Genomic DNA, 243,793 nt, shown 5'->3' on the forward strand with positions numbered 1-243,793 from the left:
CCAGCAAGCATAGGCAAGCCAAGCTTTCCCCAAGGCTTTTTGTTTTTCAGTGGATAGCTCCAACCAATCTTTTCTTAGCCGTGTTTAATCCATTTCCTGTCACCCACCTTTTTAATTATACCAACATTTTTATCTTAATCTTTTCCTCATGCTTTTGTTTATGTACTGGAATTCAGCTTTTCTCTTTTTCTATACTTGCATTTAATTAAAGCTTCCTTTGTTGCTACATTTATTTTTCTTTTTAACTTGTGTATTTTCATGGCACATACTCCCTTGGGCAAGTCTCACTGCAAGATTTACTCCACCGTATTTCCTTCCTAGCACTTCCCAGCTTTTTACCATGGATTGTGTGTCCCCTTCCCATCTATCTGCTTCCTTTTTGAAATATAAGAATCTCACTGGAAGCGCAGTGACTGAATAATAATATGTGCATCCAGGGGGGACACCACAGAAATCCTAGGCTCATTGCCTTTCTGTAATAATAGATAAACATGCACTTCCCATCAGGGAAACCCATGTAGAAATATAAGGCAGTTGCTAATTACAACCAAATATACAGCCCTAATGCTGACAGAAGTGTCTAGCAGAAAAGAATATAGATGGGAATGAAAAGAGTTATGACTTCCACTCCATCCTTTTCACTGGTGCTGCCCATCCCACTGCTCAACAGCCCCTCCTATTAGCCTCCATTTCTCATCCCCTGTATGAAGCACTGGCATCATCCACGTTCCCTGGACAACACCCACCCAGATTTGCTCCTGTTCCTGGGACTCCCATACCACTCACCTCAGGCAACATACCTGTCCCCTAAGCTGGCAAGGAAAACCCAGATGAAGGCAGCCCAGGAAGAGGCAGGGCAGGAATGGTCAGGATCCACACCACAGAACTGCCAGCCTGAAGAGTGAAACTTGGAGTTAGACTGTACCTGAACATACAGCTGAAAGTTCTTGTTATTCCTCGTTCCCACAGCTGGGATACTGCTCAAGGAGCTCCTGCAGCTGTTCCCCATCATCTGAATATGCTTTCTAGGAACATCCCCCTCCCCAGGTTCCTGTCCCTCATTTACGTGTGTGAATCCTCCAGCTACTACTGAATGCCAATGACCCTATAAAGCATGTCTCAGTAATCTCACTTATCTCGCTATTTGTGCTGTTGCCAGCATGTAAGAGTCCCACAGAGACCAGGCAGCTGGCAGAGCACCTTTAAGCTTCAGGCCAAAGAGTGATTCTCTGCACCCTGGGTACAGGCACAGCTGAGTGGGATCCCTCCCAGCTGCTCTCCAGGAGGGTGGTAATGTCTGTTGCCTGTCCTTGCCTCTGCCATTTAATGCAGTCTCCCTCATTAGCTGGCAAAGTGAATCTCAGCTAAAAATCAGCTTCCCATGAGCAGTCAATGGAGGACAGCGGCATTTCTTCCAGGCAATAAAAATAATTCAGAAATATGTATTTCCAAAGCTTTCCCTCTTAGAAGAAGTAAACTAAGCTATTTTGAGAGTTTCAGTCAAAACAGACGTTCCCCGTCCATAATTGAATGCGGGATTTGGGTTTACTGAGCTGCCCAAAGTGCTTTGTTCCTTGTCGGCTGAGCACCAGCCGGCAGTAGCATTTAGCCCTGTTTGAGCAGTCACCTGGGAAAGCTGCTGACCCCATCTACCCTGTCAGCCTGGGTCTGTGGTCACGCAAGGTTTTGTGTAATGGACCACATGCAATACAAGTGAAATATTTACCATAACCATATTTACAAGGGGTATGGCTCCCAGGAGAGACTGAAAGCCTGAATACCATATCAGAAGTCGTGCAGTTTGTTGGGTTTTATTTCCATTGCATTCAAAAAGTTTGAAGCCACACAAAAAAAGCAGTTTTTTGGGGGTCAGTGGCCAAAAGAAATATTTGAACATTTCTGATGAGAATCAAGAAAAAAAGTAACTGAGCAGAAGGGATGCTTACCAGCAGAAAGCCTCTCTGCTTGCAGCAGGCTCTGCCAGGCTCTGAGCAGCCTCTCCCTGCTGCCATCTTCTTTGCTCCATCCTGGTCCAAGGTACTGCTGCACCGACAGCTGTGTGCTGTTGGCTCAGTGAGGCAGCAGGGGGTAGTTATAAATGTGTAATGAATGCTTTTATGGTTCCCTGGCAGGCTGGGTGTGTGTCATTTGCGAGCTGGTGCAGTGATGTTATGTCCAGGGCAAAATGCCAGTAGCCTAATGGGGAGACAAAAGTGTTACGGAGGGGTGGGATTGGGGTGACCCAGGTGGCAGAGGGCAGGCAGGAGCAAGGCCAGTGGCACGGTGGCAAGAGGGCATCCAGCAGCCCAAGCTGCAAAAGCAGGTGGCCAAAAGTTTCTACTTCATCTAGAACTTAGGCCCTATAGAAAAAGTGAAAATGTAACTTTTCTGCTAGAGCTTTTGCTTGTAATGGATGTGCAGCTCTGGAGGCACGTCGGGTGCAGGTCGTGGGAGGCATCCTGACATCCATGCTACAACAAACGTGGCTGTTGACTTCATGAATCACCATCTTTAAGAGGCAGTATGTTCTCCTGTGTTTAGATGGAGGGGAAATGCAGCCTACGACTCTTGGTCTGTAGTTGGTTGCCTCTTCCCCAAAAGCATTTTAATACATATTTTACTCAAACTGTTGGATGGTTCAATGGTCTCCTCTGGTTATGTTCAGGTACTTCTACTCCTCGACTTTCCCCTCAGGTCTCAGTATGTCTCTGTCTAGCCAGCCACACTGGCCGCAGACTATTGAAATTAACAGTTTTGGGTTTTCTCTGCTTGCCCTGTTTAAGGTTTGGCTCCAGCACTCATTCTGCATGGAAATTCCCATGAACCGGTCTTGTGAGCCACAGCAGAGCATGATACTGTTAGTGGTACCTCGGCTAGCCTGACGCATCTGCAGCACACTACGAGCTAATGTTCAGGCACTGAATTTTCTCCTAGAGATAGGTCACATTGGCTACTGAAAACACTTCCAGAATTTGGGGCTTAGAGAGTCTTTCAGGACACACTGGGGTGGTTGCTGAGCTTTGTTCAATGTCTCTATGTAGCCCTTCAATATGTCACAGTATAAAAATCTGAAATGCAAGTTCCCATTCTCCTCAACAACCAAAGACTCTGTGTGATGGGTGGGGGGAATGACACAGTAAATTAATCTGGCAGAACCTGAAGCCTTTACAATGATCTTTGCACAGTTCAAACCCTGTAACAAAAAGCAGCAGCATCTGCAGGAGACAATGCAGGTCTGGAAATTAAGAAGTCATGTTATCTGACCTCTGATTTGTTTGTGACTTGGGGTTGAGTAACTACATTTGTCTAACATGGGGGATAACAAATCTAACCTGTTCCTATGGGACAGTGGGAGTATCTCTTTAATGATTTCCTTGTGCATCAAATGTATCACACTATCTGTGAACAGTAAGCGCTCTAATTTATTCCAGGTATGGCTGAACACGAATACAAATGAAATCTCCGGGAAGTTCAGATGCCTAACGTCTAAAAATCTTGCTTTGTTTTACGGAGCTGGAATTCAGGAATCATAAGGCAGGATGGATCTGTCCTTAAGCTGCTAGGATTTTAAGTGTGGCCATAACAACAATCCTTGCATTTTCTCTTAAGTATTCTTAATAGTATTCAAGGGCAATCTAGGCCTCACACAAGAGCAACAAAAATGTGTGTGCTAATTCTTGACTCTGTGTTTTGCTAAAGATGAGTAAGATTTATTGCCCATGGAGTGTTTTACTGTGGCAACAGATTAACCATTTTTTAAGGAATAAATATTTAAATTGATGAAAACAGAGCCTTGCCAGCCATGACTATAATACGTCCTCCCCACAGTAAATCCTGTTCTGGCTTGTGTGGGCAGAAGTTTGTTCAGAGGCATTTTCCCGAACTCTGGCAGGTTGGAAAAGAGATATTTAGCCTATAGCAGAGAGTAAAACCTGTACAAAAACTCAGTGGCCAGTCTTGCCTTTGTTCTGTTTTACCCCATCAGTGGAGAGACAGTGCACGAGCTCAGGATGTCATCGCAGCTCTGTGGCACAGCCCCTTGGGACACCTTTGTACGAACCCCATGGCAAAGGTGTGCAGAAAATGATAGCTGGAAGCCAGGTCTGGCGGTGCCTGACACAGAGGCTCTGAGCCTGGGCTGAAGGCTGTCAGACCTCATTTCCCTCCTCCGTGGCAGTAATTTCAAGTAGTACAGTCTTGCCAGTTATATTTTTTTAACAACTTATGTTTTACATCCATAGCCATTTTGCAATTTTACTTCTACATGTAGCTCAGAGACTGACAGCAACGACTGCATATACAGGTAAAACTCTTCCTGCTCTTTCTTTTTAGATTTCTTTAACCAGTGCACATGATTATTTAGAACAAATATCTGCATGAGAAAAGGTGAAAATGAATCATAAAGAGAATAGTGTAAAGGATATTTGACTTGCAAATCAGTAGACAGGCTTTGTGAAACACTTAAGGTGCACTTGCTTTGAGCTATGAATCCTGTTGTTCCCACCTATCGTCACCCCGATATTATTTGCACGTACCTCCCTATATAGTTGGTAACCTCTCTACAGTTGGTAAGCCAAAAACCATCAGGGGTCATTATCATGAGCCTTTGCTTTGGATAGGTTACAGATGCATAGGCGTTTGCAAAGAGCATTTCTCTAATGCTGTGTTCCTACATTTTATTGATTCACATGAGGAATAGAAACTTTAAGCAGAATGTCATTTTTGCTGCAGTGAAATTTAAGAGCTTGATGCGCTACCATCTGTTTAAGGGAAAATAAGTACCAGGCTGATGTCAGGGTTTAACGCTATAATAATACTTTAAATTGTACAGCAATACTGACGGCAGATTCATTCTTTGAGTAGATTGATCTCTTTTGGAGGTGCTGTATGACAGCAAGAACTGACAGAATTATTTGGTATCTCAAGCAGGAAAGACAGGAAATTTGGTACATTAGAAAAAAATGAAACCAGAGGATGCTTGACAACATAGAAGAAGAGTCAAGGGCAAAATGAGCAATTGGCTTTGTCTGCTGAAGGCAAGCTAGCAAGTAAGGACAGTAACCAGTACAATGTGAAATTAAACTGCGAGGAGCTGTTGATACAACTGTACCATGGCTTCAGCTCTGAAACTGCAGCTGCCTTCCCAAGACCATCCTCATTCTCCTTGTGCTTTTGAGTAAATCTCTCTTACGCGTTTTCTGAGATGGGGAGCCTTCTGTGGCAAGTCATCTTTCCATTTTGCTGTGCAGTAGCCAGCACCATGCTCATAACCACTAACGTTTCTACAAATGATAAATTTAATAACAACAGTACTGATTGCTTTTATTTTCTCACTGGTGTCCTCTCTTTGACCATGACAGCCAAAAAAATGTTTAAAATAAAAGCCCGAATGTTTTAGCTCCCTGAGCTTTTGCAATATAAATCTTTCCTGCTCCCACTTCAATCAAGGACAATATTCTCCTTCAGTGGTAGGAGATCTAAGCAATAAAAATAATATCAGCAAGGGTCTATTTAGAGAAAAGGCATATCCGGGAAGTCTAGAAAGTTATCTGCAGCGGTTAGTTATTGGCCGAGTTAACTGCTGCTCATATTTTGCCTACAGAAGTCAGTGAAAAGATATTTCTGGTATGGGAAGGGAAGAGTGGATACCATCCTGCCCGTGTCAGGGAGCAGAACCTACAGTCCGCGAGTCTCCCGGAAGCCCTTCAGGATGGGAGCAGCTATCCTGCCCACCTGCAGGGTTTCATGACCAGTCTGTTAGACCTGGTGCTAAATCACCTCTGCACATCCTCAGCACACTCCAGTAGTAGAAGTGCTAAGAAGCACACAGGAATTCAGGGTAGCTAAGAAAGTTTTTTTTCCCAAAATGTCATTTATTCTCCATGATTCTGCAGATGCTTCTTCAAGAAAGTGAGAGAGATTGAGGACAGCTTGAATAGTTTCCCTTCCTCTGGTTTTTTTTCTTTCCTGCGGTTTTCCCTTAATTTTTTTGTGGGAAAGCAGCATATGGGGATGGGTCCCCAGTATAGTCCACCAGGTTAAAAGACACAAAGTAAGATACAAGTCAGCCAGGGTTATTATTGTTAGTATCTGTGCTACACTTTGGCACTGAATAGTGCAACGTCCTACTTCACTTGTTGAGAGTTAATGATGCTTAAAAACAATGTTACCCTCCTATCATTTGTTATCATCAAAGATGGACATCCCCGTTTATATTCATGAAAATGAATATATATTCATTTTATATTTCTATTAATGAAAAATTATTAACCTATAATGGGAGTTCTCGCTTCCTCTTTAAATGAAGATTTAATGAAAAAACTTTCAACAGTTCTGGTCTGAATCTACCCGGAAATAAAAGCGTCACAGAAAAAAACCTATTCATATATGAAATAGTAGCAAAAAAAAAAAAAAGAAAAATACCTTGCAATACCAACAGCTTTTATTAGCAGTTTTCTTCTGGTTTGAGTGGAGGTGCTAAAATTATGTGCTATGTTGAAAACATGGCTTAACTACCTGACTGCAATCTGCTAATATGAGCAGGCTTCTCCATGCCCCAGGCTGAAATAACGAGGTAAGAGTTTTGCAATTACTTTATTATCCATTAGGGGAAAATACAACTGGTAAATGTTAACATTTTATAAATTGTTCTTTAAAAGCCAATGGTTCAGCAGAAATCCGAAGGTGGAAGTGATCATGACCTAAGAGGTGTTTGTGACTTGAGTTTAATTATTGCATGGTTACAGGGACGAACTAGTCTGGGTTATGGAAGCTGATGGCTGCTTGGCTGCCATGACTTAGACTGTGAAGCTTTCAATCCTGTAAGAAGCAAGCAAGATAAATAGTAGAACCACAACCTTGGCCTTCAGGAGAGAAGATGATGGCTTGTTCAGGGATCTGTTTGGCAGGATCTCACAGGAGACTGCCCTGGAGAGCAAAGGGACCAAGGAGAGTTGGTTGACTTTCAAGAACATCCTCATCAGAGCACAGGAACAGTCCATTCTGACATGTAGTTATTCAAGCAACTGTGGCAGGTGCTCAGCATGCATGAACGGGGCTTACCTGCCTGAGTTCAGACAGTAAGCAACCACACAGATGGTGGAGAGTACTTGCCACCCAGGAACAATATAGAAACATTACTTGAGTGAGCATGGAAGGATATAGTAAAGCCAAAGCTCAGCAGAGTTAAAGCTCATATGGGATTCGAAGGGCGACAAGAGGGGCTTCTATAAGCACATTACAGTGAAAGAAAAATGTGGTCCTGCTGCTCAAGGGGGCAGGTGACTTAGTGGCACAGGACATCAAAAAGGCTGAGGCACTTGATGCCTTTTTTTTTTTTTAACTGGTGAGGTCTGCTTTCATGCTCTGAAGCACTGAAGAGGAAGACAGAATAGGGGAGCACTTCAGTTAAGTGGTCATAGCTAGATCCATGGATCCAAGCACGGTGTTTCTGAGGGAGCTGGAGAAGCAGGCTGATGAGAACCTTTAAGCTCAACAAAGGCAAAGTAGGTCCTGCATCTAGGGCCAAATACCCCATGCAACAGTAAGGGCTAAGCCCCAACAGGAGAGAAACCATCACTGCAGGAAAGGCCCTGGGTTACCAGGGGACAAGAAGCAGAACATAAGTCAGCCATGGGTTCTTATAGCAAAGCATGCAAAAGGCGTGGGCTGCATTAGCAAGAGTGTATTCAGCAGGTTGATGGGAGCAGTTGTTCCCCTCTATCTGGCATGTGTGAGACTGCACCCGGGCATGAGAGTGCATCTGGAGCCCACGTTCAGTTTTGGGCTCCCCAGTGCAAGAAAGACACAGACATACTGGAGGAAGTCCAGCTCTTGACTTGCAGCCAAGGCTGCCATCAGTGTTCACAACCCAAACTAGTTCTTATCCCTGCCAGTCAGACTCAGGAGACTCAGTTCAACACACAACTGAGTGAAACGTAACAGTCCATGATATACACATCAGGTAAGATGATCTAATGGCCTTATATTTTGTGAATATGAAAGAAAAAGAAGATCTGACAGAGAACAGCACACAATCTTTCTTACCCAGAATGAGAGAATTGGAATAGAAAATTATTTATCCTTAACATTATCCTATCTCCTTGTTTAATTGATTTATATAAATCTCCCCCTGCAGAGAGACAGCTCCTGAGAAAGAGGGGTGAGGCATTTTGTCATGTGCCTACACTGTGGCTGGAGAGCACTTGGTGGATCAGCGCTTCTGTTTTTGGCAGGTCTGTATGTAGCACATAAATTTTTGAAGCTTAGTCATGTCATCAACCTGCCCCTTAAGTGCAACAATGCGACAACTTAATGCCTCAATAAAATGCTGTGGAAAAAAGAGAGATACTGATAATTTTCCAGGTCATTACTTGGAAGCCTCCATGGTCCTTTAGAGTTTATTTGCATTGGTGTGGCAGCAAGCAAAACGGAGTGTTAGTGAGCTGGAGGAGAGAGCTGTAGTGCCAGAAGCTCTGACTTCAGTGGGGTACAGTTCCCTGTCTATTTGTTGTATTAACGATAATGAAAGAATGGCTTGTGCTTAGGGACACTGCCTAGTTCATTTACATGCCTTAAAGATTTAAATGAAGATCTGTATCCAAGGATCTGATTAAAACATTGAGAAAACTGTACTAAAATATACTTTATTAAATATCAAAATATTTTCCCTCTGTCATCAGTAAACATATTAATAGGATTTACAGATACATTTTTATAAATTAATGTACATATGTTCACATTTCTTAGCTCTATTTTTTCTACATTTCCATCATGCTATAACATGTTCAAGTTTTTACAACATAAAATTAGACAAAGCTCCCAAAATTTTGTTAAAAAAGTTAAACACACAGTTGTAGCAACTGTTTTTCCATGTCTATGGATATTCAGCATCTTTTTCTGATTGAAAAGTGGGGAATTTATGTGAGCGTCAGGTATACCACTCCTCTGAACGATTTCACCAACATCTTTCCACTTCGATCTTCTGCCGAAAATTTGCTATCGCTTAAAGCAAGTAAGGATGCGGTACCCAGTTTAGGCACAGGCACATGACAAACCCTTTTCCAGCCCTGCCACTACTTCTACCATCCTTTTCATTTGCACCCCTCAACTATAAGCCTGGCAGCACAGGAACCCACCTTGTTGCTTCAGGTGGACACTGCAAAGATAAAGGTCCAGGCGATTTGTTTCACACAGACTAAATGCTTTGCCTCAGACTCTCCTGATCTGATTGTGACAGCCGTACAGGAAACTGCTGCCTGCTACTTATTTCGTCTTCACATGATATTATAGCTTGACACACTAAACCTGAATTCAAGGCTCCAGGTGCTAGAAGTCTAGCAGACAGATGATGCATCTCACCGCTCCAGCCTAAAAACCTGAATTAATTCAATTTTTTTTCTGCCATAAAATTTTGGTGGGTTAATTTTGAGTTGGTAGGTCTGTTGCATTCTGCCTGCGCTGTAATTCTGCCACCTCTCTCCTGCTGGTATCTGTAATTTTACCCTACCACTTAGGCCGCCCACTGAAGCTGCTCTTCTCAACTTCTTGGAAGTTTCTGTGGGCAGTGGATTCTGCTTTCTCTTTGGATGCCAATACTGTCGTAGTGATACCACTGCTGCTGGAAAAAAATGCCTGGCCTGCCATGAGGTAACAGCCAGAGCCAGACCCAGAGTTTATGAAAGCCCTGTATTCACTTGTCTGTCTGCAATACCTGTGCTAGAGCCTGGCTTAAGCCAGGTTACAATCTGGATTTGCTGGATCTCTCCAAAACACCTAACGTGCAGGATTCCTTAACTGGGAACTTCTGTGGTAGTGCAGTGCACTCCAACACTGCAGCGCAGGAAGCTCAGCGTGGGTACTACTGTGAAGAGAGCCTACAAGAAAAACCACCAATGGCCTAGGAACACTGCCAGACTCCCAGGACTCTGCAAGAGCAGACTGCAGGCCTCAGGGTGCTTCTGAAAGCTCCAGCCTGCACTCCACTGCCTCTCTCCTGCCCTCTCCCCTTCTTGACCGATGCCTTCTTCCACCCAAGGAGGAAGACATGCTTAGCATGAACCTGTACGAATGCCACCCTATCCAGAATTTTAGCATTTGAGTGATGGCTCTTTGCACAAATTGAGTCTCACAGAAGGAGCAAAAAGGTCTCTATCGTCATTAAGGTCCACTGGAACACATCAAGTGTGCATTACCTGCAGGCAGCATATAATCAAAGGATGGGTATCATAAAGGTCCCTATCTTCTCTATAAACTCCTTAGGGGAACAAAAACTGTTCCATCCGCAACCTTTCTGGGTGAGCAGCCCAGTGACAGGAGGCTAGAAAAAAATTAAAGAATAAAAGCCAGGTCCAGTGCAATTGTCTTTTGAGGAAGAGCTAGAAGCAAGAGGCAGGACAGAGACCTGCTCAAAAATCCCAATGCAAAACAGGGCTAGCATGAACAAGGCTCATGCAAGGCAACTGAAAGTCAAGACATGCAGTGTAAAATACCAGGCAATACACTGAAACCCGATCCTGCAATAAAGATACTCCATAATCTAGAAGAAGCAGTAACGAATCTGCAGTGACTCCTCGCAATGGCTCAAATCTCATACATCAGATGATCTGGCTGTACACAAATCCAGCACTACTAGTGACACCTCCTCATTATTCTCAAGCTTAGCAAACACTTCTTCACACTGTCAAAAGGTCACACGCAACAGAAATATTGTACATCTTACAAGCCTTCCTCTACACTCGAAATTAGGTTAATGATGGTAACTGCACCACCACCTACTGTTCTAACAAACGTATCTTACCTGTTTGCTTTCTACCACCCACTTTTGCCTTTCATAAACTTTGCAAAAGGTCTGAATTAGGAATACACAGAACTAGAGTTCATACTAACAATAACAAACAGGACCATATTCAATGAGATAGAATAGACATCCATCTGATTTCATTTTTACATATATACCAGCAATACATTTCACCTGTACAGCATGCTGGCAATAGAAACAAATGCCTCTAAATGGCTAAAACAAATGCCTCTAAATCCTTAGTGGCTCTCACTAAAATGTAAAAAAACAAGCAAGAAACATCAGGAAGCTAAAGAAATTAATCTGGTTGCTGGTCTTGTGGTTTTTATTTTCTGAGGAGGTGCCCCAGTGTTACATGAAATACAGAATTATCTCAGTGATACAGAGTATCTCAGTGATTTATGAACAGCTCAGGACTTGAGAGAAAAAGGCAAGTCTTTCTCAAATGCTCCTTTGACTTCCAAAGGAGGCTGTTAGTCTAAACAGGAGCAAGATTCTTATTTGAGAACATGCATCTATAATTTAAACACTAGGGGTTTTTTTACTTCTTGGTTGGTGATGGTTTTGTTTTTTAAGAATACACACTTGAGGAGCAAATCTGATCTGGAGTGATTATTAAAATTCAAATAAGAAAATACAAACCTAAGTAACAGCTTGAGCTTAGACAGCAGGCAAGCAAGAGATTTTAAGATCTCTAAAGATATGTAGCCTTGCCACTGGTTGCAAAATAGCGAGGCAAATAGCCACAAAAACCCAGAAGAAATTTTAATAATTTACTACAGCAACTAGCTCATTAGTAATGATGAAAACCTGTGTGGGAAGGATTTACTTGATCATGTAAAAACAACCACAGAAGCCTTTAAATTAACTTCCAAGAAAGTAATTTTCAGTGTCTAAGGTTGCCTCATAGGTGTACCACTGTCCTGCCCTTGCGGTTTTTATGTAGGATTTTGTGTGAACTGCAAAACACGCCTCTACAACTGCTGTTTCCTGTAGGAAGTAGGAAATCTATGGAATGTATATGAAGACCTGAAATAGGATTAACAGCTAGCGTCTTACTTAGTCTTGGGTCATTTTACATCATATGGATTCCAGTTTAATTCTTTTGTACCATGCCTGATATTTTTTGGCCCCATAAAATTCTGTTTTTGCTTGATGCAGTTTTAATTTAAAAGCTATTTTTTATATTTCGTAACGTAACATAATCTAAGAATAATGTTATGTTCTCTGTAGCTTGTCTCTTCATGTATTAAAATTATATCCCCCTACCATACTATTTAGCCTTTTGTCTTCTTTCACCACAAGAGAGCCAATATCTCCTTGCCCATCACCTCCACTCCCCCTTCACAAAGCATTTCCTCCAGACTTAACTGCCCAGCAGTGTGGCCTAGTAACTTAAAAATAACCATTCTGCTACTTATTGGGTGAAAAAAATGCCAGAGTCCAGCCTTATGTATGCTGAATATACACTTTCACCAAAAACGAACAAAGTACCACAGGATTTAGCAAAACTAAGTTAAATGTGGAATAACAAAAATCAGTGTATTTTCTAAAGCAATGCAAAGGGACAGGTGATCTATTTAAGCTCCAAAGGCAACATAAACCGAAAAGAAAGGACGCAACATCTCTTACGGATTCAGTGAAAATCAGCTGTTATTGAGATCATGACTAGCCATTGTCAGAACTTTGTGGATCACCCTTTCTCACAGAAGGCAACAGGCTGCTCAATAATTCCTTGAATATGTGACTTTGCCAGGTGGACTCCAGGGATAAGGTGCTTCATCCCCATGGACAGCCTGCAGCTTCTTTTGCTTCTTCTCAAGCTGTTCTCTCCTCTCCTTCTTTTCCTGAGAAAAAAAAAAAAAGTGTCCAAAAATAACCAACCAACCAACCAACCAACCCCCAAACAAACAAAAAACCACCACCACCAACAGAGAAGTTGCAATTATTTTTACACATTTCTTGTCTAAAATGAAAAGCTAACATGCAATGGAGATTTGCCTTTCGGAGCATAGTGCACCCCTGTTAGGGATTCAGTCACACACACTGCACAACGCACACAAGAGGCTGCACATTTGATATCATTTACGATTAAGGTGCCTGTCTCCAGGATGGACTAGTTTTGTGCACTATCTAAACAAAAAGCGCAACAGAAGGCCTAGTGGATTAGGTACTGTATTTGTCCTGTATACAATTAGCCTCATCTTAATTACTTCTTTAAGAGGATACCTAAATCACAATGCTAACTAGGTTGTTCTCATTACATGAGAACATTGATGCATCTTTGTAACTTTCTGTACTTACTAAATCACACTTGCCACGTAGTAGAACAAACTGGGGATTAAAGAATTTAATTGTAAACAAATATCTAACTTATATTATGATACTCTGCAAGATTCTGAGGATACTTTCTATTGTTTCAAAGAGCAATGGGCAGTTGGCTGGTGAAGGATAAGCAAGATATTTGCAATATTCTTTTTGTGCCTTATTAACTAGTGATTTTCAAGAGACCTGTCAATCAAAAATAATTTGCAATTATTTATTTTTTAATTTTTATATTATTATGTTCTATATAAATAGTATTTTTCTTTGCAAAGATGACTGCCATTTCATCATTGTGAGGACCAGCATCTAAGGGTGCATCTGCATTAGCCATGTCGTACACTGCAGAGTTCTTCATAGGTGCAAAATTTCCTTGCATCGTACCTGCAGGTTTGTGGTCCCTGCTTGGGCACACCACTTACTGACTTAAAGCAGGTTCTGTCTTGGTGGAACCAAGGCTGACATTATAGACCTGAGCATCACTTACGGTGCCCCACCTGACAGGCGGATAAAAGGTCCTTGAGCAGCTGGCTTTCTGGCACGTGAGCAGTGCCTTCATTCCTACAGCTGGCATAGACATCATTGGTCGCAAAGGTGCAATGTGGATATGCAGGCTTAAAACCATCATCAGCTGGGCCAAATCCAATCTTGGTCCTTTCCTCTTTTGCAGCCTATCAGCCAGTATTTTGAAGCACCACAAAAATGTCATATTTTCACTTGTATGACCTGCACTGCTGTGGAAGTACTACCCCTTGAAGATAGCTGTAAGATAACTGGCACTCTCAGATAACCAATGATCTTATCCCTCTGAGGGACACTGTATATCCTCAAATTCCCAAGATCCTAGCAGTGTCTTCCTGTTATTCATAGGTGAGAAGAGAAATAGTGAGGTAACTGTGGCTAAGGGAGTAGACTTGTAAATGGGGATAGAAGTGTTGTTGTAAAAAAGGGAGCTTGAGTGGAAGTCTTCTCTTGTTTTACACATATGCAGCAGTCAAACTGTACTAATGCTTGCTATACATGGGATATGTAAAAATTTTTTTAAAAAAGCATAACATGCACTGAAACATCAGCCCTATCAATATGATTTTAGTCTGTGCCCTTTAGGTCTTTGTTAACATAAACCTGATGATCCAATCCAGTTCGCGATGTCTGGTCTTGCTAAATGAACACACAATTACTTCATGTTGTTACTAGTAAAGCTGATTAAAAGCAAGGCAAGGGTGGCATGGAGAAGTAATGCCCTTTACTAAAACAAGCGATACAAAAGTTCATCACAGTTAGTATAATCAAAAATATTATCTCTCCATACAAACTGTATCTTTCCGGATTATATGGAGTAACTGAGACAAACTGGGCTTGTAGCACTGTAAGATTCTGACTCAAGAGTTCTCTGTCATCCTATAGTTTTGCCTTTCTCTTTCGACAGAGATCTTCCTACAATGAACACAACTAGTGGCCCTGGGTCTTTAGAACAAGTTCAAGATATTGTTTTCAGGAATTCTTGAAGGGAACTGGTTAGTACCCTAAGGGGAAAAGAGTCTGCATTATCAGTGATATTTTTCAAAAAAGACAAGATACGTGCAGGCAGCACAGACGAACTTGGGAAAAAGTGCTCTATAATGGAACATGTATGATTCATGTTCCTGTCCTGGAGTATTTGCACATATCCAGCCAATTTATTTTTACAAAAATTTAATCATATTCTACAAACCTTAGAATCTGAATCTCTATTTGTCATTCAAAGGCACATCAGGACAGGTAATTGAAAACTCATTAAAAATAGGACTTATTATTGGCAATTACTTGAGAAATGACGTGTTACAATGAAAAGTGCATATTTTATGTTTATAAAGCGCTCTTTACTGTATACACGTTGCACAACAGATTCATTTACGAAAAGCCCAAACCAAAAATAAATCATACACCCACCCCGGGGTGGAATGAAAGTTGCTTTGGATTTTTTAATCATGTCTCAGTTTTGAATGTTTGGGTTTGAAGATCCAATTTTCATGAATGAATCTCAGTGCCAAGGAAAGAGTCTTGAGTTAACTTAACTGGTTTTTAAAAGATTAAATTTGACTTACTGGGTTCTTTCCTGCCTTCAACACACACAAAGTCTTTATGTTCTAGTCCTAACCACAGTTCACATTCTCACAAGACAATACTGATATAAATCTTCCCTAAAATAATAAACTAGATGTTATTTGCACTAATAGGAGAAGAGTAACAGAAACAGTGAAAGATAAAAACAATAACTGTAGCTTGTTATACACTAGATCAACTCAATTGTAGGGCTTGATTTCTCTGCGAAAGTTCCCTAGTCAATAGCCTAGTAAGATGAACACATTTTTCATTTACAAAGTTCTGGGAAGATCACATTCTTTAGCAGTATGACTGCCACATAATAATTCAATTTTAGAGAGTACAAAAGCCTTACAACATTTAAGAGGAATAACAGCCTTATTTCTAACATATTGCAATGCCAGGAGATTAAAATTCCAATATAGAATGTGTTTTCAGATAGATCTTATTAAACCACACGAAATTAATAACCCATACCAGCTGTTTCTAACCCAGAAAAGGAACAAATCCACGAGACTCATCAAATACATCTTTTCCTGATGTTTTTAAAGAGCTTTAGAATGCCAGAAATAGGTGTTGAGCATGTTCAGCCTGAAGGTAAAATGTCAAGCTTCTTCTAGAGCATTTAACCTTACTATGTTGATCTTAAGAATTATTTGAAAGCAGCCTTGCTTCTCATCAACTCATACTAGGTTAATGTTTGTCACATAAAATGGAGAACATAACACATCTAGGATACTCGCTTTTCTCTACAGAAAACAGGTATCAAGATTTCTATCTCAAAAATAATGGAAACTAAACTAATCAGTCATTATAAACTTTCTACAATTCTCCACGTTCTACTCCTTCAGAACAGGTGCATGTTAATGACAAGTGTCAGACACTGGTAGCACGTATTAAATAAAAACTGATCATTTATCAAGCAAAACATCTAGATTGGCTTCAAGACTGTGGTTGGTCTTCACCTGTGAAGGTGAGTAGCAAGAGGCAAATACTATGAAAGAAACAAAAAGATCAGAAGCTTAAATTTCCTCAGAAATACTAAAGAATCTCAGACCAAGACTATCCTTTTTATATTAGTATTTTACAAGTGTTAATAGCTTTTTGCAAGGCATTTATTTTCATGCTTAAGAAGTAATCTTCTCTATGCACTTATGTTATCAAACATTCACACAATGACCTCCAAAAGTATAAGTAACAGAAATTCCACTAACATAAAAGCAGAATGTTTATGTTCTAGAACTACAAGAAGATTTTTATGTCTGTTTTACCCATGCATTATGGTCAACACCTGTTTCAGCTGAGGATAAATTTACACATTTATTTCTGTTAAATGTTAATGAAAGCATATTAGAATACTTCTCACTATATTACTCCTATTTTACTTCCCTTCAAACAAAAATCCTCTTATTTGAAATAATACACTTAAAAGACTTCCACAATTCTGCCCTCTCAGATTTGATGCCTGTTGATCTACCTGCAGGCAGATATCCTCTTAGCTCCCTTCATCAACAACTTTACAGGCGTTTCTCTCCTGCAGTTCACTGAAGTTGTGTATTTTCTCTATTACTCCACAAAGCGAGATAATACTCTGGCCAAACATGATGACAGAGCCATTGCCCAATGTGCTTTCTCAAATAAAGGTGTATTAGCTGCAAAAACCAGCAAAATTTCAGAAAGTAAAGATGTGAAGGCTGGGCATGAGACACATCAGTCAACACTTACACATAGACACTGAAAACAAGATAATTTTAGATGTACCTCTGCCAACTAACTCAGTACCTATCACATCTTCCAACACCTGCTTATTTTTTGAACTGCTCCTCTCATGTAGGCACATATACATCCATTTAGATCTGGTCATTCCTACAACTACTAAAGTTTTTATTAATAATCCCACTGAAGTGAAGTGATGACCTCAGGAATTTATACACAATTTGAACAGGGGAGCCTGTGCTAGGCAGCATATTTAATTCCCCCCAAAAGGGAATAATTTTTTTACTTTTGTACAGAGTCCAAGACAGCAAAGAAGTAAAATGTACAATGAGAGGTAACATTCATGCTTTGGTACAACTATGCTAATTGAGGATAGTCTCAGTAAGCAGAGCATACCAGGACAGAGTGTTAGCCACTGCTCAGAGCATAGTACTTCCTTCCTTGGGAACCAGAAACATTGACTAAGCAAGAAATAATCTGAGATAGGACATTAATCATTTGTCAAACTGGGCTGGAAATCATTTGTCAAAGGGGACCAGAGAAAACACTTCTTACCAATGATTACAGAAATCAGAGGTATTCCAACAGGGTACCAGGTCAAATAAGATCCTTCTAGTATATGGAAATAACCTCAAACCTCATTACCAGTGCTTTTTTCAATTTTAAGGTATACACATCTCTACTTCAAATGCCTCCTTGAATGTATATACACTCACTGCCGCATCTGGTAACGCTGCTTGGCTTCAGAGATGGTTGTTCCTGACATGCAACGTCAAAAAACGAAGACTAACTATGACATTCCAACCTCAATGACGTGTAGGTAGGGCGAATATATTTTCCGTGTATGCTGAATAACAAGCCTACAGTACTTTATCATCATTTTGCTCAAGAATTTTGGGCGACTAGCTATGTAATGCTGCCATCATCTGGCCTCTCTCATAACAACGTGAAAAAAAATGAGTATTGCAATACAAAAGTGTTCACACTCATCACTACGTTAATCTTTTTGGTGTTGACAAAGTGCAAAACCAAAAAAAGTACCAGCCATCTTTCATATTCCTCCATAGCCTTTTTATTTTTTTCTTCTTTCTTTGCCTGTTGTATTTCTTGCTTTCTTCTTTCCAGGATTCTTTCTACTTTCTTCTGTTTCATATATTCTTCCTTTTTTTCATTCCTATATAGTGAGAGGGAAGAATAGGAGATCATCACGGAACAGACTAAATGCTGAATCTGTGACTGATTAACTAAATTGAGTCATAATAGGTATTTTATGCGTTTAATAAAAGATCACAAATATATATTCAAAGGTATCACCAAGGTACAAATGAACCTACTATGCTATCTATTATGGCATCACCTTTTCTGTACTACTTTCTCACTTACTTGGTATCATATTAAAAATGAAATGCAAAACTTCTGTGGGTAAAGGTACGTTGCACATGGTCTGTGAAAACTCTTGGCTTGTAAAACTAACAAAGAATTTCTCATCAGACACATCTCATTTGTTTCTGAATACATCTACATCCATACATTGTATTCCACAAAACTTGATAGATTTACCTTCCTTCCTAAGGCCTAGTAATGAAGCATGAGACTAATCATGTACGACATTATACTACTCAATGAGTCCTACTTCCCAGTTGCAGTATGCTCTGCCTGGGGCTCAGTCAGCAGCCTTTTGGGGAGGAAAGCATTTAAGTTACTAAACTGAAGGAAGCTGTGCAGCTTGTTCACGTTGTTACACTTGTTCTCCATTGGGAGTGAAGAGCCTGAACCCAAGCCTGCCATTGTCTTCCAACTAAAAGCATATCAAGTCACAGAAGACCTATTGCATTTATAAGCAAAGGTTTGGGAAACTATGATATTCCAAAACCCGGTGGAGTAGTACCATTTTTCAACTGCTGACATGCTGTCTCTCTTCTTCTCTGCAACCATTTCCTCTTCTTTCTTCTTCCTGATTCTTTCAGACTGTTTTTCCCTTCTGCTTTGCTCTCTTAAATATTCTGCTTTTCTTTCTTTCCATTTTTCGAATGCCTAAAGAAAACCACAGATTAGACATCTTACCCCTCACCTTTTTGTCAATACTCTACTTGCTTATTCTGTATTATTATTTTTTGTAATTTCTACACATTCCAGTTTTGGAATATTTGTGTGTAGCATTGCTTAGAAGTGGATATCACTATACCTAAAGAGAATAAATTATTTTTCCCAGTAAATCATAGCTCATTGCCAATGTATTTATATAGAGTTTATTTTACATTCAGTTAATAGAATTCAAATATGGAAAAATGCCTGTTTGTATGCAAAAGTAAACATTACATACTTCCAACAGAACACAATCTAATATGAGCTTTCTTCAACAATTAATCATTTTTAGATTTAAAAATCAGTTCATTGGTTGGTTTAATCAAAATTATTCTCAACAATCTCCTGAACCATACCCGATACACATTTATGTACGTATTTCACATCACCTTCTGCGCTGCTTCTGTTTTCTCCTCATTCTGTTCTGCTGCTTTCTTTTTATTAAGTTCCTCAAGCTTCTTTTTTTCACTTAACTTTTTTGCTTCTAGTCCTTTCTTTTTCTTCCAGGCTTCAAACGATGCAATTGCTTCCTCTCTTTTAGCAGCTTCTTTCTTGATTGAAAATAGCAGTCCACATTTAAATACACTTAAATATAAAAGTATAATTGAAATAGTACGCTTTAACCTCATCATCAAATGTAGGATTAGATGGAGCAATAAAGAAATGGAAGTTGATTTGCAGACAACATTCCAAGTAATACTCAAAATTTGAATTATATCAAGAAGTTTTTTTCTACGCTCATTTTAATGTAACTTAATCAAATGAGAAAAACGACTCCTGCAAAGTATGTGTAGAAGAATACGAAATACATGTCAATCGCTCAGAAGCAAAACATAATAAGTACTGAAAAGCCAAATCTAAGAATGTGTATGGTACTATTCAAAATACAGTCCTCTGTAGATTAGCATCTCATTAGATAGGGAGGAAACTAATTTTCTAACAAATGACAAATTAAAACTTAATGCCTGAAGGGTTGAGCATCCCAAGGTCATTGTAAACAAACCTGGAAATTAATCTAAGAAGTACACTTAGGCAGAAAGCACAGGTAAGTGTACTTCAAAGAATTAGAGCTCATCAACTTCTTTTTAAACAAGAATGTAAACAAACCTTTTGAGTATTTTTCCTTAGATTTTCAGCTTTTTTCTTCTCAGTTCTCTTTAATTCCAATAGAAAGACCCTTTTCTTTTCCAACCAATTCTGTAACAAGCATTGGAAGACTTTTATACTTCTCAATTCTTTTTAAGGTATAACTAAAAAAGTTCTGTCAAAACAATCAAATATTATTAGAGCAGCACCAATATAATGACGATCAAAATTACTCTTAATTCTTCCATGTGCTACTTAAATAACTACCTCATGTGGAAGACTAAGGTTCTAAAATCACAGCTGCAAAATATGAAAAAGCTTAAGGATCTTGAAAAAAAACTAAAAAAATGTAAGCATTAAAAGCAAAATAAAAAGAAGACAGGAATAAAGATTCTCAGCACTTGGTATAAAGGAATATTATTTACATTTGTTGTGTCTCTTGCAAATACCTATAATTGAAGAGAATAAAATCCAACTGGGAAGAGTGAGGCTTTGGGCATCGATGAAGTGTTTACAAGCTACCTGCAGAATCAGGCTTAAATTTTCAAGGTTTAGTTATATATTTGGTATGCTCTTAGAGATACACATGTTGTAAATGAAGCCTACTGTACCTTAAAAAATTTTGGAGACAATATAAATAAAGATTTGAGGTTCTAAACTTTGTACTAGAACCATAACAAGTATTAAAAACACATCCCAATATGAACTGCATCTGTTAACAGAATTTTTCTCACACAGATTAGTAACAAAAATCTGTTGACACCCACAAACTAATCCTTATTAAATTCTACACAAAATCCACATAGATTATCCTCCCGGAGAGAATACTAGCCTTGTTTTCACTCTTCCTGAATACCAACTGAACAGAACATACCAGGAAATAAACCCCATTAAACTACACACTTGATTATGTTAAGGAAGAAGCAGAAATAAAAGAAAATATTATATGTGTCTGAAAATAGTCTGACACAATAAATTATGAATCATGGTATGTCCCTCTCAGCTAGCTTTTTAGTTCGTAAGTTGATGAAAAGACATAGCCAAGAGAATAGAAGAATTATTACACCTGTCTGCAAATGTAAGGAATATACTCAGAAATATTGATTTCAAGAAAATATGGGGTGTTAAGACCTACCTGAAAAACAGCTGCTCGTAAACTATCTGCTTTATCAAATTCTGTACTGTTCTTCTGCATGCGTTTATCCTCCAACACCTTTAATGATCCCAGATATTGAGATGAAACAGGTGTAGCTGATGGAACAGCTTTTGCCTTTTTCTTTAAGTGTGCAGAAGACAGAGACCTATAAAAACACCAAGACACAAACATGTTAATGATCTTTCCATTTATTGTAGCTGATACCAAGCAGTTTATTTCAGTGTATACCAAAAGTTACTCTGATTCTGTTTGTACATGCACTTGGCTGGGGATAGGGGAAAAAGGAAAGGAGGAAGAAGCCCGTCTTCTTCTGAGGATTTTACTATTGCCAAAACAAGCCACTACTCAACATAGTCAACCCCAGAAAGTTTACGAATTCCTTATACTTTCTTCTACAAAACAGCTTAAAACCTGTAAAGACATCATGGACTGGATTCATTAGTGGATCCAGTAGCACACACTCATTATAGACACTGGCAAAAGAGTTGGAGCCTAGTCTGATATAACCCTGAGCAAGGGTTATAATAACATGCCACATCTACTAAACTGTTTTCTGCAGACAGAGGTTGTCAGCAGTGAATAAAATGCTGACAGAAAATGAGAGTGAAGCAGCACTGTCAAGGCATTTACATTCATCTTACACTCTGCAGACTGTGATACATAGCAGCCTTCTCTTACCTGTCAGATAAAGAAGCTTTAGGGTTTTGTAGAACTCTCTCCTTTGTTTCACTTAGTTTCTAAGAAACAGAGGAAAAGTAAGATTATAGAGTCCCTCAAGCAACAGAACTAGGTCAGGATGAAAGAGATTTTTACAAACTAACAAGGATGTTGGGAGTTGGACTCGATGATCTTTATGGGTCCCTTCCAACTTGAGGTGTTCTGTGATTCTATGATGTTAGAAAAATAGACAAGAAAGCCACTCTAATTAAGAAAGGGTACAGTACAGGGTATGAAAGTTAAAAAAATCCAACAAACTTTCAGAATGCCTGTATCTTTCTGGAATGGCACCTAGAAATGTATTATGTAAAAATATAGTCTATAGTTTAGAAATACAAAGGAATAAAAAGAACCTAGCTGGGCAGTGGGCTTCCCTATCATCATATCAACACTCTTTAAACTGTTTTTAATATTTAGCTTTTACAGTTACATATATCTACATATTTTATTTCTTATGATAAAGCATGAAGTGTTTTGCATCTTATCCGTTATTCAAGTCACATCATGGATTTCATTCTCTGCCAACATACATTGCTCATTCCAATTCAGCTAGCCTCACAATAGAGATTTGACATTTTCACTTGGATAAGGGTATTTCATTAAGACTGGAAAATGCACGTTTCAATACCCTTATCTGACTTAAATGATTTGTGTAAAAGGTATTCCCTACATCTTCCATAAAACTATACAGAATTTGTAAGAGCCTCAGCTCTAAGAAGTCAGAGGTAAATTGTCAGCTTTACAGGGTCCTACACATTTAAGGTACCAACAGTAACTTTATAAAACTTTTCACCATGGTTCTAGGACATTGTTCTAAACAATGGTAAAAATGCATATTAATAATACCAATGAGTCCTTTGGAGTGTCCTCTGCCTCCCCGTGCTCAGATTGATCATTCACTGATACGTTCAGTATTGTATCAGTTACTACTTGTCCTTCCACTATTTTCACCATTTCATCTGAATTGTCATCTGTTGTCTTCCCTAATTTCTTTGTTTTCTCATATACTGTGGTCACCATTACTTCCATCACAGAAGGGGATTTTCTACTATTGTCCTCTGGTTTCAAGTCACTGGTACTGATCTTCTGATCTTGATCTAATGGGAAAAAAGTGTTTGAGAGGACACATTAACAAGAATTTCATAATTTCTCAGTATTGTTATTTCTGTAGTAAAAACATCTGTTTATGAAACATATTACTAAATTTTATATAGGTATTCTCTGTGTACTTCCTTCTAAGAACTATATGAACTAATAAGAAGAGTACTGACTTGTAGTGTGTTTAAATGTAAGACTGGAGTATTAACTGAAGTCTTAAAAAATGTTATAAAATGTGTAAGCATGACAAAAGCAAAACTTCCCATCTGCCTCACCACCCAGACATGGTTCTAGTGCAGAAACCAAAAGCAAGGGCCATTGCAATCACAGCAAGAGCTCTTCTGACATCCAGCAAACTACTGATGGAGTCTGTATGACAATTTGGGTAACAAAAACTACTTTCATGGTGTGGTATATTTCAGGGATGTGGGACACACAAGGAAATAACAGAAACATTCTGTGGTGGGGATTTAAACAAAACATCGTCTCAATTTAAACACATGCCTAAGTGGTGAAATTGTAATTTATGAAACATTTTATTAATAATACTAAAAAAAACATTTTTATCAGATCTGAACTGCCATTAATGCAGATACCTAAAATGTGTTGTACTTCCAGCAGACATCTGGTAAATTGAAGTTCCTCACTAGAACAACAGCTACTGATTGTGATGCTTCCGCCAGCTGCTCGTAGAATGTTTCGTCTACCTCTTCATCCCGGTCAGGTGGTCTATAACAGACTCCCAGCAGGATATCTGCCTTGTTGGCCTTCCCGCTCATCCTCACCCATAAGCACTCCACCTTATCATCACAACTGCTAAGCTCTATACAATCAAAACACTCCCTAACATAGCCACCCCACCGCCTCTCCTTCCTCGCCTATCCTTTCTGAAGAGCTTATAGCCATCCATTGCTGCACTTCAGTCATAAGAGTCATAAGAGTCGTCCCACCATGTCTCTATGATGGCAACTAAGTCATAGCTATCTTGCTGCAAAATGGCTCTAGCTCCTCCTGTTTGTTGCCCATGCTGCGTTCATTGGTGTAGATGCACTTGAGCTGGGCTATCGATTTCACCCCCAACACTGGCATGCCACCTGCCCCCAGCAGGCCTGGTGCCATGTAAACCTCCCCATGATAAAAAAAACCCAAAATTCCGCTGATGGCACCAGCCTCTGAGCCGTATTATAGTTTAAGTTATGCCTAGTTAAAGACATTTTCGTCTGGAACACTATTTTGTCCAACTAGATTCACCTAACTATTTTCAGTTAAATGAGCTATTTAAATAATGGCACAGCTTGCTTAATACTGTGAGGCCATACAGAGACATCTATAGAAGGAGTTACAGCCACTTTTTCAGAAAGTTTACTGAAAGTTTTAAAGCTTCTGATATAATCTCTACATAGACAGTTTATTATCTCTGCGTATATATTGAAACTACGCTCAAGAAATTATCTGCAATTAGAGACACAGAGCTTTCATAAATATATAAGAGAGCACATATCTAATACAGCACTGTTGTAAGAAAAACTTTTTGCTATTCTGCTTGTCCTTTTATCTACTAGAGAAGATACAGACGGAAGACTGCTTCTTTCCACACAATGCAAAACAGAACAACCTTGGGTAGGAGGAGACATCGTGAGATGCAGTCGAAGAGGAGGGCTTTCAGTATATTTCTAGCTTCTTCGGTAATGTCTCTGTTCCCTCCCTAAGGCAGTCACTGGGCAGCAGAACCGCCACACAACAGTTTCTTACAGATTGCTATACTCTGGCTCCTCCCCTTCCTCTTATTTAGTAGTCCTATCTTCTCCATGTTTTCTTCCCCCTGCCCTGCCACCAACAAGATTAAGCCATACAGTGGCTTTCTACCTGCCTTTTTCTTTACATATGCCAATCCACATAGAAATGCATATCTAATTCTGCGCATTGCCATGGAAGCATTTCTTATTAAGTCCTAGTTCATATAAATCTATCACAGGAAATGCAATAATCATCATGCCCATCCAGCACACTCAGCTCCATAAAGTCTAATTATATAATTAGTGTGAAATTTAGAGAGTTAAGAGGTCACAACAATATTCCTACAAGTGCGCGGACAGTTTTTTGATGCATTAAATCACAAGAAAAATCAAAGGAGCAGAAAAAGCTGATTAATCTCTGGATAGTCACCTCCTCCATTGGACAGGGATCAACTAACTTATCTAGTACAATAAAGTTTACAATGGTTGATTACTAAAGACAATATGGTAGTATCACTGTACTACTTGAATTCACATGAAGAAAAGAAGTACTTCAACTTTTTTCTGCTAGTCTAAAACTACACAGGCATACTGGCCAGGAAAAAGGGATGTGCAGTGCCCAGCTGCACATCTAGCACTTTGGTGCCATCATGTGGAATTAAAAAAAGGAGCTGATATCGTTAATCATGCTCTACTAGTTTCAAAGTTGTAATATTCCATTACAGGTAATGAACAGCCATAAATTTATCTCAACATCAAACAGGACAAATTCTTCTCATATTAGGAAGTAGATAAAAAATATGAAGTATTTTGACATTTTAAATTTGTAAAAGCATATATAGTATATTAGCAGAATTCCAGGTTCTGCTTTGCATGTTAAAAATGAATTAGCTATTCTTATAATGAAACAATAAAGTCCTTTTTTTACGTGTTTGACTATACACCCAAAGTGGCTCAGTATCTTCAAAGTAAAAGATCATTTGAAGTTTTAACTTTGTGATTATGAGAAGACTACCATTCATAAATGTTTTGGTTACAGCTCATTTTCTGATATTCTATTCCACTACAGCATCGCAATACCTCAGCATCACAACTTCAACACTGCATTTGTGAACACTGTGGTCCAGCTTCACCGGTCATAAAGAAGGGATGCCTGATTAAGGACCTTTCCATTAAAGGGAGCATGGGTGCTGTGGACACTGTGAATATGGCTTTCTGTGCTATGAACATGCAGAGGAGGCAACTCTGGGGCGCTCCCACACCTTCCGCGGACATGCACTGACGGAGAGTTGGACTTTAAGTACCCAAACAGCAGGTTTTCATCTCCTGAAAGGAAAAGGCAAATAGGAACCCCGCCTCCTACTTGGCCCACACTGGTTCAGTTTACCCTCTGGCAGCTGGAAGTTATCAAAACATGTATTTTTAGAATAATATTGAATAGATTCCCTGCAAGCCAAAGCAGCTGATATTTAACACAGAAAATAACCCAAATTACAACACTCTGAAACACTGTAATACGGCTAAGCAAGTAGCAGTAACAACATTCAAATGCTTTCTTTTCACCTGATGCTGAAGCATTTCTTGTTTTGTGCACCCGTGGCTTCGGTATTGGTTTGTTTTCCTTCTGATTTCTTTTTTTCTGTAGTTCACAAACAGGCAAGTCATTACAGTGGTCACTTTCACTATTATCACATGATACTTCTTCAGCTGCTGACCACTCTTCATTATTTTTTCTGTCATCGCCTTCATTTTGACTTTCCAAGCATTCTTCTTCACCACCTTTTCTGTCATCCTGTACATTTTCACTTTCTACAAGCATTATTTGCTGAAGCTTCTTTTCACGAAAGGATAAAGTCAAGTCATCAGCAGCTTCGTTTTCCACATCTGCTGCTTTTTGTGAAGCATCATCATCCAAGAGAGGACTCTCAACAGCAACTGATTTCTTAGTGCTTTCAGCACCTGAATTACTTTCATTAAGTTCTTTGCCAATATCTGAAAATAGCACATTATCAACTTCTGTTTGAGACAAGTGGAAAAAAAAGGGACACAGAAAATACATCTTCCATAATTTAAAAGTATTTTTCATACAACGCTCTCCTGACTTAAGTCTCTGAGCATTTCTCTTTCTGCACCTGCACCTCTGATCTCTGTAAAGCCACAAAACTAGACCCTATTCTATTTCCTTGCCTGTCATCTGTTTCCATAGACCCAATCTGAAGAAAATACTTGAAGTATTCACTGGGTAATTCTTGTCTGTCCTGCAATTTAAAAGCCTTCTAAAAAGCTACGTCTCCAATGCCATAAAAAGTGGAAGCGCTTCAACAACAAAGCTAGGCATGTTTGGTTACCAGAATCTACCCTCCCTTTCTATTCTCTTCACTCCTGTCCCATCTGAAATCTACTAGAAGATACTCAAAGGAGACATTTGCTCCAATGCTAAGGTTTGCATGTTTAACAAAAATATGTTTATCTTCCTGTAGCCTGTTATTTCTAACTGACTCTATTTCAGAGTTCAAATGCTCAAGGGAGATGACAAAAGAACATCATGATAGTTGAGCAACTGTTAATGCAGGAGGAGCTTTTTTCTAGATCTTGTCAGCAAAGTGAAATCAAAACATCCCTCAAACTTTTAAAAGATGTTTAAAATGTGAATGAAAAACAGGACACAGAGGAAGTCCTTTTAAAAATTCATTAAGATATTTAGGACTCATACTTCCCTTAACATGCAGCACCACATCAGGAGGAAGAAGAGCCATTCAGCCAATCTCGTTAGACTAAATATAAACATTACCAAATATCAAATACATCCTGGCCCAAGAAAAACAGGCAGATCAAACCTGTTCCTGGTTTGTGTACACTGCCAGGCAAGCATGCTCTGCAGTGTGTTCTGCAGCCCTTATTCACTGATTGTCCAGACTGAGAAAACAGTATGTCAACAACATGGCTTTCTCTCTGCCCGTGTCCACTTTCATTCATAGTACTGAGCACTACTGTCTCATCCAGGTGTAAAGTAAAAAATACGGCTAAGAGTAAAACTGAGCATCACAACTGCAGGAAACAGAGCAGACTGTATCTGGTCGAGCAGGTTGGCACCACCATTAATTTCACTGGGAATTCTGCTCCTAATTTGAGGAGAAGGTCTAATCGATTTAGAAGATGTCAAAATAAAAGAACTTGGACATTAAATCATACTGACTCACAAAGATTCTCTGTGATCTAGAAATGAGTTAAGAAAGGAAAGAACATGAGGAAAAATATTTAAATCTGTCTTACTATTTAACACGCCATCTTCGTCACTCTCAAAGTCATCTGAGTACTCAGCTGTTTGCTCTCTTGCTGCATGAGCAGAAATCACTTCTTGTAGCTCCTCCTGAAATAGTTTCACAAATAATTTTTACACAGAAGGGAAGATTCACTTCTTCATGTTCAGCACTAATTCCCCCCTCTGCACATACATAAGTAAAACTGAGCAACAGAGATTAACCAGTTTAACTGAAAATTATTTTGAAGGTGTCGTGGTTTAACCCCAGCCAGCCAGCAACCAAGCCCCACACAGCTGCTCGCTCACTTCGCCCCAGTGGGATGGGGGAAAGAATCAGAAGGGTAAAAGTGAGAAAACCCATGGGTTCAGATAAAGACAGTTTAACAGGTAAAGCAAAAGCCACGCACACATGCACAGCAAAACAGGGAACTCATTCACTGCGTCCATGGGCAGGCAGGTGTTCGGCCATCTCCAGGAAAGCAGGGCTCCATAACGTGGATTGGTTACTTGGGAAGACAAAGGCCAGCACTTTGAACATCGCCCCCTTCCTTCTTCTTCCCCCAGATTTATATGCTGAGCATGACATCATATGGTGTGGAATATCCCTTCGGTCAGTTGGGGTCAGCTGTCTCAGTCGTGTCCCCTCCCAACTCTTTGTGCACCCCCAGCCCCTCGCTGGCGGGGTGGGGTGGGGAGCAGAAAAGGCCTTGACCCTGTGTAAGCCCTGCTCAGCAGTAATGAAACCCTCCCTGTGTTATCAACACTGTTTCCAGCACAAATCCAAAACATGGCCCCATACTAGCTACTGTGAAGAAAGTTAACTCTATCCCAGCCAAAACCAGCGTATTGTAACAATTAACACATCACTGTGTTATCAACACTATTCTCATCTTAAATCCAAAACACAGCAGTATACCTGCCGCTAGGAATAAAATTAACTCTATCGCAGCCAAAAGCAGCACATTCTTCACCCTTTATTCCATATCATATACCCTCATGGTCAGTTTTCTCACTTTTCACCCTTCTGATTCCCTCCCCTACCCCACCGGGGGGAGTAGCGAGGGCTACTCCCTCGCTAGTAGTGTGGGGCTGAGTTGCGGTTGAGGTTAAACCACGACAAAAAGGTAAGTAAAATACAGTGGTTTCATTCTGTCACTATTCCCCCAATTTTTGTGTTAGAAAAAAAGCAAATGTATTAATTTATATTTCTTCTTCATAAGAAACATATCTTGCAGATCCCTCTTACATTTTTGGCAATAATGACACTGTATCTTCACGTGACCCTTTCCCCCCCCGTTATGTTTTGATCGGCAAGAGTACCCCGAGCAGGCCCCTACAGCCACGCGCGACAGCGGGGGCGAGCAGGGATCACCCCCTCACCGACTGCTGCAGTACAGGAACCTGGAGCAGGTGGCACGTTCAAAACAAGGGAAGAGCTCCACATAAGCCCCCGCCGATATTTAGGACACCCTGCAGGACGCCACGGACACGCCATGTTTACACGGATTCTGAAAGCAACCGGCCGTACTTATAGGTTAAAAACACATTACGAATCGCAGCAGGATGTCCCCATTGGAAGACCCTGAGCCACAAACCACTGCAGGCTTGAGAGCGGGCTGTTCGCCTCTTAGAGCGACTGTTCCCCCGGCTGTGCACAGGGGGCCGCTCCCGGTCTCCCCACAGAGGGAAACCCGCTTCCCAGTTTTCATTTTGAGAGCAAATCGGGGTTTTTTTGCGTCTGTTGTCTTTAGCAGCAAATTACTGTACTCGCGGTCGCACACACCCGTGTGCAGAGGCCAGCCACGCCGCTTCCCGGCCCCGCGGCAGCGCTCCCTGCCCGCGGCCTGCCGCTGCCGCCGCTCACCTGCACCGCGCTGCGCCGCCCGGCCGCCCGCCGACAGCCCCCTGCCCCCGACATGGCGGCGGCCTCCCGCTCCCGCCTGGCAGCGCCGCCGGCCGGCCCGAGGAGCGCCCCGGCCCCGCCGCCCCTCGCCTGGCAACGCCGCCGCCGCCGCCGCGCAGGAGGGAGCGGCGGAAGGGCGAGCGATGGCGGCGGTGGCGATGCGGGGCCGGCCGACGGAGCGGCTCCGCCTTCAGGCCGCGGCTGCGGGCCGGCGGGCGCCGGCGGGCGTTGCGCTCTGACCGTCAGTTTTCCGTAAGGCCACGCACAGGCGTCGGGTGCGGCAGTGGGCAGGCGGGTCTGCGCGTCAAAATCGGGGCCTTCTGTCCACGCTGAGCAACCTCCTCACCTGGGCCAAAGTCAGCCTGCGCCCGGGCTCTGCAGAAGCCGGCTGAAGTCAACGGGATTTATTATTTATGCCCGTATCCTAGGTCTAACCCGCGTAGCGGTTACCACAAGAGGTATGTACACGCATGCCACTCAGGACGTGCCGTTGGAGTAGGAGGCAGGGGTGACACAGGTTCATCAACCCCACTCTTATGGTCAGGTAATTGTCCAAAACTTCCCACTTAGGATTTAAGTGCTGATGTGGAGAACGCTTTCCATAAGGAGCAAACTCATTTCAGTGCTCTGTAGAAAAATAAATCTCGCAGCACCTGTGCATTAATCTGAATGAAATTTTAGAGATGAAGGAATGGCAGTGGCATAAAAGTAAATCACCTGGTGCTTACATCTCCTAATACTCTTTATTTCCCCAAAGGGCAGTTGTGCAACACGCCTGACAAGCACCAACCCCCAGCTGACCAGGCACCTTGCCAAGCCGTCCCTGCTGAGCTGGCTGGCCTAGAGATCATCTGCCCACTGTACGAGCAGTGATGGAGGCGACCAAACCCCAGGATGCTCTTGGGAACATTGATCTTGTGCATCGGAAAAAACCTGTTGACTTCAGGGCCACATACAGGCAACTGTCTTCTTCCTCCAGTTTAAATGCTTGTGATCGCTCCTTTTCTAAAATAGGATTAGTTCTTCCGTTGTCTTAGTGATAATAAAGAACTTCTGACATACTCTCTGTACTGGCGATATATTTGCATATATTAATATTCCCCAAAATGCATTACTTTTTAACATGTTGAGCAGAAGAAAATCTTTCTGACAGAAACAGGGAGAGAATAGGACAGAGCCCAAAGCCTTAGGACTTGTTTGCCTCTTGTTTATTTATGTAGAGTTATATTTTAAAAGCAGTGCGGTTACACAAAGGCCACAACACACCTGGGGGAAAGAGGCCCTGCGTTCTAACAAGTAACCTTGGGTTTAAACTAACAATTAATTATGATTGATTATTGATATTTATGTATCATCTGTGAGCAGCCTCTTGCTTCGCTTGCATATGTTTCTTTATGACCAAATAATGCTTAATCTGCTGATTATTCATGCCATTTGTTGAGAGTTATGCTTGATGCACAATATTTTTTTTCTATTGTATTCACATATAAAAGCATTGAATTTGAATCTGTGCTGTTCCATCTCTCTGTGGGAATGTGAAATTGGACATACTTGTTTAGAATTTAAAAAGTAATAAAGACAAAACATATGTATTCTTTCTCTGTCATAGCATTTGCAGTTCCTGTTGAAGGCTAAATTATGTCCGTGTTACAAACATTTGAGATGCCCATTTTATTAAATTCCAGAAGGTGGCAGCAAAATATTTTAAAATTTAAAATATTATTTTTTAAATGTCCACTTTATTCTAGCTTCTTTTACATTACTGCTGATGAGTACGGGATTTTCCGAAAGATGTTGTATTCATTTCGATCAATTTTCCAACCTTACATTCACTATATAGAAGGACAAAGATTTGGTTTCAATTATTCTGTTATCTACATGAGTCAAACAATGGGGCCTACTATTACCTGTATTATTAAATATTCAATGCACCGAGTTGGTAAGGTGTGGGGAAAAAATCAATACTGTCAGCACTGAAGAACTCAAAATGTGTGAAGATGTTTTTGTCAAAACACATGAACATCAGGTTTGCATATTCTAGTCTTACCTCAGGCAGAAGTCCCATCGGGGCCCACTGAGGTGAATGGGATTTATTCCTAAATATGAGTGTAGGGCTCTGAGTATAAAGTTTTTTAAGAGTCTGGCTTAACAAAAAAAGAATATGGAGGCTTATTGAGAACAAAAACCAGAAGATTTTATGGCATGAAAATAAGCATTAATACCTGCTTTTTAATTAATAGCTGCAGAATATATCACAAGTGTGAACTGGACAAGGAAACGTACGTTTCACTATGAAGTTGCTCTTTGTCTCTCAAGTATACATGGAGCATTGAGAAAAATACTCTAGATAATCCCAGCAATTATACTAATTTGGCTAAAATAAATTTAGATGTAACATTTAATTCTGCTGCGCAAACACACGTTAATCTCTGCCGTGCCCAGAAGCTTTTAAAAAAGCTTTTTAAAACAAGCATCATGACGCAATGTAATTCCAACCTGCAAGAAGGATGTTACATTCAGAAAGCAGTTGGGTATGATGAGTTTTTCGCATGGCTAGCTCATATGCATATAGACAGCTTCCAGAAGTGGTTTATTTTATACATGTGGCTAGAGTTTGTAAGATTGGATTCAGGATTTCCTCTGAACAATTGACACACAGATTGAAACTTCTACCATCGTATACTGTAAGTCATCTTAAAATACATAAACCCCCTTACTGGTGAGAAATGGTGTTCTGCTTGCTTCGGTATTCCTTCTCAAAGTCGAAAGCTGTATTTGAAAGGAGACTTAATGGCATGGCAAAATACCCAAGCTGATGCATATTCCTGTAGAAAGTGATTTTTGGTGTTGGTTGCAAGGGTCTCAGCTCATAAATGACTGTTCCTGTCCTTGGCACTGATGGGAATTAGACGTCTAGCCAAGAGAGCATCTGGCTCTTGGATTTTGCATACAGATTGGTTAGGCAGAGTAACATAGTCAACGGTCCAAGCAGCTTCTTCAGTTTTAAACAATGAGGTCTTCTACCTATGGATCACTCTCCCAGACATTTTTAAACACAAACATTAAAAATTAATCTTCTGACATTTTCCTCCCAGTTCATATGAAATAATCTCTTACGATGTGCCATATTTTGCAGGGCTATGCCTGTCCTGCTGAAATGTAATGTTCTTATTTTCCTTGTCAGGAAATAAAACCAGAAATATAATCGACCTTATGCCTTTAGGGTTAGATGTGCCAGGGAAGTCGCACGCCTCCACTGCAAGTCATCGAGTACAGACACGTCTGAGCTGGGTTTGAGCTTTGCTATCTCAGATGGCGAGACCAGCATCACTGTGTTGGGAAAGCAGTCAGCACAGTCTAAGCACAGAAAAAACTGGGTGGGTTCCTTGGTGAGTTTGTAGCCCGCGATGTGTGCTGTCCCACCTCAGCCACTCAGGGGCCCAAAGGTGCCTGAACCAGCTTAAAATCGCTCTGGAGTAACTGCAAAAACAGCCACTCACCACTGTAGAGAACTGCAGTGGTACTTCAGCCTTTTGTTCTCCTCACCTATATTATTTTGAGTAAATGTCATTCGTTCTCAGAGAACAATCTGTTCAAACCACGACATTGCCAGTCTCACTGGGAAGGATTTGACAACTCACCTTAATTAACGTAATTCATGTTGGCAGTCCTCTACCGGTACCCGTGGATTATTCCACAGCTGCTCCTGCAAGAGGTGAAGGACTTGCATTGGTCCTTCTAAAAATATCTTTTTGTACCTCTCAGTCATTTCTTCAAAGGTAGATTTAGGTATATTTCTTGACTGATTTTTTTCCCTAAACAAAAAACAATGGCTAAACTAATGCTCAGTTTGAGCAGCTAAGGGGATAAGAGTAAGGAAATACCAAAACCGAGGATGCTAATGTATCTTTCCCCCCTTTCCTTTTGCATTTGTACTGTGATACAGTCTTTAATTAAGTGACTGGATTTAAATATTTATTAACTTTATGTACATGGCAAGCCCTTTCTCCACGTTAAAAATACGCATTTCTTCTTTTTATTTTTCTTAAAAGAAACTGTCATTATTCAGCAGCTTGGTCCCCACTACATAAAGGGGTTATATTCCAGCAGATTACAAAATAAATAGCTATGGTTTTAATCACATCTGGACAACAAGAAAGGAGTGCTGCCAGATTGAAACATCAGCTTAAAATGTAGCTTGACCTTTTCTTCATCATTCATTCCTGTAGAAAGTCTAATGATAGGAAAACAAAATATTTCTCATTTTATTGGAACTATATTCAGTGTTTTCCTTCCCTGTTTCCAGAAGAGAGCAGCTAAGTTTGTGATAATGCATTGAATGTAGTAAAATCCATAAAACATGGTGTCATGGAAATCCGGTAGAAATCCATGTTGTCATCGAGTTCACCCTCTCACTTTTACATCTTGATGGTGATGCGTAAGCAGTTAAAGAAGATGCTGTCAGGATAGGGCGGTATGCAAGCTTCACTGAGTAGATTCTTGCTCTCAGGCATATTACCAGGGAACTTGAATTTGATAGATTTAATATATACAGGAGTAAACATAGATGTTGAAGGAACAGACTACAAAACTGGGGCAAAAGAAGGGGCTGATCAAGATGAATAAGTTTATCACAATTTATGTAGCAGTTCATGAAGGATACATGTATTCTTGACTGGTTAATTTATTCCTGACTTAGAAGCAGCAGATGGAGGTGAATATCCAAAACAGAAAAAGAATAAGAAAAGGAAAAAAAAAAAAGCTGCTTTCTTTTTTAAAGTTATTTTAAGCTTTATTTTCTAAGCTGTCTTTTTTTGTTAATAGTACTCAATGTGAGTTTAAGTAAAAGCACTGGAACACACAGGAATGAGACACAGCTGCCTCGGTGTTGTGCTTGGTCATAGTAACAGACAATGAACTTTTCAAACAGACAAAGCTTGTATGTGTTGGTGTTAGCAGATTTGACTTCCTGTAAGGGGAGTCAGAAAATGCAAACCTTTTCACATCAAGTGGAGTTCTTGTGTGCAGATGACTCAAGCTACTGGTATCTTTTGTATATAGATAAATTCTTCTTTTAAAGTCTTGCAGATGTGAGCTCTGGTAGAATAAACACCTTTGATAGAAACCTTGCAGACCTGCAATTTAATTAAACATCTCTCTCTGTCGAAACATTGCTATGTCTAATATAGTATTAATGCTGTCAGGAAAAGCCAACAGCTGTTTAGTGCCGAGGAGTAACTCAGGCCTTTAATGTTATGGCATATTTCACAGCGAGAGGAAGGACGCTTGTCAGATTATCACCTGCGTGTTTGAGGAGTGTCAGGACACCAGCTGCTTCCACCTGCAGGATCAGCAGAGAGGCAGACACAGGACCTTAGGTTAAAGACTTGGACAATGTGCTGCAGCCTTCCAGCCCCAAGGGACAAGAAGTCTGAGATCATTAAAATTAATCAGAGAAAATGGATGCAGTAAAAGGCGAAATTAAATTGCTTTGTGGTCAGAAAGATTGACTGGCTAATTCTCACTGACAATAATAATGTCTGCTCCTGCTCTTTATGTCTATATTCCTCCCTTGTCTCCTTTTAATTTTCAGTGCTATTCTAGTTACAGTAGGGCAAGAAGATTTAAAGGAAAATAGAGCTGCCAGCTCTGATTTTGCTACTGTTACCCTAATGAAGATAGAGCTTTATGGTGCAAGTAGCTTCAGCAAGTAAAGATGTATGATTACTTTACTTGAGTAAGTGTAGCAAAACTAAGGCCCACTGGGAGCACGCTGACTGTATTGCTTAATCTTTTTGAATTTATAATTGACCATATAAGATAATATTTTTTACATCTTTTGAAAGTATTGGTTTGTCTATCGGTATACCTATAAGAACCTACAATACCTGATGACTTCCTAGTCTTCAAGGGAGTTATCAGTTTTCCCTGCTACACTGCTGAGACAGGGAGTTATTATTCCCATTTCCCGTATGTAGAGATAAGACTCAGGAGCTGTGCTAGTGACCCAAAGGCATGCAAAAATTCTATAATGTTGTAACTTTGGAGGATTTCTAACATCTTTGTTTTTCACTAACTTATGCCCTTGGCCAGTGAAGAAATTCAGACATCCTGAGAGCTTGTACTTACCAGAGGCAGTGCTGCACAAGAAGCAGGAGGATCTGAAGAACACCCATGGTATTTCAGTGTTCCACAGAAGGTTTAAGCACTTGCTGACAGCCACCCTTTGCTGTAGCTTTTTTTAGTAAAAGAGCTGTTGAATGGCATTTTTTCTGCATGCACCACAGACAAGGTATGTATTTATGATAATAGGAGAGAAAGCTACAACATCAGACCTGCTCCCGAAGAAATATACAGATGACTGTAGCATCTGGTTGGGCATTTCCTATTTTGTATTTAGCATATAAATGGATAGATCACTGAATATGTTGCAGATTGGAGCCCTGGTTTCCTTAGCTTCAGATGCACTGTGCTCAACTGCACCTTTAAGAGAGAGCCATTTTAAGGGAAGACACTTGCATACCCTTTTCCCTTTTGTAGGCCAGCCAACATGTGTCCACTGGTCATGCCAGGGGACTCAGGCTGAGCTCTACAATGGTAACACCAGAGAGACCCACAAAATACAAGCTCCAGATTTTATGTAGTTCCTATGGAGACCATGCTACTTCATGTTTATTTTTCTTGTGGATTAAGGATTATATGAACTTTCCCTATTATTGATATTGTTGTGTGCTTTTATGTCATCTCTACAAGGACTGTGGAAAGAACATTTCATTCAGACTCGTTAAGGGAAAGCGTGGATTAATGCCAAAACTTGGAATCAAATAATCCAAGTTAGTAATCTGGAACATTAAATCAAACTCCGTTTTTGAAAAGAAGCTTAACAGTTCATCTTTTCTTGTTCTCCATGTTTCCTTCCTTCCGTCTTATGACTTAGTTTATAGCCCCTGTAACTGGTTTGAAATTTTGCAGCTGCTAAGATTACTGTGCTTCGGCTTAACAGCAAATGTCATCAGCCCAAGTCTGGGCTTCAAGTGATCTTTCTTTTCATTTACTATTTCTTTTTCAAATTGATTAGATGTCGGTTCAGGGGATTATCAAAAGCTGCGCTAAGACTGGTTCTCTGTGCCAGGGCTTTTCAGCCTGTTTTGTCAGAGGAAAATCCTGAATGCAAGGTAATGGGCATGCCAGAAACACATGGAGAGTGGGAGAGGGTCTGAGTGCCAAACCTCTCTCAAGAGGGGCTCTTGTGGAGCACAGGAGGGAATATGGGAGAGAGAAGCAGCATCTTAGTGCAGAAGGGAGCTGGGCCGGAGATGGTGGGGAGGAGACAGCACAGGGGTGGAAGGGGATAACTGAGCTCTTTGTGTCAGTATTTTTGACTGTGTACTCTTCAGGAAAGGGATGATGCCTCCTCTAAGTACATTTTCATGCATGCGTAGATTGAGATTAGCTGATGTAAACTGCATTTTGAGTTACATGGGTCCACCCAGGCTGTTTGGGGAAGTGGGAAGAAGAGCTATTTAGCTTCAGTACTGTGGGATCTTGCTGACAGCTGTGGCGTTCCATTTCTGAAGAAAATTCAGTCAGCAGTAATGCTGGTATCTCTTGCCAGCGATACCTTATGCCATAAAGAAATGTTCGAAATGTCTGAGGTGCATGCAAACCTTTCTAGGTACAAACCCAACACACTGAAGCATTACAAAGAAAGAATAAGATTTGAAAATGGTATTTTAAAACTGTGTCTGGAAGACCATTTGTAACATGAACCATCATCACCAATTTTAATTTTTTTTTTTAGTTTCAATACTTTTACCTATAAGGGGACAATGGCTGATGCTGAAGCTACTCTTTCCTGAGGTTAAAACTTATTATTTAAAACAAATGGTTTAAAAACTACTTGCAGCTGGGCAGTAAGCCCATATATACATACACATGTATTTATACTACACTATCTATCTAACCACCTGACTGCCGACCATTCTACTTAATCATTGGGCTCTCTCTGTTGAAAACAGATTCTGGAATACTTCATAGGGGAACCAGCATGATCCTTTTAATCTGTTGCCTATGAATTATCCATAGTATAGCAAATGCGCTTCCCACCAATGGTATTTTCTGAAGCTTTATAGTTCTATAACATTGGCAACCTTTAAATGCAAAATTAACAGGCAGCATCAACAAAGCAGAATGTATTTACCCAGCTGCTGAGAATCTTTTCCTGATAGTAGAGTAGTGGGCAATGAAAGCCATTTCATGACAAAATACAGCTGGGAACTGCATTTTGTCTTGTATCAGAACTTTTTTTTTCCTGTAGAAGTATAATGGAAAGCAGATCAAGATGAGGTAGTGATCACATGCTGATTTTTTAATGCAATGTTTCAAAGTTGAAATGTTTCATAAAAATCCTTTTTGCTAATGATGTAAGACCCATTTGTGTTGCAGTAAATTGTAAAATGCATTGTGCAGTGTTTTTCTTAGACATGATTGTTGCCTCTTTTTCTCTTCTTCTGTTTGTTTTTTTTTTTCCAAACACAGTTATTTACCTCATAGTTAAAAAAAACCATGCCAACTGTATTTCCAAATCATCTAGGGCAGGCACCGCTAATAAGAAGCACAGTTCACTTCACATTGCCTTTTAAGCAGTGACAGCACTGACAGATGCTGATGGCTTACTACACACAAGTACCTATTACAGATCTAGTGGGATTTTTCTCTGGTACTATCTACTTCCTTTTTGTTTCTCATTTTCTCTCCAAAATCATTAAGGGATCCTTGGAAATCAGTGGGGATCTGCCAAAACCAATCTATTTCCTTCTAACATCTTGTTCTAATTTGTGTGGCCAGCTGCTGAAAGAAGGCCCTTACAAAAGTCCTGGTTTTTTCCCTCTTTCATACAATCCAGTCAGCATCTAGCTCGTTGAAAAAGAGAGGAAAATCTCCAGCAATACAACATCCATTATACATGCTTAAGCAAACTGGATTCAGTGCAATAAAAGGCAGTGGCTTTCATATACGCTAATCCATGCGTTAGAGATATTTAAAGTGTTTGTTTGTGGCCTAATGCTGCACTACTGGTTTTAGCAGCAGGACTATAAGGATCTGTGAAGGGGCAGAGCTTGGGCAATGCTGAGGGTTTTTCTAATTTGTTACTGCTGTATTATCACAGTGAGAACACGCTCCTCAGGTACTGAGTTCCCGTCTTTTATCTGTGGCTTAGTGGTGTCTACTGAATGGCTGTAGCGAGGCCTGAATTTAGCACAGCAAAGTTGTTCAGTGCTCCTGAGGCAAATGGTGCCCTTACACAATTCAGCACCTCCGCTGCTAGCTATCTTAGCCAGCTTTAATTTTGCCTAATATGGATAAAAAGACTGATGAAATCAGGACCGCAGAGACTTCTCTACGTGTTGAATGAATCCTGTTGATAACTCTGCATATGTATGTCGCAGCAGACCTCTACTATACTAGGAGCTAGCTGGCTAGAGAAAGCTATCCTGTGTTGCAGTCAAATGCAACATGTAGAAAAAAAATCCGGAAAGGTAGTTAGACAGGTAAATCGATGGAGTGAAGCACCTGAGTATGATTGTGAGTGGCGGGGTGGGGCGGTTGTGTTTTGTTCCTTTGGGTCGGGCTAAATGCATTAGTTTGAATGAAGCTGGAGTAATCCTGCAGTGTCTTGTAATAAGAATTATCCCTCAAGGTTATGATGCCACCCTACTGACTCTTGAGAGATAACAGCCAAGTAGGCAGAAACAAAGCTAAAGGACAAAACAGAGAGAGTTAAAATTATATGTGAGATCCAGTTCTTCAAAGTGGGGAGAAAAAAAGTAACTGGCCCCGATTTTTTTTTTCAGGTTGTGCCTTTCCCTCCCTGTAATAACAGTGCTGGTGACATTATGGAGGATTTTACATGTTCAAAGTGTGATGTTGCTGTTAATGAATGTTTCTTACAATCAGCCAAGTGAATTAGCAGCAAGTAAATATCACCTGTCTTTTAAATTAGGGAAAATGAGCCTTACAGCAGAATTCTGCAAAGAACATTAAAATATGTACTGCATAGTACAGTACTTAGCCTCAAAAATGGTCTCCACACAGGTGTGGATGTTTTCTGATGTTGAAGTGTTTTTCCATTTCTGCCTGAAAATGCTTGCTGCTGGCAAACAGAAAAAAAAGTAGTTTGATACCGATTTTTCAGAGTGGATGAACCATGCAAGCTGGTGGCCAATGTGATTGCTGTAATCTTTCCGTTCGAATGTTCAGACAGTCTGCTAGCCAACATGGCTTGTGCATATGGAGGTGGCTGCACCATATCTATGCTACAGGTTCTTGCAATGGGTGTATTAGCTTTTTTTTCAGAGTTACAGTTACATGATATTTTAGTGTTATCTTGTGGAGAAGTTTCTGTCTGGAAGACTATTTGCATGTTTTTCCTTCTGTCTGTTTCTCATTCACACATGCACACACTTAATATGTATGTACTTATATGTTATTTTTTGTTTGAGCCCTATATGCACAAATTACTGAATGCACATCATACTGCAGGTGTAATATACAGGATATGATAATATCCTGTTGGCTTCAGTATTTGAGATTATATTTCCAGTGCTGAAGCCATATGCTGTATATGCAAGTTCTACACAGTTACTGTGAGCGGGCTTTTGCAGCGTTATATACTGAGCTAATGCTTTGCTTCTAATGCACACCTCTATGTGTAGTGATTTAGCCCATGGCTATGAATTCTTGTAAAGTGGGCATTTCCTTTTGGATTACATCTTCTTATCCTAAGATAAGCTATTATACTTACGCTTGGTATTGTTTTGTTGCAACAGAGAGTCTACACTAACAGACCCATAGTTGTTAATTTGCAGATGTGAGAATTCGGCAGTGCAAAGCTTGATTTATTTGCTTGCCCAGTGCTATGTTCTATAATTAGCTTTGGTTTCCTTTCACATGGGACAGAAAACATAATATGTTCCATGGGGAATCATCCAAGTGTTTTCAACTCAGATGTAGTACTACAATCCCTTTTAATTTAATTTTTCTCCTATACCCTTTATTACTGTGCAACTCTCACTTACTTAAAAAGACTTGCAATGGTAGAGTATGTTTTTGAAGGGTAGATATTTCTACTTAGAAACCAAGTTTCAGATATCCAGATGCCTCCTCCTTTCTTTTAACTGAGTGGGAAAAGATATAATGATGTGCTAAAGGTTCTTGTGATGCCTGCAGTCTCTAAAGTTATATTGAGACAATGATGAAATATACAGCTTATTAAGGAGGACCGATGGAATATACACACTTCTAAGATTGAAGTTTTTGGCAGACATAAATGCTGCCATAGGCTGAGGAGAATCAAGTTTAAATTATGTGGATTTTGCTATCCTTAATTTCATGGCACATGCCTAGGTAAACATTCTGCCAGCATCTGGGATGAAGTCTTTGAATAAAGTATAATACTTTTATTTTCTAGGTTAGAGACTGTAATCAGATTAAGAAAGGAACTGAGCTGTAAAACCTTGGTCCTGCACATGAAAGGGACCACTTAGTATTATACAACTGCTATAAAAACATACCCAGGGTCTAAGCAAACATTCCTTTGTTCATTAACCGTGACAACAGAGTGTTTTCAAAGTTATTCCCAGAAAGCAGCGATCCCAGTTACTGGAAGAAACCTCTAAGCACTGAACAGTGTTTTGTCATTTTTCTGCGAGATTTAGCAAAGGCTGTCTTAGGAAATTGAAGCTTTGGAAGTGGTGAACACTTAAAACAGAGGGATCTTTTCATCAGTTTTTCAAATAATCTGTAATAAAGGAAGATACTGACAGGTACATCCTCTCTGCTGACTATCACATTACTGGTGGTTGGCTGTGGTCCACAGAGAAAACACATTTATGCAAGTCATAATTGCTTCAATGTTTTCTGTTTCAAATGGGGATTGCGGGTGAGAACTGCAATTCCTTTCGGAAGACAAGGTACAGCTGATGCACAGGAACTCTACCTGTATTAAATAATATTAAATAATAAGACTGTTCCTACTAATGGGCAAAGTCCAGAAATGTGTTGTCTCGCTGCCTTTTGGCAAGTTTAGGCATCTGCTCCTACAGCACAGGATGTCGAGTGTATTACTGAGCTCATGTGAACCTAAGAACAGAGTATTTGCCTTCACAAACAACTCTTCCCACTGGTGCCTTGTTCTTCCATGCAGGGTTTTAGGTCTTTCAGCCAGCCATATCCTTCCCAAGTTCTTATTCTTATGAGGATTTTGCCATAAGGCTTTTATATTCTTCTGGGAACTGAACTTCAGGGAGAGGTTAAAGAGGTCTTGCCTTCATAGAATTAATCAAAGGCATCTGACTAGATGCTGCTGCCTTTCCAAATTCATGACAAGTTTTTAACTTGCATTTTGTTTTGAAAATCAAATCTCTCAACACCCTTTACAGCTCTTCCAGTAATGAAACACACACAAAACCCCCTTCTTAACTCTTAAAGGCAAACATTTTTGGTAATTGACTTTCTGTCCACCTGTCACACAAGATAATCGCCACGCTGTGTATTTATAACCCATATGTCTCTCCAGAATGTCCTTCTCAAGAAATACATAGTAGGCTTGGAAGGAATAAACACATCAGTCTTTAAAAACATCCTTACAGGCAAAAAAACTATTTTTGTGGATGTAGGGTGTGAGAAATTGAACTGCTTGTTCTATATCTTTAACAATATGTGTTGTGTTTAATTCCAATCTATTTATACCGGCAAAACTGAATATTGGATCTTGGGCTGATTTTCAGTTTTGGTCTTTACAGTGGGCTCATGTGCAAGGTAAGGGACATCAGACTTCAGCTGTGATACAGGTACTCTTGTAAATTCTAGCATTTCACTAGTTGCATCCTCCTTACCGCTGTCCATGTCATTTAGTGCAGTTGAGGTAATAAAATTGTATGAATATCAGATTATATCAAAGGTCCATCTACTTCAACATCCTGTCTCGGTTACCAATAGCACCAAAAGAACACGGCAAGCATGCAGTGGTATTTCCTCAGAAAGTTTTCTGACCCTATAACTGTGTGTAGCTCAGTGGATTCTTCGTCTAATGACCTGTGGAGTGAGTCTTGCCCTACACCTCCTCACCAGTCTCTTGAATGTTGCTATTTACACAGAGTCCATACTAAGAGTGGAGGAAGCCATGATGCAGGGTTTAGGAGAGCAGGACACGTCTTGCTGACCACCCACGGAAAAAAAGGGCAAGTTTAGTCCTTAAAATTATTATTAAAACCACTGTGATTTAGGCACATTTCCCATTAATTTTCTGCTGCCTCGGGAAGTTAACTTTACTATTTCAATGTTAAAAGTGCATAGTTGAATTTCAACAGCTCTCCAGCAAACAGAAGGCAGAGACCCCAGACAGGACTGAAAACTCAGGACACAAAAATCGGTGTTTCTTTTTCAGATCTATTTGAAACTTTTCCTATAAAGGGATTTTATTTTAATGTGACCACAAACCGAACTGCAATGTAAGATTGCATATGAACAGGAGAAACAAAAATGTTTCTCCTTCCAGACATAAATTCCTCTATTTACTCCAGATACAGGAAATTGCATATTCCGCTTCCTCGGCTGTGATCCGTCCTTACGCATTTTGCTTTAATCCAAGAATAAGAGCATCTAAAGCATCTCACAAGGAATGCAGGGAGATGAAGCTCTAATGGCTGTGAGATCCTTACTGAGCATTTCTAATCCCTGATCAGAAGCAAATCACTAAATCACAGTAGTGACAAATGCTGATATTTTATTTTCACTCACTGGAAACTCTTCTACCATTGTCATATATTTTTTGCATGCTGTAAACATGTGAACATCTTGTGTACTTTGAACACCAAAGATTTAAAGATGCATGCTAAGCTTTGCTCTCTCATTTGTTCTGGTGAAACAACCTTTGAAACTTCATGTGAACGAGAAGTTTGTTGTCTGACTCCAAGTTCTTTCATAAGAGCTAAATGCTATCACTTACCAACAGAGTCATCCAGACTGTTATTGATCAGTTTGCAATTAAGTGATAGGAATCAGTAATATGTTGCCCTACTAGCCTCAGAGCAGCCTGGGAAGACTATTCCTGCCTTCCAGCTGCTCCAGGAAAGCCTACCTGCTGGACTGTACCTCTCCTATGAGTTATCACCCTTCCTCTGAGGGACTGCTGGGAGGAAAATGCTCCCTTGCACTCAGTCTCAAACTTGTTCGCCTCCTCCCGTCCATCTGTGCTTGGGATCTGCAGCATCCCTGCAGAGCCCGTTTCCCCAGTGTGCAGCAAACTATCACGTAAGTGGCTGGTAAGGCGGTAATCCCTTTGTGGCCTAATCTGTTAATGAGAATCATTAATTGTAGGGCTACTGACAAATTAATTTGGAATGATCTAGCTCAGCAAAATTCAGCCTCCAGCTTAGATTTTATGGCAGTGTTTCTGATGTATGAAATTAAAATAGTCTCACTTATAATTCACAAAGCATCAAGTCTTTCAGTTAATAACATACATATAAACTGAGACTATCAATGCAAATATAAAGTATCTGGTGACTTTATTACCATCTTAAAAAAGTTATATTAGAAAGTTTTTCGTTTTAGCTGTTTCACCAACAATCGTTCTGGGTCATTCATACTAATGTGGTCGGTTCTTGATTAGCCGATGTGTTTTACTCTAGTTCACTAATTTCTAGAGTTCCATCTTTCTTATACACCAAATATAGCTATAATCAGAACCAGTGGCAGGCTGCTACTGCTATTATAATGCTACATTTGTTCAGTGAAGTTCGGTTTATTTTTATTTTCATTCCACTCCTACATTTTAGTTTCATTTTTAGTTTCGTTTTATGTCTCCAGGGTTTTTAGAGAACATGGATTCTGAAAGCTCAGTATTAAGAGTCTAAGACATTGCCCTAGTATTTACTGTAAGCTTTTAGCCCTTTTCTTGTATTAGGCAATGCTCTTGTTGAGCTGCTTGGCCTTGTCCATACTGAAGCCCTCTTGAACACATTCAGCAGCCAAACTTTGGGGTTTTTTAAGTGTTAAAGTTGAGACCCAAGATTAAATATCATCTGTCCTCTATGAGAAGGGCCGATGATTTATCAGTCTTGACAAAGGGGATAAAAGCAAGCTGCAAAACTTAAAATCATTCAAATGAATACTCTTTAGTGCTTCAAACAGTGCTTGGAAGAGTGCTTAGTAGTTGATATAACTTTAAAGTATCAGAGGACTATCATGATTGTGGTCACCAGCTTATTTTCTATTTTGACCTGATCTAACATCAGCCTGGCTTAACTTTGAAGTTGGATCCTGTTTTAAGCAGGTGTTTGGACTGTATGACCTCTGGAAGTCCCTTCAAATCTAAATTATTGTATTATACTACCTGTCTGGATTTTGCATTAATATGATGACATTGATTGCATTAAGGCTTTTCGTGATATAGAGTAGTGTGAGCTCAAAGTCAAAGTCAGAAGCAAGTATTATTACTACAACAAAAGGCGGCTCCTTTTTCTCCACTAACTCTTTTGTTCTGCTAAAAATTAAGGCAATTTCTGATATCTGTTAAGTTTGCAGGTGATCCCACAGATGTGAGATGAAAAGCTGTGGAAGAAATGAACAAACAAGAATGACAGGACCCAACAGCTTTTTGAAATTGTAGTTCTTTTTTATGTATAAGTATGTGCAAACTAATTCTTTTTCCTATACATGTAACCACTATTCATAAGTATTTGTTGAATAATTTTTTCAGAAAAATTCAGATTGTAGATGGTTAGCAAACTATCCATATCGGATGCTCACTATTTATAGCATGTGAGTGGTCACTCAAGTAAGAGGGGACAGATTCTGCTTCCCAAAATAATACATCTATATTTTCTCTGGTACTGTAGCTAATGGTGGAAGTTAGGTATTAACAAGTGACTAAATACCTCCAGAATTAACATTATCCTGATAACACATATAAAATCGTGTAAGTGATTGTGTAACGTTTTCAGAAATATTTCACCAACTGACAACAAATAATAGTGTCCTTCCAAATAATGTTCAACTGATGTCTTTGCATTTGCAGAGTATTTCCTGATTATTTTTGATTTATATAACCAGCTTTTTAAGCATTCCTAATAGCATTTCACAGAAAATAATATCAACACTCCATTGTACATTTAGACTCAGCCCCATGAGCTCAACATCTGGAAGTATTTATAGTAAAACTATTTAATATCATCGTCCTCCAAAAAGATACACAATTTAAGTCATGGCTGCAATGGCTGTCCGTACTTTAATCTTCTCGTTGGGTTTATGGATCACATAGAATAAGTAATGGACAGATCTAAGCATGTCAGACAGTGACACTTTGTGAGGAACACAAAACCATAACCCTTAAGAGCATTGCGCTCACTTGAAAGAACATTTTTAAAAAATCCAGTATACAGGATACTGTTAATATAATTGCAAACAGAAATATTTAAAGCACATTTAAGGGCCAGTTTCCAAGATCTGTTTATATCAACAATATGCATGCCTTTTTTTAACTGGTACCTTGGCTTGCTGCTTCCTTATGGGTTTCGCTACTTGCTGCAGATTGCACTAAGAAGGTAAATGAGGGTCAAAGTTTAAAAACTTTCTTGGCTGCTTCTCTCTCCTAACATTTTGCGTGTAATGTGATTGTGAATTTTGATGTTGCCTTTGTACTTGAACCAAGAGGCCCCATGGGCTTTTTTCTCAACACCTTAATTTTCAGAGTCCTGTTACAGTTTTATTTATTTTTTTCAGGCTACAATTTATAATTCTCCCTTCTATGCTGAAAATGCAGGAGTAGAGAGGTATTTTTCTGAGTGTAGAAGTAATATGGAAGTGAAACCTGTCCCACCTCCAAAGGTGAATCAAATTCTCAAACTGTGAGTGAGTCTATGTGTCTGTGAGTATTGTAGAGGAAGAGGAGAATTTCAGGGAGGGGACCAGGGCTGGAGATGGTAAGGTGACTTTTTTGTCATGACAAAATAAGAATGCAGAAAGGACACATGCCTGGTTGTGTAAGCATGGAAATGCTCTTTGCTCCCACACTCTATGTATAGCCTCTGTGAAAGAAACCCATTAAAGCTCAGGTCTGCTGCTTGATGGACAAATAACATGCTCTGATAGGTTTTTTTTTTGAATGCTCAGCTGCTGGTGCACTTGATAATATTCTTGAGAGAGGGTCTAAGAACCACATGTGTGTAGATTACAACCCAAGGAATCACAAAATCATTTTTGCAGAGCTTATTGCAGTCTGATGGATGCACAGAATATTTAATCTACTTAGCCACTTGCATTAATAAATAAAAGGTGTGCTTGACTTTTCATAGTTCCACAATAAATTATATAGTGTTATCTGATTTGGAATAGCTCCTGGTCTGTGACAGGTAGCATTAGTATACAGGTGTCTGGGCTTTTCTTTTATGTTGTTTTTGTCCTGAAAGGTTATTACAGACGTGTTGGGAAATAAGAGAGAATAGAAGAAAAGAAAATCTATTTTCAGTAAAAAAATTGAGAGCACAGGTGTGTAGTGGCTGGTTTCATTGCAAAAGTATCAGTTTCACTACATTTGTATCAGGTTAATTGAAAATGTACCAGCTGGAAAACATTAAATCGGCGTGAATCATACATTCAAAAGGTCACTGATCTAAAAATATACATCCCAAGAAAAAGATAAAAATGATGTATGCACACTCAAATTGCCAAGTAAAAATTAAAATCCTTTTAAACATTCTAAACTTAGGACATTAATTAATTTGAAAGTAATGTGGAAAGAGGCAAAAAGCCACCCTGTGATGTCATTTTCATTATATGGAACAAAGCTAAGGAGATGAAAGAAGATCATGCAGAGCCCAGGAGAAGATTAAGCCTCTTTATCTCGCTGTGGGAGGGGGGAGAGCGTATATATACAGGTAGTATTTTGTGTATGGAGAAAAAGGAGGAGCTGCAAATGACTGAGTATACTCAAATGATCAGTACACTCAAGTGTACTGATGGATAACAGGAGATACACATGCGGGTGCTGAGGATCATAAAGTCACCCCAGTTGTCCGTCAAAATTACAAAGCTAACAAGTAAAACCAAATTCCTCTTCTTAATAAAGTTCCAAATATATATTTTGAAAGGAAACAAAACCAAGCTCTGTTGGATGCTGTGCCTCCTGGTCACAGCCTAACAGTTAACGATAATTAAAAAAATAAAGCATAAGTATGTGGTAGGAATGAAAGTAGAGTGCAGGTACCCTTGAAGTCAGAGCCTTATTAGTAAAAGCCTAGAGATGTTTTCGTCCAAAAGTAGATTGTACAATGTTTTGTCAAAATGGGTTTGTAAGTGTGTGCGTGCCAGAAGTCTCGCAAGGGTACTAATCAGCCTTTCTTTTTCCTGTGGTAAAATCTCATTACAACATCGTGCACTGGCAGAAGCACCTTTGCAAAGACTGACGTGCCACTTGATGGCCAAAGAAATGTTGGACATACAGCCACACAGGGAAATGACATGTGTATTGTCCCACATGACTTTTCATAGAAAATATGGCTTGTGTTTAATTTTATCAGTGAACAGTTCCCTTATTCTTTTCTTAGCCATCCAATTACAGCAAAAGGGGCAGATGGGCTCACACTAAGCTGTTATAAATAATATAGTTCCACTAAATTCAAGGGAATAAGACTGATTTGCACTGATACCTATATCAGGCCCAGAATATTTACAGAAAGCTTTGATATTTTTTCTTCTGTCTACCAGCTGTCTTGGTTCTGCTTTAAAATCTCATGTCCATGCATCTCCCTCTCTCTACCTATCCTTTCTTACAATGTCTTACTGTGGGGGCATCTTCTGTGTAAAATAATTTTGTAATTGCAAAGTTCCTAATGGGCTTAATGAGTTTCTCTTCTTTCTTGGAGTGTCCGTTTCTGCTTGAATTCAGGTGGTGTCCTCCTCCTTCTGGTAAGTTTATTGACTTCGTTATTTTGCGTGTATTTAGTTTTACAGTTTTTTTCAGAGAGACGTAGGAGGGCACATAGAAGGAGGAACTATTGCCATAAAAACTCTTTGGGGGTGACAGAGATGAAGAGGCTTTGCACTGTTTTCTGAAGATGGATAAATTCCAAGTTTATTCAGTTTACCCTGGAAGTGCTTTTCACTGGGCTATCTAACACACCTGTAAATCAGAGATTAGACCAGGTGGTAAATCACTGCGTCAGTAAAAGCAAAATAGAAGCAGAAGGCCAACCAGTGGATCCTTGCATTAGAAAGAGGCAGGAGGGCAACAGAGTATGCCAGGAGGCTGAATGGAGGAGCTATAGGAGAGCAGAAGCTGAAAAGAATAGTACTTTATATAATAGTTTATAAATATAGACTATATTTCTATATATACTATATATAGTATATTTCTATATATACAATATACATACACTATATATAGTATATTTTTATATATACTATACATATACACACTATATAGTATGTTATACATATGATAGACTATAATATAGTACTTCATAATTAAAGACTAGGAAAAGCTCAGTTTAGCAGGTACTTCAGTCAGGTTGTGGTAGACATTTACATATGTGGTGAAGACTGAGAAGATATATTCAGATTAACAAGGACTGAGTAATTTAAGGTAACACTAATGTTTACCCTGTCAATTAATCCCCAAGAACAAAACTGTGTTTTAAGTAATAAAACCAATTATCCTAATTATGTAAAAGCATATGTGTTATTGTTGCTCTTTGTTGATACAACTGTCATTGGCAGGATTCCTGCCTCAAGTGTTTTTCTGAACAGCATTCCCAAACTGGCACATTTTGTTGTGGGCATTATCATGTAAAACAAATGAAAATGTTGATTTGCTAATTGTTTACAGTATTTACTGCACAATTTCTAAACCATGGGAGACCAGTGTTGATGTAATTGGTTTTCTATTGTATCTAGTTTTCACAAAAAGAAAATCAAGAAACTTTTGAAATATTCATGTTTCCATAACACAGAATGTATTTCTAATACAAAGCACAGCATTAAATGATCAGTCGTGATCTGCAGCATGGTAAATAATGCCATTTTGTGATTGTACTTTAGGACTGTGATTTTTTTTGCAGTAATTTTTATAGCAATTTCTCAAACTTAGTGTGCACTGTGAAGATTTTGGCTAAAGTTCTTGCTGGTTAAAGCAGCTTCCCATCTCCAAAGTAAAATTACCTCTGCAAGCAACATAATTCTTCAGCCAGCAAGGACAAGAAAGAACATCAGCTGTTTCAGTTGCATTATTAGATGTAGAAAGGCAAAGGATAATCTGGGGCTCCTTTCCAAAACTTGCCATTTCTGGCTACCAGAAAACTTCCGGCCATGTTTGGATCTGTGCTGCCACAAGTGAGAGAGGACACCCTTTCTGACCACAAGGAAGGACTCCTGGCAGCACCCAGCAATGATGAATTTATTTGGGGGAGGGAAGGGGACATTAACCTTTCAGCTAACCAGGAGGACTTCAAAACACATAGGTCTGGGCTGGACGATGCTGCAGACCATCCATGGCAAGATCCCACACTGAAGTCATGAATAGCGTAACTACCGGCAGCAGTCAGTGCTCATGTCCACCTACTCCTGTTTTTTGTAGTCTGCTGCCAGTGTGCTTCCAGTGACCCTGAGAGTCCTTCCTCTTGCTGCAAACACCTCTCACGAAGGCTTTCAGGAGTGCTTTCATGTTTGTGATGGCTTGAATTGTGGAAGACCCCTGAAGCAAATCTAACCCTTCTCAAATTTTCGCTGAGGTGATTTTATTTTTCCTTACTTGACATTTTATTCAGTGTGCATATTCGACTTTTTCAAAGTCAGAGGCCCCTACTAATTGACCTTGATTAGGAAAAGAAAATCGGGAAAAGCAAGGCAGCTTACTTTGCCAGTGCTTGTCAAGTGTAATAGTAGGAATCAGTGGGAATGCATGATACAATGGCTGAGCACGCTTGAGTCCAGGGAGAATGTGCAACATGGCTGAAGAAAAGGAGGAAGTGCAAGACAAATATTAAAAGAATGGTGAAATCTGTGGGAGGCCTAGGAAGTTTGTAGCAGGACTTCCATGGATAAGACAGATAGAAGGAAACATACACTGGCCTGTGGGAAAAGATACAGGATGTGTCAGAAAACACTTCGCACGCATCTTAGTGTGACTAAGTTTTTTTAAAAAATGTATTAATGCTCAAGTTCATAAGCTCTGAAGTGTATTTCTCTTTGCACACTGTGTATCACAATTTGATATAACTTTGTTTTCAAATCATGAACTAGATAATGACGTTCCTAATTATACATGTTTACAGGCTCTAATGTCCCCTCTACCCTATTCATAACAAGCATTTGCAAGTTATGAAAAATCTAAATCCAAGCCAACTATGCAAACAACTAGACAAAAGCAGCATGCTGTGCAGTTCTGACTGAGTGTTAAAGGGATCTTTACAGCCTTGTTGAGCTCTTCTATTTGTGCCAGGTTATTCAAAATCAGCCGTCCTTACACTTCGCTGCTCCCACCCAGCTAGTTTTCGCTCCACAAATATTATGGAAAACATAACATACGGTAGCAACAATAATAATACTTACTCATTACAGTTCATGAGTCAGCGACAGGATTTTTCAGTCTGTTTAGTACACATTCAACAGCTTTGTTGTCCCTGTTCAGAAAAAAAGCAAACAGTTCTCTATTGCTAGTTAGTATAAACCAAGGAATCAAACAGCCATCTGATATCAGCACTGGCTCTTTAAATCCACAAATGTAGGTCCCAGGATTGTATTCCTATCGGTTTTGTTGGAAAAGATTTTGTATTTACAAGGCTGCACATACTGTCCCCATCTAGTGAATGCTGTTCATGAAGCATCCACGTTGCATAAGTCTGGGTGCTATCGTAGAAGACTATGAGGTCCCACATGGCCATGAAACAGTAAATAGTGAGCAATTTCTTGCTGCCTCCTTCAGTATAAAACATAATGAGCATCAGATTAAATCTGTTACCTGTTCAAAGTAAACTTTTGATGTAGTTCTATAGGCAACTTCCCCAAAAATTGTAGAACTTCTTACCACAGCTTGTGGTGGATACTAAAATTTACAGGGTTTCAAAAAGCAACAGCACAAATTACTGGAAAAGGAATTAATCAAAGACTATGAGATACAGTGTGACCTAGAAAGTCATGAGACTGGGAGGGGGTTCTGGAGAAGTGCCACCACTTGCCTGGTCTCCTCTTTACACTCCTCTCAGCATCTGTTGCTGGCCATTGTCAGAGAAGTACAAGGCTAATTAGACCTTTTGTCTGATCCAGCGTAGCTCTTCCTCGGTTCCTGTGTACTCAGAGGCACAATGCGGTGAGTCAAACAGGGTTATGCACCACACTTTTGCCTCTTCCAAAGTTCAGGTGTCCCATTATTTCCAATCTGCCTGTCGTTCCTGTTGCCACAGTCCTGGCACACCTGATTGACAATCTGTCCTCATGCTGGGCTTTCCAGCCCCAGCCTCATTAACCTTTGGTAACTATCTTGGCCAGACAGAGCCAGATTTTGGATATGAAAAAGAGGAAGGCTGTGCATCCATACAGATGTGAGGATATTGTGCTATGCCAGAGCAGACTGAGCCCATGTAACAATGCTAAGGGAGGGATTATAACCTCTGTAAACTCCCTGGCCCTTCTTGCCCCCAGTGAATCAGCATCTGGGCTCAGGGTTGGCAAATGAACAGTCTCCGTCTGCTGTCACCGGTGTCTCTGCGCCAGAGGACATTTCATCCATTGTGAAATTTGGGGTGACTGGTGATTTTCCTGAATTTGTACCGCAGTATGACATGGCACATTCTTTAACGCTTGCTTTCTGCTGCTCTGTTGTGCAATGCTGATCATCAAAGGTCTAGGACACCTTGCCTTTTTCATGCACTGCCATCATCAGCCACTCCACCTGGTCTCTACCACAGCTCTACTGGCTACCTTGGGAGTGCAGTCTGCAGGGAGTTTTTGTCTGTGAGCAGGCTCTGGGATGCTGCTTATCTCTCTGGGGCCCTATTCCTGACTGAGAGACTGAACAGAAAGATGAAAGGCATAATGAAAAATCTAAAACAGAAATGTGAATGCCAAAGAATGGGAGAAGTTTAGTGGGCTGGAAGAAAGGGAATCATGAGAATTTGACCCTGAGCTCCTTGATAATATCCCACAACACACTTCAAGATGTCCCTGAGCAACTGTGCTCAGCAGAGCTGCTAGGGTCAATAGAAAATGTGTGTACCATATTTTTTACCAAAATGGACTTTAAAGGGGAGGACACTTGGCACTAGCAAAGGCTGTTCAGCAATTATCTGTCCTTCCAGCACAATGTGTACAAGCTTTAATCAACCCCAAGTCCTGCCAGAAGAACTTTCTGGTGTAGACATGACCTCAGACCTCTACAGCAAGAAACCCAGGCTAATATTTGTGCAACAAAACTATGTGTGCAAAAATTTAACATCTCTCTTGCAACTGAACAGGCATGATCACTGTGAGGATGAATAAGCAATTGGATGGTGAGCTGGCTGTTCATACAGTCCTGAGAACTGTGCATACACATAGACTATAATCAAACCATACAAGTTATAATCATGCCGTCTTGCACATAATATTCTGAAATTTTGGAAGAAGTTACCTTTACCTTTTTATTTCTATCTTAATTTGCCTCCTCAAGAAGGGATAGTTTTGGTCTGCCTTCAGTAACACTCTTGTCATTTAATAAAAAAGTATCATAAGTTCACACTACTTTTATTACATATGATCCTATTTCGTTTATTATGAACCTTGCTGTTTTTCAAGGAATGATGTAGTTACAAGCGTAATTTCCTCCTTTTTGTGTGAGGAGAGCTGCATTCTGCATTCTTTCTGCTAAGCAGCGGTTTACCATGAGTCATAGATGCTGCCTCATGCACATGGCACCAGGTCTTTTTATCTGATTAAGTAAGATTAAAGTGGAAAACCTTTTAATCAACATGAGTACTAAATTTAAATTGAGAAAGTATTTTGTAATCAGGAGACATCTCATGTCCCCCCTCCTGTGATTAGAAGGAGTGACATGTCTTTGCCACTAGCTGACTTGTGCATGTCACTTGTGTTGCCAGCAGCAATGGTTTCATGTGCTGATCCTAATGAGTCACGACATGTATTGTTAATTTTTCTGATATGCTTTTTCCTTTTGGACAGATGTTCTGTGTAGCATTAGTAAAGTACCAGCCAAATATATTGCTGTATTACTGTTTTCAAAGAAAGTTGTTCCATGGAATATATATTGAAAAGCAGCTTCATGCTAGGAATGTAGCTTCAGCTCTGTGTTAGGATGAGCATCTCATCGTAATTATTTTTGGGGTAGCTTTGGAATGTGCAATAGGGTAACGTACATGGAAAGAACACGCTGAAAATCAATTTGTGAAAACAGAGGGCTGGAATCATGGTGATACAAATACATACCAGACAAATGACTTCGTTTTTATTACACAAGGCTACAGATGAAGTCAAAATAGTAAAGACATTTGAGAAAGTAAGGGAGCAGTTTGAGCAGGCAGTGGGAGGTCTTCAGTCTGCTGGTGTGTGATCAAACAGCTTTAATCAGCAACCCATCTCCTTTGGCATGTAGAACTGAAATTCGACTTTTTTAAAAAATACAGAAAAAATATCATCAGCAAGGCTATTTAGGGAATTTAATGTAAAATGATGGCTTTCCATTTTCCCACTGAGAAAAACATATTGGGTCTTAAGGTAATTTTGGAGCTTTCTTACTACAGCTCTTTCAGAGTGGTGCTGGGAGCTGTTTTTCCTGACTGTAAAAAGTTTCTATTGAAATTCAGAAGCCACTGCCTCTATCACACCTTCAGTATTCCTACTTGATACCCATAAAATATGTGGCTGTCCTGGCTAGCTAAAAGAGGAATGGAATGAGAGAACGTTTTCTTTTTATGTCAGCTATAACATTGGATAATAACCTTTCCAGCAGATACTGTTGCCTCATGGGTAGGCAGTGTACATATCTGAAGAAAAATAAAACAATTCAAAGTATTACAACAGAAAGCAAACTGTAGTCTTTTTTTAAACACATCCCCTCTACTTTTTTTTTTCTGTAAACCTGGAAATAATTGATTTCCATTTTGGGTTATGTATGAATCCACAAAAGAATGCTCTGGCTTTATCCAACTACTGCTTTTGCTATAGTTGCTGCTATTTTTTGCAGTTGCTCTACGTTAATTTCTGTACATTAAAGGTTTGTTCTTGCTGTCCTGTGCAGTAACATATGGAATTACAGCCTCACAGAAAATATTTAGTAAGGAGAGATAGTATGACTATAAATCCCAACAATCAGATTTCTGCACAGATGGATATCTAGCTTTGTATATCTTCTTTAGACCTAGGATCAGCTCTTCCCTGAGATGCTGTTCATGACATGGACAGCTAATACATGAATAATAGATTCAAAATAATAGCATAAATAATCCTCCTCCCTAAGCAAACATAAAACCAAACCTAAAACCTAGCTGGAATGTGCCTGATTAAAATTAGTTTTCTAAATCCTTTTCAAAATCCTTTAAATACACCAGCTATTTCAAGACATGCTTTTCTTAAAGAGCTGCATGAGTTTATAAGTCAACCATTGCAATCAGATAGAAACAAAGAGGTACTTCTTATTTCTTCTTCTCACTTGCATACTGTGGTTTATAATCTTTTAGAGACACACAGAGAATACTGTCAGTAAGGAAATTAACATTCGAGACCTCTGATACCAACAGTGCAGGAACCACCTATTGTTCCCTGCTGTAGTTATCAGTGTTTTCAGTCTTTCTTAAATATTTTTACATCAAACTAGTGGAAACACCAGTGAAACTTTTAATCTAACAGTTTTCTTATGGTACTCAAGCCTATGGCTTACAGTAGCAGTGGGGTTGCTTAGAAAATGACAATTTGATCATAGAAAGATTCTGAGGTTTTGAAATTTTGGGAGAGGCTCCATTTGGAGGTCATGGAGGAAAAGGTGAGAGCTCCAACTCAGTGTAATCAAGAGATGCGTAGGTCAGTCATTGAGCAGTGAGACAGTCTCAAACCACTCCTCTGCCTGACACAAAGAAATAATTTGAACTCCATAGGAACATTCCTGGTTAGTCTAAGGCCTGGCGTATGCTCTGGGCAAAATCTGAACCTGGATCTGAGGATGTGTACAAGTGAAATTTTCATCAGACCAGTAGACTTTCATAAAATTGCTTTGATATTGCTGGAACAGTAATTTTAATACCTTTTTTTCCTGGTTTTTATTTTTTGGGGGTTTAGGTTTGTTTTTTTCTCAAACTAGTGATACTACTGAAAATTTGAACTGCCCTGTGTAGATTGTAGGACTCTCTGATACTCTTCTGAAAGAGAGAATTTTTAGTAAAGGAAATCCTTCGGCTTATTTACAATGTAAGTAATATCTCTTGGCTTCACTTTTCTCTTTGATGCTTTTAGGTTTATAGCATTAGCCAAAAATGAATTGGATTATTTCTCACAGCTCTGTACCTCTTTAAAAAGGTCAGTGTTTAGTTATTGAAAATGTTGGAAAGAAGATATATGTGACATTTTATGCCATTGATCTGTTTATAATGTATCATAGTGGCCTCCAGTGCTTTAATTTCCTTACTAGCCCAGTTTTAGTGCTGCTGTCAAGGTGGGAAATAATGATTTTTATGTCTGGTCTGAGTTTCTCTGTCCTTGCCTTCTGTCTGCATTTCACCACTTGACAAAGCCTTTTTATCTTGGGCTTTCTGTATTCAGGACAGTAGTTAGTTCATCTGTAGCCCTTTTTACTTCATCTCTTGTGCCTCAAAGAATTCAGCACTGTATCAGCTATGTTATTACCCAGTACACACTTACTGTGAGTGAGATGAGATGCCGAAAATAATGTAAAAATTAAATATTCATTGACTTGAAGGTTAATTTGACTAGAAGTGCATGTGTGTAGGAGTGGTGTGCTTGCAAGCTCTATGGTAAGGAGGTTTTCAAATTATATAAGTGACAGGCTGATTTCAGAGTTATAACATTTCATCTTGATGACCGACAATGGAAATGGAAATGAATATGTAAAAAAAAGTTCCTGTGAATAAACTGTCTTGCTTATGCTAATGGAGCAAATCCATATAGTCCATGGCACAAATCCATAACAATGGAGTTAATCCGTATTTACATAACATACCTGGGATCAGGGTGAGGCTTTTACTGATTTGGCCCTTAGCACCTACAGCTGGTCTTCCTAAGTACCTGGGATAAAAGGTTGAATTTTTCGTTGTTTAGTTTCCGTGATAAAGAGGAAAGCCCTGGCAGTAAGAAAGCAGGATGGTGCATTCAAAAGTTATTCATATTGCTTCCCATTTAGAATTTGCACTGTGGGGCAGAAAGCTGCTTCTGTGGGAAATGAAGAACAATATTCTGAATGTGAATGAAAAACTATAAACTTAGAGTTTTACAGGATTAAAATTCTATTTTTATAGTAATATTCTATTCCATATTATATTAGATATATGATAAAGATATATATCTGGATAATAACCTATATATTAATATTCTATTAAAAATCTCATTGTCTCTTTACAGTGGAGGCTCCAGGCACAGGAATGGGAATGAAAAGCAAAATCTAAATGTCAAAACGCAGTACCATGTGTTTCCAGAAGAATATAAAGAGGAGTGGCTTCCATGAGGAAAAAGCTGCAAGCTCAGCAATCCAAAAGGACTAAGTAAGCCTTTAAATTTAGGTCTCAGCCCTGCCGGAGACCCTAGTGAGTTAGAGATTAGGATACAGTCAGCAGTTTTCCCAGCCTGCTCTTGGGTTTGGGGGCCATTCGGAATCTTTTTTAATTAGATCACTACTGTTGGTCTAAGGGAGTTGGAATTTTTCTTCCATTCCTCTGCACTATCTTTTAGCATGTTTACAAAATGTGGTCAGAAGGAAGAGTAAAAATAGAGCTTCTAATACTGAAATATATTGGTTAGTTTCAGCTTGGCGCTCTCCCTTTTGTTTATCATTCTGCCTAGGATAGGATTTGATTTGTTTTAAAAGGCCATTTCATTTTATAGGCTATGCGATCTTGTGTTCATCTCACAGGCTTGTACTTTCACCACTGACACATCTGAGACACAGCGCACTCATCATTAGAAGTCATTGCTTGCTTTAAAATACTGCTTTTAATAGTACGTAAGGTGTTGGCTCTATGTGTCCCCACAGATTACCTAAAGCTGCTGAATGCCTTCTCTGTACATTGCCCATCTATGTGGTGCTTGGGTCAATTAATGGCTGATGTTCTTTCACCAGATATTTCTCTCATATTTTTCATGCTGAGTGTTCCTATACATTCTTTTGAGGTGCCTGTTAAAAACCCCATACCTTCTGAGCAAAATTTCAGCCTTTCGAAAATTATTTCTCACTCATCATGTAAGTTCAACCTTTGTAGTATTTTCCCTCTAGAATAAACATTTGAATTGAGTTTAATAAAAGGTCTTTATAAGTTTCTGCCAAAATATTAACAGTGAAGTCTGCGTCTGCCTTCCTCTCAGTGTCTGAATCTGTTTTCATGCACGTGGACACATGCATGAGCCTTTATCCTGACGTACTAATTAAACATGCAGGGCTTCCTTTCTTTTTCACAAGTCACTTTTTAACAAGAATTCAGAAAGTAGAAAGGAATTAAAATGAAAATGAAAATTAATATGAAAAGCAAATAAGCTTCACTTGAGCTTATGCTGGAGAACTCTGGTTGCTTCCATCTGCCTCAGTTGTATTGCTCTGACGATAAAGTATGCTAATGTGACTTTTCCCCATTCTTCTTAACTCTGGTTTTACTATTCAGGCAAGATCAGGCCCAGTGTTAGTTTCAGGACCTAACGTTCCTAGTCCGGCAGAAAATGTGAACGAAGCTGAGGATAACAGAGAAATGAAAACTATTCTGAAAAGCAAAAGTCAAGAGAAAAATCAATGTTTTAAGAAACTAAGAAATGAACACAAATGGAGATATAATCCATTTAAAAATGCAAATATATAAGGCTTGATGTGAGTGGGTCGATGAAATAGCAACCTGTTTATAGTTATAAAAGAGTACAAGAGATGACTGATTTTCTGAGTTGGTGAGTACCACTTACCAGAAACTCTCTCAGACAAAAAAGCTGTTGTACGAAAGGAGGAGCTGGGGTCTGTGTTTCCTGGTGCAGAAGTGAGGCTGCTGGCAGCTGTGCTAAGCTCCATTGCAAGAATTGCACGTGCACCATTTATCACACTGTCAATGGCACAGCCAGGAGAAGGCAGTTCTCACTCCATGGGAAGTCCAAATTACATCTAGAATTAAAACACGAAGCTGATAGAGTACTAACACAATTATCATTTGCACTTTGAATTCACACTCAGCCTAAGTACAGAATATTAGGTGAAAATCTTCTAAAAGAGCAAAGGTAATGGAGGAAACACATCAGCTTTTGCTGCTTCTGGACAAAAGTACAGCAACAGACTGTGAAGAAAGGTTAAAACTGACACAAATATGGGCAAAATAAATGGAAGCTTCTGTGTAGTCTGGTGCGTGCTTTGCTTGGAAGGAGTATGAATACATGAAATGTAGAGATTAAATGGTGCCCAAGCGAACAAGAGGACAACAGATCATACTTTAATGTTGGGTATCAGAGAGGGATGGAAATTGACAGATTATTTTATTTTTAGCACCTGGTCCTTCTGGGTTTTTTTTGTATATTTCTTTTCTAATACAACTTGCTCCAGCATCAGTTGCAAACACAATGTATTTGTCTCTTTGCTGCTTACTTTGCACCTCTGGGCCACATTATTTGAAAAGGTAAGTTAGTTTCTTTCTGTCGTTGTGGTTTATTGTGACAGAACCAGTCCGTGCTAAATCCTCTTGCCTCACTGCAGTATCTGCAGCCAGAACAGCCTATTATCTATGTTCCACTGAATGAAGAGGTACAAAACATTTTTAGCCCTGTCTCTTCCACTGCCAATTTCCTCAACACTGATTTAAAACATATTCTGTGCCTCCATTATAAAACATTGTTTAGAGAAGAACATGAGTATTGCATAGAAAGCTTACACTTTTTATTCTTTATTTTTTTTCCAAGTGGTGGAATAGAATAGAGGAATGATCTTTATCCCCTAAATGGAGATTAAACAGTGGTCCTACAAATGATATGCATAAATGGGCACACTCCCCCAAATTCCTTGTGAGAGGGTAACAGATCCACACCAAAACAGGAATTTTAATATGCCTGTTCTCTCATTAGACTATTACTGATGGAAGTAGAACCTTGTTAGCCTCTAATGAAAGCACAGTTCCTATCTGCAAGTTCCAAAAATTCTTTTTCACACCTGCAGTGAACACTAGAAGTCATATGAAAGGAGAGTTTTAGATTAAGATTCCACGTTACATACAGAAAATTTTGTGATGTGAAGCTAAATAATCCTAAAAAAAATCACAGCTCTCCTCCACAACCCCCAACAGAAAAGCAGAAACAAGTTTGTAAACTTCAACAAGTATTTTGTATTTATATTTGGCTTTTCAAAACCGATCCAGCCATGCTTTCCCAAACATACTGACAGATAACTAAATCCAAAGAGATTTTCATGCTGTGCAAAACCTTTGACCTGCATTCAGCACTTTTGCTCATTATTTTTTTATTGCATGCCCTTTTTCTATTAAAATTTTAGTTAAAATTGCCTGGTTTATCAGCAGGGTATAGTATATGAAACTGAACAAGAAAGGATTTCCTTTCTTGTAGAAAGGAAAATAGTATAGAATATAGTCTGTGCTCTCCGTTTGCTTTGATTAGACACCAGAGATCTTCATGTACATTTTCAAAGCTAGGAAGATGAGGTTTCAAAGTAAATGTATCCTAAATGGCATTAAAGAAAGTGATGGCACCAGTGGTCAGTGAGGATACAGAAGAAATAGATGGAAAGGTTTTCAGTGAGGAGAAAAAAGGGCTTTTTAGTATGACACTGAGTGAGAAAAATTCTGTAATTGTCAGACAAGGGAGAACTAAAGCAGAGTTTGTTCTTTTCTAGCAAACTTTTAAAATTTGCGGTGTGGATAAAGAAATATGCCTTCTAAGAAGTAATTAATATCTTTTATTAACATCTTGTCTCAGAACGAGACAGTAATTTTGTTTTAAATTCTCTGCCAGAAGATAAATTAGCATGATTGAACTGGGAAACGTGAAAGCCATAATTCACGTGCTTTATTCAGGTAATTATTTAAATTATAGAAAAGCAAAAGAGGAGGGACTTACATTTTAATATATCACAGAATAATCATGTGTCAGAAAAGCATGCAAAACTTGAAAAGAAATGTCTGCAAAGTAACGATTTGGAGTTCTTCTTTCCCTGAAGATAAAAAGCACTATATATAATCTGTAGGCTACTAGTGACACAGACTGATAAATACTGGCAAAAGGTGGTAAAAAATTCTAACCGTTACTATATTTTTGTTTTCTTGAAAAGTTTAAGACTGTTTTTAATAGATAGGATTGAAAGTCATCAGTGAAATTAATTTTAAAAGGCTTTCTGAGTTAGAGTGTAAAGAGAAACTTTCAAAGGATCTAAGCAAGGGGAAATCTACAAAATCCACATTTCTTCAAAAATTATGAACTTCTATTTCAAAAAATTGGAAATGAAATTGAGTGTGGAATTCTAAAGATCATGGCTTGCTATATTCCATTAGATTAATTATTTTTTACTTTTGCTTTGCTGAAATGCTCTTTTAAAGATCTTTTTTAAGTGCTTGGAAAAGAAACATTCAAATGAAAACTGAAATGGCAATTAAAACCACGAATATGTAGGGATAGACAGCTCAGAAAATTATATTAAATCATACATAAAATGAATTAGACTTCATCTAAAGCTTTAAACTCCTGAAGAAATTTCTTACAACTCATACTTGCTGATTTTTTAAACATTAATAATTTCTGACCTCTTCCAATAAAACCAAACCAAACTTGCAAGAATCAATGCAGGCGAGTTTCCTTGTGGTTAAACTACTTGCCAAAAATTCATGTTTAAAGTAGATTGAACTGTATGGTGACCTTGTCCCAGTTTCGTTTGGTCCACATGGGCAGCGTTACAATTCTCCTCCTGCCACTGTATGCGAGAAATCAGATTCAGGACTAAGTAAGAGAAGGACGTGACTCTTATGAAATCTTTCCTAATCCCTGCAAGTGTATGGCATGACATAGGATTACCATTATCGTCATTGTGTTTTACATAGATAATAATTTCACAGTTGTCAGAGCAGTATTCAGTTGATTTAAAAATCCATTGTAAATGGATAATAATATAGCAACTTTATAATTAAATATAATATATTGTAATACATTATAATAACAGCAACCTCTGTTAAGGTTTGGCTAATATGATATGAATTTAGTGCTATCAGTTGTACGCTGAGTTTGAAAACATTGTAAATGTTTAATGGAAGTCAGACTTTGTCCCCAGCTAATTTTTCCAGACAAAAGACAGGAAGAAAGCACATGAGGTTGAGAAATCATTCCTGCTTATTCCCTCTGAAGTGGGACTAAGGTCAAAGAGAGGTCTGTGAGATGTGAGCATCAGGCAGCTCCCGGAGCCTCATCTGTCCCCAAAGCCGGGCCTTCCTTGGCAATGTACCACAGGTAGATGAAGCATCTCTTTATCCCTCCTTTTTTCCAAAAGGGCTCTTGTTGGGTGGCATTCTACCCCTTGGGTACCCTTTTGGGTACGCTTGTGGCATCTCAGCTGTTGTTTTAAACGTTGCTGTTGAATTGCCCTCACCAGTTAGGCTTAATAGCTGGCTCTACACAAATCTATTTATGCAGTGCATCTGATGTGCTTCTTTTTGGCAGACGTCTCAAACATATGCATAAGAGTAACCTCAGTAAAATGTTTTTATAAGCTTAGTAGCTTCAGAATGCATAAATGAGCACAATGAATGCAGCCATCATATGAATATTATGAAAGCAGTGTCCAGGGAGTTGATAAACAAGCACATGTGGAGATGAGGTTGGTTGCAGCCAGAGACCCCTACTTGCTACAACAGTCTCCAGTGCTGAAATACTGTTATTTAATTATCTCTTTTGAGATACAGGGCTTCGTACTCCGTTACGTGTATGAATTTGTGTCATGGCGGTTGGTCTGCTCGCAGGGTTTCAAGAGCCTCTCTGTTCCAAAAAGGCTTGAAATCTATGTTAAGGCAAACTTACAGAACAATACCATAGAATATAAAAACTTTCACTTTCTCAGTAGTGTCTAGAATATGTCTGCTGCTTTGCCAGCTGAAGGGAAAACTAACAAACAATGTATGTAACAGTAAAAATGAAGAGGCTGTTGGATTACGTGCAGGTGTATCTTTATCTACATATGATTCTGTATTGAATAAAGCATTGTTGTTGTTGTTATCAGGCTTTTTTGCCAGGAGTAATGTTAATTCTGAATACTAAAAACTTCCTCTGAGGTAAAGGTACAAACTGAATGCTGTAGGCAATCAGTAAGAAGTAAAAGTAATCTCCTTACTGATAGAGTGGGGAAGGAGAGAGAAACAACAATGAGAATAAGATATGTGGTGATGGGGGTGAATCATGCTTTACTTTCTGAAAAGACTATCCCCTTCTTTTTGTGGAAAACAAAGAACAGGCTTGCAGTAGAAGCTGCATCAAAACCCAAGTAATAACGAGTCTTTTGCAGAGAAAATAGATAGAGACAGAAGATATAGCCACAATAAAAAGTGAATGATTTTGAGGGTACCTGACAGCAGTCTGTTTTTTTCACGGCCCTACCTCAGCAGGGAGCACAATTCCGTGCACTAGGTGTCTGATATGTGTACATAAAATGATGCTGCTAGCAAGAAATGGACTAATGACTCTGAATCACTTCAATGTCCTATGCCTTTACATAGCATAGGAAAAAATGGTGCAATCAAAGCAATAACAGACTGAGGAGGAAGACAAGGCATCACTAATATTTCTGATTCTGGGATTTATTAATGCTGAAATAAGGAAAAAGTACTGGATGTCACAGGTAGATTTTTTTTATAAAATGTGAAGGCGTACAGATTGATTTTGTACTCACAGTAATACATAGCCCCATCACTAGGGAATTCCAGGGACTAATCCATGATCTACTGTCACTTATGCGCCTATTGTTTAGTTGGCTGTGGCATTTTTGGGTTTTCGTTTTTCATAAAACTGTTGGCAGTTCTCAGTTTCATGTTTATACAGATCAACAAAGAGCTTTGATTTCTCACAGGTCTCAAACTTCAAATACGTTTCCAAGAGCTTCTTTATTATTTCCTAGGCTTTGCCCCAATGAACACCATGGACATTTTCACAGCTGCTGACAGGTGTCAGATGAAAATGAGGGAAAGCTTGTCGAAAAGCCAGTTCAAACATGTAATTCTATACACTGTTGGAGTGTAGCACTGAGGTTTGTGGATTACTTGACTTTAAATTCTATGTTTTAAAAATATTTTTAAATATTATATGGAAAAATAACATTAAACACGAAGCTCATCTTCATTCTTTCATATTCTACATGCATTCAGCCTTCTGTATAACAAAAAGTCATGCTGATTCAATAACTAAATAACCTACATGCTATCTCTAAATGCTGAAAGATAATAAAACCTCCTTTCTCTTCACAGAAAATTTGGCAATACACTTAAGAATCCAAACAATATGGACCTGGCAAAGTTTGCAGTTCAGGAATGGGGGGAATTGACTGGGCACTTATGTTTCATTCTCAAATCCTGACATGTCTTCTAATTGCAAAACATGATTCAAATCTTCAGATGGTGTCGACTGGAATAAATCTGGCCTTTGCCAATTCATACAAGGCTGAAGATTTATCCTAGGGATGCATCTACGTTGTGCCAGGCTGTGTCATGTAGATCTGCTTAGACTGGGAAGCAGCAGAGTCACATTACTGTGGCCTTTTGCTCCAGCTAACACACCTCGCATTTGAGCAGACCTCGTTAGCTCAGACCCCTGGCTGAAGATGTCCTGACCTTCCAGGGCTGCATGTCTTTGGATGGCACTGCAGGATGTCCCATAGACATAATCATTATTTTCATAATGTTCCATCATGGACAGCAAAAAAAAAAAATTGCTAAGAGTTATATAACAAAGCTTGTGCAAGTTCTTTGCTTTACCTGGGAAGCCTTGATTAAAGATACACTAAAACGTTATTTTTGTGCTGGTCAGTCTGTGGAACCGAAGATGTGGAGTAACTCTTTCCCTTAGGAATTTCACTCTCTTGTCTGGACTGGATGTAACCTGATAGAGGGATAGCAGGGGTGATATTTTTGATTTGAATGAGGGTTGGCTTCCTGTTACATTTTACCTTTCCATCCCATCTGCCCAAGATGTCTTCCAAGGTAAGTTAGCTAGAATCACATTAAATCAATTCACTGCATGCAGACACACAGATTTCTTCATTAGGCAAATGCAGAGTTTTTTAGTATGTCAAAAAATCTATTTTAATTTTTTTTCCAAAAATCCTAAGTCAAACCAAAAGAGAAGGAAGCTGATATGCAACTACCCTCATGACAAATAAGCTGCTCCAACAATGTTTTTGGGTGGCATTTCTTAAAAAATGTGAATGAAACCAGTGAGAGGGAACGTTATCTATTGCTGGCACAGAAAGGGAACCAAAAGGACTGAGGAGTAATCAATAACTTTGCATATATACACACACATAGATATATATGCATATGTATATACATGTGAACTTGTTTTCTTGAAAGAGTTTTTGTATTTCACTGAGAGGTGCCACCAAGATAATCCATGGTAGCTTTGGCAGAGTGAGACAACTTGGGGATTAGCACTGTCAAATATAGAGAGAGTACATCAGTCACACTTCCTTTCCATTGAAAATGAAGATGCCAGTTCAAATGAAAGGCGAAGCATGCTTTAGCACCTTTCCCCTTTTAGCAGTCTCAGAATAGAGCTCCTGACACAGCCAGCAACCTCATCAGCGAGGTCATTGTTTCTCATTCTGCTGCTGCAGGCTATGCTGTAATTAACTGGATGGGCCACAGCACGCAGTCTTACCTGAAATGAGCTAGCTGTAATTCAGCTACCAGAGCAGGGAGCACAGCAAGTGTGGGATTAGAAGGGAGCCCCCAGACACCCTATGGACTTGCTCACATAGCTAAAACCAAGTTACGTGGGCTAGGCCTGTGCTAGCAACTAGAACAAGCCACGCCTGTGCGCTGGCCCCGAGGACAAGTGTGACAGCATAGCTCACCTCTACAGAGCCACATTGTCTTCATGTCCCAAAATAGAGAGGCCTGGACTGCAGCGACAACTGGGAACCATTGTTGGCCTTTGCTGTCCCCAGCCTATTCCCTGGGAGAGCTCTAACTGGCGTTGGCCAGAACTGGGCTCGGGAGCATGACCGCCGCAGGATCATACTGGGCAATCACACACCAGTGCTTGGGCCCATGGACTCATCGCCATTAAGTAATGTCTGTACACATGGCCATGCATACCAGTACCCGAACAAGCTAAACTAAAGCTGTCCTACATGCGCTTTACCCAACCTTTCCTCGTAGGTTGAATATAGGTGCAGCCTAGTGTATGAGCAAGAAACTAGCTGAGATTAAAATAGTGTTCACGCAATTGGATCCCAGCTGAAAACACCATAATATCAAGTTTTGCAATTCTCTGTTCTGCTGTGTTTGTTATACAGGAAGGGAAGTCTAAATAATTTCTCTGTGTTTATGAATTCCCAATATGCATTAACATTCACTGCAATGAACTGGAAAATGCCAAGTGCTATTTTAAAGCGTCTCTTCCCAGACATGCTGTGCTTCATATTTGGTCCTTTTTCTTGCAGGCTGTATAGCCACAGAAAGAATGGTGAAGACAACAGGATGAATAATATACTTAATTTAGAATGATTTTGCAAGCTTTTGCAAGTAGATTTCTAAAATCTTATTATGCTAAACAGAGTTACTTCAGGTTTTTTACTTTAGGGTAAAAGAAAGTGTCTTCATATTAAGGGAATGTTTTCTCTAGGTTGTCTTTTTTTCTACAAACTAATGGTAATATGTAATTTGTTTAGTTTCTTGGAGCTGGAGAAAAGCAAAACTTTTTATTTATAGAGGTTTATAAAAGGATCTTATTCATTCTCCAGATATCAGTGATTTAGTACAAATAATAGCATGTTCTTTACCTGCATCACTGAGAACCATTGCACTGCTTACATGGGAACAGATTAGAGTTTGTGCTAAAAATCGCCCAGAACCCGGGGATAAACAGAGATTTGGATATGGTGACCAGTAACGTGACAAGAGTGGGTGGACATGAAGTGGGAGGAATATAGAAGGAGGGAAGCTGAATGCCACTGATTCTTTGGAGCTGAGAAACTGATAAGGAAAAAGAACCTGGCATTTATCCTTGGGATCTCTTTGGATGCAGGCAATCGCCACTCCCAGTGGCAAATTCCCAGAGGAGTGGAATAGACTTGCACACTCTAGTGTTTGCTATGATTAGGGGTGGAAATAGCATGTTTAGAAATATTATCTATTTGATGAGACAGTGGTTACTAATACTGCAGTTTTCCAGATAGGGGGTAGGGACAATGCTCCAGCTGAACAGAAATCATGTCGTATCATGGCATCAAGGTGCCGATGGGCTTGTAAGCTTGTATTTGCTTTGTTTTTCTATATATAGTATTAAAACTCCAGTTGGAAGCAATGAACTTGTGGACAAAGCACCGGGCTGGAGTGGATTTGCACATCTCTCCTTATTCCGTCTTACCCAAGTTATATGCTGTTTGCTAGTTTCTTTTCACTGCCATGCTGCCAAGTTCTCCTGCTATGGTTACACCCACATTTACTGCAGTCAGTGCAGTTTCTCAGTCTTGACAGCAGGGTAACTGAGTCAGTCTGAATTATCTCAAAAATAGCATGACAGAGTCAAGGAAAATCAAAAGCTCAGAAACGCCACTGCTGTTTTCTAGGAGAAGCTTGTGGAAAAGGTGAGGAGGAGAGGCAGAAATAATTTGTTCTTCTTTTAATAAAATAGGATGACTTACCTCACCAGTCCTCTGCTGTCTTTACTTCTCCTGTATCATTCAAATGATCTTGGCCAAGATTTGGGATAGGGACAGATAATGACTTTGGATACTCTCACCCACAGTAGGTTTTGTCTCATCAGTATGACTTAATAAAGCACTGACAAGTTTTAATTTCTGTAAATTATAGAGTACTTTGCAGACTCTGAAGCTTCACACACAGAGGCATCTATTTGTATGAACTGCCACTCAAGACACTCATGAACTGGTAGTGTTTTCTCTTTTGAGTTATTGGGAAGGATTACATCCCAAGCATGCAAATAGACAGGACAACTGCAAAGTGTTTCTAAAGCGTAGAAGCAATTTTGCATGGTTTCTGCTAATGTCAGAACCTAATGTCCACTAAAATGAGAGGGAGAAGCATGAGAAGCAAACCTACTCAGGGCCAAGCCACAGAGATGCATATATCATAGTCTGATTTAGTCATGTTTAGCAAACACAGTCATTTTTCCGCATTAGCAGCACTGACTAACCAGTAGGCAAGTCTCAGAGAGCTATTTACACTCCAGCAACTACAATTGCTAAAAACCTTTGAAAATGTACTGCAGTACTTTTCCCTAATGCAAGTAGATGCTTGAGAACAGCTGACCCAGGTATCTAAGATAATTTGAGTATGTCACCCACATACTAGTCCACACAGGCATGCCAGAAGCCAAACACCTTTGAAGGTTCTCAGCTTACAGTGATTTAAATGTATCCAATGCAAACATTCTTTAAACTGCACTGAAACTCAAAAACCAACAATAGTACCTGTAAAAAAATGAGCTTCTTATGAATAAAGTATAGAATTATCTAAAGGACCCAGGTCAATCTAAACTTTAAGTTATAGTTAAAATGCTGATTGTTTGCCATAATAGGGCAGCCAAAGAAACAACTGACTACAGGGACAAATCTGATAGATGTGATAGCCACTTATAAGTGGATTAAGAGTGTATGTGCAATACAAAGTGATGAAAATTTATGTTTAATAATAAAATTTTTCTTGCGAAATTTGCATGCTGTCCAAATGTACTGGGCTCCAAAAGCATATGGACAGTGAATAATTTAAAGGACAAAAATAGGCATTATGAATAGTCTGAGGCAAAAAGAGTATTCATTTTCTCATAAACAGAGACACAGATATTGACAATGCCCTCCTATTAAAAAAAAGATAAAATAAAAATAAAAATTATAAAAGAGGTAAAATAGCTGAGATGCATAAAAGGTATCTAACCATTTGCCAGGCTTATCGACAGAACAACCTGCACATACCATCGCTAAAGACTGGGGCATATAGCCCCACCACAGTGAATGACTATGAAAATATTTATGAGGGTATCAAGCATGCGTAGGGTCAAACAGATTAGCTACATATTTCACCGTGAAACCTGTTCGAGGCAGTTCCACACTGCATAAATATTATAATACGATCCTGGAGACTTTTTTTTCTAAATGAACCAGCTAGTTTTGTTGAAACCAAGCCAGATCCATATAACACCACCACAGAAGGTTTTGTACCCTTATATGTCCTCTTAGTATATATATATATGCTCAGTTTCAAGGTAGAAAAATATCACTGTGATGGGTTATAGCTGAGTGGTCACATTATTGCAGACACTGAACTGAAAAAAGTAACCCTGCAAAAAGTAATAATTATGCCTGAGATCACCAGGAGCACCATATGGAGGGGTAGGGGCCCAGGGCTTAGTGCAGTGAGACAGGGGCATGACTAAGCCCTGTGACAGACTCTACATGCTCCCATTTGCCAAATTCTCACCTTCTCATAAATACCATTACAGCTACTGAGTCCTGACACTATAATTTGAAATAGGTTTAGTCCTGCTTTCATTGATGACACAGTAAGATTGACTTCAAGAGAGATGTACTTGGACCCCGTAGTTTCTTTATTAGGTGAATGTCTGTAGGAACGATTTATAAAAAAAGATGTTTTAGTGAAAGCCCTAAGTAGATCAGCAATCATTTCTGAATTCTGGGAGAATTTGGAATTTTATCCAATCCTGTGAGCCTGGCACCTGTTATGAAGTTGTACATTTCTGCTGGAGGAAATGATGTTTATTTTACATTGTTAGATTGAGCAAAACCACTAAGTATGGTTTGTACATTTTCAAAGAGTGCCATGGATTTTTAGTACCATACCATAAATATTCTTTGAAATAAAACAGAATATGTATAACAAAGGGAGACAAAAAGGTAAGGAGGGGAACTCAGGAGTCAAAAGTTCATTTTTTTGGTAGGAAAAAATTGTCTTTCTCACTTTTCTCTTAAGAAAATATTTCAGAGGCAAAAAAGCTTACAATAAAGAGTTTCTTGCTTTGCTGAATCTTTCTGGAGAGTTGGGAAGGAGACAAAAAGTGATCGTCTGTGAATTCATTCTCTGTTGATTTTGATCAAGCTTCCAGACTTTTAATGAAGTTGAAAACCCACAAGGAAGAAGAGAAAACTAATGTTTCAATGATGCATGGGAAGGCTGGACAAAATACAATGAGAAAAATATGACTAGAAGGCTTCTTAAAAGGAATAAAAGCCTTCCTTTTCCTTTGCCACTATGTAATTATGTCTGGAATATACTCCCTTGCTCCAACAACTGCAGTAATTGCAACAACTTCTCTAAGCCTTTCACTGATGGTCTGAAAATTCTTTGGATTCTGCCTTTAATCAAAATTTTCCTGAAGCACTGTGAGCAGGGGCATCCCACTGTGGTGCCCTGACCCTAGACAGTTCCTACCGCTGTTTTCAGTACATAGGCCAGAGGTAACCATTCTCACGGAGACTGTACCTTGTCCTCCCTGCAAGGGCACAGAAAGTGGGATTTCAGATGTGCTCAAAGGACATTGGAGCGTGAGCCCCATTAATATTTTTTATTTTGTTGTGGTGAAAAGGTCACCCCACACTCAGAAGCTTTATCCTTCCTCCTTCACCTTGAGCACTTCTACAGAGCAGGCACCGTCCAGGCCTTTGAGGAACCTGAGGCATGTGTAAGAGTCATTCTGCAAGTACTGATGCCCCTGTGGTAGACCATGGAAGCCGTTTCACAGCACACTACAACACTATGCAACAGTACAGGACCAGATTAAGTGCAGAACACTTCATCCATCACTCATCACTTGTCTGCAGCAGTTGTTGAGAATGTCAACAAACCAGTGAAAAGAATATGATTTATAGATTACACTAGAGCGGCTTCTAATTCTGTACTCTGTCTGGATTATAGGCAGACTTCAGTAAGGCTCTATTACAAGAACACACACTTGAATCCTAAATTTATTGTCAATGTACTTTTCTTATCCTTGATAAAGGAAATAGGAAGCTTTAATGAGTAGTGAAAACAAAAAACAGTCCTAGGAAATCAACAGAAACTAAGTGAGGGGATTTTTTACAGATGGATTTTAAATAATTGTCAGTGCACAGAACATGGAGCTGTTCTGTGAAACACTTGATAGGTTAAACCACTGTCAAACAATTACACAGTATTCTCAGCACTGAGAAATATAAATGGTATTTGCAGGTAGTGTAGGAGAGCAAATGATCAATAAAACATAGAAGACAACCAGTTAATCTGCAAGAATACAAGAAGAAAAATGGCCTTTACAGAAAAAGATAAATGTTTGTGAGTCTTTATAGACTAGTATGTTAAGGATTATTTGCTGTCATCAGTATAAAACTCCTTTCTAAAGCAGTGGTACCTATTGTAAGCTGTTCTCATTTGCGGTTGAAACAAAGAATTCACAATGGCATTTCAGGCTCTTTTCTCCTCTTTTCTCATCCTACTCCTTCTAAAATCGGTTTACCTCACCTTATTTTCTCCAATACATGTCAGATACTATTTATTCAGGTTGGGGTTTTGTTGTTGCTATTGTTTTTTAATTATCTCAAGGTGGTTTTAAATCTGGAAATTCTAAAGACCACCAGAAGAAAGTTTTCAGGCTATGAAATACTTCAGAACCATTGGTCTTTCATTCTGGCTTTTGGAGCTTTCCTAAAGTTTCTGCTACAAAGAAACTGTGTTTTAGAAACACAGCTCAAGACTCAGGGTCTGTGTGCATTAAAAGGTCTCTATGCCAGTGTGGTGTGTTGGCCCCAGCTAGCAGCCAAGCACCCACTCAGCTGCTTGCTCACTCTCTCCTGTCCAGCAGAAGGAGGAAGAAAATGGAGAGAACAGGGGTTAGAAAACTCATGCGTCAAAACAGAGACAGACAACTCACTCACCAAGTACTGTTGTGTGAAAACCAGGCTGGATGTGAAGAACTAAATTTAATTTATTGCCAGTTAGCATAAATATTTAATTACTGATTTGGTAATGGGAAACAACCAAGCAAAGGCTAACATTTAAAACACCTATCCTTTCCCATTCCTAGGCTCAACTTCACTCCAGACTCCTCTCCATACCCCTTGTTATCATTGCATGTTACACCCAGTCCCTTCAGGGAAGCAACGAGCAGCACAGGGGATTGTGGTCAAAGATGTAGTTGTTTCTCTCTGCAGGTCCTTGCTTTGCATGCTTCTCCTGCGCTCCATTGTGAGTCCTCAGCAGACTGCAGTCCCTTTGGCGGTGTGCCTGCTCCAACATGGAGCACCTCCAACTCCTCTAGCTGTCATGCTCCCTCTGTTGCCTCTCACTCTTTTTCTTCACCACTCCCTTCACTGCTCCCTCATTCCCTCCTCTGTTCCCTCCCCCATGAGTGTTTTCTGCTCTAAGTATGTTTTTACAGAGATGCCACCAACTTGGCTGATGGGCTCTGCTGTGTCCTGTGGTGGGTCTGCTGCAGAGCCATCTGGAACCTGCTGTGTCCAGGGCAGGCCCTGACCTCCTTCCACAGAAGCCACCCCTGCAGCTCCCCTCTACCAAAATCTTGTTACCTACACCCAACACAGTCAGGAATTTTCATTCAATGCCAAGGTACAGGGAAGAATGTAATTCTCTTTCTCTTATTGACATATCCCCCGACCAGTGTTTCTGTAGGTGCCAGCTCAGCTCAAGACTGTAAAACCTTCTACAGGAAATTTTGGTGAATGCAGCCAGTGGGGCCACCAGGCACTTTTGGCCTCTAAACTCCAAAAGTAAAATGTGCAGTTATATGTGGAGGTATTCCCAGGCCCAGACACGCTGCTTTCATCACAGCAAGGCTCCAGGAGGTGAAATAGTTCATAGATAAGAAGTGCTAAATGCTGTGCTCAGGAACAGATATAATGTCATATGTCTTCCTCTTATCCAAAAGCAAATAGCAATAATCTTATCCAAGCTCTAGTAGGGAACCTAAGTTTTCTGTTGGCCATGTTTTGAAGGAGGGTTTCAAGCTCACCCTTTTTGCTGTCTGGCATCAGTCATGTCAGCTAATTTTGAACTGAAGAGTTATAAGTCTGTTTTCTGGGATAAGAATCTGTCAGAAGCCTAGGAAGGGCCAAATTTTTCCAGGTAGCTTAAGGGACGTTGGTTTTCTTCAAGTAAGGGTCTGCACTTCTTTGGCCCATTTGAAAAAGCCTTGCTTCTGATCTTAGTTGTCACTCCTTTACTTTACAAAGTCTGACACCGTGATTCCTAACATACTTCTCAGGGACAGCTAAATCAACAAAGCACTTTCCACATGTATAGAGAATTGGTGAGGCAGTGGAATTACTCCCTTTCCCTCACACTACGTATTAATCACTGACTGATTTCAATAGGCTTCCCTCTCTTTTAGGTAAGCATGAAATTAATTTATGAGCATGGAATAGGCTTCTACAAATATTTTTCAAATTATCAATATTCTTGAAAAAGAGATGGCTGCTTAAGAGAATGAAGTTATGAAGGCAACAGAAATCTCAAGAATCTTGCTGCGTTTAACCGCTGCTGAAAGTTACGTATCTATTCTGTTATGAGAATCTATGCTGTTTTGCATGTCAACCATTTGCAGTGCTGAACTAAAGGGATGGCAATTTTAATAATAATAATGTAATTGTACTTTGAGTAATTGTGCATATTGTATTGAATTCAAAAGCTTTGACTTTGACTTTCAGCAGCATCAGAAAATGTTTTGATTCTACAAAGCACAGTACGAAGACTTTCATCAGCCTACAGCCTTCAGGCACATAGGTCTTTTTCCAAAAATAGGTGAACTCCTTCTACCAAATGGAGAACACCTAAATCAAAACTCTTCAGTGTATTTGTCTGCTATGTATATCATGTAGCATAGAAAGTACTGTAATTAGTCATCCCTTCCTAGTGGTAATTACTGGAAAAAGTTTAGACTTCAGGAACAGTGTGTCTCTTTTCAAAACCTATCAATCATTTTTAAAATTTGTGGGTTATATAAAACATTTTGCATGCTTGCAGTCTGTTAAATTTTATTGCTACGTCTAGCCTGAGGACCAGAGTTCACTGGCATTTTAGTAATGCAGGGGGATTTAAAATTTATATATGAAGTTGCTAACTTTATTAACAACAATATTATTCTTACTATGCTTTTGCTGTTTCCTTCATTTAAGGAGCTGAACATCAGAGTTAAGTGAGTCATTAACATCCCTGTTAAGTAATATTTGATATGGCAGACTCCCCCGGGGAAACATTTTGATTTTAAGCTAATTATTTTATACAGTTCTAAATCCTTATACAAGTAACTTGTATAAAAGAGAGACCTAAACCAATCAACAAGTTACAAAGTTTTACTCCTGAAGATATAAACACTTTGCTGCTGTTCTGCAAGTGTTGGATAGTAATGTATTCATGCCTGCTTTTGAATAGCACAAAATGCTGCTTATCCTGTCAAAGCGTAGAAATCATAAATAATAGTGGGGGGCAGTCATGATCAGAAAGGTAGTATTAGCTTCTGGTGACTGCAATGAATTGGAAAGGATGCAGTGACAAGAAACAAAGATTGTATTAATGGTAGAAGTTGGGGAAAGTTGAAGGTAATAGTTCCTTTTATGAGGGTACGGTTTGAAACAGCAGGCTAGCAAGTTGCTTCATATGAAATTTTCGGCCTCTATCAATGCATCCATTAACTCTAAGAATACAAGAAAAAGGTGCCTGGAGTGAAACAGTCTGAAAACCTCTTTGTTTCTATTTATCTGGGAACTTGAAAGGGTTAGTTAATGAACAATGAACAGAGTTGTTACTTATTGATCACAATAGTAGCGACGGGTGTACACGATGGCAAAATTAATACGCACCATAGTCCAAGATTAAAAAAGGAATTTTTTTTTAGAGAGTAATATTTAACTTTAGGAGAGATGTTACTGTTGACAATTTATTGGGTTTAGGATAAGCCCTCACACATAATGAGCAAAGATTACACATAACGTAACATTGTTAACTGAAAATCTGTGCCACATCAATCACTCGTACAGGATGATGTTGAGACCACTGAGATTAGCTGGCAGAGGTAACAGCATACTTTTCAATTGCTCTCAGTCGTGGGAGTCTCAAGCTAGAAAGCGCCTGTCTCAGGATATTCCAGTATGAGGACATCGCTTCAATACCCTTCCATTTTCACAACCATAGCCAGTGTTGTGCAGCTGGATTAGATGCACATTGTGTGACCTTTGTGGATGTGTGTGAGGTAGGGAAGGGAAGGCCTGTGCCACAAAGGACAGGAAATCCCACCGACAACCTAAACTAACCATACCGTTACGTTGTGCTGCTGTAGGACAGGTATATAAAAGAAAATGCAGTATGTCATGTAGTTTTTATGCAACCTAAATGAGCCATGGGAGCCATGATCACAGGAAGCAGTGGAGCTGGTCTAGCATACTACTCTTTTTGGGTTTAGCAGAACTTGCTACTCGTCTTTCTCCTACCCCTTCTAGGCATCTTTCTAGACACTACCTTATTGTCATGAAGATCTACACAGAAAATGATACCGTAGCCCTAGCAAGGAGCAATCCTAAATAGTCATAAAACCAGGTCTTTGCAGTGAAGCCTTTCTCTCTGCTGTCAAAATAAAATCCAACAATATGTCTGTATAGAGGCAGCCATACAAGATATATACACTCTTCTATCAGGGGGCAGATTTTAAATAGGGCAATGACATTTCCAATATTTTTCTATAAAAAACGATAAGCCAGAGTGGAGCTGTCTTGAACCTGGCATTCAGCAACTTGCAGTAGACTCAGAATATTGTTATTTCATATCTTCTATTAGAGAGTTGTCTCCAGTCTTACTGTAGCTATTGTTGCTATGGTTCCCTATGTTGGAATACATGTTTATCTGCACATTCCCTATTGCTGAGGCTACTTCATATGACAATGAAACGAAAGGAGATGCACATTTGAAATCATCCTCCAGAATGGGGGAGTCTAGGGCCTGCTAGTGTAGACTACTTCAGAATAATGGCCTCAAATGCACTACCAGGTAGTCTGAAAGAGCGATTTAGGATAGATCTCAGTTTTACAATGGAATGTCTTGTAAGTGCATAAACTTAGCTCTGAAGAAGCTGGTTCATTTTTATGGCACAAAAAGTGCATCTCTCTAATAAAATGTGGCACTACACAGAGACTTTTCAGCTTGATCCACGCCAGTTAGCACAGATTCCAGAAACAGTATTTTCTCCTGTTCTGCTTGGGCAATCTCTTTGATCTAATTCAAAGTAGCTTTCAGTGCTCTAATGCATTCTGAGATACTGTTTTCTGTCCTGAAACTGGAAGAATTGTGTCAGTATGACTCTGCACCACCACAGGTAAACAGCCCCATGCTACTATCGCTTTACTGCTTTCAGCAGATGAACCAGTTTATATGGAGTCCCTTGGCTAGCCTCATAGTAATCCCTGGAGCAGTATTGAATGTGCCCACTGGCCATAAAGCACAAGAGCAAAACACAACCTGCACTGGGAGTGTCCCTAAATTAAAGAGAGGTGTGGAGAACAAAACATCAGTCAAGGTTCAGGATTTACTCTTCAGTGTCTTTCCTAATGAAGTACAAGGTTGCTTCTCTCCTCTTGTGTTCCACGTCTACAAGCAGCAAGAAGACAGGCACTTGATACCAAGATACAAAGGCTCGCAGGCTCACGGATGCTATTCCCAGTCAAGGAGTTCTCCTGAAAGATGCTAGAATGGCTGTGAATATATTTCAGCTGAGCCACATTCATCTGCAAACAATGTTCAAGTAAAAAAAATGAGGGAATGGAAAAAAGAGCAAACAACGTATTCATTTAGTTCCCAGTAACTCTCCTACTCACTGGCTCTGTTGTCCTACTCACTGCTGAGAACAATTCAGGAGGCAGGTCTCCCTCACAGGGACTGACCTTAGCATTTAGTCTGTTATCCCTGTGGTGAACCCTGCATAAAAGCCCAGCATAGAACAGAAAGTGCAAAAACCCCACCTCAGATAGACCCTTGGGGGAGGTGTTCTTTGTACTCTTCCTGCCCCTTATAGTAAAATAGAAGCCAGTCAAACACTCTCTCTCCCTGGATTTTGCAATATGGGAAAGTTTTCAATCCAATCTCTTCCTCTTTCTTTTTCATGCAGCACTGACCTAAGCATGCTCCGTGCAGCAGAGTCACACAGAGCAAACAATTTTTTGTTGGGGCAGAATTCAGCCATGTTTATTTATATAGCTAGGCTAATCTCTGCAACCTTCTGATGGTCACCATGTGTCTGGCAAGCTTCAGCTGCGGTGTTCTGGGAAGCTACAGCATTGCTTTCTCCCATGCATTCCCCTATATATCCCCAAATGAGAGAGGGAGAACTGGGAGACAATGAAAATCCAGCTTCTATACCTACATACTAGAACTGCTGAACTTTTGCTCCCTCCTTATTCTTCCTGTCCACATCCTGCAAATCCAGCAACTGCTTGAGACTGTTCTTTATGCAGAGTACAATCTGAGGTAAAACTTTTGTAAGAACCAGTGCTGCATGCATTTTCACATGAACTATCGCACTTAGAAACAAATGCTATTTAAAGTGGATTGTCCCAGGAGTCTCTTTGAGTTAGCACAATGCACTTTCCCAGAAGGGATTCAATTTCAGGTCTTGAATTTGTCCCACGCTCCCAGACCTTCTAGGCCAAAGAGTGTGGCAGAGTCATTAAACCCAAACCCTAGCTTGGAGCTGGTACTCTGATAGCTCAATTCTGAGCCATTCAAAAAATAAAGCTTGTATATCCAAAGGGGGAATCAAACTTGGCCTTCCACAATCAGAAGCCAACTCCCTGCCACCCCAAGGAAGGAAAGTGGTGCTTTAATCACTCCTGGGGAAGAAAACAACTGTCCTTCCAACTTTTTCCCTTCCAAAAGAAAACCCACAAGGACAGCCATAATTACAAAACGGGAGAAATTTTAAGAAGCAAACTGAAAACACTATGGATTTTTGCTGTCCTTATTAATTTTTGCTATAAAGCTATCTAGAACCTGAAGGACTTCAGCAGGTACCTGATTTATTTTTTGTGGTGCTAGAAATCTGACTTCTGTGGAAAGTGTCCAGTTTTGAAAGATATAGGGGTTGAAGTTGATAGGGAATGTGATGGATGTAAGGTGAGGGGTTAACCAGTGACTTGCAAGAGAAGGCCCTTTGTTTTGAATGCTCTCTTCTTTTCTCCTGTTTCTAAAATTATCTGGCAAAAAATGCAGATGGCTTACAGCAGTCGGTTTACTTTCAAATCAGTGATGCTCTGCTGATTTGCACCGCTGGGGAAACACACGATGGTAGAGACAGTCTAATACCTGTAATCATTTGCTGCAGTCTCAAGAAAATTTCTTATAAAAGATTTTCAGTCTGGCTTTGAAAAGTATTTTTATGATTTTTCTGTGTTCAGGAATGCCATATGTCAGCCACATTATAAAGGTTAAGAGGATGGACAGTTGAGAAACAAGAGCTCAGTTTTGGTATTATTATTTTATTCAACATGTAAGATAGAAGCTATCAGTTCTCGGGAAACACTTTTGTTAATGTTCTGGGTAAAAAGGATAGAATCACCCTCAATGTCAGCTTTCCCTGTTTATCTCCATCATATGTGTTGCTGAGTTTCCTAAGCATCCACTAAAAAGAACAGAAGCTGGAGGTTTAACTGCCTTCTGGGAATCTTAGAACATGGACCAGGGTAAAGCTTCATATCATGGGGATCCCATGCATTTAAAGATAAGAAAATTGACACAGAAGAGGGCATGGTATACCTTTCTAAATACTCCTGATGGTCAAGAATAAGTAAAGCCAGAGAAAATAAATTTGAACATGCTTTTGAAGTCACCAGTGACACTTTAGGGCCTTGCCAAAAACACACACAGTGGTCATATTGGTTGGGGAATCAAGCGTGTGGCTGAGGAGGGGAGGAAGATAGGAGGGAGGGAGGAACAAGAGGGGTGGAAAAGAGGCAGTCAACACATCAAGGATTTTGCTCAGAGGTTCAACATGCAGTAGGACCTTCCTCACTGAGGCTGCAAAGATGCTATACAGAGACTTTTAACAGAGAAACTTTGCTCAAGCTGGAGGGACAGCAACAAAGTGGACTATAGCGTGGATCTCAGTATAAATCAGCTGCTGTAGCACAGAAATCACTTGACCTGGCTGATAATATGCATCAGAAGATAACCAGTGAGTACTCAGCCATGGGCTGCAGAAAGGCTCACTGATGTTCACCCTAGCCATCAAGCTGTCACAATGGTGTGCCCTCGGGGAAAAGTCCTGTACTAAAAGAGACATATGCATTATGATAGGACGAGAACTGAGTGAAAGACTATTGCCAAATAATATTCAGGGTGTGGGCATTTCATTAACTACTTAATTATATTGTTACTACCTTTTCTTAAGCTGGTATCATGGTGTCTTTCCCTAAAAAGTCCTCCCTGGTTTTATGTGCACAGTGGAGGACTTTGGGTAAGAACTGTACTGCTTAGTGGAGGTACCCAGAAAAGAGCTATTAGCATGCACACCTGGCAGAATTTCCATTTCATTTGTTGCATTGTTCACTTAGGTTACAAATACCTGATGGCAGAAAGAAAAGACTTAATTTTAAGCTCAGACACAGATAGGCTCCTGAAAAATCAATTTTAAGACTACAAGGAAACTTAAAAATCTCAGATTATTATATCATGATCTTCTGCATGCGAGCAGTAGGGTTGGCAGACAGTAGATCTGTGTATTTTCTGCTTCTAGCAGATATTTAGGGTTAATTACAAGAACTACTTAAAGAAAATTAGAATCATTAACAAAGATCTTCTAGTAGATAAATGGCATGGCCACATTACCATCTCTTTACAGCTGCCTTGTTTTTTGGCTCTCTGTTGCAGCAGACGATGATGAACTGCAATCAGTTCATGCATTGGTACTTACAGACTGGCAATTTAATTTGTGTGAAGCACTGAACTTTATCCCAGTGTTTCAGTAGCCAGTTATCTACATTTGGTAAACTGAGGAGTAATTTGTGACTAAATTAGTGCATTTTTTTTAAAGTCTCAGAGCAATGTTCCCCAGTTATAAACTCACCCATGAATTCCAAGGTTCTTATACAGTGCTAGAGTTTGCAATATCTTTGTTAGCAATTTTGTAGCTAAAGTCAAGGGTCTGTTCTCAGATGGAACTCTTTGTGTATCTCCTCTGGTAACGGAGAATGGCCAAGACACCCTGGTAATAGCCCTGATACTGAGAACAGCAGAACTGCCCGATGTGGTGACCCAGCTGGGATGTTTAGTTTTACTGATACAGAGGGTATAACTACTGTGCTTCAAATACCAGTATTACGTTGCTTCCGGGCAGTGCATTTCTTTGTGGAGGAACAGTCATGAATAAGCACATTTGATGCTTACTCAATAGTCTTCATCTTGACATGTCCCCAGAAGTTTATGTTATCCTAAGGCAGACAACCCTCAGGGCATAGGCAGGATGTAGAATGAAATGAGGTGACAGAACTATGGTTTAAAATCTTTCAGCAGATTAAAAATAGTTTCTCAAAACTATTTGGAACAATTCATTAAATCTCTACCTACAGAGGCTTTCTGGGCTAGTACTTAGGCAAAACTGATATTGGTATGAGAAGATAGGAGAACATATGAGAAAGGTTGTGCCTGTTTGGACTTTTGAAAGGTTAGCAGTAATCAACAGTGAATTATGCTGCTTGCAAATTCCATTTGAAGCCATTAGTTTAATGTCTTCAAATCTTTGAAATCTTATAACACTAAAGGAGCTTATAAACCTGATAGAGTGGATTTTTAGAATATGGAGCTAAATGGGAGTTAACTGGGCTCTAGGTATAAGGAATCCTTTCTTTTTTATTTCAATAAGACTTAAAGTTCAGGAGATATATTTCAGGATATATATTCCAGGATTTAATTAATCCCTTGGGTCCCAATTGTGCTTTGATTTACACTCTACATAATTCCACTAAATCAGTGTTCCTACTCCACTCTCTATCTCCAGCTGCCAGTTAATGCTGTGCTTGTTCCCGTCTCTCCCACAAGGCTGTGCAAACCCTCTTGCTAATCAGAATAGAGATGGTGTACATTCCTGATGGCCAGAGAAATGAAGCAAGGAAAACAAATCCTGACACCGAGATTACAATATATGGCCCCATTGTTACACATAGCTGCTGACAGCACATATATATGCTGAAGGGCAAAACACAATTCTCACTACATAAAAGCAAGCAGGAGAGCTTGGTGTGCAGTAATTATGTTTCTACAGTCATGTCCCTTGTGGTCCCTTCCTTTTGAAAACATTCATATAAGGGATTCAGTTAAAGTGCTTTCATTTAAGGTGTTTAAAAGTAAGCATTTTTTCATCTTCCATCAGACAAGCGACACATGCCAGCACCTTGCTGTCTGAAAGATGCCACCTGCCCTTTTAGTGAAGCAGAAGGATTGGAATGGCAAACAAATGAGTTCTCCTGCTGAAGTAATTTTGCTTTTCCTTTACCACTAAGAGACACAGCAGAGAGTGAATGGTGTTTCTTCTGTTTCAGAAGAAACAGAACCTTGATTCTTGTCCACATATTTAAATAAAAATAAAGTTGCTTGGTATCTGTGCCAGCATGTGACACTATTTCTTGCTGCAGAGTCATGAAAAATTCATGCAGTATGTATTGGTTAAGAATGTCATCCTTTCCTAAGACCCAAAAGGCAATACTTCTCTTAAACATTGATTCAAAATAAAAATATCACAGACTTGTCCCCAGCATGGTACATTACACAAGCACGTAAAATGAACAAAGAAAGAAAGGTCACATTAAAGAGAATGCAAGATGTATTTAATCTGGTTAAACAGACAAACTCTCCAGGGCAGGAACTGTCTACTTATGTGGTGGTGTAGTGCCTTATGCAGCACAGCTCTTTCCCAGTGGAGCCTTCAGACCGTTGAACAGCAACAACACTCAGGATTATGGGACTTAAGGGAAAGACTGAGGCCTATATTTGATTTTCATTGGCATAGCTGATTTCCTCTGACCTTTGCAGTCTTTACATTTTGCTGTACTTAAAATACAAGCAAACCCTACTGCAAGTTACATTACAGAGAGTATGCTATTAAGGAATACCATTTTCTAACATTTGTTAGGAGGATTGTTGTAGCACATAGGCCTTTCAGTCACGTACATGGAGAAATGTAAGAGAGAACTAGGAAAATGGCAAAATAATTGCATATGATATTTTAATGAAAAATCCCCAAAGAGGCTCAGTTTGTAATATAATTCAAACTACTGAATTGCAGAATAGATAGTTATCTGCCTAATAAAAACATTACTGGTTTCAGCCCTGATGTAAGTACCAACTTATTGCCTTTTATTCTATTAACAACATCTACACCAAAAGCTATGTATCTCTGTAGGTACAGCTAAAAAATTAATTTCCCCGTTGTAACAATGATAGTCTCTAACCAGTGACTTTATGCCAACAAAGCAAGTCTACAAAGAATTTGTGCAGTTATCCATGCTGCCCAGCAAAGCGAGATCCCTGCTGCACGTGGCGCCTACCCCAATATGGTCTGGGAGTGGAGTGGCTTTGCTACATATAAGCTTTATGGATAGAACTAAAATCATTAGACCAGCTAATATGGTTGGAAAGTAGTAAAAATGGTTTTTGGCAGGAACCCACTTCTTCAGGTTTTATAGCTCTTCAGTCTAAGAATCTGCCTAATTTTTTCCAAGTACACTAGCAGAGTCTACTGAGTGACCGACTTGTGAGCCTGCCATCTAAACGTTGCCTGCTTTTGTATTCCATTTTTTCTTACACAGTTCTCTAGCCAGCAAGTCAAAAACATGCAATAATAACCCTGCTTCCCCATTTCGACTATTGCTTCCCTGCTATGGGTATTTAGGCTTTGGAATAAATTAATACTAAAATTTATCATTTCTTGTAGCAAAATTTCTAAAATTGCTTTCTTTCCCCTCTTCCAAAAAGTGAATGTATGTTTAAATAAGCCTTTACTACCATCTTCTGAATGTTTATACGCTGTATTTTAACAAGGGACAAGCTGTGCACTAAGTAGCAGTATTTTAACAAGGGACAAGCTGTGCACTAAGTAGCAGAGGGAAATCTCAGCACCTTTTTATGGCTCAAGTGATCTCATCTTAAAAGTACATCAATTCTAAAAGCAATAATTAAACATTAAACAGTTATGAATGCAGGGGACGGTGCTCTTGTATAAAAAGAGTACAAAATTAGTTTGATAGCTCTTATCTTGTGCATTTGCAATATTTTCTGTGGGATTAAGATAGCCTGTCCAAGGAGAAAGTTTATCCCTATTCTAGTAATTTGTGTCTTGCAGTTTAAAGAGTCACATGGTAAACCCTAAATTGTGCACTTACATGGTAATGTTCCCTTTTTATTGTTCTGCTAAATTTGCGTTCCAAACAATAAGTATCTTTCAGTGCTGCCTAGGTTAGCCTCAGAGAAGTGATTTTTCTACCAGGAATGGCAGCCTTGCATGTGAGAGTTGGTACTGTCATTTTTTCATTACAGGATCAAACCTAATTTAAATCACATAGATTCCATCTGTCAGTTTATTTTTAGAATTTAATATCTTACTATTTGTCACCCATGATTAGTATGTTAGAGATGCCATGGGACTCTTTTCAACTTAAAGAGATAGTTTTACTATGTATAACTCCCACAAACACAGTGTCCTTCTTGTCCTTTTCTAAAGAACACTCACCTCAATCATTTGGGAATACTGTTTTTCTGCATTTGATGTATAAACACTTCCCTGAATATGAAGACCTCACTTAATCTCCAGCAAAGAAAATAGACATTAAATATTTCAATTAGAAAGTTTGCTAAAAGCTACAAAGAAAGCTTTCTTACTGACTGTGATGTCCTGTGGGGTTGGGTCGGTGGTATGTCTTAATCAGCATTACAGAGTGAAATCTCTTGCACTGTTCTCCACAGGGAGAAGACAACTTTGCCAATGTCCTCTGACTGGAAGTGAGGAAATTATTAAATCCATCCTACAACACACCTATTTTGAGGTTTCTCTTTTTGGGAATGAAGCACTAAACTAAAACAGGTGCAGATTTAGATTTCCTATCTTTTAAACTTGGTGATGCATATAGCAGCCTGTCCTTCCCTTTAAAACTTCTGTCCCGTGCTACCCAGAAATGCAGTCCCTCTCCCCTCCTCTTAGGCAGGTCTAAAATCATAATAATTAGACTTTGTGATGTGAGGCCATTTCATTAAATAAGATCAGAGTTTTCTAACCCTTTGAGCCAGGTGTGCCCTCCTTCTTTGAGACTATGTGGGAGATTCTTTGATTTACATGGATGCGCATGATCTATCATGACCTGATCAATCGGGTTTCTGTTGGTTGACTGTTATTTTGGGCAGGTAATTTAATATTACCAAACACAGATTTTTCTAAGTTGAAAGTTCATGTCTATCATCCACTTTCCTTAAGTAGTGGGAACATACGCGTTTAGGTCACTGCCAGTCAACGATCTGTAGAAACCCACTTATATGGGGCAATAGACAGGACTCTGAGACTAAGATGACAGTCCAAAGACAGTGGCCTGACAATGTTTATATTGAGTGGCGATGCTCATACCTGTCAGGCTATGTTGAAACACTGGCAATTCCAAGCAAGTCAGGTGGAGGTGTTTATTTTGTTAAGAGAGAAAGAAAAAAAACCCCAACTTCTAATGAAGGTCTTAACACAGCTTTCTTCACCTGCCTTTCACGTGTCACTATTAAATTCAGAGACAAAGGACCCCCCTGAAAACACTATATTTCCTTGTCCAAATTGCACATGACACAGTGGCTTAGTATTTGATCCTTAAAGACAGTTTGCCTACTCTTTTGTTATTCAGAATGTGTGTGTTTTTGAAAGAAATACACAGGTAATATTAGCCTGTTAATATTAACTTCTCTCACAGAGCAGTAATTTAGGAATAACTTGACTGATGTGGGTCTCACCAATAAAGAATTTGTGTTAATGAGATAAGAAAATGACTGCAGTACCAGATCTATGAAAATTGTCCTCCTTGCCTTTAATAGGCTATATAAGGTATGCCATACAAAATTCCACCCGGAATCCTGATGTGATTATCTGTACAGAACCAGTGACACTTTACAGGTGGTTTCAAATGCATTTCTTTCTGGCAAACTTTGAATAGATTTTATTATAACAGTGAGAAATGCACAAGACTTGTAAGGAGACAGTGTCAGTAAAGGTTTCAGTCACCAAACATGCTAGATATTTTTCTGTGCTTTCTGCCAGGATAGCTCAATGCTTTGCAATGTAATTTGACTTTCAGTTTAAAACCAAACAGAAAAATTGCTTGTAATTGTCTTCAAACTCCATGTAAATACTGCTTTGCCTTTCTGCTGTGCCTCCCAGATCAAAAGCATCTGCAAATATTTTATAAGTATTGTTCCAGCCCCCTTGGAGGCTAGCTAATTAACTTGCATGGCTTTGGAGATATGTGGAAACAGACTCTGAGGTTAAATAACGTGCCAGAGAAAATGGCAGAAGTCTGCATCTTAGTTATGAACAGGAGCCAAACCACGCAGCTACCAGCCATCGATGTTGTTATGTGACTGCTTTTCTTCTTCGATTAGAACTATTTCTTTGACCACAGACACATGATAGTACAGTGAAACCAGATGAGCATTGATTTTCCTCACAGTGCATCACTTGGAAATGTTGGTTCTTGTAATGCCTAGTTTAACACACTTCTCTGGTGTGACCCCTTGGTGGAATAATTTTGACACTCACTACCCTGACTGTTCCCTGGATGCAATCCCTAATGGTGGCTTTGGAAGAAAAAAGCAGTCTTGTTGTTTTAGAAAACATGATCTCCAAACTGAGCTTCTGCAGCTGGATTGATTTACAATTGAGGCAACTCGAATTTTACACCAGCTTTACAAGTTTGCCGTCTTACAGGAAGGTGCTTTACATTTACAAAGGAATAAATATTCTGCAGAAAACTGCACACAGGAGTAGCAGTGTTGAACTAGTGGTTCTCTGTTAGCAGGGAACAGCTTGTACTGCCTGGGGTGCCTTCCCTGGCACCGTTCGGAGGAGGTCAAGCTCAAGACCTGCACCACTGGTGACACTAAATGGAGGAGGTCCCTCACGTTTACTATTGCAGTGAGGCTTAGATGGCTTTTGGCTTGTGCTAGCTCACTTACAGCCCATGACAGAGCAACTGCCTCGGCTTTCATTGCTGGATCTGGCAGGACTTGTGCTAGCAGTGATGAAGCCAGGACACTGGTAACAATTTTCTTTGCCAGTTTTGCTCCACAAGGAGGGAAGCAGGTTCATCCTGCTCAGAGATAGCAACCCAGTATTTTTTGTGGCAACCAGAACTATTCTAAGCACAGAACCTGTCAGACTGCAACTATTTAGATGAGGCATCACAAGAAATATAATGTGAAAGAATCCTACTGCTTTCTGATTAACACAGTGTTCATCACCATCCAAACTCTAGCATGAGGTCGGGCACCAGTTTGTCATTGTATTAATCATTTTTATGTCTCAGCTCCAGTCACAGGAAAAAAGGAGTTAAATAACTCCGTTTACAACTACTAAAAATAAACTTGCACTCTTGCTGGATTCCTCCACATTAAAATGTAAACAACTGTCAACTCTTCTGGAAAAGCTAGTTTTGCCCTGCCTGTGACTTCCCCAGGAGAATTTCTGTGTTTTTTTTAAAAAAGTTTTATGCTGAAGATTTGTTTCCATAATTGGGACTGGCCAGTTTTCTCTTAGAAAAAATGAAAACTAAACCCTTTCCATTTAAAACAATTGCTACTAGAACCACAGCACACAAACCATGTAGAGAATAGTGTCAGCCACTTCAGCGGGGATTGCAGCCAATCATTTTCAGACTTGGGTGCCTCAAGAGAGGCAGTTAAATCCATATTTAGACACCTAGATTAGAAGTGCCTAGTCTGGCTTCACTGCCAGCACCTACAGATCCTATGGGTGTCTTCCACTGTCTGTCAAATCCAGGATGATTGAAAGTAAATCTATTTTTTTAGGGGCCAAGATTAAGAAACATATTTGGCATATAAAAAAAAATCTCAGGCCAAAATTTTAAATGTCTTGTTCAAAATGTTCTTCTTATGTTTATGTTGTTACCTGCTTTCTAAAACTACATCAGACCCAGTGTATTAAAGCATGTGCTCATTGCTTTGGAGCACCACATGGTGCTACCTGAGATTGCTTGGTGCAGAAGTAGAAGTCCTGGGTAAGAAGGCAGATAAAATATACTGCAAATTGATTCATATACTGTACTTTGCTTTGGGTTGGAGATTTTTTCCATGGTAATACTTGGACTATTTTATCAAAGCATGCCCAAATCATTGTGTAACAATACAATAGTTGGCCAGTCAAAACATTCATCTGAGTAGCATATACTTCCCTACTATTTAAACCGGTTTGGAGGATCCCTTTTTTAGTGCTCCTTTTCAGCATGACTTAGACTGCAGAAATTGCACCTGTCAGTCATGGATAGCAGTTATCTTACAGTATGTTCACAGATCACACACACTTTTTCAGATCTGGGAAGTAATGGGTTACAACATACTACACCAGCTTAAGATAAATGGATAGGAAGCATGAAAGAATACTCAAAAAAGCTAAACTAAAAGGAGAAATAATGTTTCTTCTCTCACTTTAAGGAGGGGAAAGTAGCAACAGAACAGATATAAGATTAGAATATCCCTTAATAACCAATATAGACCATCCTCATATCAGTGTAACATCACCCAAGATTACTGTCAGTTCTGTGAAAGCCTTCCAAGGGTAGAGGCTCTACTGGGTCTCCAGGGAATCTCTTCTAGTGCTTCCCTACCATTAGAAATTTGTTCCTCTTACTAACTAGTTTGCAGACTGAAGCCTATTCTTTTTTTTCCTAGGAGGACATGGAGAACAGTTCCTCAACTCTATGCCTTTCAGGTACTTGAAAACTCATGTCCTCCTCCAGTGATGTACTTTTCATTTAAAAGAATATGACTTCAGGCTTTTTCTGTAAATCATTTTCTCCTAACCTTTGATCTTTTTCTTTACTCTCACCTGAGGACTTTTCAATCAGTGAAAATATTTACCAAATCTGGACACAAAACTGCCCAACTCTGTGACGAGGGGCTTTGTACCTTAAGTAAACATCGTTTGAAGAATCACTATTTTTTCTTTTGAATCTGCCACTAGCTCGTTTAAGTTTATATCTCCTCATTCAAGCATTAGAAAAGATGGTGGACAACTTTTGATGCTTTCTGTAACATGTTCCTTTCTGCATATTGGCATGTCAGTTGCCTCTTTTCCAGGCAAGGTAGCTCTGATCTAGTTAGTTACTCACCATGCTGAAGCTGTTCTAAAACTTAGATCCTTGTACTTCTGTGTTATTCCCTGGAGCCCTTTTTAGAAAGTCATCTTGTCCTTCCCATCGCCACCTTACACTGAGGTGCCTTTAAGGGAGAAGTTATGGCTAGTAGTTCAGCCATTTCATGTTTGCATTTCTTTAGAACTTGGGCAGGTGCCATCCAGTCCTGGTGGTTTGAGTATTCTGTCAATTTGTTCTATAATCTGTTCCACTGACGCTTCAGTTTGTGACAGATTCTCTAACACCTCCTCCAAAAAGAAGGGTTTCAGCGTGGAAAATTCCCTAAGTTTGAGCATGGCAAATTCTTTTATGCCTTGCTTATCTATTGGCTCTCATGCTTCTCTGGCAAGCTTTCTGCCCCTGACGTGTTGGAAAAGGAATTTATTATTACTTTTTATGTCTTTGCAAGCTTTTTCTCAAAATCTACTTTGGCGTACTTTCACATTCAACCTGCCAGTGCATGTGGCCTTGTCTGATACTCTCAGTTGGAGAGGACTTCAAACTTATGAAGGCAGCCTTCTTGTTCTTACTAACTTCCCTTTACCTTCAATTTAGCTATCCTAATTTTATTATTTTAGTTTAGGCAGCATGCATCTGGTGAGAACTTCTGATACAGTATCTTCCAGTAATCTCTATGTAATCTATAAAAATTTCACACTTTGGACCACTCCTTTTACTAAAAGTTAGAAGAACACTTTTGATTTAATCCCTAGAGTGTCCATGATCTCAAATGGTGGCTTCTTTCAAGTTTGCTATTTTTTTTACATTCTTCTTTTTTTTTTCCCTGTAACATTTTTGATCTTAAGTATTAGCAGCTGGTTTCCACTGTGGTTTATACGAAATCTTTATTCCCTTCTTGTACAGGATCCCTTTGTTTCTAAAGCTGGGGGTTTTTTTTCCCCAGTTCCCGGTAAATCTGACCCTCCTTCATTTTCTCAGCCATGCATTGCAGCTTTTCTTTTCTGCCTCCATTTTGTCCTCAGTACAGCAGGAAGATATCAGAGACTACAACTCTAAACATCCTGGTTTGTATCATTTAACTTAACAACATTAACTTTTGCTGCAGAACTTCTCTCCTACGTCGCTGCTGTTTTGAAAGTGCAAAGAGGTTAAGTCTTCCACTTTACATACAGTCTTACTCATCTGCATGCCGTGTGAGGATGTGTGGTGAGGGGATTGCAGAAATGGGCTTGCAGGCTTCTCCAGTTCTTTCTATTTGCCGAACAGATTTAAAAAATTTGCCTCTGCCCAAAGAATTAGCTAAGGAATCCACCTCTGATCTTTAATTAGGAGAGTGCATTTTATGGATTACACTATTTCTGTATATTTTTGATGGAATCAGGTTTTAAATCTAAGATAACTAAATTAAGAGATAATAGCACAGTAGCACTCATACAGGGAATTCATCAATGCAAACAGACGACTGAAGCAAAATCTGTTCTTACAGCACATGTTACTGTTGGTCTTCCAATGCCCTTAGTAAACATTTCCATTTAAATGATTTTGGAGTGATTACACCTCTTTTTATTTTATTTTGGAATTAGAAGCAAAGTCAGTAGAATTTTTTTTGTTCTATTTGTCAATAGTGCTTGTTACATTGATATAGTTTAAATGATTTTTTTAATAATTATTGTTTCTCATTTTAAAAAATTGTAATTTATTTTTCTTCTCTTTAGTACTCACTGCTTTCATTTCTGAAGATTAGGTAGAAAGTAAAAATGCCATTAGTCAGCTTTGAAAATCAAGCTATATGTTAAATAACACTATAGATAAAAATCCCTAAATATTTTTTTTAAAATGGAAAATTATGAGATAAAGTATACTTTTCATATACAGTAACAGTTCACATTGACACACAAGCATATAGTTTTTAATCTAAAAATAAGAGAATAATTGCAATATATTAAGGTAGAGCAATGTGCTGGAGATGGGTATTCCAGAAATCTCCAACAATTTTGCTTTACTATGCTATCAGTGTTTATTCCAGAAAATGTTTTCATTCTGAGCTTCTATTTTGTAAATATTTCCTGCTTTTTCAAATTTTCAGTGAGTTTGTCATCCTTATGGTTCACAGGCTTCAGGGGAAAAAAGAAAACCAAAACCTAAGGAAATAGTTGTATCTAAATAAGGAGAAAAGACATACTGAGAGTCACTGAGCAATTATGCATTTACTGTCAATTTCTCCCAGTAAGCCATGGAATAAAGCACCTTAGACACATCTCCAAAAATTATAAATTTTCGATATGCTTTGGTTCGTCTAGTAATGAAAAAAACAAATTTTCTAAAGATGAAGAGCTGTTGAACTTCCAAACTTGTATTGGAAATCCCCTTTGATGGTTTTGGTAATACGCAGCTCTATATTTGGCTCCAAAATAAACAGGTGGATCAGGTCTTCTCTTCTAGACAGCAGGTACAGGAGCAGAGGGAAGGGAAAACTGCTTGACGATTTCTTTGTTGTGTTTCTTCTGAGTTCTCCAAGGAGTGGGACAAAGCTTTTATCCAGTGAAATTAGGCACAGTATATGCATCCTCAAACTCACAGATCCTGTAAGCTTCAAAACACAGTGTCATATTCGCACAGGTCATACAAGATCACGCCATTTCAGTGCTGTTTCCTCGTATCACAGCTGTGACAGAACCATACCAGAGGCACCTCCCAGTGCCTGTTGTTCATGGTATTCATTGAAAGGAAGGATCAATGGGAAAGGAAATACAGTAATTTTTCCCTGTCTAGAAGATATTTCATATTCTTTGCCCATTACAAAAGGTTATGCTATTACCCACCGAATGCCAATAAAAAGTTCAGCATTAAATTGAACAGAAAAATATATGCATATTTTTAAAAAGAAGCATCTTCCAAGTAAACAAGGTAATGCTGTGATTATAGATCAGTGTGTCAGCTCCAGTGAAAATCAGCATCCGTTATCACGAGCAGCAGTTTCACCTAAACCTAATTTAATCAAGAGTTGGAAAACTCTTTCTGGCAACAGCAAACACTCATTAAGGTGCATCAGCCTTCTCTTGTCAATTAGAGTTGATTCAGTATAGCACACTGGATGCAGACAGCAACCATAAACAACCATCTGTGCTTTTAAATGAGGTTTTCCAGGTTCAGATCCTCATCAACACAAATAATTGTAGTCACCCCAGAAATCAGCTTGAAAGTCAGCTGATTACACTTGAGAGAGTATGTTTATACCTGGCATAAACTCCAGGACTGATGCTCCACCTGCTCATATTTTTTGGCAGTTCATGTTCCGTCCCTTCACAAAAGAAGAGTTGACTCCAATACTTTGTAAGTATCTTTATGAACATTGAAATGTTCATGAAAAAATATTTCCAGATGCTCCATTGCCTTTGCTATACTGCACATACTGTCATTTCCCTGTTTCCTGCAAAATTTTGTCGCTTGATAGAGGAGAGCCATCAAGGCTTTTGAATTCTTGAAAAATAAAGATTCTGTGAACAAGTTTTTCAATTTGTGAATTCTGTTGTGCAACTTCTACAGATGTTCTTGAATTTATGTAATTGTTTTAAAATTCAAAATCAAATTCAAAACTCAAAAATGTCAAGCTTTTGAAACTCAGAAAAAAAATCAAGACAATCTTAACAGAAGCCATCGAGACTAATGGAGAGCAGCCCAGAGGGCACAATAAGTCTCTAGCTGGCTGGACATCTCTGCAAAGAGAAAAAGGAAAGGCAGTTTGTCTCTCTGAAATTTACTGCCAGAACAGCCCTACTAGACATAAGAATAGAAGTTAGAGATTTTGGCAGAGTGCTCTGAACCACTTTATTATGCTACTATCGTTGAGTACAGTGCTATAATTTCTGCAGAGCAGGCTGCTTCTGCCACTCTACTTGAGATTTTCCACCCAAACATGACAAAGATAATAGGACGAAAGTAGGGCAATTATTCATGTAAGTAACTTAGCAATACAGCAGTATGGAACACAAAAACCATGAAAAAATTACTGGAACTAATCAGGTCAGAAGTTCATAATGAAAAGTCATTGCTGGACAAAGAATGGCTAGCTTGTATAGGATAATGCAGTATTAACAAGGCACGTGCTGAGCAGGCTGTAGTGAAAATTAACTCTGAAGAAGAATAAAATATTCTTCAACCATTAATCTACCCAACTTCTTAGAGATACTACAGTTTTCTCCTCAGTTCTTGGAACTGTTTCTGGCACTAAAACAATAATAAAGTGAAATGGCTTCCACCTAAACCACAAATACTGGATTGTATGAAGCCAGTAAGCCAACAGTGCAGACACAGATGCATTTGCTCTGTTTCATTTCAAACCTACTTGAACAATATCAGTTTGATATGACATGGTAACTGCCTCTTAAGGCTCGCGTGAGTTGCAAACCATAGTTGGAAACAGGAGCTTACTGTTAGCGAAAACAGAACCAGGGGTATTTAGCCCAAAAGGCTGAGGCATGCAGTTGGTGCAAGGAGTTTTCCTTGGTTGTGAAACAGTCGTAGAATATAGGACCACAGAAAGGGCCCTAGCCTCATGTTGCCGTCTGTTGTACTTTCTCCCCAAGAAGGTTCTGAACACGTGAACTGAAAATGAAATTTAATTGTAATGAGACAGAGAAGAATTGTGTTTCTACTTCAAAATGCCCTTTAAGCAATTTATTTATCTATGCCTGTTTGCCTTCTATTTATTCCCAAACGTGGAGATTAGGTAACAGTTCGCATTACCATGTGAAACTGAAAATGCAAATAGTCTGCATTTTTTATCACTTTTGTATGAAAGTTCCACAAAATCAGAGTGTGAATTGTGATATATGTTTGTATTGAAGCTAAGTGGGATCCTGCTTTGGGATAAGTAAAAAATAGTTCCTCTACAACCTGCAAAATTTACATAAATGTTAAACTAATGTAATAATATAATCAGGTGATATTTTAAAATATTCTGCATAAACACTGTCAGTTTGCATTTGTATCTAGATACAAGGTATGTTTATTTTGGTTCGTGAGATTGCAGCTCAAATATTAACAGAATTTCAGGTACCTAATTTGAGTAAGACAATGACTGCAGTTAATGAAGCTATATAAATCTACTAAATAATTAGACAGAAAAATGTCTATATCCAAGCCAAACCCCATAAAATTTCACAGTTATCTTAGGAGATAAATGAGACACCTTTACATTTAAAACAGAATGTAACTTTGCAATCTTCTCCACTTCCAGCAGAAGTTTATGGAATACATTATTATTTTTTTTAATACTCAAGTGTAGCATCTACTTAATGGCCTTTGTTACATGTTCAGAAAACTTGCAAATATAGGCTGTCATTATGTTTCTGTCTATTTGAAATGAATCCTGTGAAGGACAATCAGAAAATTAAAAACAAAATATATACACTTATTTTTGTCTTTTTTAAGCAGACAATTCATTGGGATGACTGTCCCGTAAGGAGACCAAACTGCAATGGAGGAGAATTAGTGTGTTATGGCAATTCAGTGTACACCAACCATGATTGTTGGCAAGTCTTTACTTCAGGGAAATGAACAGTAGCCCTCACTGGAAATTCAACCTGTTGTACAGTTATTAGCGGCCTCAGCACATACTGATGAGCGAGGCAAGTGTGAGCCAATTGTTACCCCTTAATACGGCAAATGTAGAAGCCTTGTACACAGTTAAAAGATGGGCATGCTTTGAAAGCAAATTATCTTTTCTGAGAAGCTGAAAAGCAAGTTACTTCGTCTTTTATGACTTTGTATAACCTCACTCCCTTAAATGAAAGCAAAATACATATTCTGAAATGACATTGCATTTGCCTTCTTACAGTTACTTCTACCTGGAAAGTCACTATGTATTTAACCTTCCTAATAACACTATATGTAGGAGTTTATACTTGACTTAGAAAAATTCTCCTCCTCTACTACCTACACAAAATGAGTTACTGATGATCATTTTAGTCTTTAGCTACTGTTTAGAAAAGTAAGGAGAAAAAAGTTTCATAATGGATTAACCTTCACATCTTGTCTGAAGTAGGAGTCCTGTGGAAATGAATAATTGGCAGTTCCTGGCTTTTCAGATTCAAAAAACCTCCTCACATTTCATAGCTTCAAAAATCTCTATTTTGTATAAACTAATACTCAAATTTCTTCCAAGAAAGTCCATTTGCCAGTAAGGTAGTGTAGTAAATGCAAAGTATGGCTATATCTATTTGCATCTGTGTACCAGGAAGACTAATATGTCTAAAATAGGACATTGTTCTGAGAACCATGCAAAACCAAGAAAATAAAATGAAAGGGAGGCAGACCTCAGAGAACACAAGCAATATGTAGAATATTTTTATATTCCACTTTACGCCAGATCTCTAAAGCTGAAAGCACTCACCTGCATTTCACATAAGACACTGTTTCAGTGGCCAATGTTGGTTTAAAAAAAAAATGATAAAGATGCATATGCACAAGTTGATTTTTCAGTTAGTTCCATCAAGACGGAGTTAACCCATGTGCTCAGTGCTGTCCCTATTAGTGAATACATGGGAGCAGAAGTTCCTTGCTCTTACCAGAGTCAAGAATTGGGCTGCTTCTTTTCATTTTGACAAGACACAGATTTTTCTGGGTTTCCAAACAAGCAAAAACTGATTTGCCTTTCCAGTCATGCCAAAAAGGAAATAGACCAGCTTCCCCTTACTGCTCTAACAACACAAAGAAGATATATTTGTATTTTAAAGCATGTATGAAAAAGAGAGCACAGAATTTGAAGTGGTTCTTTGGCACATCAATAAATCCCATCTAACCAGCATAGTTTATTTGTCCCTTCACTCCCATCCAGTGAAAAAAAGCCAGAGTGATCTTCACAGCTGCTACTTTTCAAGACAGACAGCATCTCAGAGATGCACATCCATCAATATGTCCTGCAAACTTTTAAATGTTCTGAAGCATTGTAAAGGCATAAATCACGCAGTAATAAATACATCATACCATATTTGGAGATGAGGTTTTTGAATATACACTATTATTTAGAGCAATAGAGGAATCCTGAAAACACTTTCTAATGCTGTTTTTCTTTCCTCTGTTTTTAAAATATACCCAGGCTGCAAGCAGAATTTGCTTTTTTCTCTTTTTTTACATCTATCTTGGATTACCATTGGGTAACCAAAGGAAAAAAAAGCTGTCTTTTGCCATCGTCTGCAAAGGAGGGAGGCATAAATAGGCTTGACAGCAATAATTTTGAGAAAAAGATTCAGATATTTAATAGTTACTTCTAACAACTAAATAGTTATTCAGTTGTATATTTTCAGCCAGAAGACTGCAAGTCCTTGAAGTTTCCTATTGCATGAGGCCTCACATAAATAAATACAAAATCTGAAAACCAAGAGAAATTTAATTTTAAAACAACAGAAAATTTTAAGTAATAATGCCACTACTGTTGCCTCCTTGTCTTAGTCACAGGAAATGACGTCAAGTGCCCTGAATGACAGACACCGAGTGTGATCCTGAACAAGTCACATTTTCTTTACACCCCACTTCCTCCTCTGCAATAATGGGATGGCAACACTTCCTTCTCTCACAGAGAGGTTGTCAAGAAAAATACATTAAGAGCTGTGAATGTTTGCCAGACAAGACCACCCTAATTATCCTACCAAATATGAAATTTGGCAAGATGTATGCCTCTGTGTTAGGGAAATTTATTTCTTCTTATAAGGGGAAGCCAGGTACAGTTTTTCCTCTTTAACATCATTCTTAATCCCCTATCCTTTCCATTGAATATTCTATTTAAGTTCTTCTGTAACAGTTATTGCAGTGATATGTTAACACCACCCAAAAGATAGTCTGACCTCCCTTCTTTACCCTTGAATCAGAGGTGTAGTTTTCCCTGTTGTGGTCATTTGTGTGGGAAGGTTAATGAGCCTCATGAGCCTCACATTTGGTGTGCTCATCTAGGGAGTAGTTCCAGATTGAAATCCCATTTCTGAACACACCAGTTCTATACTTGACACAAACGGATCCTGTGACAAGCCTCTGCTGTGGCTGACCACAAGGTGAAGTTTGTCACATCATTTGGAGCAGCATTTTGAGGGTGATTACCTACAGCAGAGCTGGACAACTATCACACAGAGGCAGAGAAGGGAGCAAGCACATACAAGATTTGCTCACATATCGTGTTGTCACTGACTGAACTAACTGTATAAATTGCTAGGCCATATTCTCCCTCTTTTTTTTTTTTTTTTTAAGGAATAAATGAGAAACAAAGCAGCACAGAATTGCAGTTAAATTCTGCAAGACACTGTAGCTAAACTGGAGTCCTGTATGTAGGAGAAATAGCATTTCTTTCAGGAATGAATGGAGAAATATAGTTATTTCAGCTGTGGCTGTGTGAGCAGGCAGAAACAACTGAAAAGTGCTGGAGAAGAGAGCCTTAACCAGTCTGGGAAGAAATACTTTCTGAAAAGACCATTCTTGTAACGGCCAGTTCTCTACACCATTCATGCTCCAGTAGTAAACTGTTTTTTTCTGTAGTTCTACTTTAGTCTTTGTCCAGTTTCTGAGATCAGCTAATTACCTGCACAGCCAGGAAATAGTACTGTTTCTGCCTCACACGACAGTGAGCGCTTTTCTCTAAGTATCATGAGAATTTTGTGCAATGCTGTTCACAATCTCCCGGCCTCATCACAGAAATACCAAGTAGATTGTTGGAAAGGATCCTTTGTGGATGACAGTTTATAAAACCCTAGCTTTTCTACTGTCTTGGAGGCAGAGGGGCTACTATAGAAAATGAACTGATTAAGCCTGCTCTAACTGATCCCACCTCACTCTTCTCCAGTCCTTGTCCTTGGCTTAGGGAATTCAACAAACACAGGGAAGAACAGGTACCAAAAGTGTAATGCTCTTTTCCTGTTTCCACTTCTAGAAGTTTATACAGCTGGAAGATAAATCCACAGTTTTTCCTTCTGGTCCATTATGTAAGGAAGAGTGTATTTGGTCTGAACTTCCACAAGGCACTGATCCTGCATGAGACAGGCGAGCATGTCTGGTAGGTGTGTGCTTGAAGAATCTCTTCAAAATTACAGTATTAAAATTTACAGTTATTCCACTTCCAAACTACATGCTGCCATACAACAAGAAAGAAATTAGGTTAGCTATCAGTTTGTCTACAATTTCCAGCTAGCCAACTGGGTTTATGGAGTTAGTGTACTTCAACCAATATTTACCTGGTTTTCAGTTTGCATTTAAAAGCAAAAATAGAAGTGAAATATGTAGTTGACATTGCTTCTCATTCCCTGCATTTATGCAGGATAGGTAGAATTCCCCCACCTGTAAAAACAGTGTGTAAATACACAGTTCAGTAGCACCTATACTTGGGATAGACACATGACAGTCCTTCCCTGTCAGACACACAATGTCATTATGAGTTTGCCCAGTTCAAACTGGGTGAGAGGTTTTCTGAAAATAGAATGAGAACTAATGAAGACAGAATTTTGTTAGGAAACAACTTCCTGATCATAAAGCTAACTAGTTACTCTCGCTCTGAACCAGCAAGTAAAGGTGCCTCTCCTGGCATGTATCAGGATAAATACTAAAAAGGAATAACAGCTGTTCTTAACACTAGAAAACTGAAAACACATAAGAGAAATGATTGGGTTACAAATGCAACTGAAACTCGAGAGAGGGGCAGCTGTATGTCACCGTCAATGATTTAAGTAAATAAGTGTTTTGACAAAAGCAAACACTTTAATGTTAGGCAGCAGATAACCGGTCAAACACCACAGAAAATAAGAAAAAATCTTTATGCCATTTAAATAATTTGAGTGGTTAGAAATTAAATGTAGAAATTAGTTGCTAAAAAAAATCCCACCCTGAAGGAAAAAAACAGGAGAATTTTCTATCTGGACAGGCATTAGGGAATAACCCCTGACACTGCAGTAGCAGTTATGGATTCTATCATGTGTACTGAAGAGAGATTACAGGAAGTGATAGCGAAGTCTCTGGCTGATTCCATTGGGGTAAAATAGTCAAGAGTAGAAGCAGAACCTCCACACAATATTCTGGAACAGTTTATCTTTTCTAGTGGGGTGTACAATGTCAGGATGACCTATTGATTGGTTGTTATGTTTTGTCGAGGATAAGTAATGGCTCTACATTTCTGTTTAAATATTAGCTAGTGGAAGGCCTAGAAATTTGTATCAAGCAATGCAATCAGTTTACTAAATGCTGTGGAGAATGAAGGGCTTATCTAACAGTCTTAATGGCTGTGTTGCAGTTAGAGAAAATGGGCTGAAGTATATACAAGCATAAGTAGGAGAGAAAATCTGGTTTGACTGATTTTTGGTGGATGCTCACACACTGCAAAGCCAAGCCCTGAAAGAAACAGTCTGTAATAACACTGGGCTAAGAATTACACCAGTAAAAAGTGAGTATGTCTGGGAAATTTATTCCAGTAGGGTTGAACTGGTGAAAATATCACTTCTTATCAGATTTATGACAAAATTTTACCACTACACAAAGCAGTTCAGTTGCAGAGATAGACAAAGCAAGTCTCTTAGAAGTATCTTAAATACTGTATAGCTCTCAACTCACATATGGATTCGGACAGATTATAGTGTTATGGGATCTTAATAAGTGATTTGAGATTAAGAAACTGTTCAGATGTGTGAACCCTCAGGTTCTTTCTCCCCATTCAGACAGGTGGATGATATTTTCCAATAGATAAGAAAGCTATATTAGATAATGATCCATAACTAGAATTCGGAACAGAAACAGAAAGGTTGATGGAGAAGAGAAGACTGAGGGGGGATCTTATCAATACTTATAAATATCTGAAGGGTGGGTGTCAAGAGAATGGGGTCAGACCCTTCAGTGGTGCCCAATGACAGGCCAAGGGGCAATGGGCACAAGTTGGAACACAGGAAGTTCCACCTCAATATGAGAAAAAAACTTCTTTCCTGTGAGGGTGCCAGAGCAGTGGAACAGGCTGCCCAGGGAGGGTGTGGAGTCTCCTTCCCTGGAGACATTCAAAACCTGCCTGGACGCGTTCCTGTGCCCCCTGCTCTGGGTGTCCCTGCTCAAGCAGGGGGGTTGGACAAGATGATCTCCAGAGGTCCCTTCCAACCCCTACCGTTCTGTGACTCTGTGTAATACATGATTTCTTCATAAAACTGCAGAAGTAGTCCCAGGAGCAGAAATCAGCTTTACTTCCTAAATGAGAGTCCTTTCCCTTACACTGGAGAAGCATAATAGCATTTCTTCTGAATTGGTGAGAATAAAACACATGATCTTAAAGGTCTTTTCCAACCTAAATGATTCTATAAACTCTTTGAATTGATACAACCTAGCAGTTAGGGTAGTCTTGTCACAGCGTGTATTTCAACTCCATAGGCAGAGAACACTAAGAGCACCAGGACTTTCACATTCCTTCCAAATGTTCAGCCCCATAAACTGTTTCAAAATTATGAAGAGTAACCCTAGCTTTGAAAGATGGAGAGAGACCTACTGTGAGAGGAATCTGGGCTGTGGACCTCATGTGGATATTCCAACCTTCAACTCTAGGAGGTGAGAGTCTAAAGCTGTGGCTTTCAGACACAGCCCTGACTATATCAAGATGCAAATTAAGGGCACGTGCAGGGGAGGAAGCCGCACTATAAATATGAGCATGGATTTTTATTGTTAACAGCTGTCTTTGTGTCCTCAAAAAAATTCTCTCCCTGCCCTAAATGTTCATCACAATAGATAAGAAATGGTGACTGAATTGCTTTTCAGCTTTCTTAATGAATCCACAAGTGGAGGATATAGGTTTTGTTTGCAGTTTCTGACTTTTTTTTAAATAGCAAAAATTGCTTCACGTAATTCATTTATATCAATATCCCCTTGCAGTAACTGCATCAAACTCCTTGACAACTTAAAACTGCTATACTTGTGTTACTGCAAAGCGTCCTGCTACCTGATGGTAGATGTATGGTACCTGATGGCAGAAAATTAGTAAACAGATATAACTCAATTGCATGAGTTTTAATACAAATTGAATTATTTTATTCATAACATTGGTATTCCATGTGTTTATTAAACTGTCCTGCTTTTTTTCTGTGTTGGTTAAATGGAAATCAAACTGTTAAAAGAATCACTTGAGGATATTATGCTGAATTCTCTGCTGATATAAATTGTCATCATACCAGGTTTGGTTCGGTAGTTTCAGTAGAGCAGCAGAGATTTAACCATCATGTCTTATAGCCTAGGCAATTTACTGCAGTTGAGTATAAACTTGAGCAACTAAGCAGCAGATAGAAGAATCCAAGTGTCTCTGGCCTGTTTCCTTTATTTTGGTTTTTTGTTTGTTTGGTTGGTTGGTTGGTTTTGGTTTTGGTTTTGGTTTTAAAATTTTTTTTAATTTCTACTGAGTTTAGTTTATTTCTGAAAACAAATGGTTGCTGGAGGAGAAATTCTAAGAAAAGCCATATTTCAACAATTTATTGTGGGCAAAAATATCCTTAGAATGAAGACATATATATTGGAGCTCTAGGAAAAAAAAGCACCATCAACAAATAAAAAAATGCTAGTTTCTTCCTACCAGTAGCCATATGGCTTTAGAACTGATTGATGGATGCTGTCACGTGCCAAAGATGATGCCGGCATTCGTGCATTTAATAAAAGCACATATTTCTTTGTCCTCTGAAAGTCTCGTTTTATCCATGTGCACTGTGGGTGCCTCACTGGAAACTATACATTCCTGCAGGTTTAGATCAGTCTAGGCTGTTACTGCAGGCAAGAAAAATCTCCCCGGAAATTTTTGACTGGCCAGGGGAATTTATGACAGCTGGTAAAGGGCAAGCAATAGCTCTAGCTTCTGACAAACTTCTTTCCCTCTCTCCCCAGTATATAGCCCCAGCTACATCTTAAGCATCTAAAAGCAAGATACCACCTTTTAGAATCTGCCTATTCTGCCGCTGCTACTTTCAAATGTGAAACTGTCACTCTCAAACACAGGAGCACAGAGGGAGGTGCTGCCTTATGCAGAGGCAACCATGAGCTTCTTCAGGCACTGTGGGCCAGCCTGACTGAGCTGTTTCTGGCCCCAGTGAGCTGGGGCTCCTGCCAGCCCCTGAATGCTGAGGAACCGCTGTCCTGCTCCAGGACAAGATAGCAACTTGTTCCCATGCAGGACCAAATACACAATCCGAAAGTTTCCAAGGAAACACTTCCAAACTCTAGATCCTACTTAATTTGGATAGAGTTGTTGCCAGTTAAGACAATGACTACAGAAGATAAGCACCTTTAAAAAGCAGTTGACTGGAAACATTCTGTAATGCTGCTAGGGCTTCTTCTGTGCTTTGGGATTAAACAAACAACATAATAAAGGTAATCTCAGACTATGCAGATATTTTCATCAAGAGCAATAATATCTAGATCAGATTCAAGTGGTTTTTATGTTAGAAAGCTCTTAAAACTTCTCAAATTTTATTGCTTGGTAAGTTTGAAACCAAGAAAAACATTTAAAAGCAAACTGGTTTCACCATTTTTCAAAGCAAAAAGGATGAATTTCCCAGCTGTATCTAAGGCAACCTTCTACGCTTTTTGATACATGATTGTACTATTGCATACAATGTGAAACTGGGGACTAACTCTTTAAAGCAAGAAGCTGAGCAAGACATTTCATGGTTTCTGTTATGCATAGCCCTCTGATGCTGGGCAGAATAAAGTACCTGCTTTTTCAGCACAAGGAACCTACTCTCTAGTTGGAGTCAAACACCTAAGTCCTCAGTAAAAGCAGAAAAAGGGAACAAGGAATACACTGTAAGAAGAAATTGAACAGTAAGGCTCTCACACTGACACTATTTGGAAAGGCACAAAAAGTGGGAGAAATTGAAGCGCTCTCTGTTTTGGTGGGTTTGTATACCAAAAGGAAAGGCAAAAATTAGTGTAATTCCTAAAACTGGATAGCTCTACATTAATGTGGTTGCTTTCTATAGTTCATTAGCTTCAGGAATGGCTGCAGATGTTTTCTTCTGCCTTTCATACAGAAATGAAATATGTGGGCAGCATGTTTTGAAGCAGGGAAGGTAAAGAAAGGTGAGTCCACAGAGGAGTTTGACTGACCTAATGTCAAATAACCAACCTTGCAATTTTGCAACTTCCCTGATGGGTGGTTGTTGGACAGCACAACATGCTTCAAAACAAGGCTACTAGAAAGGAGATTAATCGATGGGCTAGACTGGGGAGAAGGTCAGCTCTGTGATGTGTCCCAGAGTCCTTTACTATTATTTGTCTGCATAGGCAGCAGGCTAACATGCACTGTTGCATCCTTCCAGGCCTCACACCTCTCTCCCACAAAAAGCAGGGCATACAGAATGGGGAAGGGAAGGAAAGGATGGCTCCCCCATGCCAGTATGTCACTTTTGATACAGCCTTGAAACAACACATATGGAGTGTACACCAGGGAAAAAAGAAGTCCTCCCAGGACTTATGATTTTGATGTAACTGTACAAGACTTCAAATTCCTCCTTGATAAACAGTCAGATTTATCAAACCAAAGGAAATGCCCCTGTCCAGAATGAAGATCATGGGTAGCCTCCCAGGAGAAAAGAGGGATCAGAAGATGCAAGAACAGACATCCCAAGAGAGAAAGTTATGTGGGATCTAAATCAGTATCTCACAAATAGAATATTTTAAGTGTCCATATGCCAAGATAACAAAGAGCAACAAAATGACACTTTCTTGGTACTTCTGTTGGGAGATATCAGAGATTTTGTCAAAACCTGTCAAAAGGTGTCAAAAGCTGTTTTAATTGAAATTGAGAGGTGGTAGCTGAACCGAATACTCCCTAGAATACTACCGGACTTTCAAGGGCTCTGATACGAAAAAAAAAAGACTGATAGCTGTTAAGTTCAGAAATTAAACAGAATCAAAATGAGACTTACATTAAGCCTTTGATTTTTAATTGCTTATAGTGGCCCAGACTTGATTAGATTGGTCCTTGTGAAGAAAAAGTTTAATCCTGGGCAGAGAGACAGAGAGAGTTAAGACACGTGGGGTTTTTTCTTTAAAGGCAGGCAAGATTAAACATGGCTTATATAATGCAGAAAAGAGCCAAACAGAAAACTAGAAGATTAGGGGATTTGCAGATGGGCATGGAAAAGATAAAACATACACATCTGTAGCAGAGAAATAAGAAAGAAGGGAAGGCAAACTAAAGTGGGGAGGAAAGTCACATACTGCTACACCTGCTGTCTTTTGATGAATCATAAAAATCCCATTCAGTGAGGAGGGTGAAGTCTGAGATAGCAGTAGTGACAGGGAAACAGTCTAAGACTGTTACAGGCACCTATTCACCTTGAAATCTAAGACTCTTTTGCACAAATAATGGACATGAACACAAGCATAGAGTGAAGAAAGTCCATCTGTTTATGCATTTACAAAATGCTTTGAATTATGAATGCATTGTAGGTCTAAATGTAAGCACTAAGGCATCACTGAACCTGTTTATGTTTTGGTGAGCTGATATACATTTAGTTGCATTTGAATTTGGTCATATTTTTCTCCACTGTAAGCATCAGCATGATTCTAAGATTGTTCCAAAGATAGATTTACTGACAATCCAAAATGTAATTGTTGTGGAGTGGTAAAGAGGGAGAACTGTCTTTGGACTGCATTTTTATGGTCAGTCTGCAATGTAATTTTCAACACTGACTCTCAAATCATCTTTGCACATTTCTGTAAAAGATCAGACTAATGGACATGATGGCTCTAGGAAATTTTTGTTTGCTGTTGAGTCACACATTTTTGTTGTGTACACTGTTGTACACAGTAGATTGTACCTAATTTTTAAAATGTTTTCTCATTCAAAGCTAAGGCTGGCATGCTTAAGGAATCTAGCCAGAAAAATGGTATGTTATAATAGTGATTAAAACTCTACTGGTAATCTATTTTCAGCTACTACTGCCAGGAATGTTAAAGCACTTACACAGTAAATGAACAAATCCAAGAATTAGACACATGAATAGACTAGATATCACTGGAAACAGGATATGGATGTATGGTGACGCAGCACCTCATAGTCCTATGCCTTCAGAGCCCAAATGGGAAAAAAAATTATTTTGTTGTTGGATGTTTGAACTGAAGTGACTATATAATTTGCTTGAAACAAACATCTTAGGTGATACTTATAACTCTTTTCATCTCAGTCTTCACATGAATCAGATCTACCCTGCCCTCAGGGATTTTTAGAGACTTTGAAGAATTAGTAATATGGACAAACTCCTAAATATTTATCTCAGATACTTGCTAAATTATTGATGCCTGTCAACTCAGTGATTATTTGAAAGAAGGGTATTGACATTATGGAATTAAACTCAAAATCAGATTAAATTTGAAGTCTGCGTCAACAAAATACAAGTAATAAAAAAATCAATGGAAATATAACAGGCTTTTAAGGGTGGTCTGGACCACAGCCTCAACAAGGGCTGCATGAGACAGAACAACTTAGATTTTAAAGGAAAGGAATAATTTCTGACTGGTTCACATTGCTCTGAAGGCAATTGATTGCCATCAACTTCTCTACAATTAGGTTCTCTTGAGATAATTTCACAATATATTTAGAGGGTTAATAATGGAATACCCTCTCAATTTTTCCTTTGATGAAGTAGTACTGGTCTCACAGGGCAATCTGGCCACGATAATGGTTTCCTCTTAATTCTCAGTTACATGTTTATATGGAACAGTGAAGATAATTAGTTTTACAGTGAGTCTTCAGTTTTCTACAAATACCTGACTGGGAACTTGTATACAGAGGAGCTGCAGTGATCTAATGAAAGATGTAACATTAAGGCAGTTTATTTTAACTGGTGCAAGTTTGTCTGTAAATATGCATTAATTTTGTTGCATCTCTCTTTACAAAAATGATAACAAACTTCTCTTGCATCCCAGAGAGAAACAACATCACACCAAGTACTTACTGATTGTGTACAAACACAGAAATCCCAACTACAAACAGACTGGTTTTCTGACTGGTTTCTGGCAGCTCACAAAACACAGAACATACTGGGATCCACCACCAGCTTCACAAACTATTTAAAAGTTGAACATTTAACCCTGATGTTTAAATACCCAAGTTTATTTTCACATTAGCTTGCAGCTTTCTTAAGGACCTAGCCTCTCTCCTGGAGCCTGGAGCTAAGTGAGGCCCCAAGGCTCCCCTGTACATCACACGGGGCAATAGGTATCCCAGAAAAGTGCGATTATTTACGGTCACCTTCAACACTTCCTGCTGGCTAGAAGGAGAGTCCCAGATTGCACCCCAACCCAGCCCAAGGGCTGTGGGGGCACAGCTCAGTTCACTTGGAGATGGTACTGCCCTAGATGTTACCCTTTGAAAGGCAGTGTTAGGGCCTCAGCAGAGCCTCCCATACCACAGAAGTGAGAGGACCTTCCTGTAATGTGCCAGAACCCTTCAGTTAACGCTGTAGATTTTTCACAGATGAAAGTCTACTCCCCTTTCCAAATACTAGCCTGTTATCATTAGATACGTTGTTTATAAGGTTACAAATTTTAGGAAGAGATAATTGGTAGGCAAGGTAACAGCGTTTTCCAACTTCAGGCACCTAGTGGGCAGGAAATGCAGAATGGAGGACTACCCACCCTCCTCTTTTCACATCCCTTCAAAACTCATTTTAAAAAAATCAAGATCTACAGGTCAATTGAGAGTTCTTTATAAACAAGTGTTTTGTTGCAGAGTTTGGCTCCTACATATGCAAAGAGGTGCTTTGCACTTTCATTAGTGTCACAGAAGTTAGGAGTAAACTTGGATGCTCTACCAAGCACTAGATGCAGAGTCCACATGCATGCCCTGAGGTGCACAGGGTATGGGTGAAGTGAGACTGGGTTTATGCTAGTACTTCTTTCCTTTTTTTGACCCTCCTTCATATCTGAGTTTTCACAAGAAAGAGACAACAAGCCATGACAGGTGCACAGGGCTCAATCTACAATTAAGATCACTGAATTCTGGAAAACTCTGATATTACGGTATTTTTTGAGAACTTCCATTTGCCTGCTTCTGAACAACATAAAAATGGAAAGGTTTTTCCAGTCCTGATCATGTAAGAGTATCTAGAAAAGGAGATTAATATTGCATAGAAAATGGAAAAGTCTCCCATTTCTCCAATGATTTACAAACATCTGTTCCATGTATTTGCCATTTTGTTGCTTACTGCTTAAGTAGGTACCTATTCAATTAATGCATCAAGCACAATGTTTTAAATACATTAATATATGTTAATACTACATTCTTAGGACTAGCTTACCTAAAATCTCTGTTCCTCTCTTCTCCCTGAATGTTTTAATTCATTCTTCATTTAGGTGGAAAGCTTGGAGGCAGGAATATGTAAGTTCTAGCAACCGTTCTGGCAATTATGATGTCAATATATACTGGGTGCTATATAATTCAAGCATATTAAGAAATCATCCCTTTTCCTATTCTTTTGTTCTAATGTTCACTGGCTCAATTTTATTGTATTTGTGTACAAATAGATACTCTGTTATATAGGCCATCAGTCTATTCACACATGAAGTATATTACTTCCAGAATACTTAAGTATTCCCTCAGGAATAAATCCAAATTTAATTAAACCCAACACACAGTCAAGTTACTAGTCGCTTGTGCTGTCTGGCTTCCTACATGTTGTATGAGTAATGCTACTTTTCCCACTTTTACCTGTGGAAAAATTCTGTCAAAGTAAAACTTTGTACACAAGTACACTCTCAGTAGTGATTAATGGGAACTGTTATAGGAAACGCGTCAAGCTTTAGAACGGTTACCTGCTCAAGAGACATTAGGACATATCAAGTTATTAAATGTAGTCATATGATGCCTGAAACAGATTATTTCTCCACACTGCAAAAATGACAGTAATAGTATGCGATACAACACAGCTTCTCAAGTGGCAATTTTCCAGTATCTGTTTTCTTAGTTTCATTCTGAACTATGCCAGAGTGTTTTCACCTCAGTACCTCTGACAATTAAAAGTCAGTAATTTACAGATGCTTAACCTAAGGTGACAATTTGGGAACTTCTTTGAATGATAGCAGGAAGAGCAGTGCTGAAATGGCAGAATGGAGAACGCATCATTATATAGGAACATTACTGGTACTTCTAAAGGAAAAACATAAAAAAGAAAATCCAGTAGCACCTGATATACTCTGTCAGAAACTAACAAACCCTGATACCTCGTAGCTGTGTCCTGGCCACATACCACAGAACCATAATACACTGCACAAGGTGAATAAATTAACTGAGCACCAATCCCTCCTGGCCTTTCCGTGGCAGAAAGAGGTTGTGTGCTCTCTCCCCCCTATGCACATATGCCAGACAGGCCAGAATGGCCTTATTATAGAAAAAAAGTCATGCACCTGGCTTGGAAAAACTAAGTGTTAATGAAAATTGCATTCACAAATCCTAGTTCCCCATACTGAAAGTATCTCTAAATCCCATAGTGTTTATAAACACACTCTTGAGCTCCTGAGTTCACCTGATGAGTCCTGCTACTGTGGGCAACTATGAAGCAAAATAGTAGTGTGATTTTGTAAAGCATCAGACAACATTCTCTGACACATAAATAATCTGATCTATGTAAACAAAGGCTCTTCTAGAGATCACATTGAATGCAATCTCTTTGTAGTTGAATTTTTCATATTAGAAAATGAATCCTTACTGACCAGACACTGGCAAAGCAGTTAACTTGGAAATGAATGGCCTGTCAAATTAATATACTTGTCCACTTTGGAAGTCCAAGTTACTGTTTGCACTAGATTAGACTTTACATAAAAAAAATAAGACTGTTGCATCATATTCTTATCAGAAAAAAAAATCAAATGCCCTGTGTAATGAATCATCCTTTATTTACAGTGCCAGTCTGAGAAGATAATAGCACTAATAAACAGTATTGACACAAAGCCTACTGCTTGAAGACCTGCCTGTGGCCTGTGTGCCAGGCTTAACTGAAAATAGTTCTAAACCGAATACTTTATTTCTGTATCCTTGTTTGCACTGCTTTCCAAGTGTGAGATTCTGTGGATTTGCCTTTTTTCTCCTTAAAAAATTCCTATTATTTGTACATCAGGTTGCTCTTATTTGGGGAGAGGTTTAATCTGCAAAAAACACTATGCCATTGGCAGCACAAAACCTTCTGGGCGTTCATAGCAAGCTACAAGAAAGATAACATAACGACTAGTACAAGTTTCCCATTTTACAGAGCAGAGAGTGGTATCTTGATGCACAGAACAGAAGCAGCTCAGATCTGGGCTACCAAAATTCCTGCGTGCCATGTTTATCTCCTACTCTCTGTTAAGTGTAATGTAATCCAAGATGGCCGCAATAAGAAACAAGAGTTCATACTGAGCATACCCAGCTAAAATAATATTTTTATAAATGCATATAGTATGCTTATTAACACTGTACAAGCTGTTCTACTACGTTGTTTACTCTCTGTACAAACTTACTGCTTTCATCAGTTTGGATAAGTTATACTATATGTGAGATATTACTAATTGGATATAGTGACTTTGGTACAGAAAAGTAACTGTAAGTAGGAAAAAGAAGACTGTAACTTCACTGTGATGTCCTAAACACAATTCTGACTGCCACAGGAATTGATTCTTAGTCATGTACTTGTCCTATTCATGTAGGATTCCACAATTCAGAGTCCTCTCCACCAAAAGAAACTACATGACCACATCCAATATTAGCCTTAAGATATGTTGCAAACATTCCCCTTTCTTTTCTGTCTGAACCTTCTCCATTGACTAAATGTTTCTGCAAAGAGGCTTTGTTCTATTTATGTTGCTAGACATAGTAAGATTTTTTAAAAATCAGTATTGATGTAACATTATCTCCATTCGTCTCTACATTTTGCTGTCTTCCTGAATATTACTGATATCATTGAAAAAACATTGGTATTTTCTGTAACTTTTGGCTTCACATTTTGAGGCAGAAATTTGCAACTCTCCAATATGAAGTCAGAAACTGAACAGTCAGTGCTTTAGCCATATAAGATTCAGCCGTTTCACCAGTTTCACTAGCAAGTATTTCCTCTGCCAGCCTGTACTTTACAGCTTTCCTTTGGATTTCTGCATTTACCCTGAGCTGTAACAAAAGCATGTGTGAAACATGGGAACTTAGTCCATAAGCATTTATGTGCTATATAACCGACTGAAAATAAAGTCAGGCAATAGCTCCTTTTCACATTGCTCTGCCCAAATTTCCAAACTGACTGCATTATGAGGAATCAAGGCTTTCACATTAACTCTGCTTTTCATAGACTTTGAAATTATCCATCCTGTCAAAGACAGCAACTTGCATTTTTCACTGAATTTCATGATGCTGAATATATAACTTGACAAAATGCCAATATTCTGCTTAAGTTTGGCTGCAGTACAGTGCGATTACTTTTGTAAAGGAAGTACAGACCGAACTCGCTTCATTTTAGTACAAAGATGTGCACATGCTGTGCATATGAGGTGACAGTCTACTGGGCTTGGGGACGTTGGAGCAAATCTGAAAGGACTCATTCAATATAAAGATGACTATTAACTTCCCTGTCCCAGGCCCTTTAAGATTTTTCCATGAAGTGGATCAACTGTGGATAAACAGAGTGTGTTGTAAAGACCATGTTCTCTCATGGTGGCCGTGGACGTACTTTTTTCTATTGACAGGTACAATAGATATCTATTTTTACTTATGTGTAAGGATAAAAAGATACTTTCTTGCCTTCTTTTCATTGTAAAACATACACACAGTGCAGCTGTAAAGTACAAGTTTTCTATTGATGATAATTTCAGAAAATGTGTCCCCTAAGGATGGCAAAATGATGCCATTTTGTGAAACCCATTTTCATCCACATTCTCCAGTATCGATACTTTGCTCCTTCTTTTTATTTTTATTTTTTACTTTAAAGGAAACAACCACCAAATCTGAGTGGTAAGATGATAAGTAACTAGAGAAAGGGATTTATGGAGTGAGGCAAAATCTGAAGACTTCCTTAAAGCAGCAGGAGTACCAAACTGTCACACAGGCAGCCTGGAAGTTAATTAATAGACTCAGAGTAAAATTCAGCAACATAGTTCGCAAGCCCATTGCTTTTCATCCTAACAAACTTTTCTTCTGCAAAATGAAAATGATTGTTATGTGAATGAAAAAAACTTGCGTGTGTACTTTGACTGTGGATATGAAAGACCACAATGCAAACACTGGAGCTTGAAATAATGTTCCATTTGTGCCTCATTTTCCATATGAGCCTGAGCACAACAGCTTCTGGATGGCTGCATGATCGGTGAGTTTGGCATATGACAGATGTGAGAGCCAGCTTGTGAAACAGCAGAGATATGCAAGGACAACTGACCACTGATGGGACCCAACTCCTTAATGTACCAAGATAAAAACCTATTTTTGAGACTGATTGAGTTTTAATTAAAACATGTATACAAAATTGGTGCTAGAACAAGTGATGGGGTGAGGGGGAATGTCTAGGGAAGCATAGACTAGACTGGATCACTTAACTTTGCAAGACAAAAGCCAAGTACTGTTTATAGACATAGTGCCTGATGTGTTCTATGTAATACCAGGGAAGAAAAGAACTACTGAAGCTATATGAGAATTATACTAACAGCAGAGGAAAATTAAAAAAGCCAAAACTTGCTCTGCATAACTTCAGGCTGGAAATCAGAGGGAAGTTTCTTACCGTTAGAGCAGCGAGGGTATGGAACAGTCCTCCAGAGTTGTGCCAGGCAAAAAATTAAACCCTTAATTGGTTTCAAGATGCATAAATGATCAAGTTAAGAGGAATTATAAAACCATGTTGCTTACAATAGCCTGGTTCCAGCCCACTGCTCCTACTACAGCTCTGGGCTTCTTTGGGAGTATATTAGCAAGGATCAGAAGCATTATAAGTGCCATTGTGGTATCTGTAGCCAAACCTCCCCCAGGAGAATCAGAGCAGTATCAAAACTACCTGGATGGTACACATCACCTCATATCTGATTGCCCGTCTACAGAAAAAACACAGAATAAAACAGATGTGGAAGCCTTGATCCCAGTTTTGTTTGTTTTCAGAGTAATTATTGCTGTTGGCAACTCTGACAGAGAAGGAATGACTCAGAGTGAATCAATATGTCCACAAGCAAAAGGCAGAGTGTTCACAGCTAAAACAGGACACAGCTACAGTTGCATAGCCATGTCTACACTACAGTCATAACAGAAAAACCTATCATATGCAATACAAATGAAACTGTTTCCTTTTCCCTCACTTCCATATACTCTATCAGTACTTGCAACATGAGGAATCACATATGGATTGTTGCTAATGACAGAATATTTCAGAAAATTACATTCTTGTGGTCTTTCAAATGTTGCAACCTCACTTAAGGCAAAACTTTGGGTTTCAAGCATGCTTTTAAGTAGCATTCTGACTAGAAATGGGAATCTCTGGTTTTCTGTAGGGAAATCACAATTTATAAAAAACTTGTTTCATGCAAAAACTTGCAACCCCCGTTAGTGTGATGTAAAAAATAATTTTTTGAAATCTTTAGAGTAATTTTCAAGTCAAATTCTACTTTGGTCAGCTGTGTGACAGGATCAAATTTGTCTGCCATTAATGTGCACAATGCACACCAAACCTGAAATACTATTATATTAAAAACTTTGTCAAATAGCTACCTACTATGTTTTGAGTAGATGTAGGCTGCAAGTGATGTTGACACCATTTTTTACTGAGACAAATCAGGATTTGTAAATTTCAAGAATAAAAAAATACCCTCATGTATCAGGATCTGACCTGAAACACCCCAGTTCTAAAAAAATATGTTCACATAACTGTGGCCATGATTAGAATAGAGTCCAGTGTGTTATTGGCCCTTGCTCTCAGAGCAGCCTACTTTAATCAACTGTTTAATATAAAGTAGCCTTCATCTTGGGACTGTCTGACCCAGTGGAGTTTCCTGCACTGTGGCACAGTTCAATCAGGGGGAAAAACGCATCTGTCTCAGAATAACATAGCTTATAGCTTGTGGGAACAGCTCTCTAATGCAAAGTGGAACATTTGAGTTGGAACTCCCCCAGGTTCAGGAAGATCTGACACTAGGTCGACTTTCTCATCCAGCGCCTTGGCTATGAAAAGAAGGATTATCATCAGTCACATGACACATGAAAGTAGTGGCTGGAGACAAGGCTAAAAACTGAGATAGATCTGACTATTGGAGCATGGCTGTGTCTGCAAGGACCTTAAAATCAAAAGTAATATGCAATGGACTTGAGGCACTGAGCAAGTTGTCTTGAAAATGAGTTAAGGATTTAAATAGAATTTATGTGCCTAGTTCCACTTCAGATCAGCTACCCTATCCTCGGGTTTTATTATCTAACCCTTATGTGCCCTGTGGTACTCACTAAAAATATAAAATGCCTGGTCTGCCCTGGATTTTCTTCAGATATTTGTTAGCTGCTACATTCCAGCATGCTCTTTTCCATCCTTGGCAAGTATATCTTAAGCAAGACCTGGGTAGCAGAGCTGTGTTTAAAATAGCTGTTAATGTTAAGGCTATTTAGCTTTATAGCCCATAGGAAGCAAGGGAAATTTACTGTGAGCTACTCCCTGCATGATGGCACACACCGAATATTTACCAAGTAAAACATGATCTCAATGAAAGGCCATTTTCAAGGCTACTGCTTAACAGTTAACATGCAGTGGTGGGTGCAAAATTTGTTAAGTTAAAGCCTTAAATATCTTTATCTCCTCTAGCTCTCCACACCAATATTGAGGGTTAAAATGAGATGATGATTCTTTTTTGTTTGTTTGTTTTGGCAAACATTTTCTAAGATACAATTGCTTGCAAACAAGGACAAAGTCACACCCAAATGAAATGTTGAATTAATGGTCACCAGGTAGTTGTTAAAAAATCCCTGCCAATAAGAAAAGCTCACACTGCATTACCAAATGGTGTATTTTTTCCAAACTACATATATTTGCAGTGATCCAACAATAAAAGCCCCCTTCTATGGTGCTAATATCTGCCTGAAACCTTGTAGTGCCACTTTTCACACAGATTCATTTTCTGAAGATGCTGTGGAAGACTGGAGAACAGCTCTGCTGCTAAATCAATCCAAAGAATTTATAGCAAGTTCTTAATGTAATATGAAGAATCCTTCATACTAAAAGTCAGCATAGGATACTAGCTGCAAGAGGTCATGACTAAGACAAACTCCTTGCTGATCCTTTCAAGCGAAGTTTGAGTTTACTCAAATCCTTGCTGGAACAAGACAGAATTTTTTTTCCTACATACATGAGACTAAAGTATGAAAATTTTGGACTCAGACTGAGAGCTTGTGTGCAAATCTTTTCTTCATTTAGGTCTTTGCAGAGGAGACAAGGTGCACTGCCAGCAGGCTGTTTTGTTCAAATGATACGCAAAATACTTGGCTGTACACTAGATAAATATCTGTAGAACATAAGGAAACTGGAATTTATGTGCAGGTCAACTCAAATCTTCATTTGGTAAGCAAAGGAACTGTGTCTAATTTATCTCTGGAAATGCTCTTCACATAAAGAGATGACACTTTGTACCTTCTACATTTCTGTTCTATAGCTTCATTGTTACGACCACACAAAACATCTGAATATTTCCAGTGCAGATTAAAACAAATTATTTTGGAATTTGAGGAGCCCTAGAAGTCCAGTTTCACTGTTCTCTGATAGGAGATTTGTCTCCAAGGCATATTGCGTAAGACACTCATCATCTCTTCATCCATGCAGTAAGGAGGTGGCTTGTTCAGTATTCCCTCCATTTTGATTTACAGCTGAACTCTTCCTTACACAGAAAAGAACAGTCATTCCTGCCAGGTTAATGGGACAGAAACCTCTATTAATAAACAATTTTGGTAGCATTTAAATAAACTTATTAGTTAATTCTGCCAGTGAAAGGCAAGGAGGGAGCCAAAGGCCAGGAAAAAGGTTGCAGAACTAGAAAATTGAAGTCTCATCTCAAATATTTGTATTTTTCTATAGCACAATTTTATTTCCTATGGTAGGAGGGAGAGGTTTCAGCAGGCCATTGAATGTATCTCTAACTGTCCAGAAAAAGCAAACAATTTTTTTCAAAACAAAGTCGTATTGGGAAAAAAATAGACTACAGAGCATGCTTTATTTTATTAGTATGATAAATTCTTCATGATATGAAACACAAGCCCTGTGTCTTCATCCAGCTGTTCGTCATCTGATAGCAACTTGCAGCATACATTTTGTATTATTTGGGTGTGGACACTTTTTGATACTCAAGGGTGCATCCACATATTTAGTTCATACCAGCACTGCATTTTTAAAGTAAATCTCCTAATTGCTCCCACTTACTGTTTATGTATCACAGAAGAGTCTTGGAGCACACAAATGGTTTCCTTCTAAATGAAATGAAAGCTGAAAGCTGAAGATGGACCCTAGAAACCACCTAATAGGCTCTGACCACAATTGGCTGTTCAGTCCACAGGATCTTGCCTAAAGCCAAACCCTTTGAGAATTGCATAGTATGGACATTTAGGTCTTGATGCCAACCAGCGCTATTAGGCCACAAGATTAGCTAATACAAGTGTGGTCTAAGTGCATCCCTGTAGGGTTTTGCGGATCTGGAGGTTAGCCACCAGCACCTGTAGACTCACTAAGATGCTTTTGACACATCCAGAAACAGAACTTCAGATGCAACAAGAAATTTAGTAACAAAGTATTCAGGACTCAGAAAGCACATATTTCTCACAGGCTTGGCAGCAGCTGAGCACAGAATGACACAAACAAGAAAAATATTTTAGGTATTTAAACCACAATCGGGTCACCAGTGTTCACAGTTGGGCAGGTTAGGGGTCTTTCAATCTTTTTTTTATTTTGTCTGAAGAGCCCCCAGTAATCCCTGTGCATCATAAAAGAAGTCTCAGCACTTAAATAAGGATGTTTTTTCTCCTGCAGTAGACAAGCACCAAAATTAAATACTGAGCTCCATGCTTTGACTCTAAAAATTCCTCCACGCGTACATATGTGACCCTGCATCACCGCATGGAGCTGTTATTTGAGATACTAGAGGTGTGTATTAGCACACCACTGTGCACAGACCGATTAATCCTGCTCCTCAGGCAACTGCCCAGCCAAAGTGGAACACCTCTCCTATGAGGAAAAGCTGAGAGAGTTGGGGTTTTTCAGCCTGGAGAAAAGAAGGCCTTGGGGAGACCTTATTGCAGCCTTTCAGTGCTGAAAGCGGGCTTGCAAGAAAGATGGGGATAGACTTTTAGTAGGCCCTATTGCGATAGGACAAGGAGTAATGGTTCTAACCTAAAAGAGGGTAGATTTAGACTGGATATAAGGAAGAAGTTTTTACAATGAGGGTGGTGAAACACTGGCTCAGGTTGCCCAGAGAGGTGGCAGATGCCCCATGCCTGGAAACGTTCAAGGTGAGGTCGGACAGGGCTCTGAGCAACCTGATCTAGTTGGGGATGTCCCTGCTCACTGCAGGGGGGTTGGACTAGATGGCCTTTAAAGGTCCCTTCCAACCCAAACTACTATATGATCCTATGATTCTGTAAGTGGCACATCCTACTGACACCACTTTCTTCCTTCCAGTACCACCAGCTCAGCATCACATTTAACAGCAGAGATGCAGCTTCCATAAAACAGGACTTTGGCCTTGTTTGACTGAATGTGATAACAAAAACTCACCAAAAGGGGGAAAAATAAAACACCAGGCAATAGTGGACATGTTCACATTACTTTGTAAAAAAATCATTGCAGCCTGCTCCACACACCACCTCTTCCAAGTGTATTATTTACATCTGCTTTTTCAGTTCTCTGAGGTGGACCTGCATAATTCAATCACCACAATTCTGATGTGTCAAAAAGACCAATCCCATGCCACGACAGAAACACTATATACCTATGCAAGCATAACTGGCAGTAGCTGGCTGCTAAGACCTGGTCATGCCCATCACACCCCAGACTTCCACCAAGGCACCAGCTGAGGAGAGCCAGACCTCCTTCCAGCGTCTCTCAGGTGAGCTGGCACTCCTCCTCTGCAATAACTTTCACAAGTAAATTAAGACAGGGCTGATTTAGTCAACAGCAGCCTGTTAACACTTTCTGAGCCAATGTGGAGTTTGTATTCCTCATCAGAGAATGTTTTCCACTGTGTTTCACGCCTTTGTTATAAAGCTGCTAAGATTTGCTGTACTGCGGACAACCTACTCTGTAACTACACCATCATCCTTTTTTACAGTTGTAGCCCTCTCTGTACACCCTCTCTGAATCAATACCTAGTAAATTCAGAATAAAGGAAAGCCCATATATTTTTGAATCTGCTTCCTAGGTCAGATGACCACTTCCCATCAAAAGCGGTGAGTGCTTTCTGCTGTCTTCAATGACAAGATGTGTGAACTGCCACCTTCTTGCTAGAAAATCTGTTTCTTCCATGTAGCGTATTACATATTTTAAACTTTGAATGCTATTAATGACTTCAGCCAAAAAAAAAAAAAAAAAAAAAAGAGATAAAAGGATCCCAGATATTTCTTGCACCTTGTTTTTACTTGTAACTCTGGCAACCTGGCATCAAAGTTAACAATAGGGACACTTAAAAAATGCTATGGTTTATCTTCATTACAAAAGTACAAATATGAACCTCTTTATGAACCTCTTTTTCAGCAATGCAGTTTCCACGGTGACCATGCAATATCATCAGTTGTTTGTCATGTGGTGGTGTAAGACACCCACTTTTTCTTGCTGATGTCAAAACAACAAAGGAAAACCGAGAAATCCTGGCATGCATTGTTACATATTCTTAAATATAGACGTGAAAACAGATATCATTATTTTATTCAGTATAATCCTTCAATCCTCTGACAGAGAAATGTCATGGATAGATATACAGCCTGATATCAAAGTTATTTTATATGCCTTCTGCTATGAGCTTCAATAAGGACGTTAGCACAAGCATTGGACGCAGTACTAGGTATATTCCCATTACCCCATTTCCAAGGCTTGTCCTCCGGAAATCTGATCACTGTAATTCTGGCAGTGCCCGACAACCCCAGGCAGAAGGAGGACAAACTGTTCCACCCTGTACCAACCAGTTACTGATCAGCCCCATCTCCCCAAAGCTACCAAATGTACTTCACTAAGTTTTTTTGTAGATCTAACCTCAGCCTCATTCCATGTAAATAAAAATCATATATCTTGCCTGAACCAAAGTGGAATCATCCAGGATTTGGGTTTTTTGAATGGAGCTCCAGCCAATGCCATTAGTTTATACATGAAAAGTGAATTTGCTGTCTCTGACTAACAGTTTTGCTAGACTGAAAACATTACATTTTAACTAGCAAGCACTCATGGGATTCATATTTGCAGATATATTTGATTAATAAATGGAAGCATAAAGTAAGTCTCATATTTCATCCTTGTTCACAGGAAGCTTATTTTCATAGGAGCAAACAATGTCAGTCTTATATGAAACAATTGACAGCCATTTCTAGCAGGCTGGATTTAGTCTTAATTTGCATTGTACTTTAAACAATGCTCCAGAAATGGAGCAGTCTAACTAACTGTGGATGTAAACCACCCAATTTTATATCCTTGCCTCTGAAGAGGCATACTGTTTGCTTTTGGATCTATTATCTGCTGGGTTGGGGGGGCAGTTAAGTCCAAAAATAACTGTAGGGAAATTAAAATCCTATGTTGCTCTGTCAGCTACTTCTATTATTACATCTAATTATCGTGAGAACCTTTCCTCACTTCTCACCAGTAATTTTTTCACTTAAATAACTTGTCATAATAGCTGTCATCAAAGCTCTTCTTTGATTCAACTATAGTTATTTTAAATTCCCTAAATGACACTTGGAACTTTCTTGAGACAAGTTTTACACTGACATATCCACTGCGCAACTCTGTCAAAGTTAAAGCAAAACCTGACTCCCTGAAGCAAATTTTTTGCTGAAACTGATTGTATTCAAATGCTTTATGCTATGAAGAGTGTAGGAAATTCAAGTTTTAGCACTAGACTTAGATGTGAAATCAGCAGACAAAATGCATTTGCCCTAACATATAAATTTTTAATTGCTATTAGTGTATTTTCTTTATTGTATATTACCCTGACTTTTCAAGTTCCTTATATGATAAAGCAAAAGTTACGAAATAATGGAGAAATATATCAGAGAAAATGTAGGTATAAATTATGGGTGCTCTTTGCTGTTTTAATGAAGAATTTTTTCCTTTACCTATTGAATTCTGTTAATGAGGCAGTACCCTTCAAACTGATTATAAATATTTTCCTTGCATGCCCCAATGAATCATAGGATTAAACTTTATATTTTTGTATATAAGCACAAATTTCACTCCATGCATAACAAATTCATTCTTTTTTTCTGTTCTATAAATAATTCATTTGATATGTTCACCTCCTAATTTAAAGCTATGTGAATTTACATATAAATGGTCAAAAGTCATCATGAAGTCCTAGTGCCAAACAATAGAAAACATTAGACTCACAGATTTGCATAGATGTTAGCGAGTTAAACCTGAGTCTAGGTAAGCTGTTTCATTTACATTACTGTTTTAACGTAATATAGAATCTTGAGACTTGATCATCTGAATAGCAAATGCTTGTAGCAGGTCAACAGCACACCTGTAGTTAACATTTGGTTGAGGCTAAGTAGATGTCACATGAAGGCTTTAAGGATTCATGTCAGATAACTAAATTGGATTTCATTCCTGAACCAAACTTAGCTAAAAGAAGAACCAGCTCTCTAGTAACAATATTTTTCACTTATTCCTATTTTGGTAAAAGATATGTATTTTGTCACCTACTTCATATACCAGCAGACTTGTGGAACTACTCAGCTGGTTAGTTTTGTTAGTTTTGCCTGATCTAATTTGATTTCTGTTGAAAGACAATAGCCCTCGGAATCAGGAGCTTGGCTTGAAAAAATCCAAGTTGCAGCAAGAATCAGGACAAAATTTCAGAAAACTTTCCATTGGATTTTCCATAAAGATTGAAGAGAGTAGTATAAATATCTTATATCCTCCAGTGTGTCCACCAGGCTTGAGCTTCTCTGGTCGTATATTATCTCTGGATTTGCCAAAAAAACTCAGCAAGTTGATTACATGGGTGGCACTTTGTTTTATCCTCAGCTCTTGTACATATACTGAGCATCCCCTAAAAACATCATTTCACAGGAGCTTATGGAATTAAATAGTTCTTAATATAATTGAGTCTTGATACTTTATTAAGAGATGAACAGTCACAAAAGCAGCAAATGAGGCAGTTAGAGATATGCTCCAGAAGAAGATTTGAGCTTTTTTGACTTTGAAAAGTTCCTGGATTTTATGCTGAATGACTATAATTAAATTTCTCAGACTATTTCTAATACCATAAAAGATAATACCAGGTAATAATGTATTCTTTATGTTGCAGTGTACTGTTGCTATAGAAGGAGTGTCCCACCTTCACAGTGCTTCCAGGAGGGCAAAACACAGTTGCACCAGGCCCCTTGTCTCTGTGTCCTGGTCATATATTCTTGCTCTCTCAGCTAGTCCTGAAGTATTGGGATATAATAATCAATTAGCTACAAAATACGCAGACCAATGATGACAGCTGTCTAGCAGAAGTAATAAGATTTTATATTCCCATAGTTACTTTCCAGCCATGTTTGTAAGAACCGTTTAAGCCTGACACATCAGAAGCAACCTAAAAGGTAGGTCCTTTGCTGTGTTTTTATAATCAGTTGCGTATTTATATATTTTCTCATCTTATGTCATCAGCAAGGCCTTATGTCACTCTCTAGCTACATATTACTAAATAAGTTTCAGTAAATTCTTTCTTTAAAATGCTGTACTAAACAACATCTTAAGAAAGCTTCTGGATAGTCTCACTTAGTCTGTCAAAAGGACTTATAAAGTTTACTTAACACTTTGTCGGGTTCTGATTATTTTTATGTGGGTTAAATGCTACTTATATATAATCATGTCATGTTTGAATAGCCGCAAGTGAAAAAGGCAGTTGTAGTCAAGATACAGTGTTTGCGAATCTTGAATAAACCATTTATACAACTTAAACGAAAGTGGAAATCAGCTCTGGCATTTTAGTGCCTTGCATGGAGATTTTTCTTTTTTAAGACAAATTATACTTTCGTAACTTCTCATAATCCAGAGTACAAGCAGCATATGAAATGAAATTTACTTTTTGTTATTATTTTCAGGTTTGTTCCATTAACATCCTTTATCAAAGGACCAAAATAACGACACTGGCTTTAGAAGATGGCAGTGCCTGTAGTCATGGCAACAGAAAACTTGGTGTATACTAGCCTCTCAGGTATTTACTGAGTTTGTCAGATTTTGTCAACATGCACTGAGTTACTTGCTGCCATAGCCACATTTTGTCAGTACCTAAGATGGTTAGGTTAGCACTAACTCAGCTACAGCCCCGTAAGCAGCCAAGGTGTACTGAAGTAAAAGCGTTGTCTCCTTCCAGGGTTCAGTCAGCTGTGCTGACTCTCCTGTGCACTCTGATGCTCGGGCAGAAAGTAATCTGCCTTAGATTTATTGAAGACAGGACATAGTTCAACCAGGAATGACTGTGTAGAGGGAAAAAAAAGACATTGCCCTCCAAAATACAAAATCTGTGGGCACCATTGCAGACCTCCCCTCTCCCACCCCAGAAGTGTTGAAATGACGCTAAGTTAAATGTTTGGAGACGGTCAAATGAAATACAGTATACCAATTCAAGTCAAACAACCTGAAAAGAAATGCACTGTTTTGATATTCCTGACAGACAAAGCAGTCTTTCTGAGCACATTTTCAATGTTGTGCTCTCTGGGTTTTCTTAAGAAGTATTACTTTTAACTGCTCAACAATATTTTAAATGATTTTAAGTTACATTGCTTATGTAGCTGATTGAACAGGAATGTACGCAAACATGCTTAGGCAAATGTTTTTTGCATTTGTCCCTTATGGTAAGACTCTTTCAGTAACTAGTCTGTGGGTGACTCCTCTCTTTTTCTGAGTTGTGTCTACTTACAACAATCAAAAGACGGGGTAGGAAAGAGAAATGCTGCAAGTCAAGAGGGTTGAACTTTTATGTTAATCCTTGAAACCTTCCTGCGCTGAACTCTAACACATAAATTCTAAAAACTTGGCAAAAGGGAACGTTTTTGACTTGATATCAGAAATAAAGCTGATCTTCCAGGAGCACTGGGGAGGAGTCATTACAACGTTAATGGTCATCAAGTATGGATTTGAGGAAGATCTTAAGGTCAGCCGTAGCTGTCAGTGTAAATAAAGATCAATGAGTTACTAGGCTAGGGGTCTTCTAACACAAGCCATATATTGACAGAGAATTAAGAATATGTCCCAAGTACTGCCCTTGCCCTTGCAACCCTAAATGGATACTAGCAGATTCCAAATTCCTTGCCCAGCCATATTTTCTTCTTTACATTTAGAATACAAGCAAATTACATTAATCATAGAAGTCCTATTTCCCAATGCTCATGCACATTGTCCATTAGCAGTATTACCAGAAGGTCTGCCAATCTTTTTTTTCATATTTCTATCCTTGAAGCCTGCTATGCAATTAGTCAATATCATTAAAGGCTGCAAATCACAGGAAAAATATTCTGAGTGTATATCATTTGATTTGTCACATTATCTCTAACATGCTATAGTGTTTCTCTCGCAGATTTTTTGTAATCTCTATCAAATTTTCTACAGATCTACTAAGTATGGTAGCTTGTCACAGACCCTTTAGCGTGTGCATTCCTGCTAAACTGGGCAATACTCCATAATCGTTCTCAAGCTCTGTCATCAGCACCCACTAATAGTAGCTGTGTGCACAGGAATGCACTTGGGGATGTTAAAATGTTCAAAATATACCTATATATTACATGGAAATGCATAAGTACACTGGTTTCCTAACCAAGTGATTTAAGGTGGTTTACCTTAAGAAAAAAAAATCATATTATGGACAGGTTCTTTATTGTAATCAGTGGCAAATACCCTAAACTAGCAGAATGGCTGAAGTTAAAAAAAAAAAAAGGCAGTCTTAAGTTCACTGGTATTTTTAGATATTTGTCAAACATTACGAAAGATTTCAGAAGTTTGACCCTTTGAAGCCCCCTCCGTCTACGCAAACTTGTAAGCCAGTTTTTCAGTTCACAGAAAACAACATTTTTCTCCTCTGTTTTGCTTGGCTTGAATTTCAGTTGGAACTTCTCTTTCCCACAGTGTACTCTGAAATGACAGCGAGAGAGATCAAGCATTTTCTTAATGGATGACGGAGTTAGCAGTAAAGGTCTATGACTTGCTAGTTTTCAGTCAGCAACCTCTTCAGTAGTGAATATGCTAATTCATCATTATGCTTTTCAAATCTGAAAATGCATTTACAGTGTACCCTCAGGAAGTCTGCCTTGGCCAATCTGCTAGCTATGCGTTAAAGCAGGATTAAGCACAACAACCTAACCTTTACTGTAGGACACCCAGCCAGCCCCTGCAGAAGAGGACAGAGAGGCACCCTGCACCACAGCAACTCACAAAATCTAATTGTCATCAGCTCTGTAGGTTTCAAAACAAACCAGTACAGTGGTTGGTTTATAAAATAAACTACTCTGAGGAAAAGTAATGATGTGATTCATGTTTAAAGCCTGCAAATAAGAGTAGCAAGTAATAAGACAGAGTGAAAAACCTCATGTTTCTTTAGCCTAAGTAGTCTGCTTGGGTCTGATGCAAATTTGTGCATCTCCTGAATAAAAGGCAAAACGGGAAAGACAACTTGCAGCTCTGCGAAATCTCCAAAAATCATGGCTTATATATGTATCCCAGGAAAGAAGGATCTGACTGCATCTTCACTGAACAGCAGTCTTCACTCTTCAACTGTGAGAGAGAATTCAACCACACAGTTTCTATTTTCTAGCATTGCTCTGGATAACACGTACTTTTGGCACTGTAGCTGCAGCACTATTAAAACCAAATTTATTTTTCTCATTTATAACTATAAATGGGCTTGGACTATCACCCAGCTATTAACCTTCAGAAAATGCCCTCTGACTTGATCATTGCTGTATGAATCTACAATGTAGAATCATAGAATGTAGATGATTATGCCTGTTTTCACTATCAATTGTGGTTATGACCTTTTTAATTTACTTAGGAAACAGTAATATAAATTCTTGACAGGTACTATAATCCATATTTCCCAAGCTGCTGTCAGCCATTCTGATAAGAGTTAACACTGTAGTTTACTAGAGTAGCAGCCAAGTTGATGCTTATGCGTAAGCACATAAGATAGAAAGCCAGTCCTGCGGGAAGATACGTGCTGTGCCCAGAGAAGCATTTTAGTGTGTTTATCTTTGAATACAAGAGCAACCTCATTATTTCTGTGAGCTGGCTCAGATGCTTAAAACCAAGTATATGTTGAACAAGTTGGCAGAACTGAAACCATAATGCTATGCACTTTGCTAGGCTGAGCCCAAAGGGCCTTTCGTCTCAAAAAACAATTACTGATCACACTGCAAGGTCAGCCACTCATTACTGTTACATGCTCAGTATCAGTCAGCTGCACAAAAATATCAAAAAGCATTTAGAATAAAGCTTTGCATAGAGATTATTTAATAATTCGTTGAAAAAGACTAGGCAGAAGTACTAAAAAGTTTGAGCCAAATTGTACCATTTTAAGTTTACATACAGCTTCCAGTGACTTCATATCTGCTGACTGCAGGGTAGCCACATGCTTCTGTCTGAAAGCAGAATTTGGCTTTCTGACAACTTAAAAAGAGAAAGAAGCCTTTCAAACCAGTTGGTGGATAAATACTTTGTACCAAAGGCTTTTGTATTTCAACCAAAATGAATCACCACACTTTCTGTTTAGACAATACTTTTTCAAATCAAGTCAGCCTTAGGAAAACCACAAAATCACATATTTGTGTTAAAGTACTTTTTTATTTTTTTTTCCAAAGAAGAAGAATTATAAACATCCATGACCTACATAGCTATTTTCAGCTAGACAGGAATTAATTATATTTACAGGGCACTTTACTAATTCATCTTTACATTGTGATAGCAGAAAGCCTCTTAATGGAATTGAGGCACTATAACAACTGTTTGAATATTTTATATATAAAACATATACGGATGGGATGTACTTACTTAGATGATCACGTCTGATTATAAACTACATTATTTACCCTCATTAGTATGGTTATACAGAAACTAACAACTAAAGAGGGCAGTCAGACCACGGGGTTGACCAATGGTTGATGAACTTCCATAGTTTTAAACATTACCAAACTCCCTGCTGTGATTTGGACCTGATCCGGCTAACCTTTTCCCAAACAGTTCAGCTGACAGCATGGGCCAGGGACTGTTCCCAGTGATCAGTCTGCATGGGATCACCATCTGAGGGTGAGAGAGTTCAGATGCGTGGATGTGAGTATGTATGTCTCAGGGACAGAGAAAACTCCATAGTCCATTAAAAATCACAGAAACACAGAATAATTTCAGTTTGAAGGGACCTCTGGGGGTCCAGCCCGCTGCTCATAGTAAGGCTAATTTCAGTTAGATCATTGCTCAAGCCCCTGTTCACTTGAGTTTTCAGTATGTCCAAAGATTAAGACTCTGCAACATCTCCAGACCAGCTGCTGCAGTGTTTGACCACCCTCACCGTGAAGATTTTTTTCTTTTCTTTAGTCAGAATTTCTCTTGATGCAGTTTTTTTTTTTTTTGTTATTTTGCCTCCTTTTGCTGTGCATGCTGTGAAGATTCTGGCTTCTTCTTCTCTGCAGCCTTCCATGAAATAGTGAAGACACCAACAAGACCCTCCTGAGCCTCCTCTTCTCCAGACTGAACAAATCTAGGTCTTTCAGCTTCTCCTCATGCATTATCTGCTCCAGCCTGCCAAACACTCTGATGGTTTTCCACTGGACTCACTCCAGTTTGTCGATGTCTTTGGAAGCACAAAAGTGGACAGGGTACATTGCAGAGTAAAAATTGCTCCCCCAGCCTAGTACCATTTGTTAACTTCCTGAGCGTGGTTTCCATGCTTTTTTGTGAGCAGCAAAGGTTAATGGTTCCCATGAGATATTGCCTTGGCAATTCCTCTGCAGCACCCTCAGTCTGGGCCTGTGACAAGCAACAGACTTGTTGAGATTACTAGTGTAAGGGTAAATTGACCCTCGCATAAGTGTTTTAGTACATATTCAAGATAATGATCTATATTAATTGCTCCTACAAAGTCTGGTTCAGGATATCCCAGCTGTTTTCCATAGAGACATGCTGGCACTAGGCTGGATACTAGATGCAATATCGCAACATTTCTATTGAAGCTAATCCAACTGGCATTTTAATGAAATCCTAGGATGAAAAGGGGTCTATATTAATACAAGCATCAATATTCCCTAATTTGATTTTATTACTCTCAGTATTCAAGGTCCTCCATTTATACATAACCCTGGCAATTCTAGATTGTACTGCAATGTGCAGTATAGACATAACCTTCAGCTAAGCCAACTGTATTCAGTGTGGCTAGAACCCGAAGAGCTTCCTTCTCCTACCAGATGGCATAGCTTTGGCTCATGACACAGAAATGAACTCATAGTTAGTCTTTAATGCATAAAAAAATGCATATGACTTCCATTTTGAAATCTGTTTGCTATCTGTTTTTTCAGCGCAGATAGTACTTCTGACAGCCCACTTTATAATTAATCCTGACATCTCTGATAGTCTGTTTCTACATGGAGAAATTGTGTTTTCTTGCTATGCTGGCATTTCACATCCCACTGAGTTCAGAACAAAGGTGGTTTTGCTGCGTTGCTTGAATGCTAAGCTTAGAGTACGAGATGACAAGGTGAATGTAAGCCTTTGATTAGGTGGATCCATTTTTAAGACATGATTGATACATAAAATCTGCATCAGATTCTTATAAAAAGAAGTCCTGCCCTGTTAAAATCCACAGTATTTCTTGGAGTGGTGCATTAAAAGTATAAGTACATACTGCTGTTGATAAGTTAACATTATGTGCTAGATAACACTAGTGTTAGCTCTCTTATAACCAGCACAAGACTGGTTATTAGATTTTTTTCTACTTCACCCGTATCTGGAGCATGTAATTTTGTTTCAAAGTGAAAAAAAATCAATCTCAGGACCTTTACCACAGCGAAGTGGTAAATTCCTGAAACTTGGAGGCTTTATTTGTACCCTCTTCTACTTCTGCATGCCCTCTACATGACAGCATCAGAAGAGTACAGGATATGGCTACCTGTATTTCTTTAGGATAGAGGACCAAGTAAGATGCAGAACCAGTTCCCTTTTTCACTCCAGCCAAGGGCAACTCAACACTAGCTGAAATGTCAGTTTATGAGCTTTAAAGCTTCTGTGCTCTAGCATGTAATACAAAGGAGTATTATATTGTCTGCCTCACAACATATCCACTAAATTATTTTATAATCCTTTTCCCACAGCTTTTCTGGAGTGCTCATAGAGGTTTGGTAGGTGATAGAGGTCTAATTTTATTCCTTTGAAGCCATGCTTATTTGTTGATTTTGTATGGTAATCAGGTAAGGTAGGTGTTGAGATTCAGCTTGAACTATAATTATGGTTCATTTAAATGATACTGAAGTAAGGCTTATCATCATATAGCTAATAGGATCAGCTTTATTACAGAAACTTAGCACCTTTATTAAAGCTAGGAACTCCGATAGCTTATGTGACAGGTATAATGTTCCTAAATAGCATTAAAGATCATCTTCCATCTATTTTACATTTTAGTGCAAAATTTGCACATGTACAAAACCTGCATCTCAACAATAACAGACACTGGTGCATCTATCTTGAAACGTAATTAAGCTTTTTGATCTAGTCACAGCATAAACACCAAGTAGGATCTTCTAAGGTGTAAGTACAACTGGGGCAATGCTAAGTTCAAGCCTCTGATAATCATAAAAAATACGGCATATTCTGATTATTACTGCTTTGTCTCTTATCAGTAAGACGTGTCTGCATATGGCACTTTTAAGCAGATTTGCTGAAAGAAACTATAAGCAAACCAGACTGAACATGTCCACTTGCACTATGTTGTATAAATTTAGTTTTGTATATAGATTTTTTTAGATTTTCAAGATGCTTTCTCATAGTGCAAGTTTATACCAACTAGCAGACTGAAAGATCTATGTAAAGAGAGAGACTCCAGAAAAATACCTTGCTGCAAGTATTTTTGTAGCCTTCTGAGATGCATGTCTCATATTGGTAGCCCAAAAATACATGGCAAGAGTACACCACCCACACTGCAACACTTCTCATGTGCCAAACAGAGGAGGATTATCCTTTCTTCATTCTGTCCATTTTGAGAAACTGACATCTTGTTTGTAAAGAGCAGGAGCTTTCCTCTACTATGGGATACTGGGTTCTTTAATTTGCTGAAACAGGGTTCATTTATAACCTGGGATAAATAGATTAGATTATTTTCTGTGCATAAACACATCTACACACATTTATACGTTTACTTCTATACATGAATAAAAAACCTAAACTCCTAGGTGTCTCCTCTGGTTTGCAAGACCAAAGAATTCATGAAGCAACAGACTTTGACTATATTGATTCTGTAGCACCGTACACAGCAAGGGAAACCATTCCTAGACTTGCATGAATATTTTGATTTACTGCTGAGCAGTAAAGGTGAGAAAATTTTGCTTCACTCTCTCAAAAATTAGTAATTTTATTGTCATACGAAGGTAAGATCTGATTCTGGGAGTGTGTACCTCTGCCAAATGGATCTATGTACATAGACTGAGTCATACTATGGATGATCCACACTGAAACTGTATGTTGTCACTGCAACAGATTCTTCCAGTGATATTTACTGAATAATGATTTTAATGCACTGCTGCATAAAAATGAATACTATATGTGTCCTCCCACTGCATCCAAGAAGGGATATAAAAGCCCAGCATTAATATGGTGGAGACAAGAAGCTATGATGGAGCTGTTTTCCATTCTCATTACAGTAATTCATAACCTGCCATTTTCCATTCCTGTCAGAAACTCTGCCAGAAACAAGAGTTCTTCTGTTTCAAATCAAGATGGCCAGAACCCGTCACTCCCGTTAATGTTTGTGTGAGAGGTACTCAGCATTTCAAAGAGACTAGCACGATGCTTCCCATATTCTTTAGAAGACTGCAGATGGGCGAAGCAACACGTTCATTCTGTTCTTCAGTTTTGCCCTGTTGGCTTATCCTGATTTCTATTATGGGCTGAAAAGAACTGTCTGAGAGATACATAATAATCTAGCTGTTCAAAATTAGGTGCTTTAAAAAAAAATGTATATACAAAGCCTATATGTAGGTTTATACACCTACTATAATACTGTTTCTGAACACTTGGAAAAAAAACCCACATTTGGACAGGCTTACATATGTATTTCTGAAGTGTGAAAGGCTAGAAACCTTAATTATATTTAGCATTTATCATGCAAAAAAATTTCCAAAGATTATATTCACAGAGTTTTTAATCATCTTATGCATTGCTAGTAACCCAGTCATAGCTTATCTTCCTGATGGTTTCTGAAAATTAGTACATTAAGAGATTTTTAAATGCTCAAACGTGGTATAAAAAACTGCAGAGCACCAAAGAGAGGGAAGGAAAGAAAAATCAAAAAAACTACCCAGAGAAACAGAAAGAACAAAAGAGAAAGAACAGGATCAAATCTAGCTAGTAATACATTAATTCCATCTGTCAGTGGTAGGAAATAATCAGAAATAAGAATTTAAGGCAGTGAATAAAGGAAAACAGTAGTTAAAAGGCTATTCCAATGTAATACAACCCAGAAATTTACCCTAATCTTTCTCTTACACTGGAAAGTCTTCCCCATTAAATAAATTGCTCTATTTTTCACAATAAATCCATGCGCTTAATTTCAAATGGCATGGAGGATTTTTTCTAAAGCAGATAGTTCTTGACTGGAGATTTTATAGTAATTTTCTGAAATTTCACGGTCTGTTTTCTCTAGCTCTGTGAACCCTGATGAAAGTCAGAAGGCCAAAACAAGATACTTTCATAAATTTTTATACTTCAGTTTTTATCACAGGTTTATTGTTCTGCAATTTCTAACCTTTCTTCCTCCCTATTATGCAGCTTTATTCAACAAGGCTCTACTTGCAGATATATTATACTTTGTTACAACAATTGCTTTCTATAATTATGGCAAATGGCTTTTGCGACATCTTCTGAATCTGTACGAAGCTGCTGAACTTTTGTGAGTTAATCCATAGCAGGAAAGCATGAACGTTCTTGACAGGTTTTCAGACTGAAGCAAACATTACCAAAATAAACAAAACGCGATATGTTCACAATTAATTCATTTAACCAGGGCACTTTTGTTTCTTATGAACAGAAATTTGAATTAATACTAAGAAAAATAATTTAATTCTAAATATCCTTGCAGTTGAACATAATGGTGCCATCAATTTTTTAGCAGACTCCACATTACAGTCCACGGGGGATCTGTTAAAATATTGATAGCAGGATATGGCCCATTATGAGGACACACAATGTATTCTATTTTAAACAGAGAATTAATAAAGATTTGTTTGAGGAGGATGTAAGAAGAATAAACTGTAAGCTTTATTTCAGTGTATCACTAGAGCACGTAAGGAAATCTAAACTGCCTTGCACTCTTTTTGTCTTGTAACAAGCATGTTATTAATAGCAAAAAAGAAAAAAAAGAACAGTGTGAACTAAAATATTTCTATTATGTAATATTTTTCCTCTCTCTTATATAACATAAACCAGACTCCCCAAATGGACCAGAGTACTCAAGGAATTGGATTTTTTTCTTTATTTTTTGCTTTTCTCTCATCCAGGTTTACCAGAATGGCAAAATATATTTCCATTGTTCTGAGGGAAGGAAATAGAAGTCTCCATTTTTAACTCAATCTCCTTGAAGCCTTACAGAATGCATAACAGACACAGACACTAATGTAGTTTTTCATATCTTTCGTCCTTTTCCTGCTTCCTCAGAAATAATTGAGGTACCTTTTACAAATGTTTTCGAACTAATACTTTCAAATGCTCAAAAGGGGAGGAGAATATGATGCTGGTGGCAGCTTAGTCTTTGGAATTTTTATATGATACTTTTTTTCCTGTTTTACATTTTGTTCCCACACAAAACATTCATTCCTCCCCCTAATTTATTTCCTCTACTGGGGAAAGGGAGAGAAGCACAAGTGTAATGAGGAAGCGGAGGGTAATAAAGCCTGCCAAGCCAGCATAGTCCTCAGGACCCAACAGTTCAGAGTGACAGTCTCCTCCTGTTTGCTGTACACTGTGTTCATCTGCCATTTTGGGGCAGCCTTAAAAGCCTATTTTGGAAACAAGGGGAATTTAGAACCTTCTAGGCAGGGATCTTGCAAAGCGATGATCAAATCGTTTATCTTCAGGTTTCATAAATTAAGTAAAGTGGAAGCTTATGTAACTTATTGTTACTTATTTTAGTTAGCACAACAATATATGATGATAAACTACGTGAAGACAGTTAGCTGACAATGACAAGATTTTGGCTGAAACAAGCTTTTGGCATTCCCTGTTGGCAGGGCTGGGATATCTCTCAGAGCAGCGATTAGGAGTTCACAGCTCCCCTCACCCCCCAGAAGAGAGAGAAATCTGGTGTGTGTGTTGCAGCTGCCAAGTCTGATTTGAAGCTGGGAACAGTTTATGTCGGGTCCACTACGCAAGGGCAATTAGAACTGATAGATCTTGGAAACACATGTGGTGCCTATACAGATGCCAGATCAGCTTACTAAAATTGGTGAGATTACGCTAAATAATCATTAAACTAATCAGTTTTGACTCAGCTATCAAATAAATGGGAAATGCGTATTCCTGAGTCCCCAATATCTAAAGTTACTTCACCTTCTTGAGCTTCCTTCTTGCTTTTTCTCCATCTTTTACTTGTGTTGCCTAAGTCTAGTATACTGTGGTTTGATCCTGGTCTCACTAACATCAGTTTCAGCAGGGCTGGGTTTACAACCTTGAACCTATTCAAAACATGGCAAATTAATAAACTCCATCTGCCTGCAACTTTGTACAGAACTGAACCCAGCAATCTCAGTGTCATCAAGTGGGGCCAACAGTCACTCACACTGATGGAGCTATATCAGCACCTGGTGCTGGCAGGATGTCCCCTCCTTTTGCAAAACAGGTCAAGAAGTCAAGTATTACATCCTGAGGGCTTTTCTCCAGCAGCTGCATCACGGCATGCAGTTTTCTACAACTATACTTCTGTGCCTCTTTAATTTTTTTTTTCTTTTAATGTAAGCCTTGATACAATTACTTGGTCCTTGTTTATATGGGAAGATGTTTATATGGAAGATCTAGAGGCCTCTTGAAAACTGAAACATGGAAGACCAAGTTTTTTGTGATGGAAAAGTTGTATGTGGTCTGGTGCAGCCACATAAAGAAATGGGTAGGAAAAGCACCTTTTTTCATCTGCCTGAGCCCCTATGCCTGCATCTAAAATGTGCACGGAGACAACACAACTGCTCAAGGGTGGAAAGTGCTAACAGGTTGGGCATTCTTTATGAAGACTCTTGACTTCAGAAAATATACATAATACCGCACTTCGGATTTAGAGAGATAGTATAAAGAGTGTATTTCCCCATAGATATTCCATACACAATTTTATCCTAAAAATTAATTTAATCTATCTATCTTGCTGATGGGCAAGAAGATATGCACTATGTATTTTAGCTACCATGGAAAATATTTGGATCCTGTAAGTTATGAATGCCTAAGAGAAGTGCCTTTCTTTGGTTGAAGAGGTGTATAGCCATGGACACACGGTGTGTTAGAAATATGCCCCTTGCAGCTCTGCATCAGGCAACATGATGGGGATACTCCTTCAATGTCAGGTCATGTTGTGTGGTGAGACAGCATGAAAAGGGGATTTTATGGGTTCAAGCACTGAGATAGGGCAGAACAGATAAAGACTAGCAGAACGAGGAAGGGTAAATCTCAGAAGTCCTTGCCTTCAACTCCTTGTAAGACCTATGGGAATTATAGGCTAATATTTCTATACTCACCAACATTCCTACAATCATAAAAATGCAGATTAATTAATGTAACAATAGAACAATAAAGAGAAAATTGATATAATGATGTTTTGATTGCACAAATTTAATTGTTTGCACAAGTTTTCATAGAGGGAACATATCAAAAAGATAAAATAATTTTTGATTTTGTTATGTAACAAAGCTAATTTCTCTAGTATTTGCAGACCTTTTTTTCTTAAAAAACATTTAAGGCAAAAAGCTAAAGAAAGCTATTGAATAAACACATATGTACTGTCTAACAGATAAATGCCAAGGGTTTGCTGTACAATTAGGGTCCCACTTGTCGGGTTTTAGAGAGAAAGGCCACGTACTAAGGCTTCCTACATAAGACTGGCAGTTTCTTTCTCTGTTAGCACACAGTGAAGATTTTTTATTAGAATTGCCTTAACAGCCATGAAAATACTGCTCTGCTGAAGTGAAATTAGAAACAAAATTAAAAATTTGATTTGTTAAAGGAAGGTATTGGGAGCAAAGGGAGAGAAAGCATCAAGCTTTTGTTTAATAAATGGTCTTTTTAAGCAAAGCATATAAGGTCAGGCTGGATGGGGTACTGAGCAACCTGTTCTAGTTGAAGATGTCCCTGCTCGCTGCAGGAGGACTGGACTAAATGGCCTTTAAAGGTCCCTTCCAACCCAAACCTCTCCATAATTCTAAGATTTCATGATAAAAAGCTATGGTGATCATAACTGGGTGTTTGTGCTCATAGACATAGGAAAAAAAAACAAAATTCCAGTTTTGTTTTGTCTTATAACTTTAATTCCTGCCAGTGACAGAAATACGGAGAAATCCAATAGTGTTTTTGGTTGGATGCTCGCTATTTAGGGTACACGATAATGAGGTATAGAGGTTCCCAAATTGCAGCTCTGGAGGCATTCCTTCCCTTTCAGGAAAAAGCAGGCAGCCTATGAGCCTCATCCCTCCAGAACTGGCTGCATGCCTAACAAGGCATTACAAGTTACTCTTGTCTATAACAGCAGGGACAGAAATCATGGGTCTCTGACAGTTTATGCTTCTCATTTCAGTCGTCAAAATTTCTAAAACAGAAAAATAATGAATAAATCTTTCTTGTGAACCATCCGTCTACACCAACAGTAGCACTACTGAAGTCAGTGAAGAATGGCATTCAGTAAAAATAAAATAGTAAAAGCAGATATTGAATTTACATGTTGCCTTACATCTTTGCCTTATCTGTATATATCATGACTGGCCTTGAACCTAGCATGTTAGTACTGTGAAGAGAGTTTTGCATTTCAATTTCTTAGGCTAGTCTCTTTTGGATATAATGATAATGGTAGGTGAGCATGGAACCAGTCCATAAGCAGTAGCCCTTTTTATCTACTAGAAATTTCAGTTTTTCTGAAAAGTCAGATGGAAGTAAGAAGTGATATGCCATATACACTGTATTTTTTGTGCCTGCAGTGCCCAGAACAGCTGCCTGAGAGAAGACCTGAAACTGCAGAAATGGAACAAGTGTTTTTGTTGTGTTGGTTCTCTTTCTTAACAAAAATCCATGCGAAAAACATTGGAAAAATGTTTAGTCCAGACCAAAGCAGTATATCACAAGACTAAATAAATGTTTGTCATTCTTAAGAGTATCTGGCTCTCACAGTATGATGCAGTAAGATGAGGTCTTATGAGATAATTATGGCAATACAGTATATGCTGGCTGATGAATACTGCTCAGATGTCGTCCCTGTTAAGAGAAGTAAGTGGTGGGAAAGCAGGTGAACATTTCTGAACTAGAGCATTATAGTCTTCCATGATCTACGACTGATCAGCCAAGGTTAGCATTTAGTTGTGACATGACTCAGACTGTGCTAAAGCTGTAAATACCCACACCTACACATCACGTTGGGAATATCAAAGCACTTCATGTATACAATCCATGTAACAAAATACTGAGCAATATGAGCATAAGTACTTCAGATACAGTTCAAGTAATTACCACGTCATATGACAAACTCAGGGGTTCATCTACCTGAAGAACTGCAGAAGTAAAAATATTTCCTTTGCAATAACAAATAAATTCATTGTTCTGATACCATTCAGGGACAGGAAAGTTAAATGGCTTTAGTCAGTGCCTGTCAGTCCCTTGTATAAAGCTGGCTACATTCAGTCCGGCATCACCCAAACTATGATTTGCTTTATTACAAATTAACACATGTTAATTACATGTAGAGAAAACCGCTCCTGTGAGTCTCTGTGGCGCAATTGGTTAGCGCGTTCGGCTGTTAACCGAAAGGCTGGTGGTTCGAGCCCACCCAGGGACGGCCTCCCCTTTCCCTGCCCATGGCAGGGGGGTTGGAACTAGATGGTCTTTAAGGTCTCTTCCAACCCAAAATATTCTATATTCCTTTGCGTAGAAAAAAGCTCATTCATTATGAACGCTACAACATGCATAATCATTCTCATCCATAGAAGAAATGTAAACATTGCTCCAAGTCTTGCATATGAGAGTAGGACACAGTGAATCACCATTTGGACAACAGAAATCATATGGAAATAGTTGTTTTGCTTGGAACCTGAGAGACGATATGCTGTATGGTGGTGCAATACAACATAGTGCTGTCATGTTGTATCCTACTTCTTTGGAGGAAACAATGGAGAAGAGCAATAGTCTTTCACCCAGATAAAACAATAAAGTGATCATAGCAAGAAATGGCTTGGCAGAACTAGTCGGTGTCTCCTATACTTACAGTTTACTTTTTGCACAACGTTCAGCAAGGATTCCTCTAATCATCGCAGTAAGGAATACCTTCTTCCAAACCAAATGTCGACTTCCCATTGAATGCAAACAAATGTTGCCAAAACATGCAGGCAGACCACAAGCTTTTTCACAGACCAGAATTTCACAAACTATAGCCTAGGAACCAGTGGGGCGCCACAGAGTGCTTGCTGGTCGTTTGCAGAAATTCAGCTGACTTGATGTTGCCCACTCCTACTTTCTAGCAGCTGAGTTGCATTACAAGATACCTGGAAATACAAGGAATGCTTTCCTAAAGCTGATCTGCTATGGAAACAACTGCTGCTGTTGTCACAAGAACCAGAAGCAGCTGCAGATGAGAAGAAAAATGTCTGTACAGATGTAGGTTGGAGAAGCAGCACATGCAATTTACCAAGCAAGGTCTGGTTTAAACAACTCATCCACATGAAAGGCTGATAAAGAAGTACATCTAGTGACTTTTCCTCTGGTGGGTAGAAGCCGGGAGAGGTCCAAGGCAGGAGGGGAAGAGACCAGCCAGGAATGAGGCAGTCACAGTTAGGCAATCAAACCAATCTGCTGCACTGAAAAAAAGATAGGATTTGCCCCGATACACAACTGCATTTCCTAAAATTTTATGACACTATTGATTGCATTTCCCTAATCAAGTTTTACAAGTAGTTTCCTTATGTGCTATTCCCTCAGGAGATTGAAGGTGGAGCTTTTCTAACGAACAAGAAGTTCAGTGGTGATAAAACTGTATTAAGCAGCCATTTTTCAAAACCATTTCAAAAGATGTTTACCTATGTGTTTAACTACAGCAGGTATTAAAAAATATGATAAATCCCCTCTACACTTAGTATCTATATTTAACCTATGTTTGCTTTCTTCTTTCTTTGAAATTTTATACATGATTTTCTGCTGGTGGTATTTTACAGACTCAATAGAGGAGATCAAAGAGCAGAACTAAAAAAATTCAGAATTATTACTTCTCTGCCCTCCCTTTCACACTTCCCATTTTCTGTCAGTTCTGTTTAATTTCTACTTTTTCTGCTTCTAGTAAATCAGTATCTTTTTAAATTCAACCAAAACTCTGACACTGATACTATTTTTTTTTTCTGGTATAACATTGATAATCAAGATTTGATGGGTCAAAAATTTCTGTTACTTACAGAAACATAAGCCAGGACTCACATTAGGTAATCAGGAATTTCCATAAAACCTAGTACTCTTTTATAGGTAAGACACACAAAGTTTCTTAAATTTCAGAGATTAGCAGGCACATGCCCTCTAAACAACATTTATTGTTAATTTTTCACTGTTTTTTTTTTATTTGATTGTTTTTCTTTTAGTCTGCAATTCTGAAGTCAAAGGTTACATCCAAGTCTCACTTTTTATTTGAGAACCAGAAGGCAATATGAATAATTTAAGAAAATTTAACATGCTATTTAAAATATTTTTCTTATTTAGCTAATTATAATTTGAAATACAAAGTTCTATTAATGCATGGCATACTAAGAGGTAATATATTTGATGGTTAAACAATTAGCTCTTTTAATTCTCTAGGAGCTTCACTGAAGAGCCAAAATTTGAACTTTACAGTAGTCTTGTTAGGTGAAAGAGACTTGTGTCGATCTCCTTCACTGACAAACTCTTCAGATACTACATTAAACTCCATGTTTGTGAATAGAGCTAGTGTGCAAACAGACCTAGTGTCAGTGGCTAGATATTTGCGGCCAGAAGTCAGAAAATAGCTCGACACTCAAGAGGTAAACTTTAAAAAGTTGCAGAAGGTTCTTCTCAGGCATGTGCTGTATTCATCTCGATGTGTCTTTTGTTAATATTCATAAAAGAGCTTGCCTCACTCTGCTAATCTGAATGTTTTGTGCAATGCTCTCCTAAACACAGATGTGAATATGACAGGTAAAAAAGAGTACTGCCACCCTACATGCTGAAGAAAAAACCAAATTTTTTGCTCATGACTAAAAGCCGTTATCTCTCTTTCAATAGAGCCCTTTTGAAATGGCATAATAAGCTTTCAAACAGGCCCCATCAATGCTTCAGTTCAATTAGTATATTAAATTGTCTGTCTCACAAAGTAATATATTTCCCATAGAAGAGGGAAATTACATTTTCAAATGTACTTTTCTGCTGGATTTATTTTAACTAGAAAAAAATAATCCGATCTCAAGTGTATAATCTATTCCAAATGAGCTTGGGAAAATATATTCGCTGAATCAAAACCAAAGTTAATAAACTAATTCATCATTCCAAGACTCAGGTGAGAGAATTTTGGACAAGAATGATGGAAGCTGCATGTGAACAGATTAAACCTGCAAGGTTTGTGGATGCTGACCTCATCTGCCTTCTGGCCTGAAATACATTTTTGTATAGTATTCCATTTATCTATAGAAATGGATACATTCCTAGTAAAAGGTGCTATACCCCCTTGAAAATCTCATTTCACGTTGTCCCATTCTGCTTGGAAACCTGTTGAAAGTATACTATTCATATAATAATATATGTTACACTTCGTGTATTTCAATGAGATATTTTTGATAGGTTTATTTGTGCTTATTTTAGTCCTTCTTCCACTGGTTACAGTGAATGGGTTCAAGTTCTGCCCTTATCTTGATCCTGTTAAGATATTACGAGAGCAGAACAGTATCCTTTTAAGTTTCTGCTGGGTTTGATTCAGGGCATGGATAAAACAGACTAGTTGATTTAAAACACAAGAACACAGATAGAAATGGGGTGTTTGCAGAATCATAGAATCATTTAGGTTGGAAAAGACCCTTAAGGTCATTGAGTCCAACCATTTATGCTGAATACCAGTTTCTGACACATCTGGTAGCAATCACTGCAAAAACAGAGATGGCAATCTTATTTAATATTTAAAATAGCACAGGATAACATAGAAAACTGTAGCTATGGAGTAAATCTACACAGATAGGGATGAACAGCTTTTTACTTTCTACTTTTGAGAACTGGTTGGTTTCCTCAGTTGTCATTTGTTTGTGAAGTCTCCTCTATAATATAGGTTGATTATTTAAAAATATTTCTCAAATGTTTAGCTACCCTCTTTTCCTTCCCCTCATTCAGGGACCCTCCTGATATTCTGCAAAATTAGGAACAAGAGGACCAGGGTAAAAATTTAAAGTGTTCTTTGGACTAGGATTTTTAGTGGTTTTGTTGTCGTACCTTAAAATTAATTATTTAGTTCTTTCAGAATTTATCATAACGAGTAATCAAACAAGTAGCAAGAAATCTCCTGATATATATAAACCTGTTAGTTGGTGTCCTTCTCTGACTGATATTCTACAGGTATAGCAAGAGGTACAGTACAAAACACAGTACACTCTTGTATCTTGCTGCATTTCTGTACATCACTTAGGAAGCTATTATTGACAATAAACCTTCCACGCACATATCCTACTCTCTGTAGCCACTCAGTCCATAGTGACGAACAAGCATTCCCCAGTGTGCTTCTGCTGTGTCTTTATTCTGAATATGGGATCCTACACTGAGCTATCACTTTTAATGTTGACAAACGCCATGGATAATAAAGTAACTTGCATGTTAAAAATACAGCTGGCAGTTTACTGGGAACCAACCGTTTAATGGAAACATAGGAGATCGGATATGTTTGAGTTTTGTTTTTTTTCAATCAGCCTTTTCCAGAATAATGTTGTTTAAAAAAATAATAGATCTTTTATATTTTGGTTGGAAGACAACCCATTGTTCCAACCAGTTTTGTTCATTACCAAGGGATATTGACTTTTTCACTGGAGTGTCTCAAGTGCTCACTCCTTCCAGGAGTCACAGAATAATTAAGTCCAGAAGTCAGAGGATAATTAAGAACATAGTTGTGGGGTTTTTTTCTCCCCGTACACATTAAGCTCGAAAACTAGAACATAGCTAGCTGCATATATTTTTCCATTATTTTTTCCAGTCATCAAATATTGTTTGCACCTTTATTTCAAATTCACCCACCTGTGAATGTTTTATTTCAAATATGTTCATATGTGAATACCACCTGCTGTTACTCTGTGTGTGAATAAGTCAGTGTCATGCTTGGACACAAGGCAGGAAGTCCATTTGGATGCTTTGAGATTCTTGCCGAAGTAATGTAGTCCTTTCAGCTGTTGCTTTACAGACCCACACCCTCACAGAAAGGAAGATACAGAAATGCACACCATGGTCTAGTCATCTATTTCAAAAGTTTCCCCCATATGGATTTCTAAAACAGGACGCCATCACCTGTTATTCTAGCACTGTTAGAAAGATATTAAAGAAAGGCTGGTTTGCATCACAGATGACAAAACCACCTGTGGGACAGCAGCAGTTTATACACTGAGGTGATACCTATGACTGAAATAGAATTAAAGCAGATGGAGGAAACTTGACCCCTGCTTAGAATGTCTTATGCGTATGAATTGTCTCATCTTGAGATCTCTCTGTTATTGTGAGCTCTGTGATAACATTAAGATTAAAAGAAAGGAAGCGATTAAATAACATCTCACTTTTGACAATTCTAAAACTGTGGCTGCTAGGAAAAAAAATGACTACAGTAGATTTTCAATTTTTCAGCTTATTCTTGGAAGCAGCAAGTCGATAATTTCTTTACCCATGAACATTTATAAGCAGTTATAAATAATCCATTCACTATGGACTTGGACAGAAACTGGATTGACTATCTATGCAGGTGAGTAAAGGAACAAAAAACTGGCTACTGGAAGTGTACCCTATATGAACAGGAAGAGCAGATTTTGTCAGGCTTTTTCCTGAAAAGGATTGGAAATATACTATTTAATGATAATCTGATTCTAGGCATGTTTCCACTAAACACAAGTAGTTTGGCTTGTAAAGTTGCCTAGTTCAATCTTATGTTAACTAGGAAAACTCAAATAGTAGTTACCAAGAACTTAAAAATGCAACCAAATGATACAAATTACGTGTAGAATATCTGGGGGAAAAAAAGGAAGTGGATGAAAATTCTCAACCTATTCTAGAACATTTTTGGTTATATCATTATATATAAACATCTCCCAACAGCACCAGCTCCAAACAGTTCAGATCTGAGCATAAGGTGTAGCCATTCTGTATACCAACAAAAGCAAATTTTGTGCTCAAAGTCAGCACAGACCAACTTTAAAAAATAATTCCAATATGGCAGTTCTGACACTTCCACTGATCTCTGATTCCTGTAATTTTGTAATAGGATCGTTAATATTAAGCATAATTTAAAGCAGCCTTTAGACTCTATAGGTTGACTTTCAGGAAGTTACAGTGCTTTGTACTTTGTAAATTACTATTGCTCTGTGATACAAAATTTTATACTCATAAAGGAATTACTTGCTTGTGGCTGAGTGTTTGTTTTAATCCCAGCTGGCAGCTAAACCCCACACAGCTGCTCACTCACTTCCCCCCAGTGGGAAGGGGGAGAGAATCAGAAGAGCAAAAGTGAGAAAATTCGTGGGTTGAGATAAAGACAGTTTAACAGGTAAAGCAAAAGCCACACACACAAGCAAAGCAAAACAAGCAATTCATTCACTTCCTCCCATGGGCAGGCAGGTGTTCAGCCATCTCTAGGAAAGCACGGCTCCATCACACGTAACGGTTACTTGGGAAGAGAAACACCGTCACTCTGAACGTCCCCCCTTCCTTCTTCCCCCAGCTTTATATACTGAGCATGACATCATATGGTATGGAACATCCCTTGGGTCAGTTGGGGTCAGCTGTCCCAGCCATGCCCCCCTCCCAACTCCTTGTGTACCCCCAGCCTGCTCACTGGTGGGGTGGGGTGAGGAACAGAAAAGGCCTTGACCCTGTGTAAGCCCTGCTCAGCAATAAGGAAATATCCCTGTGTTATCAACACTGTTTCCAGCACAAACCCAACACATAACCCCATACTAGCTATTCTGAAGAAAATTAACTCTTTCTCAGCCAAAACCAGCATACCGAGGAGATCAGGAGGAGTGAAAAATAGTAGATCTGCAAAGCTGGTGGCTTCCCATTTGGAAAGGTTAGCATCCGGTTCATTGTGTGCAGCCTGCCCTTATCTCTTCTCCTACGCTTTCAGCAGCCCACTCTATCAGAATTGTAACTTTTTTAGGAAGTCCAGAATTATTTTCTTCTTTAGGCGAAAGGCATTCAACACATATGCATTTGTAGATTTTAATAAAATTACACTTTTATGGTTTAATAACATTTGTAGTTAAATTACATATTAAAAACTGAAAAATTAAAAATTAAATGACTGCCATGGTCACATTGCTGTTCTTACCTGCAGCTATTCAAATAGATGAACCACCACCTCCAGAACTTCTGAAGTGATTCTTCATTCTAAAGATTACTAAATAAAGTGTTTTTCTTAAAAGGATGACACGTAAACAATCTCTTTGAATCTTTCCTCCCTGGTCCTGAAACATTTTCCCTTATTTGGAATATGTGCTGGAAAGGTCTATTAATAGGTCTTTTGACTAAGAAATTAAACCAAAGGAGACCAGGACAGACAAGGATCATAACACTATCTTTAACTTCATCAACACTTTAACACTTTTTTTTTTTCCTTGGCTTTTGATTGTTGGTTTTGTGGTGTGTGTGTGTTTGTGTTTTTCCTAATAAGGAAGAATAACTAAATACAATTCTGAGGTTAGAAAGCATTTATAAAAAGACAAGCTTTCACATACCACCTACAAATTATACTAATTAAGCTACAAAGATATTTATGTAGTGCCTTGCTAACTGAAAAATCCGTAGCTTTGTAAATAACTTAGTCCATGGTGATGCTGCCTATGATAGCTGTACGGTGGGCTCCTTCCCTTAGGGGGAAGATCAGCTAGCTTCCCAGCCTCATTTACCTACCCAGACACCTAAACCCACTGTAACCAGAACAAACCCTTACAGAATACCCAATAGAAGGTATTTCCATCCTCCACATTTTCACTTTAAAAACAGGTTTTAAAGGGAAGATTTTTAAAATTCAGATTTGAGGCAAAGGATCTGTGGTTCTGTCACAAGACATGTCACAGGATGAATCTGGTGGCGACATCTGCGTGTGCAGGAGGAAAGCGAACACTGGTGCAGGTGTCTGTAAGACTATGTATGTGCTTTGCATTTTCCTGGTTGAAAATGTAGAGTACCTAATTTAAAAATATTACAAACATAATAAAATGTACTTTTCGCCTCACTTCCTGAATATTTTTCACCTAAGAAGCTCTCTCAAGAAAATTATGTTAAACCTAACGATACTAAATAAATACCAGGGGAAGTGATGAGGCTAACAACAGGTGCATATGATCTTTACTATTTGAGGAAGAATGCCTTTTAGTCTTCCTGGCTGAAGGATTTTTTTTTACTTTGGTTTTAAGGATGCATGATCCAGCTGTGCAAAACTCCTCTAACATAGAACTCTAACTTTCAGGACCTTTTTTGTATCAAACTAGTTATTATAGGACTGGCAATATCAAAACCCACTTTTGAAGCTTTTTAATTTCTCCCCATTAACTTTGTGAGCAGCAGCTTGGACAGTGCAAGCCTAGGCAGTGCAGGGACGTATTTTTACTACTGACTGTCTTGGGACAAGTGCAGTGGCACTTGGTGTAACCTAGCAGGGGAAATTTTCGTAGAACAGCTAATGTGTATGGAATTCAAAATTCAGAGGCAAAAGAATAAAATCACTCAAGTGATGCTGCTGTCATTGCTATTCACAGTTTCTTATTCTTCTTACCTATATTTTTATCTTTTGCCAGGTAGCTCTTCTTCCGGCTTTTCAGAACTTGGCTTCTTTTCTCTTTTACTTATTCTGGTTCTAGTCATTATATTAAGTCAATTTCAGATTTCCTTCTTTTGTTGTCTTATTATCATATTTAATTATTCAAAACTGAGAGCACTGACTGTTACTTTGTAGTGATTTTATACAAAGAATCTACTCATAGTCTTATTCCATGGAAAGGTCTACAGAACAAAAGGAGTGTCAGGCTCATTATAGGACAATGTGCACTGCAAAGAACTAACTCTTTGTGATGAATACAAGTGTGAGGTGAAGGGAAAATGACAAATGTTCATGCTGAACAAAAACCAGAAGGTTTCTGCCAAGATGTGGGACATATTAAAAATTAATTTAAGAAGTTTTAGAATGAGGGAAAGATACACATATACTCGGGTGGGGGGCGGGGGGAAACCAACATTTTGTTTTGTAGAAAATCAAAGCTTAATGTGCTTAATGTGTCAAATTCAGGTGATAATACACTTTCATCTGTAGTCAGTCTTGAAATAATTAGTACGTGGTTGTTCTTACACCATCAGTGCTCAGCTGACACAATGCATTGGCCTTCACAAAAATTATTGGAGCAACTTTTCCTGGTGTTATTTCATAGGAAATGCTCTGCTGCTGCCGCTGCAGAGAGGCAGGAGGCAGTTCCTTTGTCAGTTTTCTGTAAGCCACTCCATTTCTACCTCTCTACAATAAATGTGTTATTCCTTACCAGAAAAGGAAAATGAAAATGAAGAAGCAATGAAAGAAGAGGAAAGTTACCTGACAGTAGCCTGCACTATCGCTGGGAAGTAAAAGAGGAAAAAAAAGGGATGGAAGAATTGGAGGGGGGTGGGGAGTAGGGAAGTAAAAGGGAAAAAAGGAAAGATTTGACAGGCAGGAGGAGGAAAATTACAAGTAAATCCTTGAGAGTGCAGTTCCCATTTGTTTGAGTGCTCCCAGAGAAGAAAATAGGACCGCCTGCATGTGAGTAGTCTGCATGAGGTCGTGTGAGAGAGAGGTTCCTTCTTTGGTATTTTTCTATTTTTCTCAAAAATAATTACCTGGAAAAAGACTAAATTTTTTTTTTTTTCCTCCATACTAATTTTGAGCTAGGTTTCCATTTTCTGTCCATGATTTCTCTGACCAGATGAATTGAGGTTAATGAGGTCACTGTAACTCAGGATTTATTTGCATTTACTAAAATTAAACAACACAGTTTAATAGGGTGGAGAGGGGGTTTGCAGGCTTTTTCTGGTGAATTAGAAAGTCAACTCCAATCAATTCTTTGCAGCATGATGAGCCCAATCAAAATCTCCTGAATTCAGTAACAGCTGCTGAGGGCTAGATTCTGTTGATAATACCTTTGCTCTGTAAGTAGCCTGTTCATTTTAACTCCATGTGAACCAAGCTAACAGGTTTAAAACTAAAATGATCCAGGGACAAACACCAAAAAAAAAAAAAGAAACCCAACCTTGTTTACAGTAAAGTCAGTAGGCGTTTGCCATGGTAGGTAATTAGAATAAAAGCGAAACCTTTATCTACCCAACCCAGCATTTGCAAAATGGAGGTCAACCTAATTTTATTTGCAAACAATGCTCTTGCTTTCTCGGTGATGATGATTCAGTACTGTGTTCCATTTTCTTTTGACACAAAAGGATTTTGGGTATAAAGTCCCTTTAACTACTCATGATAGTTTCCCACAAAATGAAAAGTGGATCCAGATGTTTGCAAAACAGCATCCAGAAGAGAAGCTTCATTAATTCGCTCAAGAATGTTTTCATAAGCAATTATATCTATAGAAAATTGAGAGATTATGTGTATAGAAAGTTGGATCTTAGCATATATTTGTACTCTCGTACCATCCAAACATGTAAAAAATGACTGTAACCCATTGTACATGACACAATGGAAACAGAATCTCCTTAACAAAAAGTGAATGTGTAATTTTTATAATGATGTAATTATGCAACTTCATCGAATTTAGAACATCAGAGATTGAAATATTGAATGAGAACTACTGTTATGCACAAGAATACTTGCTCTTATTTTCAATAATGCTAAGACAGCAGATAAAATCAATGCCTCAGATGTGATCGCCAAATTGTGCACGGGTTTTTCTCATCTCACATCATTTTACCAGCTGAATTAAGCTGATATTCAGAGACTGTGAAGAAAGCCTGGCATTACAGCAGTGGACTACAGTACATAAACCAAATATTCCTCAAAACAGAGCAGTTTAGAAACACTGGCAGTATCAGCAAAAGGCTGTTAAATAGCAGGGAAATCAGTTTGGAATGGCTACATTGTCAGCACAAGTTTTTCATCACTGTCTAATATAGCGGTGTCTTTCCTAGCTGTAAGGAATGCATTGAATAGATGAATAATCTAGTACTTATTTATCAAGTTTCTTATATATCAAGAAATACCCAAACTTTTGTTAGACTTGAATTCCTGTACCTACAGGAATCAATTCACTAATCTGAAGATAACATGTGAAAAAGGCTAAAACTCATTGCAGCATAATGCACTTTCTGGTGTTTGCTCCCTGCACTCCTAATTCCCCGAGCTCTGCGCTCCCTTTGGGAACGCTCTGCAGCTGCTTTCCTGCCTGCCTAGGCTTCCTTTGAATGGAAGTCAAGGCATAATGGAAAAGAATGCATTTGCAAAGCTTGCCCAAGACAAAGTCAGGGTGTCGCCTGGGCACACACCTGGAGCAGGGAGCTGAAAAATGATTCCGGATCGCATGGCATAGGCATAGCCAATGTTTAGTAGAACGCATGACAAAGATTTCATAACAACTCGCTCAGGACAGGAAGAATGCCATAACAATTTAAATTAGAGGAGGATGCAAAGGGTTTGCAATTACCAAAGCTGGAACTCATATTTAAGTTGAGAGCTTCCTAAATACGTCTTCAGAAATGAAATAAATTTATCCTCTAGCCAAGTAGCACTGCACCCTTGTCTAAAAAGAGGCATTAGTATTGATCAGTACAAACAAGCGTTACACTCATCTTCCAAATGAAAATAAGAATGCTGGGCGAGAAAGCAAATCCAACGGGCAGGAAGATGTTTCCACAGGAAGTCTGACTACCTGTAACTCCCAATGAAGACGAAGGCTGAGAATCCTATTTATCTGTCGCTGCTGCTAGAACCTTCGTAATATTTCTGTGACTCTCCAGGGTAAATCACCATAAGAACTTCACAAAATTGTCTCTCAATACAAGATACAGACATGTTGTCAGAGGGCACGCAGTAAATCCAACCTGCCCTTCAGGAAACAGCAGTTTACCAAGAAAACTTGCAACAGCAACAAAAATGCTTTCGATCCTCAGAAACCTGGTGCTTCAGGACAGCTTGCTCGCATGTGTATGAAGTCTGTGAAAGAATGGGGCAACCTGTGCTTTTATTCATTCACTGAAACAAAACCCTTCTTCAAGGCAGGCTTGAAACCCTGCACAAAATTTTCTGTGGTGAAAATGTAGACATTACTCCTGATAAATACTCAGATCTGACTGACCAAAGCTGAGTAACAGTAAGAATATAACATGTAGCATTTGAAAAGGAGTCTTTCAGTGGAAAAGGGCAAAGGGAAAGCATTTTAACATTGGTGCCCTTTTGAAATGTGGTATATTTCGAAACAGCAGGACACATGTTCCTGAAGAAGGTATTTATGAGCCTTAAGGACAAGTAAGTTCTAACTGAGATGATTTAACGTTGTTCAGAAAAGGAAAAATTGAGCTAGATGTGGATAAACCACTGAAACCTCCTCTGAATTTGATATAATTTTAATAAGAAGTCCATCCAGTAGACGCCTTCAGGCACATCAGTGGTAGTATGTTTTCTAGTGTTTTCAACTCCCTATAGCAAGAAGTGGTGAAGCAATGAAAGAATACTAACCAGGTGGCAGAGGTATCCAAAGCCCACAGTTAATCTCAGTTCAGATATATTTTAGATGGTGCAAAATTAAATTGACTCTTCAGTTGTCAGCACACCTTTTGGCATTTAGGATGATCTTAGAATGCTCTTAAAAAGATACAGTGTATGATAAAATTTTTTTCAGGTTTTCAAATTCTTATCTGCCTTCAGGAAAAATTGTCATTTCTTGCTCTGTAAAACCTAATTTAATTACTAGTGCCGTGGATCAGGTGACTGTCACCTTTCTATGTCACATGCACCTCCTCTGCACTGGAATGAAAAGCTAATGTGTTCCTCATGTGAGTCGCCAATAAATGTCACTGAACGGCAATACTGAAAATGTATCATTATGGAGCGGAGTAGAAAACACAATTACAATCAAGAAACATGATGAAAAACACCAAAACCCAACCCAAAGCTACAAAGCCAAACATTATAGTTAAGGCAAGAATTAAGTTTGCCCATGCCTTGAAAAAAGACACATCGTAGCGTAGCCCCATCACTCCTGGGTTCAGGAGTCCACAAACTGGAGGTGAACAGAGCCAGGGAGTCCATGGGGACTCTGGTTGACCAGATTGGATTGAAAAGCTGAAAACCTAAATAAGCATAGCACTACAGCCAAATGGACCACTAGCTGAAGCGGAGCAGTGCAGAGTTGCAACAATGTTATTTCTAGTGTCAGTGATAAATGCAAATAATATCATTTGGGCTGCAATAATCATTATATGGCCTGCATTAGGAAAAGCACAGCCAGCGGGTGGAGGGAGGTAATGCTTCCCTTCTACTCAGCACTGGTGAAACACATCTGGGGTGTTGGGTCTGGGTCCGGGCTCCCCAGCACGAGAGTGACATGGACTTACGTAGCAAGTCCAGCAAAGGGCTGCTAAGGTGATGAAGGGACAGCGGCACCTGACGTATGAGGAGAGGTGGAGACAGCTGTGACTGTTCGGCCTAGAGAAGAGGAGGCTCAGGGAGATCTTATCCTCGTGTATGTATATCTGATGGGAGAGCAAAGAAGAGGGAGCTGGACTCTTCTCAGTGGCATCCTGTGCAAAGACAGGAGGCTGTGGGCACAAATTGAAATACAGGAAATTTCTGTAAACAGAGGAAAAAAACTTTATTTGCTGTAAGGGTTGTCAAATACTGCAACATGTTGCCTACAGAGGTTGTAGAGTTCTCATCCTTGGAGACACTAAAAACCTGACTGGACACTGCCCTGAACAACATGCCCTAGTTGACCCTGCTTTGAGCAGCAGGGTTGCACTAGCTGAAGTCCAGAGGGTCCTTCCAACCTCAGCCTTTCTGCTGTTCTGTGATCTGCCAGCGTCTCCGGTCCTACAGTGCTGGTGCCTGAAGCCGTCAAGGCTGAGGCATCAGCTGCTCAGCACCACAGCTCTGGGCTGCGGCTTTCTGTATTTTCAGAAATTTCAGCTGCCACGGGGGAGATGATAAATTTGAGAGGTGCTTCTTTGAAGACATCTGATTTTTGAGAGCTTGATTTAAAAACAGCAGATGCCAGTAAGTGGCAGTTTAGGAGTGCTAATTATGTGCTGAGTTATGATGCCCTTATATTTGATTATACATACATCCTAGCATCATTATATATAATATAATCTTTCTATTTTATTGGTCAAAAGGACACCTTTAATTTAAAGAAGAAACTGAAGAAAATGTAGCCACTTTTAAGTGTGGCATGTTTCTTGATGGAAGCACGGCATCTTTTTGGTATTTGTAGGATCTTATGGGAGAATTTTTTCTAATCTATTTTCGTTTAAAGAACTAACTTTTCAATGGCTACAGCAAAATGAATCCTGCCTTATGTTAATATTTCAATTAATATAATTTGAAATATTATTTTCTTTTTCCAAATACTTACTGCACAGGTCTTACGCATAATGTTTTCTTTGTTTTTTATCTGGTGCAAGTTTGCAAGTCCCTACCAGTATGCATATTGTGATTGATGGGATAGGGACGAACAGCAGATTTTCAAGAACTCTGTGAGACCTTTGGGTGCTGGTGATCCAGTTACTCACCGAATGTCCAAATTCACCTTTCTTGCCTAGCATTAATTTGTCGCACCGGGTACTGCAGGTTTACACTGCAGTGATCACCATATCTAAATTTGCACAGCGCATCCTGGAATAGGCGTTCTCCGTGCAACAGAAGCTCTTACTCCTTTTTGGTACAGAAACTTGATAATGGAATTAATTTACATCAGTTGCTCAGAAGCTGGTTCTGCTTGCCTTTTTTTTTTTTTTTTTTAACAGAAAAAGCTGGTTCCCTGAGGCAAGAAAAGTGGGACTGAACAGCAAGAGTTAGGGTAGTTGCAGGTGAGGGCAAACCTTAGCAAGACCACGCCTTGCCTTGAGACTGATCTTTGTTTCTGAAGGCAAGAGACTGCATCAATACATTATCTATTAATACAGTAATTCTATGAGGTACACAATGTCCTAGGCTATTTAGCACTCAATTAAGCTTCACAGTTGCCTGTCAATAACTTCAGAAATGGGCTTTGGCAGACTATTTTCAGCTGACTAACTGGTGGTTGAAGGAATTCATCAGCTCTTTAGCTGACAGGTTTCTCTTCTTTTAACACCACAGGGAGGGAAGCATGGTGTGAAGCAGATACATTTATTAAACCATTTTTTTTCAGTTCTGACAGTCAAGGAGGCAACAAAACATTCACCCTCTCTTGTGCAAAGCTGCTCGGTTCAAAACTACTTGGAGACATGCTGCTTTTGTTTTGGTTGATTTCAACTCTCTCTTCCACACTAGCTTGTTAAGCTGCAACAGTGAGCTACAAGAAGCGATACTCTCGCCGTGTGGGTACGGTGCTCCTCCAAACTCACCCTTCGGCTTACAACAGCTGTTTTTCTTAGTGAAAACTTCTGCTTGCTTCCTTGTGACTTGATAAGGCAACCAATCCTCCCGCGAGGTCAGTCACTGTTAATTCTCCAAGTCCAACAAAATTCTGGCCCTGGGCTTCCAAAAACCATCCAACGTTTCTACACTGAAAATACTATGAATACGCTATGGCTTTTGTCAGGATTTGAAAATTGGGCGGTTGCCGTTCTGTTTCAACGGTGACATGCAAGAATCAAGGGTATGATTTCAGACCTGGGCATCTTTATAAAGGGTGCTTGATGAATCTGTGTCCTAAATTGAGCTTGACTATCCAATATTCTGAGTCGTTTGAACGATTCTTCTTTTCTGTGCTTATTTGGGAAGGTATTGTAAGGGAAAGGTATATTCCTTTCTGTCACTGCTCAGCTATTAGTTGTAATATATTAGTTATAATGGTGGCACCCCAAAGCTACAGTAGAACTGTGTATGTTATAGATAGCAGAGAATATCGCTAGCAACAACTAAATCAAAGCCGTGGTAGAAAATGTGCAAATAAAGCGAATACGGCAGCACACGATTTCCACGCTGCCGAGTATTGGGAAGGATGCTTGCGCCGAGGGGCCGTGGGGACCCACAACGTCGTGCAGCCCCTGGCGACGCCGGTTCCTCCTCGCGCGGCAGCTGCGAACAGGCTCCGCGCGAACTGGCATTTCCCGACACCTAAACCCGCGCGGCGCCGCGCGACGACGGGGCGACACGCACCCCCGAGGGGGCGGCGTGTGGCGGGAGGGCGACACGTGCCCCTCCCGCAGCCCGCCTGAAGCCCCGCGCCTCCAGCCCAGGCCGCGCCGCGGGCGCTCGGCGGGGGGCGGCTGGCGGCGGCCTGGCCGGGCGGCGGAGCGGGGCGGCGCGGGGTGGCGCGGGGCGGCGCGGGGCGGCCGGGGACAGCGCGCCTCCCCCGCGCCCCCGCCGCACCCCCGGGCCCCCCCGCCGCCGCCGCCGCCGCCGCCGCCGCCGCCCGCCCCGGCCCTGATTGGCCCCGCAGGGAAGCCCCTCCCGCCGGTCCCCCGCCCGCCGCCCGCCCGGGCGGCCCCGCCGCCGCGCCGCGCCCGCTCCCCAAATACACCTTTGCGGCCGCGGGGAGCGGCAGCGGCGCCTGCCCAGAGCCCCTCCGCGGGGCTGCGCGGCCGCGGGGGCCCCGCGCCGTGGTGAGTGAGCCGCGCCCGGGGCGCGGAGCGGAGCGGAGCGCGGAGCGGAGCGCGGAGCGGAGCGGGGCGGGGCGGAGCGGAGCGGAGCGGGGCGGCGGGGACCCTGGACAGCGCTGGGCCGGGCCGGGGCGCCGGGCCGGGCCGGCGGGGAGCGGGGCGCGCGGGGCCGGGGCCGGGTCCCGGTCTCTCCCCCGGCCGTGCGGCGTTGGGCTGAGCCCCGGGGTCGGGCGGCGGAGGGGGGGGGGGGGCGAGCGGCGCGGGAAGCCCCCTCCCCTCGGCACCCCGAGCCCCGTTTGCACCGTGCCCCGAGCCAAATATGGTCCTGAGCGAAACATGCAGCGATTCGGGGCTGGAAGCGATGCGGGAGCGGGCTGAGGTGCTCCGCCGCGACGGGTACTCGGGCGGCCTTTGTGCGCTGTCAGGCTTTCTAAGAATTTGCTCGCTGCTCGCGCCCGTCAAGCTAATTAAACCCATTCTGACTAGTTTTACCGCATTGTACCTGGGTAAGGTTTCTTATCTGTTTTTCAGAGTAATTCGTATCATTGCACTTCAAGAATTAGGCACAAGCCCAATATTTCATCGCATTCTTGATTTTCTACTTCGTTTTTGCTTTTGTTATTCCAGTTATTTTTCTTCTAGGAAGAATAAATGAAAGCCCAAACTCTGTTGTATTCATTATGATTGACTGTTTACTTTTTCAGTCGATTTTCTTTGCTCCACTATTCTTTCTGGGTTTTTTTTTTTCAAGACTTGAGGCTTGTAATTCCTTTTGTGAGTGGACAGAGTTGTTCCTGTGGCTCAAGTTCAGCAACCATTACTAGCCTAGGCCTAGTAGCCCCTTTATAAAAATCATCTCTATGTACAAACATGAGACACTTGAAAAGTTTTTCTCTCGGATCTAAAGGAGTCCATTTATACACCTTATGTACTCTCTCAAGCTCCATCTAATGCTGCTCCTAAAATGGCTCTATTCTCAGAGCTGGTCGCTTATTGTGTGTACGTGGTGAGATGGCTTTCTGAGTTGGAATCAACAGGAAAAAAAGTCCTAGGCCAGGATGCAGTATTACTAAAATTGACTATTATGGTGAAGTGAGCTGTTTGTAATGCTGTATTTGGGCTATGCACCTTCAGTGGAGCACAGGTTACGCTGTGCTGCATACGGGTTGCTCTGAAGAGAAATGGTAAGACTTTTGGTAGTTGAAAGACTAGTAGGAGAAAGGAGATTTCTGTTCACTCAAATTTTCCATTGTGAAGTCTCAGAGTTCAGTTACAGAGAAACGTAACGGAGCAATTTTTCGTAACAAGTGGAGGAGTTTAATTATTTTGCTGTGAATAGAACAAAGTGTTTTACTTATTTGGAAATTTTCTACTCTTATAGTTTTTCCTAAGACAAAACTCCCAATGGAGCAACTCCCTTTTCTTGTAGTTACGATTAAGATGATTTGTTTCCAAACTACAGAAAGTAGGCGCAAGGAAGCGTACACTTTAAATGCCCTAAATGGGTCTGCTGCTTTTCTAGGGTTAGGAACAAAAGGTGGTGACAGCCCATGCTAGGAAGAGATTCCAGTAACAGGTTGTTTTACATAATTAATCAGAGAATTTAAGCGATTTAAGCAACCAGAGAATGCATGCAAGTATGTTACAAATGCAAGCATGGGAAGTTCTCTTTATTGCAGAGAAGTTTCTTGCTTGGATCGTGTTGCTCCAGGGCGCTACATATGGCCATACGTTCTGCAGCTCTGGTGACTATTCTCTTTGCTTTGCCAATAGCAGCAGCCTTACATGAACTAGGTGATTGTGAGGAAGCACGAGGAATACTGTAACAGTGATGGAAAAGACTTTACGCTCCACATTCTCAGAAGAGAAAAGCAACTGCTGAAATCCTGCTGATCTAAAGCAGGCAGGAAAAAGTAAGGAAGGAGAGAGACGGAAATCACATCTTGAGATCTCTTAGTTGTATGTTACGTAGCTTGCAGCTATTATGAGTCACGACAGTGCAAGATCATGAGGCAAACATCGGTCAAGAAAGTAAGGAATTTAGTTCTACAGTGGGTTTTTTACCCTTTTTTGACGTTATCAATAGAATGGCTCACCACCCCCTCTTCCACTGGTTCACTTGCTGAGTATTCACTTAAATCATTAGATTCATTTTTCAATGAAATGTTAAAAACGAGAAGTCAAGGTTAGTCTTTAATGCCATGTCCATAAAAGTAAGTACTTTTTGTACTTGTATAATCTTGTATATTTGTCTTATTGATTAATGCTTTCTCTAAAAAATCTGTCTTTAGCCATTCTATGACAGTCTGTTTCAAAACAGATCCCATAGTGAAATCAAGACGTAAGTAAGAGTTTATAATAAAATACAATACTCAAAGCATCAGTAGCAGTCAAAACTTGGTTATGTCATGTAATAACATGAAATCACAGCCATTATGAGGATAAATGCCATTTGTTTGAAATTCTAATAGAATTACTGAGACTCCAAATAAGCAATCCAAGAAGCCAAGGTAGAGTTCGTAGCAAATACAGCTATTTTCCTTTTAACTGAAATGAGTTGTTAAACCGAAAGATGTTGTAAATGATATCTTAGTTAAAAAAAATTAAAACCAAGCACCGCAATAATCTAAGGAAACAGGCACAACATTCTAAATTATCAACAAGGAAATATGTATTAGAAGGTATTGGCCATATTTTGTATCTACTCTGTAGACAAGCAGTGAGTTTCCTTTTTTTACACAAACTTATTAATTTAAGAAAAGTTCAGTATAGGTAAAAAAAGGTCTTTAAAATAGTTATGGGAAACTACAGGACATGTTTTAAGGAGTTTTATTGTAATTATATTTAGAAATCATTACATTTCAGCTCGCACATTGTATTAGCAAATGAAAATTGAGCTGTGGAGAGCTGCCATTAAAGTTTCTTTGCTGGAATTCCTTGCACATTTTGTATTATTTCCTTCTTAAAAATCTTTATTGTCTATTTATGAAAGTGTTATTAAGTGTTTATTAAAATTCACTGCATTTATTTAGATGCTTAGCATTGCAATTAAGATTTTTAGCACTTGAAAATTAAATTAAACCAAATCTCCTATTTGACATTACTTTGAATATTCTTTTCAGCATGTTTTGAGCATCTGAGATATGGCTTTAATATATATGATATATATTCAGCAAGTCTCGCATGACTAGTTGTACCAGGAGTAGAGGTTCAGGTTTATCATTGAACAGACAGTATATTTTTAAGTCAGTGTTCAGGGCAGAAGTCTTTGTTCAAGAAAGCCATGCTGTTTAGGACAGAATAGCAGTATTTATCTAATTTTAAAATTGCAATAGGATTTAAGCATGTGCGTAAATGGGCTAGGGCTTCTGGCTAGGGTGTAAACAATGAATTTCTTTTTTTTAATAAAGGCAGCAAAATTTGCTAGAAATAGCAGGTTTTTAATAAGGTTTTTGCTTATAGATCCACAGCTGAAAAGACCGTGCTAATATCTCCAATGAAGCCTTTTACTTGTAACACGGGTATTGATTGCTACTCATTTGGTAACATGCTGTTCTCCCAGCTTTTTGGTTGTCCTGCTCAGGTGATACCACTCTTAGGCCAGTGCTGGTGTTTCCTTGCCATTTTGGCTCCTCATTTATGGCCTGTGGCTTATACAGGAGCCTTATTTATTTTCGTAGGTGAGGAGTCTGGAGCAAGCTGACACCGACTCCTTTTTCGTGGGAGTGCAGGTTTCACTGCTGTCAGTTAGGTCAGAGCAAATATGCTCTCCAGGGATTAATTTTACTTCACCATAGAGAGGCCTCACCAAGTCCTGTTCATTGCTTCAGAGCTCAAGTAAATTTGAGCTTTAGGGCTTCCACAGGCTGTCAACCTTTGGGAGAATCTCACCCTATCAGAGTATAGTCCTTTGTGATATTTACTTCCACTTATTTTTCATTCATATTTCCTGTTTTATGATAGTTTTGTTGAGTGGAATCAATGCCCTTGCTAAGAATATTACTGCTTTCACATTTAACTGCAGGGTATTTTAACTAATGTTCTCATTTGACTGAAATGCCCCCTTCCATAGTTCAGACACTCACCGCTACTTTTAGGCACCCTCCCTGCTCCTTGAACTCAGCAGTATTGTGGTAGCCATTATTCTTGATTTTACTTCTCTGACTCCTTAAATTAGTTCCTTTGTATTACTTAGAGCCAACTTGTGAATTGATTTTCTCATGCATATTCATACTAGAAGTAGCTGTTCCAAGAGAACAGTCCCCTGCTAGTAGAAGTATTCAAACAAGCCACCTCCTCATGCAAGTCAGCACCAGCAACCGTCAGCACACTAAGCCTAGATGATAACCAAGCTGTGACCACACGTATTATCTCTGAGGGGGTGCTTCTTTCACGAGACCCCATGTGTGTACCTCCTATGCATATGTATCTGCCTGAATGTGAACCGAATGCTATGCTGTCCCTGCTTGATTGCCAAGGCCACTTTTTTTCTCCCCTAGGGCAAGGGGAAAAATGCCTGACGACTTGCATCCCAGCACAGGGCTATGGGGCACAGAGCTGTCTGAAACCCTCTCTTGGGACTGTTTGGCTATGCCTTGCACTTTACGCATGGCTATGCCCATTGATTGTTTCAGCTAAGACCATACAGAAAATAGGTCAGGCATGCAGTGGCTCGGGAAGAGAGCTTTAATTGTGTGGGTTGTAATCTAGAAAGCAGGGTGTGTGCATCATCATGGAGGAGGCTGGAACCAGTTCCAAAGATGTTATCAAGCATTGTGGAATCTAGCCCTTAGACAGCTATTTGTGTTAAGAGAGTCGCAAGGAATATCCCATGCAAGTCATCCAGATGTTTCAGTGTGAGTAAAAATGTCTTATTATAAGGCAATGTGCTAAAATCCTTTATTTTATCCTCCACAAATGGAAATTGAACGAAGCACACATTTATAAAGCGAATCTCTTCCTGAGCCCCATTCTAAGGTATTCAGAACAAAAATATATATCACTCTTCTGAGGAAAATATATTTTGTGGGAATCCTCCTGGTGTAATTCTAGAATGTCATCAGTTCCAGAGGGTGTGGTAAAACTTCTGGTTTCTGTGATGCCGCATACAGTAGCTGCGGCTAAACTCGCCAGTTGTAATGAATAATAGCACAGTTATTTTTGAGATTGCAGAATCAGGTTTCTCTGTGGTATATTAGACATGAGTGTGATGACTGCCTTTCTAATGCTGACCAAGGTAAACGTGTATTTAATTTCATTTTAACCTTGCATTTCACTTGGCACCTGATACAGCTGGGGACTGACAAAAGTTGCTCAGGGAAAGCTGATTTCCTTCCTCGGCAAATACAGAAACTGTTCACACACGAAAGACCATTAGCAAAATAGTAAAAGGCTGACTGCAATGGAGGAACACCTCAGCAAGATTTCCAGGCTGTGGCTTGGAAAAACTGGGATTTTGCATTTGCTTGTAATTATTTCTATAATGTGAAAACACAAGACAATATACCCAGTTGCTGTCTTCTGGTTAACAGGGAGGGGTGTCTGCTTATATTAATAGATGTGTGGCTCCCTAGTCCTGACTGCAGGCACCCTGGAGCCTAAAATACACACTGCAGTTCCTGTTTTAAATAGCACTGCTAAAAATGGCAAAATTTCCATGTCTTTGGAGAAAGCATGCATCAGTCTAACTTTAAATTTCCTTTTTCTTCTTTTTGCCAGAATTGTCTTCATAGGTGTCTGTTTGCACTGGCAAGCTGAGAGTGCAAAACCACTGGCCTCGTGTTGAAAAAATATTTGGTGGATTGATAAACTGTTCAAATTTTGGTGAAAATATAGCCATTAGTCCATAGAACTGACAAGGCATATTTAGAGGTAGGATTTTAGAATTTCCATATGGGAAGAATAGTATGAAGGGAAGGATAGTCTTGGGGCTGAAGAAACTTAGCAAGGCTTTTGGTCAATGTGGAACTGATCTTTTTTTTCTTAAAAACTTCAGGAAATCATGACGGGAATACTTACAGTTAATTTTAGTTTGAATTAAATGCATATTTTGATGCAGTTAAAGCTTCCCAAACAGGTTGCATGGTATTAATAAAGCCAGCCAAGAGGAAATGCCTTTCCTATAAGCAATTACAGAGCCTTCAGAAATGAGGGATGAAGTTAAACTCGGTGTGTGTTAGGCATGAAGCTACAGGGTGAGGACACCTTCATTGCTCTGGTTTTATATATAGCACCTACACCCTTTTATGAATCCTACCTGCAAAATCTATTTGAATTTCACTTGTAGAAATGTGCAAGTGTTTCAATACCATTTTTATTTTTAAAATCTGGCTGCAAATTTTTATAAGGTTTGACCCAACTTGTAAAACACTCAGATCTACTAACCCCCTGGCCAAAAAAAAAGTCCTGTGCAACTCTGTTCAAGAGATTTGGATTCACCTTTTAGCTCAGCTGCAGTGTTTCTTTTGTGGTCTCCAGCATGCCTTATTTCCCCACTTCTAAAAGGTGCATCATAACGCTTCCTTTCATATCCCATTTTTCTGTCTTAGTTATTCAGACGGCAAACCCTTCGGATCAAACATCATCTTTTACTGTATATTTATTTATGGCCCTGATCTTAATTTGGGCCTTCTGGGAGGCTAAAATAAATAATATACCTAGCAACAGCGATAGAGAAAAAGCAAAATGCAAGATAACACTGGTACAATTTCTCTGCTGAGCAACCTGCCCAAGGGTGAACTCACTGGACAGAAGGTTAAATGCCAGTATTTCAGTTTAAGCAAAGGCTCCATAAGAATTTTCGCATGTTGACCAAGCAGGAACCTCTCTGACCGAATGGTGGGCTGCATGAATGCTAAAAGGTAATGTGATAGTTCCATCTCAAGACAAACACATTTGGTTCTGTGGTGGCAATGAAATATCATAGGGAAGATCATTCTTTCAGTCGCAAGTTAGGCATGGCTTGCAAAAAATTTTGGTGGGCTCATGAGGTAGAGTCTACATTTGTAGTATGACACTGAAATTCTACAGCTGATCTGAAAATTAGTATCAACTTAGATCAGCTTGGCATTTACTTTGCATGTCGCATGCTCCAGGTCTGCGAGAGATGCAGCATGATAATCAGCTGTATGTGGAAAAAGCCATTGGCAATAACAATTTGAGACCCAACAGAGTCACGGCTTAGTCAAAGTTTGACGTGTGCAGCTATAACATGCAGGAGATGATAGTGGTGGCCATCATGACAGAATAATTATTCTCTTAGAAGATTAGAGACTGGCACTAGCAAATAGCAGTAAAAAATGTTTTAAACTGTTGATCAATATAGTATATGAAATGTGGTTTCGTGATATTTTCCTTCCACTTTTCTTCCTTTCCTCTTTGAAGATAATTTGCAGTTCTAAGCAATACTGAGTTCTAAGCAAAAATATGTTTATATCATAGATAGAGGGGAATTAAGAGGTAAAAGTATCTTTTCAAATAGGCTTTGAAGCAGTGAAGAACAAGGAGTACTGATGAAATACAGGATTATGATTTACATGTAGCGAAAGCTAAAAAAGAACATCCATCCCTGACCATGTTGTGGGCATATTTTTGTTAGCACTAAATTTGAATAGGGAGAAAATAAGATAAACTGAAATGAGACTAGTAGTGACAGAAAAGCACCTAATGGGGTTGATGTATTTTTAAAAAATACAGTTAGATTTCATTGCAGTTGCTGTAATGTGCTGTATTGTAAATGGCTGATTTTTCTAATGCTGGAATAAACATGCAGAAAAAAAATGTGGTTTATGCAAGTATTTATATAACACATCACCACTGTTTTCTTTCCCAACTGTTACTCCACAACGATGGAAAACACTCACAATCTTTAGTAAAATATTAATAAATGCATTCAGATCTTTAATGCTAAACTTACGTTTCATACTCTGTCTTTCCACAAAGAAGCTGCATGACTTAGGAATGCAATCCTGTTGGCAATTTAATATATTATAGGCAGCGGGGGATTTAGATGCCTGTTATAAACAGAGCTGAGAACCCAGAGCAAAGGTTTACAGCATGAATATGCTGCAAAGGTACTTGTGATTCTGTAAGAACTTAATCTCTTCATTATCACAGGATACTTGTAAAGTTAGCGCTTTTGTCTTGTTTGAACTTGCCAGGTACAAATATTAAAAGAAAATGTTTTGAATTTTGAGCATGACCTTAACTGTAAGCAGAAGCGTCAAAGGTTTCTGACCCTGTGTAAAGAAAGACCATACACAGTGCAGCAAACTTTCTTTTCTCTCTGTGTTTTTTTCACCTGCCAAGAGTGCATACTCCGCAAGATTCATGATGCTTCTGGTTGCTCCAGAATACCAAAAGGCTTAAAAAAACATTGTCTTCACCTTGGCAGGAAATTCTTCATGAAAGAGATACTACCTTTCTTTATCCTTAAACTTGCGTCTCTGGTTATACCCTCTAGGCACTCATGTCTCTCATTCCCTCCCTCTGCCCCAACTATACGCTTGGTCTCTCAGCCTTTTCATCATGGAATTTCATACATTTCTAGAAAAAGGTGGAACTTGCTATGCAGCATCCTCTTTCTGTGCACATACACAAACACAGAGGTGGAACCTATTGATTGTTACAGGATTTATTTTATCAAGAACCCAGTTAACAATAAATTTAACTTTCCCATCAAAGGAGTATTTCTTCTCAGGATAATACGTAAATGACATTCAAAACCTCCGAGTACTCCTCTGAGTACACATGTACTTGCTAGGGCCAGAATATGAATTTTATGTTTTCACCCACAATTCACTGTCCAGTGTCCCTGCCTTTTCACCTATGAAACAGCAGAACTGTTTTCTGTGCTGGCTTGGAGATAGTATTCACAGCACCAGTATGCAACACAGCAAGTTGGAGATATCCTATTATCTGGCCCCGTTTTTGAAATGAATGAGGTTTCATAATATAATGAAAAAACAGGTGTTCAGTGGTGGAGACCCATTTTACAGATTTAGAAAACAGCTCATACAGAGTGGTTGTTCTTTAACAATTTGGTGGGAAATAGTACTTGAAAGGCCTTTGGTGTGGGACAGCTCCTACACTAAGAGTGAGTGTTGTGATATCTGGGTGGTTTATCTATCATTGCACAAGCTGAAGCGTTGAGACAAAGATGTTTGTCAATTACATTTGATATTAGTTTTGGTTCTCAACAAAGTAAATCTGAGATGACCCCATTACCTCAGTAAAGGCAACACAGCCAAGATCCTCTCCAGTCTTTGTGGGCCACTTCAGGGGTCAGATTTCAAGGATGACTGGCACTTAATGTCCACTGGTCAGCTATCATTTCCACATGCCTATCTGCTGCGGCTTCTCCTCAGCTGATGCTCTCATTTGGAGCCCTAGCCTCTAGAGCAAGGCTCATTTTGCCTGAGGGCTGAAACCCAAAGACTCCCAGCACTGAAGCATAAATTGCCACACCTTGAACTAAGAACGGAGTGCCCTTAGAGTTCCTTACCTTCTGTGGTGGCACAGTGGGAGGAATGTCTGGCTTGCAGTTATTGGCGATTGCTGACACTAGTGCAGTTTCATGCTGCCTCACTGGTCAGGGCCTTCAAGGAAGCCAGGTAAGTATTGCTTCTGTCCTGGGATCTCAGGTGCATGTGCAGCACTAACTGGTATTTCAAAAGGCCTGATGGAGAGAGAAAAGGGGTTCCTTATATTATAAAAGAGAAGTCAAATATCTTTAAAGAATAAAATGTAAAACTATGAAATTTTAAATCAGTGACAATGTGTATCTGGTCTTCAGCTTCCAAATCAGTGCTGTTTAAAACAAAATACTAGAAAACAACATAAGGAAATGTCCAAGTCCAGAAAGTTTTTACTTCTTTATTAACACAGGCTAACCTCATTAAACAATGCAGCAAAACGAGGTATGTCACTCCCTGCCTCCCGTTAGCTGCTAGTGAGGCAAACCACTGAAACTAGAAATTGGATATATTGACAGGTTACAGAAAAATGATTTGCATAACTACCCACCATACTTCAGTGGATTTGTAGCAGAGAAAAAGCAATATGTCAGTAAGAGAACTGTCTGTGCTTTTGCAAATTGTTTTGTTCTAATTGCCCATGTTTTCCTTCTTTCTTATGGATTTTTTAATCCTCATATCCTTCTATAGGCTTCCTTCTCGACTTTCTTCTGTTTTTTCCTCCTTGCTCCTTTATTTTGTCTGTATCTCCCTTCTCTCCTTTTTATCTCTCACATAATAAAGAACAGCAGATACTGCAAAATAATGCTACGATAAATGAGAAAAAACATGCTATCTGGGAAATGGAGCAAAGCCTTGATCTTTCAGACTTGGGTAAGAACACTGCGATGTTAACATCATTGCAGTTATACCGGTTTTGAGATGAATAACCATGGACAGTTCTAGGTACTCTCCCTCGTAAGTTGCTTCGCTGGTGGTACCAGGCATGCTTTGGACCAGGGGAGAGGCTGCGAGGATGTGCCACAACCAAGGGCTGCTGTTTCCGCCTGAGCGCGAGGGGGGAAGCAGGGTATCAGGTGCTATGAGGCTGCCTGCTGGGCTTGCTATGGAGTGTTTTCACAGATAGGCTTTGACTCACAGGAAGAGAGTATTTTTCCCACGCTATCTTCTCAGCATGCCTCCCTGTTATTTGGTCCTAGTGTAGGAAAAATATTTACCCTATGAAAGTACATGTGATACTTAAAATGACATATATTTTATAAGCAACATTTGGGAATCAGTCCCTCCTTTAGCTACATGCCAAAACATGGGTGCAGTAATTAGGGTTCCCCCTGTGCCTTTAATTGAAACCAGAGATGTGGCTGCAATATAACTTTCACATCTGGAGCCCGGGTTTCTCCCAGGGCTATATTTGGATCTAGGGATTTGCTTCAGACCATTAGAGGGAAATGAGTCAGTCACAAAAGCAGTATCAGAAATTCAGTGGTACTTTAAAAGTAGGGTTTTTCCCTGTCTTCAAGAACACTGGTTTCTATATCAAGGTATAGAACTTGGTGTTATTACACAAATGCTCATATTTTAAAGTGGTAGAAATGTCGGTCTCATGGTGACCTTACAATGAGACATATTAGCAGTTTTGAAGTTTACTTATGTATTCTGTGAAACTTATTTTCTGCTGATTACAATAGGGACAAGATGGAAAAGGAGATAACTTATTTTCTTCTCAGAAAACAAAGGTAATTATTTTCTTCATCTCTTGGCTTGGTAGCTGTCTAATGTTGCAGAAACGCAGATCACAATCCATTCGTCTTGGAGCACAGAGGAAAGACTCGATTGTGTTTCTCGGTTTCTTAAAGCAGTTCATAAGGAAAAAAAGGCAGAAAGGAAAATCCACATTATGTGGGGAGAAAGCCTTTCTTGTCAGCAAGGTGTAGATTTTTAGTTTGCCCTAAGCAGTCATGTAGGACAGTCACTGGGATGAGTCACAACACTGAATTTGGATTTACTAAAATGTTTGGACTGTTAAAATAATAATTGATCGCTATGACTTGTATTATTTTATCAGAGCTGCTTTACTACCTTGTACTTAGCTTGGTAATCACTGCAATTTCACTAGATAGTTTGGTAAGTGCTGGAGTGTGCTGTGGTATTTCCTTACTATCAAAAGTATGCTGTGACTTCCAGAAAAGTTTTGAGTATGCTTCTCTTAGAAATAGCTCCGAACAGAGTTACATCTGGCAGTAAGGACACTGGAACTGGGCTTGCACTGCACACAATGGCAATTAGTGCTTTGGAGAAAAAACGGTTAGACTACTCTAGAGGGCTCTGGGGTACAGACAGGTCAGAACTAGGGATGACTTGTCAGAAGGGTGGACGTTTGGGGGAACAAGCAGAAAAGGTAATGCCAGACAAAGCATGTTCCTTTTGAGAGCTAGAGTGGAATTTGGGATTGCTAAATCTAGTAATTTCTTGGGTACCAGTAAATTATTGTCAAGTCCACTGTCCAATATCATGTCTCATCCCGATCTACAGAGAGGATAACGACCTTTTCATCAGTTATTGTCCTTGTTCAAGTAGCAAAAACCTGTGCTGTGGAAAGGCCTAGAATCTTGCTGGGAAAAAAGCTACTACTTTGTAGTGTAAGTAAAGCCCGTAACTACACAAAGGTAGTAATGATTTAGGATTGAATGGTCACCTATATTTGGGATTTCCTAGAGCTCAACTCTTGGCTTTGTAAGTTTCTTTTCAATGAGTTATATTCTCTATGCACTTTGGTCTGATTAATATTTTAATTATGTTTGCGTTGCTGCCGTAGATTTACAAATCCTATACCTAGTCTGCATGTCACCTAATATGCAAGTTACACATAATATGGTTTTTAAATTATTCTTGTGTAATGACACAGTTATCCCCAGGTAGGTTAGCAAATGTGTTTACTGTGTTAACAACAGGACCAAATTACTGGAAAGGGGTAAATGAGGCAACCTCAAATTTCAGTTGATGGGTGAGTTTCTGACTGGGGAGATGTAGGAAAACATCTCACTCCTCTTCACAAGGATGTATCTTTTCCAAGATGTCTTCTACCCAAGTCAACAATCGGCAGTTTTCTATTAGGTATGATGCACTACCGCTTAGGAGTTTGTAAACAGATTTGCCTGTCTCCTCCAGTTACTTACATCTGTGCTCTCCAAAGCAGCAACACCCAAACAAATCAATGCTTTGAAGGTGTGTTCACTCTGAATGTGTTTAAATTAACAATGAAGCAGCCAAAGAATGCTTACTTATTTGTATGTGATTTAATAAGACTAATAAATGCTTACTTTGACTTCTTAAAATATAAACTTATATATGGATGCAGACTTGAGCAATTTTCTCTGAGTATTTTAGAAGCCTCCTTAAAATTCTTGGAAATGGACAAATTGCCAGGGCTTTGATTCTGTTGCTACACACAGCAGCTGAAGTAGAAAAAGTAAAGCGCGGATATTGCACTTAAGATCAATAAGACAAAATGATAGGATTTTGTTATTTTCCCTGTGTTTGTCTGCTGACAGGCACAACAGCTGAATCCACAATGAGCTGCTCCTGAAAGGGTGATGGGTACTAGCCTGGTTTGCTAGAAGCTGATCTGGTTTTTGCCTGTGCGTGAAGGTAATAGGTCCTGCCTTGCTCTGTGCAGAGGTCTGCTGATCGGCAAGGGGCGAAAGGCGGTGATTTCTGAATCCCACAGAGATTAGAGCTGATTGGGAATGGCAAGCCTTGGTCTGACATAAAAGCCAGACAGAAGTTAGCAGCTGCTTCTGTTGAAGAAATGGCTCCAAGACCACACTGAGCTCCTGCAAGTGCTGCAATTGCTCTCATGCTGGAGAAAGTTAGATCCAGCCAGTGCTATCTTCTGACTGCTGCAAAACAAACTATATTTTTTTTAAATTCTTGCTAAACATGCAGCAGTTCATCTAACAAAGTGACATATATGATTAAAAATAAAAAACGTGACATTATAGCATAATACCATATTCTGTCTTACTCTGAGCAAAGGACTGCTTATAATAAGAAAAAAGTAATTAATGTTGCTTCTAGTTTTTGTCCCATGTCCATACGCTAAGATTATAAATCACCTTTAGCTACTGTTAACAAGTGGTATTGCTTAATTCTTACAAATGGCTGTGTTAATATTAGGGAGTTTTACTGTATGATTAATTCATTGCACTGCATTTCATGGGATTGTCCAGGAGATGTTTTAGCAGAGGAAAATATTCAGAAGCAACTAGTACAAACAAGCATACAGAAAGGCATTTTGGCTGTAAAACAAGTATAGATGTAAATATACAATGAAATGTTTGCACAGAGCATTTGAGTACTGTTAAGTTATTCTGGTGCTATGACTATACTATGTAAAGTCATCTTCATTTTTCTGAGTGGCACAGTGCCATGTTGCATTCAGCCAGACATGGAATAAATCGGTTGCTTATAGTTTGATCTTGCAGCAGATAATTTAATTTTAATTTTCAATTTGCTTGCCAAGGTAAATATGACAGCAATTGATACAGCAGAGATGGAGAATTCACATTAAATGTTGCTGTTCCCCTGGGATGAGCTGTCTCAAAGCATGGTTGGAGACGAATTAAACCCAGAAGCTTTTCCCATGTTTCTTATTGTTTTCTTATGGTCAGAAAAAGTCTTTATATGTTGTGAGCAATGGGAGGGATGGTGTTCCTTGTTCTTGAAACACAACTGCAGTCATTTGACTTAACCTGTGATGTGTGCCATCATCCTTCTCATACCTTTTTAAGGTCCGTTATGCTGCTGAAATTCCTTCTGTAAACTCTACACTGGCAATTCATTATGTTTCTCCTGTCAGACCTTTAAAACCACTACCTACCATTTGAGTGAGACAGGTTTTCCCATAACACAGCAGATTTTTTCTGAATTTTAGTTACATTAAGTGCAAGATGCACTTACGTTACCAGATGCAAACTTGATGTTTTAATAAATGAAGACTGAGTATATGCATGGTTTTTTTCAGTATTTGAATCATCTGAAATGTCATGGAATTAGGTTTTACCCTTTGTTTCTTTAAAGATGTGATTTAGGGGGTCTTGTCATTGCAGAGGTCAGGAAGAGTCTTCACTTGGTCACTGCTTGAAAATTGTTATGCCTATTAAGTTGATACTGGTTTTGAACTGGGATATATGTTATCAAAGGGCCATCGCATTTGTTTCTGGGAAAAGAAGAACTTCCGGATACTTAGAAAATAGTTCTGCAGGAAGCTTTCTTTAGGAACTGTGTGATCATTATTTGGAATTTAAAGATCTGTACATTAATGACATTGGTTTTGTACAACAGTATTATTACTAGAAACATCATGGATCCCCACTTTCTTGCAAACCAATGATGATTTTGTTATAAGTAGCATTTGGCAGGAGCCCAAGGTCACGTTCAGAGCAAGGGCACAGATTCCAGTCCCCACCAGGGCAGGAAGAACCTGAATGTGGGTGTCCGGCAGCACAAAGGATGGCAGGCTGCATCGCAAAATGAAGCAGCAGACACTGTAGCTGCATGTCCAGAAGCTTTGTCAACTCAGGGACCTTCACATCAGTGCCCATTTTGCACCTGAATGCGTTCTGGCCCATGATCGTCTTCTGGGACCTCTCCTTCGCACTTAGCAGCTTCTGGAGACTTCAGATTTTCCAGGTGTAAAATAATGGCATCACTTCTCCCACAGCGCTGATTCTACCTGCCTGGATATTTTTGCTACCACATCAAATGTAATTTAATTAAAATACAATATGCTAGTGTGGAAGTGAACCCCCACATAATTCAAGAGTATTGTCTTCTAGAAACAGAGAAATAGTTTCACTAGCAGGAAGAAAAAACCTATCAAAACTCTTGGTAATTGCTGAAGGTCATTCACTTCCTTTGTTCTTGTTTAGTGCAAATGCAGTAAATATTTGTTGGTATCTAATGTAACCATTAATTCAGTCTTTCTTTTGTTTTTTCTTAAATAGCAGCACATATAAATGCAGTATTACATTCACTGGGAGATGTTTTAAATGTTTTTTATACATTTTTGAGAAAAAATGTATTTCAGATTTTTTTTCATCGAAAATGGTGGTATACTTGATTTAAAAAGTTTTAGTAGTGTGATTTTATAAATTCCAGATTTATCTTGAGATTGAAGGCCCAAATTCAGCAAAGCACATGAGTATATAAGTAAGATCCCTCAAAACCATACCTTTTTTTAATCTTCTACGATGGTGCAGGTATATATTTATGTTACTATTTTACTTAACAGTTTACTTTGGTACACAGATCAGTCTAACCACAAAAAAGGTGGTTCTTTTCTCCTTTTCTTTTTTAGTAAAGTAATACAAGGTTATGTAATGGCTCCTGAATAAAAATACTTTTACATATATTTAACAATGCTTACATTATAAAGAAAAGTATTATGTATATTTATGCATTGAGGGTGTGGTTCTTGCTTGAAATTTTTCATGGCCTCATTTGCTACACAACAGTATTCAACAATAAAAAATAAAGCATTACCGATATCCATTGAGTAGAAACAAATGAGTTCCTACGTAAAAACAGAAATCAGAAATATAGAACATTATGTAAACATACTTCAGCCTCTTGTTCTTAGCATTGTGTTTATTGATTCTTAAAATAATACTTTAATAATTTTGATAAATGTCCCCTAGAAGCTGGCCTGACACCACTGGTATTGCGGCATGCTTTAAAAGGGCCTTTTCTGCCAAATACTTTTTTTCAGCAGCAGGTCCAGCCAAAGTAGCTTCTGCTTGTTTCTCCTCTTGTCCGTGCCACTTGTGCCGCGTCTGCAGCACTCCACTGCTGTGCCATTCATTCCAGCTGTTTCAAAAGAAGCAGCTGATAACCTGTATCAGGGAATTAGTTATTTTTAACCCTGGTACAGTTGCTGTGTGACCCTAAAAGCCCTTTGGGTGTCTCAGGGGCAGAGATAAGCAGTGTGGCGCACAGGCTGATTAAAGCCATAGTGCCTCTGAAAGTAATAGTTATTGTACTGTATCTCCAGAGAGACAAATGTAATACTTCAGCTGCTTCCAGAGTCACCAAAAGCTCTCGAGGATTACCTTGTTGGAGTATTACAGGAGGATGAGAGGATCTGATTCAATGAGAAACAGTCAATAGAAAATGAAGCCCTTAAGCGAAGAGCCTTTTTCAGATTAAGTCCAACTGAAATAAATGTTACAAACAGGGAACAATTACTAAAATGAAAAGCTCAGCCCTTTTTTTTAAAATATGTTGTTTGAAAGATAGCACCTTCAAAAGCATAAAGATCCCCTGGTGTTTCCGAGCAACCTCAGTTATGTGGTCGAATTCCCATGATGTTAGTTCTCACCAGTCAGTGGCTTTTATACACGGCAGTAACCTTTGGTCTTGGAAGGTTTGCTGTTCCAGAATTGCATTGCTAACAATTCTCGGTTACAAAAAAGATGTCTTGGGATTTAAGTATACATAACAAATCAGTTTCATTGTGCCGCGTCAGGTAGTTTTTGATAGCTGCTTATGAAGAATCAAAAAGGTTTTCTCATCAGAATTCTGTTCTCTACCCTTTCAGAAACCTCATCCATACTGTGACCAAAGATATATCAGATAAAACAAATCCTCTGCCTTAATCACTAGAGCCCCAAGTCAGCGAAGAACTTAACCATGCACGCAAGTTTAGTTACCCAAAGCACTGAAGTCAGTAGGGATTGCATGCTTAAAATGGCACATGAGCTTAAGTGTTTTCCTGAGCAAGGGCCTAGAAAAGCCATTATTTTAACGCACACACGATAAAACTGGCACACCATAGGAATTTGAAAGAGAAAATAAATTTTTTAATTCTTTTTTCTTTCTTCCTGTTTTGTAGGGCACGCAGTTTTTCCTGTGGCGATTTATAGCTACTAATAATCTTCCACAGCGGTTGCCTTATCTACTATTCTGGCATCTTCTGCTCTTGTTAATAAACAGAACCATTGAACTCAAAGCCAAGTAGTCTTAATCTCAAGACAGAGACACTGTACAGTATGTTCTGTACAAAACTGAAAGACTTGAAGATCACAGGGGAATGTCCTTTCTCCTTACTGACTCAAAGTCACATTCCTGAGGAACATGACAAGGACTGCACAGAAAACAGGTCTCGAGCAGCTTTGCCTATCTGCAAAGAAGTCCATGAAAAAGATGCCCAAGGAAACCTTCCACAAAGGAAAACGAGCAGAAGTAGAGTGTACCTGCACACACTAACTGAAAGCATCTGCAAACTAATCTTTCCTGAGGTAAAGAGATACTGCATCATGATAATACTTGAATGGCATTTAATTATATATATATAAAAAAATCATTTTATGCCAGCCTTCAGATGTAAGCCTTTAGAAAGTTGTTTTGACTTCAAAGTTTGTGTCCTTACCTAGTTCTGCATAGTTTAAATCCTCATTTTATCCTCTTCCATTCCTTCTGGGTACAATTTTGCCACAATCAGTTTTGTACACACCATCCCTTCCACTGTATTTCTCTATTTTATTGCCTTGTATTTGCAACCTTTCACTGATCATTCTAATCATTCCTTTTAAATCCATGTGTTTCCGTAGCAATTTTTTTAGATGGAGATACAATTAGAGAAACTCTGCCTTGTTACCTAATTATGTAAATTATGTGGTCACCTCATCAATTCACCTAACTGAATCCATACTGCTAAGTACATTAGTCATTATCACAACAAAATTAGAATAGCTGTTTTCATCTGCTATGATGCTAGCCTCCTGCCATACGATTTTAAAAAATGTTACTGTCTGTGTTTACCACAAAGGTTTTCTTATGTCTCTGCTCACCTCAACTGAAAACAGCTACAGTACATGCACAGTGGTTTGCTTGAGCGGAGATGAATACCATGGTCTGCCTCTGAAACAAGAACGTGAAAAATGCAGTTCCGTAACAGTCAGCACTTGGGCTTGCCTCAAATTCTGTGGAAAGTGTGAAGGAACTGACTGGTATATGTTGGGACTATAAATGGCAGATGGCCACTCTGTATACTCAATTAATTAGAATTCTATTACTTGGACATTCAGTGTACTTTACTAAAGTGCTGGAGTTTTGTTAAATCTATTTGCTGACCTGTTTTCACAACTCTTCATCTATTACCTTTTTGCTAAAACTCTACATGATCAACTTTCGATAGACCCCCTTTTACCTCTACTGTACTTACCCAGAAGAAGTTAATCCCTTTAAACTGATCTTTAAATGTATAGAGGAAAGGACTTTTAACTCATGAATGAACTGGCAAAGCACCCTTTCTACGGTGTCATGATTGCTTTATTGCTTTTCTAGTATATAGTTGTTGATGGGACTTTTAATTAAATAACTGGGGTTTTTTTTTTCTTTAAAGAGTCGTATAAATGTATGCGGCTGCCTGTTATAATTATGATAGGCTGGTTCATCAGCTAGGACAAAAGCTTGGTAAAGTCAAGGATATTATGACCTTGTACCCCAGGCACTACTGAAGTTCGAGGTTATTGTCACTGCTATTTACAGTGATTCAAGTTATGTTCATTGGAACTTTGTCCAAGTATAGTAGTCTGTTCTCATGCTGATTTGGGGTCAAGACTTAAGCGTCTTCCCAGTCCCAGTTTTCCAACATATTTGTTTAAAAACATATTTTTCATTGCTTAGATACTTTATAGTGCCTTACTTAACCATCAGCGACTAACATCATCTTCTTTCCAATTGGAAACTCCAAAACAGGGGGCCACATCATGACCCCGACTGATTAATGAACTCCTCATGAAAACAGTGAGTTGTGCATGGAAGTCCAGGACATAGTGCATCCAGAATAACTTTATATTAAATTTGAGATATAATGTAGTGTGTGTGATTGTTTTATTTGCTTCTTTGTGTGTTTACAGAAATATAGACAACAGTGATCAGAGATGAGTAATTAATTGGATGGCGTTCCATTTACTGTACCAGTTTATACACAGATGTAATTTACATTGTGTTCATATACATCACAGAACAGTTATTTAGTTTAGATTTTTGCTTGGAAAAAGTCTCCGCAAAATATTGCTTTTCTTTCACATGACATTTTCTTCAGGTGTGCAAACTTTCCTTTTGAAAATACAAAAAGTAAAAGATGCAGTAGGAAACACTAGTTTCTTCAGGGAATGAGAGTCAGGAAAAAGCCAGGCCACAGCAAGCCTCACTGCCAAATTCTGTCACGTCAGCATAGTACTATTCCATGACCCTGTCTTTATGGGAAGTTTTGGTTTCAGATGATCAGAGACTACATACATAAGAAAGCTTTACTGGCCCCAGCAATTTGAAATATGCATGTTTGGAAAGTGTTCTATCTGATCTAATTAGGAACTAGAGAAAGCATATGGAACCATGGGATCAAGATAAATTAAGTTAAATATTCATGATATTCTGAAGGGTCTTTTATGATGGTACCCTGTACAAAGGTTATCTACAGTGACTAGATCTTCATCTGGAGGACATTTGGGTTTACAGCATACATAGCCAAAATTTTTCTTTTTCTACAAATATAAAATAAATGGTTCTAACATTGTCTTGAAATGCTATGGTCTTGAAAACAGAAAAGGAGGTAATCTGAAGCACAGAATGCTATACTGATCTTGTATAGCTGCATTTGAAACTCTGTTACCTTTTGCAATTTCAATCCTGACGTTTCTGAAAATTGCAGTGAAAAATAATTTAACTCTTAATATTCCAAGAATAGTTACTAGGTAGAAAAGCCACTTTTTACTGCTTTTCTCTGAGCATAATGCAGAATATAACTGCCTTTTTCTGTTAGGAGAATATATTTTAAACTGAAAAGATTTATTTCCAAATTTTGCATCCATGGTAGGATGGGTTTTTTTTTGGTGGGGGGCGTGTAATAATAGAAAGTTGGGTTAGTTATACTTATTTCTTATTATACTTATATAGTTATACTTATTCTTATTTCTTAGCAGCATTGTCTTTATTGCCATCTAACAACTTGGAGGTAAAACACATGACTATATTTAAAATGCACAACCACTGGCACACATGAGCTAAGGGGCTTAATTATAGTGGTACTAGAGTTGAGCTGAAGACATCAACTTAAATGACATGCTGTTTCTAACAACTATACCCTCTTGAAAAAAGATGTTAGTCCAAAGGACAGTGAAGTAATTCTTCTCTTTATAAAAATGTTACTTGTATGATTTCAGCAATGACATTTTAATCAACATACCTTTTTCTCTTCCCCAGTTTGAAAGGCTAAATCTTGCACTTCAGAGAACACTTGCAAAACACAAAATAAAGGACACCAGGTATGTATATGTAACGAGTTTGCAACTAACTTGACAGCAAAAATGTTTTGCACAGTTTATAAGGACTGGGGTGGTGATAGGGAATCATAGAATCATTAAGGTTGGAAAAGACCTCTAGGATCATCAAGTCCAACTGTCAACCCAACACCACCACGTCTCCTAAACCGTGTCCTGCAATGCCACATCTACATGTCTTTTGAATGCCCCCAGGGATGGTAACTCCACCACCTCACTGGGCAGCCTGTTCCGGTGCCTGACCACTCTTTCAGTGAAGAAATTTTTCCTAATACCCAATCTAAACCTCCCCTGGCACAGCTTGAAGCCATTTCCTCTCATCCTATTGCTAGTTACTTGGGAGAACAGACCAACACCCACCTCACTACAACCTCCTTTCAGGTAGTTGTAGAGAGCCATAAGGTCTCCCCTCAGCCTCCTCTTCTCCAGACCAAACAACCCCAGTTCCCTCAACATCTCCTCATAAGACCTGCTCTCCAGACCCTTCACTAGCTTCATTGCCCTTCTTTGAACATGCTCCAGCAACGTGATATCTCTCTTGTAGTGAGGGGCCCAAAACTGAACACAGTATTCAAGGTGCTGCTTCACCAGTGCCGAGTACAGGGGCACGATCACTGCCCTGCTCCTGCTGGCCACACTATTCCTGATACAAGCCAGGATGCTGTTGGCCTTCTTGGCCACCTGGGCACACTGCTGGCTCATATTCAGATGGCTGTCAACCAGCACCCCCAGGTCCTTCTCTGCCAGGAAGCTTTCTAGCCACTCTTCCCCAGTCAGGACTTCTAGAATATGTTTTCAATTATCTTGTCAAATTGGTGTGTAACATTTGTGTAACATAAGTTAATAATGATTTAGTTTATTTTAAAATATTCACAAATACTTAAAGCACTCACACAGTTGTCTTAATGGGCAATTTAGCCATTTGTGCAGGGAAACAGGCAAGGACTCGGTTTAAAACGAGCAAGTGTTTTGGAGGAACTCAGAGACTACTCAGGCATAGAGGGAAAGGTAGATATGGTTGTATATTGATCTAGCCCAGTGTTTCTGAGATCCCAGGAAAAGAATTTTAAATGCAAATTATTACTATTTTACAAAAAATTTAGCTTCTGATACAGTGAACAATCATATGCTACATATACTGACATACATGTTTTCAGTGGGTTCACTTGGCTTCTAGTTTCTTTTTCTGAGGAACTCATCTTGAATTTCAGCACTCGTTAGTACTAATCCAATATTAATCATTTGAGCCTTGTAGGGAGTGAGAATTTCTTAGTGTCTCATTATACATTGAGGATTCAATTTATTGAATGCATCGGAAAAAATAAGCCACTCAGTTTAAATCTCCTTTCAGAAGTGGGGAAAAATAATGACTTTGGACACTACACTGTTGCTCACCTTGGTAACAATAGATAATTACAATGTATCTTTTAAATTATACTTGATATTTTCAAAGCACTTTCTATGCATTGACTGAAACAAAGATAACGGGTCAGATGTGCTTTGCAATTGCTGACTGGCTGATTGGTATGAATATTTTCCCTATCTTTAATTATGTGTTGCTTCCTGGAGTATTAGTCTGAAAACAAAAAGTTATTATGCTATTATGAATGATGTAGTAATGCAAATTTAAAACAGATCTAAATGTCTATATTGGTTTTGTGTACAAATATATCTAAGATATTTCAAGTGAAGAAATTCAGAAAGCATGTATGAAAAGCTTATTGCTTATATGGAGGTTAATCTAAGCTATATGTCTTTCCCATCATTTTGGGTCTGACATTCAGGTTGACATTTATTGGCCTCATAGGGCTGCAGTTTTTTGTCACAGAATCTGGATTACCACCACCAAACAAGTAATTTTGAAGTTAATGGTTGTTATTGGTATTTCCTCTCAAAACAGAAATACCTTCTCACCTCTTTTGAATTTAATGCAATGTAATTCCAATAAATGCTTGAATATAAATTTCAATAATATTTTACAATATGTTATGAAATATAGTTATGGCTTCAAGCAAAAAATGCGAACCAAACAATAAACTGGACTGTTACAACTGAAGAGTTTTTAATTAATGACAGTCTATAGCATTTGGCCTCAATCCATAATCTGAGTTTAGACCACTAAAACTTCAATTTATCACAAATGCACAGGATAATATAAGATCCTACCAAGACCCTGTTTTAAATTAATAAAAAACTGCCTATTTGACCACCAAAACTTCATCTGTACACATTAAAGGCAGGGTAGGTAACTTCTGTTACTTACTATTTTTACCATGTTTATCTTGATTTTTCAGGGGGTTTACTTATATTTTTGTGTTCTTTACAGAAAAAGTGGGGATAGAGAAGATTTTGAAAAAATAATCAGTGATCATGCTAATGCAGCAGGTAATGCAGGCTGTTTAATAATAGACATATAAAAATATATGGATTATATATGTTATATATATAAAATAATAGATGTATATAAAAATTAGCCTTATTACTATGAAATAATTTCCTCCATGTAAGGGCTGCAGTGATGCTGACAAAACAGAGCCTGAACTGTGATCCGTACAACTAACAGTTCAGAGTGTCGAAATTTGAGCTAAAGAGATGAATTTCTCAAGTCTGAGCTGTCATAGAATCATCTATCCCAAAGATCCAACTTCTAGAGGGAGTTGTGATATACATTCAGTAATAAGTCACAGTTCTTTATTAATGAAAAACTGTTTGATCCTTTTCATCTTCTGAAGGACTGTAGTCTGTCGGAAGAAAACTGCTGTAATCTGCAATACAGGAATCTCTGCTTACATCTGTAATAGCAAATTAACATTGCCAGGAACTGAAATGTGGTCTTCTGTACACTTAAACTGTTAAGCTGGTCCTGGAACACAGTTAACCTGTGACAGATAACACTTTTCCAAATGATTCCCAGTAACAGTTGGAAAGTTGGAACATTCCCAACAGTCGGTCTGCAAGCAGCTATCCTGTTAAAACAAATTTACTAGCAAGGATGCGAGCTGTTCTGTGCCAACTGGCCTCAGTGCCCTGGAATAATCCCAGGGTCATTTAATTTATTGCATGAAGCATAGTACTTATATCTGCATGTGTGCACAGATCCTACTTTAGTCTTACTTTTTATTCTTAAGTTTTTAAATTCTTATTTTGTTTCTTTATATCAAGCTAAGGGAATTGGGTTAAATCCTGTGCCAAAATGTGCATTCATTCTGTCTACATCTCTACAAAGAACACCGACTCTTGGATCTTTCCAAACTACAACTTATTGTCTCCCTGTTTCCAGGCAACACGAGTATGTCTTTGGTTACAGCAGGACTCCTAAAAGAGAGGGCCCTCAGTGTCATTGCTGGATCAGGGAAGGATATTGCTAATTTGATTTGGTCTAGCATGAAAAAACAGTGGAGGTTAGCTTGAGATTCAGCATGATGAGCACAGTTCTGATTAAAATGTGGTTCCATGCAGGTGTTCCCGTGGAGTCTCTACGGGAATCTCTTGGTGAAGAGCTATTCAAAATATGCTATGAAGAGGATGAACACATATTAGGGGTTATTGGAGGAACCCTTAAGGACTTCTTGAACAGTTTCACTACTCTGCTGAAGCAGAGTGGCCACAGCCAAGAAGCAGGAAAAAAGGACAGACTCGAAGATGCCTCGATATTATGCCTGGAGAAAGATCAGGACTTTTTAAATGTGTATTATTTCTTTCCTAAGAAAATCACGAGTCTTATTCTGTCTGGTATTATTAAAGCAGCAGCTCATATTTTGTATGAAACTGAGGTGGAAGTGATGCTCATGCCTCCTTGTTTCCATAATGACTGCACTGAGTTTGCTAATCAGCCTTATTTGCTGTACTCTATACAAGTCAAAAGTGCAAAACCTTCCTTATCTCCATGTAAACCACAGTCTTCACTTGTGATTCCGGCCTCTGTGTTCTGTAAGACTTTCCCATTTCATTTTATGTTTGACAAGGATATGTCAGTTCTTCAAATTGGAAATGGGATAAGAAGACTTTTGACCAGGAGAGAATTTCAAGCTAAGCCCAATTTTGAAGAGTATTTTGAAATTCTTACCCCCAAAGTAAGCTGCACTTTTAGTGGAATAATGACAATGATAAATATGCAGTTTACTGTACGGGTCAGAAGATGGGATAGTGCTGATATGAAATCATCCATGGTAAGAGACTTTTTATAACCATTGCTTCTGTGAGGAATTGGTTTTCTTCAGCCACAAAACATGTTGCACTTTGCTTTCTCTACCTCTCAATGTTGTTAATAATAATAATAATGATGATGATGATGATAATTTTTTGAGGGCATTCTAATGTAATTCAGATTCTGAAGCCAATATTCAGTCAAAACCCTGCTTTAGGACTTTTACATGAGTAAAAACTGACTGTTAACTTGATTTTATTAAAAAACATTGAAATATTGAGATAAACTGAGTAAACTGAGATGAAGCCAATGACATGCAATGCTGCTGAGAGTAAGGGCATCTTCAACACAAAGACAGTGGCAGGGAAAGCTTTACCAAGGTGCCCCTCAATCATCTGGGAACAACAGCTCTAGGATTTGGGGAAAGAAGTAGACCTTCAGCCTTTGGTATCTTTGGTGTTTTGGTATCTTTGATATTCTGATGCTTTCATCAAATGCAGTCGCCAGAGGTCCCACTTAGTTTCAGCTGCTGGGATTACTTACTATTTTTGCTGAAGCTAGGTCTGTGGCAAATGACCTGGGACAGTAAAAAGCATTGAATATTCAATGACTGCTTTTATTCATCACTGGCCCCAGCTGAATTCCCACTTATATACACCTGAGGCACTCCAGGATGAATTACCAGTTCAGACTCAACACTCCAAGAACTTAAATGAAGAGCAGTAATAAAGATTTCACTCAGTTATTAATGAAGTGGGAAAAAAATGTAGCACTAATTAGCTACTTCATCTCATTTCTGCACTAGGCAGCAGTTTAATGATTACAAGCAGTAGCAGACTCTGCTTTGCTTTTGAAGGTACTTAGATACGCAAATGTCTATCAGCAAGTAACGGGTTTTCTTCAAAAAATGGTCTTTCAAAGCAATGTTAAGTGGAGCTCTGCAGCACCTTGCACATTGCACAACTGAATACAGAAGGGACATAAAAACACACAAAATATTTTGGTGTTTTAGATCATTAAATGGGATATTTCTGCCATTTATGCCTTTAATTTTAAATTGCAGTGAGTACCAAACATCGTATGATAAAATTGAAGCAGATTTTCTTACTTTATCTTACAAAGAAAGTGGTGCATGAACTGAACACTAGTTATTAGCAGAAATTCATAGGTCACTATAGTCAGTAACATTTTATCGATAGATGAAAATACACAAAATTCTTCTTTTTGTTTTTCTTTTCATCCTAAGCTAAAACCGATACTGATAAACATAATTGTTTATCCTTAAGTTGTGGTCTGACTTTTGTACCAGAGGCTCAGGCAAAATAAGCTTACTTGATGGATCTATGATTTAGCACCCCATGTTTTCTCTTAAGCAACTAAGTGAAAATGTAAGGAGTATGGACCAGTCTGATTTTCCTATGTTTCAGCAAAACGTATTTCCTCTAAAACGTCTTGCTTCTAAACCATTGCCATGCACGTTTTGCATGAATTATTGTTTCTTTAACTGTTTCAGGTAATGGATCTCAAAGGCCAAATGATCTATATTTTTGAATCCAGTGCCATCCTATTCTTGGGATCTCCTTGTGTGGATAGACTAGAAGATTTTACAGGACGTGGATTGTACCTCTCAGATATTCCCATTCACAATGCTTTGAGAGATGTTGTTCTGATAGGAGAGCAGGCCAGAGCTCAGGATGGACTGAAGAAGAGGTTAGGAAAGCTAAAAGCAACCCTCGAGCAGGCCCATCAAGCACTTGAAGAAGAAAAGAAGAAGACTGTAGATCTCCTGTTTTCAATTTTTCCTGGAGAGGTTGCTCAGCAGCTGTGGCAGGGACAAGTTGTGCAAGCCAAGAAATTTAATAATGTCACAATGCTTTTCTCTGACATTGTTGGATTCACTGCCATCTGTTCCCAGTGCTCACCTATGCAGGTTATCACCATGCTTAATGAGCTTTATACTCGCTTTGATTACCAGTGTGGAGAGCTAGATGTTTACAAGGTACACAATTCATTGCTTTTCTGTGGGGTTTTGGGGCAGGAAAGGGAATTAAGACTAAATGGGACAGAGGATAATAGAAGTTCAAAAATTATTTTGCCCTAAACCTTCATTATAAGAAAGACATATTAAGATAAATCACAAAACAAACAAAGTCAACAGAAGCAGCCATTCTTGCAGCCAAGAGAGAAACCCATCAAAACTTAAGAGCTGATTTTAGAAATTTAGTTCAATGACTGTGCTCTGAATCTGGAGTAAATAGGTGTTTAATGTAGCTATGGGTGCCTGACAGCAGGTTAGCAAGGAAGAGTATTTTAGCATCATGGCCAGCAATAAATACAAGTTGCGCAATTTTATCTTTTGAGTGATACTGCAGGATTTTCCCCGGACTTAAATAATTTAGCAGGACAAATAAGACTCAGTTAGTTTGTAGGTACAATTCTTACTGAAGCCACAGACTATTCTTTTATATGTCAAACAGTCTAACAGCAAGGAACAAATATGCCTATTTTAGGTTGAGACTATTGGAGATGCCTACTGTGTCGCTGGAGGTTTACACAAAGAAAGTGAAACACATGCTGTTCAAATAGCGTTGATGGCCCTGAAGATGATGGAGCTGTCAGATGAGGTGGTGTCTCCCCATGGAGAGCCTATCAAGGTCATACATTTTATTGTATTTTATATGGTTAAAGTGGGCATTTTTGTTTGTTTAGTTGCTTTTGCGGTTTTTGTCTCAAGGAAATTTCACATCATTGCATTAATTCAGACAAGCTGGGGAACCAAGTGTGTATGGCTGGAGAAGCTGACCTTCTTAGTGCTATTAATGAGAGTTTTGTGGAGGGGTAAAGGCGAAACAGATCTGAAAATCAACCCAAAAGACTTAAACACAGTGAAATCAATAGGTACACACTGACATGCTGCAGTTTTTCTCTCCGTAGCAATAAATTTGTCAGTGACATGGAATATTCTGTTACTGTTTTCTAATGAGGAGACTAATCCTTTCTCAAAATTAGACCCAATGAGGACATCTAAGTCTTTTGAGGTAACAGGTATAAATATGAATCATCAAAGACATGTTCTGATTGCAGTAATCCACAAATTTTTAAAGGATTCTGGTGCTGTTCTTGTTCTACAGTCAGATACTGACCCACTACCATAAGATAATAAGTGTTAATGCTGTCAAAGCAACTGTTAGATTCAGTGTTACATTTATGGCTTCCTTTCAATGAGGACTTATGCAGGTACTGAACTTTTCATGTAGGTTTACCTCTCATGGAGAAAAAAGAGAAAGGCCTTGTGCATGACAAAGGATGTGGACCTTCTAATAAGATCAAAGGTCCTGAAATTAGGTCCTATTATTTTTAATACAGGTGCCTAAGGTTCATTATGTCTTTCATTTGCTCATTTTAACATTCATCTATTAATTTGTTCCTTTAGAAAGCTTCAGGCTTCTTTGGTTTAGATTAAGGGATATTTGTAGTCCAAGACAAAGAAAATGGTTATTAAGAGGATTCCATGCTCCACATTTATCACAGAGAATAACAGCATTATGTTATAAATAAATGTCATTCTTTTTGTATTTCACAATATCAAATTAAATTATGCATAAAAAATCTGGAAACATCTTGATAATATTAAAACATGTTTATAATTTCCACGCGAATGCTACCCTATAATTCTAAATGAGGAATGCTATTACTTTTTTAAAATCCATTTTAAAATAGGGAGAAAAAATTGTATTGTGTAAGTACCTACTAGAAGCTTCTTAGAAGAAAACTGAGTCTTTCTATTTTTAATGAAAGCCTGCATGTATTTTAATGAAATGCTTCCTGAAAGCATTAGCTATTTTGCAAAGCAACAAATCTGTCACACAGTCTACTGTCATTTTATAGATCAGTTGTCAAAGAAGAAGGTGTGACTGCGGACCCCTTACTTTAAATCAGACTTGTTTATCAATGTACATATTTCAGCCATCTTTGCTGTGTGGGTGGATTTTGCTTTTGTTGTAGGCTTTTCTGCTTTACCACTCAAAAGTAGAAACTGTGACTTCTTCATAGTGATATATTCTCTTGATATGTAAAGAGTAGCACAAACAGTAGACGCACAAGCTTCCCAACATTATGCCATTATTGTATCAGAGTGCTATTCTGAAGAAAACATGTCTACTTATGTATAAGGCACATAAGAAAAAGAACACGTCTCAAAAAAAACCAAAAAAGGAATGTAGAAAGCAGCACCAGCTAAGCAAAACTCAAAAATCTGAGTATGAGTTACAAAGGAGAGGTATCAAAATGTTTCGACTCCTGTATAATTTGATTAATTATCAAAACTCTGTACTCTGGGACTGGGATTTACATGCGACCATGTCAAAAGAGTTCAGCTGGAACTACAGCATATACGGATTCTTTGCTATTCCCTAAGATTTGTATTCTGACCTTAACAGCGAAGCCAGTACTATTCATTAACTGTCACCAGTCTAACAACATTCTGTCATGTAATTCCTCCCAGAAAAGTATCCAAGTGTCATAGTAACTCCTGATGATGTTTCTAGATCAATTTACTGCCACAGAGACCAATGTTATCACAGCCATATCAGATGGATTAATTACTATAAATGCAAAGCAAGGTAAACTTCAGCTAGTTTCCTCTCCACAGGCAGTGATGACCAGAATAGACATTTTAAGGTGACTGTACCAACTCAATTTATATTAGTAGCTCAGTATTTGGTTTTTTTAAAAATAGAGGAAGAATTTGTAAAACTGACTTTAACCATTTTATTTTACCTAATAATGCTCTTTTCTGTCTTATTTAAAGATGCGTATTGGCCTTCATTCTGGATCTGTCTTTGCTGGAGTTGTTGGGGTTAAAATGCCTCGTTATTGCCTTTTTGGAAATAATGTAACCCTTGCCAATAAGTTTGAATCTTGCAGTATACCTAGGAAAATAAATGTCAGCCCAACAACTTACAGGTACAGTGCTTCATATCTGCCAAATGTCCACCTGAAGCAGTGACTGTAATAGTTCATTATCTTCCTGTCTTCCTGTTCTTTTTTTTCCCCCCTCTGAAGTACTGCTGTTTATTTTCCTTTTTTTTTTTCTTTTTATCTGACTGCTCATGAATGCATCGTGGTTATTTTTAGTCAGAATGCAACCAGCAACAGCAGGTGAAACAGAACAGTTGATATTTATTTTTCAGATGTTACATTTAAAATAAATGGGCTGTCTGGGCCAATTTTGCTTCTTACCCTGCAGCTGTATATCTCCTGCTTTTTTTTTTCTTCTCTCATATAGTTGGGTCCTCTAGTAACAACAGTCTACATCTGAACTCCAGGTCCAGGCCTGAATTTTTTGCCACTGAGCTGACAGAGACTATTGTTTCTTCCAGAGTGCCCAAAAGTTTTACAATGAATTGGAGTGAATCTACTAGTAGATAGTGATATGGCTGGATGGGTAAAATAACCAGAAATAGGATATAAATTATTTTTTCCTTTTAAGAAAGCTCTGCTACCCTCACGGTAGCCTGGACAGTCAGTTATTCCTACTTAGCTTGTATCCACTGCCATTTATCTGATAATGGCTTGTGGCAAGATGCTGTGTCTAGTGTTGGACAGAAAATTTGGCACAGGACCCTGACATGCCCTGCAGCATGTGATTTACAGGGTGCCAAGCTTCAGATTATCTTGTATAGGTGATTTAGATAGAAGTAGCACAGGTATTAGGGCACACAGTAATTAACTTTTTCTGTCATGTGCTCTAAACAAATATATATCTAGCATTAGCATCACCAGTGCTTATGTATGTCAGTAGAACGGTGCTGGCCAACAGTGATTTTTTCCACATTCATATAGAAAATAATTTTGAATGATACTGACTACAGTCTTTTCTTAAAACCACTAGACACTCTGTCCACACAAGACTTGCCAATAACTTGTGGCATAAATAGGTTTCTGCATGGCTCTGTATTCATCTCAAGAGAATACTTGAAATGAACACACTGTTGAAAAAGAGGATTAGTTCTCTGAGGGCCTAGAAAATAGGTTATTTGGTTAAAGGGTAAACCATTGTTATCATTGTTGTGGTATGTTCAGTTTTTTCCCTCAGTGAATGATGTGTTAACCTCCTTTCTGTTTAGTGTTTTTTTCTTTTTTATTCGTACACAAGTTCTAAACATATATTGAAAACACCTTGTACAACTCCTTTATACTGCAATAATTGTTTGGAAGCTTGGATGCCAGCGGTCAGTGTTTATCCCTACAGATTAGCAATCCCTGTTTCAGATAGAGAAGACCACTGGGTTTAGTGGGCATGTGTGTGAAAAAGCAAAATTATTAGAATTGGTAAGAGGATCTTGATAGTTTAGTTAACAAGCTTTTCAGTATTTCATTAGCTGAAACATTAATTACGGTGCCAGTTTCATGTGCTGATCTGAGCTAGCTTTCAGTGCTAAATAATTTTAAAAATATTTACAACAAATAGCATCTACATGCAAAACATTGGCAAGGCAAAAAAAGAGAGGCAATACTCCTGTTTGCGCTGGTACACAAGTTAATAGGTTATCCAGGTTACCAAATAATGAGTATTTTTTTTATATTTTCAGTAAATAACTTATAGAAATTAAATTAGATTCTGCCCTGCTACATTCTGAATTATTGAATGACTGCACTTGTAGTAACAATTAGTTTCTGATTCATTTTTAATAAAATGATTCATTTTTGTTCTAGGTTGTTAAAGGAACACCCAGGTTTTGTGTTCACACCTCGCTCAAGAGAAGAGCTTCCACCAAATTTCCCTAGTGATATCCCTGGAATTTGCTATTTTCTGGATGCTTATATTCAAGGAACAAACTCACAGACTTGGTTTCAAAAGAGAGATTTGGGAGATGGCAATGCCAATTTTTTAGGTGAGGAAACAGGAATAGACTAAATTGTACATTTGCAAGTGTATAGAATAAATTTATAAATATTTTGATTTTTTTGTATAAATTGAAAATTTTTAAAAATGTATGAAACATGAAAGCACTTTAGATCGTTAACACCTGAAAGCCAGTATTAAAATGTCAGGAAGTATGTCACTGACTACTTTTTATTTTTCCTTTGCATAAGGAACATAGTCACTAAAATAATATTGGAACTTCACTGTTGAAAATGCTACTAAAACCTACATTTTTCCTGTGGTAATTTGTAAGTGCTACATAACAACTCTCGGTTCTCTCTGTGCTGAGAATTCTAGATGTATTGTACATGCAGTTTGTCAGGAAATGTAACGTGCAAGTGATGCAGCCACATGCAGTGTTGTGAGCTGGTGCTTATCAATGACTATTAAAATACATTTTCTTAGTGATTCTGTAAGAAAATATCCATTAAAATATTGTCATTGCTATCACATACTCCTTCCAGTGCATCATTTGGGCGCCATCCAAGAAGCTGCTGATCATCTTCTAACACTGACTGGAGTCAACGTGTTGAGGGTGCTCAGCATCTTCTGGATCAGGCTGCTGACTGTAGCTAATACACATATACATAGCAGAGTTTGCTGCTTACCGTTTCATGAACATTATTTTGTGTATAAAATGAATATAGATTAAAACGCTGTATAATCACATACTAAAGTCTCTGTAATCATTAAACAATATTTTAGTTTTGGGGTTTTTTTTAAATACTTTACAAAAAATAAGAATATTCACTTGTTATTATGTATTAGAGCAATAAATGTTTTCTTTCTGTTGTCATTTAAATTTGAAATGTTTTAAAAGAAGTGTAATAAAACATGCTTTGGTGTGTTTGCTTAGAAAGGAAAATTCCGGTCAGACTGTATAAAATGGAGGAGAAGCCCACCAGTTTAAAGCTACGATTCTTATTCAAGGACACAATGTGGGTATGACATGTTATTGAAATGCCTATGGTATACTCGCTTTAAAGTTGCCAGGGGAATCTACAGGTGAATAGAAATGCTTTAAAACATATGAACGCATATACGAAGTGGTAATATTAATACAATATAAGCTCTTCTATTGTGGATGGTAGGACGTGAGTGGAGAGCTCTCAAGGGTCTGACTCTAGAACTGGCAGAGTAGAGTTTTATGAGTCCTGAGTTTAGGCTTCTGCTCCTCTAACTAGCAGATCCACTTGCACAGAAATTTCTCTGTGCCATGCAGTTTGATCCCAGCTGCAGGCTGGAGAACTGCACTGCTTACACACATACAAATATTTCCAGTAGGATCAAACATTATTTGTTCTTATTCTAACCTCTTAAACTTGGGTTTTGGCATATCAAGCGTAAAAGTCTTCCTTCAAGCTACTTGCCAGTGAATCAGATTTTGCTCTCTGAATATTTACAGGGAACAATTATATTAGACTAAAGTGCCATTCTGTTCATTTTCTGAACTTGACTCGTTCATTCTGAAGCTTGATATACTGTTTTATCCCACTGTTTTGCAGTAGAAACTCAGGTACCAACAGGTACCATCAGAGCCCTGAGAAAAATCCTTATAAGGGACTAGCGCTAAGATCATTTCAAAAGTATATTTTAGTTCAGATTTCCTGTAAGCAGCATTTGAACAAAACTTGAAACATTGAACCCTGCCATTGCTTGAGGTCTCCTATATCCATCCAAGATGCTTAGAAATAGTTCTGTGACACAAAAACAGAACCTGAAAGTCTCTCTATTATATGTATACACATCTGTCTCTTGCGTGTGCTATATATACATGCACATATACAAGCATACATATTTGTAACATTTTTAACAGTGGCATTTCAAGGAAACAACAACTAAGGAAATCCTGGTGACTGATCCTTGCAATATTATTTTGGTCAGAAAATTCTGTTCCGTTGACATAAATACCCAGAGGCTAGTAGCAGTCCCATGTGGGTGCTCCTGGATTTAAAAAAAGGGTGAGTATTTGACTACTGACTCTTCAGTAGGCTCATGATAATAAGCCAGTAATGACTGAAGTCAGTAGGAATCTACCCATCCCTGTCATCTGTTGAATGTTAAAAACAAATAGGCTTTTAAATAAAAAGGTTTTCTTTCTCCATATCTACCGAGTAGAAGAGACTCTTAGGAGTGAATTTCCTTTTGTCCCTAGGAAAGAGCTATTGCTGGACTGGATGGTGGCCATTCTCAAAGCCAGATTTCATATGAATCTGTCATTCAGTAGGATGTTCATCATGGCAGTTCCTGACACCTTCCTAAGTGTACCTCTGTAAAATAAAATGTGCCCTAGGCCAAAGTTTTTATTACAGATAAAATTCATCTTCCAATATTATTTTTTATAACTCTCTAATACACCCTAGGCTACATTACCAGCTAGGATAGAATTGCTGTAGAATTCCTTTTCACTTCACTAACTTTTTTTCCAAAAAGTTCAAAACATTCCCATGTCCACTTCAGCCTTAGTCAGGGAAAAATCCTGATAAAGCACTTAAGTGTACAGATAAAGCAATAAGTTTGAATCTCAGTGAAGTACATAGGATTTAGGCACATATTTAAGACAATGATTCAAGAAGGTCCTTCAAAACATACTTGTGTTCAGACCTGTTCTGCAAAAGATCCCACAAGTCTATGTTTAGCTTTAAACATAACTTAAGAATTTAGTTCTCACTGAAGCTGTTCCTCTGTTTAAGTTTTTTTGCTGAATTAATATGCATTTAATAAGGGACAATTATTTTTAACTAAGCTTTTCACTTATATCTTAAATAGTCCTTTCACTTTGTAACTAAATTTTTCACTTAAAGCCAGTGGAAAAAAGGGAATCAGAAAGCCAATAAGCAAAATACTAAGATAAACAAAAGGAAGGCAATTTAACTGATATAACACCAGGAGATTTTGCAAGGAAATAAAACAGTTGTTTTTAAGCTGGTCTTTTGTATATTATTATGTTGTATGATATTGTGAAAGTCTTCAGAGGCTATGCAATGCTATTTATAGAAATATACAAATACCTTAGTATTATGCCCAGAAACAGTTTTGTTATTGTGTGAATTTTTATTTTATTAGTTCATGAAGATTCTATGGGGCTGATTCCCATTCACGTTTACACTGTGATGGAAGATACAATTTTATCACACTGCAATTTCTTTGCCAAAGAGGTGTAAATTGCCCTTGAAATAAATAAAAATGGGTCCTTTGAACCTTAACAGTAACATAGCGAAAGTAAAAGCTATAGCAAAAGAACTCAACTAATTTTATTTCATCAGGCAAGACCTGATAAGATTTCAGGGAGATGATGTTAGAGAAAAATTCTCATTCCTGGTGTCAGAGGAAGTGCAATTAGTGCGGAGCTGATGTTTTCTTTCTCTCTGACCTACTCTGCAAAACCAAATCAAATGAACTCAGAAACCCACAACACAGTGAACTGCACAGATAATCGAGCCCCAGGACAGATCTACTTTTCCCTGTGAAATCTTAAAAAGGAAGAATTCAGATTACTCCCAAACCCAATTTATTTCTCCCATAATTTTCTTTTCCATTCTCTGCAGAAACAGCTGCAACAGATAGTACAGAAGGCAAATTCAGTACTTCCCGCTGAAAGCCATCAGAATTAAGGGGAATTGCTTCTGAATCTTGGCAAGGGGACCCTTTTTCAAACCCCACCCATCCTATAACCTAGCAGGCTGCTCTAGCTCCTACTGTACTTTATGCCTGCTTATTGTTCTGCAAAAGCAGTGGAAGGGGAGTTTTTGTTTCCTGCAACAGGAATACTTTTTGTGGCTATTTGCCATATAGCGTACAAGAGACCGTGTTGCTTTCAAAGCCCCACTCCAGTTTATCAGAAGTCAGCTCGGCAGGGACCAAATTTAACTTTGAGGCTGTTACTGAAATGAAAGCTAGGACTTCTGTTTCTACCTCTAAAGTCTGCAAGATGTGTGCCGCAACAGTCTTTGGAGTTCTCTAAAACCATCTCTGATGGTATGGCTTCTCATAACTGCAGAGGAAGGAAATAGTCAGATACAAGATATTTTTTGTCCTTTTTCTTCCTTTAATTTCCCAATCCCATTTGCATGAATTCACTGGCAGTCCTTTTATGCAAAGCAAAGTGAGAACGTAAAACTCACTGTCTTGTGTTACTCAGCATCACTCTGATACTGAAGCACAAATAAAAGATGGAAGATAATGGTTCTGGAACCTCTGCTACACCCAGATGCAACAGTTTAAAGATATGTACTCTCCTGAGCACAAACAGTAGGATCTGAATGTTAAATATGCAGTTAGGCTGGAACATGAAGCTGGAGAGGCAGTCAAAGAAATAATAAACTGTGGAAGAATCTAAAACAAAGTAAACAACCTTATAACGTTGTGTGTCTCATCTGCTTCAGTAGATTTTTGATGCTGACAGTAAAGTCAGGTTGAGCCAGTGGTTTCCTAATATAAATGGAAATGAGCACATTGCTTTGCAGCGCCATTTAGAAGCCTCCTTTGAAGGTCTGTGCTGAAATTGTTTCCCATCTTCTGAGCAGTACAAAGTTACAAATTCTTGTGCCACTACACCAACAAGTGCCATGTTTATGTGAGTGTCTTGCATGCACAGCAAGAAATAACCTAGAGGAATACATGCAGCAACATCCAAAGGATGTGAAAAGGGGTAGAGTAAGTCATAGACACACTTCCACTCTTCTGATTTTTTCAGCCAAAGAAATATTCAGGACAATAATGTTCCCAGGAGCTTTGACTACAAGTCTATGAAAATCAACAAGAGCCTTTCCACTGACTGCAGAAGGTGTTAGGGAAGATTTGGACACATGATTAGTTGCTCTGCTTTGCTAAAATGACAGACCTCTTACAGGAGGATGCAACAGAGCCCACAGAGTTTCTCAAACCTACTCAGATTATTGCATTACAGAACAGCATTGACATACTGAGGGCTGTTTCAGTCATAGCTTGTCAATATCAGTACTGGAAAATGAATGTAATGATGTAGTGAAATAGTGTATAGTGGTACAGTAGAAATAATAAATCTTGCTGAAGTGATCTTGAAAAAGACTGTATTTCTGCACCTGAGAAGTATTATTATGACAATCCCAGATGTCAAGTCTCAGACCATTATGATTTGAAACAGATAACTAGAAAATACCCATAATTCAGTTTGATGTCAGTAAAGTAATTTCACTTCAGTAAGTGAAATCCAGCAATACCATAAAAGGCAGCATTTTTATTCAGGATTACAGTAACAGGAGCAACGTGCAAAGTAAAAAATGCAGCTTATTAAAATATTTTGGTTTATAGTGCTTGTGTGTTAACACAAACCATATTGAACTGAATGTAAATGTTCTTGGCCAGCTAGTGGTTTTCCCAAAGTTATTGTCTCAGCAACTGCCCTTTCATACTGCATAAAAGGATTCTGTGCTACTTTTTGCTTTCATGGATCTCAGGTAGAATTTCCAGATGAAGTTAGCATCTCAAATCAGGAAGAAAACATGTATACCACCACTTAAAACATAAAGCAGTTGCTTTTCTCCTGTGATCACTGACTGAGACTCTTTTGGCTTTCTGACGGCCCATGCAGGAAACTCCTCCTGAGAAACATGTTCAGGGTGACACAAAGTGGAGAAGCTGCTTTGTAAGAGTTCAGTTACAGAAAACACTTTCTAAAAGGCTCCTTTCATGCTTGCATTCTATCCCATGCACTTCCCAGTTGCGACTAGTGCCACAGCTACCCTCCCACTCTTGAATACCAAAAAGCAGCTGGGCAGCAGGTCATGAGCTGCACCTAGTGCATGAGGGTTCCCAAATGGGAATGAGATTGTGTGCTAGAGTGTATAAGCTGCAGGCTTTATGGAAGTGCATCAGATACAGTCCAAACGGTTGTGTGATGTGCATAATGCATGTGACCCAACAATCCTAATACTGATAGCGTTGGGCCTTGAAAAAACACAGCCCAGTGTTAGCGGCTTAGTCTGATGTGTACTTTATCTTGTTGACCTAGAGCTTTTCCTTCACCTGAAACCAAATCTTGCCTGAGACCTACCAGATAGTCTTGATTAAGCAGGCATCTGGAATGGAGGCTGGTCCCTCTTGGCAAATCACTTGGTTGAATTCTTTAATTCAGCATCTTCCAAACTTTTAAAAGGAGAACCCTGTTTTAGAAAACTAGATCAATCATTGTCTGCTTTAACTCTGCCCATGATGTTTTCAGTTCACATTTTACAAATCATCCCACCTTGGATGCTAGAACTTCCACTTGTATTACAATGGCTTAATTGCAAGAACAGCCTGCAAATGCAACCTACTAAGCCTGAAGAAAATCAGAAGACAGACAATTTCACAATTGTCTAAAACAATTTTGACCTTTGCAGATATCAGCACTTTTGAAGAAGTGTCACTCAGGTCCACAAAAATTGCCAAGATAATGTACTTTCTGAAAATCGTATCAAAAAAGAATTTTATGAGGATTAATATTTAACCCATATACAGACTAAGTGGATTCCTTTGAAACTTATGAAGAAAGAGGATGTTGTTAACACTGATTCTTAATCTAGTCTTCTTGTTTCCTGCCTGGGGTGTGCTGTTAGGACTTCCTTGACATTTTGTATTCCCACAACTGCTCTATAGGTGTGTGAAGAGGAAGACTACACATCAGAGGGGAAAAACTCCCAGGTGTTGTCTTAGATCTTCCAGTAGTGTAGATTCACCACCACCAGTAGGCACAGAAAGATTACAAAGGGCACCTAACTACAACATTTGTACATAGGATACGTTTCCCCATTTCCCCAAAACTTCCTTCCTACCAAATAGGAAAAGTAGATGGTGACCTGGTGTACTCAAATCCTAGTTAATTGGTGACAAGCTGACCCTCCTCAGCTATAGGGAAACATAGCCTTTTATCTGTTTACAATAGCACGATTTATTACATCATCTCTGTTGCCAATTTCCTGGAGATTGAAGAGATTCTTAGAGATTTGCATCTCTTCGGTTCTTGTGTAGTTTTCTACACAGATATCTTCAACCAGTAGCTTGGTTATTTTTTCTAAAAATTTTCTTTCCTTCCTTCAGAATTAGCATATTATCTCTATGGTTTTAACTGGTTACATTGAAACTTTTGTTCCTGGTCGTCCTTTAAAAAAATCTAGAATTTGTTTTCCCAGCAGATTTGGAATGTGTTAAACTAAGTAGGATTATTATGCCTACATGACCTAAAAGCAGGGTTTCCCTCTACTGTTCTTGGAATGCCTACTGAGATGATGTTTGCCAAATTTCTATTGGCTATCCACCCATAATTTGTCTCCTCACTTACCAGTAATTTTAAGAGGTCTTAACACAGATTTAGAAGTTCGCCAAGCAATCAGATTTCAAAAGATTTTAAAATGCTGTCATTCATTAACTTACTTACATGGAGGTTATTTGTTTGTTGTGTTTTTTTTAATTTTTTAGTTAAGTATGTGAACAGTTCAAATTTTAAACTTACTTTGCACTATCTTACTAGGACTGAGCTTTTACAATTTTACTTACATCTAGAATCCATCTAGATCGATTAGTATCTATGGCTCTACTGACTTTAGGTAGCAAGGTCTCTGCCCAAGAGCTGCTACAGTAGTAGCCCATCAGATATTCATCCTATAATCCTCCTAGATAATCTCATTATCTCTTGAATATATTTTGATTCTTTTTAAGCAAGCAAAAGCAATCAGTAGCCTCCTTAGGATTTTTATTTCATACACTGAGGACAGGTCTGTAGATGGTACAAAGGGCTTTAAACTAAATGGGTTTTTCAAGTGCTGCACTACCTTTTTTGTTCCGTGTATATGATAACATAATGACAGTGTGTTATTTCTGAACTGTCCTTGGCATTTTGTCAGCAATCCTCTGCTCAAAATGTCCTGCTGCAAGGGTCATACCTTATTTGAAGAAACCTTTGAGAATCTGTGTGCAGCCGGTTTCTGATGCAACACAGCCTTTATTCATGTTGGCTAGTGACAAGGACTCAACAACACAAAAAAAAAACATTACTGAAAGCACTCATTATTAGGCTTTTAACTTCATTCACCTTTGAAAAATGAATGCACAGTAACAAGAATATCTGTGACCATTTTGCCCCTCAGATTCTTCACTTTTTAGGGGGCATTTACCTTCCTAAAAGTTAAGTGGTTGCACTGGGATATGAAACAACGGAGGAAGCATTTCTGCTCCTGCAGAGGCAACCTCTGCCAGGGTGCCGACACCAGACCACAGCTGCCCTACATGTACCTACCCAACAGCTAGGAACCTGCCAGGCCCTTTGGTGAATCTTCTGACTCAGTGTTAGGCGAGTCCCAACAACTCCAGCTGGAGAAAAGCATTTGCAAAATCCTTTTTGATGGGTAGGAAACCGTAAGACTCGAAGGGTTCGATGGATGGATGGATGGATGGATGGATGGATGGATGGATGGATGGATGGATGGATGGATGGATGGATGGATGGATGGATGGATTTCCTAGGCCCGCCCCTCCTTCCCTCTCCCACACATGCCGGTCTGGCGTGGCAGCAACACCGTTATCCCGCCGACACCACCTCGGCACCTGAGGAGGAGAAGGGCCTGGCAGCACGCATAAGGAGCCCACCCAGCGCCGCAGGGCACCCGGCCCGTCCAGGCCCGGCGGCTCCCCGCGGGGCGCAGGCAACAGCGCTCCAGCCGGCTCCGCGCCCGCCGCCCCCGCCGATCCCACCGCTCCCGCTTCCTCGCGCCCAGCCCCCGCCGCGCCGCCGCATCCCCTCAGCCACCCGCAGTCCCGCCTCCGCCTCTGATTGGAGGAGAGCGCGGCGCCCGCGCCCGCTATTGGATACTAGAGCAGCGGCCGCACTCGCCATTGGCTGTCGGCAGATGCCAGTCGGGGGGGTGGCGGCCGGGGGAGGTGGTGAGGCGATCGGTACCGATCTTCTGCTCCGCGGCGGCGTTGGAGGGGTGGCGGCGGCGGCGGTACCACCATGGTGAGCTTTGCCGGACCACCTTCCCTACCCGGGGACCGGGGCTGACGGAGGACGTCTGGTCTGGTGCTGTCTGGTCAGCCCGGGCTCGGGTCCGGGCCCGTGGTGGGAGGGAAGAGGCTGAATCCGCTTGGGAAGAGGGAACCGTGAGGGGACCGCGAGGCAGCCGGGCCCCAGCCCTTTGTATTGGGTGGAGATGGAGTGGGGGGAGGGGTGTTTCGGTGAGGTTGCTTCCCGCCGGGGTGACCGGCTGCGGTGTGGGAGGGGTGGGGTGGGATGGGGTGCTGCGGGGCGGCGGCAGGGGCCCCCCCGCCCGGTGCCCTCCGCCCGGTGCCTGACCGCGCCGCCGCCTCGCCCTGCCCCGCAGTACGGCTTCGTCAATCACGCCCTGGAGCTGCTTGTCATCCGCAACTACGGCCCCGCCGTCTGGGAGGACATCAAGTAAGTGTGTCGGTGCGTCTGTCCGTGCATGTGCGCGTCCCTGCGTCCCGCCGCGGGGGCGGGTTGGGCCGGGGGCCGGGGCCGCCCATCCCCCCCACGGGGGTACCTGGCGGGGCCCTCGCGTACCACAGATCGTTATGAACGTCTGTTGGCTGGCGGCGGCCCCCGGGAGGTGGCTCTCAGCTGTGACAAGACCCGCACGGTTCTTGCAGCGTTTCCTCCGGCTCGGGGCCTGTCTTAATGCCGCAAAAACCTGCCTTGTTGCATCTTTACTGATCTCCAGGAACCGCAGCAGAGATGACATTGATCCCTGCGGTTCCCTCGATTATACAAAATATGTGGCAGAAGTAACGTGCAGGCAAAACGTCCCAGCAGCCACGAAAGCCCTTCCCTGAGTCAGACCACCAGACGACCCACGCAACAGTGACATCTCTTTGTGTTCCTGAAGGAACTGGAATACAGTTTTTAGCTAGTAAACTCTATTTTAAACTGCTATGAGATTTTGGTAATGTACTCAGCTTGAAATTTAAAATAGTCATTGCTATAGAGTATAAGAATGTACATATAAGAGTGATTTTTGGCTTTCTTCTTTTGAACCTGATTTCTTGTGTCCAACTCTTGCTTGTCTGGCAGTATAGCATTTTTCCACGGAGATGATTGTCTTCACTTTAAAATTCTGATAAATTGTGAGGTTGTACAAAAAGCTTGAAAAAGGTAGTGCAAACAAAATTCTATTTACCATAAATATGGTAGTATTGATACTTGGGCAAAAATACAAGAAATATTTTTAAAAAAGACATAATTGCTTACAGAGTTGTAAACCTACTTCGTAAGGCTTCAAGTACCTATGTAGTTAGAGGAAAGGGTTTAGTATGATCTCCTGATATTGTATGTTTTAAGGGAGAAGCAGATTATCTAATTTGGAGAAACTGGGCTTCTTTCAGCTGGACACCTTCTTCTATACTCCTCTCTCCCATTTATCTTGGGCCAATTCTAATATGTCAATGTAGCTGTCTTGCCATTGTCCTAGTACAATTTTTGGAGTTAAAGGGTTGCTCTTGACTGTGAGATTTTTCTGACCGTGACCCTTTTTTTCATTAATCCATTCATTAAGAATGTGGTGATCTTACACAGTACCATGAAATCAGAGAATCATAGAAAAGTTGGTTGGAAGGGACCTCTGGAGGTCATCTAGTCCACTCTGTGTTCTGACCAGGACTGTTACCGGCGCTGGATCAGGGCTCAGCTATGACTTTTGTCCAGCTGAGTCTTTAAAATCACCAAAGATGGAGAGTCCACAGTTCTGGTTCAGCAGATGTTCACTGTTCCAGTGATGCCTGGCAGTCTATAAATTACTCTTTCCAAATGCAGTTCTGTGGATTGCATAGATGAGTCTCCAGTGAATGTCACATAGTTTTGTGCTGTAAGTTAAGTGAGCCATATAAGTTCATTTTTCTTACATACCTTATCTAAACACACTGATCTATTTTGAATTCTTATGGTTTGATACTGGTTTTATATGACATGTAAGTTAAGAGACCTAGTAAAAAAGACAGTGATACATAATTTTCCATGAAAACTGTAATAAAATATGTATAAAATACAATAAAGAATGTTCACTCTTTCATGCATGCCATCCCTTACCAAGATGCTTTTGAGTATTGTGGTCCACTTTTGTCCAGATTACCCACTGAACAGAATTTGTATTTAAGATTGATCCATCTGAGAAGATACAAAGTTTCATCTTCTAGTACAAGATCATGCTGCAGACTGTGAGAACCTGCTCATAATTCCTGGTGCATCCTATCTCTAAGATTTTACACATACCTAACAGAATACTGAAGATAACTAAAGCCTATGAGGAGTGTTAGTCATTTAATGCTTTGGAGAAATTTAATAGAAAGATAGGAAATATTTTGCTAAAGGTCAGCTGTGAAAATTCAGGAAGCTGCTACATCCTGTTTCTGTCTTTCAGCTGAGGAACATTTCTGCCTTGCAGCAGCCCAACAGCTAGGCTCTGCTATTAACTGACAGAGAAGATGGCTTTCTGGAAGCAAACTACCACACCACCCAAACAGAAGAATGGAACATGATCTGCAAGAAAGAGCCAAAATATATGCAAGAGCTGCCATAGCTCCTTATGCAAAAGGTGTTTGCAACAGGGAATTTATTCAGCAGGATTTATCTTAAAAAAATAGTGTATCCTAGAGTTTAGAAGCCAGCAAACAAACCCCTGTATATATGCTGGAATGGATTATAGTGGTTGTGCTGGTTTAGGGGATAGTACAGGGTTAACTGATATCCACTAAATGCTTGTTGTTTTAGGTAATTTAAGGTCCTGTGGTGCACTTACAGAGATGTTGTGGAAGAGGATAGATGTTTTACCTTATGTAAGCAAATACAGACTTCTTGCAAAGGCTTTGTTAGAACTGCTAATCATTTAGGAAACAGAGGGAAGATATAGACCAGTGTTGTGACATGCTGCATTGAATTACTTGAATCACTGATGATTGCATTGAAGGAGCAATTGTTGAAATCAGCAGTCTTTGGCTGTTTAAAAAACATGAGAGGAGCTTACACTGTTAAAGTGGTTGAATTTGCAACAACTTAAACATTTCTGTGGAGCAGAGAGGCCTCTGGGTATCTCAGTACAAAATTTGACATCTAAACTTTTTTTTTTGTTATGTTGGGCTGATTGCATATTGTTATTTTGTTCTCCCTGAAGCCACTGCAGAAGCTGTGAATCAGCATTGCAGAGTCGTGGGTTGTGATTGCTGAGTGATTCTCAAATGCCAGTGGGTGAATTTGTAGTTAATACTGATAGAAGTGAGAAGAAAACAGAACTGAATAAACTGAAGTAATGAAAACAGGTCATTCTTAAAAAAAAAAAAAAAAAAAGTGCATTCAAAAAACAACTACCAAGTTAAATACTGAGTTGAAAGGGTATGCTCAATTGGAAGCATGAAAACTCTTGTCTCCTGCAGCTTCTTCAGTCAAAAGCAACACCGAATGAAGTTCTTAAACACAGAATTTGGGAGACCAAATAGTTGGATCTGATGCTCTTTTGAGTGGTGTTTTTGTTGCCATCACTTTCTGTTAACTGAGTCAGAATGATGATTTAAAGTCTCCCTTCTGCTATTTCATTAATTTTTCAACATACTTGTGAAACCATGATCTGTCTGAAAAAGGTACATACTAACGTCCTAGAGGGGAATTCTTGGGAAAGTTAGACTCTGTGGTTTTTTCATCCACTTCTAAAACAGAGCGTAACTAAACATCAGACTTTTTTCTTTACACACCAGGTAACCTTTACAATGAGGTACTAAGCTCATGGAAAAATTACAGTATATACTCTGAAATTTTGCTGAATATCAATTTTGTTGGCTCAATGGAAATATGGTTTGGTGTTGCTAAAGGACTAGAATTAAAATGCTTAAAACCGGAAACAATTCAAAGCCATCTATTTCTGAACTGACATTGTTGATCCCAAATAGGCTGGATTCAAAATAAGATGAATAAACCTGGCATATGACTGATGAAAGGTAATCTTGATTTATGGAGCCTTTATTCATCTTCTCAACTGCAAAGTCTCAAAAAATTTGATTCTTTTTACTTTTTCTCTAGCTACCACTCATTGAATTGAGAATTTGGGCTTGGGGGCAGTTTTTTCATGATGAAGCTCTAGAAGCATTAGAGGGATTTAGTGAAGCTGGGTGAGAGGTGGGGAGTGAGAGCCACTTTGGAGAGTCCTTCTGCAGTTGCTGAATTCTGCAGTAGCAGATTTTTCTTAGAGGAAAGTGAAGATGATTGAGCATAATAATTTCTTTTGCTTACTGGTAGTTGTAAGCTGCATGTACATTTCTCAGTTCACTCCTTCAGTCTTTGGAAGGAGAGACTTAGGACCTGGAATACATGGAGACGCACTTCTTTGATCAGCGCTCCACTAGTTCTGCAAACAGTTATTTTCTTAGTAAATAAACTGTTAGAGCTGTTAACCACATTTTGTCTGAGAAAACACTTTTGATTTGTCCCTTCCCTGCTTAAGAGAAAACCTCTCTCAAAGCCCTTATTTTGTTATTACATCCCAAGGGCTGTTTCGGATTGTGTGGCCACAATTGCAATGGCTTGAAAAGATGGTTCTCAAGATTCCTTTGGCATTAGATATCTTCAGTTCCTCTGCAGCCAGCAGAAATGCTAGCTGATATAAACTAAAAATTGTCAGGCCTGACCATTTTCACATACATGCAGTTGTGCACTCGCATCTCATCAAGGCCAGAATTGTACTGCTGGGTGATATGGTAGTGTGTGAATGTGGTAGTGTGTGTGGAATTACAATTACAGTCTACCTGTCCAAACCAAAACAGAGAGACTACCCACATTAAAAAAAACAACAACCAAACAACAAACACAAGGCTTATGAAGTCCTGTCTCTTCTGGTATGTTTTTGGGATGGACGTATTTAAATAGGTGTATGGTTACATATTTTTTAGAGGGGTTTCTATCACGATAAAACGTGAGCTCTTCTGCAACAGGTGTCACATCTGGCTGAGGTGAATAGCCAACCTATATGAATTTCTGAGCCCTCTATTCAGCAGCTCTAAATGTTTAATTTTGTAACAAACAAGCATTAACAGGGATGTCTTCTTGAAACCACTCCAGGACAATATGTGGGAGCTAGGGCCATGTTGTCAGCAGGGAATATGTACATAGTCATTTATCCTGTGTTTCCCAACAGTATCTCTATCTGTGTTTGATTAAATGAATACAGGGTTTTCCCAAAGGCTCCTAAATCTGAATTTAGGCCAGGTTAGATGTGACACTTTCAAATATACTGCCAAGAAAAGGAATGAGAACTTATATACCATATTAAGAAATGCATTAAAATGCTTCATCACAAGACTGCAGAATAAACTAATATTTTTCCCACGTAGACATACATGAAAGATCTGGTTTTGGGAAATGAAATGGCAGAACCAGTCAACTGCAGTCTTCATCTTCCTTCTGTTTCTATGGTAGAAATCCACACAAAACCATGTGTAGTCTGATGAGCATGGAAAAACTAGAACAGAAGTTGAAAACTCTGTGTTTGCAAAAAATTAACTACCTAGAGGTCAAACCACTTTTTAATTGATTTTAGAAAATAACATCTGTGTTGAAACTTGCACAGTAGCAGAATAGGCATTTTGTGCCCCAAGAGCCATGCATCCTTTGCTGTCTGTACCTTAGCATGGGATGCAGAAAGCAAGTAACAGTCTTATTTTCCTTGTGCTCTATGCTTAGTGTAGAATTAAGGCGTGATCCTGCCTTTGCACTTTTTTGTCCTCCTTTTGTGTATTAGGATGGCATGTGCTGTCCACACATGGTCTTAAATGCCAAGACTCAAGGTCTGGGGAGCCTGTTGGGTAGCACAAACTTTACATGGACCCAATGGTCTGGAAGTGCACACAAAGGAAGAACAAAAGTCAATTGCTTTTTCCTATGAGGAAGGAAATCTTTGTTGTTCTCCCTCAGACTTCACATGTTGTCACCTACGAGGGCTCCAGGCCAGTTGACTCATCAGAATTTGTTTTCTCTAACTGTCTGGTTATGGTTAAAATTGTGAAACTCTGAGGTTTGAGAAATTATCCTGGTGCAATGTAAGTGGGAATCTTCTCTCCTCAGTTTCATATTGGATTCAGCTGAAGAGGTAGAAGACTGTACAATTTGGGGGAGTGAAATAAACTGCAGGGCTATTGTTTGCCTTTAGAAAACTAAACAGACACAGAAACTTCTGCATCATATCGGTAAAGGTCAACATAGGTCAGTACTTTAGTTACTCAGTGTGGCTTCTGCAGTAAAATGTAGACGATTTAAGAATACATGTTTATTGGGTAAATTTTCAAAGGCATTCCTAGTAGTTAGTGTTGAAGTGTTGTTGCGGGTTGGTTAGTGGAGTCAGGAGAAGTAGATGCTTTTATTCATTTATGCATTTAAAAATATCCTCTACTGACTTTCACTAGAATTTAGGTACTTATGAACTCATTGACAGGATGTCATATTCTGATTAATTTTATTTGCAGTTATACTCCAAAACAGTAAAGAATATAAAATCAAATAATGTAATAGAAAAACTCCTCAACTCTGCCATTCAGAATATGTATTACAATTTTTTTATGGGGGACAGAATTGGATTTTTTGTAAAACTTGCATTGTTTTCTGGGAATTTCTGGCATAGCAAATATATCCATTTTTATGCATCTTAAACAAAGCAGATAATAGAAAACCTTTTGTAGATGCAGAATAAAGGCACTAGCTTGACTTATCGTGCCCGTATACTGAGTTCAGAATGTCACCTTGTCAAAAATGTTTTTTTTTTTTTCTGCTTGCTAATATGGCAAAACACAATCTACATTTGTTGACAAGTCCTGTAAAAATCAAGGCTTTGGCCTATTACTGTTTCTTAGCACGATGTTTAGATATAATAATAATTCATACTATACTACAGTTTGCCTTTTCAGAAACCTAGAAAAATATGCACAAAAGCTGTAATGAAAGACTGTTCTTACATGTTGCAACAGTAGCTCTTAAGAGGTACTGGAATTCAGATAACTTGTAGGTCTGATGCTAGTGGCATGTAAAGTCCATGAAAACTGTGTTTTGAGCATAAAAAAGTGCTGGGTACCTTGAAAAAACAGGTCTACCTGTCTCAAACTGGGCACCCAAAATAACTGAAACTTTTTTGATCTGTGGTAGTGTTGCCCATTTAAAATGGAAATGGTATAATTGACCTCACAAGCTTGTTGGAGAGCTAATTAACGTTTGTGCATGCAAATAGTATAGGGATCAGTTCCACAGGAAGTCTTCTTAGAAAGGAGTAATTTTGTCTTCAGAGCTGGATTTGAAAACTATGCTGTAAATCAAGCCCGAGTTTATATATCAATGAATGGGATAAAATAAAATACAGACTAGTTGTGCATTAACCAAGTAGGATCTAGCCTCAGCACCAAAAGAATCGGTAGCCTGGAGGAAAAGGAACAGGTTCTGTGGGCTCATGGGTGTGACTGGTAGGTTGCGTCATGCAGGCTTGGGGAGAGGCAGGGAAATGTGGCTTGGTGCAAACCTCACTAATGCTGCTATGAGTGGTACCTGGGTCCATCTTTCTTGTTTTCACAAAACAACAACAAAAAAAGCTCATAAAATGCTTATGGCTCCTTTTGAGACACTTGTTTTATTTCTTCATAATCATTCTGGAAAATGTCATGTTGTCTAAGTTTACAGCTGACCATAGTTTCTATTTATATATATAGGACAACCCTTTAAGAAGCGTGTAAAGCAGTACCATAGTCTATACCAATCTGTCTACAGTGTTAACAGGGTCACTTCTGCTAGGAGAGAAGATGGATAATCATCAGCTTAGAATGTAAAGTTTTTTGAGAAACTGTATTTGTATATGTAGATACATGTGCATACAAATATTTATATATGTGTGTGTGTGCAAATTCTGTCTACATAACCAAAATGTGGCCTGGGCAATAAAAATGCCAACTAACAGGAGATAAGAATCAAAGATCTGTACAAAATGTGAGGTGTGGCATTTCAGTTAGTTACCATGTGTAGTTGAAGCGAGTGAAAAGCATTCCAGTTATTTGTGGTGTTTCTCAATAAGGGCTGATTTGCAGGAGAACCTTGGTGCCAAACTCCTTTTAAACTATCTTTGCTTCTAAGTATAAGTTTGGATGTGCCCAGGACTTAATTTTTTTTGAACCTATTAAAGCCTTTGGGATTTCTCCCATCAAATTGCTGGCTTTCTTACATACTACTCTTCTCAGGAACCGTAGAAAAAGTCCAGGTGGCTAACAAGTGGGTTATGGATTTTACCACATAGACATGTATAGCTGTGTATTGCAGTGGTGGTAATCAGTCCCCTGTGAATCCTCTCTCTTGCTTTGTTGAACTGCTGTGAGCTCGCTCAGTATTTCTCTTTCCCAGCCCACAACTAATGTATTATGAAGAATGCTTGCTTTACAGTTTACCTGAAGTTACTGATACTTTCATGCTCAAAAAGGTTGCAGACATACTGTGTTAATCATCTTAATTGTCTTCTCACCATGAACACCGACGAAAAAAGAGACTATTCACTAGAGTTTTGGATTGGAAGTCCATATGTCTTCTGGGTCATGTAGGACTCAGTTATAATTAATTGCAGTGGTCTGTGAAGAAACATGAACATTGATTTTTGCTACATCCTTAGCACCGTGTGGGTTTACCCAGTGCTGAAGATGAAGTGTTCTGTTCAATCAACCTCATAACAATTTTGAAAAAAAAATACAAATTACTTATAAATAGGTGTCAGAAAGAGGCTTTGGAAAGCCGTTAGTGGTGAAAGGACAATGGATTAATTTTTTTTAATCCATACGCCTCTTAACATTAATGAGTGTTTATGCAGAAAGTGGTGTTGAGTAGGAACATTTATGGTTGTTTATGTTTCTAAGTCTTCATTTCCTAATATTCCAAAGTTCTAAGCAGTAATTTTAAAGTTTTCTTAAAACTGATGCTGAATAGATGGTTCTTCATGGGTCTGAAGGTTAATATTCACAAACTTTGTAGGGTCAGGACACTGCACTTCCTGCTCTTTCCATTCCTTGCAGCGGAAAGACCTGCTTGGAGATCAGGAGTTTAAACTGTGTGGATGCCAAATTCTTCAATTCATCTGGGAAAGACTTGGCTAAAGGGAAGTAGTGGCATGTTGTGAAACATGGTATGAGTGGTCTTGCAGTATCTCTCAGGTACTTTCCAGTTTTCCCAGAACTGGGAAGTGCTTTTAGACCTGTGAGGATACCAGGTGTTATACACATATCACTCACTCTGAAATGCTTAAAGGAGTATTTTGTAAATACCATTCCTTTTAGTCCACTTATATAGAAGGAAGAAAAATAATGCTAGCTTTATATTTTTAATAATATTTTTAGTATTTGGAGTAGTAGCAAAGAACTTGTACATTTGTTAACTGTATCTTCTAGGATTATCTTGTTTTGAAAACCTACATTAAACACTCTCATATCCAGCCTGTAAAACTGGGAAATAGCTTAGAGCTCTGAAGTCTATAAATACATCTATTTACTTTACCCAGAATGTCATTTTCCTGGACAGATTCCCATTTTTATTTAATCTTGTAACTTAATATAATTTATGCTTTTCCCAGCTGGGTGTTCTAAAATATCTCTGGACCATCCATAACATGTACAAGTCTAGTTTCTTTTTTTTTCCTTTTTGGAGGAGTGAGGAGACTGGTTCAATATTTTCAATAATCACTGGCAAAGCATCTTTGTGAAATACATGAAAAAAATACAAGCATTCTGACAACACAAACCATCTGTAAAGTAATATAATGAGCAGTGAGTTTGCAATTTTAATGTAAAAGAGATGCAAAGACAATGATTCTGTTTTCACTGATACCATCTTTAGTTCTAAGACATGTAATTCTGTTTAATAGTGTTAGTCTTGGAACGGAATTAAACTTGACATGCTCCTATCAGTGAGATCAGAACCATGCTGGGTTTCTAAGTGCAGTAGTGTTTTTTTGTCATTAAGATTGTTTTGACTGGTTTCTTCAATTTAACGAGCACTTTTTCCATCCTTGGTACACCAAGAACAGTTAAGCACAATGGTGGCAAAAGTCCCAACAGAAACAACACCTATCGTGGAAGAAGCCCTAGAGGTGGTCTTGGAACTAGCTGTTGTTGTGGTGCGTTCAAGGGGACACACCCAGGGCATGCACTTTGGACTGGAGTTTTGATAGGAAGAGGTCCAGTTGTGTTTTTGGGACACTAGATGATCTCTTAAAGTGACACCAACAGCTTCTAAATAATATTGTTATATCACAAAGAAGCCTGTGCATCATTAGGATACAAAGTATCCATGCAGGATACAAAGTATCCATGCAGTCTTGCATGACCTTTTTTTTCCCGTTTGTATCTATTACCTTTTCTCAATATTTACTGCATGCAAAGTTCTGCAGCAGTAGGGGTTCTTCTTCTGTAATAATTTTTTTCTTTTAATTCGAGCTTTATGGCTGACCACAGACAGGATAGCAAGTGCTACTTCACATGAATGAAAAAGTTCTGACAGCAGTAACCTTCTTCTTAGTTATGATTTACTCAAATTCCCTTTAAATGCTACAACCTGACTGTAACACTACATTAAAGTCCACTCTGTGCAGAATGGGCTATATAAGCAAGACCAGCCTGACGTGGCATCTTGTCCAACTATGTTGTCTGTAAAGTCTCTAAAGATGGCAAAAGAAATCCTTACTACATCAAAATAGAGAAAATATTTCCTCTGTGAAATAAAAATGTACGCAGTCTGTGGTTTAAAAATCTGCACTGCAAGATGTGTTCTGAGTTTAAGAATGATTTGTGTCAGAGTGTTTGTCCACACTTAACACTTCATCTAGCTCTGTGAATTATTAACATTGCCTTTGAATATTAGTAGTGTGTTTTCAACTACTAAACTGGTTCCACAATGGGAAAGATTTTCAAAAGGCCCATTGTACACACATAGTATCACCTGTAACACTATTCTGTGCTGCTAGACCAACAGCAGTTTGGAGGGTGTTAGCATGACTGACAGAGGAAAGGATGCTTTAAGACTTAATCTTGCTTTCATCTACTCAATAGGAATTTTTCCATTGATTTCAAGGTCAAACTTGTATGTGAAAAATGGCCTTTATATAGCCGTGTTATTTTCTATGGTGCAACGATTAAGGTTCTTTTTTCCCAAGTAAAATTCCTCACATTAACCTGGAGAAAATAAATATTCTGGAGGAAAACAAAGGCATTTTAGAAGAGTCTGGCCTGGAGTATTTGTTTCCCACAATTTGAATAGCTCTGTGTAATCATTCAAAATTAGTCTAGAGTAAACAAAATGGGCTGCCAGGCTGTAGCAGTTAGGACAGGCATATCATAGGATGTAAGTTTTGAACCATGAAGTATCACACCCCATGTGCTGACAACAGGATTCAGTTTGGGCAAGAGCATTAAAATCCTGGATTTTTAGAAAAGTTTTGAACATAAACTTACTGGGGAGCAAAGCACACCTTTCTTTTGTCTCTAGAAATGTAAAAGAGATGTTAATTGTAAATTGTTCTATTTGACTTAGAAGTTGTTTTGAAAGAAAGGCCATATAAAAGTTTGCTACTGTAGTGCTGCTACTTCACTGAAGAATTAACCAGGGCTGGGGAATTTGCCAGAGCTTGTTGCTTTTGGCTTATTTCCAGTCAAGCCCTTAAGAAAGCCACTAACTTGTTATTGCTGTTAATGCCTTTGTGATCAAACACCGCAGTCTGCAGAAAACATTCGGGCTGTGCTAATTTACTCCCATAATCTTATCTGGTAAAAAAAAACCAAACAAAAGGAATAAAGATTGCAGCAAAACATTTCAAGGGAAATGAACAGTTTTTCATAAAGTTAAGGATTATGATATTTTTTATGAAATATGGTCAGCCTAATGTAAATTCTTTGCATCCAAGGATGCCATGTTATATTGCAGTTCTAATCCCAGCTCATGAACCTTCTGTCAGCCAGGAGAGGGAAGCTGTTCAGATAAGAACTGTTGCAGCCTTCTGGTCTTTTAAAGTTCACATGCTCAGGTTTGTAGCCGTACCTTGTTGTTCCACACAGGCAGGTTTTTTTCATATGTGATACACTGATTATGGAGTTAAAAACAGCTATGTCACAGTGGAGGAATTACTGTTGATGGAGAGCCAAGCCCAGCACCTCTGCAAAGCTGACAAAGCAGCCTCACTTTTAGCGTTCGTTATAACAGTTTTCACAACACTAACAGATATTCTTCATATCACCTTTGTTGTAAAGCCAGTTCTATAGTGTAAATGCAGACAGATTTGATAGATCAGGTAGGGGTCAGGTAATTAGGTGAGAAAACTGCAGCCATGAGAAAACAATTTAGGGATTGCCCATTCACCTGAATGAACATTTCAATGACTTTGTCCTGTTTCCTAGACTGCTGGTGGTCACATTGTGGTCAGCCTCTCTGGTGCCAATAGTTCTGATGCAAGTTTATTAGATGACCTGCAATTTTGTAGGCTTACTGGAGGATAAGTAGCTCTGAGAACTGGGAGTGTTTTCACATTGCACTGGCCATTTTGGATAAGGTTACAGCAGCATTTCCCCATCATATGTAGTCTTAAGGTTTTTCACATATTTCAGAGGGAAAGGCTTTTGGAAGTTATCACTGCTCTCAGGTTACTGAGGGAGGCAGAAGGGCTTCAGAAGCGTCAGACCCAACTCACTGGAGGCAGGGGAAAGGCTTCAGTTGACTTCAGTGAACCTCCTAGCCTGTCCTCAGCCACTCTGTCTGGCTAAACGTTGTTCTGTATGCGCAGCAGCTTCTGTGACCAGGTGATGAATCAGACAGAGAAATTTATCCAGCAGAAAAATGACACAGAAAAACAAATATCTAACTGAATTATATACCAGCACAACAGGGCATAGCAGTATGGAGAAGGAATTGTCCCGGAAAGAAAAAAAACAGAGTTCTGGAATGTAATAATTTTCAAGCACAGGCTTTAAAAAGGCAGTTTATCTTTTGGCACAGGTTTAGGTATGAGATTGTCATTGGATTTGCCAGATTTGTAGGATAAGCAAAGATATTTTTGCCCAGCTGATTTTGAGTGAGGAGTATAATCCTCTGCAGGAGTAATATTTAATTTGATAAATTTTCTAGAAAAAATTTCTCAAAATTAGATTGGCTTTTGTTGGACTCTTTTTCTTTTCTTTTTTTTTTTTTTTTTTGTGCTTTGGAGTATTAAGCTGTAGTACAAGCACTGGGTCCTTTTCCTCTACTGCAGGAACACCTAGTAAGACTGCTAATACTGAGGGGGAGTAAAGCCTTAGAGCAGTGAGCTTCACCCCAGAAAATTATATCCAAGCAATGCAGATGTGATTGCTAATTGAACTATTTTTTGTTTATCAGTAAAGTTATTTTAATGGGAAATACATCATTAAGGCTACAGAGAAGATGGCCGCTGAGTGATCCAAAGCATCTAAAGAAAACTGGAGAAAACCAAAATAGCCTAAATAATCTAAATGGAATAGGCATTGAAATAACCTGTGATGATTTTAAAAAGTGGTGGCTCAGAGAAGCTGCAGGCATTGAAGAAAAACTTTGACAAACTAAACTGAAGACAATTAAAATATGAAAAAAAGGAAGCATGGCTTGGCACAGAGTAGGAAACAGGAAAAGTTCCAGTCAATGTAATTGGAAAGAAATGTAAGAAGTTTTGAAAGAGATACCAGCATCATCAAACTGGGTCAATTTTCAATAGAGAAAATTCTCACACTCAAAAACTGTGGCTACTGGATTGTGTGAGTATGCCATGTTTTTGAGGATGTTCATTGCTTTTCCAGATGTATTTGTTATCCTTTGTGGTTTGGCTGAGATCAGAGAGACTAAAAGAAATCACAGTGAGTTTCAGAGATGTGGGAAAGTTTGTTCACCCTTTGCAAACTTCCCTCCAAAGTGTATCTGACTTCCAGTTACATATTATGTTATGAGAATCAAAGAATCAAGATGGTCTTCTTTTCTCATATTAATTTCAGTTCAGTTCTTAGGAAATACAAACTCTACCTTCTTGTCCCTGACTGACCTCATATGCTTCAAGACAATGTTTCCCACTAGTAACTCCAGCTGTCCTCCTACTTAGGAAAAGAAGGAATATGTGCCATGGGAACTGTTTTCAGGAAACAGTGAGACTTGATATCCTGCAGGCTGATCTGAAGTTTTCAGAGAATGACTGGGGGAGCGGACCAGAAGTACTGTTTTGGAGTATGAAGACAAAAGTATTTTAGGGGAATGTGTGTACACATAACCATTTCTGCTTGCTTCTTTATAAACATACTGTTTCTTCAAGTAATGAATAAATTCTTGTAATTGATTATTTTAAAAAGATATAATATTTTTGTATCTCTGAGAACACTCTTGTAGCCAGTTTTGTCCTGCTTACTGGTGTCCATTCTTTCATTTCTTGTGGGAAGTTGCCAAAGAGTTTAACAAAAAAAATTAAGTTTATTAATGTTTTTCATGCCATTGAATACAGAATTACGTTCTTTTTATGTAGATTTATATAGGATGTTTAGTCTCACCTCCCCTATAGCCTTATTGTATTACTTTGGGAAAATTGCTTAGCTTGTTTTTAGCTCATTATGCCTATTCATATAGTGAGTATAAAAATGTGTGTGTCGAGTAGCAGTTACAAGACTTCATTAGTTAATAAAAAAGTAGATATATTTTTTAAATATAAAACCAATGTAGTATAATTTTTGATCAGCAGTAAGAATGTGATAAGCCAGATTAAAGATGAAGAGAAAAAGAAAATAATGGGTTCCAGACTTCCACTGATGAATGAATAGTTTATCAAAGACTGAGGATTACTAATTGGAGGGTTAAATGACAAGTATTTTCATTTAGGTCAATAGAGTACTACCACATGAGATTGTAATTAGGCCTAATCAGCAGTCGCATGTACCATGTAGCAGTTTTAAGATGAACTTAATTCTCAGACCTCTCTCCCCTTTGAGTAACACAGAAAATATTTCTATTTGTATGGCTGGATAATCCCACTACAACGGTAAATGCTTGAGTTGTTGTGCAGTCACTATTATTGTGTATTAATTCATGTTTAAAATAAATTATGCCAGCTGTAGAAAATTAGAATCTAAGTTTCAGTGAAAGACACTGGTTTTGATTGATGGTTGATCATGTTGTGATGATGGAGACAAAAATTTTGATGTAAAAGAGGATGTAGGATTTTAGATAATAGATTTAGAATCTACTTTTTATAGGTTTATAATTCCTGTGATGACCATTAGAAATTTAGAGCAGTTAGGAATATTGGCCATTAAACTGTATGTTTCAGCCATATCTCAAGGAGCTTTTCTGTTGCATTCTGGTAAAGGCCCTTCATTACCATGGTACCAATAAGTAATTTTGTACTCATGGTTCTTTCATTTATGTGTTAGAAAAGTAATTATTCCAGTCCTGAGTTGATGAATGTCTTGACTTGCATGACATATGGTGGTTTTTATAAAAAATGTCATCTGCCTTTTTGATATTTTTTCTAATTCTAAGGCTTTTTCTGAAGAACAACTCCCCATATTAATTTTTTTTTGTGGTGTGACATAAGAAGGTGTGATTCAGTCATTCTCTTCTAGCCTCTTCTACCTCTTTGCCTCTTTGACCAGCGACATGGGGCAGCAAGCCCTGCAGGGTCCTTAGGTCTGCCTACCTCTGAAGGTGCTCCTTGTCCTCCTCCAGAGAGCTGAGACTCAGCCACTGCTGCAGCACCAGTGGCCTGGCTCCTGTGTTAAACGCATGGGATAAAACAGGGAGGAAGACGCTGTGGGCCCTCCCTAGCAACTCACTTGTGTCAAATGTAAGGCTTGGAAGGTGCAACAGTTCATTGCCTAGGGATATCAACTTGTTTTCCTCAGGAAAAAAAAAAAAGCCTACAGAGTTGTGCCGCCTTTCAGACAAGCTGCTGACTCAATGTTCAAGCTGAAGAGAATAACAAATGATCCTGAAAAACAAAGGAGCCATTTTGTTTTGGTTTTTTACTTAGCAGCAGCAGTAAGTGTGCACATGACATGTGCATGAGTCTTGTCTTAAACCTGGGGTTGAGAATTGTTTCCTTTAGTGAAGAAATGTATACTTTTATTGTGCTTTTGCTAAGTGGTGACACTTTACTCATGAAGAACTGACGTGCAATGCAAGAACAAGGCCTTACAAAATTCTAGCATCCTTTTTTTTCATTTCTATCTCCTGGGCATGTGCAGAATTCTGAAAACAAGGGTATTTGATTAGGTACCTACCTAATGGATACCTACTGGATTTTAGATTTGTCTTCAAAGATTTGTGCAAATGGTTGTTAAAAACATCATGTACCTTTTGTAAATAAAGTGTAATTAAAATTGCAAGGAATGAAAACACTTGCCTAAATAGTGTTTAAAGAGCCCATCTTGGTCTGGATCATTGGATATTCCCCTCTTTTAAAACACAAATTCTGTGTTTATTAGTTCAGCAACTTCTTTGTGAGGCTCTGTACTGAAAAACTGCCTTCATTTTCTCACAGCTCATTATCATTTTCAGAACACACATGTTCTGAAATATTTGTATTGTACCTTAATGACTCTGAGATATGGAACAGATCTATTTCTGATTTTCTATCTTAAATAACTTTTTAAAGGTAGAACCTACAAACTTATTTTATTTAAAAGACTAATACCAAACAATATATAATTGATTTATCAATATGGTGCTTTTCCCTCAATCAAAAAGATTTTGTTCTGTTTTCTTTTTAGGAAGGAGGCACAGCTGGATGAAGAAGGACAGTTTCTTGTCAGAATAATTTATGATGATTCCAAAACCTATGATCTGGTTGCAGCTGCAAGCAAGGTCCTCAGTAAGTTATACAGATATCTTCTTTGCCTTTTCACCACATAAAAGGTAACCCCCTCAAAAAAAATCCATGTCACAGAGAGAAACAGGATTTAGCACAGAGGCAGTGAAAACAGGGAATTGGTCAAATAGAGAATTATGTTAAATCTCAGAAGAAAGGATTTTCTTTCTTTATTTATCTCAGATATTTTTTAATTCCTTTTATTACTTAAAGTGATTTTTATTACTTCCAAAGTATTCCAAATCATAGGTACACCTTAAACTGCAGTAATATACCTCATCCACAGAGCATGGTCAGTATTACAAGCAGTCATGAAGTAACAATATACTGCTGTAACTACCTTGCAATACACCCAGGTTTCAACCACTGCTGCAAGAGCAGCCTGTGAATGAATCCTTGATCCATCTGCTGAACAAACATGCTGAGTTACAAAAATGTTTGTGGCATGGGCATATCATATTTCATATCTACCATTGATTTGGGTCGCATTCATTTTCAATCGTTGCAGCTCTGGTCTGGAGTTTAAAAGGTAGAATTATGCCCATCAGCATTATTTTATCTGCAGACCCAAGTGCCGTATGAATTAGTTCTGAACCAGTAATTAGCCAAGAACCCATAAGACTGATGACTGTAGTAGTTATGTTGAATTGGAGCAGCTGATGTGGTTTCACGCTATTGTAAACCAGAAGTAACTCCCCTGACGCGACCGCTACTAACAACCAAGTTCCTTTGTTTTCAAGTAGTGATTTCTTACCTGTATCAAAATCTAAAATGCTATACATGCATGAAATGCACGATGCAGCAAAGTCATAATGGTAGTTGGTAAATCCTAATGAAATTCCTGTATTGAATACGCATTATTTGCCATGTGGACCCTGAATCTTGTTTTTCTCATATTCTTGTCCTACTGGATCTGGGTAGAGTTTAGGTTCTGACTTTCTTATTTATGAATATAAGACTAAAGTAGTAAGCAAAGTGTATGAAATGTAGTGTTTGGACTGAATCATATTCTCCTGTTCTAACTAGATCTAAATGCCGGGGAAATTCTTCAAATGTTTGGGAAGATGTTTTTTGTGTTTTGTCAAGAGTCTGGTTATGATACAATTCTACGTGTCTTGGGCTCAAATGTCAGAGAGTTTTTGCAGGTAAGAATTTTGTGCCAAATTATTTCAGATACCAGACAGAAGTACAGTCTGGTCAAGGGATTAGATTAAGATTTGGAGATATAGGTTGTTGTGCTGTGTAATCTTCCAGTTATTTGTGGAGAGGTGTCTGAAAACTTTCTTCCTTGGTATTTGTATTCTGTAGAGCTTTCCACTGCTCAGCAGTTTTGGCATCGTTGTTCTCTTTCCCTCTCAGTTAAAATATTATTCAGTTACCTGATAGAGTAATAATTTTCCCATAGCATCTTTGACTGTTGAATTTCATAGAAAGAGTGAGAAGGCAGGTATGCTGGGGTTGCAGAGGCATTCACAAATCTGAGATTTCATTTGAAATTCCAAATAAAAGTTTTTTACAGGAGTTTTCATATGTAACAAAAGTGTGGAGTACAAGAGAGATGAAAAAACTCACCAATTCAAATTGTCTCTGTGTGTCAAGTAAAAAGACTTATCTTGTTTATACTAACAGAAAATGTGGTCTTCAGATTTGTAGGATATTTCTTCTCCTAAGTTCTTTTTGACTAATTATAGATACCGGTTATTTCGAATTGTACGTTATGTACAGAGCTAGAGCTCATACACAACTTATCTCTAAGATATTATCCTTCATCTATGAACTGAGCGTGGGATAGAGCAGCAGTGTTTAAGTCAATTTTTGTGCTTTCCTAACTGCAGAACAGTGTGATACTGCACTATAAAACAAAGCAAAATTAAAACAAATTTTCAATAGCATGGAAGAAATGTAGTAACTTCTCTAAAGTGTATTTCTAGAAAAAATGGGCTTCCCTTTTTGTCACCTGAAAATTGTTCACTTTGAAAAACCACTTTGGGTTTAAGATTTGTGATGTATATCACTCTTGGAGAGAACTGTGTGCTGTAATGAGTTTAAAAATACTGAACTGATTAAGATTTCACAGGCAATTACCCAAAAGTTGAGTGTCAAATCTCTGTTGATTTTCACTGAAAATTTAGCAGCCTCTTGCCATCTGTTCCTTTAAAATCTCTCCAGCAATAATAAGTGAAAAGAGCAGAGTGCGTAGTTTGCTGGATTACTAGAATATTTACTTCTGTGTCTCACTCCCTACCCCAAAACTTGTATTATTCCAGAGCTTCCTAGATGTAGTCAACCCAGACTTCTTGTACCAAACCCACGGACTGTAATTGCTGGGCAGACAGGGTATGTGTATGCTCCAACACGTGCATACCATGGGTGATCTGTATACCATTGTCTGTCCATGGATGTGATATCCTTTGTATTTCATAGCTTCATTCACAGGCTGCCATTAAAGCAAGCCTTCAGATAAATGTAAATTTAAAGATGACTCATGTACTGGAGTTGCAGTTAGGGTTGAGCAAAAATAGGGGAGGAGGAAAAAAAAAGGTGTAGCTGGCCCATTGTTCCATCACTTTGTGTATACATGGATGGGCCAGTCCTTCCCTATTTCTTTCCATCATCCCCTTTTCCATGTAGTATATTTCTATTTCCATTCCTTACCATGTGTGATGATGAAAAGACTGGACATGTTTGTAGTGCACACCAAACTTCTATAAAAGCCTGAACAGCTTATATTTATATTCTTCTAATGACAGTATTTTAAGCTGCTTTGTTTGAATTTCAGTGTTAACAGATGACATTGGCTAATACATACTTCTGTAAATTTTAACAGGACTAATGTGTTAGTAACTGTGCCAGAAGTGTATTTTATAGCTTTTTCTTATGATGGAAAATCAACGTTATCCGTGATTTATTTTGGCATCTTCCAACAGTCAGATTAGGTCAGGAAACTAATTTATATACCTGTTACAAAAATAGGTGCAGATAGGTTTTATGTGCTGAGCTTCTGTCCAATTCTTAAAATACATAATAGAGTTCCAAAAGGTGATTCTTGAAATCTGTACTGAGTCTGGGATATATGAAGTAAATGAGGGCCGCAGCTTTTTAAAGCATGTGCAAATAAATCCTATATTTATAATCTGTTTCCCTTGACATCATAGAAAAAATTTAGTTTATTCATAGATGAAACACAGGTACTTCAAGCTTCATGAAAGAGGAAAAAGCACAACTAAATCATATATTTATACTTTCTATGAAAAACACAGGCCTGGAAAAATGCAAATCATATTGAAAGACACTGTGCCAAAAAGAAGCAGTGTGAAAAGAGGTACCTCCTAAGAAACCCAAAGTGTGCTTTTACGCTATGTTTAGTAGCTTTCTGTTGAATGAAAATCAGACATTGGAGTAATGGTTAGTTGTCTCATTTAGGTAATCATCTACATGGCTATTTAGAAGCTCATAATTGCAATGCAATAAATTTCGGGGAATTAATTCCTCTTTTAGAAAGTTTCCATATGATCTCTACCACACAGACCTTAACAGCAGATCTTTGTATTTCAGGTGCCAATCACAACTCTTCTGCTTATAGACAGACCAGGATGTGCCTGGTTTAGTATCATAGCATCACTGCTTGTTCTTACTTGGAGATCCCTCTGTGTTTCACCATAAAGCTGATCACCACCCTAAAAAGCTCTAGAGTTTGTGGCTGTGGTCCCAGCACAAGCTCTGGCATATGTCTGAGCAGTCTAAGAGCCAACAATTCAGGGAGAGAGCTTAACCTATTATTATCTGTACCTGACTACACCTCTGGCCCACAGCAGGTGAACAAACTAGAGAAAAAGACACTTTTGTTCTTCCAGAAGCTGCAATATCAGTCAGAATGGATCAAACACAACAGAAAATAGGAGTGGGAGTAACAATGACAATGTCCAAATGACAGGATCTGGGAGTGATTTCAGCTGCTTGGGCTGGAAGCATATCTCTGCTGCTTCTTGACTATGTGTTGTAGCAAGGTTGCGAATACGAAAAGCTCTTTGCTCACCCCATAATCTGTATGCACAGGGAGAAAAGACATATTGGGGACTGGAAAGCAGCTGCAATACATCCTGGGGCAAGTCCCCCACTCTGGATGATTAGGCAGTCAAGACTGAAGGGCATATCATATGAGCTCGCCTGTGACACTGCTTGGACAAAGTCAGTGATGGGATAGTAGGGTGGCGAAGTGGTCTTGTAGAATGGGGCTACTGCCATTTGTTAGAAACACTTGTGCCCGACATCAATGTTAATAATTAGACAACCATCTTATAAAAATTATGTCCTTGACATTGGCCATTTCCCATGCCAAACTCCTTTTGAAATTCTTCAGGTGTTGATGACTCTGTAACTGGAAGTTTATTGTCTTTTCCCAGGTATCTCCTCAAGAGCTTTTTTCCAAAAGGTCAATATATCCCAGCTGTTTCTGAGGCACGTGTAGTGAAAGAGCGGTTCTGCACCTGATTAAGGAGGTTGTGGGGTACTACCTCAAAGCCAGTCACCTCTCTTGCTCTTTTCTCATCCACGCTCTTTCAAAGCAGTCTTTTCCAATTTCATTGTCCTCAACCCTGCAAAATTCTTACAGAATTTGTCTTCAAGCATTATACTTTTTGCAATTGAATGCCCACTAACAGCTGGAATGAATTGACTCCCAGATTGTTGCCTCTTCAAGTTTTAATTTGGAGGTGTTGTTATAGCAACAAAAATATGAATATGAAACAAAGTAAAAAACTGAAGGAGGAAGTTCCAGGCTGAGTGCATCCTACGGAATTCATTTCTTAGCATCTCATTTCCTCTGGAGGCCTCCCAGGAGAAGAGGCAGCTGTTGGAGTACTTCACAGCTCACATGAAATTAAGTTCAGTATGCTTCCACAAATTTGATGATCGACAGATGCTCATGAAAGGTGGAGAATGGCCCAGACAGCACACTGAAAATATTTTCAGCTCATTCTCCTTGTGCTGGCAGAAAACAAGATGCAGAGCCTGGTGCTAGCTAGCAGTTACCTGGAAGTTTGGGCAAACAACATTTAAAAGTAATGTTCAGGAGTTCAGATGTAAAGGAGTTGCATGAATTTTACAACATAGGTAAATGATCATGTGGGTTGCAGTGCTATCCAGCGAGGTTGCTCTAGGTTGCCTTCTCTGTGTTAAATATATAATGATTAGCAAACTGGAGCCTTGATAATTACTTCATAATCGAAGTTGGAGCTAGTGTTCTGTTCTAAGTGTGATTTTGATTTTGTTGTTCTCTTTAATGTCCCTGTTAGATATGCCTATCAATCTATCATTTAGCTTTCCTTGCCAGATAGCAATTTGTGTGGTCAAAATTTAAAGTTAAATGCATAAGATGTCCAGAACATCCGCTAGAAAAATAGAAGACCTCTTCCCTTTCTTGAATAACCTATTCTGAAACATTATTACAGCAGCTGTGAGATGTTCTATGTATACTGTGGATTTTTTCAATTATTCTCAAAGTATGTATTTGACGATGGTCTTTTAATCATTTAAATCTGAGAAACACTTTAATCATTGGAGTGTTCCAAAATACAGCATAGTCAAGCATGAATTCCTACTATCGGGAGTCATTTTTAGTAGTGCTGATTTTGATGCCATTCGTTGCCCAAATATTGCCCCGTAGGTGGAAAGAACATCATGAGCTGCCTGAAAAGCCTGCTATAATGACAGTTCTACAAATAATAAGGCAAATGCACAGGGAGTGTGAGCAGTAGGGGAAAGGAAGTGTTCAGATGAGACAGAATAGGTACTTACTTTCTAATTAATAAGAACTAATAAGTGAATGCCTTATAATCATGTTTTTAATTTCTTCTTCCAGAACCTGGATGCTTTGCATGACCACCTTGCTACTATTTACCCGGGTATGCGAGCCCCTTCCTTTAGATGCACTGATGCGGAGAAGGGGAAGGGACTTATTCTGCATTACTATTCGGAAAGAGAAGGTCTCCAGGATATTGTCATTGGAATCATCAAAACAGTAGCTCAACAGATCCATGGTACAGAAATAGATATGAAGGTAATGTCTGAAGGGATGCACACATTGGAAGTTTATGTCATTAGGACAAAATCAAGAAAATAAAAAATTGAGTGATGGCAATCATTTTCCTTGTCGCCATCCTCTGTGAAGCAGTGGCATCAGTACTGTCTCAGGAAGAGCCATCATCATTTGTGTTGCTTTAAGGACAGGTCAGCCATGTGCTGAGAAGGCCAGCATGAATTTGCAAACAGACCCAGGCGGGAACTGTTCAAAACAATATCCCCATATTCAAAGAAGGAGATGACATGTACAGAAATTAGGTAGTGGGTCATCTGGTGTGCTTTTTTCCACCTTCTTTTATATTTGGCATATATTTCTTACTGTCTACTGTGTTCTGTGAGAACATAGACGTTTTGTGTTGGTGTCCTAGATTCTTCACCTATATGCAAACTGTGCGGCTGATTTGTGTTGATGAGGCCTGGCTGACGAGCACAGTGGTTGCCTCCCAGCCTGCATGCCAGGTCCATCCCAGAACAAAGGTGTGTTTGTGGGTCTCATACTACCATTGTGTGGGAGCGTGGCTGGATATACACCTACAGCCCCAGAAGTGGAAAAATGTTCCTCAGTCACAGGGTTTACGTAACATCATGTGTGCTAAGTCACTTGTGAAATGGGAGAGAGGCTTGCTTCTCGTTTGTGTCTGTACAGAGGAACAGAAGGATTTAATTGATAAGGCCTTGAATATGTAATGATATAAAATCAGGGCTTGATCCAAGGTACAGATATATCTGGGGAAAAACAGCAAATAAAAGCTTTTTGGTGTTAGAAATATGGCAAATGTTTTAAAATACTTTTTATCAAGTAGAAAGGAATCTAAGCAGGTACAGCAAGAATTCTTATACTTGCTCAGAAAAATCTGTTCCAGTTTCATCAGTGTATCACAAAAACACCATCTTGCTCACATAAAAGCTTTACAAGGAACCCAGTGACAAAGGTATTTGTACTGCTATATTAGAGTATTTGTCTTTTAGGTTTCTTCTTCTAAGCTAGCTCAGGTTTATAGTGAATGGTGATATACTTTATGTCCTTGTTTAGATTGTAGAAATCCATAGTTCAAACTTTTACAACAGGTGTTAATAATCAGATACGAAGGATGCAACAGAATCAAAACAATCTTCTTAGGTCCTTTTTTATTCAAAGTGTTGAGACAGACAATGTTGGGAAGCTGGCTGCAAGAGTGCTGAAGCTGTTGCTTGAGAAGCATTGCTTTTGGTAGCACAGGCAGCTTATACAGTCCACCTTCTCTTACTGCTCAAGCTGTTGTAACAGCTTCTTCAGCTGTGTCTCTCCAGCTGTTGTGAAACTATAAAATAAACTAGACTGAGGAAATGAACTGGGTTAAAAATAACAGTTTTTTTTTTTATTGGGTTATTTTTACCCACATCTGTTCCTTTGTGTGGTTTGGTGTTCTCTCTATCAGAGAGACTTCTGCCAGCATAATTCAGGGGTCACGCAGAGACAAAAGTGATCGATGGGGCAGAGTTGAAATCTGGGTTGTGCAAGGCAGCTACCAGAACAAACTTCTGACAGACTATGTCATCAGTCTGAATGTTGCTTTGCTGAGAAGATTGTATTGGATGGTACTGATATCCATCTAGGACTTCTCAAAAAGTTCCAAAGAGTTTTAAATATTGATTCTAAATTTACTTCTCATTTTCATTTGATTTTGTTAAGCTTTTCTGGAAATTTTACTTTTGTACTATAATTAAATAGAAATCTGATAGTATTGGTCAAACCTATTATAAGTGAGCACAAAGTTCAATTTAAATCCAAACTATTCTTCCAGACCATCTGAGCCAAAAGCACTTAGGTGCCTAAAAATTAGTACTTCCTCTAAACTGAAGAAAGGGCATATTGTCTGTATTTTTTTTGTCTGTTACCCTGTTTTTCCCTTGTCCCTATTAGAAAGTCATGTGCTCTCAACCCTGAAGGTTTTCTTGTCTCTGCTCTCTCTGTTAATAAAGCCTGACTTCTGACACCTTCAGTGACATTAAATAGTGCTTTACGCCACAGGTGCTAACAAACTTCGGTGGTAGATAAGCAGAGAATAGTCAGCTACTTGCTTCTGTAAGGTGAGACTGCCAAAATTTGCAAATTATCCACACAGACAATGAAAGTCTCCCTGCATTATTTCACAGGTCAACTATTAATCATTACTGGTGCAGAGTGAGGGTTTTAAAGCAGAGTAAGTCTGCCACTGTGGTACCTGGCTAGTTTAACACTGTTTAAAAAAATGAGAACAGAAGAAAAAAGTTGCCTGACTTCTTTCATCTCGATCCCTTGCCTCATGATTTAGTAAATTAATGCTTTCGTGTTTCAGACTTAGTAATGCATTGTTTGAAATAGCGCAGCACAGAAAAATGATGGAGCTGCTTTTCATCCCCTCAGTTTTTATGGACCAATCAATGCCTCTTCTGTAAAATTTTGCATTTGGACTTTAGTTAGAATTTTGCTTAAGGAAGAATTTGGTTTTTTTGGAACTGATAAGAGCCTCAGTGCCTAACCCTAAGTTTCTGATGTTATTATGGGAGTTGCCTTCTGACTTGCAAGAAGAGAGCTGAGATGCCTGAGTTGTCCTTCCAAATCTCTTTATCCAAAGCATTTACATAACATTCCAACAAAGGACTGGTTTAGTAAGTTCTGCAGTTCTCATTATATTAGTGTAAAGTTGATATCTGCAGTTTGTCTGCTTTTCTTCTCTGTCTGTTTAGACCAAGTGCTTATGTGAATCTGCTTGAGCGAACGCATGCTTCTAAGTCTGTATTTTCATGAAATTTTGCTTGAATTTGTCTTACATATTATCAGTTTCTGTGAAAGTGGTAGCAAATCTTAATTGTTTATAATAATACTGGTTTTATTAAGTGGTTAGATTTTGTTTCATGGATTACATAGAATCACAGACTAGCAGAGGTTGGAAGGGACCTCTAGAGGTCATTTTGTCCAATCTCCCCTGCTCAAGCAGGGCCACCTAGAGCCAGTTGCTCTGGACCATGTTCAGACAGCTTTCAACTATGTCTAAGGGTGGAGACTGCAAACTCTTTTGACAACTGGTGCCAGCGCTCAGTGCCCCTGTGCTGGTTTTCGCTGGGATAGAGTTAATTCTCTTCCCTGTAGCTGGTACAGTGCCGATGGCACATTGATGCTTTAGTTGCTGTTAAGTAGCGCCTATCGTAGTCGGGGACCTTTCCAGCTTCCCGCGCTCTGCCATGTGGGCAAGAGGCCGGGAGGGGCGGGGCCACAGCCGAGGCAGCTGACCCGGCTGGCCAATGGGATGTTCATTGCACACCATGTGACGCCGTGACCAGTACGTTAACTGGGCGGTTGGCGCATGGAGGGGTGGTTGCGGCTCCGGGACTGGCGGCGTTGGGTCAGCGAGCAGCTGCGTCACGTGCGGGTTGTTTTGGTTGTTCATTCCCCTCCCCCCCCCGCGGGTTTCACCTCTCTCTTGTTATTCTCCTTTTCATTGCATTATCATTGTTGTTGTTATTATTGATTTATTTTAATTATTAAACTGTTCTTATCTCAACCCACGAGCTTTACCCTTCTGATTCTCTCCCCATTCCTGCCGGTGGAGGGGTGAGCGAGCGGATGGGTGGGGCTGAATCACCAGCTAAACCACGAAACCCCCTCACAGTAGAGCATTTCTTGATGTTCAGACAGCACCTCCTGTGTTTCGGTTTGTGCCCACTGCTTCTTGCCTTGGCACGGGACACCACTGAAAAGAGCCTTTCTTCATCCTCTCTGTACCCTCCCTTCAGGTATTTGTACATAGGGATAAGATCCTCCTGAGCCTTCTCTTCTCCAGACTGAACAGTTCCAGCTCTCTCAGCCTTTCCTCTTGTGAGAGATGCTCCATTGCTTTAATCATCTTTGCTGCACTCCCTCCAGTAGCTCCATGTCTCTCTTGTACTGGGAAGCCCAGACAGGACACAGCACTTGAGGTGTGGCCACTCCAGTGCTGAGTAGAGGGGAAGGATCACCTCCCTCAGCCTGCAGAGAATACCTAAGAAATGTCATGATCACAAGAGGAAAAATAAATATTGAGAAAACACATTGCTTGTATTTTGTCCCAGATATATATTTTTTTTTTGGGTGGAGAAATAGCTAAATGGAAAAAAATTGTTTAATTATATCACCTTTCTGCAGTCTCACACAGAACTGTTTTATATATACCTACAGAGATATATATACAAGCTCTTCTGAAATACAGTAGGGCTTTCTTTTTACAGAATGGTTTTCTTCAGGAAATGTGCCTTTTCTTTTAACACCTAGGGTATGTGTGTGTTGAAGGCAAGAAGAAAAATAAAAGGGCTCAGTGTCTCTGTTCAGCTCCGTTAGCACTGAAAGGAAGGTGATTTGTTTTGAACTTGGACTCACAATTCCAGCTGAATAGTTCAGGAAAGCCTAGGTTGAAATTAATTGATTAATTAATTCAAATCCAATTTGCCTTGTCTTCCCTGATATGGTGATTGGTTTTTAGCTGAATAGAGCTAAGACTATATAATTTTTGCAGTAGGTATTGTCCCAAGAACTGTTGCTGACTTTGAGAACGCACTAAGCGTATTTATGTTCTGCCAGTCTCAGTATGAGGACTCAAAATCTTCATGGTGCTGGTGACCAGCTTTGGCATGAGATCTCTGTTAGCAGCCTTCTGGCTATGCCTTCTCTTGCTTCACTTGTCAAAGGTTGTTTGTGTATAAATGAGCATGACCTGTGAAGGTGAAGTCAGGACAGAGATTCCCTCAAGGCTGTAAATGGTACGGATTAACAGAACATTGTACAATCCTACAAAGCCCAAAAATCTGTTGGGAAAACAGACTTCTGCAGTTCGGTTATTTTCTGAGAGCAGACATATCAAAATCTTTCTTTTAGACAGCAAAGATGGTTTACAATATCAAATGAGAAAAGGCCTGGGGACATCCTTTACAAGATGGTAATTTCTGACTGTCTCATTACTAATGACAATATAAAAAAACAAAACCAGAATGTGACCAGCTGGAGAGCTGACCTAAAAACTACGTAGGTACTTGTTATGGAGGACAAGCAGTACTGATCCATACATTAAAATGGTAGCTGTGTATGAAGAGAAGTCAACTGTGGAGCATAGTCAGCCTCAAATTCTGGCACAAGGGCAGCAGGAAACTTCACTAGCTCCAGGCTCAGGGTTTTGGTCTCTGCCTCGAAACCAGCTGCCAGGTGGAGACACCCCCACAGTTTTAACTTTGGGTGCACACAACTAAGAGTGGTACCATTTCCAGTGAACCGCTTTGCCTCAGGATTACCCTGAAACAGCTGCAGTGAAATTTGTCAAGTAGCATTGCACAGTCTGTTTTGATCAAAAGAGGTCAAGAATTTAATCCTGTATTGACCTTTAAATGGCAAAAACCTGACTTTGTATTAATCTTCACAGTCTGATGGGAAAAGATCCCTGTCCAAGGGCGTTCTGTCCCTCCCCCATGCTGAGATACAGGTGTATCCTGGGGACATGCTCATATCTAAAGAATTAATTCTTGTCTTTAGATACATCAGTGAAAGTTTAACAGATAGCATGTGTTCGTTATACATACTGTATCACAGTGATACTGCTTGATTTAATATCTTTTGTGAAGCTCACCAAATATATTAAAACACAAAGTCATTTTAATATAACTGTTCTCTGAATTGTCCTTCCCTGAAGTATTGGTGTGACTTTTCACTTGGCTAAGCAAGGACAAACTGAAGATAGATCTTCTGGAAAGCACAGGCAGGTTAGCAATTAGATGTTATATATTCTCTTTGAAACCAGGAGAGTGATTTTTTACCTTCAGTTTTTAACTGCAGTTACTATGGTGATGAGCTCTTAAACGTGGTGAACTGATGTCACTTCACCAGCTAAGACCGCAGGGGGAGGAAGAACTAGACTTGATTCCTGGCTCTGTTGCTTCTGTCACTGAACTTCTATTTGTCAAGCATTTAACAGAGGGTTCTTCAATAATATATAAATGATACTGAAATTCTGTGGCTTGCAAATTTCACTTGCAGAATGAAACAGTAAATAAGTTCTATTCCAGTTAAGCTTACTGCAGAGTATCTAGGGCAGGTCTTTATGCCAGATAAGTATTTGGCCAATTAGATTGGTTCTGTGGGTACAAGGATGAAGGGACAGAATTTAAGATATTATGTTAATAGCCAGAAGTGCTCATTTTAAATTTGCTGACAAGGTGGATGAAATAATGAGGTAGGAAGATTACATAGTGCATAAATGACGTGAACAGAAAAGACATCATGAAATTACATATCTAATGGGAAGTTATTTAAGGGTGAATCAGGAGCTTGCTTAACCTGGAGAGGGGTTTGATTGTAGCTTCTCTTAATAAGGATATGTGCATGGATGACCAAAATAAAATTCAGTAAACCAGCCATGCCCACAACATACCAGGTTTAGCAGGAGTGTGCGGGTGGCATTGTGGCTATCTTGTAGATCTGACACATTTCCATGTGTTTGGCCTGTTCATTTGCTGCACTAATGTGATGCACTAGTACAGCAAGCATTTCTAGATGCCTTGGAGCCTGGTCAAAAATAGTGTTGCAAATGAACTTGAAGACACCTGGGAAATTTGCAGCTGTGCACTGTTACTGACACAGATCTAATCTATAAAGGTTAGGAAAATAGCACGTGTGTGATGACTGACTTCACCACAGCTTGTAGGATGTGCCAAGGGTCGTCGTGTCTCAAACTTACCTAGACGTCTTGAAGCATGTAGCAGTTCTATTTTTATAGGTGGGGGTTTTTTTAACCAACACTTGTTTTGTTTATTGATGCATCATTCATTTCTAATAAATGGAAAAAATGAGAAGTTACGAAAAATCCATTAGGTGCTGCACGGTAGCAGGAATAAACTTGTCCATACAGATGCAGAATGCTAGTATGCAGTGTCTAAGATGGTCGTTAGGTAGTAATGTCTCTGGAAGGTGATGTGCTGTTAATATGAACACTTCCTTAAAAATTATTAAAATTAATTTTAGGACTGCTTTGCCAAATGAGGAAGCTCTTAATCCAAAGTATGTGGGTTTTTTTCCCACATACATATACATTGTGGCAAGAGCAACTCTTTGAAGTAAGGTCCAAGACTAGAAATGATCTGGAAAGCATAGATCAATTCTAGTGATAATTCTACACAATTTGAAAAAGGTTACTGTGTATACTCTCAGCTATCCCATGCCACATTAATAGTAATAATAAAATAAAACCTCTTTGTGTGTGTATGAGTGATAGAGTGATGAGTGTGTGTGTATGAGTGATAGAAAGTGTGTGTGTATGAGTGATAGAAAGTAAGATTTGAGACTGTGACTATCCTCAGTGTGGCCACAGTCTCTCAAAATTTCAGGGTAATGATTTAAAAAAAGAGGAAAAGATTTAAAAAAAGAGGAAGACATGGGGAACCTTTAAATCCTGAATTCAGAGGAAAACTAGGTCTCCACCTACTATGTTCCATTTTCCTAGACAAACCCACATAACTTGTTTTCCTCAAATGGCCACCACATATTCTTTCCGAGGTTTGCCTCGTATTAACTCATAATTTCCCACTTGTCCTTGCCACACACTGCCATATGGACTACCAGCACAATTTCTTGAGGAAATCAGGTTTTATCATTATTAACATTTGAACTTGCTCATACCTCCAGCTTTAGGTAGCTACATTAGGTGGTAAATCTAGTAGGCTGATGTTTCTCTATGTTATTTATGTGTGCAATAGAATGAGAAGACTAATGTACGGTATACGCATTGGTATTGAGCACCTAAATCAGGCTTCTGCTCTGATCAGTCCTCCAGAGGAGCCCCTCTTTCCTTTAAATTAATAGACAAATAGGAGATCAAGGAACACTACCATCTTAAATTAAGCATCATTTACCAATAAAATACTGTTTTGTTGTTTTACACCTCTCCATTTGTATAGGAACAAATAAAGCAATCAGCACTCCTTAAGAAATCAGCTGGCATGGCTGACAGTTGTGCAGGAGAAATATTTAATAAGCTAAACGTTTTAGGGATCAAGTGCAGTGTTTATGTATACCTGTTCTGTTTTCATATTGTAACTGTTAATCTTTGGTTAGACTACGTGTAAAGGGCAGAATTGGGATGCATTAGAGATTATAAGAAGTCTTTTTTAGCTTCAGTGGCTTGAGGATTAGACTCTACATAAAAGTAGAATCAGGTGCAACACGTTCCAGAAAGTTGCCGCTAGACAGTACTGTGTAAATAGAATTGTTCTGTTCCAGTCATTAAATCTAATTAGGCTTGAGAAGAGGTGAATTTGGCCTCTCAAGGTAAGTTATGTAAATCTATTTGTTATCATCTTTAATTATACTGCAATGCATGACTCTCACTGCAAACAAAATAATCCCTATCAATTTCATATTTTTTACTGACTTTGAGTAAAATTACTGGAATGTGAAATGCTATATTCAAGACACTTATTTGAGATTCTACTGATGTAGATGACTCCTGTTTTGCTGTGATTTCATTTAATATGGAATGCAGCTTGGAGAAAATTGTCATTGCTTTTAGTTTTATCTGTTGGTCCTGATCTTGCAGTCATCACTGCTTAAATTTGTAATGACTGTATATTCAAACATTTGCTCCATCCATCTTTCACCTGGCTGACTGTGACGTGCCCATCCTCTGGTCAGCACTGTTTGCTGTTGTGTTACAGACCTTGCAAACAGCTTTCATCAAAATAAGGATTCAGGTGGTCTGTGTAATTCAAGGCTTACCACATGTTCATTCAAGGGGAGGGGAGAGTCCTGTTTTCAGGCACGTACCAGTGAAAGCAAGCATAACCTGAGCCTTGACCCCTGATTTCAGAATGTGCATTTCACTCAGGCTTTATAAATTGTATTTGAGTGATCTTCAATATGTTGTTCATGCAGAGAGCAACTGTGGCTAAGCAAAGGTATTATTCACCTGAAATTATGAAGACTCTCTAAAATCAGAAATACTTATTAGAATATAATATTTTTCAAGAGGCAGATACCATTCCTGAATTAATCTTTCTGCTCTAAATGTACTCCTGTCTTCATAGTAGCATTCCAGTTATTCATGAGTAGCAGAGTTTTCAGGTTTTCTTTTTTTCCTTAATTTTTCTAGGTTATTCAACAGAGAAATGAGGAATGTGACCACATTCAGTTTTTAATTGAAGAGAAAGAGTCTAAAGAAGAGGACTACTATGAAGACCTTGACAGATTTGAAGAAAATGGTACCCAAGAGTCTCGCATCAGTCCCTATACTTTCTGCAAGGCCTTTCCTTTCCACATAATATTTGACAGAGATCTGGTGGTCACACAGTGTGGCAATGCTATATACAGAGTCCTCCCACAGGTTAGATGATTCTAATGCATGCATAATTGTAGAGATTCTTAATGCTAGATGCTTCACAGGTTTATTTTAAAGATGAATAAAATAAAATAAATAAAATAATATAAATATTACAAATATAGTAAATATTTAATGATATTTATTAATAATATTTATATTAATTATTTTTATATTAAATATTATTTATATTATAAATATAAATAAAATAATTATAAATAAAAATAAAATAAATGCTGTCTAAACAGCATTCCTCTGTAACTGTATATTTACTACCTTGTCCTCCTCTTGTTTAAAAAAGGGCTGTGAAAATAGCCCTAATTCTACAACAGCTCTGTTCCTTGTGATCATGTCCATGTGCAATAAGAGAATAAGCTTGAGCAGAGAAAAGCTGATCACCACCACAAAGCAGGTGTTAGCTTGTTACCCGATTCTTTCTTGTAGCTCACTCCATGATACATTTGCTGTGAACATGGCAGATAACTCTTGAAAGTGGATGTGAGACAGTCAGTGCAACCTGGCCTGGGGTTCAGAAAATGGTCTTGCCCATACTACTGGATAATGTAGGAGCAGGGTCATAGTCTCTCTCTCTATATATATATGTTACTTGACAGTAATGCCTTCAAACACTTAAGCTGTCAGATGCACAATAACTGCAGAGCAGAATAACACAAACTGTGGTATACTTTCCTGGCTTGTGCATCAAAAGCATCAGTATGAACTAAGATGAGCCAAACTATGTTTGTGAGATCTATATATAGGTGTGTCCTGAACTGAATGCAGCTGCTGCAGTTTCCTCTGGTTATTTACAGTAGTAAATTGTACTCAGAGGTCCATTTAATATTATGTATTCTGTGTATGAATAGGATACCTCAGTTCTTGCCTGAAAGAGCTGATAGTGTTTCTAAAAATAAGCAACAGGTAAAAGCAGTAATATGAGAGAAGCAAAAAGTAAGATGATGAAAACATCAGGTGATCTTTACAATTATGTAAGGTAATGTTGCACATACCATGTTGTTTCTGAATCATTGACATACTTTTAAAATGCAATTTTATGTTATTTGCTTTTTTCTGCAATTTGTGTTTGGTGCTTTCTCTCTGTATTTTGCAAAAATATTTGAAAGAAAAGTAGCTCTGCCAGATTTCTCCCAAGGGCATTCACTGAACAGCTATAACTAACTATTCAGCCTGCTGAGGATGGCTGTCAGAATCTGTATTATCAAAGTTGATGCTTTAGAGAACATAGCTTATTGGAAAGGGTGTTTGAAGGAGGTCACTTAGGAGGAAAACACTGGAAAGCTTTTTTTTCTGTAGAGTGGTAACAGTTTGACAGATAATGAATGTGATAGTCTAACAGAATTTTACAAAGTCATCTTGCAGACTAGAATTGGACTCTGAAGTCAATATACTTCTGATGTAAAATCCTTAATTTAAAAGCATTGTGTTTTAATGGAGAAATGCATAAAATATACTCTTCCATTCATTATTGTCATCTAAGCAAATTGAATATAATTAGTCCTTGTATATTTTTACTATAAAACATAAGTCTTTTTTTTTTTTTTATTCTAGCTGCAGCCAGGAAATTGCAGTCTGTTGTCAGTTTTCTCCTTGGTCCGGCCTCATATTGATATTAGTTTCCATGGGATCCTCTCACATATCAATACAGTCTTTGTACTGAGGACCAAGGTAACTAGGGAATATTCACCTGGCTTTTCTTTAAGTAAGTATGCTTTGGAGGGATAAGAAGAAGTGCTGAAAGCTCAGAAGTCTTCCAAGAAAATTCTTTGCACAGCGGTACGCTCAGTCCCTGTTGAGTCTTGAGCTAAAAAAAAGTCACAGGTGTGTATTCATGGGTAGCTGTTAAGTAGAATGCTTTACAGGAATGGTGAGGTACATGTACTTCATGTCTGATGCTTTCTTTGCAAAGGGCCAACCCATTGTATGGCATTGTGCCAAAGTAAATGTAGAAAGGCAATTACATTTACTTTTGCTTCATAACAGTATGGGAGACAAATATGAAATGTGTTCTTGCTTGGGCCCGTACGTTCATACACAGTTCTGTGTGCTTTTCTCTAGAGGGCAGGAGAGGAGGTGGGTGTTATGAATGAATGCAGCGTGTAGAGTAGCACCGACTATGTCAAGGAGACTGTTTACTTAGAGAAAACTGTACCTGGGAGAAACTAACAGGGTTTCTAAGAGATGCTCCCAGGCACGGATAAAACTTCATAGAATAGGCAATGCTTGTGTCAAACTATTGTGAAGAAATGACAAAGAAGAAAGCAAGAAGTTATGAACATGAATGTAAAGAAAGATACCACACTTTGTATCTTTGAGGTAGCAAATAACAGTATTAAAATATGGGTAGTGTATGGTGTTCAAATGAGAATTTAATTGGGTTTTAATGTAGGCTGTAACTCTATTCCAAACATTCTGACTGCCTCCATAGTAAAGGCACTTACTTACGTGGCCTGGTACGTAACACAGGTACCATTGCCTTTATATAATGGTGACTTTTCATCACCAGGAGGGGCTGTTGGATGTGGAAAAGCTGGAGTGTGAAGATGAACTGACCGGCACAGAAATCAGCTGCTTACGCCTGAAGGGGCAAATGATCTACTTGCCTGAAGCAGACAGCATTCTCTTCCTGTGTTCGCCAAGGTACTTTAAACATTGAGAGTTCCATAATATTGATTTTCATTTTATAATTCCTAATTTAAAGAACACTTACGAGAGTAGTACTACAGAGATTAATTGGTTCAAGTATTGATTTCATTGATTTTGATATGTTTGTGTGAAAAGAGAGAAGAGCATTTAAGCATCAGAATTTGACTGATTATTAAATAATTCAATATAAACATCGGGATGCTCTGGCCCAGTTTGTACAAATGAGAATTCCTTATGATTCCATGATCTTTGGCAAGTTTTGTCCTTTGTTTCCTACTCCAAGAGTGCCAAGAAATGTCACAATGATATTTCCTATGTGGATTCATATATTTTTGCAGTAGTTTTACTGTAATAGAGCAGTGATGATTATAAAGAAGTGGTTGGAATGGGGGATTGAGTGGAAGGCTTCTTTAGCTAAGAGCAGGTTGAGCTAACACATTAGATCACACGGTTATGAGACATTAATCTCCTGTGTAAAAGGGAAAGAGTGAATGAAAACAGAAAGGGAAGAGGCTACCTTAACGTAATCTCACTTTTATTTGTGTACTGAAGGAGGTACATTTGGTATGTTCATGGAACTCATCAATGAGAATTCAGTATTTAAATGCAAAAATCAGGAGCCATGTGTTAATGAATGAACACAAATAAGGTACGTGGTAGAGGGGATAGGTGGTACAGTTCATCACAAGTTCAGAAGCATAATCTTTCTTCTGTTATTCAGCAGCCTCTGCTGTTCGTTTGAGTTTTAAATGCTCCTTTGTCCATTTTAGTTGTACCTACATCATTATATATTTCTCCACATTGCAGTGTGATGAACTTGGATGATTTAACCAGAAGAGGTTTATATCTCAGTGATATTCCATTGCATGATGCCACCCGTGATCTGGTTCTTTTGGGAGAGCAGTTCAGAGAGGAATATAAACTGACTCAAGAGCTTGAGATCCTCACTGACAGACTGCAGCACACACTGCGTGCACTGGAAGATGAAAAGAAAAAGACAGACACGTAAGAACAAAATCCTGATTTTTGAGCTGAAACAGTCACAGCAATGTATTATTTATAGCTATCTTCTTCAAAAAAAACCCAGTCTCTTGGAAGGATTAGAAGAGATATTCTGGGCCAATAATTTTGGAGTCAAGAAAGAACATTTTACTTTAATGCCTCATAGCATATTTATTTAGATTGTCAAATCTCATCTGCAGTCTAGGCTATTACATGCACAGGTGTTTTGATGGCTTCTTCCCTCATAAGGAAAGTTATGAGAACTGAACTGACAATCCTTTTTGCTTTGTGAGTTACCCAAAACAGTAGTCTTGCAAACTTTCTTACATGCTGTCACTGTAGCCTTGATGAATTTGATGAATGCCCAAATGCTACTATTTGACAGAGTTCTGTAAACCAGCTGCAGACCACTTTGTCTTTCTGGACTGCCATACTCACAGGTTAATAGAACAGTAAAACATATCTTATAAGCCTTGAAAATAGTCTGTGTAAAGGTCAAGTTTTGCCATAGGCTAATGCTATGGATTTGATTTTATAGTTACCTGTAGAAATGGATTTGGGGCTATCTAGATAATACTACCATCTAGATATAAGTACATAAGAATAATAAAGTATATGCATTGGGCCCCAAATCCATTTCTACAGGTAACTATAAAATCAAATCCATAGCATTAGCCTATGGCAGCTCAGCTCAAGGTCTACTGGCAGTTAAATTAAACAAAAGTTTGTGCGACAGGCAGTGTGGGGTTGGTGGTTGACTCTCATTTATATAACATAGTTCCCATCTCTGTAGTGGAAGAATTTCTTGTGGATTATGCTCACATAGTAGTAGAATCAACATTTTTTGTGCTATGAGTTCTATTGACAGATTTTTTTTTCTGTAGTAGAGTAATGGAAATAATTGGAAAAAGACTTGAAAGGGATGGATGGAAGAGTCGGAGGGAAAAGAAGCCTAAAAATATTTTTTTTCTATTCATACCTGTTGATTTCCTTTGTAAAGTCATTTTATCTTCAGGAATTCTAGCCTCCTTGGCAGCTGCTGGAACAGTGTCACTATATCATGTGCCAAAAGTATTCACTAATGATAACTCACGCAGTAGTGAACTTGCCAAAAATGCAACTGATGAGGGTTTGTGCAGGAGGCTGTGTAAAAAATGATGCTCAAGATTTGTGAAACATTCAGAGACCTTCAGCTTGCCCACTTAGCTGTGTAAAGAGGGAAACACACCTTAAGATGGCAGTGAGAAAGTTGAAAGAATACACATGAGGGTAGGGTGAAGCTCTGTGTGTGTGATTTGGATTTTATTTGCATAATGTGCAATATGGACAAGAGTTAATATGTCATATAGACTATTAATTAAAGCATGCAACAAACACTAAAAGCAGCATTCTCAACAGAAGAGGAAGAGAAAGCATTTAGCAATGCATGAATTGATCAAAAGGGGAGAACTGTTCGATCTCTTCGTGGCCTTTTTTGCAGTTTTTAGGGTTCTGTGAGCAAAACCACATTATATAAGCTGAGGATATGGCAGAGATGCTTAAGCAATAAGCAAAAATGATCCAAGACACTATTAACAGATCATGTCAGAAGAATTAGTAATATATGCCTCATTTTGTTGGCAATTTAGGTATATTAATGTGTGTTGGAAATGTCAGAGCTTTAGGTAATGCTGATGTAGATCCGTTCCTGTTTCCCAAATAACATATTCTTCAGTAGACACCTTTTATATTGCTCTTTGATGATGTGAGTATGTTATAAACCCTATGGGAGGTACTAAATTAATATTTGAAGTGTGCTGTTGTAAAGACCTTTCTCCACATTCTTTCTGTTTTGCCTGTGCCTTTCTTCTCTCATACGTTTAGATTACTGTACTCTGTTCTACCACCATCAGTGGCAAATGAGCTGAGACACAAGCGTCCTGTTCCAGCTAAGCGGTATGACAATGTGACCATTCTTTTCAGTGGCATTGTTGGATTCAATGCCTTCTGTAGTAAACATGCCTCTGGAGAGGGAGCCATGAAGATTGTTAATCTTTTAAATGACCTGTACACGAGATTTGATATTCTGACTGATTCACGAAGGAATCCATTTGTTTATAAGGTAAGCTGAAGATCTTCAAAGTATTTAATAAGTGATTTTTCAATAACTTGCTATCATGTCACTGTTTCCATCCTTTGGATTGTAGGCTTCTTTAAAAAAATAGTTATGTTCTCAGTCTTTGAACTGTGTTACCTGATATTCCACAGCTAAAGAAGAGTATGTTGTTTATCTCTAAATGTGTGAAGGAACATAAAGCGCTTAGTTCTGAGCAGGATTTCTGCACAGTCACCCACCAAGTGCATATAAAAATCTACTTCCATGTTTAGCAGATGTGAACACTTATACAAGCGGTTTGTAGTTCTGCTGACCCTGTGCTTTAAGTTTTTCAGTCATAAGCCCGCCTGGGGCTCCTGGTTGTAAATTATAACTTATTATTCAGTTACTCAATGTGAATTTCATTCCTTCATTAAGAATGTGGTATAGTTGCAGATGTGGCTGGTAGCAGGTAGACAGAGAGCGATATATATATATCCCATATATGTGTACATGTGTATGCTTGTGTGTTTATAAGATTTATTCCTAGCTTTTATTAGAAATCAATTTTATGTCCTGTACCAAGTGAATCAAGAGTGGGAGTCAAAATAAACATAGTGCTCAGTTTCCACAGAAGTTCAGAAGACCCCAAAAGAGAGGCTCAAGTTCACACACAGTGTCATTTTAATTTGTTACACTGTGGGCATACAATAAATTCTCTTCAATAACAAGCCGAGATGATGGGAATTCGGGTAATTTGAATGAAAGTGAAGGGAAACTACGAAATGACGAACAGTCTTGAAGGAAGCACTACGTCCATTCTAGTACTCTAAAGCCCATGATAATAAAGTAATTAAAAAATCTGTATCTTGATAGGTGGAAACAGTTGGGGACAAGTACATGACAGTGAGTGGTCTACCAGAGCCTTGCATTCATCATGCACGATCCATCTGCCACCTGGCATTGGATATGATGGAAATAGCAGGCCAAGTTCAAGTAGATGGTGAGCCTGTACAGGTTAGTAAATGTGTGGGCTTGCAGGAAGAGCCTATTCTTTGATACAATGATAATGCTTTGAAGTATGATAACGCTCAAGTCCCCGCCCATGCAAGCTTTGTTACTGTTAGATTTTGAGACCGATACCTACAAAGAATATGAAGAATCCCGTGTAGATGTGACATGTGCAGTTCCCAGACCTTAAAATCTAATTATTCTGCTTAACCTTTTAAAGGACTAAATTAGGTCCACATCATTTATGTCCATTTCCCAATCATTTAAATTTAATCAACAAATTCCCATTACTCGTCAAGTACAATTCGTTGAGTCCTCTTCACCTCAAAGAACAGAAAAATAATACTCCTTCACTAATATTTTTGATCACACTTCAGATCTTCACATCAGCATGAGAAAATATTGCATTAAAAAGAAAAGTACAGTTCCTTAGGCAGATTTGGCAATGATCACCGGCAACAATGTATATTAATGGAATTTCACTCATTGTGGAATTTTATGAAGATGTTGTGGCATTAGTACAGAACTGTGGAGGCTGCACAGACCTATCCTCATCAGAAGGCTGTGAGAGCAAAATAAGTAATGAGTGTGATGCATATTTCTATTTACATGAATGTTATTGGTCTAACACCTAGTTTATATCTGTGTACTTCACTTTGTCACTGGGCAAAGAAGTGAGAAGATTTGATGTGGGGCTTTACAATAAGTGTAATGTGCTATAAGAATGAGCCTCTCCAAACACCTGTCCTATCTCTGGAGCTTTTAAGTGCAAAATACTGTGATATTAACTCTGAGAAACATCTTTTTTTTCTTGACCTACCCCATCTATTTCTGCATCTTCTGAGCACTTGTTAAACACAGACCTGCGGAGTATGCCTCTCTTTCCACTTCTAAATTTCACAGTACATAATAGCTGCATGGCATGTTGCGTGCTGGAAAAATATGGATTTCCTTCTTTCATGTGGGAGGCAGAGCCATGACACTACACTACAATAAAAAAATGACACAAAGCACAAAATGCAAAGCTTTGAAGAAGCAGGAGTGGCACATTGAAAAAATAAACTCTAGTAGATAGAAATGGCATAATACCTGATTTTCCTCAGAAGCATCAGATTACTTGCATTGATTTTGAATATTCAAACTTTATTTTTTCTCTTTAAAGATAACAATAGGAATCCATACTGGTGAGGTAGTCACAGGTGTCATAGGCCAAAGGATGCCACGTTACTGTCTCTTTGGAAATACTGTCAATCTAACAAGCAGAACAGAAACTACTGGAGAAAAGGGAAAGATTAATGTCTCTGAATATACTTACAGGTGAGTGATGCAGTAATTTTATTGGCGTTGACATCTTAAGAGAAGCCACTTTTTCAGCAAAATATCTAAGTGTCTTTGGAGTTGAAAGTCCCAGTACTCCTGCAACACATTACTTAAGTATGTGAGTTCTCATGAAACTGTATGGCAGACTGCATTATGATATACCGTTATTGGTATGCAACTATGATAATGATCTACAGAGATTTGACACTTTTGTTAATTTGCTTACGTATCTGTAGCATGTTTAATATTTTATCTAGTGCATGGCTTGCATGCATAATATATACATTTACCTGTTTTCTCTTTCAATTTCAGGTGTCTTATGACCCCAGAAAATTCAGATCCTCAGTTCCACCTGGAGTACAGGGGTCCAGTTTCTATGAAGGGTAAAAAAGAACCAATGCAGGTTTGGTTTTTGTCCAGAAAGAGTACAGAGACAGAGGTATGACTAACCAGAGTGTAATTTTTTTTTTTTAAACAAGGCATAAACATGACAAATTTAATCTAAACCACTGAGACCCATTTGCATTTGCAAAACTAAATGTTCCCTAGAAAAAACTAAGTTTCATACAACGCCATTTCGTTAATGCGTTTACTATCTTGACAGCACATTAAAGGCCTAGATTATTTGTCTTTGCAGTTTGTGCAGTCCCTGAATGCATTTGTATTTTAAAAAGTCCTTGAGAGAATGCCAAGTGTTTAAATATTTATATCTCCCTTTTCTTACGGATTTCTCCACTGTACTAGATTTTGCAGTATAATGTCCGTTTCTCTTTAGCTGGCGTGGCTGGTTGTCAGCACTTCAAAACTCACCATTTGCTTTCTTACAGTGAGTGAATAAATGTGCCTTCAAATATGTAGGCAACAGTCCAGCAACTACTTGCAGGCAGGTTCACACCTGATGTGTATGGTGGTCTGTTAAGCCCAGATGGATCTGCTCATTCAGAGACTGTTGCATGATAGAGGTCTTGCTTTAGAAATATACAGGGTGAAAACTGTTTCTTCTAAACGACACGGGCCTAAATCATTTTCTCAAAACGATGTAAGGTAAAGCTCTTCAAGCACTGAGTGGTCTTTCAGCTTATGCCTCAATTTCAGAAGTCTGGGCATGTATTAACCAATATCTTATTAAAAGCCAATGAGATCTAGACTCATGAGTGCGCTACAAACTTAGACACTTAGGTAACAGTATGCCAGCTGATTTGCCATAGCTGAACAGGTGCATACATTCCACCAATTGCCAACAGGGAGGAAAAAAGGGTAAAAGAAATTTACATAGCTTGAATTTTGTCTCGAGGTATTACAAAAAGAAATAGTTCTAAGTTAATGTATTTAATCTTAAAAAGGCACTTGGCTAAAATAATGAAAGTCATCAGGTATCTTGGCTGAAATAATTAGTGTAAGTCACAGGTAATTAATTATGCATCTGAATACTCATGTGCTTCTGAAAATGAAATTTAGGCTGTTAAACTGTTTGGGCTTTTTAGGAGATCTAATCCAGATTTATTACTACTGGTACCCGAGTATACGAATACTGACTTTTTAATGGTAACTCCCAGTATTAACCCCCAGTATTAAACTTCAGGGGACAGCCTGTACTTTAACTCTGCTGAAGTCTGTATTTTAGTATATATTACTTACAATAGTATTCTGGGTGCCACTTTTGATAATACTTTTCTATTTTTATTCTATGTCAAGATTAACTATAATTTCACGGCTACCATTCTTTCAAATCTATAGTTGTATTTAAAATATATTTTAAACACGTTTCACTTTTTTCTGCATTATAAATTACGTCTTATCATTTGTAGCAGGGCACACTGTAATTTTAAATATAAAATTTCAGAGGGGTACTGAGTCAGGTGGGCATTTTCTTTGTTTCAGTCTCACGCATGTTTAATATGAATATAGAGTTCAGATAGTTTAGAATTTTAAATGCTGTAATTTCCTTTTAGAGATCTTGTACAACAGTTGGTTTTAGTAGTCCTCACAACAGTCCTGAGAGGGTACTTGCTGATACTATTATCTAGTCATCGAGCTTTGTAGAGGGGTACAGGGGGCAGGAGGAAACCCGGCAGAAAAATACTGTCACCCTGGTGTTTGGGAGTACTTAAGACTCACAGTTTAAGTACACTCAAAAAGTCTCTCTCATTTTTGTTAGCTTTTGTTAATTCTGAAATTCAGATATACAGTTAATTCTTACAGATAGAAGGACTTCTCCCATCACAGGTATCTCTTCTAAATTGTAGTAAGTCTGGGAGACTAGGAGACTAGAAGGATACATTCTTGTGGTGGTTGGAATGGATAACCATTTTGTCAGAGGTGATTTTGAAATGTGAAAGAATATAATCCTCTAATCTTTTAATTCTTTTTCACTCCCTGCACAATTTCATCTGTCCATACACAAAAAGATGCACTGAGTCTTACTCCTTTAAGATTTTCTGAATTCTTTGCAGTTTCTCTTTGTCATGTGAAGGTACTCTTCATGTTATTTCTGGCACTTTACAGGATGTACATAATAGTTGTAATCCAAAAGCAGAAATAAGATAACCAACTTTTAATGTTTGATTACCTGACAGTAATTGCTTTGCTTTAGGCAAGAGTGAAGTCTTGGTTTTCATTTCAGAATCTTATTCTCTCTGACCTTTCAAACACATACACATGCTAATGTGTTATCATGTGCAGTGCCCTTAATTTCAGGGGGACTGTTTATAGAAATAAATTCGGCATGTTAACACATACTCAGAAACTATGTGGTAAATTTCCTGAAAGGTGTCTCCAGAATATTGCAAGAAGTGGCTTATAGAAGTAAAAATTAAAATATTTCTTATATCATCCTGAAGATATTTCTGCTGATTATTCTTTTACTGTGAAGTTTTCTACCTCCAATACCTTTAAATCTAGGATAGATTCACATTAGTGGTACATTCTCCTTTTCATTATATCCCTTAGAGAGTGATTAGGTCAGCATTTGCAAATCTGTCATTATAGTGTTTTACCCTGAAGCCCAGTAATTACTATATGGTGAGGAAAGAGGACAAAATGCTAACAACTGGCACAGAGATGTGAAACCAAGGCTTAAAATATGCTGTCTCATTGCTAGGCCTGTAGAAAATGATAGGGTTGGAGAAGCTCAGCATACCTCAAACTTGGTTCCTAAGTTGGCATCTCTAATACCAGTTGCCATGAACAGTAGTTGCTTCTGAGAAAGACCTGATTTATAAGAATCAGTGCTGCTTTGCTTTTTTCCACTTAAGGTATCTCTTCCATGATACCGTTGCAGCAAAAATTAGAATTGCATGAGAAATACAGGTGGAACAAAAGCAACTGTGACCTATTACTCCTTTTGCCTCTGCTTGTTTGCATGTTATAAGATTATTACTATCATCATTATTATTTTAACAGATGCTCAGCTGCAGCTTCTCTCTTGAGAAACAGATTTTTTTGTAAAAAATAAAGCTAGCAGGGAGCCTCAGATCTCTGACTGCAATTTCTTTTATTCCCCACTTTCAAATATCTTTCTCTTCCACCCTGTCCCCACGTTACTGATGGGAACAAGTTAAAGTATCTCGATCAGAGCTGGTAGTTATCAGGGAATGTAGGAATTGTTAAATTCCTAAGTTCCTACATACAACACATGCGAAAGAAATACGTGCGTTACCTATGTTGTGTTTTATTATTAACTGATACTGGTTGCAAGTTGTAAAATGTGTTTTGTCACTGCATTGACCCACCATGTTGTTGGTTCAAAGAAAATCCCTTACTTCTCAAATTCTACTTGCATGCACTCAAGGAAACAAAGCAAGATGCTCTCTGAGCTGAGGGAAGAGGAAGAGGACGCTGGATAGGGTGCAATACTGTCTCCAAATAGGGTGCCAGGCAGTAAGGTTGAGTTACAGATGTTATTTCATGCCATATCTCCCATTGCCATGTGCAATACCATTGTCTGTTGCCCTACTCCTGAAATCATACTCACCATTTTTCTCCAGGCTTGCTTGCTATTTTTTTTTTTCTTTAATGTTTGGTATTGTTATATCTCTGCTATGAGCATGTACTTCAAGCTTTCCTTTTGTTGATATGCATTTTTGCACGCCAGTTATGTGGCCCTTCCTACCACCAAGGTAATACTGAGTAAGATTTTGTAGTATGCACGCCACAACTAATCACTTCAATCTGATGCTTCACATCTTCATCTTCATCTCTGAAGTATAGTGGTTACGTGAATCAGTTACATTTCTGGAAAGATAGGTATTTCAGTTTTTGGGCAGAACAATGAACCTAAAGAACTATTTTTAAAAATAATACCTAAAGCAGCATTATGAAAGTTATTGTATAAATGTTGTTTATCAGATTTAGTTCTTCTATTACTATGCTTCCCATTCATTTTGTGAATAATACTTGATGCACTCTAAATTCCTGGTTAGAAAAAGGTTCCTCTTTTGATATAATCCTGCATTTTCCCTTTGTAGACACTATGTAAACATTTTCTGTGTTGAAAGGGGGCAGTTGTTTGTCTGATACTGCCATTTGAAGCATGTGCCAGTGTACTTCTACTGAAATGCTGCTCAGTTGCAATGTATTTTGTATTGATTTATATTAACTAAATTAAGTTGTCATGTTAATAATAGATTGCTGGACAATTTTAGACCACCTGTAGTGCTTTGATTTTTTTATGATGGAGCCCCCAGAATTGAAGGGCGTGCTGCCAGGACATCGTTGTCATGTTTGCCTTTTGGTTTGGTCTCTCTTATTTTCAGAAATGGTCTTATTTCTTGGGAGGACCTGATAATATTCTAGGCATCATGGCATAATTAAGGGATGTAAAGCTTGTAAGGGGACACAGTGTCCTTTATCAGCTGATACAGTTAGTAAAAGTGGGCAAGGTTTCAGATGCATAGACCTTCCATAACTTCAACATACAGTGAATTTTTATGTGAATAATATCTGTTCTTATCTGACTGATAATTTCTAAATATTTGCATTATAAAATAGGATAGTGCAATTACTTTGTTTATAAAAATTGTCTATATCTAGTATACCTTATCAGCACAGAATATATATGTATAAATGTTTCATGTTAATGTGCAAAAGAAATTGCAATAAATTATTTTTTCCACTGACTTACAGAAGTTTTGGGGGTTTTCTTTTCGGTGAGAGCTGTATTTCATTGTTTGATACAAAACAATTATGTTTTCCATTCCATAATTTGAAGTCCAAGTCTAAATAATTTATCGAGTCATTGTTCCAATGTTTGCAAATGTCCAAGAGCCACATTCAGGTTAATGGATCACATCCTCCGATTAAAGTAGTGTTCAAAATATGTAGATTAATGCTCCAAAAATAGGAGATGAGGTCACAAAAATGCATACATTCCTTTGAAACTCTTGGGCAAAATTTAAGAATCAAAAATTATTTGCTGTCCACTTCAAGCAGGATGTACATTACGAACCAAAGCTTTAGGAATGGGAAATGAAGAAAGGAAGCTACACACGTTCCTTTCCATCATCTCACTGTCGGACAGCAACGCATCCCAGCACTCCATGAGAGATTGCCCTCGCTCTAATAGATACACAACAGCAGTTTACACTTGAAGTCGATCAAACTTAACAAAACCGTAATGGTGACCCCTAAAGACACGGGATTTGTGACAACTGTGGTTGTTCATCGACATAATTCATGCAAATGGATGTGAAGTAACTGAAGGTTCTGCATTACGCTTCAAGCTGATGAAAGATGGCATGCCAGAAAACTCAGTGCTCTGGGTTTGTATTTTACCTTCTTAATCATTTGAAAGTGTTAAAGCTCCTGTTAAGCTACTCTGTAACATAACCAATTTCTTAAAGCACTAGAATAATAGCTCATATACCGGGCTCATATAAGAGCTTTTTATCTCAAGGAAACTGGTACGATTTAGGCACTTAGCCGCTTTTATTACTAAAAACGGTCTTCACTTAAGTGCTGTGTTCAGCTGCTAAAATTATACTTTGGTTAAATATTAGTCTCAGATAACAGTTAAAAACTTCTGCAGGTATTTAGTTCTTTTATGTGTTCTCTATTTCCTCTTTTATTTAACTATAGTGATTTATTTTTTCAATAGAAGCTCTCTAGCTGAAACATGAGGCAGAGTAATTACCAAAGTCTGTTTCAAAGGCATTTACAAATGCATCTGTTTTATTTTAGTATTTTTTGTAAAAGAGTTGAAACAAGGAGAAGAAAGGGGAAAGCAGCAATGAAATTGCAAATATGGAATACTTAGCTGTTTGTAATCTTCTGGATCATATGCTTTCCTTTGAATTCAGATATGCGAAAGAATTTGGGTTTCTGTGGTATTATTAACTAAGGCTGTGGCCCCGCAGGGGACTACTGCTATCTTAAAGTTGGCACTGCAGTTGGCTTCCATAATGCAAGGCTCAGTAGTCTGTTGCTAGTCTTTCTTGAATAATATACTCCCTTTCCTTCCTAATACACGCCTTGAAAAACAGGACTCTCACTGGCTTCAGCAGATCTTGAAGGAAGCATATTTAGAGCATACCGTCAATCATTAGAAGTTACATTATAAAGACTTCCACAGCCAACAAGGCATTTGATAATATGGCCCATATTTTTAGATGCTGATCTTTTCATTGACCTTCCCCATGTGGAGTTCTATCAAAACTTGGGGTTTTTTTAAATTTATATGCATAGGCAAATATGCATGTTTACTTTTTTAGCAAAAATATTATCAATTCTGTCATAATAAGAGGGATATACTCTTACTATATTAGCTTGTTAATCACCAATACACTTCTCACAGGCTCTGCTGGGATGTTACAAGTTTTGACCCTTATGCAGTCAATTTTTATTTATGTTTGTATGCCGTAAGGTAAATACTGTAAATCCAGTCCTCAATGGGAGCAAACTCTGGGAACATACTTTCAAATTTGGTAATTTTGGCAGGAAAACCAGAAGGAGAAACCATGACTGAGACACTCATTTGGCTATCTATTTATAGCGTTATCGCAACAGTTACTCTTGTATTTTTACTTACAAAAAGAAATTAAAATGTTTTACTACATTGGTTAGGGAACTAGAAAGGCTTTATAAATAAGAATAGCTTGAAAACTATCTTGAAACTTTAATACATGGGAAGGGCAGGGGTGGAATACTGGTGTTTTTAACTCTGTAAGATTCTGAAAGTTACGCGTGGGGACAGACCAAACAATGAGCCACACAAGCAGAACACCATTTTCTTTTAGGAGAGTGCAGGATTGCAGATTTCACCATTCTGGCAAACACGTCTACAGCTGTCATAATTGGGATGTAGCTGGAAGGTGCAAACAAGTCAGCAGCTAGAGCAGAAGACTGAATGTCAGGACTCCAGCTCTGATCCCTCTGATATCACAAGCTATTACACAGCTCATAGTTCAGTTCTTCTCCCTCCTGTATCCAACACCAGCTTAGCTGTCATGATCTTAGAGGTATAGTGTCTCTCCCATGCCCCAGATTTGATGATGTAAGAAAGTGATACATTGTTCATGAAAGTAGGGGCCCGTGTCCTTATTGCTCTGATTTCTGTTGGGACTGCCTACTAAGTCCAGCTGAATGCACACTTAAATTTTGCAGGATCTGGGGTCATCTTGTTCACCTTCACTACAGGTTTGTGGGAACAGGAGACAGCAGTACGTGTCTTAGTGCTGGGCACAGTAATAAAAACTATTTCCCAGAAGTCTGATAATTCATGCTGCTCCTATTGGGCTATATTTTGTTTGGTTGGTGTGGTTGGTTGTTTCTAGAGGAACTGCATGTTTTTATTCTTACCTCATAAAGGTATGACTGGCAGCAATGGTTTATTAGCACCCAGAAAAGTCAGTTTAGCTCTTATATACATATATATAGTGTATATCATATATATGTGTGTGTGTGTATAAAGGATGTCCTCCAGGAAGGAGTCGTGAAGTCAAAAGTGCAAACCAATTGGATTATGTGAGATTTTTTTCATGACTTGGTTCCAGTGTTTAACGTAGGCGGTAGTGCAGAGTATATTTGACTAGTTAAAAGCTCACAACTGAAAGACAATCATATGCACAAGAAGGAAATAGGAAGGGGTATGTTAGCATCTGATACGAATAAGAGCTGGGTGGAGCTCAAGGCCCCAGAACCTTTTCTTTGAACAAAACTCTAGTGAAATCTAAAGCCTAATAAACATTTAAGTGTGCTGCAGCCAAGCTGTGCATTGCAATGTACGCTCTTGTACTCTGAAACTTTGATAGCCTTGTCAATAACACCTGTCTCTGTGGAGCCAGAGCAAGGCCTGAGGCATTGGTATCCTAATGTGGTTTTCATTCACCATGTGGATGGGTCAGGGTCAACACTATACCTCTATTGTCACAAACTGTAAAATGGTTATTCAGTGCATTTCCAGAGCCGTTGTGTATTAAAAAAGAAAAAAAAAAAAAAAAATTGGGTCATCACATTCTAGCAGCATGAGAACTTGAAGAGAATTTGGTACTCATGTTGTCCAGACAGTCATCAGGCAGTCAGCCTAGCAGTACAAATAGGAGCTTATGGGTTGTAAGTGAATTCTGTCACTCGCTGTGTTGGCTTATCATCTCCAAGTAAAGGGATGTTACTGGACTTTTAGTCCTGTTTTATTTGAGCGCCAGGGACACACAGAGTGTCTGTGTTATTGTTTTCCAATTAACAAGTTATCTCTTTCCTAGGGGAGAAATTATTGTCATTTCATGCACCTACCTGACAGTGAGAGGGGAGCAAGTAATAAGCCAGTAAACAGCCAGGCTAATCTAACTGTAAAGAAAAAAATCAAAAGTGGTTCTATTCTCCAATTTATAGTTGTACATACAAGGCACTATTTTTTTCTCTATTGTTCTTCAGACTTCTGGCTGGCTTTGGGTGACAGTTGTGGAAAAACTGCACCAATATGTGCCGTCTCCACCAGTTCACTCTTTGTTATTAGCAGGAAAAGACTAATGTTCGTTTTCATCATAATGGTCAGTGGGTCTTTCTGCCAATGTGGCTGTTTTGGAGATAACAACAACCAGGGGAATGTAAGAACATTTTGTGATTATTATTCTGGGATGAAGATCTGTGTTCTGTGTTAGAAAGGTTTTGTTCCAGACTATTCCACGTGTCCAGCAGTCAGACTGACATTGTCTTTGTTATTGTTTTTTTTTGCAGAGGTGATTATGGGGATTTCAATATATGTAAAGCACCTCTTACAGATTTTATGCTACAGTACAGTTGTACTCTCAAGGGAAGCAATTTTTTGTGATGGGGGTCTATGAACTCGCGGCAGTCAGCCAATGCTAGCACACATTTGTTTTTATCTGTTCATGTGCTGGACACCTCTGGCATGGAGCCTGTGTTGTTTTTTTATATTGCAGGTTCTCAGGGTCATTCTAGCCTTCCAAAACTGATTTTACACTTTGATAAGTGTGGTATCCTGTCTAGTGCTCAAACAAATGACTTTTGATTAAAATGACAGAACTTAGCTGAGTGCAGACAAAAGACTGAAAGTGTTCCTAGTTCTTAGCTGGTGTTAATCATAATCCTGAACTGAAGACCAATTAAGTCAATAGTCCTTGAGCCTTTGTTTAAAAATAAAAACCAAACAGAAAAAAAAAAAAACACAAAAACTGCATGGCCATAGTTTTCAGGTGAGAAATAAAACTCTGTTTGAGTTGACTATTGCTGGCTTCAGCCCCTACGTCAAAACAAGCATAGTGTTGTAATGAACTGTGTGAAAAATCAAACCACATTCATAAATCTCACTGAAATACGCAATGTACTAAGTGTGAAGAAATGCACATCTATTTCTCACAAGTCCTAAATGCTGTATGTAAGGTTCCTGCAAAGAAAAGAAAGCAGGTTATGTCCTCTTATTGTCAGATATTTTGTGCCAGTCAACTTAATAAATGGCAATTTTCAGATGCAAAGTGTTCAGAAACAATCTGATTTTCAAAAAACGTGTATTAGGAGGTTGCAGAGTAAATATTCTTTTTCCACAGAAGGCATAGTGAATCATTCAGAGATTTAACAGGCTGTACAAGAAATCAAAGCCTTGCCTCACATTATAGGTGTGTTTGTGGGCAATTATGTAATGATCTAGACAATAAGAAACTTGCCCACAAACTGAGGACACATGCGCGCGCGCGCATGTGTGTGTGTGTGTTAAACTGGAGATGTCAGTATTTTTTTAAGCTATAATTAATTGTTTTATCATGGAGATGCCAAGACAAAGTCAACATTTATTTATTAAATGCTTGTCTAAAGACAGGTTTTTTGCTTACTGTCATTATGGGGCATGATTGATTTTCCCGCTATGGTATCTGTGAGTAAGCATTGACTTGTATTTTCAGTTGGAAAACACCACTACATCTGGAGACAATCTTCATTGTCTCTTGCATTCCCAGGTATGTCACATTTTAACTAATTTTCCAGCTGACTGCAAGTTATCAAATGTGATGCCCCTCTACAAGAAGGACAGAAGGAGGATCCAGGGAACTACAGGCCTGTCAGTCTGACCTCAGTGCCAGGGAAGGTTATGGAGCAGATCATCGTGAGTGCCATCACATGGCACATACAGGACAACCAGGTGATCAGGCCCACTCAGCACAGGTTCATGAAAGGCAGGTCCTGCTTGACTGACCTGATCTCCTTCTATGACAAGGTGACCTGCTATGGGGTTGAGAGAAAGGCTGTGCATATTGTCTGCCTAGACTTCAGTAAAGCCTTCGAAACTGTTTAGTGTAGCATTCTCCTGGAGAAACTGGCTGCTCATGGCTTGGAGGGGCTGGGTACACTTTTACTGGGTGAAAAACTGGCTGGATGACCAGGCTCAAAGAGTTGTGGTGAATGGAGTTAAATCCAGTTGACAGCTGGTCACAAGTGCTGTTCCCCAGGGCTCAGTGTTGGGGCCAGTCTTGTTTAATGTCTTTATCAATGGTCTGGATGAGGGGATCGAGTGCACCCTCAGTAAGTTTGCAGGTGACACCAAGTTGGGTGGAAGTGTTGAATATGTTTGAGGGTAGGAAGGCTCTGCAGAGGGATCTGGACAGGCTGGATCGATGGGCCAAGGCCAACTTTATTAGGTTTAACAAGGCCAAGTGCCAGGTCCTGTGCTTGGGTCACAACAGCCCCAGGCAATGGTCCAGGCTTGGGGAGGAGTGGCTGGGGGGCTGCCCGGCAGAGAGGGACCTGGGAGTGTTGGTTGACAGCCAGTGTGC

General features: G+C 38.9%; 3 protein-coding genes, 2 long non-coding RNA genes and 1 other non-coding gene across 8 annotated transcripts; 4 read left to right on the forward strand and 2 right to left on the reverse strand.

The window, feature by feature from the left end:
* Positions 1 to 8,629: 8,629 nt before the first annotated feature.
* Positions 8,630 to 30,104, reverse strand: MAP9 (microtubule associated protein 9). Its single transcript, XM_075090997.1, has 11 exons — positions 29,926 to 30,104; positions 28,073 to 28,169; positions 26,363 to 26,791; positions 22,812 to 23,062; positions 21,927 to 21,985; positions 21,228 to 21,393; positions 20,114 to 20,203; positions 19,396 to 19,557; positions 18,810 to 18,955; positions 17,963 to 18,095; positions 8,630 to 12,645 (listed from the first exon to the last, which is right to left on the reverse strand). Exons 1-11 carry the CDS (start codon positions 29,977 to 29,979, stop codon positions 12,523 to 12,525), a joined length of 1,710 nt encoding a protein of 569 aa, XP_074947098.1. The 5' UTR covers positions 29,980 to 30,104; the 3' UTR covers positions 8,630 to 12,522.
* Positions 30,105 to 31,014: 910 nt separating this feature from the next.
* On the reverse strand, positions 31,015 to 192,111 carry LOC142056356 (uncharacterized). 2 transcript variants are annotated; one of them, XR_012660303.1, is made up of 7 exons: positions 191,468 to 192,111; positions 189,248 to 189,356; positions 160,823 to 160,996; positions 93,188 to 93,361; positions 59,122 to 59,314; positions 51,574 to 51,644; positions 31,015 to 33,670 (listed from the first exon to the last, which is right to left on the reverse strand). It is a non-coding gene; the product is annotated as an uncharacterized LOC142056356 (long non-coding RNA). The 2 variants fall into 2 exon arrangements; XR_012660304.1 differs by lacking the exons at positions 31,015 to 33,670; positions 93,188 to 93,361 and adding an exon at positions 49,436 to 51,093.
* On the forward strand, positions 62,520 to 123,592 carry LOC142056357 (uncharacterized). Of its 2 annotated transcripts, XR_012660305.1 has the most exons (6): positions 62,520 to 62,643; positions 84,363 to 84,480; positions 97,674 to 97,796; positions 120,442 to 120,503; positions 121,008 to 121,120; positions 123,028 to 123,592. It is a non-coding gene; the product is annotated as an uncharacterized LOC142056357 (long non-coding RNA). The 2 variants fall into 2 exon arrangements; XR_012660306.1 differs by lacking the exons at positions 84,363 to 84,480; positions 97,674 to 97,796; positions 120,442 to 120,503; positions 121,008 to 121,120; positions 123,028 to 123,592 and adding exons at positions 64,301 to 64,429; positions 64,647 to 65,167.
* TRNAN-GUU (transfer RNA asparagine (anticodon GUU)) lies at positions 135,093 to 135,166 on the forward strand. The gene has a single exon. It is a non-coding gene; the product is annotated as a tRNA-Asn (tRNA).
* GUCY1A1 (guanylate cyclase 1 soluble subunit alpha 1) lies at positions 151,174 to 183,663 on the forward strand. The gene is made up of 9 exons (XM_075090994.1): positions 151,174 to 151,323; positions 168,685 to 169,090; positions 172,062 to 172,123; positions 174,465 to 174,523; positions 175,598 to 176,307; positions 177,799 to 178,284; positions 178,796 to 178,939; positions 181,096 to 181,250; positions 183,003 to 183,663. Exons 2-9 carry the CDS (start codon positions 168,842 to 168,844, stop codon positions 183,202 to 183,204), a joined length of 2,067 nt encoding a protein of 688 aa, XP_074947095.1. The 5' UTR covers positions 151,174 to 151,323; positions 168,685 to 168,841; the 3' UTR covers positions 183,205 to 183,663.
* GUCY1B1 (guanylate cyclase 1 soluble subunit beta 1) lies at positions 192,079 to 237,691 on the forward strand. The gene is made up of 14 exons (XM_075090996.1): positions 192,079 to 192,184; positions 192,549 to 192,622; positions 208,975 to 209,075; positions 210,099 to 210,217; positions 214,933 to 215,130; positions 224,279 to 224,509; positions 226,073 to 226,189; positions 227,028 to 227,161; positions 227,975 to 228,172; positions 230,033 to 230,270; positions 231,120 to 231,260; positions 232,417 to 232,571; positions 232,887 to 233,013; positions 236,365 to 237,691. Exons 1-14 carry the CDS (start codon positions 192,182 to 192,184, stop codon positions 236,386 to 236,388), a joined length of 1,860 nt encoding a protein of 619 aa, XP_074947097.1. The 5' UTR covers positions 192,079 to 192,181; the 3' UTR covers positions 236,389 to 237,691.
* The last annotated feature ends 6,102 nt before the right edge of the window (positions 237,692 to 243,793 follow it).

The sequence above is a fragment of the Phalacrocorax aristotelis genome, chromosome 4 (genome assembly GCF_949628215.1).
Source record: "Phalacrocorax aristotelis chromosome 4, bGulAri2.1, whole genome shotgun sequence".
In the NCBI taxonomy this organism is placed as follows: Eukaryota; Metazoa; Chordata; class Aves; order Suliformes; family Phalacrocoracidae; genus Phalacrocorax; species Phalacrocorax aristotelis.

Bases quoted from the DNA above. Each gene is read 5' to 3' on its own strand.
- GUCY1A1 (XM_075090994.1), top strand. From the start codon at position 168,842: ATGTTCTGTACAAAACTGAAAGACTTGAAGATCACAGGGGAATGTCCT. The intron at 169,091-172,061 runs GTAAAGAGATAC...TCTCTTCCCCAG, and splicing joins GCAAACTAATCTTTCCTGAG to TTTGAAAGGCTAAATCTTGC. The intron at 174,524-175,597 runs GTAATGCAGGCT...GGTTCCATGCAG, and splicing joins TGATCATGCTAATGCAGCAG to GTGTTCCCGTGGAGTCTCTA.
- MAP9 (XM_075090997.1), bottom strand. From the start codon at position 29,979: ATGTCGGGGGCAGGGGGCTGTCGGCGGGCGGCCGGGCGGCGCAGCGCG. The intron at 19,558-20,113 runs GTTTGTTTACAT...TTTTCAATCAAG, and splicing joins TAAGGAAAAATACTCAAAAG to AAAGAAGCTGCTAAAAGAGA. The intron at 12,646-17,962 runs GTACTTTTTTTG...TTTTTTTCTCAG, and splicing joins AGGAATATGAAAGATGGCTG to GAAAAGAAGGAGAGGAGAGA.
- GUCY1B1 (XM_075090996.1), top strand. The intron at 192,623-208,974 runs GTAAGTGTGTCG...TTTTCTTTTTAG, and splicing joins GCCGTCTGGGAGGACATCAA to GAAGGAGGCACAGCTGGATG. The intron at 210,218-214,932 runs GTAAGAATTTTG...TTCTTCTTCCAG, and splicing joins ATGTCAGAGAGTTTTTGCAG to AACCTGGATGCTTTGCATGA.